This window comes from Heloderma suspectum, chromosome 2 (genome assembly GCF_057233095.1).
Source record: "Heloderma suspectum isolate Gila_16-S chromosome 2, 16-S_ref, whole genome shotgun sequence".
Lineage (NCBI taxonomy): Eukaryota > Metazoa > Chordata > Lepidosauria > Squamata > Helodermatidae > Heloderma > Heloderma suspectum.
In genome coordinates, this window is record NC_139459.1 from 276,485,351 (window position 1) to 276,765,875 (window position 280,525).

Consider the following 280,525-nt stretch of genomic DNA (forward strand, 5'->3'; position numbering starts at 1 on the left):
TTTTTATCAGTACTGAAGTGCACTGATAACTGTTGGGGCACATTCCACATACCACTTTTCTAGCATTATTTCCCACTTTTTATTCCATATTATCCAAAATACTGCAACAGATATTACTGTGTGTGCTACGAGGTATAAATGCGCAATAGGGATATAGCATTACCATGATGGGATTGTACTGATATGATATGAGGTGTAGATCTGGCCTATGTCCCATGAGGTTGAAGTGATGTCCTCCTGGTTTTTGAATATTGCTATTTTGTGTCCATTTATACTTTTGTGTAGAGTGGCCTGTTTGTCCTACATAGAATGCAGTAGAATATTGCTGGCATGTATCACAATGAAATATGAGCAGGTGTATGAACTCCTGATGTTGGGGTAGCATTATTAGGTCGTGTAATAACATTGCCAAAGTAGACATGGGGGCAGAGGTGGCATCTGGGTTCCTATGTCTGTTATCTCTGTTATGTGGTCTGTTGTTGCTGATGAGTAACTGCTTTAGGTTGGGCAGCTATCTGAAAGCAAGCCTGTGAGAGGGAAGTATCATTGTCACCCCTAGCAGATAGGCAAGGCCTGGGCTTTTAGAATTTCCAAGTCAAAATATAGGAATCATGATCAATTAAGTTACCTAATTAAGGAAATAATATTTATAAGTACACACATAAAGGCTTACTACGTTTATTTATTTATTTATTTGCTGCACATTGCCTAAGATGAATCAGAACAACTTTGAAAGGCAAGGCACATAATTCTTGAACAAAATGTATGCATATAACAGTCCATCCATTTGGTCACCTTGAAATCAATGCCTGTTTCTGACATCACTTCATAGATCCACACAGTGACTTCATGTCAGGATTGGTCCCAAGTTCCCTAGTTTGGTTTCTGACTCAGATTCAGATTCAGAGATGGAGCTAGAAGAAGCCCAGCCAAGACTGGGAGTGGGGGAGGAAATTCCCCAAGACTCTTTAGGAGTTAGAGAAGAACCTTTCCGGGGGCTTATCAAGCAGCAGGGCCAGGCTCAGAGACCATATTCCCCCCTTTCTGTAGGAACCCGGCCTCTGTTGGTGGGGGAGGAAGCACTAGAGATGCCAGATCCTGCCACTGAGTTAAGTGGGCAGAGCTGAGAGAGGAGGTGGGAGGCTTCCCACCAGATTGGCTGCCCATCAGAAGTTGGGTCCGGAGGATCCTCCCTGAAAGGAGGAGCCCAGAAAAAGCCTGCTGAACACGGTGGGAAACCCATCCATTGGTTGAAAGGCAACTGCCCTGCTTTCAGTGGTTCTCTTACAAAAGTGCTATTTAGCTAATTAGGGCAGCTCCCAGCTTTTGTAGTCACTTCAGGTGTGAAGAGGTGCTATTAACTGAATAAAAGTTTGTGGATTGCACAGAGAGTCTCTGTTGCCTCACTACTCAGAGGGAGGGCTTAGAGTCCATGACACTTGGTTTGCACATAACAACAAACCAGAGTATGGGTTGTTGCCTTACCCAGAGTTTACCATGATTTGTCTGCAGGTTGTTTTTTCAGTTCCTGGGTTGTTTGATTCTCTCCTCCTTTGGCTGCTCCCTCCCTCTATCCCAAATGCCTTTGTGGCACTGTAGTACTGGCATGTAGAGCTGCCTGCTTCTTTTTCTTTACCACTTTTGTCCCAACGTCTTTGTAGTCTGGGGAAACCACCCATAGTTGTGGATTCGCATGTAAAGACAATCCATAGTGAAAACAACCCAGATTTCACAACCCAACAACAAACCATGGGTTATCCTCCTGGGTTGTTCATGGTTAGCAAGTTAACTCATAGTTCTAAGTTTGTACCTAATGACAACCCAGGATTCATCCATTCATACCTGGGATTGTCGTTATGTGTGAACCAGGACTGTGGGATGAGTTGTCATCCAAGCAAAAGACTCTAGCCATCCCCACAGTTTAGGTGGGTTATTACTAATCCCTCTCAATCCCCATGAATCTGCAGGTTTAATTTAAACATGTAGATGTCAGTAATATACGAAGGTGATGCTGCCATGGCAGAGGTTTTTAGGTGCCATTAAGGACAAAGACAGTGGGGGTGGGGAGGCAGATCTGATTCACTGGGAATTTCCTCTGTGCATATGCATCCAAATGTCTTGGCCAGCAGCAGGCACCCAAGATACCAAATCTCATTTCCTCATACTTCAAAGACATATTTAAACAGGCAATAAGACAATGTAGCTAGAATGCACCTTCTCTGTTGGAGATGGGCTCCAGTGATTAATAAGTCAACAGGGGTTACTCTGAATGTTAAGAGTCTATTTACTGGTCAAGAACAGCTATTGCAACATATGGAAGCCCTCTTATCACAAAGTCCTTTGATGTAATGGAGATATTATACTTCAAAGAAAGGAAATGAGCTGAGACAGTGTGCTTGAAATAGACAACAGAAAGGAAAGACCATCAGATTGTATCTCTTAGTGAAGCTAGTCAATTACGATACAGGAATACTTTTGCAGTACAAATTGCAGTACAAATTTTAACAATACCATCATCATAAAGATCCTTCTATCACAGTTCCCAAGGCACCAATCTATCTCCTGTCCTACTGTGCTTTTCACTAAAATTCTGTCATCACAGTCACACCAGGTGGCAGATGCTGGGAGGCAGCAGCAAGGTGTTGCAGGAGACAGCTGTGGACCAAGCAGCCTGCCCTATGATCCCTAAACTAGCCTGCTGCCTTCAGGTGTGGTGGAGGATGCTGTCCCATCACCAGTGTTGAAGAAAAATTCAACTGCCAGTCCAGTCAGCTTCTGTATGTGGAATGGAGTAGGAGCGCCATCTTGCCTTTTGCTTCAAAATGTCTTGGGCCAGCCCTAGTGTGTGTTCTCGTTCTCTCTCTCTCTCTCTCTCTCTCTCTGTCATGCACATGCACACACACACACACACACACACACACTTACCTTTGGCTAGTTTCCAGTCCGCCTACCTGTGCTCATTTCTTGAATCTTGTTGGTTAATATTGGGCGGGTTCGCATGAACATTTTCAGCCTGTGGGCGCCCCTTCTGTAACCCAATCCCTGCTTGTAAGTTGATGTGTCATCCATACCCGGTGAGGGTGGGTTGTTGGTGTGGTTAACAATCCCCCCAGAACGCATGGGCTGTTTTGTGGGTGGTTTGTTCAGACAACACAACAACCTACAAGCAAGGATTTGGGTTATGGAATGGGGCATATGCCACAAACAACGGTGGCTTATTTAAGCCACCATGGCTGAAAGTGATCATGTGAAAAAGGACCCTTAACCCAGAAACTGTGGGGCAGAGAAGCAGTCCTCCACCCCCCACTGCCTCTTCCCCTTTTTCTTTCTAGGCTTCCTTTCTGTCCTCCATGCTAGCCAGTCCTTGACCCCTTTCCTTCCCTCTGACCTCTATCCCCAGAGCTGCTTGCTTACTTGCTTGCTCTTTTTCTTTTTCTCTCTCTCTCCTTCCTTCCTTCCTTCCTGCCTCTGCTCTCCTACCTAATCTTTTTCCTCTGTGCCACTCTCCAGCCCTCATTCTTCCCCCCGCCCCCAGCAGAATCATGCACTACTTTATTTTATGTTGAATTTCATTTATGGAGGTAATGATGACTGACGAATGGGGTAGTTAATTGCAGGGAGATTGATTACATTGCAGAGCAGGATCTGGGTGGGAATTGGTAAATTAATTGGGAGTGTTCAGTACTCTGTCAAAGTTCTGAAACTTCATTTTGGTGCAAACATTGCCATGGGGGTGGGGGGTGCGCAAAAGGGCTCATGAAAAAACCTGCCAGCCACTCTTTTTTTGTGTATTTCTTCACACTTGTTCAGTCATTGCAAAGTAATTGTAATTGAAGGGGAACTCCTGATTTGGGATGACCAGTTGTGGGGTGCAAATTAACTGAATTATTTATTTTATTTAGGGTGATTTGGATTGAAAATTAATTGGCTGGCTTTGCCTTCTGTGAAATTTAAAGAAATCCTAGTAATTATTTCCACTCTTCAGTTCATTTCATTCTGTTTCTGCATCAGTTTGCACATTTCTCCTTATATGTGCATTTTTATGCACAATCTTGTCTAATTTAACCATTTTTACAAGTACTTTTCCTTAATATAATGCTTTTTTGTACTTTATAAAAAGTGCATTTTTGTGGGCACTTTCACCTAATATACATATTTTTGTACACAGAGTTTGTTCAGAGAACTACACTGCAAAATTCTGAGAAATGTGAATACTAAAGGATAACTGCATTCCAGTTCATGCATTCATTCAGGAAGTGCAAATTTGGCATGTTTGTAACAAAATGAAAATCAAAGGAAATTCTCCCCCATTCCAACTCACAACCAACCTGAGAGCTCCAGAATTCTGTTTACTGATTTTTGCATTTATTGGTGAACTAAAACCATGTATGGCAAATTCTTAAAATGTTATTTTCAAATGTATACAGCCTGAGGTGTGACACAGACATGGAAGAGGTCTACTCTGAAAAAGCCATAACCTGCATCTTAGTTTGAGTCAGCATGTCCAACATGGCCCCAAAATGGGTCAGAGAACATATGGACCCCTTGGAGAAAATTGCACCAAGTGCTATACTTTAGAATCAAGGTATCTATAGTATGCAGGTGAGAAGCGTGTAAAGCCAACACACATTGGTCTCTCATTAGAAAAACCTGGCTAGGGTTAATTATCATGTTACCTATGCTGAAGCATAGACTTTTCCCAAAGCCCTTCTCCCCTTGTAGTCTAACTACCTCTGTTTGCAAAGTGTGACCATCCTGCTCACTTTAAAATTGCCCGTATGTGACAGCTTTTTTCCAGCTCCATGACAAGGGAGCAACAGGCATTTTTTCCAGCTGTCAAAGAAAGAGTAAAAACATTTTCTTAATGGATAGCACAATGAGCAAAAGAAGTGTGCTCTGCGTGTCTGTGACAGACTGTAACAGAGGGGTTTGCAGATCACAGTAAGTAACTCTTCTAATATTAGGAGTCCCTCTGAGTCCCACCGTTTTACTGGGTGAGGGGAGAAGTAGACGTTGTGGGAGGCATGTGCCTGCTGTTAAAAATTAATGGAAGATAAGCCTATTACCTTGTTTAGAGATTTAGACCTACCATCAGGCAGATCTGTTGAGTATTTGATTAATTTTTTATTGGGGGAAAGGTCCCCTCATGTTTCTGAAAAGATGGCCTGGTTTGCTTTTAGAGCAGTAATTTTCAGGGGAAAGTTTGTGATAAGTTGGTCTTGATGAGCCATCCTTTATTTCTTAGAATGCTCAGTTTATTATTATTTTAACTGACCAATTTATTTTATTCTGTTCTTTGTCTTTCACGTGTTCTGTTTTGTAATAACTTCTGCTATACAAAATAAACTATATCTGATTTGGTAAGTCTATTAATGGCTACCAGTCATGATGGCTATGTGCTCCTTCCAGAATAGGAGGCAGTATGCCTCAGAATACCCACTGCTGGGGAACGTGAGTGGGAGAGTGCTGTTGCAGCCATGTCATGCTTCTCATAGGCATCTGGTTGGCCACTATGTGACAGGATGGTGGGCTCAGTAGGCCTTTGATCTGAGCCAGCATGGCCTCTTCTTATGTTCATGTCTTGTCTCCCTCAATAATGTGAGGTGAAAGAGAATGGCTGATACAACCTCATCATGATCCCAGCTTTCCTGCCCCCACTCCACTTCAGCCAGTGGAGTCAGACAGAGAGAGTATGGCAAACAGGACTGACAGGTACAGGAGCCCAAGAATATAGTTCAGCAGACCTCTTCATCTTCAATCCAGCCCTGGATTAGCCGAAGGGATTGACTCTCAACAATGAGCATAGAAACAACTATTTGCAATGCAGTATGGGAGCTGATACAGACTCAAGTGCCTCCCTGAGGGGCACTCTGCCTTTCTCCCTTGGCCTTTGCTGAACACAATCCTCCTTGAATCTCCCCTAATTGCTATTTGTTGCTGGATCCTCTTTTGCATCCTTTCTGAGCCTGAACTTGCTCTCCTGGAGCCCAGGGCAAAAACAGCAGGGACTCCTGTTAGTGAATGGAAACCCACATGAACCCCATAGGAAATCCAAGGAGTCCGTTTCCACATTTACCCAGTGCGAGCAATACCAAAAAGGCACCGTATGATTGAGAGGCATCTCAACCATCCCAGAACACACACTAATTCAGCTTTGCCCAGCTTGGCACCCTCCAGATGGGTTGGACCACAACTCCCACAATACTCAGCCAGAGAACTGTGGGAGTTGTAGTCCAACCCATCCGGAGGGCACCAGGTTGGGAGAGGCTGTGCTCATCAAAGAACTGACTTTTAAATCTTCCAGCCAGTCGACTCCGCTCACTCTCACTTGCTTAGAGTAGGGAGAGCAGAGTGTAAGGATATTTGTTCCTCCCCCCCCCCCCATTTAGTATAGAGATAGTAGGGAAGGCATACATATATGGGGGGAAGATAGCTTTTGGGGTGCGGGGTAGTTTAAGGGCTGTGAGAGCTTATTAACATGGCACACTGAAGGGACTTAAAAGATAGTACTTATAAGTGGGGGTAACGCTATAAGGTTTAAAGGGGCAATTAGGGAAACATAAAGGCACTGATCCATTGTATTAGAAGCTTATTAGAAGCAATACATATGTTGATAAGATATGTTACATTGATCTTTGAATTGTGTGAGGCCTTGTATGTATGAAAGTGACCAGTCAAAGGTTATAAAAAGGAATGCAGATGCTGCTGTTTTGGCTTTCTCCTTGTTCAGAGATGCTGAAGTTGTAGTTTTGAAGGCCCACTTTGTCTAGACAGGACCAAAGTATAAAAAGGTTCAGTGACCGCAGGAAAGAAGAACTTAGGCCTGTTTTGGAGTAAACATCTTATGTCAAAGAGGGAGGTGATTTGGGGGACAAAGGGTTGGACTTTCTGGGAAGAGGGTGGCCTAGAATGTGACATGGACCAGGAGAAGTGAGAATTTCAGAATATGTATTAGAAAGGTTATCAATTTGAAGAGGTATGAAAGAGTGAGCCTGGCAGGAAAGAGGGGTCTTTCTTCTCCTTAAAGCATAGGGTCCATGTTGCTCAGAGATTCATTCTTGGCCTCAGTGGATCCCCAGCCTTGCTTGGAGAGGAGAGCCCCTTTACCAGTAGGGACGCGAGTGGGAACTAGTTAAAGCTGCTAGATTTGTAAGTATATTTTTGCCTTTGCTTTGCTATGTGAAAGGTTGCGTGTCTCTTACATCTTTTCTTATTCTTCAATAAATGTATGTTTTGCTTATATTGCTGTTTAGTCCTTATTTGTGGAATTTAAGTGAATTTGAGTGAATGTAGGCATTTTATCCTGAGTCCTCAAAGGAACCCCACCTGTAACACTTGGCCCAAACCAGGGGTAAACTAGCAAGGCCTGCAGGAATCTCTACTTCCAGGCAACCTACAGTTTCACCCTCAGGTTTCAGCCTTACAGTCTGGATCAGACCAGAGGCGGTCCAAGGAAGGTGTGACGGAATCTCTAATTCCATCCACCCTGGGGATTTTGCCTCTAGTTTATCACTTACAAGGGGAAAGATACAAGCAGAGGGAAGAGGCCCCTTCTACCCCCAGTACATAAAGGGAACAAATTAGTTGCTGCATCCTGGCATTTGAAAGAGGCTAGTGCCGGGTGGGTGCCCTATAATTTATCTGATGCCACCTGTGCTTTGTGCTGTGACTAATACATGAATCACTCTCCAGTTGCTAATTCACACCACCAAAATCACTGCTCCTTTCTGCTGGGTGGGTGGAAGGGAACGGCCAGGGTGCGTAGGAAGAAGACTAACCAGGATGCCCTTTCCTTGGGGAATGGAAGCCAAAGGGATGCATACAGTCACTGTAGCATTTATGAAAAATTACAACAGTGCTAGCACGGCAGTTCATCGCCTGCCTTCACCTGGTATTACTACTGTGCCCCGGAACTGTTCTGTCCCTCAGTTACTGAGGGGAATGGCAACATGAGGGAGATCTTGAAGAAGGCCAAAGCAAAGGGTTAAAATGGATTCTGTAATGAAAATGCAAAATCTGCATCAGCTAGTATGCTTGTTCACATTATAGCCATCTCTCTTCTGCTTTCTTTTCCACATGAACAATGTTCAGAGAACAATAATCTGTAACTCCCCTCCAGCAACCATTTCACAGGCCAACCATGTGTATTGTTAAGCAGTTTGTTTTCTGATTTGCATTTTTAATCTTTTCCTTCAACTTTGTGTTATTGTGGTGAACTACAACTCCCATTGTCCCCATCTGGCATAGTCATGGGAGTTGTAGTCCAACATATCTGGAGGGCACCAGATTGGGGCATACAGTGGTAGGGTCTCCTGTAAAGCGGGAACATATGCATTCCACCCTTGGATAACTGAATTGCGTTCCTGATACATGTACAGCCAAGATGCATGGATTTCTTTGTACAAGAAGGCATGGACACTGGATTCACAAGATGCTCAGGTTTCTAGTAAGTGGCCCTTTCCCAGTGCTCTTGAGACAGCATTTTAGAGATTTGAAAAGTATGGCCCTATTCCATTTCCCTGAGGTTTTTCTCTCTTTTCTTTTTTTTTTTTTGTAGATCTCTTTCGCTTTGGCTTTACTCATGATACATTATTAATCTGAAACCCTTTGCCACTGTTATTGCTCTCATTGGAATTCTTTCCAATTTGTTAAAATGTGTAAAAGTATGGTGACAATAACTGGATACTACCCCAGAGACCTAACCAGTCCTGAGTAGCAGGGCCAGCTGTGCTATTAAGCAGAGTGAGGTGGAAATACTTAAAGTGTTCTGGGCACAATAAAAGAGCAGCAGATTGCCAGTTATTTAATTACTAGATGTTTACTGCTGATGTGGATGCATGAGGAAGCAAATTTTGAATTTTCTACCTCAGCAGGCCCAGTGCCAGCACCACTGGCATAGTCAGGCAGCTGCCAGGGCCCACATACTCCCACAGAGTCCTCCAGGGGTGACGACTTGCCTGGGCTCCTGCCACCATACCCCCAGGGTTGCCATCTCCCCGTACCTCCTCCTGCAATTCTCCTGCAGTACCCTCTGGTGGCTGTTTGCTAAGATCTGATAAGCCTGCACTATGCACTCCTTCATCAATGGGAAATGGTAGGTATTGACATTTAGTTCCACAGTGACTTGCCATGAAAAGAAACAAACAGGGCTTCACATCGAGCCCTGTCTAACTAGAAATGGAGGACCCTGTGTACATCTGACTTGTGCCAACTCTGTTCCTGAGGATGTGATGAATTTGAGCGGAATGATGGCAGAGAGATTTCTTGTGGCTGTGGAAAATGGAGTTAATCTTGGGCATGAATGACAGGTTGAATCTAAGGATCACTTTGTTTGTATGAAAAATGCATAGTTGGGTGCCAAAAGATAAAGCCACTAGCTCCAAGACTCACCGGGCCACAACAGTTGCAAGGAGGATGGAGGATGCAGTGGGAAAACACAACAGATTTACAAATGGAAGACAGTGTCATCTGGATCCCCCATAAAATTCCATTAATGAGGCAGAGTAATTGCACAATAAGAGCCTCATCTGGAAGCAGTGTACGTCTTTTGGTAGCTCTACTGGCCATGTTAAACATTTTGTGTTAGAACTCCTGATCTGTAGTAGATATAGATATGTATTTGTATTAGGGATGTACAGATTGTGTAAAATAATCATCTGCCCATCGATGGAATCGATTTTTTTGTTTCTGAATTTGTGCAAATTTGCACATGCAAAAAATACGTAAATTCCCCCAAATGTACATTTTCATGCTTTAGCCTATGGGGGAAATGCACATTTATGGCCACTTTTTTATTTTGCATATTTTTCTATGACAAATTTTGCACAAAATTCAGGCAAGTTAGAAAAACAGTTCGCAAGTCTGCAGAATCCGCCTGACGGGGAAAGCTGGTCTGCTGCAGAATCCGCCGGACGGATTCATGAAAATACAAACTCATTTGGTTCCACTGTGGATTTCTCTGACATCCCTAATTTGTATATATAGTCTGTGGCTCATGGGGTCCAGTAGGTAATTCACTCCACTGCCCCCTCCTAATTTACACCTGAGACTCTGATGAGTGGACTTACCAAAAAATAAAGTAGATCCCACTAGTTGCAGTCTGTGTCCACCTCTGCCTAATACAGTATACAATAGCAGATTTATGTTTACCTTATTGACCATGTACTACCTTGCAAGCCAATCTGAGCACATCCCTACCTTCACTGAAGTGGATACAGGGCTTGGTTCATTGTAAGAGCCACTAGAAATAAATATGATGTAGTACTTCACAGCACTGTTTTCAAGTGACTCTTAGGGACAGGGGAAATAAAGATCCTAATGAACTCACTGTCATTCACACACTAGAGACAAACAGCAGGACACCAGGGTTGAACTCCTAAAGCCATCCAGTAGGAGGAGCTTGTTTATCTGATAGTTGTTTGGGACATAACAAGCAGCACAGACAACTCCTTGTTCCAAGGTACTATCATTCTCCAACCCCAGACAAGCATTTCTCCCAAAATGTTTGATTCCAGCAATGGGTGTGCTGAAAGAGTATGAGAAGTGAGAAGTGGGGCTGATGCAAGCAAGGATTTAGAGTCAGGAAGGAACATTCCCCAGGGCACCCTAAGACTTGATCCGCATGACAAACCGTTTTATGCAAGTTTAACTGTCAGGGTTTCCCCCAGAGAACCCTGTGAGCTGCAGTTTCATGAAGTGCTGAGAATTCTGCTGGAGATCCTGAGCCCTGATCACAGAACTCCAAGGCCTAGGTTCTTTGGGGGAATGATCACTTGCTCTGTTTTAGTCTGTAGTATAAAACAAATCCTGATTTTATATTTGGTTTCTCCTGTAGTGTCTGATATCAGTCATAACTATCTAGTTATATTTTGTATATACATTTTGTTGTTGTTGTTCAGTCGTGTCTGACTCTTCGTGACCCCATGGACCATAGCACGCCAGGCCCTCCTGTCCTGCGCTCTCTCCCGGAGCATGCTCAAATTCATATTCGTTGCATCGGTGATGCTATCTAGCCATCTCATCCTCTGCCGTCCCCTTCTCCTTTTGCCTTCAGTCAAAACCCCTTCAGTGGGGTTTTCCTGGCAACAATACTGGAGTGGGTTGCCATTTCCTTCTCCAGTGGACCACATTTTGTCAGAACTCTCTGCCATGACCTGTCCATCTTGGGTGGCCCTGCACGGCATAGCTTATGGCTTCACTGAGTTACGCAAGCCCCTTCGCCACAACAAGGCAGTGACCCATTTTTGTTGTTGTTCAGTCGTTCAGTCGTGTCCGACTCTTCGTGACCCCATGGACCATAGCACGCCAGGCCTTCCTGTCCTGCGCTCTCTCCCGGAGTGTGCTCAAGTTCATATTCATTGCATCGGTGATGATATCTAGCCATCTCATCCTCTGCCGTCCCCTTCTCCTTTTGCCTTCAGTCTTTCCCAGCATCAGGGTCTTTTCCAGAAAATTTTCTCTTCGCATTAGGTGGCCAAAATATTTGAGCTTCAGCTTCAGTATCTGTCCTTCCAATGAGCACTCAGGGTTGATTTCCTTTAGGATGGACTGATTTGACCTCCTTGCAGTCCAGGGGACTCGTAAGAGTCTTCTCCAGCACCACAGTTCGAAAGCATCAATTCTTCGGCGCTCAGCCTTCATTATAGTCCAGCTCTCACAGCCATACATTACTACTGGGAAAACCATAGCTTTGATTAGACGGACCTTTGTCGGCAAGGTGATGTCTCTGCTTCTTACTATGCTGTCTAGGTTGGCCATAGCTTTCCTCCCAAGGAGCAAGCGTCTTTTAATTTCATGGCTACAGTCACCGTCTGCGGTGATCTTGGAGCCCAAGAAAGTAAAATCTGTCACTGCTTCCATTTCTTCCCCTTCTATATGCCAGGAAGTGATGGGGCCAGATGTCATGATCTTAGTTTTTTTTAATGTTGAGTTTCAAACCAGCTTTTGCACTCTCCTCTTTCACCCTCAACAAGAGGCTCTTGAGATCCTCTTCACTTTCTGCCATTAGGGTGGTATCGTCTGCATATCAGAGGTTGTTGATAATTCTCCCAGCAATCTTAATTCCGACCTGTGATTCATCCAACCCGGCATTTCTCATGATGTACTCTGCATATAAGTTAAATAAGCAGGGTGACAATATGCAGCCTTGTTGTACTCCTTTCCCAATTTTGAACCAATTGGTTGTTCCATGTCTGGTTCTTACTGTTGCTTCTTGACCCTCGTACAGGTTTCTCAGGAGACAGGTAAGGTGGTCTGGTACTCCCATCACTTTAAGAATTTGCCACATTTTGTTGTGATCCACACAATCAAAGGCTCTAGCGTAGTCAATGAAGCAGAAATAGACGTTTTTCTGGAATTCTCTTGCTTTCTCCATGATGCAGCGAGTGTTGGCGATTTGATCTCTAGTTCCTCTGCCTCTTCGAAACCCAGCTTGTACTTCCGGTAGTTCTCGGTTCGCATACTGCTGAAGCCTAGCTTGTAGGATTTTGAGCATCACCTTGCTGGCATGTGAAATGAGCGCAATTGTGCGGTAGTTTGAACACTCTTTGGCGTTGCCCTTCTTTGGAATTGGAATGTAAACTGACCTTTTCCAGTCTTGTGGCCATTGTTGAGTGTTCCAAATTTGTTGGCATATTGAATGCAGCACTTTAACAGCATCATCTTTTAGGATTTTAAATAGCTCAGCTGGAATACTGTCATCTCCACTACCTTTGTTGTTAGTAATGCTTCCTAAGGCCCACTTGACTTCACTCTTGAGGATGTCCAGCTCAAGTTCAGTGGCCGCACTATCATGGCTATCAGGGACATTCAGATCTTTCCTGTATAGTTCTTCTGTGTATTCTTTCCACCTCTTCTTAATCTCATCTGCTTCTGTTAGGTCCCTGCCTTCTTTGTCCTTTATCATGCCAGTCTTTGCACAAAACGTTCCCTTGAGATCTCCGATTTTCTTGAAGAGATCTCTAGTCTTTCCCATTCTGTTGTTTTCCTCAATTTCTTTGCATTGTTCATTTAAGAAGGCCTTCTTGTCTCTCCTTGCTATTCTCTGGAACTCTGCATTCAGTTGGATATATCTTCCCCTTTCTCCCTTGCTTTTCGCTTCCCTTCTTTCGTGAGCTACTTGTAAAGCCTCATCAGACAGCCACTTGGCTTTCTTGCATTTCTTTTTCTTTGGGATGGATTGAGTTGCTGCCTCCTGAACAATGTTATGGACCTCCGTCCATAGTTCCTCAGGCACTCTGTCTATCAGGTCTAATCCCTTAAATCTATTCCTCACCTCCACTGTGTATTCATAAGGGATATGATTTAGGTCATACCTGAATGGTTTAGTGGTTTTCCCTACGTTCTTCAATTTAAGCCGAAATTTTGCAACAAGAAGCTCATGATCTGAGCTACAGTCAGCTCCAGGTCTTGTTTTTACTGACTGTATAGAGCTTCTCCATCTTTGGCTGCAAAGGACATAATCAATCTGATTTCGATATTGACCATCTGGTGATGTCCATGTGTAGAGTCGTCTCTTGTGCTGTTGGAAAAGAGTGTTTGCTATGATCAGCGTGTTCTCTTGGCAAAACTCTATTAGCCTTTGTCCTGCTTCATTTTGTACACCAAGGCCATGCTTGCCTGTTATCCCGGTGATCCTTGACTTCCTACTTTAGCATTCCAATCCCCTATGATGAAGAGGACATCTTTTTTTGGTGTTAGTTCTAGAAGGTGTTGTAGGTCTTCATAGAACCGATCAACCTCAGCTTCTTCGGCATCAGTGGTTGGGGCATAGACTTGAATTACTGTGATGTTGAATGGTTTGCCTTGGATTCGTACTGAGATCATTCTATCATTTTTTTAAGATTGTACCCCAGTACTGCTTTTTCCCCCCTTCATGGATCACTGCCTTGTTGTGGCGAAGGGGCTTGCGTAACTCAGTGAAGCCATAAGCTATGCCGTGCAGGGCCACCCAAGACGGACAGGTCATGGCAGAGAGTTCTGACAAAATGTGGTCCACTGGAGAAGGAAATGGCAACCCACTCCAGTATTCTTCCCAAGAAAACCCCATGGAACTTATCACAAGGCTAAAAGATATGACGCTGGAAGATGAGCCCCTCAGGTCGGAAGGTGTCCAATATGCTACTGGGGAAGAGCAGAGGGTATTTCCAAGTAGTGCCAGAAAGAGTGAAGCGGCTGGGCCAAAGCCGAAAGGACACTCAGCTGTGGATGTGTCTGGTGGTGAAAAGAAAATCCGATGCTGTAAAGAACAATATTGTTTAGGAACCTGGAATGTCAGATCAATGAATCAAGGTAAGCTGGAGGTGGTCAAACATGAGATGGCAAGATTGAACATCGACATCTTGGGAATCAGCGAACTAAAATGGACAGGCATGGGAGAATTTAATTCAGGTGACCATCATATCTACTATTGTGGGCAAGAATCCCTTAGAAGAAATGGAGTAGCACTCATAGTCAACAAAAGGGTGGGAAAAGCAGTACTGGGATACAATCTTAAAAATGATAGAATGATCTCAGTACGAATCCAAGGCAAACCATTCAACATCACAGTAATTCAAGTCTATGCCCCAACCACTGAGGCCGAAGAAGCTGAGGTTGATCGGTTGTATGAAGACCTACAACACCTTCTAGAACTAACACCAAAAAAAGATGTCCTCTTCATCATAGGGGATTGGAATGCTAAAGTAGGAAGTCAAGAAATCACTGGGATAACAGGCAGGCATGGCCTTGGTGTACAAAATGAAGCAGGACAAAAGCTAATAGAGTTTTGCCAAGAGAACATGCTGATCATAGCAAACACTCTTTTCCAACAGCACAAGAGGCGACTCTACACATGGACGTCACCAGATGGTCAATATCGAAATCAGATTGATTATGTCCTTTGCAGCCAAAGATGGAGAAGCTCCATACAGTCAGTCAAAACAAGACCTGGAGCTGACTGTGGCTCAGATCATGAGCTGCTTCTTGCAAAATTTCGGCTTAAATTGAAGAACGTCGGGAAAACCACTAAACCGTTCAGGTATGACCTAAATCATATCCCTGATGAATATACAGTGGAGGTGAGGAATAGATTTCAGGGATTAGACCTGATAGACAGAGTGCCTGAGGAACTATGGACGGAGGTCCGTAACATTGTTCAGGAGGCAGCAACTCAATCCATCCCAAAGAAAAAGAAATGCAAGAAAGCCAAGTGGCTGTCTGATGAGGCTTTACAAGTAGCTGAGGAAAGAAGGGAAGCGAAAAGCAAGGGAGAAAGGGGAAGATATATCCAACTGAATGCAGAGTTCCAGAGAATAGCAAGGAGAGACAAGAAGGCCTTCTGAAATGAACAATGCAAAGAAATTGAGGAAAACAACAGAATGGGAAAGACTAGAGTTCTCTTCAAGAAAATTGGAGATCTCAAGGGAATGTTTTGTGCAAAGACGGGCATGATAAAGGACAAAGAAGGCAGGGACCTAACAGAAGCAGATGAGATTAAGAAGAGGTGGAAAGAATACACAGAAGAACTATACAGGAAAGATCTGAATGTCCCTGATAGCCATGATAGTGCGGTCACTGAACTTGAGCCGGACATCCTAGAGAGTGAAGTCAAGTGGTCCTTAGGAAGCATTAGTATCAACAAAGCTAGCGGAGATGACAGTATTCCAGCCGAGCTATTTAAAATCCTAAAAGATGATGCTGTTAAAGTGCTGCATTCAATATGCCAACAAATCTGGAACACTCAACCGTGGCCACAAGACTGGAAAAGGTCAGTTTACATTCCAATTCCAAAGAAGGGCAACGCCAAAGAGTGTTCAAACTACCGCACAATTGCGCTCATTTCACATGCCAGCAAGGTGATGCTCAAAATCCTACAAGCTAGGCTTCAGCAGTATGTGAACCGAGAACTACCGGAAGTACAAGCTGGGTTTCGAAGAGGCAGAGGAACTAGAGATCAAATCGCCAACATTCGCTGCATCATGGAGAAAGCAAGAGAATTCCAGAAAAACGTCTATTTCTGCTTCATTGACTACGCTAGAGCCTTTGATTGTGTGGATCACAACAAAATGTGGCAAATTCTTAAAGTGATGGGAGTACCAGACCACCTTACCTGTCTCCTGAGAAACCTGTACGAGGGTCAAGAAGCAACAGTAAGAACCAGACATGGAACAACCGAGTGGTTCCAAATTGGGAAAGGAGTACTACAAGGCTGCATATTGTCACCCTGCTTATTTAACTTATATGCAGAGTACATCATGAGAAACGCCGGGTTGGATGAATCACAGGTCGGAATTAAGATTGCTGGGAGAATTATCAACAACCTCCAATATGCAGACGATACCACCCTAATGGCAGAAAGCTAAGAGGATCTCAAGAGCCTCTTGTTGAGGGTGAAAGAGGAGAGTTCAAAAGCTGGTTTGAAACTCAACATTAAAAAAACTAAGATCATGGCATCTGGCCCCATCACTTCCTGGCATATAGAAGGGGGAGAAGTGGAAGAAGTGACAGATTTTACTTTCTTGGGCTCCAAGATCACCGCAGACGGTGACTGTAGCCATGAAATTAAAAGACGCTTGCTCCTTGGGAGGAAAGCTATGGCCAACCTAGACAGCATAGTAAGAAGCAGAGACATCACCTTGCCGACAAAGGTCCGTCTAATCAAAGCTATGGTTTTCCCAGTAGTAATGTATGGCTGTGAGAGCTGGATTATAAGGAAGGCTGAGCGCCGAAGAATTGATGCTTTCGAACTGTGGTGCTGGAGAAGACCCTTACGAGTCCCCTGGACTGCAAGGAGGTCAAATCAGTCCATCCTAAAGGAAATCAACCCTGAGTGCTCATTGGAAGGACAGATAATGAAGCTGAAGCTCCAATATTTTGGCCACCTAATGAGAAGAGAAAACTCCCTGGAAAAGACCCTGATGCTGGGAAAGACTGAAGGCAAAAGGAGAAGGGGACGGCAGAGGATTAGATGGCTAGATAGCATCACAGATGCAATGAATATGAACTTGAGCACGCTCCGGGAGAGAGTGCAGGACAGGAAGGCCTGGCGTGCTATGGTCCATGGGGTCATGAAGAGTCGGACACGACTGAACGACTGAACAACAACAACAACAACTGCTTTTCCCACCCTTTTGTTGACTATGAGTGCTACTCCATTTCTTCTAAGGGATTGTTGCCCACAATAGTAGATATGATGGTCACCTGAATTAAATTTGCCCATGCCTGTCCATTTTAGTTCGCTGATTCCCAAGATGTCGATGTTCAATCTTGCCATCTCATGTTTGACAACCTCCAACTTACCTTGATTCATTGATCTGACATTCCAGGTTCCTAAACAATATTGTTCTTTACAGCATCGGATTTTCTTTTCACCACCAGACACATCCACAGCTGAGTGTCCTTTCGGCTTTGGCCCAGCCGCTTCACTCTTTCTGGTGCTACTTGGAAATACCCTCTGTTCTTCCCCAGTAGTATATTGGACACCTTCCGACCTGAGGGGCTCATCTTCCGGTGTCATCTCTTTTAGCCTTGTGTTACGTTCCATGGGGTTTTCTTGGCAAGAATACTGGAGTGGGTTGCCATTTCCTTCTCCAGTGGACCACATTTTGTCAGAACTCTCTGCCATGACCTGTCCGTCTTGGGTGGCCCTGCACGGCATAGCTTATGGCTTCACTGAGTTACACAAGCCCCTTCGCCACAACAAGGCAGTGATCCATGAAGGGGGCAGTGATCCATGAAGGGGTGTATATACATTTATATACATTTACTGTATATACATTTACTGTTATTTATTTTGTGTCCTATGGACATTGCAGGCAATGCTGAAATCGAACCTCTTTCTTAAATGATTGCAACCCAACAGTGTTGGAAGAACGTTAGTGGGAAAAGGATGGCAAATAATGATATTATACTGTGTTTGTATTAAGGTTATGAAAAACTTAGGGTGCTTCCAGTTGAGGTTTTCATCACATCATCACCCTGACTCATTCATGGTATTTTACAGGGAGGGTCCACATGACATCACCTTCCCCTAGTAACCCTCCTGTGTTTTTCCTTTGCTTCTTCTGCATTTTTTGTTATGGCAGAAAATCTGCTAAGGAGAAAAAGACAGCACAGCTACACAACATCTTCTAATTGCCACTACTCTAAGTTTACAAACTGCTTACTATACACTGAGGTTGGGGTGGGATCTTTCTACAAATGCCTTTCTTACTAGAAGGCAGACTGCCATTTGTTCTGAGCACAGCCCTCTTTGCAGTGGCACCTTCTCTCCCTGTGAAGCCTGTGTAGGCGAGCTCCCTTCTGCTTTTAAGGTAATAAGCCAAAGCCTTTATATTTCATCAGTCATTTGGATTGTAGCATGCTGTTTCCTTGTCCTGCTACTGTTCTCTCTCTCTCTCTCTCTCTCTCTCTCTGTTATTTTAAGGTGTGTGTTTTTTAAGAATATTGTATTAGTATTTTACTGTTTGGGGGCCCTCTGGGTGGAAAGGTGGGATAAAAATGGAAACAAAATCATTGCCATCATTGTGATCCCAGAACCCTTCAAGAATCACAGGCTGGGAGGACTAGTGTGAAGGTTGGGAGAGAAATATGAGTTGCCCCTGGGATGGGCTATGGTTTTGTAGTAGAGGGAAGGAAAGGGGGATCTAAAGCTGGCCTACAGCAGACCACCGTGCACTTGGCAGAGAACTGGCGATTGCTTCGAAGGACATGCTGGGCTTGAGTGAATTGTGAGCCCTGAGAAGCACCAACGTCTCCTGGCTGAGTGTTTTGTTACACTGTCTTCCACAGTCAGCCCCTTTCCCCACCCACGCTCCCCCTTCTATTCAGATCATATGGTGGCTCTATACAAAGAGGGGAGGGGGGAGGTACAATGCTTCCAGTGCTGGCTGAATCTGCCTCAGCCAATGGGCATCCATGGTGCACCTGGTTGCTAGGCAACACAGAGGATGCAGAAAGAGAAAATGCTCCTTCCAGTAAACAGTGAGGTAGGAAGGGTGAGGGGAGGAGAGACCTAAAAATAGGGAAGGAATAAAAATAAAGTTTATTAAAGCACCAGAATAGTGGGGCATCTACAGGGCAAGATGGGTCGGGGAGACAAAGAACCCTAGTTTGCAGAGGACAGGGGCATGTGGGGATGTGCTGGCTTCTTCAGTCTCTCATGTAACAAGCAGCCCAACAGCTTTCACAGGACTGGATCTTCCACTTCCTCCTCTGTTCAACGCTTTTAGCTTTTATACTTCTAGTGAGTATGTGTGTATAAGCATGTGCACCTTACCATATATTTGTGTGCATAGAAGGTTCTGATTGTGTGTGTGCTGGCACATCATACTCTTTAGATTTACACTCCACTTTATCCCTTAGGGCCAAGGGTGGTTATAGCACTGAACAATAAGAGTTTCAGTCTTGAAGGTTTGCAATCAAACTAAGACAAAGTCACTCATTTCCTTAGCTCTCAAACAGGAGTTACCTTCCCCCTCCTAAACCATCTGTCATGGTCACCAGTAGCCAAAATCTCCCAAGCATCCTCTTCACCTCTGACACATTGTATCAACATGGATTATCCACACCACCACAGCAAATCTGTTCCCAGCTTATCCTTTGCCCAGGGTATTCCCACTCCAATCACAGTTATCACAGACCTTACGTTGACCAACCCTCACCCCCCCAGTGGGTAATTCCTGTCTCCTAGCCCAGGCTCACCAGGTGGCCTGTGATAAGCATTCTCTAGACTGATAGAGTTGGAAGGGCCCTTGGAGATCATTTAGTCCAACCTCTTGCTCAGTGCAAGATGCAACTACAGCATCTCTGACAAATGGCTGTCCAGCCTCTGCTGAAATATGTCACGTAGATGAGAGGCCACCACCTCCTTGGGCAGTCTGTTCTACTGTCCAGTTCCAGCAAAAGTAAAAGACAACTGTTGAGCAACAGTTGCTACTTGCTAGTGTAAATAAACCATATTATACTTCAGCATCGACAGCGAAAAGACAGACCATACCCGGTGCCACCATCTGTCTGTCAAGCTGCCTCTTGTTTGCAGCAGTAGGGGGAAAGTAAGGGAGAAAAGGAGAGAAGATCCCTGCTACTTTTCCACTGTTCACCCAACTTGTTAGCCTCAGATCTGGGGGAGAAGGTTTCTCCACCCTGCAGCTGCAGCTTCTCCTCCCTGCTCAACTCTGATCCTTAAGAGAGCAGACAAGGGAACAGAGCTAGCTCATCTACTGCCTCCCTCCTGCAGCTGCTTATGGAGCTGGCATGGTAAGCTATGCAGGCATGCTTACAATCCACATCTTCCCATGAGACATCTGGTTCTTACAGGGAGGCTGACTGCTTCTTCACCACCACGATAATGGTGCTGTGGCCAGCTGCAGCAATGACCAAGATCCCTCTGTCAGTGTGGCCTGATGTGGGCCACCTCAAATCTTCACACCCTTGATGACTGTCCGAGGGGCCTCCTTCAGCAGCACCCGCACCTCCATTGCATCAGGGGGTTGGTGTGCACCTTCATTGACTTGTGATGGGCTGGAGCCCAGATACATCTCATCCAGTATTGTAGCCTTGGGGTCAGGGGTCTGATCCTTGTAGAGGCTAGAAAGATGATCCAAGTGAACAACCGTGGTGATGCTAAATGTCAAAACTGAAGGGCAAAAAGGGGGATGCACAGCATTAGAGGTGTGGATTGTGTGATGTTATTTGATGCATCCACTGAAGGAGGAGGGTATGACTGGTCACCAGTGTAAAAAATTATCAGTAAGATAATACTAATTTGACTGTGACAGCTTTCCTTTCTAATGGAATATGCTGCTCTGCTGATTGGAGATTCCAACTTATGTACAGCATGGGGATGTTCTCGGTCTGCCCATTTCTGCCCCTAATCCCATCATGGAGGCATCCTTCTTTAAAAGGGAAAAAGGAAAAAAGGGGCTGTTGAAAACCCAGGTTCTGCAAAATAGGGGAATTCATAAGAACCATTTGGATTTGTTCGAAGGTATCATCACAAGAATGGCTCCATCACAGCTGGTTGGGCTGGGTTTGTTTGTTTGTTTGTTTGTTTTTGCACAGGGGAATCACCCAGAAAGCAAAATTAGGAACAAATTGATTGTAATAGCCCACCAGGCCAAGCAAGTGCTTCTTGATCTGCAACAGTTGTAGCTGGATTCAGCCATTGCCTGTTGTACTTTAAAGTACTTTAGGGAGTAAATTCAGGACAATTCAATTATATGTAATTGCAGCATGTCTTGAACTTCCCAGGCCAGATCTGGGGTGGAGGGGAGTGTTGGGGAGAAGCAGCTGGCTGTACCATTCATCCTGAGGGGTGTATTTATATAGTGTGATACACCAAGATTGAATGGCCAAGGGTCTGGGAATGCCCCGAGTTCCTCTTTCTGGGCTACTGTCAAGTCATCCCCAGCCCTGGGAGTGGATTTCCACTGGCATGATGTGGACATCACAGCAGGTTCCAGGTTAGTAGTCCACAGGGGTGAGATGTCACTAGTCATTCCAGATTCCTTCCCATGCTTACCAGATCTTAAGATGGCTGATATGGAGGTGTCTGTTTTAGGCCACTCACAGTCCACTTCATAGTTAAGGGGGCCTAGAACTCAGGACACCCCAGCCTATCTCAAGATCCTCTTCTTCACAGTGCTTCTCCCAATCCCCATGGTTATACTGTCATTTCTGATCCTTCTTTGCCCTTCTTAACTACTTAGTAGTCACTACCTGAGCCCAAATTGTGCTCCCTCAAGAACTACGATTAGCCCCCACTGTCTTGGCCTTTAGAAAGGGTGTAGAGATGCATCTTTTCAATTCAGCCTTTTAAAATATATAATTCTAATGGTTTAATTTTTTTTACTGTTTTTAATGTTATTGTTTTTATTGTTTTAAGGTTTTATTGTTTAAAATTGTTGTACACTGCCTTGATGTAGTTTTGGCAGATAAGCTGATGTATAAAAGTAAGTAAATAAATACTTGGGGAGCAACACAGAATCTAGTTTGGTTTCCTCCAAAGCACAAGGTGTTGGCCAAACCAAAGTTCAAAAGGAGCAAGCCTTGTGGATGTCTGTGGGGTCTCATGTTCTGCAAAAAGGAGGGGGTTCAGGTACAAGTCCCATTGGGAAGGAGGATCTTATTTCTATTTCTGGTTCATTGTCTTCAGTATCTGATTAAATCATCCATCTGGGGTGGTGTGAATGTATTCAGCTGCTTGATCGGGAAGGTTTAAAACATATATTGAGATCTTGTTGTTACGCGGTATCCCAAAATTCTGCTGATCTGGGAAAATGTGGCCTGTATCTGGACAGGGACTAGGGTTTTTTGGTCTTGGAGAAGGGCACAAAAGCAGGTCCTATAGGAAACTGAGGCCTTGCACAACACAAGAGGAGATGCTGACTTCTTGCATAAACTTTCTGGCCAGCCGCTGTGCTCTGATAGCCTTAATTCCTCTGTGTGAACACTTGCAAATTTCAGATCTTGCCTCAGGACAACCACCACAGAAGCCCCCACCATGAAAATGTTTTATGCTGATTTCTAACCTTCCTGTTAAAGCAAATAGAAGGAAAAATAAATAATTCAATGTCTTTTAAAGCTGTAAGACCCGGGCTGTGTTTCCACCACAACGGAAGGAGAAGCGAATGGAGGAGTACGGTTTTTTAAAAGGAATCAGCTTTGCTGCACTTTGGTCTATGCAGGGCTCCATGAGCAGGTTCTCCACACCAGCAAAAATCACTTCACAGAATATACTTCCTGGTGGGGGTTGGAGTGAATATCATCTGACTGGCAGGGGCTGCTCAACCAATAAGAGAAGCTTCCCCCTCCCACCCTTTCTCCTTTCCTCTGAAAGTCCAGATGCACCTGCATTTCAGGAGCAAGCCTCATTCAGCACAATGGGAGTTACTTCTGAGTAGACACACATATGCTTGTGCAGGGAAAGCGAGGGGGAGAACACAAAGGCAGGAAACCAGCCCGCATTTTAACCTGCAGGATCTCTGTAAGGAAGGGTCAAAGTAGTTACTTCCTAAGGCAACAAACCAAACAAAGGAGAACTGGAGCCTCGAGATCACACTTTACCACATTTAGGGAATTAGGCTTTAAACTGTGCCATGTCAATTGAGGGGGAACTCTGTAAGTTCTGATGTGGGCATTCAGAGGGCAAGCCTCATTCAGCACAATGGGAGTTACTTCTGAGGAGACACTAATGGGTTTGTGCAGGGACAGGAAACACACAGGAAACACCCCTTGACCAGGGCCAAGGTGAAACACACACCCCTGGGCAGGGCTAGCATAACTGACATCAATGCAGGGATTGCGGCACACAGCAACTATACGGAGGAGAACCCAACTTAAGGAAAAGAATTGGACTTTAAGCAGTCTCAGGTCATCCAGTTTTTCCCTGATAAGCACTGGGGCGGCTGCTGGATGGCCATGACATCATGTATTCCCAATGACTTCAACAACCAGCCAGGTCAAGAGTAAATCGCTGATGGAAACACCCCCTGCCCTTGAAAACCCAATATTGTGAAAGCAAGTATGCCTACACTACTTTTTTGTCATCTTTGTTTAAGAATCCCCCTGGCTATCTTGCTCACCTGGACCTGTGAAAGCCAGAAATATCCACCCATCAACTCCTATATTTTCCTCACATCAGGAAAGAAAGAGAATCCCATTGTTTTCTTTCTTCCCTTAATATCTGACACCTAAATATCAATTTTTCAACATCCATGCGTATTCTTGAAAGACTTGCTTTGTTTTGTTCTGATTACTAAATCCTGAGAGAAGAAGGGTAAAAACAGCAACCCAAATTCATAGAACATGAAGAGAGAGAGAGAAGGAAAGAGGATTCCTTTCTGCTCAGAAGAGCAACACTGCCCTTTTCCTCCCTTCTTTCTCCTCTTCTTTCCCAGAGAAGGAACTCAACAGAGCTTCCCATCACGTCACAAATCAGCAGATAAAGAGAGGTAATCTTTGCATCAGCTTCTATTCTCTCTTTTCTTCCCTTTTTGTAATATTCCACCCAATACCAAACTCCAGAACCCCCTGGCTTTAAAGCTCCCCATTGCTCTTTATTCCTCTCCATCTACCTTTTTCCAAACCCCCGCATTTGTTCTAAAACTCTCTCACAATCCCCCAAAACAGTCTTCTTACGCCCACATTCCAAATATCAAGCTGAAAGTTCCTTCTCCCCGCCCCCCACTTCCTCCATGATCAGCTACACATACAAACACACACACGATTTTTTATGCATGACTTTAAATGCTTGTCTTTAACCTTCAGAGCGTTTATGTATGATTGCAATTCCCCAAATGTATGTATAGTTCTAATTCCCCTGATGTCTGATTTTAATTCATTTTAAATTCTTTAATAAACCAAACAACGGCTTTCAAAGACCTTGTTGTGGTCTCTGACTCTCTCAGCTTTGGGGGGGGGGGGTATCAGGTTTTCCTAAGCGCCCAGAGTTCAATGCCAAAAGATCCCACAGGTCTGTGTTTGGTTTACATGTACGTGATATGCACATCCATGTAAATTAAAGCGTAGTTTGTAAGATTGTCCTTGGGCTGGCACATCCCCTGTCTATGGCTGGCTTCACTTTGCTGTGCCCCCAGTTGCTGATAACAATGGTAGCTTGGCGGTAGTGGCTCGAGGTGCAGTTCATACCCTAGGGATGCACAGGTGCTGGAGAATATAGGCATAACCCTTTAGTCTGACTTGCATTCTCAGACTTATTAGACAGTAATCGTGTACAAGGAAGAGAATAGTCATATGTATACAACCAATACTGTGGCTGCATGACTAGGATTCTTGCAACTGAGAAACACTCAGACTTCACTCCAAAAGGTACAGTGTACAATTTCTCCTGCTGAGATGTATCTCTTTAGAAGCAGCCCAAATTCTGTATGAGTATCTTTGTGTGCTTATCTGAATTTAGCTTGTATTCAGTTCCCTCAGTTGTTTTGATCTCTGAATAACCAACGTTGATTGCTATCTTGCCAATTTGGACTCTTCGCTTACCTGAGAGGTGACAAGGAAGGATTTAGCTTTCTAATAGCCAATGAAAGCCTTAAACCAAACTGTCTTAACACAGGTAGAACCCAAACTGTGAGATTTAACAGAGATTAGTTTTCAGCTGTTATTTTGTTAGTCAAGTGAAAGTATGATAAACCAACCCAAATCCCAAACCAACCAAAGGGCCATTCCCTCCACCTACCAGCCCTTGTTTTCCTCCTCCATCACCTAGCTCTGCCACTCTGAAAGAGCTTCATATATACCTAAAACAAAACCATCTGTGTTAAGATCAGAGCAACAGGTGCCCTGATCCCACAATCACCATGACAACTGTGTGTTACACAAGAAGGATGTGAAATTATAAACTGCCATACCTCTCCTGGAGCTGGGAATAGCATCAAATGAGTGCTCCCAGTCAATGACTTTAACCCCTTTAACAGGTAGGGGTGTGTGTGTGTGTGTGTGTGTGGTGTTGGTGGCAGCAATGATGATGATGATGATGGAGAATAGAGATGTTTGGAGGGAACCTGCTCAAAAAGGCTGTGTAACCATCACCTATATTTTTTGCCACTCACCCTACATATCAGGAACCTTAAGGACAAAAGGTTGGTGCCATTTCAGCCATTGTTTTGGAGTGGGTGTTTAGCTAGAGATGAGCAGATTCCAACGCCATATCTGTAAAGGCATATACCACTTGAGAAAGAGTTAGCCTTGAATTGCATAATTCTATGCAACTGTCTTCTTGGTTTTCACAACCAAGCTGAGCCCATAGCTGAGCATCTGAGTGACAAAACTGAACAGTACAAGTAGCCAACTAAGCATTGCTGCCAATTGCACATGCAGCTCAAGGGGAGAGAGCCTGAACTGGCTGCCTTCATTTTAGGTTGCCTGTGTAATCGCCTCTGCTTCTTTTTTGCCATAGGGGCTAGTGACCTGATATGGCCATTTCTGCCACAGCTTCATCTAGCTTATGATCCCAGGTAGGTGGAGCAGAGAATCAGTCCTTGTGCTTGACTTTCCCTTCTGGCTGAGCTGCGGGGTCAACTGCAGCCATCACTTTGCCTGGACTAACATGTTCAGGAGAAAGGCTTAGATCACACAATAGCAGATGAGGTGGCAAAAAAGTTCCTGGATTGAAATACTTCAGACTGCAGGTGGGGGAATCATATGGTTGAATGGTCCCCCATGAAAAGAGAAATCCCTACACATACCAAATGATGACTGCTTTGAATGCATGTATATCCCTTGATAAAGAGATAGACCTAGTTTGCACATCATTTTGTTAGTCAAGTGGTGGTACAATAAACCAACCCAAATCCAAACCTAACCAAGGTGCCATTCCCACCACCTACCGGCCTTTACCTCTTGTTTTTCTCTTCCATCATCTAGCTCTGCCACTCTGAAAGTGCTTCATAGATACTTAAAACAAACCCATTGTGTTAAGAACAGTGCACTCTCCTTACTTCCGGCACATTCCTCACTTCCGCTTTCATTTTACAACCTACCATCGCCCTGATTGTAGCTTGCTCTCATGACATCTGAACCCGAGCACTCTGGGTTATTTAGGGGATGAACAAGGCAGAGTTAACGCAAGAACAAATCATAGGTTAACTGTGGTTTGTTTAACCCCTAAACAATCCAGAGTGCCCAGGTTCAGATGTCACGAGAGCAACCTACGATCATAGGTTTTAAAATGAAAGCGGAAGTGAGGAGCATGCTGGAGGCAGTGTGGTCACTCGCTTTCACTTGTGCCCAGCCATTATGTGTGAACTGGGTCATAGTCCTGAAACACAACAAAGAGGAAGTTAGGCTACAGCTCTTCTACCTGACAACAGGGTGCTTCCAGATGGAGGGTTCCTAGTGCTACCAATCAAAAGGGACTGTACAGCTATTCCATCTTTCTGTCCTTAATTTTCTGTGGTAAAAAGAGATGGAAGAAGCTATGAGAAAACACAGGAGGGTTGCAAATGGACCCCCCCCCCCGACACACACACACAGACAAATAAAATGCTGTGAATGAGGTAGGGTGACAGCAGGATAAAAGCCTCATCAAGAAGCAGCCCAAATCTTTGTGCAGCTCTCCTGACGATGTTGAAAATTTTGTGTTAGAATTACAAATGGGAAAAGATGTCATCTGGACACACACACACAGCCCGTAAAATTCCGTATCTGAAGCAGGCTTCCCAGTTTTGTGCAAGAGCACAATAAAAGCCTCATCTGGTAGTACCCCTAGTTTTCTTGTGTGCAGGGCTTTAGTACTTCTTCACACAGAGCTTTTATCCAGCTATTGAGATTGCTCACTCACAGAAGTTTACGGGCCCTTTAGATGATGTTGCTAACCTCCAGGGTGTCCCCTACACTAAATTAACTTTATTCCATTTTTAAATAGATTGGAGATAATGAAGTACCAAATTACTCCTCTTGTGTTCACTCTGTGAAAAGGGAAAAGCCACAAGAAGAGGGGCTAGATCAGTGAAACATATGGAAGACTCAGCTGCTTTTACACTAAAGAAAACCCTTGCAGTCCTCCCATTCTGGAGCCTTTCCGCGTTTACCTTGGGCCCCCAGACAGTGACCACATGATTGCTGAGAGGGGAAGCTTTTAATTTTCAAGGTTCCATAGAACTCAATGAAACAGCACCATCTAGTGGCTGTTTTAATCACGTAACATTCCCAGTTTAAAAGATAGTTCATTAGTTCCAGATCTTTTTGAGATGGAATAACCAAGAAGTCTTGAGCACACTCCGGGAGAGAGTGGAGGACAGGAAGGCCTGGTGTGCTATGGTCCATGGGGTCATGAAGAGTCAGACACAACTTAACGACTGAACACACCAGGAAATACCTCTGGATGTGCCCTGGACGTTGGCGACATTATGAAAAGGACCCGCAAGCTTCCGTGAACGAGCAATCTCAATAGCAGGATAAAAGCTCCGTGTGAAGGAGCCATCAGATAAGGGGGTGAAAGAGGAGGAAAGGGGAGTGGGAAAAGGAAGCATGTGTAAAGGGAGTCCGTTGTGATTCTGCATTTAAAATGGAAGCAGAAAGCCCCATTTTAAATGTGCGATTTTATGCTGGTGTAGAGATGCTCATAATATTTTGGTATGGAAGAGCATTTAATCATGTGATCCCTCACCCACAGACTGGTACAGTCCAGAGGTGCTTCCACACTAGAGTGCATGAGTGCTGCTGAGGCACTGCTTTTCAGTAATTAAAAGTGAAATTGAAACAGAGGTTCCACCCAGCAATGCCTTTCCTCTTGATCAAGATCCTTCTATAATGTCGACTCACAAGTAAATCCCATTCAGTAAAAGTCCCTCCCAATGTTAATTAGAAGTATTCTGTTTATAGGTCTGCCCATTTTATTGTACGTTGAGCTCCGCTGAGGAGTAGTGATGAAATGCCTCTTGAATACCCTCTTTTAATTGCCCTGATGGTGTCCAATCCTGTTGCTGCAGGGGAGGAGGGAGCTTTAATTACTGCTTTCCCTGCATTTGTCTTCTTTTCATTTTTTTAAATAGTGAAATAGCCTCTACTAAAACAAACCCCTTTGACCCCGTTAAGAATATTGTATTTTCTGTACAGAGGTGTCCTTCCTCGCAGTTGCATGAGGAAAAACAGCTTTAATTGGAGGTGGTTTTCCTCATCCAGCCAGCATGGGGCCTTGTACCAACAGCTGGTCCATCCTCCTTTCCCAGCAAAAAGACGTGAGATTGGCAGGATAACAATAGGAGAAAGGGATGAGTAAGATGTTACTGATTGCCTTGGAAACGCATGCTCCCCGTCCCTGTGCCACAGAAGGCTGGCATATCAGGCAGAAACACGTCCATCCCCCAGCCCCAGACTCTCCTCTCACTCATGCTAAAAGAAGCATGGAAACATATGCCCCAGCAGCAGCAGCAAGATTCTTCATTTACAGACATATGCCAGAGATCACACATAGTGCAATAGTTACACAGATTCTGTACACACACCTTGCTCTAATTTACCCTCAAATGCTGGGCTGCCAACCCCAAGTATTCAAACGTATGAACGAGGACCTCAAAAAATCAGGCTACTGATTAAATGATGAAAAGGACACAATAATTAGGTGTTCTTTTGACAAACGTGTGTGTGTGTGCGCGCGTGTGCGTGCGTGTGTGTGCGTGCATGCATGCGAGAGAGAGAGGGAGAATGAGAGAGAGAGTGTTCTGAATCAAAGGAACACTACATGTATAAATACCATCTTTGCTCTGGAATGGTTGTTAGCTTTTCATTTCGTTTCTATTTATTTCTTAAAACAAAACAAACAGTAAATGGGATTTCAAAATGTGAGGCTGTGAATGTGAATACTTCAAAAGCAAGAATTGGCAAGCCAGCAAATGAAACAAGACACAGCTCTCCAAATTCAGTTAAGCTCCCATGAACACAGAGGTTGCTTTATTTCCATACAAAGAAAAATAGTCAAAACAGACCAGGCTCAACATAAAGCATAATCTTGCACCCTCCATCGTTACACATCACTCATAGTACTATGGCCTATACTCACATACCTAATGTTCTAACTATTACTTTAATCATCTGTTCTTTTATTGCATTTTATACTTTTCATTGTTATGTGGTTTCATTTGTATTGTTGTAAGTTGCATTGTGTCTGCTTTACGGAGAAAGGAGGCTATTCCTTCTCATTCAAGTCCCACCTCCACCCCCATCTGAGGTGGACCAAAATAGGGCTTTCTTGGTGGTGGCATCTTACTTTAAGAATGCCTTCCCCAGAGAGGCTCACCTGGCACCATCTTTACAGTACAAGGTGAAAACCTTTTTACCTGCCCAGGCCATTTAGCTGTTATGTGTTTTTATCTTATTGGTTCTGGTTTTGTGTGGTTTTTAACAGTAAGCCTTTTTTCTTTCTAAACATGCATAGGATTGTACCCTTAATCAAGTGACCAAAAAGCAGGGGTGGGTGGGAGAGAGAGGAGATGTACACAGTAATTAGCTTATACAATTAAGCATTCTGGCGAAGTGATGTAACAGCATAGTTGGCAAGGGAAAGGCAAGGAGTGGAGGGAACGCAAAACAAATCAACGATGAATACAATATAAATTAAAGGATATATTTACAGATTTGTAAATGTAAATATAATTCATGGCCATTGATTCATAAAGGAGGATTATGCCCTTAGGATGGAAAGGTAGGGAACCTTTGATGGCAATATAATGCTATGGGTCCGGAAGGCAACAATTTCCCTTAATATGGAGACACAGATGGAAGAATTGCTGCACTGTAGCTAATGGGCATGTGGCTTTAAAGGAAAGAGAGAAACCAGAGACCTATTAATAATACATATGGAGCTACTTTGCAAATTGGTATATTCTATAGGCATCAATTCTGCTACTTTTTTGCGTTTTTAACAGAGCAATCCTGTACTCGGCGTTATGCCAGGGGATGGTGGGGAAGACAACAGCCACCATATGCTACATGTGGTCAGCCCAGGAGGAGAAGGATAAACACACAACTAGAAAATACAAAAATGATTGAAAAACAGCACAGAGATCCCCAGAGTCCCCAGAAGTACCAGTACATCCCACCAATCAGGGACTGTGCCAGCAACAACATCTACATTCCACCTAAAAACAAAGGGAGTCAATGAACTCATGATAAAGAGGGCATGCCCCCCACAGTGCATACCTCCACATTACTACACACACACAGGAAATACACAAAGTAACACCAAAGTAATACCCCACTCCATCAAGCCCCTGTTGTGCAGCAGAAATGACCCCACTACTACCAGACCCCAGCCATCCCTACAGGCAGGGGTTAGAATGCTGCTCACAATCGCTATTTTGGATCACAACACATAAAGGGAAGAAAGGAGAGCCCACAAAAAGCAGCACCCACATCACTTCCTGGGCAGGATGTCATCCTGATGCCATCTCTAGTTTTCTGCCAGTACAGCAGGGCTTTTGCTGAATCCTATAGCCCTTCAGCCAGAGTTTCCTCAGTTGTGGATTGTGCTGCAAACTCATTTTTATACTGTATGCATGCATGCTCACATGTGCCTATCTGTCTTAATTTTTTAAAGCTATCCTTCTTTGTTAGTCTCAGGAATATTTCAACTTGCACTGTGAACATGGGGAGTTCCTTAGGAGGGAAGGTTGGGGGATTCCCCCCCCCCACCCACCAAGAGTATATTAACTAGATTATTAATAATTATTGTACCTTTATTATAACAGTTTCCAAACCACTGCCATTAATAACAGATGCCAGTAGGAATCCTATGCGCCTGAGATCTAGATCATACCCTTAAAAAAAAAAAGACCACTCCCTGCAAACTCCAAACTTGCTCATTTGCAAGTGCTAATAATTTCTACATTTAAACAATTAAAAAACTGTATAAGCACACAATCTGATCTATGCTTAGGCAAAAAATGTCCTACAACTCCCACGGCTGGCTGGGGAATGCTGGGAGTTGTAGGACTTTTTCTGTCCAAACAGGATTGTACCCTCAGTTGTTTGCGCCTGCTTCCTTCCCTCTGCCCCACAGCCTTTCTCTATTCCTCAGCCTTCTTGTAACTGGCTTCTCTCTCTCAATCCCCATTTCCACACCAGAAAGGGGTAGTGTGGCCAGTTCCCTTTGTTTTGTCCTCTGGAGGCTAATTAGTTTTTCTTAACAACAAAAACTGGGTTGTGAAGGGGAGCTGCTGCAGAGAAGGAAGGAAAATCCAGAATGGATTTCTTTGGGAGAGAGCAAAAGACTGTGTTTCCTAGCCATTTTAATCTTGGCTTTGAAAACAGATGCTTGCTGTGCTGTGCTGCGTTGCGTTGAGGCTTGCCAGGGAAGTTGGGAAAATATTTAATTTTCAGAAAGAGATCTGCAAGGGACTCAGGCTTATGGGGAACAATGCCATATGTGCTATTAGCTCTTCTTAACTCTGTGGGAGGGGCAGGCTGCCATTTGCTGGGTGGAAAGGAAAGATACTCCGCATGTCTTCACCAGCGCTTTACTATATTCTTGCTGGCTATTAGGAATAATTTTTGGCTACTGTGACATTATATCCTGTGACATTAAAGCTGTGCCATTATTTGTGGACCATTGGGCAAAGCTACTTGCACCTACAGAATCTGTAGTAAAGAGCTGTACCCATCCCTTCCTCCCTGTCTTAACAGTCAAAGGCATGTTCACTGCCAAGGTGAGGAAACCCTTGAAGGAGAGGAGAGGAGTCAGAAAAGATCAGGGCAAGGGTGACTTGTGCGATACACATGCAAAGCCTGATTTGCTTGGCTGGGTTTGCATGGTGTTGGTTCTGAGCATTCTCTCCTGGAGAAAGGCACAGAGATGTCTGAGGCTATGCTCCCCCACCCCCCTCCTTTCACAGATGGCTGCATGCTTTATCTGCAAGAGTGCTCTGCCCATTCCTCTAGGCAGCCATGCAGAAAGGCCAAGCTCCAAAACAGATGTGGTGCTGACAGATGGAAAGCAAATTCTTGACTTCAGAAAGAAGGGGTGGGCTGGATCAGTGAAGGAGAATTCACACACACACACACACACACACACACAACCTGTATCCTACACAAAGTGCATAAATACTATGACATACCTTTTCAGCTCACCAGTACAGACAGGCAGGCCAAGATTAAGGAAGTCTTGCTACTGAAAGTGAGAGATGTATATTTATCTCTGATTCGCATCCCTCAGTCTCTCTCGATTTATTGACCCCATCACCCCATTCCAGTCCAACCCCCCCCCATTTATTTATTGACAAATTCCTTTGCTAAGTTAAGTACCACTAGGAATGCCATTCAGGTTTCCAAGGCAGGGAAAGAAATTCCAGTAAGTGTGATTCACAGCAAGGTTAAATGCTGTAAGCCCTGGTGTGTGTGTGTGTGTGTGTGTAACCAGGGCCTATAGCAGCTAGTCTTGGGGGCCATCTATATGAGCCTTTTACTCTGGGGCGGGAGCAAGTTGAGGTCCTTTTGATTAGACGATGCAGTCGCCACTTCGCAGCCATCTCTAGTTTTCTCCTGGAAAATGCGTATTTCCAAGAAGGTGTTTTGCTGCGATGTTTTTGGTTTGCTGCGGGTTTCCCACAGTTGCGAGCCGTCTGTCCCTTCCCCAAACCGACATCGCATTTTGTGGTGGGGATGTTGCAGGCATGCATACTGCTTGCGTCACTCTGTGATGCCCCTTTACTCCCCCGCCATCCCTTGGCAGCTGCACAGTTACAGAGGCACAGAAAGCTGTTTTCATCTATTTAATCACACTTTCGCACATTTTTGCAGCTTCATCTCTTCGCAATGGTTGCTTTTGGACTTAGTGCCCAGGGGCTGGGGGGGTCTTGGGGGAGGACCAACATTGCTCCAGCCACCATTTCGGAGCCATGGGTAGGCACGTACTGTTCACACTTGTGAGTGCGAACCATCACAAGAGTCTCAGGCTAGGGAACCGACAAACAGATGGCATGGAAATGAAGGAGCACAAAACACTCACTTTTTACCTAACAAGGGACGGAAAGACACAGCAGAGCCCCTAAAATACAAAACAGCCACTGAACTATTGCATCCCCTCGCTCACGGGACTGCACAGATGCACATTTAAGTATAATGGCCAAAGGGGGGGGGAACGGCGTAGTCCATTAGGGAAGCATGCAGTAAATCGCGAGTGTATACCACCAGAACCTACTTCAAAGCTGCAATGCTGTGCAGTTGCGATGCAGTGGAGGGTGAAAGCGGTGTCAGGTAGATGGGGCCTTGGGCCTCTTGCCTCTGCAGCCAGCAGAGTTTGGGTCCCTCAGCAAACCAGGTAGATTAAGCTCTGTGGATTAAGGGCGCCCGCTAGGGTGTGGTTCTAGCTTGAACATAGTCAGCTGACCCCACAGTTGACCTCACAGACCAATGGGGACACATCAGGCCATATAAATCCGTCACACCCAAGTCAGCTCCTCAGTCTAAGCAGCTGGCCTCATTGAGTAATTATGCAGGCTCCCTAGCCTTGCCTGCCTCCTCCAGAATCTGACAACTAGCCCCCCCCCCTGTTTTTACTATGTTTTCTGCCTCAGTCTTCTGTTCAGAGGCTATCCTCTTTTGTTTTCTCCAGATTCTGACCAGCTGCCTGCCTTTGGCCACATCACATTTCTGGCCCTTTTGATCCTTAATTGCTGGCACCAGAACTGGACCCAGCAAGTGGCCTGTCTCAGAGGTTGGCCAAGGCCTGCTTTTGGATATATTCAGGATTAAATAGTCCCCCACAAAAGGGGTGGCGAAAACAGTGAATTTTAAGAATATTTGTTGCAGTTACTTTGCATACATCATAATAACCAGAGAGTTAGGTGCTCCTGAGCAATAGCCATAGGAGGTGTGAAACACCACAGTGGAGACTTGCCCTTTTGGCCTCTTACGTGGTGCCTCTGTGTACCATCATGCTTTCAAACCATTCTGACAAGGAACTCCCTGAGCCCCTGAAGTGACATTTCTTCAAGAGCAGGCCCTACTCAGGGAACAGAAGATCTCTCTCGCATCTTCAGGGCAGCCAAAAAATTCTGGCAACATGCAAGGATATACACCAGCCAAGCTACAGCATTAGCCCCCCACCTAAGACACCTCTCTCTTCAGTTTCTCAGAGACTGGCTGTCCCAAAGGATTAAGAACACATCTCATGCAGATGTGGCTGGCTGGGGAACGCTGGGAGCTGTAGGAGTTTTTCTGCCTAACCATGTATAGGATTGCACCCTAAAATGTCATATAAGAAGTAGCTGTATGCTCTCTTTAGAAGTCTTAAAGACGGATTTCCTCTGTTCAAATGGTGAAGCTTTTGGAGGGTTGTGTGATATGTCTTTTTTATGCTTTGTAGAAGCCTAGATATCAGTTGCAGTTTTCAAGTTTCCTGACATGAAGAAATAACATGGGATATGACACTTGCGCTAACTCAAAAGCAGATGTGATTGTAAGATATACACATGCAAAATGGAGAAGCTGTGCAAGAAACTTAGAATAGACGAGGAGTATCTACAAGAATGGAGGTAACAAATCATGCCCAAACATCCATTGGATCCATCTACTGGCCTGAGAATAGTTTAATGCATGCAGGCGCAGAATGTGCTCTACCACTCAACTACGGCCTATCCCCACTGTAGCAAGAATTAGCAACACAAATGTAAAACCTAAGGGATATTAATAGATCCCAGGGGACAAGGAGTCTGTGTAGGAAGATACAAAAGTTGTTTCATGAGAGTCTTAAAACCTCTGAACTGACAATTTTTTTTACTCCTCCGTTAGCAGAATACATTAAAGAGATGATGGTAGCTATGCTATTAATTACAAAATGTTAGGTTTGCTTTAAGGGTCCTATCACTCCCAGTACAGAATGCAACACCAACAAAAATCAAGGTCTAAACTCAAAAGTCTCTAACGGGAGAACCTCCGAGAATGCACTTTTATGATGCACTGGTACAATTTATGCTTATTAAAGGCACACTCTGACATGCCCATTTCTGGCCTTAAGAAGAGATAGGCTTTGGAATAAATAGCAAGGAACAAATCTTGATGGGCCAGTAGTCATGAACTTTGCAGCTGAACTCTTTGTGTAGCCTTGTACACAAGGCTCCCTTAAAATTATTTAACTTACACTGAGGGAGGAGGATGGGCTAAAGCAATCCTATCTTTCATTTCATACAACTATTTAACATTATGCACAAACATCTAAAGCCAGGTCTCCCTATAAAATGATCCTGTAAATAACTTCCTCCAAAGTGGCTTTGGTTAGAGACAGGCCCTTGGATGTCATGGAACATTAATTTGACATAACTACTGCAGTTATAATTAGGAAATTTTGACTATGTTGTTGGTCATGCTTGATCACCATCCAGATAATTGGGAACGAAAGGTCATAATACATTATTTCCCCCTTGGTTGGCAATAGGTCTTAGATTTGACCCGAGAGCTATGCTGTCACCCAGTACTAATAAGCACTGTACCTACACTGGTCAAACAAATGTATTTGACAGTTATTATTATTATTACTTTGGTAGGCTTCCTAGAACTGTATTCACTTATACGATAAATTAGGGCTCTTTTTCTTTTTTTAAACCAATGTAACACCTACTATCTCCCCTCCGAAGATGAGGGAGCTAAAGTGCAATAAATATCCATAACTGTCTTTTTAAAATTCCAGATCAAAGATGAATATCTCTCCAACAGATTCTTCTATACAGATAATTGACTGCAATAGGCAGTGAAACACAACAGCATTAAGGAGAATTCTCTGCCTGAGGTTTGTCAGGAGAACAGTGAAGCATTTTTGGATGATCTGAGAGTTACCAAGGGGATCTGAAAAATCCAAATGCCCTAAAAATAGCCTGTTCCTTCACAACAGATTCAACTGGATACATTCATGAAAGTCTTTTCTGCTCGGGTTGCATAGTTGCCAGTTGCTCCTCTGCTTCCCTTATCCCACAGACATTGGGCCACAGATGCTAACAGAATGCTAGGGGAATGACAAGTGGTGGCAAGCAATAGACTATGAATGATGAAGTCACTGTTAAGAACAGACTGCCTTGCAGCTTGGATGCATTGTCTAAGTGACAACGCTTGCATTAATGCTGCTGAAAACTGCTCATCCATCATGAAGTCTACGGACATTATCTCACACTATAAACACTGCACTTTCAAATGAGAAAGAAAAAGGTGTCCTTGTGAGTCTATTCAGAAGCAGAGACTTTGCCAATGGCTGATGTTGTGCTTGCATGCTTGCATAAATAGAATGAAAAATTGGTTAAATGCCTGATCTTGAAATCAGCACATGGAATTTAGACCAGGGGTGCACAACCGTTTTGGCCCCAAGGGCCACATGTGATGCTGGCTCAAGGGTCAGAGGCACCCATACATCCCAGTGATCCTAATATAGGTTGCTCTTTCTTTGTGGCTATTAACAAGGGGAAAACAGCGATCTGTATGATGATTGCTGTGGAGGGGTGGTGGTGGATAGCCTTCTCTCCACTCCCTTCCCCAGTGATCCTGAACTCTTTCCTTGCTGCTGCTACGGGTATAGAAAGCGCAATCTGCATCAGAATTGCTGGGGGTGGGGATGGAGGAAAAAAGGTTAGCAAGCAGTGGCAGCAGAAGCTATGGCAGCCACAATGATAATGGTACAATCAGCCAGAAAGCAGCAGGGAGGAATTCGGTGACAAGGTGGGGTGGGGGGTCAGGGCTCCTGGGGGAGCTGCAGTTGAGGTCTTTAGGGGGTGGGGGGGTGAGAGAGCACAGGTTGTACATTCCTGATTGAAACCAACTGAGCTAGCCATCTCATTGTGTGAAAGTAAACACCACTGAGAGAATGTCCACATTAAGCCGTAATTCCAAAAGAGGAAAGAAACTGCAGCCGTTATCTTCACATTTTACTCCATCATCAGAATGAGAAACATTGAACAAATGAAAGCTCAGCTTCTCACACTTTGCAAATGAGAACTCCCACAATCGTCACAGGAACATGCAAGATGAGTTGCTAACTGTTAATATATTCACTATGGCAAAGTGACAGACTGGCTGTTTTCAGCTCTGAATGACTTGGAAAAACTGTGGGAAAAGATCCGAGTAAATAAAAGTTTCAGTTCACAATATATTGTCAAAAAGCAGGCAGGATGGTGGAATAATGAACAAAATCGGCTCTGGCTATATTTAAGATCTGATCCAGGAATCTCAACCTGTGCTCAAACATCTACTGCTGTTTGGAGATTCCATTGCTACATTTTAGATGATCAGACCTTTAGCATGATGGGCTCATTGGTACAGAACGTAAGTCTTTTTGATCTCTATTTCTGTTCTTCCCAGCCTCTCCTTGGTTTCTCCTGAGCACATTTCTGTTTTCCCCACCATTTAAAAATTGATTTTCCTAGTTTTAAAAACATCTTTAATGTGGTGATATTGCATTTTTTAATGTCAAGTGCTTCAAGCACTATTTAGCTTGTGAATAGGCATGTGCTGTATATACACTATATATATATATATATATATATATAATGTTTAGTGAATGGGTTACGTTCTCGATTTGGGCCAGAGATACCTGGATTCAAACCCATGCTCTGCCATGATATTATTTGTTGATATTAAGTGTACAAGCCGTTTAAACAAAACTCTTCATCAGTCATAATAGAAAAATAATGAAGGTTGCAATCATTAATCAGGTGTCTTTGAACAAGTCACTATTTCTCTGCCTAATCTCCTTTGCAGGGTTGTTGTGTGGATGGAATTGTCATGTATGCCAGCTTCAGTGCTTGATGGAATGCAAATGTCCTAGATAAAATTATAATTTTTATTATGATTAATCAAGAATAGTATAGAAAACACCCACTGCACTTCAATAAGTAAAGCTGAATGGTGTTTTTTTTTCTTTTGCTTTGACCAGGAATTGAATCCTATCATTTCAGATGAAAAATAGTGCACTGTCCTCTCTGGCAGACCCTTCTGAGTTTCAGGTTCAGCACTTAGCCCTCCTCAGCAAAGAAAACATAGGGTTTCCTGCCCTAACATTCCTGTTCTGTCATGTGGGCTGTGCTCAGTTCACAATTCCTGTCATCTGCAGTGCAGACAAGCTGGGGATCACCATGACCTAAGCGCAAGCACTATGCAGAAAATACCACACAGACAAGTCCTCTGAGTACTGATAAGAAGAACTGGGAGAATGAGCAAAAGTGGGATTTGGTATAGACAGCAGATTTACATACAACTTTTAAGTGGGCAGAATGGAAAAATTGCTAATTCAGTGAGAGAAATTTTGCAAATGTTTCAGTAAACTCAGTTTAAAAGTGATCTATCAAAACACAAAACTTTGAGCTCTTCAAAAATATATTGTAGTATCCAAATTCTCTTTAAATTCAGCATGAAATATTGCATGATATCTGCAAGTAAAAAGCTATGTGTAAAATGCTATGTCTGATTATTCCTTCAGTGGGAAGGGATTCAAATAATTGCATTATTAAGCAACTTTGTATCCTATGTACCTACAAATTACCTGTATAGAGCTATCCTATACAGGTCTAATCAGAAGTAAGTTCTATAGAGCTTGATGTCACCTCTACACACCAAGTAAGTGTGAATAGGATTGTAAACTTAAAGTGTAATCCTGTGAATGTTTTGTTCTAAGTCGCCTTGAGTCTTTCTTTCTTTTTTGAGAAAAGTGTCTATGAGATGATGATGATGTCTGCACAGAAGTAAGTAGCACTGAGTTCAAAGGGGCTTATGTTCAGGTAAGTGGGTATAGGTATGCAAACTTAATTATTTTTCCATTATGACTGATGAAGAATTCTGTGTAACTAAAAAGCTTGCACACTTAATATCAACAAAGTTACTGTCTTTATTATTCTAGAGTGACAAGCATCTTCATCTTCCATTTCCTAACTTCTATTCTTTATTGCTGTAAACCAAGCAGACTGAGATAATCATATATCTTTTATTTATTTATCATTATTTTTCATTTTCACCTATTGCATTTTGCTAATAAAATGTTAATTGATGTACAGCCCAATCCTATATTTACCTTGAAGTAAATCTCATTGCATTGAATGAAATTACTTCTAAGTAAGTGTGCATAAGATTGAAGCCTGAGTGTTAATCTCATGCTGGCTGGGGCATGTTGGGAGTTGTAGGTCTTTTTTCTGTCTAAACACACATAGGATTGCACCTTGACTTAACTAACCAGTGATAGTGGAAACCCGGTGGGGTGGGGTGGGTTTTTTCCCCACATTTCTAAATATTGGTATATGTATCAGTAGCAATTTTTATTTTAAAATATTTAAATAAAAACCCTATCTACCAAGTGATTAATTTATTTGGGTTTAATACTCAGGGCTATAAAATATGCATCGCATACCCTACAAGGTTTGAGATTTGTCAGATGAATGCCTCATTAAGCTGCTTTGGGAAAATGTGCTATCAACTAGTAAGCTTTTTTTTGGACAAATCTTTAAAATAAAATAAAGCAATTTTTGATTAGTAATATTTTTGGCAGGTTAAATTGTTAAGCTTTACTATTATATGCTAACTGAAGGGCAATATATGGTTATTGGAAATGAATTGTAGGCTTGCTCCCTTGCTATAAGACTGCTGATATATTGAAATGTAAGGTTAAATATCTATGCTGTTGTTGTTGTTGTACTGAATTGTAATATTGGCAATGTTATAGGTATAATTTTTAAGTAGAATGATATTTGAAGTTTGTGTGTAATGGAGTTTAAATTTAATCCTTTTAAGTAACTTTTTTATATTTTTTCTTTTTCTTTCTTGCTTTCTTCTTCCTTTTCTGTTTTTTTTCTTCATTATTGCTATGTCCTCCTAAGAATACTGTATTGCTGGAAACTGTAGATAATGACTTGGTTGTTGGTGCTGTTTATTTCATTTATAAAGATAAAAATTAGAATAAAAAGTATTGTCAAAATAAATAAATAAATAAAATGAAGCAATTTTATTTTAAACTGTTTGATGATCAGCTTAATGTCAAAGAATGGTGTGCAGCTGACAGCTCTAAAGAATGAAAGCTCCTAAATTATCACATTTGTTATCATTGCAGAGCAGGGCAAGCTTCTGCAAGCACTTACGTCGCAATGGCTTCCCCAGGAAATTACAATTACTGATCTCTCAACTGAGAGTGTTTTGTCTTTGAGAGTGCTATCTCAAAAGATCTGACTAGGAAACTACCAGTCCTCTGCTAATAGATTGCAACCACTGACCCTCAATTTTAGTATCTGCAAGCATGATCAGAGGATAAATAGTAAATGTTATTCGCTATTAAGCTGAAATGTACCATACTGCTGGGATTTTATAGAAAACTGAAAATAGCCCCATATTACAATTAAGGATACATAAGCAGATAATAGCTCCACAGATCTAGCAGATCACTGGCACTGTCCATCTGACATCACTAATGAGATCTTAATTGTGTGTGGGTGGATTCTGCCCTCCTCTCCCACGATTGGTAATATTAAAAGAAGCCCTGTGTGTTGCTCCAGGTGCTGAAGGCAGGGTTCCAGCAATAGCAGCTGTGCATTCAGCACCCTTCTGAACAGAGAGGAATTGATCCAGAAGCACATCTACACAGGAAAGTCTGCTTTTGCATGTGAATTGTTCTCAGTGGATCAGAGAGATGAGTTTGTATGTGAGTGAGAGACTTGCCCAAGATCACTTAAGGAATGAACATGTCAATGGTTAATTTCATTAAAAGGAATGAGATGTTCTGTCTGGTGGCACATGACATGGAGGAGCTAAGCAGAGGCACCATTTCAGTTCGGGGACAAAGTGTGGTGTAGCAGTTAGTGTTGGACTGGGACTGGGTAGATCCAGGTTCAAGTCCCTACTCTGCCATGAAGCTCACTGAGTGACTTTGGGCCAGTCACTGACTCTCAGCCTAACCCACCTCACGGGGTTGTTGTGAGGATAAAATGGAGAGGAGGATCTTTGGAGGAAAGGCAGGATATAAATGTAACAAATAAAGACATTTCAGCAGAGGAGACCAAAATTCAGCCAAAGCCCAACAGTCCAGTGTTAAATTGTAAAAATGATCCAATGCATTTTAAGAGGATTTGTAGTGATCCTTTCTTAGAAATACTTCTTGATAATTATGGCTGCAATCCTATAACCACTTTCCTGGGTGTAAGCCCCATTGAACTCCATGGGATACTTCCAAACAGACAGGTTCAGGATTGCACTATAGCAAAAACACCAATGCAAGAAAGATGTACATATCTGAAACAAAGGGATTTATGTCTTCTGTATGCATAGCTGGTACACATACCCATTTAATTGTCCATTACAATAGTCACTGAGCTGCTCAGAGATACAGGACCCTATGGTCTGAAACGTAAGAGGGGAAAACTGTCTTCCCATGCTCCCTCCCTAAAGGGAGCCACTGGGTAGCAAACTATCTGGGTGCTGGATCCATTCCTGTACCCCAGACTTGAAGATGCAGAACTGAGCATTAAAAACAATAATTTAAAATAAACTGTAAAAGTTATTTCAGACAAAAATAAAAATTTGAGCTTACTGTTGTGGAAGGAGGAAACACATATAGATTGGAAATGCACAAACATTAGTACGGGAGACAAAATACAATGAAGAAGGCTGCTCTGGATACACACCATAGTTGTCAATGTTTTCCTTTCTGAATGTACCTTGGGGTAGCACTGCATGTACTCTTTAGGGCTCAGATGCAGCCATTCAGCAAATCACATGACATCTTTGTATTGCCACCCATATGCACAGTACACTGGATAAGTCACAAAGTCACTGGTGCAAGACTAAGAGGCACAAGGCATATGCAATTTTGTCAAGAGCAAAGGTAGCCCGTTTGCAGATGTGCCTTCCATCCCCATTCAATACTGAGGATCCCTACATAAAGTTGTTTTAAAAAATGGATATATGCTCTTTTTTTAAACAGCTACACAACAGGCAAAAATTAACAGGTGAAGCATTTCCTAGGATTGAAGTAGAGAAATGGGGGTGGGGGAAAACCATTTTGATTTTTGTTACACAGAACTGCAGTGTCAGCTGTGCAAAATAAGCAAATAATAAGGGTGCAATCCTAAGCGTGTTTAGGCAGAGAAAAGGCCTACAGGGCTGGCTGGGGAATGCTGGGAGTTGTAGGCCTTTTCTCTGCCTAAACACGCAAAGGATTGCACCCTAAATAACACTGATAGCAATCCTACTCTAGGACATGGATGAACCACAAAGAAGAGCGAACAAATATTTATTTATTTATTTATTACTTATTGAAATTGTCTTCTCACTAATTAGGGCAATTGCTGGGTGCTCCAGATCTTTTCAGGCCTCCCATCCCAGCTTCTACTTTTCAAAGAAAAAATACCAGTCCTCATGGTTGTGGGGGGAGAAGAACACCATAGAAAAGTGGAGACTCTGTGAACCTATTCCTTTGCTCCCTCAATTTTCGAAAGGGGTTCCTCCGTGTCTGCAACCTGGATTAATTTAAACCAGGGATGGCGAAGGTGTGGCCTCTAGACTGAAACTCCCATCAGCCCTAGCCGGCATAGCCAATGGTGAGGGAGGATGGGAGTTGCAGTCCAACAACACCTAGAGGCTCACGCCTTCCCAGCCCTGATTTAGACCTACTTATCTCCTCTCCTGCCCCACCCCGGCCGCTCATAAATTCCATCTCTATCAGTCCCATTTCCAACTCACCGCCCTACTTCGGCCCTCGTCACAGCCCCGCTCGGTTTCCTCCCCGCGACCTCCCGCCGCCTTCTGCCCCACTGGGCAGACTCCTACCCATTCAGAAGCTTCGCTATTCGATGCCCCGCCCTTAGCTCGCATTCTCGTAGTCCCACCGTTTATTGCGCAGTCTTTTTAGTCGGGGCACGGAAGGGCGGCGATCCCGCGGCCACCACCCCGCGTTTGAAATGCGGTGGTTGTTGCGGATGGGGGGATCGCTTTGGGCAACGGCCCCGATGGCGGACTATTCGTGGCAGCCCCACGCGGGGCTCGGGCTCCTGGCGGGGCTCCAGGGACGCCAGGCCGCGTCTCCATGGCAACAGCAGCAGCTCGGCGTCGGCGGGCCTGTTCTGGGCAGAAGCGGCGGGAGAGCGCTCGTGGCCCGCAGCTGGAAGCACGCTGAGGAGGGTGACGGGGAGTCCAGCTTCCTGGGCATGGTCGAGATATTCTGTGACCGGGCGGTGCGAGTCGTTGAGAGGGAGCTGGTGAAGCGGCTCCGAACTCCCAAGGATGAGAACGAGCGAGAGCAGCGGGTTCGCGGGATCCTCGACACGATCCGGAACTGCGGCCACGTCCTGGAGGTGGCCTTCCCCGTTCGCAGGGACGGTGGCAGCTGGGAAGTGATCAAGGGCTGTCGGGCCCAGCATAGCCAGCACCGCACGCCCTGCAAAGGGGGTGAGCCTAGGGCGCTTCCTCTGCAGCAGGGGTTGTAAACGCAGACATGCAAAAACGAGGAGAGCGGCGCTCGAAATACTAACAGATCTGGTTTGCAATCCTGCTCATTTACTAGGCAATAAGTGACACTGAAGAGTGTGGAATGTATGAGTGAATGTACATAGGATCGCACAGTTATTGTGGTGGAAGCTTTAAAAGACTGGATCTCACATCATTTATTCATTCATTTATTTATTTATTATTACATTTTTATACCACCCAGTAGCTGAAGCTCTCTGGACAGTTCACAACAATTAAAATGATAAAATATGAAACTATAAAATATACATAAAATACAATATAAAAGTTTAGAACTACAATATAAAAATTAATCAACAGAAGCTAGCACCAAGACATTTAAAATACAGTACCACGACTTAACGACTGAACAACAACAACCAGATTAAAAACAGACTAAAACACTAAAATGCCTGGGAGAATAAAAAGGTCTTCACCTGGTGCCAAAATGAGTACAACATAGGCACCCAGTGAACCTCTCTGGGAAGCTCATTCCACAACTGGGGTGCTGCTGCAGAAAAGGCCCTCCTCCTAGTAGCCACCCACCTCACTTCCTTTGGCAGGGGCTCCTGGAAGAGGCCTGCTAAACCTGCTCTTGGGGTCTGGGCAGGTGTGTATGCTCAGATGTCATCAGATGCATAAAATGTTATCTTCAGTTGTCTGCTTCACCAGATGCAGATGCATCCACAAATGCCACAATAAATCTGTTTGCCTTTAAGATGGCACAAGACTGCATGTGTGCTTCTGTGAATATGCGTGTTTGCTGTATCAGACTAATACAGCTACTAATACAGTTTGTTAAAAGCAAAGAGAATGATCTGCGAGACATGTTACCTCAAGTGAAATGCAGCTAACCAGCCATGGAAAAGTGGAACTACAAAAACAGGAGTGGGGTAATCAAGTAGCTAACAGGCTACAGTGCATGCCTAATGAACTATATTTGGCTTGGGCATAAGCTGTGCAGCTTTGTATCTTAGCAGGGTAGTGGAACAAGGTTCCAAACACAAATGTTGGGAATGGTTGTAGGATGAGATAAAAACAGAAATGTTTTCCCATGTTCACTGATTGTTTCACAATAGTCATCTTTCCTAAAGTAAGCCAGACTTTTGCTACTCAGAGGGTGCCATCCTATCGGGATAGGCGGCCGCCTCTGAACTCGGAGGCGACCACCTATCCAATGTAGGGCAGGAGAAGTGCGGAGGGGATCGTCCCCTCTGTGCTTCAGCCGCCCCGCATTTGCGGCTAAACAGCCGATTTCAGCTGTGTAGCTGCGGGAAGGCGGAGCGGCGGAAGTGGCTGCCAGAAAACACATAGGATGTGTTGTACCGGTATTTCTGCCTTCCCTGCCCCAGAACACCCCGTTTTCGTCACTCTGCGCTCCTCTTCCCAGTGTGGGGCCATTCTGCACTGCCTGCAAGGCAGCAGGCACTGGGGTGGGGGTGGGGAGTTGGTTCTCAGGGAACCGACCTTGGAGTGTGGGCTCTGAGGTCAGTTCCCGGAAACCAAGGTATCCTATGGCCATCTAGCCACTGACTAGCGGCCATAGGATTGCTCTCTTAGTGGCTGTCTCATCATACAATATTCTACCCCATGTTCCTTTCTTCTTTGGGTTATTGGGCTTCTTATCTTAAAAGGCTTGAGGACAGGCTTTGGTGGTTAAAGTGCCTTGCCTGCCACTGAGTTCACTCAACAATTGAATTCTAATTTGTTTTATTGTAAATGTAACTTACTGGGTAAATCCAACATAAGACCTACTTAGAGTAGACCCATTGAAATGAATGGGTCATGACTAACTTAAGTCTCATTCATTATATAATTTTAAAAATACCTTTTCAACGGGATTTGTTGTCCATTCTGTCCTTATGGTAGGTTAGGATGGTACAGCTGGAAGAAACCTTATGTCTCCAAATGTTCTCCATGAAAGCTGCTTTTTAAATTGAGTTTTCAGAGAGGTTGTAAAGCCCACCACTTTTGTCAAGCCTTGGGCTGAATTGGCCTCTTTTTTCTTTTGCCATTTAACTTACAAGAGTTATTTTTGCTGCTTATTTTATATTATTTATAATAGTTGCATTTTGATTTCGTATGGCTATAAACTGCTTAAAGTTGCCAGGAAAGAAGTATACGAGTAGGTATAATAAATAAATACATTTTATGACTTTGGTTGGTTGCTTTCCAGCACAGGAAAGTCTTGTTTGCAAAAACGAGGCTACAGGAAGAGTAGCAAAAGTAGAACTCCTTTGAAATGTGGTGTGCAACTGCACCTTGCTTCTTCTCTCTTGCTTGGTTAATGCTACCATCTAGCTCAGTACAGAGGCACTACTTTCTATTGGACTGTGATTTTTAGTCTTGTGATCATTAGCGTTGTCCAGGAAATTTTTGTTTACACATTTTAATACTAGAAATGACTCCTTATAATCCAATCAGTGGTGCGTTCTTTTAGAAGGAAGGACTTGACAAAAGATTTATGAAAAAATACAGATATTTGGAAGCTGTGGACCCCACCCCACCCCGCTATTTGGGGGGAAATTGGAATATATCCAGTACTGCCTTGCTTATTGATCAAACCATTACAGATATACCCAGTATTAGATATTGACTTTTAAACTGCCAAGTATGTGAGCATACCTTTTTGCCAGCTGGCAAATGGGGGGGAAATAAAAATTAAAAATATTAGGAAGCAATATTAAACTGGTGCATATTAAAAAGCACCCCAACCCCCCTCTCTATTCCCTCTTTTTGCTGGATTATCCATGAGCACACAAGTTTCCTCCTCAATCCTCAGTGTGCCATTTATTTATTTATTGCATTTATATCCCGCCTTTTTTCCTCTTGCAAGGAACCCAAGGCGGCTTACATTATCCTCTTCCTCTCCATTTTATCCTCACAACAACAACCCTATGAGGTAGGTTGGGCTGAGAGTGTGTGGCTGGCTCAAAGTCACTCAGTGAGCTTCCATGGCCGAGTGGGGACTAGAACCCGGATCTCCCGGCTCCCAGTCCAACACTCTAGCCACTACACCACTACTGTGACTTTAGAGAAGGTAACTCCAGATGGCTGCTTCTGTGGTTTATTTTATTTTGTAATGACTTGTAGCTGGAACAAATAATCTCCATATAACTCAAGCCAAAGTATAATGCCTGAGCTGCCTTCTATTTATGGGATTTACATTTTCACAAAGTGATAATACCAGTACAGCAACCTCTGTCTAAAGATGGAGTTTCAGAGCCCACCAGGAACAATAAACAGTGTTTTTATATGTGCTGTTCAGAGTCGTTAGAACTGGAGTGGGTTGGGATTATTATAAATCAATATAAATAAATGGATACATTTGTGTTGTACATATACTGACTATGCCCCTGTTTGTTTTTCTCTTACCTTCTCCTAGGGATTCGTTACAGTCAATCAGTTAGTGTTGATGAAGTAAAAGCTTTAGCTGCTTTGATGACATACAAATGTGCAGTGGTGGGTAAGTTAGCACTGTTTGAGTAAAATGCTAGGATGTGGTGAGCAAGCTAGGAGGTGACACTATTGAACTATTCAAGTGATGGGATTCGTGGAAGAACTTGTGCATATTTCAGAAACATAGTATAGTAATGCATCTCAGACATTTTGAAGTGGAACCAACCAGTAAAATTATTTCACCTTTTGAGACACACTTGCAAACGAATTCCATCTTTCAAACCGTACTTTTCCCCTCTACGTAGCAAATGCAAGAATATCACATTAGTAGCCAGCACTGAAGAAGTGTATAATTGTTCATTTTAAATGTTAATATAGGTCAGGGGTAAGCAGTCTTTTTGGGCATGTGGGTAAGTTTGGCAATTTGAGAAATTCTGTGATTACTCGAAGCCAACATGGATTTGTCAAGAACAAGTCCTGCCAGACAAATCTGATCTCATTTTTTGATCAAGTCACCTCCCTTGTGGATCGTAGGAATGCTGTAGACATAATATACCTCGACTTCAGCAAAGCTTTCGACAAAGTGCCCCATGATACCCTGATGAGCAAACTAGCTCAAAGTAGGCTAGATGAAACAACGGTCCAGTGGATCCACAGTTGGCTACAGAATCGGACTCAAAGAGTGCTTATCAATGGGATCTTCTCAAACTGGGGAGAGGTAACGAGCGGGGTACCAGAGGGCTCAGTCCTGGGCCCAGTGCTCTTCAACATTTTTATTAATGACTTGGAGGAGGAGGTGCAGGGAATGCTGATAGTATTTGCAGATGACACAAAATTGGGTGGGATAGCTAATACTTTGGAAGACAGAAACAAAATTCAAAGTGATCTGGATAGACTGGAGCACTGGGCAGAAAACAAGAGAATGACATTTAATAGGGATAAATGCCAAGTTCTGCAGCCAGGAAAAAGAAACCAAATGTACAGTTACAAGATGGAGGATACGTGGCTCAACAACACTACAAGTGAGAAGGATCTTGGAATTGTTATAGATCAAAGGCTGAATATGAGCCAACAATGTGATGTGGCTGCAAAAAAGGCAAATGCTGTTTTGGTCTGCATTAATAGAAGCATAGCTTCCAAATCCCGGGAAGTACTAGTTCCCCTCTACTCAGCACTGGTTAGACCTCATCTGGAGTACTGTGTCCAGTTCTGGGCTCCACATTTTAAGGATGCAGGCAAACTGGAGAGGGTTCAGAGGAGGGCAACAAAGATGATCTGGGGACTGGAAACAAATCCCTATGAAGAGAGACACTGAAAGAACTGGGCATGTTTAGCCTTCAGAAGAGAAGACTGAGGGGAGATATGATAGCGCTCTTCAAGTACTTGAAAGGTTGTCACAGAGAGGAAGGCCAGGATTTCTTCTCGATCATGCCAGAATGCAGGACACAGAATAATGGGCTCAAGTTACAGGAAGCCAGATTCCGGCTGAACATCAGGAAACACTTCCTGACTGTTAGAGCAATACGACAATGGAACCAATTACCTAGGGAGGTGGTGGGCCCTCCCACACTGGAGGCATTCAAGACGAGGCTGGACAGCCATCTGTCAGGGATGCTCTGACTTGGATTCCTGCATTGAGCAGGGGGTTGGGCTCGATGACCTTGTAGGCCCCTTCTAACCCTACCATTCTATGATTCTCCTGGGCATCACCACAAAATGGTTGCCATAGGATGCATGGCTAGTCACAAAAGACAAGTAACCTGCCCAAAAGACTGTGTACAAGGCAGAGGTGGGGTCTGAGTACCACTACACTAACCAACTCCTTTGAATCCTCGCTTTTCAGCACAAAATGAAACCTATGTCACAGAAGGCAAACTTTTTTCTCTCTCCCGCGCCTGCCAGCCAACTCCCCTCCCCACTCCATTTTTCTCTCTCATTGTGGTTCTGTCCCCTGCCCCCCAACACACAGGATGCATAGGGAAGGAGAGAACCTGTCTCTTAAAGGTGTTGCACAACAGTAATCGTGTGCTGTCAGCCCAATGAAAAAAGAAAAAGCTCCTGGAAATGTAAAAAGCCTCTTATTGTGTGACCCACCCACTGCATTGGATCCTGTGAGTTTGAAACACTGAGTTTGAAACACTTAAAATGTATAATGGAAATGTCATTACTGGTAAATCTTTAACTGATAACGTGAGAATTGTGAGAAAATGATGTGATGAGATGGGGAGTTGGGGTGAAAGTCTAAATGATTTTTCAAGAATCCCATCAGTCATGTGAGGCTGTGGTTGTGAAGAGAGATTGCTAGAATGGGGCAAATTGGTTGGTGAACCCTGGGTAAGTGCCAGAGTCTCTAGAACTCCCGCTACTTGGAAGTGGGGCGCACACATGTAACAAGGACATAATCAAATGGGTGAATGGTTGGAGTATAGGAGAAATGTACCTCCCTTCTGCTTCTGTGTCTTTTGCTTTTATCCATTATTTTATCAAACCTGTAGCCCATAGGGAATACAGGAAGCTGCCTTATACCAGGTCAGACTATTTGCCCATCTAGCTCAGTATTGTCTACTCAGAGCTCTCTAAGGTCTCACACATCACCTGCTTCTTAATCCTTTCTTTTTTTAGCTGAAGATGCTAGGGATTGAACCTGAGAGCATCTGCCTACAAATCATGTGCTCTACCACTGAGCTATGGTCCCTCCCCAACAACTTTTTGTTTTTTCATTGACTCTAATAGTCTCTCTCCCTTCACTGAGGTGGGGGGGGGGAGAGAAAATTAGACAGCAAATTCTCTACGTGTGAGTAGCACACTTTTTAGAGTGGCACATCAGCAAAGAATGTCAGAAAATAGCACTGCTTCTGTAACCCAGACTACATGGAGTCACTAACAGGAGTCTCCGTAGCCAGTGTTGGTGGGACAATGTCAATACTACCAATAGCTCTGTAAGCAAATTTTAAAATGAGGGAATTTCTATGACTATGTATGTATGGAGAAATATGAGAGCATGTGTCTTTATGTGACTGAAAGAGATCAGTGATCTTAACGGTGGCTGTTGGATCTAAGTGGGAGGTTTGGAGCTTTTCTGCATAGCTGGATTTGTGAAAAGCCATTACTGGACCTAGGTGGCTTCTGGTGTGCAAGGGGTTGCAGGAACCGGAAGGGTGAATGTTATTGTGTGACATAATGGGCAGGTTTTGGAACAGTGAGGTTTGCATCAGGCTAGTGATCTGTGGGCTAAGGAGAAGCTTGTGAAATAGAAATGACCCTATTACCTTGAGGAATTTGCTGTATTCTTGCTCTGTAGTACTACAAACTACTGCTTCACGTTGGGGATGCTCTTATGCGTGAACAGGAAGCATAACATAGGCGTGTGCAGCACATTTCAATAGGGCGTGCACCCAGGGAAATTTTTTTAAAGGCAAACATTTAGCGAATACTCAGTCGTAAAGGACATTATTTTTATTCATCAGACAAACTAAAGAAACTAAAACTTAACTAAGCTTTTAAAAGAATTAATGACTAAGCTTTACTTTAAAAATGCAAACTTAAAACATGAGACACAAAATACCAATTTTTTTTGCAGCCACTTAAATAGACAAGTAATTTTCTAGAATAGTAGTCGGAGGGGAAGAGAAGGACCAGTGGTAATGCAGCACCACAGTAGCGGGGACGCACGCTGCGAGCGATTGCAGGCTTCCTATACATTTCTACAGCATCTATATTATGCAGTTCGGCACTAATTGCATAATACAACAATCCATACTTTAAAACTAAAAGAATGTATCATGCAATTAAATTAAAACGCAAAGTCACTTTTTTTTAGACATTAAAAAATGTCTAAAAAAAGTTGTTCCCAAAGCCTGAATCTTATTCAAGCAGTAGCAATGCCATTATATCTTGACAAGCTTTTGGCTGCCAGGGAAGAGCAGATGGCTCTTTCAATGGTAGATTTATTTTTAATATAATCTAACTGCTGGTTTTTAAACAGTGTTTTAGGAGTGGTTCCTCACATAGAGTCTTTGTGGTTAGGGTGGGGTTAAATTCTCAACCAGTACACACTCAACAGTTCTTAAAGCAGTTGCTCTCATGGCATCTCTGTATGGCTAGATTAGGAAAAAGGAGGTGAGATAGCCAATTGCTGACTTGTCTGTCTGGTATCTTTCAGATGTTCCTTTTGGTGGGGCTAAGGCCAGTGTGACTATTGATCCAAAGAAATACTCAGTAAGTGTATACCCTTTTCTTTTCACTCCAGGGGTGGTTGTGGGAATACTCTTGACAATTTGTTTCCAGCTATATTTCAGAAGTTTACTAAATAACCATACTTCAGATGTGAGCACTTATAGAATCATAGAATGGTAGGGTTGGAAGGGGCCTACAAGGCCATCAGGTTCAACCCCCTGCTCAATGCAGGAATCCAGGTCAGAGCATCCCTGACAGATGGCTGTCCAGCCTCGTCTTGAATGCTTCCAGTGTGGGAGAACCCACTACCTTCCTAGGTAATTGGTTCCATTGTCGTATTGCTCTAACAGTCAGGAAGTGTTTCCTGATGTTCAGCCAGAATCTGGCTTTCTGTAACTTGAGCCCATTATTCCGTGTCCTGTGCTCTGGGATGATCAAGAAGAGATCCTGGCCTTCCTCTCTGTGACAACCTTTCAAGTACTTGAAGAGCACTATCATATCTCCCCTCAGTCTTCTCAAGGCTAAACATGCCCAGTTCTTTCAGTGTCTCTCTTCATAGGGATTTGTTTCCAGTCCCCAGATCATCTTTGTTGCCCTCCTCTGAACCCTCTCCAGTTTGCCTGCATCCTTCTTAAAATGTGGTGCCCAGAACTGGACACAGTACTCCAGATGAGGCCTAACCAGTGCTGAGTAGAGGGGAACTAGTACTTCCCGGGATTTGGAAGCTATGCTTCTATTAATGCAGCCCAAAACAGCATTTGCCTTTTTTGCAGCCACATCACATTGTTGGCTCATATTCAGCCTTTGATCTACAACAATTCCAAGATCCTTCTCACTTGTAGTGTTGTTGAGCCACGTATCCTCCATCTTGTAACTGTGCATTTGGTTTCTTTTTCCTAGGTGCAGAACTTGACATTTATCCCTATTAAATGTCATCCTGTTGTTTTCTGCCCAGTGCTCCAGTCTATCCAGATCACTTTGAATTTTGTTTCTGTCTTCCAAAGTATTAGCTATCCCACCCAATTTTGTGTCATCTGCAAATACTATCAGCATTCCCTGCACCTCCTCCTCCAAGTCATTAATAAAAATGTTGAAGAGCACTGGGCCCAGGACTGAGCCCTCTGGTACCCCGCTCATTACCTTTCCCCAGTTTGAGAAGATCCCATTGATAAGCACTCTTTGAGTCCGATTATGTAGCCAACTGTGGATCCACCGGATCGTAGTTCCATCTAGCCCACTTTGAGGTAGTTTGCTCATCAGGATATCATGGGGCACTTTGTCAAAAGCTTTGCTGAAGTCAAGCAGCCATATCGGGGGTCAGACTAAGTAGCCTCATGCAGTCTCATGCTTCATGTTCTTGCTGAGCTCTTTCTCCCTTGAATATATTGTTGTAAGCTGACGAGACACAGGAATTCCTTATCTTGTCAAAGGTCATACAATTGTATATCTTGTTCTCTGCTGTTCTCTTCTGTTCTCTCCTTATCATGGCTACCCTATAACCCAGTTCTTGTATTATAAACAATGGTGCTAGGAGGAAAAATGTTGAGGATTGCAACCCCATGCGGGAGGGGGAGGAGGAGCCGTTTCATATGTGTCACAATGTCTATAAAACCAATGTGCTAATGTAAATCGGGGCTTCTGGCTCTTTGGAAACGATTCCAGCCTTAAGCCCGCGCGTTAAATAAAGAATCTCTTTTTCCTTCACTCCGTGGTCTCTCTGACTCTGGGTTCTGCAACAGTATATTATGTCTACAGCATTCCCACAGTCCACAAGGGAGGTGACTTGATCAAAAAATGAGATCTGATTCATCTGGCAGGATTTGTTCTTGACAAATCCACGTTGGCTGTGAGTAATCACTGCTTTGTTTTCAAGGTGCTTCCAGATGGATTGCTTTATCATCTGCTCCAGAATTTTCCCAGGGATTGATGTCAGCCCGACTGGTCTGTGGTTCCCAGGTTCCTCCTTTTTACTCTTTTTGAAGACAGGGACAACATTAGCCCTCCTCCAGTCATCTGGCACTTCTCCTGTCCTCCATGATTTCTCAAAGAGAATAGACAGCGGTTCTGAGAGTTCTTCTGCCAGTTCCTTTATTACTCTAGGATGCAGTTCATCTGGCGCTGGAGATTTGAACTCATTCAAAGTAATGAGGTGTTCCTTGACCATATGCCTATCGATCTCAAGCTGTAATCCTGCTCCTTCAGCCTGTACTTCGTCTTTGCCGGGGGGGTCATAGACCCTCTTTTGGGAGAAGACTGAGCCAAAGTAGGAATTGAGCACCTCTGCCTTTTCTTTGTCATCTGTTATCGTTTTGCCATCCTTATTTATTAGCTGAACCACCATTTCTTCCCTCTGTCTTTTACTTTGCACATAGCTGAAGAAAGCCTTTTTGTTGCTTTTAGCATCCCTCGCTAACCTGAGCTCGTTCTCAGCTTTAGCCTTCCTGACGCCATCCCTGCAATTCTGTGCTACCTGCCTGTATTCTTCCTTTGTTGCTTGGTCTTCTTTCCACTTCCTATATGTGTGCTTTTTTGTATTCAGGTCATCTCTAAGCTTTTTGTGAAGCCACATTGGCTTCTTCTGTTGTCTTCTACCTTTTCTTCTTGTTGGAATTGTTTATAATTGTGCCTTGGGAATTTCCTTTTTTAAAAGCTCCCACCCATTTTGGACTCCTTTTCTCGTTAGAGCTGCTTGCCATAGGACCTTACTGATCATTGTTCTGAGTTTATTAAAATCAGCTTTCCTAAAATCCAGGGTACGTGTTCGACTACACTCGGCTTTTGCTTCCCTTAGAACCAAGAACTCAAGTACAATATGGTCGCTTTCCCCCAGAGTTCCTGTAACTGCTACTTGATTCACTAAGTCATCCTGTTGGTTAGGATCAAGTCAAGGATAGCTGATCCTCTAGTTCCTTCCTCTACTTTCTGTAGGGGGAAGTTATCCGCCACACAAGTCAGGAATTTCCTGGAGGGGCCATGTCTTTCAGAATTTGTCTCCCACCAAATATCGGGGAAATTGAAGTCCCCCAGTACTACTACATCATGCTTCCTTGAAACATTGGCTGTATGCTTTTCAAAAGTTTCATCCTCGTCTTCTCCTTGATTGGGTGGCCGGTAGTAGATTCCGACCACCAGGTTCCTTTTATTCTTCGCTCCATTTATTTTGATCCAGATGCTCTCGATGGGGCTACCAAGCTCATCCTCCTGTATTTCTGTGCAGAGATATGTATTTTTCACATACAGTGCAACCCCACCTTCCTTTCTGTTCCTCCTGTTCTTTTTGAACAAGGTATATCCTTCAGTTCTAGAGCCAGAGCCAGACATCCTGAAGAGTGAGGTTGAATGGGCCTTAAGAAGCATTGCTAATTACAAGGTAGCAGGAGACGACGGTATCCCAGCTGAACTGTTTAAAATCTTGCAAGATGATGCTGTCAAGGTGATGCATGCCATATGCCAGCGAATTTGGAAAACACAAGAATGGCCAACAGATTGGAAAAATCAACCTATATCCCCATACCAAAAAAGGGAAGCACCAAAGAATGTTCCAACTATCGAACAGTGGCACTTATTTCACATTCCAGTAAGGTAATGCTCAAGATCTTGCAAGGTAGACCAGCAATTCATGGAACGAGAATTGCCAGATGTACAAGCTGCGTTTAGAAAAGGCAGAGGAACTAGAGACCAAATTACCAATATCTGCTGGATAATGGAGAAAGCCAGGGAGTGTCAGAAAAACATCTATTTCTGTTTTATTGACTATTCTAAAGCCTTTGACTGTGTGGATCATAACAAATTGTGGCAAGTTCTCAGTGGTATGGGGATACCAAGTCATCTTGTCTGCCTCCTGAGGAATCTGTATAACGACCAAGTAGCAACAGTAAGAACAGACCATGGAACAACGGACTGGTTTAAGATTGGGAAGGGAGTACGGCAGGTATAGGGCAGGTAGGTACGGCAGGTAGGTATACTCTCACCCTACCTATTCAACCTGTACGCAGACCACATCATGCGACCGGCTGGGCTTGATGACTCCAAGGCTGGAGTTAAAATCGCTGGAAGAAACATTAACAATCTCAGATATGCGGATGATACCACTTTGATGGCTGAAAGTGAGGAGGAGCTGAGGAACCTCATGACGAAGGTGAAAAAAGAACATGCAAAAGCTGGGTTGCAGTTCAACCTCAAAAAAACCAAGATTATGGCAACCAGCTTGATTGATAACTGGCAAATAGAGGGAGAAAACGTGGAGGCAGTGACAGACTTTGTATTTCTAGGCGCAAAGATTACTGCAGACGCTGACTGCAGCCAGGAAATCAGAAGACATTTACTTCTTGGGAGGACAGCAATGACAAATCTTGATAAAATAGTGAAGAGCAGAGACATCACACTGACAACAAAGGTCTGCATAGTTAAAGCAATGATATTCCCTGTAGTAACCTATGGCTGCGAGAGCTGGACCATAAGGAAGGCTGAGCGAAGGAAGGTAGATGCTTTTGAAGTGTGGTGCTGGAGGAAAATTCTGAGAGTGCCTTGGACTGCAAGAAGACCAAACCAGTCCATACTCCAGGAAATAAAGCCAGACTGTTCACTTGAGGGAATGATATTAAAGGAAAAACTGAAGTACTTTGGCCATATAATGAGAAGACAGGATACCCTGGAGAAGATGCTGATGCTAGGGAAAGTGGAAGGCAAAAGGAAGAGGGGCTGACCAAGGGCAAGATGGATGGATGATATTCTGGGGGTGATGGGCTCAACCTTGGGGGAGCTGGGGGTGGCGATGGCCAACAGGAAGCTCTGGCGTGGGCTGGTCCATGAAGTCACGAAGAGTCGGAAGTGACTGACCGAAGAAACAACAACATATCCTTCAATTGCTGTATTCCAGTCATGAGAGTCATCCCGCCAAGTCTCAGTTATACCTATCAAGTCATAACTTCCCTCTTGTGTTAAGAGTTCAAGTTCGTTCTGTTTATTTCCCATACTCTGGGCATTAGTATATCGACATTGAAGACCATGTGCTTCATAGTCTGGCTTTCTTCCTACATGTTTCTGAAGATTATTATTGGGCGCTATTAGAGCTGATCTCTCCATTGCGGTGCATGAGTCTTCGTCCATTGTTTCCCCCAACTTTACATCTCCCTTCCCCAAAGGATTCAGTTTAAAGCCCTCGTGATGAAGTTCTTCATCCTGTGGCCAAACGCATTCTTCCCATCCTTTGTGAGGTGCAACCCGTCCCTTGCCAACAGCCCATCTTCCAGGAAGTATAGCCCGTGGTGTCAGAATCCAAATCTCTGGCGCCAGCACCACCTTCGTAGCCATTCATTCACCTGGAGTATTTTTCGTTCCCTTTCTGTCCCTCTTCTAACTACTGGAAGGATGGATGAGAAAACTATCTGGGCCCCAAAGTTCTTGAGTTTCCTTCCTAAAGCTTCAAAGTCTGATGTGATTTCTTCATAGCTCTGCTTGGCAGTATCATTTGTTCCCACATGGATGAGAAGAAAGGGATACCTGTCAGTGGGCTTTATGAGTGCAGGCAACCTTTCAGTCACGTCTCTAATCCATCCTCGCGGGAGACAACATACCTGGTGAGTCCACGGGTCTTCGCGACATACTTGGGTTTCGATCCCATGCAGCAAGGAGTCTCCCACTACTCCTCCTCCTCTTCTCTTCTTCTTGTTGTAGGCCTGGGTTTCATCACCTCTGCTTGACTGACCTTCAGCCTCTTGCTTGCTCTCATGCAGGTTCCCTTGTAATTCTTCCTCGGCAGGCTGTCCTCCAGTCTCATCCTCAAGTACCTGGAATTGGTTCCACAGCTCCACTTCTTCCACTGGTGCAGAGTGGCGTCTAGTTCTTCTTCTCCTAACTGTCACCATTTTCCAAGGAGTATCCTCTACTGCATTTTTCCTCACCTCAGCATTTCCCATTTCTGCCTCAGCTTGCTGTTGCTCTTCAAGCTTCTGTTCTTCACTTTGCTGCTGTAGTTCCACTGTTTTGTCCAAGAACTGTTCGTGTTCTCTTATTCCCCAGAGGTTGACAGTCGCCACTCCAGTCCTCTTACTTTTTCTTCCAGCAGCGTGATCAACTTGCACTTGTTGCAGGTGTAGGCCGTGTTGTTCTCAGGCAAGAAAACAAACATTGCACACACCTTGCAGGACTGCACCACTGGAGAGTCTTGTCCTTCCATAGCCTCTTTTCCCTTTTTGTGTCTAGCTTTCTGATTGTTCTTAAAGTTGATTCAGATGCATTATGAAAGAGCTCTCTATGATGTGGCCCAACTGCTCCTTAGGAGTTGAATTTACATGGAGAACTCCAGTATATGTGAAACAAGCCCTGCACAAATTTAGCCACAGTTTCCCAGTAACAATTCCTGCAATCATAATGGTCACATTTCAGCTACTGTAGTCACAGGTTCACTGCAGACAAGCTGTGGCTATATGTGTGTGAGAGACTCAGTTCATGTGCTACGATCTTCTGTATGGATTATGCCAGCAGTTATACCAAGGCTAGTCAAAGCACATCAAGTGGAAGCTTTTTGTAATGTGTAAACTGTCCTTAGTGCCAAGTAGGCATCAGAAATTTTCTATGAGTATTGCTTGCCCAATGGCTGCAAACAAACACCTTCTCTGGGGTGAGGGAAAGAAAACAAGCACCAATTTCTGATTGCCAGTTTGTTTAGCCAACCAAGTGATAAAGCACAGTGTTGCAGAATTGGAGCTGGTGCATGCCCTTAACAGAGTAGGTGGGTGGTGGGAAGGAGTGAGCATTAACTTTTGCATACAAAATAGAGAGACCCAACTGAGGACAACTGGACTCTTCAGAATTATATCTATTAAGCCCTGGAGTGTGTCTTAAGGCAAAGTACCCATGTTGAAAGATGTCTGTCTCTTCAGGATTCAGTGTTCCTCTGCAAAACTACCTGATCTAACCTGGATGCCATAGATCTGTACCTCAATCAGCTGTTGGCATCCCTGCAAGAACCCATAGTAACAGCTGGATGTTGATGTTCTTATGCAGGAGAATGAACTGGAGAAAATAACAAGACAATTCACGATAGAATTGGCCAAGAAGGGATTTATAGGTAAGGGTACCTCCTTTGTGCTATTTCCTTTAGGATTGTATAAAAGAATGACTGGTTTACAGGCTGTCCCATAGGTAAAAAGGAGACAAATTGAGATTAATGCCTGCCATCCTTGGAGGGGAGCGGAGAGCCAGATTGTTTAAGGGTAGCTAATATGCATGCTAAAATCTTGGGACTCCCACCCTTCCTTTAACCAGCATTGTATGTATCCTTGTGCAAAGACAGAAAAAGCACAGAATTTGGTGTTCAGTGCAGAATTCAGGTTTCTGTGAATATTTGCTTTCATTTTTAAAAGTATGTTTTAAAGCCCTTATAGCTGTGAATATAGCAGGTATGTGGAACATGTGGCCCTCCAGAAGTTGCTGGACTGTAACTCCCATCATCTCTCACCATTAGTTATGCTGGCTAAGGCTGATGGGAATTGGAGTCCATCAACATCTAGAGGACCATATATTGTTCACTCCTGGAGTACATGCTTCAAAGTGTGTTGAAAATGCCTATTTAAATGCCTACTTAAATCTCAGAAGACAAAGATGTAACTGAAATAAGATTTCCAGTAGCCATAGGGTGGGGCTTCAGTGCCCTGTGTATCTCTGCTTAACTTAAACAGAATGAGGGAGCAGTCCTAAGACCCCTAGTCAGAGTCTGAGGGACCATAGGATATTTCGGATTCCCCTATCCATAGTCATAGACAGCACTCCAACCTTGGAGGGGGGAATCACAGCTCTGCCCCCACTTCCCCTCCCCCTCATTGCCAGCATGAAAAGAACCACACCGGCTGCTCTCCAAGGTCAGGAACTCAACCTTGGAGAAGGGGGTGCTTCAGTGGGCGGGGAGCGGAGGAGACTGGAGAGGCCAGGATACGAGTTATCCTGAGGCCTCCCCAGCCTCCTTCCCTGCCCCTCAGAAGTGCCCCAGCTACATGGACAAAAAAGCCATATCTAATGAAAAATGCAGGGCAGGAGGAGGATGTGGTGAAGATCACCTCTGCCGCACCTCCCGCCCTGCATAGGAATATTGCAAGCCTCCGAATTCAGGGGCTTATGATCATCAAGGATGAAACCCATAGGATTGTGCCCTGTGACTGTGATTCTGTACCCACTTACTTGGGGCTAAATCCCTTTGAACCTGACAGAACTTACTTCTGAGTAGACATGTATAGGATTACATTGTAAAAGTTGCAAAATGTATATTTGTTCAATTTACATAACATAAGCAGATTGCACGATTCTTTCACCCCTTTTTTCCTAATTCAGCCTCTGCTTTTCTATTTATTTATTTAAAACATTTATATCCTGCCCTATATCATTAGGATCTCAGGGCGACATACAGATAAAATCAACTTAGTATAAAACAATAAATAATTTCAACAGCTAAAAACATATTAAATCCTTAAGCAAGCTAATACCAATTTAAAATCTAAAACAATAGAACAGTTAAAACAGTGTGCAAACTCAGGGAATGCATTTAGCCCTCGAAGGCTTTGATGAAAAGCCATGTTTTAACTTGGCGCTGAAATGAAACCAATGTCTGCGCCAATCAGGCCTCCAAGGGAAGGGCATTCCACAACTTGGGTGCCATAGCAGAAAAAGCCCTCTCCCATGTCCCATCATAGTATATGTCTCGCACTGGTAGGACGCAGAGGAGGGCTCCTCCTACAGATCTCAGTCTTTGGGCAGGCATATAAAGGGGGAGGCGCTCCCTCAAATATCAAGGTTCCAAGCTGGTAAGGGCTTTAAATGTCATCCCCAGTAGGACACCACTTTGTGCCCACTTTGCACCACTTTGGCCCAAAGCTGAGTCGAAGTGGGGTACCTTGGGCCACTTCGGTCTGCCTCCAACTTGAGGCAGAAGGGGAATGAAGCAGCCTGAAGCAGATCAGGTCGCTCTGAAGCGCTTCAGAGCGATCTGGAGGCCCAACCAACACGCCACTGCTGCCGCCCGGTCCCCTGGACGCACGCCAGCAGCCGTCTTGTTCCGGGGAATGGGGGAGCCATTTTAAAAAGGGCGACTCCCTGTATTTCCAGAAATACAGGGGGTCACCATTTTAAAAATGACTCCCCCCATTCCCTGGGACCAGATGGCTGCTGGTGCACTGCCAGAGGGCCTAGGAGCTGACGGCAGCAGTGGCTCCCCTGGTGGCAACGGCGGCAGCCCACCCTCATTGCGGCAGAATAAAAATTCATTTTTCCCCATTACTTCCATTCTTGCCTTCAGAAGTACATTAATTTGTTCTTAGTAGCTTGGAATATGTGTGTTGTCTGTATATGTTTGTATGTAAATGATTTTTATATTACGTACAGTATTGTATTTTTAAGGTTTTTAATCTTTGTAAACCGCCCAGAGAGCTTTGGCTATTCATTTGGCTATCAGCCTGAGCTGAATTGGGCCTGCCTTGGAAGCCCCCAAGTGGTTCCAAGTCAGATCAGGGGGTCCATGCACAGCCCTAATGTATTGGCCCCAGGAGCATAATCAAGTCACCTGTAGTGTTAGAGGGGCCTAGAGTTCTATAATACTTGCTTAAGTTCATTATTTGTGCAATTCCCTTGCTAGTAAGCCTCTGAGCATGTGAAGATGAGTCAAAGGGCCAATAGCGTGGCCTAGCACATTCTGTACTAATGAGTGAATCAAGATGTGCCTGGGAAGCGAAGTTTGTTTGTCTTAAAGCTCCAGGTGGCTGTGCTGAGAACCATGCCCTTCTAGTCTATGCTGGGAATGAATGCTACAGGGCGCTTACTGCCATTATGCTGCCTCATTGCTAACATGTATGATATAAAACCCATTGTACCCCATGGCTCTGGGTTCAGAGAAGTTGTCTGATCCAACCATTGGGTATGCCTGTGTGCTGTAAGTTACTCAATAAAGTACTCCTTGTAAGTAAACCTGGATCTGATTTATCATTGTCTTGGCACCTCTAACCTAAGAGTTCAGAGCCCACGGCTGGGGCAATACACCTAATCACTAGCACCTTGAATTCTGACCAGAAGCATATTGGCAGCCAGTGCAATTCCTTTAAGACTGGTGTTATGTGATCTTTGCGAGATGTTCCAGTCAACAGTCTAGCTGCTGCATTTTGCACTAGATGCTACTTTTGAGTTGTCTTCCAAGGGCACCCCCATGTAAAGTGCATTGCAGTAGTCTAATGGGGAACTTACCAGTGCATGCACTACTGTAGCTATGTTATCCCTGTCCAGGAAAGGCCGTAGCTGGCGGATCAGCTGAAGCTGGGCAGAAGTACTCCTGGCTGCGGAGTCCACCTGGGGCTCCAGTGACAGAAATGGATCTAGGAATACGCCTAAGCTACGCACCTGCTCCTTCAGGGGGAGTGCAGCCCCATCCAGGACAGGTCGCTTACCCAAGTCCCAGACTCAAGAGCCGCCAATCTACAGAGCTTCCATCTTGTCAGGATTCAGCTTCAGTATATTGGCCCTCATCCAGCCCATTATAGCCTCCAGGCACTGGTCCAGCACCTTCACCGCCTCAGCCGACTCCGACAAGGAGAAATATAGCTGAGCATCATCAGTGTACTGGTGACACCCTACCCCCAAACTCCTAATGACTCCCAACGGATTCATATAGATGTTGAACAGCATGGGGGATAGAATAGAACCCTGTGGCACCCCACGGCTTAATAGCCACGGGGTAGAACAGGAATCCCCTACTACCACTCTTTGGAATTGGCCCTGCAGGTAGGAGTGGAACCACTGTAACACAGTGCCCCCAACTTCCATCTTGCAGAGTTGATCCAGTAAGATACCATGATCAATGGTGACAAAAGCCACAGAAAGATCCAGGAGGATCAACAGGGTAGCAGAGTAGAGCAACCAAGGCTGTTTCAGTGCTATACCCTGGCCTGAAACCAGACTGAAATAGGTCCGGATAATCAGTTTCCTCCAAGAGCGTCTGAAGCTGCCCAGCCACCATATGCTCAAGCACCTTCCCCCAAAAAGGGATATTAGCAATGGGGCAATAGTCCTCACACACCTCTCAGTCCAGGGAGGTCTTCTTCAGGAGAGGGCATACTACTTTCTAGCCCTCATTGTTACAAAGGTAAGTTCAAAAACATGATTACCAAATGCTGAAAGATTTTTTTTTTAAAGCTGCAATACTATGCACATAAGTAATTCCAGTCATGTGAGAATTTTGTTGTTGTTGTTCAGTCGTTAAGTCGTGTCTGACTCTACGTGACCTCACGGACCATAGCATGCCAGGCCTTCCTGTCCTCCGCTCTCTCCCGGAGCGTGCTCAGGTTCATATTCATTGCATCGGTGATGCTATCTAGCCATCTCATCCTCGGCTGTCCTCTTCTCCTTTTGCCTTCAATCTTTCCCAGCATCAGGGTCTTTTCCAGGGAGTTTTCTCTTCGCATTAGGTGGCCGGAATATTTGAGCTTCAGCTTCAGTATATGTCCTTCCAATGAGCAGTCAGGGGTGATTTCCTTTAGGATGGACTGATTTGACCTCCTTGCAGTCCAGGGGACTCGTAAGAGTCTTCTCCAGCACCACAGTTCAGAGCATCAATTCTTTGGCGTTCAGCCTTCCTTACAGTCCAGCTCTCACAGCCATACATTACTACTGGGAAAACCATAGCTTTGATTATGTGTAGGGATGTACGAAAGTCACTTAACTTTCCGCGGATTGTGTTCGGGGGGGGAGGCGTTCTGTCCCTCCCCCCGGAATCCTCGATGGGGGGGGGTGATCCATTCCTCCCCCACAGAATCCTTGACGGCCGGCTGTGCTCCACGGCAGCTCTGTGGAGCAGCTGGCCAGGCCCAGGCCAGAGCCGTCTGCAGCCGGATTTCCGGCCGCGGAGGGTTCTGGGTTAAAACAAAAAAATGCATACGCAAATGGCGGCGGCTACAGCCGCCGCCATTTGTGTTCCTTATTTTTGGCCGTCTTAGTCTAGGTAAATATTTACGTAGACTATAACGGCGAAAATATAGGGGAACGCAAATAGCGTAGTGGGCGATATTTGCGTCTCTTTTTGATTCGCCATTTTAGCATACGTAAATATTTACGTAGACTAAGACGGCCAAAAATAAGGAACGCAAATGGCGGCGGCCGTAGCCTCCGCCATTTGCGTATGCATTTTTTTTTAACCCAGCCATGATAGGCTACGTAAATCTTTACGTAGCCTATCACATCTCTGTAAAAAAAAATAAAAACAAAAAAGACAAGATTGCAAATGGTGGCAGCGGCAGCCAGTCGGAAGACCAGCCGCTGCAGCCGCCGCCGCCGGAGCTGCCGCCTCCCAGAACATCCACCCCAGGTAAGTCTCGTCCTGGGGGGGATCCGCGAGGGGGTGGCAGGCCGTTCCGCCACAGATTTTGGGGGGCTGAATGCACTGTCATTCGGCCTCACTGAGATCTGTGGCGGAATTCTCTGACATCCCTAATTATATGGATCTTTGTCGGCAAGGAGATGTCTCTGCTTCTTACTATGCTGTTTAGGTTTGCCATAGCTTTCCCCCCAAGGAGCAAGTGTCTTTTAATTTCATGGCTACAGTCACTGTCTGCGGTGATCTTGGAGTCCAAGAAAATAAAATCTGTCACTGCTTCCATTTCTTCCCCTTCTATATGCCAGGAAGTGATGGGGCCAGATGCCATGATCTTCATTTTTTTAATGCTGAGTTTAAAACCAGCTTTTGCACTCTCCACTTTCACCCTCAACAAGAGGCTCTTTAGATCCTCTTCACTTTCTGCCATTAGGGTGGTATTGTCTGCGTATCTGAGGTTGTTGATAATTCTCCCAGCAATCTTAATTCCGACCTCTGATTCATCCAACCTGGCGTTTCTCATGATGTACTCTGCATATAAATTAAATAAGCAGGGCGACAATGTACAGCCTTGTCGTACTCCTTTCCCAATTTTGAACCAATTGGTTGTTCCATGTCTGGTTCTTACTGTTGCTTCTTGTCCCTTGTACAGGTTTCTCAGGAGACAGGTAAGGTGGTCTGGTACTCCCATCTCTTTAAGGATTTGCCGCAGTTTGTTGTGATCCACACCATCAAAGGCTTTAGCGTAGTCAGTGAAGCAGAAATATACGTTTTTCTGGAATTCTCTTGCTTTCTCCATGATCCAGCGAAAGCTGGCAATTTGATCTCTTGTTCCTCTGCCTCTTCGAAACCCAGCTTGTACTTCCGGTAGTTCTCGGTTCACATGCTGCTGAAGCCTAGCTTGTAGGATTTTGAGCATGACCTTGCTGGCATGTGAAATGAGCGCAATTGTGCGGTAGTTTGAACACTCTTTGGCGTTGCCCTTCTTTGGAATTGGAATGTAAACTGACCTTTTCCAGTCTTGTGGCCATTGTTGAGAGTTCCAAATTTGTTGGCATATTGAATGCAGCACTTTAACAGCATCATCTTTTAGGATTTTAAATAGCTCAGCTGGAATACTGTCATCTCTGCTAGCTTTGTTGTTAGTAATGCTTCCTAAGGCCCACTTGACTTCACTCTCTAGGATGTCCGGCTCAAGTTCAGTGACCACACTATCATGGCTATCAGGGACATTAAGATCTTTCCTGTATAGTTTTTCTGTGTATTCTTTCCACCTCTTCTTAATCTCATCTGCTTCTGTTAGGTCCCTGCCTTCTTTGTCCTTTATCATGCCCGTCTTTGCACAAAACTTTCCCTTGAGATCTCCGATTTTCTTGAAGAGATCTCTAGTCTTTCCCATTCTGTTGTTTTCCTCGATTTCCTTGCATTGTTCATTTAAGATGGCCTTCTTGTCTCTCCTTGCTATTCTCTGGAACTCTGCATTTTGTTGGTTATATCTTCCCCTTTCTCCCTTGCTTTTTGCTTCCCTTCTTTCCTCAGCTACTTGTAAAGCCCCATCAGACAGCCACTTGGCTTTCTTGCATTTCTTTTTCTTTGGGATGGATTGAGTTGCTGCCTCCTGAACAATGTTATGGACCTCCGTCCATAGCTCCTCAGGCACTCTGTCTATCAGGTCTAATCCCTGAAATCTATTCCTCCCCTCCACTGTATATTCATAAGGGATATGATTTAGGTCATACCTGAATGGTTTAGTGGTTTTCCCTACATTCTTCAATTTAAGCTGAAATTTTGCAGTAAGAAGCTCATGATCTGAGTCCCAGTCAGCTCCAGGTTTTGTTTTTACTGACTGTATAGAGCTTCTCCATCTTTGGCTGCAAAGTACATAATCAATCTGATTTCGATATTGACCATCTGGTGATGTCCATACGTAGAGTCGCCTCTTGTGCTGTTGGAAAAGAGTGTGTGCTATGATCAGCGTGTTCTCTTGGCAAAACTCTATTAGCCTTTGTCCTGCTTCATTTTGTACACCAAGGCCATGCTTGCCTGTTATCCCAGTGATTTCTTGACTTCCTACTTTAGCATTCCAATCCCCTATGATGAAGAGGACATCTTTTGTTGGTGTTAGTTCTAGAAAGTGTTGTAGGTCTTCATAGAACTGATCAACCTCAGCTTCTTCGGCCTCAGTGGTTGGGGCATAGACTTGAATTACTGTGATGTTGAATGGTTTGCCTTGGATTCGTACTGAGATCATTCTATCGTTTTTGAGATTGTACCCCAGTACTGCTTTTCTCACCCTTTTGTTGACTATGAGTGCTACTCCATTTCTTCTAAGGGATTCTTGCCCACAGTAGTATATATAATGGTCACCTAAATTAAATTCGCCCATGCTTGTCCACCTCCAGCTTACCTTGATTCATTGATTCCAGGTTCCTAAACAATATTGTTCTTTACAGCATCAGATTTTCTTTTCACCACCAGACACATCCACAGCTGAGTGTCCTTTTGGCTTTGGCCCAGCCGCTTCACTCTTTCTGGTGCTACTTGGAAATTCCCTCTGCTCTTCCCCAGTAGTATATTGGACACCTTCCGACCTGAGTGGCTCATATTCCGGGGTCATATCTTTTAGCCTTGTGATACATTCCATGGGGTTTTCTTGGCAAGAATACTGGAGTGGGTTGCCATTTCCTTCTCCAGTGGACCACATTTTGTCAGAACTCTCCACCATGACCTGTCTGTTTTGGGTGGCCCTGCACGGCATAGCTTATGGTTTCACTGAGTTACGCAAGCCCCTTTGCCACAAAAGGCAGTGATCCATGAAGGGGCGTGTGGGAATTACTTCTGAATAAATGTGAATAGGAAAACACTGTAAGATGCCCAAAATTAAATGTTATTTGAGTTTTTTTTTAGTTTTCATCTCTATATCAACCTTCTTGAATAATGAATTCATACATTTCAAATTGGAACAAGTTATTAACAATATTATAGAATATGTGAAATGTTTCTGTATTCTCTAGTTTTTACATCCTTTGTGTTTGTGCACACAACTTACAAATTATGAGAATTACAAGGTAATTCCTAATGTATAGACCTAATGTATAAGACCTAATGTATAGCTCTTCAGATCATGATATATTTCTCTTTTGCCTGTCATGCTAACCAAATTGTCAAACTGTACCCTAGTTTACAAATCCTGGGGTAGAATATAAACAGTATAACCTTTTCCACCTCTGAAGCATAACATACAGAGCCTGTCAAAGAAGAGTGATGGCTAGTCTTTCTCTCAGCCTGAGGGTCTGTATTAATGTATTTGGGATTCTGTATGAAGTTTGAGAAGGGATCAGCAATGACCTTTGCTAAAACGTGTTGATGACAAAGCTTTGAGGCTCAGTGTCTCTAGAAGCTACAGAAAAACTTCTGTGTTTCAGGCCTCTACCAATTTCAAATTATAGAGGCCTGCATTCTCTCCAGTGACCTTTATGAATGTAGGGTAGAATAGATCTGTCAAAAAAGTTGACTGCTCTAATTTGTTCAGTGTGAGAGAGGAAAAAGATTTGATAGATCTGTTGATGAAGTCTTGATGGATCTATTGTCCCTGGCAGGTCCTGGAATTGATGTAGCTGCTCCTGACATCAGTACAGGAGAATGGGAGATGTCCTGGATTGCTGATACTTACACCAACACTCTTGGTTACAGGGTAATGTTGATTTTTCATACAAAAATACTTAGTGTGTGGCTGCTTTCTGAAAAACAGTATCTTTGCTGCTTGGATACTATCCATCCGCAAAGGTCTGACTTGACTTGTAGGGATGCAGTAGGAATAGACTTGGCTCTATTTAGCATTTTAAAATGTTTTCTCTTTTGAATTGACTGACCACATGTGTTTCTGGAGAGGGCATGTCTGGTCTTTTGTATGGTAAATGTGCAAGATGAGACAGTCTTGTCATCTACTGTTTCATGTTTGGAATTGTAGGATATCAACGCCTATGCTTGTGTAACAGGAAAGCCCATCAGTCAGGGAGGAATCCATGGACGAATCTCAGCCACAGGCCGTGGAATTTTACATGGAATTGAAAATTACATCAACAGCGCAACATACATGGATCTCATTGGCCTCAAAACTGGCTTTTCTGGCAAAACATTTGTATTGCAGGTAAACATGAAATTGAGCTGTTGTAGTAAAGGTAAAACATCCATTTTCAGGGGTGGGGAAATTCCAGTTGCTTGGGATGCTTAAGAATGAGGGCTGGCACTTAGGATTTTTTTTCCAGGGATGGCGTGTGCCCAGGTAAGTGTAAGACTAGCTCTGTCCTGCTGACTTGGTGGTGTCTTTCCTCTCACAAAACCCTGTGAATTGGATCTCTACTGCTGTGGAAATGAAACAAAAGTTACATATTATGACCCCATAAAATCCTTGAGTGATTTTGTTAGGTAGTTTAGTGGACAGTTTCCCAGAAACTTTAGAGAACTAGTAATGGCTTTTGACAGCTGAGGAATGACTCAGAAAGTTATGGGAAATGGTGAAAATTATGAAATTAATATACTATATTAAATTAAGATATTATACAGTGAGGAACAGATTTTAGTGTTATTGGTCTCTTGTTCATTTTGTACTGTGAGGCTGGGAAAAAGAAATTATACAGCATTTTTTGAATATTCCAAATTATTATCTGGTATTTGTCTGAAACGTTTTATATTTAAGAAAATCGTTTTATGTATTGTTTTTCCAGTATTTAAAATAGCAATAAAGAATATATAAATAGATGGGGAAGTGACCACAGAGAAAGTGATCTGCCATGGTCACCATGAGTACGTGGCGAAATCTCCCAGATCAAACTCCAACTACCTACCAACTGTGCCAAACTGGTTTTGCAATTTTTATTATTATTACACTTGGAGGAACTGTTCTAGTCATATTTTTAAAATAGGTGATTACGAATATGTCACTTCTATGCAAGGATATAAGGTATGGAAATAGAAGAGAACTGGATTGACACATCCCCTAATGTCTTTTTGACTTGCCATTTTAAGGAGTGCTTTTTAACTTTTATTTTGTGCATTCACATCTCCCTGATTTGGTGGCAGAGGACTCACAATGTTCAGAGAGGTACCCTGCTCCAAGAGCTGAGCAAGACGGAATCTCAGCACCATCTCCTCACACAACATCCAACATCCTTGAATCACACAGCAGACTACGTGAACCAAGCACAGCTATACCCAGGCAAATGGATTCTCCACCCATCAGTCTTCCAGAACCTCCAGTGCTATTTTGGCACCCTGAGGGATCTGTTTGCATCTCCAACAAATCACAAACTTTTGAGATTCTTTTCCAGGTTCATTGCCCCAGAACTGAAGTCCTGAACTCTCCCTTGCCTCCAGGTCTGCTTTACACATTCCCTCCAACACCCTTTCTCTCCAGGGAGGTATGGAAGGTAAGTCAGAAGGCAGCAACCGTAGTATTAGTAACATCCTATTGGCCTACACACTCCAGATTTTTGGAGCTCCTCAACCTGGCAAGAGACAAACTCTGGTTCCTTTTAAACCTACATCTGCTCTCTCAAGGCCCAGTCATTCACCTGGCTTCTGAGAGAGCCTAACACAGTGTTAGGTTCCTCTGGCCAGGTAACTGGCACCCTATTCTCATGTAGGAAAGATTCCCCGTACACATAGATGAAACTTCCTGGAAGGTCTTCACACACTGGTGCCATCATAAGGGCCAGGGATATTTATCAGTTGGGGTAAGAGTACTCCTTTCAGATAGGCTTGGAGATGGGCCTAAAGCCAAGCGCACTCTGTAGACAAACAGTGCCATTTCCCCCGTCCTCCCAAACCCAGGCCAGGCACCACTCAGCTCTCATCCACGCCTCAAGTGTGCCACACTTATCAGCCCTCCTTTGATTCACAGCTTTCCCTCCTGGAACCTCCACAGCACTCACCAAATCACTGTTTGAATCTCTTAAATTGGTGCCCTTATACCTCATATCTCAGAGGGTCTAGGTTCTGGTGGCCATCACTTCTGCTTCAAGAGTTTCAGAACTTTCTGCCCTATCAGTCTGAGATGGCCTCATCACCTTCCAAAAATTAGTCTTCACACAGACCTAGCCTTCCTACTAAAAGTCAGCTCTCTCTTTCATACTTCTGCCATAAACCACTTCACCTGACTGAGAGAGGGTGGCGTAAGTGAAGCTTACAGTGTGCTCTTAAAGTCTACATAAAATGCACAGTAGCTTTTAGACTGTCAGACTGCCCCTTCATTCCTTTTCACCTGACTGCTATTAGAAAAACAGTATCCAGTTCTACCTGGGTGAGATGGATTAAAGTTTGCATCTTTACAGCATATGAAGAATGACATCTGCCTAGGCCATCCAGTGTTACCGCCCACTCAACCAGGACCGTGGCAACAGTGGTTACCTTTGGCACCCACGCTCCTCTGTAAGGCATCTGCAGAACAGCTACATGGTCAACCCCCAATTAATTCATAAGGCATTATAGAATTGACACCCTTGACTCAGCAGAGGCCTCCTTTGGCAGGTGGGTGATACAGAAAATCGTCTCCTCTTCCTGAGACTCGGTGCATATAGGTTCACCCTAATGGCAGTATGCTTAAGTATATCCCATTTGTGGATGCCTTCCTCACATCTATCATGGGAATGGAACGTTGGTCACTTACCATGAAGGTTCCTTCTGGATTAGTGTTACAAAGGCATCCAAACCACACCCTATAAATTGCATCACTGAGTCTTTTTCTTCAATTGGCTATCACCATTCAGGGCCACGGTCGTTTAGTGGTTAAGACGCTGAACTGCAGACCGGAAGGTCGGCAGGACAGCAGTTCGAGACCTGAGTGCCGCGTGATGGAGTGAGCTCCCGTCTTCAGTCCCAGCTCCTGCCAACCCACCAGTTCGAAAGCAAGAAATTGCAAGTAGATAAATAGGTACCGCTTCAGCGGGAAAGGTAACAGCGTTCCGTGCACCTCGGTGTTCAGTCATGCCGGCCACATGACCGCGGAAGCGTCTTCGGACAGCGCTGACTCTTCAGCTTAGCAATGGAGATGAGCACCACACCCTAGAGTCGGACACGACTGGTTGGGGACACCTTTACCTTTACCTTTTATCCCTGCATTCTCTGTACTTTCCTTCTGTGGTCTCTGTCTATTAGCTTTAGCCACGGAACTGCCAGGGAGGAGTTTGGAATCACTGGCTAGCCATGTGATCTCTGCTTTCTCCTGGGCAGCAGAGAAAGTTAACCCATTTGTGGATGTGTTTGTTACACACTGATCTGGAAGGAACCTTCACAGTAAGTGACCAGTGTGCCAATTTCTGGACACCACAGCTATATGAGGGGCATATAAGCGCCACATTATACCATAAACCAAGTGACTGCAGACACTTAAGTGGCACACAATTTTCAGTAGACAAGCTCTATGATTAAACCACTTGAGCTCCAGTCCTTATAACAGGGAGAACTACATATGGGATTTATATCAATTAGTTTTAAAACTGCAGTACTCACCTAGTGATGTGTAAACAAAACAACAAGGCCAGATGGTACACTGAGTTACCACCAGAGTCACAGGTCTAGCAGGGAAAAAATCCACAATACCATTTATCATCACATACAGCTCTAACGACTCTGGTGCGTAATCAGGGATCCGTCTCGCATGCCTTTTGTGGTAGGCCTGTCTTTGCATACAGACACCTCCCTCTCAATCTGAAGCAGCTGTTGACAACCAACTATGGCCCGCCTAAGGAAAATACAAGCCCAGGAACAAATCTGAGTGCCGGTTCTGTTCCCATATCTGTTTGGGCAACACTCTCATGGGACCAGCCATACCAGCTTTACAATGAAGGGCTGCACATCTTCTTACATGATATGCACCAAAATTTGCTAGCAATGTCCTTCTGCCATTTACATAAGCTGAACAGGTCTGCCTCTATGCAAGTGGATAAAAGGACACAAATAGAACATTAAAGTGTGTGTGTGGGGGGGGGGTGTTTCCAGGACATTCTGTCTGTAGCAGACTTCGGGCACAATCCTATGCATGTTTAGACAAAATATTCCTACAACTCCCTGGTTGGCTGGGGCATGTAGGAATTTTTTTTACGTGCTGGGGCATGTAGGAATTCCCAGTTAGGAATTTTTTTCCATCTAAACATGCTTGGGATTGCACATTTAGTCACCATATTCCAGTGAACAAATTTCAAAGGCTATGGTGGTTGGGGATGATGGGAGCTATAGTTCAATATAACTTGAGGACGCCAGGTTGGACTGCTGCTCTTACCACTACACCATGTGTTTAAGGTGCTGTAGCATTTTTGTTGGGGGGGTTTGCTGCAACAGAATAACATAGCTCCCCCTCTGGACTTTGCAGAATTGTTTCTGTTAGTGTGTGCAGCATGATTAATTGAACAAGAGCAGTATTTTGCTCAGGCAAACCCCCTTTTGGATACCAGCTTTCCATCAGAACGTCTGTCTGCTAATACATGCCTTTGTCTGTAGGTTTTTAATCTGGCCACCTGCCAGTTTCTGTTCAGTCCTAGAGAAATGTGTTTGTCCCCTAAGCCATTTTTCCCCTCAGGTTGAAAAACAGCTAGCAGAGCTGAGCTTGTACAAGAAACTGTCTCTAAGTCACTTCTATTGAATCGTGTTTGCTTAGCAATCCTTCGAGGAATACTTCGCTTACTCTAATTAACTTACCAAGAAAATTAAACTGAGAGGGGAAGCCCTCTAGTCTTTGGGGAGTGTTGTCTTTGTGGGTTGTTCTCCCTTGTCTAATAAATCAAGTTTCAGTTTTCCTGAACAAAATCCAGGAGTGGTGCAGATGAGGTAGGTACTAAATAGTTATGAACAGTTGCTCCAAGGCAAAGAACTCAGCTACTGTGAGTTCTTTCCCATCGTTAATAATCTTTATCTATTCTTGGCAGTTAATCTAAACTAGAATGGATTGTGCAGTATGTTTGGCTGTTTCCTCCACTGTTGCCATCATCCTAAGGGAACACTTTTACGCAGTTGTCATGTTTAGTTTTTGGTGCTCCTATGGATATTTCCTTCGAAGAGTTCATTCAGACAACTGATACTTTGGTGAAGGGACAGTAAGTTAAGGTGTTAGATAATACAAATGCATGAGGCTTGGATCCTTGCTCCTTTTGTCATTAAGAGGAGAAAATTAAATGCTGCCTGGGAGAAAGGAAAAACTGTCCTGAGCATTTCAGAGTTTCTCTTCTTAAGGCATCCATTCAGTGGGAGGGAAATGAGACCCACTTTGTTTGGAGTGAAATACTTCTGCTGTGCACCCACTAATACTTCTGTTCCTCTAATACAAAGGAATTTCTTATTGCTTTCTCCTGGGCATTAGTACTTTGTGACCTCAGCTGCTCTGATATGCAAGCAAGCTCTGCCTAGGCCTCTCAGTCTTGACTTTATTTTCTAGGGAGCGCCTTCCTCAACAGTGCCTTCTAGTAATGCGTTCCTCAGCTGCAAAGGCCTTCAGGTTCGGGGGGCAGGAAGGATGGTTGCTTATGTACAGCCAGTATCCAGACATGGACCAGTTTATCTAATTTGTTACTTGTTAATCACACAACACTTAATACACAATTCTAGTAAACCAAAAAAGAGTTTGTTATTGATGAGGAAGACAGATGGCTAGAATAACTGGAACAGATTGCAAAGCAAACAAAATAAAACACCGTTTCTAGCCTACTAGAAATTGCTTGCTAAGGGTGTCACAATTACTTGCTAAGGGTGTCATGATTACCTTTCAGCATGATTGGTTGAACTGGAAGAATGTGTGCCAATGCTGTATAGACCTATATAATTAGAGATATAAAATTTCCGGAAAATTTTGAAGCCATGGAAAAAAAGTTTTTTCGAGGTGGGGGGTCAGAAAAATTGGAAATTTGGGAAGAATTGAAAAATAAGCAATACTTATTTTTTTAGGACCCTTTACAAATCTAAAATCACTTTGTTGCTTTAAGACAGCCTGGTGTCCTCCAGATATTTTGGACTTCAGCTCCCATCAGCATCAGGCAGCATGGCCAATGGTCAGGACTGCTGGGCACTGTAGTCCAAAACATCTGGAGGGCACCAGGTTGGGGAGGGCTGCTTCTGTTCCTGAAGTTATTTTATTTGTGACTTAGTTTGCTCATAAAATTATCATTTTTTAAAAAAATTTAAAGTAAACTCGGTTAGTAAATTTGTAATTCTCGTCTGAACAGATTAGAACTACATTAAATGACTGCTACAGCATCAGAAATGCAGGACTCTATAGAACAAAACCCAAGCTGTCGAGAACGCATATTCACTGTCAAGAACGCACAATGGTGACTCTACTCACATGCTGAAAAACTGAGCATAAATGTCTATTAGTAAAATATACTTTAGATCAATAATTTTAATACAGAATGAAAGAACTAACTATGCTGGGAATCCTACAGAAAGGATTAAAAATATTTTTCCCCATAGTTTCATTATTTCCAGACATTTTACATCACTAGCCTTTATATAAAAATGTTCTTATTACATAGTTTTTAGAAATCATTTTTGGTGGAGGAAAGGCTGGGTAACAATATGTAAATACTTTGTCTTAGGTTCTAAAAATATTTCATAATCCAAAGCGGTTCAGTTTTTCAGAAAAAAACAAAAATGGTCCTCGAGAAAACCCCAATTTTCCCCTAATTTTTCATGTTTTTTTTCTGGGCCTTCACGTCTCTATATCTCATGCAGTTTAATCCTACCTTTACAGCACAATGAGCTCTTGGACGCTTTCTTGCTGACTGAAAGCTTGCCCTGTGCTTTTCAATTCTGTCTCCAGGGCTTTGGCAATGTGGGTCTGCACTCTATGCGATACCTGCACCGCTATGGAGCTCGCTGCATATGTGTGGGGGAGCTAGATGGTGCCATCTATAATGCTGATGGGATTGACCCCAAGGAACTACAAGAATATAGGCAGGTATGTTGAATTCCAGAAGAACGTCTGGAGGTACTAGTGAGTGTTTTATCTCTGCAAGAGATACTGCGTAAATAGCCTAAAAGGGTCAGTAAGATTTCTCCCATGAAATAATACTTCATTGTTTATCAGTAACCTGATGTCGGTATACCCTTCAGTGCCAGTGGCCAGCCTACTTCAGCCACAGAAAGAGCCACTTGATACTGTAGAGAAACACTTGTGTACCTGTTCTCCTTAGATGTCAGGCTTGGCAAGCTGAAGTGTGTTTCTCATTCCAGGAACATGGCACCATAGTTGGCTTTCCAAAGGCTAAGAGACTTGAAGGCAGTGCCCTTGAGATACCTTGTGATATCCTCATCCCAGCTGCTATTGAGAAACAGCTCACAAGGGCGAATGCTCATCATATCAGAGCAAAGGTAGAGCTAAGAAAAGGTGCTGCTTTTTCTGCATAACTCTCAATCAGTTTCCAGGGGGGAAATAAAACCCTGGAAACTGTTTTATTTGACTGCGAACAAAATTTGGCCTGCAGCAAGCCTCAGGCCTTTTCAACACAGCCTAGATCTGCCCAGTGTGGGACCACTTTGGACCACTGATGTGCTTATATGCATCCATTAAATATACAACAAATATATGGAATGAGTAGTGGGTAGCTGATCAAACTTGCTCATTGTATGGAGTAAACTCCCTAATAGAGAGCCTCTGTGATGTAGTAGTTGGAGTGTTGGACTGCATCTCAGGAGACGTGTGTCCTAATCTTCACTCTGCCATGAAGCTTAATGGGTGACTTTGGGCCAGTCACTGACCCTCAGCCTAACCTACCTGACAAGGTTTTTGTGAGGATAAAATGGAGAGGAGGAGGGCCATGTAAGCCACCTTGGGAAACAGGTGGGATAGTAATGTAATAATTAATCATTCTTAATAATAATACACGAAGCTGGCCTTGGGAGAAAAATTATACTGCTTTTTAGAACAACAGAGTCGTGTGGCACCTTAAAGACTAACACTTTATGGCATAAGCCTTTGTGGATTGTTTTTGGGCTTATAGGGGACTGGTTTTCCCCACATAGAAGTATGCCTAGACAGCAGATCACGCTGCTTATTCTGGAGACTCCTGAAGCAATTTATTGGGAGCTGCCAAAGCTAGATTGGAAACCCAGGGCTGCCCTTGTTAGTGTTTGAATGAGTAATTTGGCGGGGCTGTTCGGTTCTAGGGGTGGATGGAGGAAGAACAAGTAAAACAGCCTTCCGCATGGTTTGTGGACCCACAGTCATAGGAGATGTATGGGTCCTACATGATCTCCTAAGTTTGAAACAGTTTTGGAATCGTGATGGAGCTGGGCATGTTGAGCATAGCATTCTCCATGAGACTCTTCTCCATTTTAATTATACAGTTGAGAACAAACTTATCCACGTCTTATAAATCTCTCTTAGCCCTTAGAGGCTTCTTATTAAGCTGCCATGGATTGGGAAAGGGCTAGACAACTCTCTGGTAGCTGAACATACATGGATTGATGCTAAATGTAATGGCCTCTTGAAATAACTTGTTACAACCTCATTTCCATTCCCTGCATAAAAGTACTTTGCCAAGGCAGTGCTTGAGGTTTTCCTGTATATTAGGTGCTGTTATTCTGGTACCTCCTGTTATCTTTTTGTGCCTCACAGATCATTGCTGAAGGTGCTAATGGCCCGACAACCCCAGAAGCGCATGACATTTTCCTGCAGAGAAAGATCCTTGTCCTCCCGGTATGTCTGCACAACTCTTGCCTCCGCTGGTGTCCTATTTCATGCCTTAATACTTGGGCTCCTGGCTAAGCTGTGATTGTAGAGCATTGTCTTCTGTAGTATCTTTTCCATTGTGGCAGAATTGGGCAAAACTTTTGCACTGCAGTTACACAATCATGCATGACTGAACTAAGGGAAGCAAAAGCCGAGTGTAGTCAAACGCGTACCCTGGATTTTAGGAAAGCTGATTTTAATAAACTCAGAACAATGATCAGTAAGGTCCCATGGCAAGCAATGCTAGCGAGAAAAGGAGTCCAAGATGGGTGGGAGCTTTTAAAAAAGGAATTCTCAAGGCACAATCACAAGCAATTCCAACAAGAAGAAAAGGTGGAAGACAACAGAAGAAGCCAGTGTGGCTTCACAAAAAGCTTAGGGATGACCTGAAAACAAAAAAGGACACATATAGGAAGTGGAAAGAAGGCCAAGTAACAAAGGAAGAGTACAGGCAGATAGCACAGAATTGCAGGGATGGCGTCAGGAAGGCTAAAGCTGAGAATGAGCTGAGGTTAGCAAGGGATGTTAACAACAACAAAAAGGCTTTCTTCAGCTACGTACATAGTAAAAGGCAGAGGAAAGAAATGGCGGTTCAGCTATTAAATAAGGATGGCAAAATGATAACAGATGACAAAGAAAAGGCAGAGGTGCTCAATTCCTACTTTGGCTCAGTCTTCTCCCAAAAGAGGGTCTATGACCCCCTGGCAAAGGCGAAGTACAGGCTGAAGGGGCAGGATTGCAGCTTGAGATCGACAGGCATATGGTCAAGGAACACCTAATTCCTTTGAATGAGTTCAAATCTCCAACGCCAGATGAACTGCATCCTAGAGTCATAAAGGAACTGGCAGAAGAACTCTCAGAACCGCTGTCTATTCTCTTTGAGAAATCATGGAGGACGGCGGAAGTGCCAGATGACTGGAGGAGGGCTAACGTTGTCCCTATCTTCAAAAAGGGTAAAAAGGAGGAACCTGGGAACTACAGACCAGTCAGTCTGACATCAATCCCAGGGAAAATTCTGGAGCAGATGATAAAGCAATCCATCTGGAAGCACCTTGACAACAGTGCCATGATTACTCGAAGCCAACATGGATTTGTCAAAAACAAGTCCTGCCAGACAAATCTGATCTCATTTTTTGATCAAGTAACCTCCCTTGTAGACCGTGGGAATGCTGTAGACATCATATACCTCGACTTCAGCAAAGCTTTCGACAAAGTGCCCCATGATATCCTGATGAGCAAACCAGCTCAAAGTGGGCTAGATGAAACAAGGATCCGGTGGATCCACAGTTGGCTACAGAATCGGACTCAAAGAGTGCTTATCAATGGGACCTTCTCAAACTGGGGAGAGGTAATGAGTGGGGTACCGCAGGGCTCAGTCCTGGGCCCAATGCTCTTCAACATTTTTATTAATGACTTGGAGGAGGAGGTGCAGGGAATGCTGATAGTATTTGCAGATGACACAAAATTGGGCGGGATAGCTAATACTTTGGAAGACAGAAACAAAATTCAAAGTGATCTGGATAGACTGGAGCGCTGGGCAGAAAACAACAGAATGACATTTAATAGGGACAAATGCCAAGTTCTGCACCTAGGAAAAAGAAACCAAATGCACAGTTACAAGATGGGGGATACGTGGCTCAACCACACTACAAGTGAGAAGGATCTTGGAATTGTTGTCGATCACAAGCTGAATATGAGCCAACAATGTGATGTGGCTGCAAAAAAGGCAAATGCTGTTTTGGGCTGCATTCATAGAAGCATCGCTTCCAAATCCTGGGAAGTACTAGTTCCCCTCTACTCAGCACTGGTTAGGCCTCATCTGGAGTACTGTGTCCAGTTCTGGGCACCACACTTTAAGAAGGATGCAGACAAACTGGAGAGGGTTCAGAGGAGGGCAACAAAGATGATCAGGGGACTGGAAACAAAGCCCTATGAAGAGAGACTGAAAGAACTGGGCATGTTTAGCCTTCAGAAGAGAAGACTGAGGGGAGATATGATAGCACTCTTCGAGTACTTGAAAGGTTGTCACAGAGAAGAAGGCCAGGATCTCTTCTTGATCATCCCAGAGTGCAGGACACGGAATAATGGGCTCAAGTTACAGGAAGCCAGATTCCGGCTGAACATCAGGAAAAACTTGCTGACTGTAAGAGCAATATGACAATGGAACCAATTACCTGGGGAGGTGGTGGGCTCTCCCACACTGGAGGCCTTCAAGATGAGGCTGGACAGCCATTTGTCAGGGATGCTCTGACTTGGATTCCTGCATTGAGCAGGGGGTTGGACTCGATGGCCTTGTAGGCCCCTTCCAACCCTACTATTCTATGATTCTATGAACTCAGCAGCATTATGAAGGTAGACATGCGTGGAGAAGTCTGGTAGTAACTGGATGTACGAGGAAGGCTACTTGAACCAGTTTTGTATTTGGTTGTTGCATCTCCTTGCACTAGAGACTGCAGTTATTCCAAGACTGAGGTTGGCACAGTATTAAGTAGGGGGGCGGCTTTTTCTGTTATATTGCTTTTATTATCCTGCTATGTTTTGTTTTATCTTTTGAACAATGCAAAGAAATCGAGGAAAACAACAGAATGGGAAAGACTAGAGATCTCTTCAAGAAAATTGGAGATCTCAAGGGACCGTTTTGTGCAAAGACGGGCATGATAAAGGACAAAGAAGGCAGGGACCTAACAGAAGCAGATGAGATTAAGAAGAGGTGGCAAGAATACACAGAAGAACTATACAGGAAAGATCTGAATGTCCCTGATAGCCATGATAGTGCGGTCACTGAACTTGAGCCGGACATCCTCGAGAGTGAAGTCAAGTGGCCCTTAGGAAGCATTAGTAACAACAAAGCTAGCGGAGATGACAGTATTCCAGCTGAGCTATTTAAAATCCTAAAAGATGATGCTATTAAAGTGCTGCATTCAATATGCCAACAAATTTGGAACACTCAACAATGGCCGCAAGACTGGAAAAGGTCAGTTTACATTCCAGTTCCAAAGAAGGGCAACGCCAAAGAGTGTTCAAACTACCGCACAATTGCGCTCATTTCACATGCCAGCAAGGTGATGCTCAAAATCCTACAAGCTAAGCTTCAGCAGTATGCGAACCGAGAACTACCGGAAGTACAAGCTGGGTTTCGAAGAGGTAGAGGAAGTAGAGATCAAATTGCCAGCTTTCGCTGGATCATGGAGAAAGCAAGAGAATTCCAGAAAAACGTATATTTCTGCTTCATTGACTACGCTAAAGCCTTTGATTGTGTGGATCACAACAAACTGTGGCAAATTCTTAAAGTGATGGGAGTACCAGACCACCTTACCTGTCTCCTGAGAAACCTGTACGAGGGTCAAGAAGCAACAGTAAGAACCAGACATGGAACAACCGAGTGGTTCAAAATTGGGAAAGGAGTACGACAAGGCTGCATATTGTCACCCTGCTTATTTAACTTATATGCAGAGTACATCATGAGAAACGTCGGGTTGGATGAATCAGAGGTCAGAATTAAGATTGCTGGGAGAATTATCAACAACCTCCGATATGCAGACGATACCACTCTAATGGCAGAAAGCGAAGAGGATCTAAAGAGCCTCTTGTTGAGGGTGAAAGAGGAGAGTGCAAAAGCTGGTTTGAAACTCAACATTAAAAAAACAAAGATCATGGCATCTGGCCCCATCACTTCCTGGCATATAGAAGGGGAAGAAATGGAAGCAGTGACAGATTTTACTTTCTTGGGCTCCAAGATCACCGCAGACGGTGACTGTAGCCATGAAGTTAAAAGACGCTTGCTCTTTGGGAGGAAAGCTATGGCCAACCTAGACAGCATAGAAAGAAGCAGAGACATCACCTTGCCGACAAAGGTCCATCTAATCAAAGCTATGGTTTTCCCAGTAGTAATGTATGGCTGTGAGAGCTGGACCGTAAGGAAGGCTGAGCGCCGAAGTATTGATGCTTTCGAACTGTGGTGCTGGAGAAGACTCTTACGAGTCCCCTGGACTGCAAGGAGGTCAAATCAGTCCATCCTAAAGGAAATCAACCCTGAGTGCTCATTGGAAAGACAGATACTGAAGCTGAAGCTCAAATATTTTGGCCACCTAATGCGAAGAGAAAACTCTCTGGAAAAGACCCTGATGCTGGAAAAGACTGAAGGCAAAAGGAGAAGGGGACGACAGAGGATGAGATGGCTAGATAGCATAACCGATGCAATGAATATGAACTTGAGCACACTCCGGGAGAGAGCGCAGGACAGGAAGGCCTGGCGTGCTATGGTCCATGGGGTCACGAAGAGTCGGACACGACTGAACGACTGAACAACAACAACAGTGTTTTTACCAGCTTTATAAAAACTAGCTTGAATAACTAAAAGCAGAGTCCTGTCCATAGTCAAATCCTTGTTCCCTGGGATGTGTAAATATCTATTGTCTCTTGTGGAGGTCCTTTAATGTATGTTGGACTGGAATAGAGAATATGCATCTTCTCTGCTCCCAGTGAATGCTAAGAAGGTACACTATGCTGCGCTCTGTACTGCTGTGATTCTGAACAGCTATCCCCAAATAAATGAGCTGTCTTCTGAATTAGTCGTTCATGGGAGATTTATCCACTTCCTCCAACCCACTTTGGATCAATAGTAACAGCATTTGTGAGGAAAGTCTTCAGTCAGCAAGCATGTAGAGAAGGGTGATCAGGTAGATGTTATATACTTGGACTTTCAAAAAGCTTTTGACAAAGTCCCTCACCCTAAGTAGACTTAGTAGTTATAGGGATCCTCTTACGGATTAGTAACTGGTTACTCAATAAGAAACAGTGTAGGGATAGATGGGCAGTTCTCACAATGGAGGGAAGTAAGCATTGAGGTCCTTCAAGGATCTTCATTGGGGCTGGGGCTATTTTTATTCATAAATGATCTGGAGTCAGGGGTGGACAGCATGGTGGCCAAGTTATTCATGATGGTGAAATTCTAAGCAGACTGAGGAGAGCTTCAAAAGGATCTCCCCAGACTGGGTGAATGGATGATAAAATGGCAAATGAGGTTCATCTGCTGTGAGAGAAAGATGCACATTGCAACAATTTCAACATAAAAATGGATGGGGTCTGAACTAGTGGCGACTAAGCAGGAAAGATATATTGGGGCCATGATGGGTAGCTCAATGAGCATATTGACTCAGTGTGCAGCGGCAATGAAAAAGGCAAATTCTAAGCTAGAGATGATTAGGAAAAGGATTGAAATTATGACCAGCAGTAGTCCATGGTGCCACTGCATTTGGAATTCTGTGTTTAGTTCTCGTTTCCCCATGTCAAAAAGTGTATTGTAGAGTTGGGAGAGATTAAAAGCACTGTGGTTGCTTTTCTTTTTAATCTCTCCCAACTCTACAATACATTTAGAAAAAAAGGTGACTAAGGGGGGACAGGATAGAGGTTTATAAAATTATGCATAGTATGGAGAAAGTAAATAGTTTCTCCCTCTCTTGCAATGCTAGAACTTGCGTTCACTTAATGAAACAGATTGGCAGCCTATACAGAACAGAGAAGAGAAAGTACTTTGTCACACAATGCATAATTTATGGAATTCACTGCACTAGTGATGGATACTGGCTAACATGGCTTTAAGGGAAGATTGGAAAATTCTAGGCCTCTCAGTGGGGATAGGTTTATCAACAGCTAGTAGGCATAATAACTGAATTAAACGTCTGCATTCAGAGGCAGTGTAAGTCTGAATACCAGTTGCCTGGGAGGGCAATAGCACAGGACGTCTGTTGCCTTCATGCTCTGCTGTGGGCTTCGTGCAGGCATCTGGTTAGCCAGCGTGGGAAACAGGATGCTGACCTAGATGGATGCTTCGTTGGATTCAGCAGGGCTGTTATTAAGATATGGGTGTTAAAGGGGCATTTTCCCCTTTAGTGATGGCTGTTCGGGGACACAAATTTTATTCAGACAGTATGCATTTAGTGATAATCTCTCTGGGCCCATGTTGCGGATCCATGGACTGACTGACAGCTGTGTGTTATGCTGAACATAAATGCTGCCAGTGCATCTATTTCATTCTGAGATGGAAGCAGCACAGTATGCTTGGCCTACTATTGGCAGGCCAGATGACTTAACATTGTTGCTCTGGAGTATGCTAGAGCATAATGGAGCTGTTATGTTGTATTTAATCAGCTCAGTGTAAGCAAACCAAAACTTCTAGACATTTTCAGCGGTTTTCTATAACTGATTTGACACAAAGTGGTATTTCCTGGTGGCCAGAACAGAAGGCAACTTTGGACCTAAGTAAGGTACATTAAGGAATGCCCAGTGTTCCCCAAACCTTACAGATTGAAAATCACCAGTTGATCCAAATCTTCATATGGGGCTGCGTCACAAGGAGCCCCATATACACGTGTGCAGACACACGCGCTAGCACTTTTCCCTCTTTTCCAACAGTGATCACTTGCAACTAGTGATAGTACCACTTCTCTCTTGTGCCCCAAATCCTCTGCTTCTCTCTGCACCCCCATTAAAGCCTGGGAATCTTGAAGACCCATTGTTTGTATTGCATTTACCCCAAATTCTCTTCTGCCAAAGAGTCACTGTGTGGCTGGTGGAAGAGTGGAAGAAGCAAGTACGTTAAGTGTCTGGAGTCCATATACACCATCTATCCACAGGAGCCAAGTTCTTGTTATGCACCAAGTTGGTCACTATTCCATTGGGAAGAAATCCATGCAAGTACTGTGGCCCCATTAGCCATTCATAATTATCACAGTTGGGATGTTATTCTAAACCAGAAATGCAGAGAGCTGCCATAACAGTCTCAGTTTGTTGCTATTAAGTGCTCATGCAGCTTTTGTACAAGAGGGGGCTAGGAGGAAGGAAGTGCTGGCGAAGGGATACATGGATATCTCTGAGCAGATGGCATCATGTTTCTGCAGCTCTCTTGCTTGGTGTTTACCAGAGAACTCTTACGAGCTACTTGTCTCTATGGGGCAGGATTTGTACATAAATGCAGGTGGTGTGACAGTCTCCTTCTTCGAGTGGCTGAAGAACCTGAACCATGTCAGCTATGGGCGCCTCACTTTCAAATATGAGCGTGATTCTAACTACCATCTGCTGATGTCAGTGCAGCAAAGTCTGGAGAGAAAGTTTGGGAAGGTCAATGGAGAAATCCCAATTGTGCCCACACCTGAATTCCAGGCCAGGGTGTCAGTAAGTAATAATATACTTCATTTATTTTATTTATATCTCACTCTTCCTCGCAAATTGCCCAGGGCAGCTGACAACCTATACAAAACACAGTGCAACACATAAACAACATTAACATGGTGACTCTAAAATCATAATTATAGAATAAAATTACAATAAAGCCATCAATACAATAAATCTCAGTGATTGCACACTCAGACACTTCCCTGGCTATTTTTATTTTCCTTGAGGACAGCCCCTGGAGGATGAGCCTTTAGGCCCCCTTTTACTTTCTTGGGAAACTACATGGGGCGATTTCATTCCTGCCTGGGGCTTGATTGGATATAGCATGCCTCCCCATTTTTGGATGATGGGAGCTAGGACAGTCTGTTGCCAGGCTATACTCTAAAGGTCAGCTTAAGGTTTCTCTTTGAAACAGTATGCCCTCTTAAGTTTGGTGGAGCCTGTGGGACCTTGGAAGGTGTAGCATTTGCCTCTTGCTTGGAAAATGTTGTATGTCTGTGCCACTCTATGCTCCACATCCATCACCCACCCCTGCTCTATTGCACTTCATGTGACTTTGGTGCCCATTGAGAGAAAACAAAAAAGTCTTCAACTGTTTTTCGTTCATCATACCTCCCTAGTCCCTACACCATTCTTCCTGACATTTGGCAGGTTTCTTGCCTAGGGACGCTTCTATGACATATGCCATTTTCATACAAATTGCCAAAAAGCCTGTGGAAGGGGATAAAGGGGAAGTGAATCACTTACTCCTCCACCCCCAATTTGAACACTCCCCTTCCACAAAAAACACTGCATTTACCCCAAATTTTTGCAAGTTTCTTAATTAGAGCCATTTCTATGCTGTATGCCATTTTCATATATTCATCAATAAAAAATGTAGGGAGATAAATGCATCTGTTTTTGGAAACCCCCAAACTATTAAGGCTGTTCTTTCACAAAGCTCTCTGCATCTATTCATCGGAACCTTGGCAGGTCAGTCCCCTCAGAAGGGGTAACAATCCCTGCAAATTTCATCCAATTCTGCCAAGAAATAAGTCTCCTTTTTAAGATAAATAAATAGAAATTTAAAAGATGCATAGCACAAATTCCCCTGCACCTATTTGTCTGATATTTGACAGGTGTAGTCCGCTCATAAAGGAGTAGTAGTCTACTCATAATGTAGTCCTCTCATAAACATCATCCAAATCTGTCAAACAGAAAAAAAAGTTACAGCCAGTTGTTGATTTCCAGTGGGAGGCATGAATATTTGGATTTCTGAATCAAGAATTGGACTTGAACTGAAGTGGGCAGCCTCTGAATTGGGCTGTTTGCCAAAATGCCGAATTGGGGTCTGAACCGAGTCTTGCCGTCTGTGCACATCCCAAGTAAATGTCAATATTGTACTGCATGTTTCTCAAGATTGTATTTTCTTATAGGGTGCCTCAGAGAAGGATATTGTGCACTCAGGTCTAGCTTTCACCATGGAACGTTCAGCCAGGGTAAGTGCCCTGGCATTGCACTTCTCTGTTCACTCATATTTTTAAGGATACCAGGCCAAGCCCTCATTATCACATAGTGAGAGATCTCTAACTTTTTCTAATCATCTGTCTGCATGCTTCTGTAATATCCATTATAACACTATCAAAATAGTTCTCATTAGTACAGCAGCACCATAATCCATTTCCTTATAACCACCTCCTGTGCACTTTTGTCTTAGCACAAGAGAACTGGGATGATGTTTGCTTATGTTTGTGTTTTATTTTCTAGCAAATCATGGATGCAGCCACAAGGTACAACCTAGGTTTGGACCAAAGAACTGCTGCCTATGTGTGCGCCATTGAAAAGGTCTTTAAGGTTTACAGTGAGTCAAGTTTCACTTACTGAGACTGCCTGCTTGCTGGCCTTCTGTCTGTTGGCTAAAGACTAAAAAGTGTGTATTGCCTTGGAAAAGAAGGAACATCACAATGAGAAAACAGGCTTGAAGTATCCCTGTGGAGTTCTGGAAGCTTTCCGTTTTGTTTGTATCTCATTCCTCCCTCAGTGACCCTGATGCACAGCTGTAAGCCATACTTGTTCTGAGAGCAGTTCATCTTAGACCTGTAGATGGTGCCAGTAGTCTGGGGATGCTGCTGCTTTGCTGAATTGTATAGTGTAAATGTTGAAATTAAGCATCTATTGAGTTCAGAGTCTCTTTTCCATCATTTTATTCCATGTGCTTCTGAGTGTTTTTGGAATGCTCTGATTATCATCTTCTGCAGATGAGTACCGTCATGACAAGTGAATTGACTTCAGTTATCCCTGCCTTAAAGGTTGGATTCTGAGTTCTAGCACATATGTTATTCCCTGTACTATATTCTTTTAAATGCCACAATGTACTATACACACCATAGTCTATGTTATCTCTGTTCCATCCTGGCCATGGTATGCCTTTGTCATGCATTCTCTTTAGATCTTTTTCTCATAGGTACAGTAAAGGTGACTGTCACCTGAGACACTGCATTTTGCAGAATATGTTAGTGGTGAGCAGTGTGTAGCTACACTGTGGCCTGACTGTTATTTCTGCATTGTGCTGCTTGGTACGAGATGCTAAGCTTATCTTGCTACTCCTCGGTGCCTGAATCTCTGTTAGGAAGATCATGTTTCCACCAGAATCAGTCACAACTTTGGTTGCAGCCTATGTCCTTCCTGATATGTTGTCAAACGACTTCTTCACTGCACCTTTTGTCTTAAGGCTGTTGAAGGATTGAAGAGGTAGAGGGTCTGTGTATTGCTGCCCAAAACTCTGGGTAGTTTTGTATCAATATAATACTCCATGAGTTCAAAACTGCAGTGCTGTGTGGAGCATTGTGACTGTAGCAGAATTGTTGAAAAGAATTACTCAGCTTTGATTATACAAGCATTGGCATACCTGTTGTGTGGCTGTACTGTTTTCAGCAGCAGCATTATTCTTTACTGACAAGCCTGATGAAGAAGCTTGCTCACAAGGATTGTAACGTGTTGCCAGTGTGTATGCTGACTTGGGGTTGCAGGTGCCCATGGAATGTTTGTCTAGAAGCAATATCATACTATCTATTACACAGGTGTAGTCTAGTCAACCTGCTGAAGTTACTGTTTACACAGTGTTATCTATTCATTTTGCTTAGCAGCTCTGCCCAATGGCTGAAGGCTGCTTCTCATATTACAGTGAACTTAAGAATCAGCAGGAGCCAGAAGCAGCCATGGTGCCAGTGCCGTATAACAGTGATTCGGTGGGGAAGGATGGCAAGAAGGAGGAACTTCTGCTTCAGCATAGATGTACTGTTCCTAGACACGGGGGTTGCGTTTTAAAGACTACTAGCAAAGCAACAATATATGGGCGTGTGGAAAATATTCACACTGTGAATGTGGTATCTTTTCTTTTGGCTTAAGTGTTGTAGAGATTATTTATTTATTAAATTTATTAATCACCCCTCTGGCTGGTCACCCAGCCACTCTGGGCAATGCACAAGCATACAATAAAACAGTTTAACACAATAAAATTCTACAATAAAAACATTTTCTAAAATACCCTAACCCACCCCAAATGCCTGCCTGAACAACCACGTTTTTAATGCACGGCGGAAGCTCATTAAAGAGGGGGCATGGCGGAGTTCCCTAGGGAGGGAGTTCCACAGAGTGGGGGCCACCACAGAAAAGGCCCTCTCCCTCGTCCCTACCAGTCTAGCTGTCCTGGCTGATGGGACAGAGAGAAGGCCATCCGAGGCTGATCTTGTTAAGCGGCCTGTCTGGTGTTTCTGGAGGCGCTCCTTAAGATAGGCTGGGCAGGAGCCATATAGGGTTTTAAAGGTCAAAACCAACACCTTGAATTTGGCCTGGAAAACAACTAGTAACCAGTGCAACTCCTTCAGCACTGGAGTGATGTGATCTCGCTGGCGGCTGCCTTTAATCAGGCAAGCCGCTGCGTTCTGTACCAGCTGCAGCTTCCGAACCGTCTTCAAGGGTAACCCCACATAGAGCACATTACAGTAGTCTAAACGAGAGGAAACCAGGGCATGTACTACCGATGGGAGCAGATGGTCAGGAAGGAAGGGGCGCAGCCGCCATATCAGATAGAGTTGATACAGCGCTGTCTGGCTCACAGCTGACACCTGAGCCTCCAAGGACAGCTGGGAGTCCAAAATGACCCCCAGGCTGCGGACCTGGTCTTTCAAGGGTAGCCGTATCCCATTCAACACCAGATCAACATCCCCCAGCCTCCTCTGGTCTCCCACCAAAAGTACCTCGGTCTTGTCAGGGTTCAGTTTCAGCTTATTCCTCCCCATCCAAGCCACTCACCGTCTCCAGACATTTGGACAGGGATTCTACGGCCAACCTTAGTGAAGATTTGAACGAGAGGTAGAGCTGCGTGTCATCCGCATATTGATGACACCGCACCCCAAACCTCCTGATGATAGCCCCCGCGGCTTCACATAGATGTTAAATAGCATCGGGGAGAGGATGGAACCCTGTGGCACCCCACAAGTGAGTGGCCACGGGTCCGAAACCTCCTTTCCCAGTGCTACCCTCTGGTACCTGCCGGAGAGGAAGGACCGGAACCACCGCAATACAGTGCCTCCAATGCCCAACCCCTCCAGGCGGTCCAGGAGAATACCATGGTCAATGGTATCAAAAGCCGCTGAGAGGTCGAGGAGAACAAGGAAGGAGCATTCACCCCTATCCAGAGCCCTCCTCATATCATCCACCAAGGCGACCAAGGCTGTTTCTGTCCCATGCCCAAGCGTGAAGCCCGACTGAAATGAGTCTAGATAATCGGTTTCTTTTAGGTGTGCGTTCAACTGCATTGCCACCACCCCTTCAATCACCTTGCCCAAAAATGGCAGATTCGAGACTGGGCGAAAGTTGTTCAGAACTTGGGGATCCAAGGAGGGCTTCGTTAAGAGCGGTCTTATCACTGCCTCCTTGAGGGCTGATGGCATCACTCCCTCCTCCAGGGGGGTGTTCACCATCGCCCTGATCCCCTCACCCAGTCTCTCTCTGCAGCCCATAATGAGCCAAGATGGGCAAGGATCACGTAAGCAGGTGGTCGACCTTACAGATGAAAGCACCTTGTCCACTTCATCAGAAGGAAGAAGCTGGAACCGATCCCACAAAACCGGTTTGCCACAGGCTGCCTCTTGCTCACTAACTGTATCCACAGCGCACAGAGTAACACACCTAATCTGATCAATTTTATCTGCAGAGTGCCTTGCCAAGGCCTCGCAGGAGGCCTTAGAATGCTCCAGTGGTTCCGGAGCCACTGGACCGACCAGGCTCCAGACCACTTGGAACAGCCTCGTGGGACAGCACTCTGCAGACGCAATAGAGGCAGCATAATAGTCCTTTTTTGCTGCCTTCACCACCACATGATAGGCTGAAGATACAGCTCTAGCCCGTGTCTGATCGTCTTTGCAGCGAGACTTCCGCCACCGGCGCTCTAGCTGTCTCACCTCCTGTTTCAGAGCTCATAACTGCGGATTGAACCATGGTGCACTCCGAGCCCTGTTCAGGGGGAGAGGGCATTTCGGAGCCACCCAATCTAATGCCCCAGTGATTGCGGCATTCCAGCCACCCACCAGGGTCTCAACTGAGTGGCCATTGGCATGCTCCAGAGAATGCCCAAGCGCGTTCAGGAATCCATTTGGATCCATAAGATGCCTGGGGCGGACCATTTTAATGGGTCCCCCACCCCTGTGGAGGGGTTGTGGAACCGAGAAGTCTAACATCACCAGATAGTGATCTGACCATGACAAGGGGGTGGTGGATATACCCCCGACTTCCAGATCACTCCCCGCTTCTCCAGAAACAAACACAAGGTCTAGTGCATGACTGGCTACATGGGCCCAGTTAGAATATGGTGCAGCTCCCAGGAAGCCATGGTCTCCATGAAGTCCCAAGGTGCTCCTGTGAGGATGGCCTCTGAATGTACGTTGAAGTCCCCCAACACCAATAAGTTAGGGGACTGTACACGCACATCAGAGACCACCTCAAGCACCTCGGCCAGGGAGTCAGTTGTGCAGCGGGGTGGACGGTACATGAGCAGAATCCCTGGACTGCCCTTCGGGCCCAACCTCCAGTACATACACTCAACAACCTTGGTCTCCCGGAGAGGGGGTCTGGTGAAGACCAAGGACTCTCGGTAGATAACAGCCACTCCCCCTCCCCGATTATTACCCTGTGAAATAGTTGGCACTATTTTTAAACCTACTTGAAAGGACTGTTGTCCCAATACCAGTGTCCTAGGGATCTAGACACACTTAATGGCAGGAGTTGTGGCATATAACTGGCCTGCCTAGGGAGGTAGTGGGCTCTTCCACACCGGAGGCATTCAAGATGAGGCTGGACAGCCATCTGTCAGGGATGCTTTGACTTGGATTCCTGCATTGAGCAGGGGGTGGGACTCGATGGACTTATAGGCCCCTTATCGTATGATTCTATGCCAAGTAGTTACAGTTTTTCCATTCCTCAGGATTGTAAGTTTAAGTATCATTTTTTCTTCACACTGTATGAGCACTTCTGGTCTTCCCAGTTGTAAAAAGTGATGGATGAGAATGCCAAGTTCAGATACGTTTAGGGTCATATTGCTTCCAGGCACAGTATGACGGACAGCTCCTCCCTCTTTCCTAGCTGGCACATAATTTTTCTGCACATTGTCACCTGCAGTTATCGTTAGGTTGAAAAGCAGTTCGTCACCAGAAATCCGTACTTTGATACTGAGAAGTGAGTCATTGATTGAAGTAGATTCACAGTACCATATTCTCACTGGAAAGCAAGGGGTTTGTTTTTTAAAAATGTTTCACAATGAAGATGGTCTTGTGAATGTTTCGGCATATATTGTCTGATTTTGGATCTGCATGATTTGGGTAGACTTGATTTTTTTCCAGATAGACTCAGTTGGGCTAGGCTGTGATTGGACCATATGTTACTAATTCAGAAAACACTGGGATGCCCATAGAGTTCCAGTGTGAGATGATTACAAAAAGTCCATTCTGGAAAAAATGGTTCTGTGAATCCTTACTGCTGGAGTTGATATATCATGTCTTTACTGAAACCTTTCCAATAAATCTGCAACCTTTTGGAAACAGGAACATACCATTGGATGGCTAGTGGAGAGCTTGTTGTCAAAGTTACTTCTTGGCCTTACTGAGATGAACATGCCATCTATTGTATCATTCCTGATTTCAGCAGGCTTGGTTGGCTGATCACAAGCTTTGTCAAGGTTTAGCAGCCTGGGGGCCTGTTTAGTTGGTAGCATGTGCCAGGTTCAGCTGTGTGCAGAATACCTTTGTCCCTCAGTAAAGCTGAAGGAAGAATACTTTTCAGCAAATTTAGTAAACATATCACTGGAAAATAACCAGTGCTTCTGATGGCATGTGTCCCTCCTTACAGTGGAGTGTTGGGAAGAAGTGTCATTTGCTGTCACCCTGAGCTTCACTGCTCAGTCATTCTGCAGAAATCATCCCAGAAACACAATGCAGTCAGTATGGCAAATGGCTTGGTGCAGGAGGAGGCACTTTTGATTCTCCGTGGCTGCTGGTGGTTTTTTAAACTGGAAATGCTCTAGGCTGGCTGATCTTCACTAATATACCAGAATTAGAGTTTGAATCCAGAGATGATCTCTCTATGGTTTAATCGAATGGAGCCTCTCTGTCTTGCCTAAGAAGAATACTTCCAAGGATGTTTCTCAGCTACCAAGCAGTGGTTTTAACTGCTTGTGATATTGGTATGCATGGTGATGTTTTATTTATCCAACATCATCAGTGGTATGTTACTTTAAGAGTAATGATCACATGAGTTGTTGGAACAACATACCAAGGAATGTACATAAAGAATTTCCATTGCTTGCAGTCTCTCAGTGAAATCTAAATGAGCCCATGACTCTAAAGAAGTTTTCACGTCATCTTTTTTTCACCTTGGTAGAGGCGACTCTACACATGGACATCACCAGATGGTCAATATCGAAATCAGATTGATTATGTCCTTTGCAGCCAAAGATGGAGAAGCTCTGTACAGTCAGTAAAAACAAGACCTGGAGCTGACTGTGGCTCAGATCATGAGCTGCTTCTTGCAAAATATCGGCTTAAATTGAAGAACGTAGGGAAAACCACTAAACCATTCAGGTATGACCTAAATCATATCCCTTATGAATATACAGTGGAGGTGACAAATAGATTTAAGGGATTAGACCTGATAGACAGAGTGCCTGAGGAACTATGGACAGAGGTCCGTAACATTGTTCAGGAGGCAGCAACTAAATCCACCCTGAAGAAAAAGAAATGCAAGAAAGCAAAGTGGCTGTCTGATGAGGCTTTACAAGTAGCTGAGGAAAGAATGGAAGCAAAAAGCAAGGGAGAAGGGGGAAGATATATCCAACTGAATGCAGAGTTCCAGAGAACAGCAAGGAGAGACAAGAAGGCCTTCTTAAATGAACAATGCGAAGAAATCGGGGAAAAGAACAGAATGGGAAAGACTAGAGATCTCTTCAAGAAAATCAGAGATCTCAAGGGAACGTTTTGTGCAAAGACGGGCATGATAAAGGACAAAAAAGGCAGGGACCTAACAGAAGCAGATGAGAATAAGAAGAGGTGGAAAGAATACACAGGAGAACTATACAGGAAAGATCTGAATGTCCCTGATAGCCATGATAGTGTGGTCACTGAACTTGAGCCGGACATCCTAGGGAGTGAAGTCAAGTGGGCCTTAGGAAGCATTACTAACAACAAAGCTAGCGGAGATGACAGTATTCCAGCTGAGCTATTTAAAATCCTGAAAGATGATGCTGTTAAAGTGCTGCACTCAATATGCCAACACATTTGGAACACTCAACAGTGGCCACAAGACTGGAAAAGGTCAGTTTACATTCCAATTCCAAAGAAGGGCAACGCCAAAGAGTGTTCAAACTACCGTACCATTGCGCTCATTTCACATGCCAGCAAGGTCCAAAATCCTACAAGCTAGGCTTCAGCAGTATGTGAACCAAGAACTACTGGAAGTACAAGCTGGGTTTCGAAGAGGCAGAGGAACTAGAGATCAAATCGCCAACATTCGCTGGATCATGGAGAAAGCAAGAGAATTCCAGAAAAAGTCTATTTCTGCTTCATTGACTACGCTAAAGCCTTTGATTGTGTGGATCACAACAAACTGTGGCAAATCCTTAAAGAGATGGGAGTACCAGACCACCTTACCTGTCTCCTGAGAAACCTGTACGAGGGCCAAGAAGCAACAGTAAGAACCAGACATGGAACAACTGATTGGTTCAAAATTGGGAAAGGAGTATGACAAGGCTGCATAATGTCGCCCTTCTTATTTAACTTATATGCAGAGTACATCATGAGAAACGTCAGGCTGGATGAATCAGAGGTCGGAATTAAGATTGCTGGGAGAATTATCAACAACCTCAGATACGCAGATGATACCACCCTAATGGCAGAAAGCGAAGAAGATCTCAAGAGCCTCTTGTTGAGGGGGAAAGTGGAGAGTGCAAAAGCTGGTTTGAAACTCAACATTAAAAAAAGAAGATCATAGCATCTGGCCCCATCACTTCCTGGCATATAAAAGGGGAAGAAATGGAAGCAGTGACAGGTTTTATTTTCTTGGGCTCCAAGATCACCGCAGACGGTGACTGTAGCCATGAAATTAAAAGATGCTTGCTCCTTGGGAAGAAAGCTATGGCAAACCTAAACAGCATAGTAAGAAGCAGAGACATCACCTTGCCGACAAAGGTCCGTCTAATCAAAGCTATGGTTTTCCCAGTAGTAATATGTATGGCTGTGAGAGCTGGACTGTAAGGAAGGCTGAGCGCCGAAGTATTGATGCTTTCGAACTGTGGTGCTGGAGAAGACTCTTACGAGTCCCCTGGACTGCAAGGTCAAATCAGTCCATCCTAAAGGAAATCAACCCTGACTGCTCATTGGAAGGGCAGATGCTGAAGCTGAAACTCAAATATTTTGGCCGCCTAATGCGAAAACTCCCTGGAAAAGACCCTGTTGCTGGGAAAGATTGAAGGCAAAAGGAGAAGGGGACAGCCGAGGATGAGATGGCTAGATATCATCACCGATGCAATGAATATGAACCTGAGCACACTCCGGGAGAGAGTAGAGGACAGGAAGGCCTGACGTGCTGTGGTCCATGGGGTCACAAAGAGTCAGACACGACTTAATGACTGAACAACAACAACAATAACCATGCAGAACATTGGGTACCTCTTTCTGTCAATATGCATATTCTCCCTATAAAGCTACTTCTTTAAACACATCGAAAATCCAGAATTAAATTTTGGACAAGGGGTAGTGAAGCTATACAGTGCTGCTTCTTTCAGTTGGTAGACTCTTCCCTCTTCCCACAGTAGATTAATACAGGTCTCATTAGTTCAAGACTTTTCTTCTCCGACTGTGATCTTTGCAATCTGAGCAGTTTGGCTTGGGCAACTCTCTTACAGGGACTACTTTGCTGCTAATAGAAGCATCGTGTCAGGACATCTTGAGTCTTGTGGCTCAGGCTGTAGTTGTTGATGTCTGATTTGTTATTGGCACCTGAATCTAAACTTTCTTTAGGCTGAAGGGAAAAGTAAACCTTCCTCCAAATTTGTGGCTGAACAAAACAGATCTTAGGCCTTGTTAGCAATGAAATTTTTGCTTTTCAAATTCTCCAAGTAAAGCTCCTTCCAGCCATGTCCCAACCCAACATCCTATCAGATGCCTATAGAATTTATAGAAAAGGGAATGCCACTGGTTAGCAGGATAGGCCTAGAGTTGTGGTACCTGGAAGATAGTTTCTGGGAAGTGCATTGAATATGCCTGTGTTTAATAACATTTAGTGCACAGGGAGCAAGTTTTTATCACTGCTTAAAGGATTCAGAAAAAATAGACCCTCATAAATTGACTCAAAGAGAAAAAGAAACATAGGGAATGTGGTTCTACCTACATAATAATCTACCTGGCAATTATTTCATTTTGTTTGCATGCTAATTTATAACACAATGTGCTCACTTCCAGCTTGCAGTTTATCCTGGATGACTGTGAGCTAGTCCAGACATTAGGCTTGTCACTGGGATTGACATTCCCACAGCATGTTTCCCACTCTCCCAGCCCTTCATTTAAATTAGAATGACTTGTAGCATGAGTCACCACTGTCACATTGTGAGTTTTGTCACCCTATGATCCACATCAATGGCTTTCACTGATGGGGTCTAGTTTTCCAATTCTCAGAAATGTAGTTCTTTTTCTTCCCCTACTATACATTTTGGGCATTGTTAGCATCTCACTACTACACTGGAAAGTGTACATATTATCAGCACAGATAATTAATAAATGTAATTACATTTTGTTTTTTTGGCTAGAATGTAAACTTCCAAGTTAGAGTAAATAATCTATGGAGAACCTTGGTGATCAATCTTGAGACTGTTTTATTCAGTATTTTAATTGGTAGCTAAGAGAGGGACTGCTATCAGTTGGGGCCTTATGTTAGGGGTTGAGTTATGAAGGATAAACCAAGTGACTTCATGAGATAAATTGCATGAAATACAATAGTACTAAGTGTGGAGTCACACATTTTGGAGAAATAAATGTTTTGTTGACAGTTGAAGATGTTAGCTGGAAATATAGAGTAAGATAGAGATTTTCAGAAAGAAAACCTAGAATTACTTAATAGAGCAATGTAGCTTGAATCTAGGATAGATTTGTGAACACTGGACAGGATCTAACTACTACTTTAAAAAGATTCAGAGTTAATCCAGATCTGTGACCCTGATGTATGTGTGTCAAATAAGTGTATGTTCTTCTTCAAGGTCTCTGTGCGTCACACATATGGGGTCTGTGCCTGTGCAGAGTCGTATTAGGGAAACCTCTATAGCTGAGGAATTTTTGGCGGTAACCCTCCCCCACTATCCCAGTGTGCATCTCCACAGTGGGTTTCCGCCTATGCCCTCAGTTCTCTTTTGAACGTCATTGTTGTAGCTTTGTAGCGAACTTCTCTTGTTTGCTGTTCATATTACAACTGCTGAAGTGGGTTTTTTTTCTGCTTTATCTTTCAGTCTTTATCCTCTTGTTTTTTCTTCCTTCTACTACTGTTTTTGGTTTTGTTTCTTTTGTGTTTGCAAGCTCCACAATTGCCTACGGATATATGGCCATGGGGCCCTGTTTTGGAAGTGTGTCCATTGTGACAGTAAATTGCCTCCCACTGACAGGTACTCCTTATGTCTTTTCTGCCTGGGAGAAGGGCACAAAGTGGAGGCCTCCACTCATTGTCAAGCCTTTTCGAAATAGGCAAGATACAATCACTCTGATAGGCTGCGAAGACCAGAATGAATAGCTACGTACAAACACAGCATATTATGGCAATAATCATCATAGCATTTACGAGGGAAAGTGAGGCCTGACTAGTCTATTTCAGTGTTTGAAAGAAATGGAAAAAATATAGACTGCTATACAGACAGGAGCATGTAAAACGTTTTTCCAGAAGACCTGCTAATGTTAAGGGACATAAGGGTAAGGTTTGTACCAATTTTTTTTAAAGGGTAGACCATTTTTTTAAATAGAGGATGCACAAATTACTAGCTATATATAATTGAGCAAAATAATGTGAAAATTGACTGCTATAATGCCTTTTCTAATGCTTCTTGTAGCAGCAAGGTTGATGATGGCTGGACAGTATATTAGGGATAAGCAGCCACTGACGTCGGCTCATACTTGAAAAGGATTTATTCAGAAAATCTATGCTAAATTTCCTCCTGTTTTCAAAAATGCAGGACACAGAATATCTTCCCTCTAGTGCAGCCTGCCTGCAGAACAGCTTTTGAGTGGGCATTTTGCCTTTTTCCAAATGTACAGAGAGGTACACTTTTAATACCTTGCTCAGCAAGACTTGTACATGCTGTCTTCCCCTCGCCCGCCCGCCCCACCTCCAATCTGCCACATGTACAACATTGCATATGACTAATGCCTGGGGAACTGCACTAGACTCCAGTAGCAGCCCAGCTGGTATATGCAGGCTAGATATAAATCGGTCTGTATTAATATGTAGAAATAACTGCCTCAGAAGACTATCGACAGTTGCCTTAGGGTTTAAGGTTGACCAGATGTAAAGGGTGATAGGGCTTCTGTATCTTGTGCTATGTAGAAGAGCATATTTTGGCAAGTACAGTTTAAGAACCTAAGAGTAGTTCTATTGGATCAGATTAATGGCCTATGTAATTCAGCATCCCGTTTCCCACAGTGGCCAACTAGATGCCTCTGGGAACCCCACAAGAAGGGCACGAGGGCAATAGCACCCTCCCACGTTTGTCACCTAGCAACTGCTAATTTGGCGGCATGCAGCTTCTAAAAGTGGAGGCAGCATATAGCCATCATGACTTGTAGCCATTGAGATTTGTTATCTATGAGTCTGTTTAAAAAGCCATCTGAGCTAGCAGCCATCACCAGATCTTACAGCAGTGAATTCCATAAATAAACTATGTGCTGTGTGAAGAAGTACTGTCTTTTGCCTGTTCTGAAACTCCTGCCAATCAGCTTCATTGGAAGAGTTTGGCTGCTAGTTTTATAAGAGAGGGAGAAAGGTTCTATCTACTTTCTCCACACTATGCATAATTTTATAAACATCAATTGTATGTCCCTCCGCTCTTTACTCACCATTTTTCTAAAAGCCTCAAGCCCCAAATGTTGTAGCTTTTCCTCATAGGGGAGGCGCTTAACCCCTCTGAACATTGTGGTTTCCCTTTTCTGCACATTTTCTAGCTCTACAGTATTCTTTTTGGAATGCAGCAACCACAACTGTACACAGTTTTCCAAGTATGGCTACCTATAGAATGATAAAGGGGCATTACAATACTGACAGGTATATTTTTTACCCCTTTCCTAATGATCCCTGGCTTGTTAAGGGTGAGAAAAGGGTGCACCTGCTGTTCAGCTACAAAGGGAGCCTTCTGTGTGGCTTCTGGCTACTCGTACTTCAGGCTGAGGAAGCTTTGCTGGTGTCGCATTGGTTTATTTTGCTAGAAGCAATACCACTTGCTGCCTCTAGGAAGTACCAGTTACACTGTCTCAGCCCCCTAAAAAGCTAGTAGCTGCTACACGCGGCCCATAAAAGCCACCTTATTCACAACACAAAGCAAGGTAACTGTTCCCCTCTGATTTGTGAACAATGTGGAAGCAAACAAGCAGCTACAGACAAGAGTTGGCTTTATTCATGGACACAAGGGCAGCTGTGTCACTGGCAGCTGCCCCAGGATTGCACACACAGCGACAGTGGGAGGTATATATCCATGCCACAGTCACAACACAGAGCGCCAAGGACAGGAAAGGGAGGGTAGTCCTTTTGTTTGGGATACACAGACACAACTTCTGCACTGTCAAAATCAGGAGTCTCTGTTACAGGACCAGAGGGTTCAGGAAAGGGAGAGGTCACAAAGGCGTAAACAATCCATTCAGAGATATAAAAAAAAGTTCACCAATGGTAATGGAGTGGAGTTGGTGTGATGCATGTGCAAGCAAATGTACAGCAGGCCCAGTGCGGGGTCCCAGCTGAAGTGATGGAATGCTCTGCTTAAAAACAGAGAAGATACAACATGCTTCTTACAGACACAGGGAAGCCTGGCTTTACTGCGCTGGGAGGGAGACAGGGCAGTAAGACCGGGTTCACAGATGCGCGCACATACACAAACCGCTGCGGTCAGGGTTTGTCTTCAGAATTCTTTGTTTCTCTTAACGCTAAAGAGCACAATACATAAAACACAGATCCCAGTGAGGTCCCTTGGAGCAAAATTGAAGGAAGAACTCATGACAAGATGGGGTGTGGGAGCTCCTCTCCGTCGCCATCTGCATCAAGGCCTTCCTTTGGAGAGGCGGATGAGGACTGGGAAGGGGAGGGTCATTATTGTTATTGTGCTGCTGGTGGAAGTGTTGGGAACAGGGATGGCCATTATGCTTCGGGCTCATATTCCTGATATTCCTCCTAAAAAGAAACAAATATTCTTTCATGAGATGAAAGAAGGACATAGGCCAAAACAACCCAGCATTGGAGTTGGATGGTGGCCAGGCAGAGGACACATGGATAATCTTATGTGAGACAGAGCTCCCAGGCTCACTCATTCTGTTCTTTGTTATCCACTCTTTCTTCTGTTAGGTTGGCTGGGCTGGTTTTTCATCAACCATCACACTTGATAGTTGTCTCACAACTGGCTACTAATAAGTTCCCACATTTGAACTTTTCTCCAGGCTGCTCAGTATATATCCCAGTACAGAACAGCCCAGCTAAAGTTTCTATGGATGCAGCTACCCTGCTCTCCTGTGTGACCATATCGAGAGCTTCCTGTTTCCTCATGTTCACAGTGAGGCCTCCCAGTATATATCTCCCTTGTGTCTTGCACCTCAGTCTTGTCTAGGAATGTAGGGAACCGCTTTATACTCATACCATTGGTCTTTCTAGCTCAGTACCATCTACACTGATTGGCAGAAGCTCTCCAGGGTTTCAGGAAGGATTCTTTTCCAACCCTACAAGGAGATGCCAGAGATTGAACCTGGGACTTTTTGCATGTAAAGGATGCGCTCTACCACTTGAGCCATGACCCTTCCCCATCTACGGCTTGCAAGTGCTCTCGATACAGAACACATCTGCCTTGGATTAGCATCTGATGGGACATGTGGATCTGTCCCTCAGGGGATTGATGGAAGCTCCATGTACTTTATTTCCCAGAATTCCCCCACCCCCATTTCCTCATCAGATTACTCTAACTCTGCTCCTCTCACCTGTGGTGGCTCTTCATAGTTCTCACCCTCAGTTTCCAACAGTGGTTCTATCAGTGGCTCCTCCACAGCTTCCTGCCCAACCTCCTCAGGCTGCCAAAAACAGAAGAGCAGATTAGTCATTGCTGGCAGCACCCTCCCAATATATGCCCTCTGAAAGCCCCAACATAGCCATAATCAACTGTCCTTAGGTGCTGTGGGAGCCCAGGGATCTATATAAAAGTCAAGATGTGTGTCCCCAGCAAAGGGCTGGATGTGCCTGATCTCGGAAGCTAAGCAGGGTCAGCCCTGGTTAGTACTCGGATGGGAGACTGCCTGGGAATCAGGCTTCCTGCATTGAGCAGGGGGTTGGACTCGATGGGTCTTGGAGGCCCCTTCCAGCCCTATGATTCTATATGTTCTACATCTTTTATAGTCCTATTTTGAAAAATATTTAATAATGAAAGGACCAGGTTGTTGGCAGCACTGAGCACTGGGGAAGAGAGGGGTGGGTGGAGTAAGAGGATGATGTGCCCCATAGCCCTGGTCATCAATTAGTTATATTAGGAGGGCCACTAGGAGTAGAAGGAGAGGTTGGTACAGGGCCAGGTTTCCACTTCTCCCCTGAAAGGGTAGTGATGGGTAGTTACGTGGTCACAACCTCTTGCCTCAGGGCAGGCAAGTGGCCAGCTATTACAGAGGGGACAAGATTTGACCCTTGCTAATACCTACCTTATAGTTGTGCTGACCCTGATTGCCAATCTGCAGCCTCTTCCTATATCATACCTGAGCTGTGCTCACACAGCCTGTGTCAAGAACTCCCAGGAGTGATTCAGCATTCCTCCACAACCCCCCTCCTGGGTCCCCCTTTCCAGTACAGGTACTGTGCCTGACAACCTCCATGGACCCACTGAGTCCTTTTGTTTCTCCCAGAGTCCTGTGACCTGTGGCAAATGTTTACACAGTGAGAGGGAAGGAGGCAGGCCCTGTTGGCAAAGGCCAGACAGGTTTATAGATTGGCTTCAGGCATTAATATGTCTTTTCTGCCACACGAGTATGCTGGGGCTTCGCTGGAATGTCTCAGCAGAAACTCCAGCTTCATTCTTGAAGGCTCGGCCAAGCTACCTTCAAGGACCAGCCTGGGGCATTGCCTCTGGCAGTTAGTTCTGTGCTAGAGCAGGCCCCATTCCTTAGAGGGGGCCACATAGGATCTGTTTGGGCCAGAATGTTTCTGCATTTCAGTTTTAATTTTCTACTCTAGATATTGGGCATAAACAGCAACTGCTACAAAAGCAGCTCTTCCCCAACTCTCAGCTGCCAGTTATAAAATAGCCTTATGTTAGTGTCGCTGTAAAAAGTGATCAGGCAAGCTGTCTGTTAAGAGGGAGGCCCCTCCTCCATGATAGAATCAAGGAGGGGAGCGGGAGACGGCACAGCCTCACTGACTGCTGGGATTTCTCAGTTGGGCGTAGGGGGTTAGCCTGAGAGAAGGAAAGTGGGGGTTCGATCTCCGCCTGCCTGTGTCACCCACATCTCATTGTGCCAGCCTTTAAGTGATCCCAGGGTTAGAGTCAGTGTAACTAGGGATTGCAGCAAGTTTCTTTATTTCTCTTGAGTATAGGTTAGGTCCCTGGATCCTTGTTTTCCCTCAGTAAACCCTGCTGTTTTGCCTATGAATAAGTAAGTGCCATTTTAACTATTCTCTGAATCCTGTGGTGTGATCTTGAGAGCCAGTGTGGCGTAGTGGTGAGAGTGTTGGTCTGGGAGCCAGGAGATCCGGGTTCTAGTCCCCACTCGGCCATGGAAGCTCACTGGGTGACTCTGGGCCAGTCACAGACTCTCAGCCCAACCTACCTCACAAGGTTGTTGTTGTGAGGCTAAAACGGAGAAGAGGAGGATAATGTAAGCTGCCTTGGGTTCCTTGCGAGAGGAAAAAAAGGCAGGATATAAATATAATAAATAAATAAATAATAATAAGAGATTCCTTCCTCACAGACCTCCCCCATGCCACCTTATTCTCAACCTTGCCTACTGTGTCCAGATTTATAAAGCGCAAGTGTGCTTCAGGCTCAGCCACGGGGATATGACAAAGAGGGAGTGGTGGTGGTGACACTACCCGAGCAAACCCTGGGTATAAATAGTTATTTATTAATATCGGAGAGCCTCTTAAGTCATTGAGAGGTGGTACGTGTCACAGTTGCAATTCTTGGTCTCAAGTGGGGCTTTTGGGAGTGGGTGGTGACATATTTAAGAGATGAGTGGCTGGGAATAGTTTAGAAGTTGCAGATAGTCCTGACATAGTATTGCCATAAGGCAAGGGAGACCCATCATTTTCGGAGCTTTTCTGTTCCATGCACAGGAATGCCCTTCAGGTAATAGGGCTGATCTGTCTGATGACTTGGGTTACACATGTTTAGATATCTGAGAGGTCTTATATACTCAACTATTTTATTTCCCTGTCTCCAATTCCATTGCAAAGGCCTACTGACACTGTGGCTGGTGGACCTATAACGCTTGGCTTTTTTGGTGCTGGAGACACCAAGGATCTGGGTTCCTCTTCAGGTTGAGGGAGGGGTGAGTTGTGATTGTCTTGGAACATCCCATCCCCTGCTCATCCCAGAACAGGGGCTGCCAAAGGTAGGGGAGGACAGGGACGCCACTGCAGAGTACCCTTCCCCCATGCTGAGTAGAAAAGAGCGCCTGCACCTGCCCGGCTGCACTGGCCTCATTTCATCTTCAGCTGCTGCTATTTTAAGCTAAGCTGGAAGCAAACGGCCTGGTGGCAGCTTGGCTGCAAGATTCAAGAGCCCTTCCTCACATCGACCAGCCTTGCAGCTTCCAGACCATTTTAGTGCATCCTGCCTGTCCACCCACCCAACTGTGTGAAACACATTCACTGACAAATGTGCACGTAGGCATTCTTCTGAGCACATGCCAGCACAAACATACACATCCCTCCCCCCCCAAGATTAAGCACATGAAGACACACTAATGTGCGACTCTGGCATACACAAATACAAAGACACCTTTTGAATGTGCACACTTGTTGGCATGGAGATATGCAGACATACTTGCATTATATTCCAATGGAGGTTCTTCACATGTTATTGTATGGCATGTGGCACACAACCTCGTGCATGGGTGTTTGTTCTTGTGCACAGGGATGCCTGTTCTGCCCACGCTGTCTGTGCTCTCTCAATCTGACAGATGTCAGAATGACTGGCAACCTGGGGATTCTCATGTCCCTGTCACATAAACATATTGCCATTTCCTCTTTCGCTGCTCAACCTAATGCACTTGTGTTGTGCCAAGAGCAGGGTGCAGCAAACCCAATACTGTGGCCAAGATTCTGTTTCATGTGATGAACCTAGGCAGGCAGGATCTTGCACTAATCCCAGATTCCACTTATTGTCATTTCCCCAACAGATTCTAGGGATCAGCTGCCCTTTCTTTTGATGTGAAATTTGTATTACCACTGGCTGCAGACCATTTCGTAACAGCTCTCAGAATCACCTGAAGGGTGTGGGATGCTCACCTTTAGGTCAGTGGGGAATTCTTCTTTCTTGACTAGGCCTGTAGCAGCTGCGATATTGCCAGCCCCGGAGAAGACAGCTCCACCCAGTTGGGATGCCTGCTCCTTTGTCTTCTCAGCAACTATGAACACCAGGTGAGGGAAACCAACAGTCTTTATGAGACCATGCAATTAGCTCTTTATACAGGTTTCACACTACGTGGCCTTTCACACCCTGTACATGGTATGTGGATCTTAACATCTGGAAGGCTGTAGTGACTAGTGGCTATTGTAGTAAACAGATTGAACATATAAACTTCTTCTGCCATCTACCTATGTGGTCCATGAAATCAGCCTTCTCTGGGGCTTCACACTGCTTCACCACCTATTATGCATTTAGGAAAGCCCATTCATTTCCCCACCCCAGTACTTTGCTGGCTCAAGTTCACCAAACCTTTCAGGTTCCTATGCCTGCCTCCCCCGAAAGCTGCGGTTGAAGCCAATCCCTTCAGCTGGCTCTGCAGGCTTGTGAGAAGCAGCTGGAAGGCTTTGTCCTGGGTCCAGTTACATAAGGGGCTTTAGTGACACCACTGTCCTATTAGCTGGAGATCTCTCTAGCCACCCACTCCCTGACTAGACAAAGCCAATCCAGGGGGTGGGGGGAGACAACAAACAGCCAGTACCTGAGGCCACACCTTGGGCAACACCTTCCCGAGTTATGCTTCCTAAAGGGAAAGAAAGGATGAATAATTAAAAGCGCCAGAGATGTGCTGTTTCAGTGGGGGGAAATGCACAGGGCAACAGCCAACAGGATAAGAAGCAGCAACTCAGCCAATGCCCCTCAATCCCAGTCCACATTTCCCTGTCCCAGCCACAGACTCCTTTCAGGGAGATGATTTTCTTGTAGGATAAAAATTACATGATGTGGCGCTTCGTGCAGCTCATCTTTCATCCATCCTGTTTAGTCTGGTCAATCCTATTCAAGTTGCATTTTCAAGGAATGTGGGAGGAAATTCAGAACACAAGCTGTTCAGGAAGAGAAGCACCATTAGGGGGGCAAGGGGTGGGGGTGTTTCAGGTCATGTGACTGCCTCAGGAACGCCTGAGGAACCGGACCAATGTATGCTCCCAGGGACCCACTCCCTGACAGGCAAGGTTCACAGGCCTGCCATTGACAGAAGGCCTCAAATTCACAGACTGCTTATTGTTTTCTCTGTGAGCTGCAGCCTGAGGCTGGAAGTGCTATTTCAAGCACCTCTCTGGCCAAATAAGGTTGAGATGACTTCCTTTGGGGATGACGTCTATGCTTGCATTGCTACAAGGCCAATTTGAAGCAGGAGCAGTTCCTGTGAGCTGCAGAACCACCAAGAAAAGAGGGGCAGGGAACACATGGGGAAAGGGCAGTGTAGAGTCATAAGGCACACCAAAGGTGTCTGAATCTAAATATGTGCACAGATGCTGAAACACAGCTGGCACCTCAGGATTTATCACAAGGCATGTCAACTGATTAAAATAAAACCGATGTCGTAAACGTTTATGTCACTGGTAAAGACTAACTCAAGAGCAAGGCACACTTGTATGTCAAGTGACTGAAAGTAAAGGAGGGTAGGGCTCCTGTATGTTTAAAAGTTGAGCGGGAACTGGCAGATTTAGCTTGTCACACAAGAGCACAAAATGTTCCCCCTACTGAAAATTCTGTCTTAAAGGTAGAGGAGCCCAGTCCTCCTTTGCTTCTGGCCACTTTAATGTGCAGGTGCATCTCTCAAAGTGAGACTCCTGGCAGTCAGGCTCCCGTGTCTTACTCCAGGACCACCTGTGCTTACCCCTACTCCATGCTTACCCCTACTGCAGATTAGGTAGACTGAACTATGGGCTTCAAGAACATCATCTAGGCTGCAACACAAGCCTGCCTGAATCAAAAGGGCACATCCTAGCTCGCCAGGCCCAGTAAAGCCCAGGACTCAGAACTAGAGATGTAAAATGTCCGGAAGCATTAAAGCCATGGAAAAAAACTAGGCTTTTCGGGGGGGGCCTGTCAGGAAGAAAACCAGAATTTGGGGGGGAATGGAAAACATATGCAAAACTTCTTTTTTAGCACTCTTTACAGATCTAAAAACACTTAGTTACTTTAGGAACATAAAGAGTTGGATCCAGATCGTTCGTTGTGCCAGTGGAAGAACATGGTTTGCAGAATAGGACTTCTGTGTCCTCTCCTCCCCCCTGCAGCCCCTCACGCACCCTCCAAATCTGCTCCAGAGGTTTGTGGGACCTCTGGAGCAGATTTGGAGAGTGCATGGGGGGCTCCAGGGGAGGGGCAAGGCTGTGGAAGTCCCATTCTGCAAGCAGTGTCCTTCCACTGGCATAATGAAGGATCTGGATCTAACCCCAAATTTATTATGTATAACTTGATTTGCTTATTACATTAAAAATATTTAAAAGCTAGTTCAATAAATGTGTTATTGTCTGAATAAACTATATTTTTACATTTAATATATCAAACATAATTTTATGAGCAAACCAAGTATACATAATACATCTTAGGTTTCCATTCTAGAAGCCAGAAAAAGCAGGAAAAACTGGAGGAGGGGAAGGCTGGTGTACAGCATCTGTTCCTGTCTGTGAGGAATTGGTTGGGGTGGAGTTTAGTGAAATCTGGTCTGAAGGAAAAGCTATCGAAAGCTTATTTAGCTGGGGCAGACTCACTTACCTATTAGGAATAATGAAGCCTGCTTAATTTAAGAAGCTTTAAGCAATCTCAACCTATTATGTGAAGAGTGATATTTTATTCCCTTTTATAAATATTTCCCCTTAATAAACATCTTAGTGTACAATCCTATGCACGTTTAGACAGAAAAAAAGTCCTACAACTCGTAGCATGCCCCAGCCACCCATCCTGGCTGTGGCATGCTGAGAGTTGTAGGACTTTTTTCTGTCTAAACATACATAGGATTGCACTCTTAACTGTTCATTTTGAAAGGTTGTCTCTAGCGATGATGTCAATCCATGCCTGTCAGGAGCCAGGCTACTGAGTTTCTTTCAGGCACAGAGGGTTTATTTTGTTGGCAGTGGTTAAAGGTGGTATAGCTGAGGTAGCATTCCCTAATGGTGAATTCTAATTGGGAACTTTATTAACTACTGTGGCCATGAGTTCCACAGAAAGAAATATAAGTGGGACTTAAATGTTCCATCGCATGTGGTAGCAGTGGTGTGAGAACCTACAGTGTTTCTGTCATGTGGGTTTTAAAACTACATTCACAGGATCTAATCAGAACAAGCCTAGAAACACAGGACTCTCTAAAACAGAACCCAAATGCTCAAGACTGCACATTTTCTTTACATATGATATGGTATTTCTAGTCACATGTTAGGAAACCTAGCCTGATGTTGAACCACCCTAAATGTCTATCCTCCTTTCACATCGCTTACTAGCATATGAGGGAGACAGCTACGCCAGAATATTTACCCCAAACGTGGAAAAGCATTCCATTGTCAACCTTGACCTGCAGTTTGAAGTGGTACAATACAAACACAAGATTACCACCTCAGTGAGAATTGGCCTCTTAAAGTGCAACCTTATACATGTCTACTCAGAACTAAGCCCCACTGAGTTCAGTGGGACTTACTCCCAGGTAAATAAGTATAAGATTGCAGGTATCTCTTTACACCCATTTCTAGTGTTTTGTTTATTATTGCTAGTTGCTGTGGGCTTTAAAGTATTCAAACAAATACATTTTCAATCCTGTGAAGTAGTTAATTAGTATTTTTGTATGGATGGGGAAGCGAGGCTCAGGGTATCTCCACATTACGAACATCTGTCATTTTTATTCCAGTTTGATTTTCAGGGCTGCCCTCAAAGAATCTTGGGAATTGTAGTTTAATGTGCTGAGAATTCCCTCTCGGAGACCTACAGTTCCCTGGTGAAAGGGAATGACCATTAAGACTGTAGTGCAGCATTCTCTAACTTGGGGTCCTCCCAGCCTTCCCATTGGCCATGTTAGCTTGGTCCAGCATGGAAGCTGAAGTCCAAAACATTTGGAGGGCACCAAGTTGGAGAAGGAGGCTGTAATGTATATCAATCCAGGGAGAGACTCTGCAATCCTCTGCAAGTTCCAATGGGTCTGGGAGAAAGCCCCACTGAATTCCGTGGCACTTACCTCTTGAGTATACATGTACAGGATTGCAGTGCTAGGCTGCAATGCTAAATGCACGTACTTGGGAATAACACCCATTGAATTAAGTGGGACTTGAATAATACACTTAGGATTGCAGTATAACTTGCTCAGGCCCATGTAGGGAATCTGTGGCTGAGCAGAGACAAGAACATAAGTCTCAGCACAGCTTGTAAGCTGTTTGGAGCAGAGACTGTCTTGCTAGACGTTTCTTTATAGAGCTGAGCACCTTAGGTGTTCCAGGCATTGCTGTTGTGCAAAGTATAGCATAACATGCAGAAAGTAGACAGCAATGGTAGGATGACCCCAATACTCATCTGCCTGAAGCATCAGAATTGGGAAAGAGGGACAGCACAGAGATACAGGCAGATTGGATTCACAAGACGTCTGTCTCAGGTACCACCCATTTCTTGGGCCACTCTGATGGCTATATATTGGACATGTAACACGAACACCCTATTGTGAAGGAATGGTTAGTGAGCAGCTGAGGAAAATGCTAGCTTAGGGCCGAACTACACAGTACATGTAAAAGCAGGGGTGGAGAATCTGTGGCCCTCCAGATGTTGACTGCAACTCTCATCATCCCTCACCACTGGCTATGCTGGGCAGGACTAATAGGAGTTGCAGTCCAATGACATTGAGAGGGCCACCAGTTCTCCACCCCTGATGTAAAGGCCTAAATTTAAATGCAGCTGCTTCTCGTAGGGAAAAGCAACCCTGAGAGAGGGCAGTTTTCAGCAAAGGGTGGGGTGGGGGGTCGAATCCTTCCTCTACCCACTGTTTTTCTAATGCCAGCCCCCACCCCAGCCACTCCCTCCCTTGCAAGATTCCTGAGATACACTGCAAGAGTAAACATCTGGAATCCCAAAGTGCCGGGGGGGGGGGTATTGCAATGGGAAAGTGGCGGATGTGGACAAGTCTTTAGTACTCCTCCCAGCTTCCTCCCTCCAACACACCCACTCCCAAAGTTTGTTTTCCTGACAAGAAATAGCTGTCAGGGTTTAATCAGCTTTTTAAATAGTTGTTAATATTTTAACCCCCTTCATGGATCACTGCCTTGTTGTGGCGAAGAGGCTTGTGTAACTCAGTGAAGCCATAAGCTATGCCGTGCAGGGCCACCCAAGATGGACAGGTCTGCCCTGAAAGGTGGCCAAGAAATATTTTAAATAAATAATAAATAAATGGACATATATGGGTACAACTTGTAGCTTGCCCCTTAGATTAGGGTGGGGAACATGTGGCCCTCCAAATGTTGTTGGACTGCCACTCCCATCATCCCTCACTATTGGCTATGCTGCCTAGGGATGATGGAATTTGCAGTCCAGCAATATCTGGAGGACCATCTGTTCCCCACCCCTGCCTCAGCTCAAGTCTCCAGGGGCCTAGCTCTCTGGTCAGGCAATCCCAAGAGCCAGCCAAGAGATGGCGGCTGAGAAGGAAGCCAGAAATCTACTCTAGAGCAATCTGGGAGAGCAGTAGGCAGCAGATGTAGGAAGGAAAGGGTCCCTGGTTCTAAATATGTGGAGCTGAAAGCTGTCTAGCACATCTTGGCACTATATAAACATGGTACAGTGGTTATAAAAGAAGAAGAGCCTTATTAACAAAATGAGGACAGATGATCAGCTGCTGAAATGTAAAGAAGCATAGCACTATAGTTGCAAAACCAGGGAACTATTATGGTAGTATGGCAAGGTCTTGTGCTGGAGCTGAAACAAGGCTCGGTGGGAGCCCAGCAGACTGGAAAGGCTTGTTCCAAGCCAAAGGACCATTTCGTATGTTGTAAACAACCATTTAAATCCTCCAGAACTCCACTATATCTGGGTTTGTCATTGAGTAACAATAATCAAGTGACCAATCAACAGGAAGCCACAGTCAAATCATAGTTCCGACAGACATGTCGGTCCAGTACAAGCGGTTCAAAATGCTTGATGGTTGCATTTACATGTTACCTTTTTACATTTGTACTTGGGCAGGGAGGGGGGAACTTAGGTGTACACCTAAAAAGCATAATCCATAGAGTGGTCTCTGATGTCATTTAAAGAGATAACGAAACACGGAAGAATGGCAATGGCTTTATTTTGTGTTTATTTATTGTGTTTATTTCACTTGACTGCTCTTCCTTAGGAAGCTCCAAGCAGCTTTACATCAGGCTCTCAGGCAGTCTTCTATCCAGGCACTGGCCAGAACTCTTAGTTCTAACAATGTAACAGGATCATGTGCCCTAAGGCATAGACCATTCTTTGGGCCCCACATTAAAAATAACAACAACAACAAAATAGTAGTAGCTATTGTGAAAGAGACATGGAATAAAGATTCTCATCCAGCTGATGTCAAGGACAACATTCTGCTGACTGACAAAGTTCTCACACACACACGTGCGCGCGTGCTTTTGACGAGCATGCTTATATACAAACAATGCATACATACTACTCCTGTGGGGCAGGGACCTCAGATTTCTTGCTTCAAGGTAGTGCTTTTCTGGAAAGTATATTGTATTCTAACACACAACTGGAAAAGTATGATATTCTCTCTCTCTCTCTCTCTCTCACACACACACACACACACACACACACACACACACAGAGCTAGAGAGCAGAAATTGCAATTGTGAATGGTGTTTGGAATGTAGTTGCTTGAGTTGTCATAGGCACCTATTGGACAGGGTCTGTGACATCACGAGGAATAAGAGATACAACCCCATCTGCTCCTTTCTCCTTCCATCCTGTTTTCAAAGCTTAGGATGTGGACTGTGGGTGCAGGATCTGGCTGGAGCTAGGCAGGTCCAAGTCTGGTTAGTGACTTGGCTAGTGACTCCCATTAGTGATGGGAGACCACCCAAGATGTCACCTTGGAATTCCATGATGGACAAAAAGCAGGATATAAATGTCCTAAATAAACAAATCTTTTACATTATTTGCTTTCTTAGAAGCACCACTGAAGCGTGGGGGCCCTCCCATACTTATAAAAAATAAAACCCACCAAGAATATTCCCCTCTTCTAAAGGGAATTTTATTATTGGAAGAGTGTGCATTCCCCATCTCCAGTGCTGGCACAACATATCCTCCCTGATTATTTTAGTTGAACAGGAGTATGGCTATTCTGCCTTGAAACAAGATTTTTCCCCTATCCAGTCCACCAGGAAAGGATAACTGAGCTACTGGAATGGGATCTATGCTAGAATTAAGCATAGCACTAAGAGAAAAAGCACAGATTCTGTTATTTTCTTGCGTTTAGCTGTAAATTGCATATCGGTGCTTGGAGTGGAGGGATGGAACAACACTGTATTTAATGTTTACTTTCTATAAACGTCAATCTTTTGTGAGGTGTGAAGATCTTCCAGCAAGTTCTTACAGTAGGGAATTCCAAGGGCATGAAAACAACTAGAGCCAGTGTGGTGTAGTGGTTAGAGTGCTGGACTGGGACTTGGGAGATATGGGTTCTAGGCTCCACTCAGCCATGAAGCTCATTGGGTGACTTTGGACCAGTCATTGACTCTCAACCTAATCTACCTCACAGGTTTGTTGTGAGACTAAAATGGAGAGGAGGAGGACCATGTAAGCCACCCTGGGTTCCTTGTAAAAGAAAAAAAGGTGGGACTGAAATGTAAAAATAAATAAGGTATATTACCTCTACGCTCCAGATACCCAAAAGGTAAAATGGAGCCTGGTTTATGTATCATAAACTGGGGGGTTCCTCATTTTCAGATCTTCGCAAAGGTCAGATGAAAAGCGTAGGTGTAACTAGGGCCTGCCAGGTTCTTCAGTCATGGCATTCTATCAAAATTAAAGCTTCCATCCATCAGCTTCTATCTTGTGAGATTATGAAGAAAAGCTGCAAGATGTTAATTTACACACAAGATGAGTAGCTGAGTCTGCCAAGACCCGAAAGCAGAGCCAGTTTTGCACCGCCATGCCCCCACTGAATTTGTCACCATGGCGATGGCAAAAAAGTGGCAATTTTGCAAGAAAAGAAGGTGCCCAGAAAGCACCTGCCTTCTTTGCAAACATCATGCACATTCCCCATGCACCTCCTTTCCTTGCAAAACTGCTGCTTTCTCTGCGGCTGCCACAACAGCAAATTTGGTGGCAATTTTGTCAGTGGCAGTTTTGTTGGGGGAGGGGTGCAGGCCCCAGTGGGTTCGGGGGGACAGTGACAATGCAGGTCAGCGACCCCCAGATGTTGCCCATCCCTGCCCTAAAGACTCCGTATCTACCTGGCTGTACTATGGATTATTAGTATACTCCACAGTGTAGCTGTGTGGGTGAACCTCTGTGAAGATGCTTCCGTTTAAGACAACGTGATTGTCAGCATCACTAGGGCTTGCTTCACCATTAACTGCTGTGTCGGACACCCAATGGCAACAGCGTGGATGGGCCTCGTGACCCAAGCAGCAGCGGTATGTGTAGCAGCCTTCCTTTGTGAAGGGTACCTGCTCTCTGGATACAGCTGACGTATCAACATCTACCTGAACCTGGAGTGACTCATACAGGAGGCCATTTTTAACTGCAACTTTCGACACTTGTCTGGAGTGTGCAAAGAGCATGAGACGATAATTTGGAGTAGCATTAGAGATTCAAGGGTTCCAGCCTTGCTCGGAACGACACTTGGGAAGCTCTCCCCTCAGATCTAGATGTGTGGCAGCACACTGTTGGTACTCAGCAGCGAAATAACGCTCTGTCTATGTTCAGGGGCACTCAGTGGTGTAGTGGAGCCAGGGCTCACAGGGTAGAAGCTCGCAGTTTTTGATCAGCAAAGATGCTGATGTCATTTGCCACCCCACGCAGAATTCCCTGTTCCCACTGAGCTTAGCTGCAATCCTCACAGGGGACAGGGCTGGGACATGCATTTTCTCAGCAACGATACAACATTGTGAGCTATCCCAGTTGTAATGCAAAGTACTTTGGAGTGACTTGGTCTTGAAGCAGGACCAAATAACTTTACAAAAGACCTGTTCCTGGTGGAGATGAAAACTGCTAGAACTGCTTTGATTATCTGGATCCACGCAGCTGCCTGCATTTTTGGCCCGTCCTTCGTGGCATCGCTATGGGGACTCCCATGATGAGCGCCCACACTTCAACATTTACCACTGCACTACTGGAGGCACTCCTGTTTATTAATACTTTGCATACACCAAGGCTAAGCCCTTGTGCTAAATGAGTCCTGGAATTATTTAATTTGCAGCTCAATAGGACATATATCCCCCTCCCCTCTAATTCCATTGCTTTTCATGGGCCCAACTCAACATATCTGGGACAGCAGACAGGCGCGCTCCGATAGCCAACCTTTTAGTCCTGCTTGTTATACCACCCCCTTGTGGACAATTCTGAGACAGCACTGCTGCACTCAACTTCCCTTGCCAGCAATGCAACTCTGCTCCCCCAGGGGCGGCCTTCCCATGCAGCAGGGTAAAGCGATCTGCTTCAGGTGGTGCAGTGAGGGGGGGGGGGCATAGAGGAAGGCAGGAATGTTTGTCTGAATGGTGAAGTAAAACTTTTTAAAGCAGGGTTGGGGAACTCTGTGGCTCTCCAGATAATGTTGGACTGCAACTCCCATCAGGCCCAGCTAGCATGACCAATGCTGAGGGATTATGGGAGTTGTGGTCCAACAACATCTGGAGGCCATAGGTCCCCCCCCCGCTTTAAAATATTGGCCCTGATGGGTGGGAAGGGAGCATTTGGGCAGCAAAAATGTGCTAGGCAGCAAAAAGTCTTGGGCAGGCACTGCAACATTCCCTTTGTAATACTTTTATTGGCCACATCTGCCCAGCCAGTGAGGCTTTCCAACCACTGAGGCCTGCTGTACCCAGCTTTTCCCTCCACGTTTCCTGTGTCTCCCAGCAGCACATCCCAGCAACATCTGTGCAGTTGTTTCCCAACGTATCCGCAGCACATAGGGTCACTGCATTTCTTTGCCAAACTTTCTTGCTCCTACCTGGGGACTTTGCTCATCATGAATATGTCCCATATGGTGCCAGCAGATACATCCTTTCAAGCCCTGGGAATGCAGCTAAGGCCAACATGGCCAAGCCCTCCCAACAGGAAATCCCATAATCAGCCACGGGAAAGGGGTTCACAGCCTCAGAGAGTGTGGCAGGTGATGCCTGGAGGCCTCTGTCACAGCCATCACAGTAAGTCATCCCTTAGGCAGAGTAATCTGCTATGATCTCATTTCCCTGAATAGGTCCCATGGGGTGATGCTGGGGTAGGTGTGTACAGCACCTGAAGCATTGCTGACCTGGGCAGATGGGAAGGGAGGGCTCGAGCACACCTGAGGCTCTGTCCGCTACTACCAGTGCCTCCTTCAGACAATACAATTGTCACAAGGGCTGAGTCCCTCGGAAGCTTGCCAGCAACAGCCCAGGAAAAACGAAAATCCTTCCCTGGCAAAGAGCATTAGCGTGTTCACTGCACAGAGGCCCAGCAACAGCCAAGAATTTCACACCCTCTCAGTCTGCTAGACCGGGGTGACCTGAAAGTTTGTAAACAACGATTCCAAAATGGACACATTTGGGGCATCTGTCCCTCCGGCCAAATTCAGTCTTCGGAGCCAGTGAGTGTTTTCCCTATAGCACACATGCCCAGAGGGAGATGCACAACTCAGATTAGTGGAGATTAGCCATCAAAACCAGCACAGCCTTCCTTCCCTTCTTGCACAGCTCTCTCTGCTGTTGGTAGCGTGGAACCACAGAAATGGGAGAGGGCTAAATGACATACGTGATCTTATACGCTGACAGGAAATTCCTGACTTGTGTGGCGGATAACTTCCCCCTACAGAAAGTAGAGGAAGGAACTAGAGGATCGGCTATCCTTGACTTGATCTTAACCAACAGAGATGACTTAGTGGATAAAGTAGCAGTTACAGGGACTCTGGGGGAAAGCGACCATGTTGCACTTGAGTTCTTGGTTCTAAGGGAAGCAAAAGCCGAGTGTAGTCAAACGCGTACCCTGGATTTTAGGAAAGCTGATTTTAATAAACTCAGAACAATGATCAGTAAGGTCCCATGGCAAGCGACGCTAACAAGAAAAGGAGTCCAAGATGGGTGGGAGCTTTTAAAAAAGGAATTCTCAAGGCACAATCACAAACAATTCCAACAAGAAGAAAAGGTGGAAGACAACAGAAGAAGCCAATGTGGCTTCACAAAAAGCTTAGAGATGACCTGAAAACAAAAAAGGACACATATAGGAAGTGGAAAGAAGGCCAAGTAACAAAGGAACAGTACAGGCAGGTAGCACAGAATTGCAGGGATGGCGTCAGGAAGGCTAAAGCTGAGAACGAGCTGAGGTTAGCGAGGGATGGTAAAAACAAAAAGGCTTTCTTCAGCTACGTGCATAGTAAAAGGCAGAGGAAAGAAACGGTGGTTCAGCTATTAAATAAGGATGGCAAAATGGTAACAGATGACAAAGAAAAGGCAGAGGTGCTCAATTCCTACTTTGGCTCAGTCTTCTCCCAAAAGAGGGTCTATGACCCCCCTGACAAAGGCGAAGTGCAAGCTGAAGGGGCAGGATTGCAGCTTGAGATCGATAGGCATATGGTCAAGGAACACCTAATTACTTTGAATGAGTTCAAATCTCCAGGGCCAGATGAACTGCATCCTAGAGTCATAAAGGAACTGGCAGAAGAACTCTCAGAACCGCTGTCTATTCTCTTTGAGCAATCATGGAGGACGGGGGAAGTGCCAGATGACTGGAGGAGGGCTAATGTTGTCCCTATCTTCAAAAAGGGTAAGAAGGAGGAACCTGGGAACTACAGACCAGTCAGTCTGACATCAATCCCAGGGAAAATTCTGGAGCAGATGATAAAGCAATCCATCTGGAAGTACCTTGAAAACAATGCCGTGATTACACGAAGCCAACATGGATTTGTCAAAAACAAGTCCTGCCAGACAAATCTGATCTCATTTTTTGATCAAGTAACCTCCCTTGTAGACCGTGGGAATGCTGTAGACATCATATACCTCGACTTCAGCAAAGCTTTCGACAAAGTGCCCCATGATATCCTGATGAGCAAACTAGCTCAAAGTGGGCTAGATGAAACAACGATCCGGTGGATCCACATTTGGCTACAGAATCGGACTCAAAGAGTGCTTATCAATGGGACCTTCTCAAACTGGGGAGAGGTAACGAGTGGGGTACCGCAGGGCTCAGTACTGGGCCCAGTGCTCTTCCACATTTTTAGTAATGACTTGGAGGAGGAGGTGCAGGGAATGCTGATAGTATTTGCAGATGACACAAAATTGGGCAGGATAGCTAATACTTTGGAAGACATAAACAAAATTCAAAGTGATCTGGATAGACTGGAGCACTGGGCAGAAAACAACAGAATGACATTTAATAGGGATAAATGCCAAGTTCTGCACCTAGGAAAAAGAAACCAAATGCACAGTTACAAGATGGGGGATACGTGGCTCAACAACACTACAAGCGAGAAAGATCTTGGAATTGTCGATCACAAGCTGAATATGAGCCAACAATGTGATGTGGCTGCAAAAAAGGCAAATGCTGTTTTGGGCTGCATTCATAGAAGCATCGCTTCCAAATCCTGGGAAGTACTAGTTCCCCTCTACTCAGCACTGGTTAGGCCTCATCTGGAGTACTGTGTCCAGTTCTGGGCACCACACTTTAAGAAGGATGCAGACAAACTGGAGAGGGTTCAGAGGAGGGCAACAAAGATGATCAGGGGACTGGAAACAAAGCCCTATGAAGAGAGACTGAAAGAACTGGGCATGTTTAGCCTTGAGAAGAGAAGACTGAGGGGAGATATGATAGCGCTTTTCAAGTACTTGAAAGGTTGTCACAGAGAGGAAGGCCAGGAACTCCATCATGCCAGAGTGCAGGACACGGAATAATGGGCTCAAGTTACAGGAAGCCAGATTCCGGCTGAACATCAGGAAAAACTTCCTGACTGTTAGAGCAATACGACAACGGAACCAATTACCTAGGGAGGTGGTGGACTCTCCCACACTGGAGGCATTCAAGACGAGGCTGGACAGCCATCTGTCAGGGATGCTCTGACTTGGATTCCTGCATTGAGCAGGGGGTTGGACTCGATGGCCTTGTAGGCCCCTTCCAACTCTACTGTTCTATGATTCTATGCATCTTTGCCTCTTAACCTGCAGGTTTAAAAAAATGCACATTGGCGCCAATCCCCCCCCCCTTTCCCCAAAGCAAATGGCAGCTTCACAAGAAGGAAGATTTTCCTCAGGACAGCAACAAGGAAGGAAGGAATTAAATTCTCTCTCCATGCTTGCTCTGATCCCATTCATTTTCACATCCTCCCCCTGCTGGCACCCAAGCTGATGTGACTTGCATTTTAAAAGAACCTACACAGACGAAAAGACACATTTAACATCAAGTGTAGTTTGGACCTTAGGCCCATAAAAGATCCTGCAGGTCCTAGTTACAGGGTTGGGCACGGACCTATGTGACAACGGTTCAAATCCCTTGTCAGTCATGCACTTACTGCGGGGGGGGGGGGACTTATCTCCCACACACAGAATGAGTTATTGACCCAGTTCACATGATCGAACAACCCATAGTTAACAAACTATGGGTTGTTTATGAGTGCTGGGTACTACTGAGCATGCTTGTTCCTGCCTGCTCACCAGCTTCTGCTTTCCTAAACAACCCAGGAACACCACATTTCTGGGTTATCACTTCCAAACCTGGAAAGTCAGGTTGTTTAGGGATTAAACAACCCAGAGCTAACCCATGGTTTGTTGTTGGGTTAACTCTGGGTTGTTTAGCCCCTAAACAACCCAGACATTCTGGGTTCAGAATAACAAGGAAAGCAGAAACGACGGAACGTACAGGTGGCAGTGCGCCTGCTGCTGCACAGCCACAACTAAGTATGGGTTAAACAACCCATAGTTAGCCATTATGTGCAAACTGGGTGATTGACTGCAGAGTTCAACTTCCTAAGAATTTTAAGTTGTTGATTTTTTTAAACCAAGTTTCTAGCCCTTATGGTTATGAAGATAGGCTTGTCAATATATGGGTGATGCTGATGAAATCTCAGAAGTCACTGGGGTTACTGTGTAAAATGTCCAGCAATCAGGGGCTTCAGTGACCTGTACTGTTCTTTGTTTGTCCCCATGCCTTTCAGAGTAGCATAATACATTGTGCACAATTAGAAAAAAAACCCACTTTATTAATTTCCATGATTATGTAGAAACATAGGAAGCTGCCTTATACTGAATCAGTTCATTGGTCCATCTAGCCCAGTATTGTTGACACTGACTGGCAGAGGCTCTCTTGGGTCCGAGGCAGGAATTTTTCCAGCCCTACCTGGAGATGCCAGTGATTCTGCATGCAAAGCACATGCTTTTCCACTGAGCCATGTCCCTTTCCATGATGTACACAGGTTTTCAGAATTTGAATTTTCTCACCACCAAATCTGGGTTACTTTGGCGCATGACTTTGATTCCCCCCCACCCCACCAGCCCAAAGCACACATAGCCTTGGGTGAAAATCCCTCTCTGTCTCAGCTCTCGCTCTGTAAAACAGGCATGTTGGTGAACTACCTCACCACAAGAATAATGAGACAAGAGAGAGACTCAAGAGCAGCGAGTACCAACAATGCTTCATGAAACACCTGTGGCTGCTGAACCACGTTGGAGAAGGGATAGGCGGGAGGCTTATGAACACAGAAATCTGCCTAAACTGGTGCAAACCATTGGATCATCTAGCCCAGTAATGTTTGCTCTGACTGACAACAGATCTCCAGTTTCAGACAGAAATCTGCCCCAGTTTCTGCTACCTGAGATTCTTTAAATCGGGGGTGGGGAACCAGCAGCCCGCCAGATGTCGTTGGACTCCAGTTCTCATTAGCCCCAGCCAGCATGGCCAATGGTCAGGGATAATGGGAGTTGCAGTCCAACAATATTTGGAGGGCCACAGGTTCTCCACCCTGCTTTAACTCGGAGCTTGAACCACAAACATTTTGCATGCAAAACATGACCACCACCACGAGCTCCTTTACGTATCTCTTCTCCTGGATCCAATAGAGCAGGGGTGTTGAATTTCAGGCCCATGGGCCAAATCCGACCCTCCAGGATTCTCCAGATGACCCCACCCCCTTTCTTCTAACTGCCAATCGATGGCTGCTTTCCCAGCAGTTGTGCAATTTTCTTCCATTCTAAAAAGTTGAAGTGTATCTCCTAAGGGTGAGTTACTGGCACGTAGAGCTTTCAACTAATAAGCAGTAGTATTTGTGACGTTTTAGGCCTCACTCCTTTGCTCCCACCCTCTTTTGCCTTCAGCCCCACCCATCACTACAATGTGGTCTCCGAGAACTTCTTCAAAACTGAATTTGGCCCCTCGGGCTGAAAGAGGTTTTACACTCCTTGTACGCTGGAGATGGCACCACTGGGAGAAAATCCAATGAGGCATGCAGGTATGGAGCATCTCTACACCAGCCTAAAATCCTACATTCAAACGGAGCTTTCTGCTTCCGTTTTAAATGCAGAATCACTTTACACGTGCTTCCTTCCCCCCTCCTTTCCCCTCTTATCTGAATCTCCCATATGTTTCATTATACAGCTGCTACATGGCGTTGTGCTCTAGCTCCTCTTATTGCAGGGTTTCCTCTTTTCATGAGGGAACGCAAGCAGAACTCAAGCGCTGTAATTTCATAACTCATTATCTCCAATCTTTTAAAAACTGGAATAAAGGTCATTTAGTGTGGGAGACGCCTTGGAGGAGGATGACATCATCTAAAGGACCCGCAAATGTCCATGAGTAACCAATCTCAATAGCAGGATAAAAGCTCCATGTGAAGAAGCCCTAGATCTGATGATGCAGCCTCCATCTCAGAAGATGGTTTTCCAGTTAGGATGAAGGAACACTTTGCCAGTCATTTTTAGGCTGAGTTCCCAAAGGCTGTACAGGTGAAGATGATGAAGCACTTTCCAGACTGACATAACAGAAATCCATTCCTCTACGCTTCAGTTTGGGACCAAAGCAAGGACTAGCTATCCTTTGTGCTTCTGCCATGGTCTCTGTAGCAGATTGAGCTGGGGGCAGAAAAGGAGTTACTTGGGATTTCTCAGTACTGAGATCACCTCTGCCTCACCCGACTGTCCTCTCCCAATACAAATGGAGAAGCTAGAAGCCCATCTGGCCTACATAAGCACTCCCTCCCTCCACCGCCCTCCCTCCCTCCACCTCCCTGACTTCTTGCCCAGTTCTCTTCCACAACATTTCCTGATATCTCCCTTTGTATAATTTACAAGCACTAGTTCATAAGGGTAACTGAGGCATTAGACCAGTATGCTCTAAGGAACATGACTTGCTTTCTTGGGACATTCCAATTAAGAACATAGCTTTATTATATGACATCAGTAAAGCGCACGGTGCAGTTATTAAGTATGCAGAAACCTGTATTAGGATCCCAGAGGGATCTGTTGCAGGCCCAGCGGTCTTCAATATTTCCCTTTAATCCAGAGAAAGGTATTAAAACCCTGCCAATAAAACATGCCCAATATACAAAATGGCTCGAGCGGTAATTAATGAGAAGGACTAGGAACTTCCAGCAATCTGGATTGCTTGCTATGCTGGACCTGTTCCAGAGAAACATGTTGATGCGGCCAAATGCAAGGTCATCTGTCTAGGAAAGGAACAATGAAGAATGTAGTGCACACTTAGGGAATGGAAGACTCTGTCCTGGAAAGCAGCAGCTCTGGGGTTGTACAGCACAGGCTCGGATTCCGTCCCACATACTCCACAGCGCATGGCAACTGCCCCTCGTTTCGTTCTTGCACTCACTACATTTCAGAATCACCACCCCAGCGCTCAAGAACACTCTGCATGGACTTGTTAAGCCTTATGTCCGCTCAACCAACATTTCCTTTGCACAATCAGCAAAATCAATGAGTCACAAAATGATGTTTTCTCTATCCACTGTTACACTGGTTGCATGCAGAAAGTAATTACAATAATTAACCATCGGCTTGTGGGCGGGATGGATTTTCTACTATAGAACAAGGCTAGACTCTCCTGACAACCAGATTCCTTAAACAAATCAGCCCTTCTCACAAGTTCTTCTCCTCATGCTACCTACCTCTGTCTCCTCTGCCACGTTCCCGTGCCTGGCCCTGCCACTCTCTACGCTCTGGAGGGTGAACGGCTGCAGTGGGGAACCTGCTCTATGCATGTAGGCACTCATGGCCAGTATCAAAGGTAGACATGGTCAGGCACCTGCCGAGGGCCCACACCCTGGCAGGGGCCCACTGACAAGAGCCCCCTTGGTGTTGCTCCTCCTCTTCACCATGGCTACCTGCTTGTTCACTTGCCTCTCACTCTGGCCCAGACAACTGTGGCGGTGAGAAGGAGGAGCAGGAGAAGCCCCTGCCTACTTGCTCCTTGGCTCTCTGCCAGTCAACCAAGCAAGTGATAGCCATGATGAGAAAGGGGATAAGGAGCAAGAGCAGTTGGTGACAATGGTGGTGAGAAGGTAAACTCAATGAGGGAGGGGGCCTATGGAAGGTGTCTTGTCCAAGGGCCTTCCAAAACCTGGAGCCAGCACTGGGCATGCCGCATGATACAGCACCCCCCGTGATCGGAGTTCTTAATTTGCAAGTAGAGCAGGCTTCCCACTGCAGATACTCACCCTCCAGTGTGTGGAGGACGCTGGGGCCGGGCTCAAGAACGCAATGGGGGGCAGGGAAGCTGGCTAGCACATATCTGCCCTCCATTCCTCATGCGATTCTAAACGTGTGAGGAGAAGAATGCCTGCATAGGTCTATAGAATTCAGTGCATGTGAGGCCATAATGACAGAAGGACTTGCATAGCCCAACCTTATGCAAGCTTTCTTGGAAGTCAGTGCCAGTGTGTTAAATGGGGCTTAGTCCCAAGTAAGTAGACATAGAACTGCAACATTGGTTCCTTCTGTGAGGCTCACCAGACTAAGGTGGTCTCCACATGCAGCAGAAACGAGGTAGCCAACAGGTCTGTCTTATGTTACCTGAATGAAGGTAGGGAACACCAATTTTTGTGATCTGCTCCAGATAAAAGCTCCCTGCACATAGTAAACTAGCACATCAGAGAGGGGGTTATGCTAAAACCATTTGACCTGATGTGCTGATGTATACACACAGGAATGTTTGTTTTTTACCATCAAGAACATGACCCTCCTCGCAGTCATAAGTGGTATAATTCAGCATCCCACCTCCTCCTTCTACATCAGGGTGGCCAACCTGTAGGCTTCCAGATGCTTTGGCCTACAACTCCCATGATCCTTTATCATTGGCTGTGCTTGCTAGGGCCAATGGAAGTTGTAGGCCAAAACATCTGGAGGGCCACAAATTCCCCACCCCTGTTCCACAATGGGCAGAATGTCCTTAAATCAGTTTCACAAAGTTTTAAAACTTAACCCCCCCCCTTCCTACTCTATTCTTTCCTGCACCCACCCCTAACACCAACTATCTTTTCTACAAGTGAGCCCACAGAGATCTTTGCACACAGTTGCGCGTGTGCAGCCTGCTGTGTGCAAGGGCACTAGCACCTCCTCTTCCTCCTCCTCTGTGCTTTCGGCCATCCCCTGCCACCTTGGGGCCTCACGCCAGGCCTTGCCTCTTTCCTTAGAGGCAGCTGCAGCTACAACACCCAATCTTAGCTCTGAGGGGAGGAAAGTGCCATCTGCCTCCAGATGGCTGCCCCACAGCCCGAAAACGTAGGCCCTACAGATTATTATAGCTGGGTACTGTGAGCCCAAGATCCAAACATTTCAAATGGGAGGGGGAGCCTGCCTAGGGTAGCCTTCCCCAACTTGGCGCCTTCAAAGTGTGCTGGACTACAAGTCCCATCTGGCATGGTCACTGGTTGATGATGGGAGTTGTAGTCCCAGACATCTGGAGGGCGCCAGTTTGGGGAAGGCTGGTCTAGGTACCCTCCCTGTAGTAATTTCTTCTGCCCTGATTGCTAGCGCCAAAAGACCACAAAATCAACTTGAGAACAATCCTGGGAATCTCAGCTTCCTTTTTTTAGTTTTTAAAGGAGCAAGTTCCTAGCGTTAAATAGCTGCATAGGCCATCCTGAAAATGTGTCATTTTTGTGTGTGTGCTCGAAACAGACATGATCAGGCTCAGGTGGGCACATGGTAGGACTTCTTTAGTTAGCACAACCATCAGCCACACCCTGTAACCTCCAATCAACATCTCCCTAACTTTACAAGTCCTGTTCTCTTTCCTGTATGTTCCAACCCTTCTTCTATAGTTAAACTGGGGACCCTAAATAGCAATTCTGCAACCAATACAGATCCCTAAAATGCAATTTAAAAATCATGCAACTATGTCAGGTGTGTGAAGCTATGCAATTAAGCACATATTTCTAAATTGGAATAATGTATTCCAGTTGCAGAATCTTAGCTTTGTTGTTGCAGAACTGAGGTTTGTAATTCTAGGGCCCCTAATATCCTTTCTTTAAAGGCATCAGTGCAGAGACACTGCAGAGAACTAGACAAAGAGCTTACAGAAAGCCTGGAGCGATACAGGCAGCAAGGCTTAAAGTGGGAAAATATGGCAGCTACTGCAGTCCCACCTTTTGCCAGGAAAGGGAGCAATATATAGAATGAGGAACTAACTAATTGTGCTCAGGTGCTTCCAAAAGGGGGCACCATAGAGCAAAAAGGCAGAACATATTGAATAGTGGAAATGTCCTTACTTCAGTTCCTATGAGTGAGGTATCCTGACTCTGCTGTTTTCAGCAAGATGTGCTGCTATATGCCATGCCAATTAGAAGGTTTCTGATTTCATTAGTAAGTTCCTAAAAGCATGGGATGCGGATTATTGTGCCTTTTCTATAGTAAAACAGCCAAGAACAGAAAAATCCTACACTGTGCAAAATGGAGGGCAAATGGGACAGACTGCAATAGAGAGCTGGGATGTGAGAAAGAGAAAGATGGCCAAGATAAACAGAAGGTAAAAGTGAAAGATGGCCTCGGTAGACAGGAGAACCTAGGGTCACGTAACATTCACACAGTTACCTCAGTTTAAACCCTTAAACCCTTTCTGCTCTTAGCTCTTGTACCATTCACACTGAGAGAGGAATTAAAGTGAAGGAGGAACAGGACTAGGGACTTCTCTTTAAACCTCAGGCCTCAATCCTATGCACACTTGCTTGGCCTCACTGGGATTCACCCCTGAGTAGACATGAATAGAATTGCTTGGTTACTCCTCACGTGTTCATTCATGTGATCCTCACAGGAGAAGGACCTGCTCATCTCGTTTTCAGGGGGGTTGTTGTTGTTCAGTCGTTCAGTCGTGTCCGATTCTTCGTGACCCCATGGACCATAGCACGCCAGGCCTTCCTGTCCTGTGCTCTCTCCCGGAGCGTGCTCAAGTTCATATTCATTGCATCGGTGATGCTATCTAGCCATCTCATCCTCTGTCGTCCCCTTCTCCTTTTGCCTTCAGTCTTTCCCAGCATCAGGGTCTTTTCCAGAGAGTTTTCTCTTTGCATTAGGTAGCCAAAATATTTGAGCTTCAGCTTCAGTATCTGTCCTTCCAATGAGCACTCAGGGTTGATTTCCTTTAGGATTGACTGATTTAACCTCCTTGAAGTCCAGGGGACTCGTAAGAGTCTTCTCCAGCACCACAGTTTGAAAGCATCAATTCTTCGGCGCTCAGCCTTCCTTACGGTCCAGCTCTCACAGCCATACATTACTACTGGGAAAACCATAGCTTTGATTAGACGGACCTTTGTCGGCAAGGTGATGTCTCTGCTTCTTACTATGCTGTCTAGGTTTGCCATAGCTTTCCTCCCAAGGAGCAAGCGTCTTTTAATTTCATGGCTACAGTCACCGTCTGCGGTGATCTTGGAGCCCAAGAAAGTAAAATCTGTCACTGCTTCCATTTCTTCCCCTTTTATATGCCAGGAAGTGATAGGGCCAGATGCCATGATCTTAGTTTTTTTAATGTTGAGTTTCAAACCAGCTTTTGCACTCTCCTCTTTCACCCTCAACAAGAGGCTCTTTAGATCCTCTTAGCTTTCTGCCATTAGGGTGGTATCGTCTGCATATTGGAGGTTGTTGATAATTCTCCCAGCAATCTTAATTCTGACCTGTGATTCATCCAACCCGGCGTTTCTCATGATGTACTCTGCATATAAGTTAAATAAGCAGGGTGACAATATGCAGCCTTGTAGTACTCCTTTCCCAATTTGGAACCACTCGGTTGTTCCATGTCTGGTTCTTACTGTTGCTTCTTGACCCTCGTACAGGTTTCTCAGGAGACAGGTAAGGTGGTCTGGTACTCCCATCACTTTAAGAATTTGCCACATTTTGTTGTGATCCACACAATCAAAGGCTTTAGCGTAGTCAATGAAGCAGAAATAGACGTTTTTCTGGAATTCTCTTGCTTTCTCCATGATGCAGCGAATGTTGGCGATTTGATCTCTTGTTCCTCTGCCTCTTCGAAACCCAGCTTGTACTTCCGGTAGTTCTTGATTCGCATACTGCTGAAGCCTAGCTTGTAGGATTTTGAGCATCACCTTGCTGGCATGTGAAATGAGCGCAATTGTGCGGTAGTTTGAACCACTCTCCATTATGGAGTATGGCTGCTTTTTGCACAGGAAAAAGAGCCAAGAAGAACTCTGGGATATCCCAACACCAGGCTGGATGCGTCTGATCTCGTAAGCTAAGCAGGGTCAGCCCTGGTTAGTACTTGGATGGGAGACCTCCTGGGAATCAGGCTTCCTGCATTGAGCAGGGGTTGGACTCGATGGTCTTGTAGGCCCCTTCCAACCCTATGATTCTATGACACCTCCACTGCACACAATCTGCTACATCATGGACCATCAGTATTATTTATATATTCCCATTCTTAATACACAGGTGAACAAGTACAGGAGTTATTAGCACATTTCCTCCAGAATAAGCCCCTACAGAAGCACCTAATGCTGGCTGCTTGTACTTATGTGATTGCAACCTAGCATTTCTCCTAGTTTTTGCCTGGCACTCCCTGGCAAGACTGAACAGTCTGAGAAACTCTGTCATGGTTTGGATTGGGAGAATGCAGAGGTTTGGAAGGAAGGAAGGAAGGAAGGAAGGAAGGAAGGAAGGAAGGACGGACTGGATCCTTATAGGTCTCAAATCAACATTATTCTCTAGGCCAGCCTTCCCCAAACTGGTACCTTCCAGAGGTGCTGGGCCACAACTCCCCTCATCCCCAGCCAGCATGCTAGCTGGGGATGATAGGGTAGTAGTCCAATACCCCTGGAGGGTGCAAGGCTGGGGAAGGCTGGCCAAGGCTTTGCACTGAAAGATGATCCAGGCAGGGCCAAATTCCTAAGCTGGATGCTGGGAAGACAAGCTTGAAGGGAAGGCCTTCTCAGGGTGTGCCCGGACTTATGGTACACACTCCACACCATCTCTGGAATTTCCACAGAAAACAGTTTGGACCTCATGAATGGACGGAAATTTCAGCCGCCTCTCACTATTGCTCTGTCCCCACTGCAGAATCAGGAGCTCTCTCTTTTTTCCTAGTAGTGAATTTGCGCCATTGCACCTACATCCCTTGTCAATTTTGTTCTGCTAATTTATTCTAGTAGGAGGTGCTCAACCAGCCTTCTTCAACCTGGTGCTCTACAGGTGTGTTGGACTGCAACTCCCATTATTCCCAGCTAGCATGGCCATGCTAAACATGACTACTCCCAGTCCACTCTCCCTGACCCTGAATACCTCATAATCTTATCAAGGATTCTTTTTTGCAAACAGTATCAGTTTCATTACAGTATGTGGCTGCAATTGTATGCAGTCCATGTTGATTTTTCTCTTCACTTTTATTGAACATGTAAATTGGAGGAGGAGGAAGCACTTATATGTACAGGGAGACTGCAAGAGGAGTACCGGGACAGCAAGAGTTTTTGTGAACCGCCCAGAGAGCTTCGGCTATTGGACGGTATAGAAATGAAATAAATAAAAAAATAAAGGGACAAACTGGAATCCTGGCAAGAGATGGTAGGTGAAGTCCTGAAGGGAGGAGCTCCCTTGACATGTGTCTCATTGTCTTGACTAGGGGGAAGTGGTACGACTGGAGAAGGTTTGGCTAGTCCAAGCAGACTGGGAGGTTTTGCTTGGTGAATCTGTTAGAGCCAAGGTAACTCCTGAATACAGAGCTGTCATGTATGAATATTCATCTATCAGTATTTTATGCTGAGCTGAACACAAAATCAGCCACCGTCATGCCTTTTGGCTATAGCGTTTCCCAAGGAACTATAGCCTTATGTCCTATCCGTGTCTTAGCAGAAGACTACTGAAACACCAGGGTAGAGACTACACACACATCACATCTAGGAACTGGTCTGAAATTGGGGAGCACGGGAAGCCCTTGGTGAATTCCACAAGGACTGGCCCCTTACACACACGGCCAATTTTAATCAAATCATGGTCCCTCTATAACCTTCTAAAGATAAATTCCCAAATCCATATTAGTGTAGTATCTTTATTAGGCAAACCATAAGATCACAAGAAATGTGCAAGCTTTTGAGATACCCAGAAAGCTTGCACATTATTTGTGAACTTTTGGTTGGCCTAATAAAAGTATTACACTAACATGGATTTGGGAATTTTTCTTACAGACAACATGTCTACTTTTGTTTTTCTTCTAAAGGGAGTAACTAAGGGGGCTGGGCCCCTCTGCCCCTCTGTAATTCAAGCGGTGAACTGAACATAGATGCTGCATTAGAAGACCTATATCTATAGGCAGCAATTTTGCACTGAAGAAGTTGTTTATGGAAGATGTTGAGCCAATAGCCTGTCCTTCATTATGGTGTACATAGGTGCAGACAGATACATAAATGAATACTGACATTCTTTTATTAGACTAACCCTTCCTTTAAAGAAGATAAGCAAGCTTTCATAGTTCATAGAGGACTTTATCAGGCAAAATTCATTTCAGTATATTTGTTTCACTTGACCAAGAGTTCTGTAAAACCTTGGAAGCCTGCATGCCACCTTTAAAAGATTGTTTCATCCAATAAAAATATGCCATCCATCTTGCATTTTTTTTTCCCAGGGGACCAATCACATGAGAAGCAAATAGAAGAGAGGAAGGAATATCCATGCAGAGTTGGGTTTCAGTCTGAAATTTCAAGAATCCTGGATGCATAACCCCCTGGGTCAGTAAGGGCGTGCCATGTGCGCTTTGGTGAGAAGAGCGCAGTTCTGGCCTACCTGCCAGCAGCGCTTTAATTTAAATACAACAACCACTGTGATATTTGGGGGTTGCGGGGGAAGAGGGCCAGGCAAGCATTTCAAAAACAAAATATAAACAGGGCCCCACAGGTAGGCCTTAGCAGGTGAATCCTTTTGCATGTCAAAGGGAATCTGACATCAGGACGAAGCCTGGCATCCATGTGGGGCGGGGCAGGGGCTGCAGAAAATGGCTTGGCAGATGTTCCAGAGCATCATCCTCTGGTTTTCTGGGTCTGCTGTCACCCTGTAAATTTTGCTCTTTCACTGCCTGAGAACACCCTAAATAGGAGAAAAACAACTTTGAATTGGATGCCCACTTGCCAGTTTGGGAGCACTGCCTAGAACAGCCTTCCCCAAGCTGGTGCCGTCCAGATATGTTGGACTACAACTCCCAGAATCCACATCTAGAGGGCACCAGCTTGGGGAAGTTTGTTCCAGAAAGAGAGAAATGGAAGCTTCCCTCCTCCCTTTCTGTCCTGCCCTCCATCTACTTGGCAGATTTATTCCCCCAGGAGGGGGGCACAGCCGGTAGGTCAGCTCTGCAGCTGCGCCGGGAGCCCCTTACCGACATAGAGCACGCCTTCCTTGGTCTTCTCCGCTGCCACCGCGACCCCTTCCTTGGTCTTCTCCGCTGCAGCAACGACCCCTTCCTTCGCCTTGGACAAGCCCTTCATAAGTGCATCCATCCCGGCACTGGGCTCTGTGTGGGGAGACAAGACACCGTGCAAGATGGCTTCGGAAGAGGGCTCTGCCGCTGCTTCCATCCAGGCTACCGGAATGGGGAGGGGGTGGGGAGCGAGGTCAATCTAGACTTGGAGGGGTGGGGGAACCTGGGGACAGCTCTGGTGTCATTCCCTAGGCCACCATAATGGCACGCTGTCCATGGTCGACAGTCCCCAGGCGGCCTGTTGTTGCAGCCACAGCCTCCCTCTAGCCAGACTGTGCTGGAACGGGCAGACAGACAGCTGTCACTGGCAAGGGAATCCTCCGAGGGTGGAAGGGGGATGGAGCACCCCCAGGGCAGATGCCCCAGCCTAGCTGGGTGCCACTGGAAAGGCAACCTTCTGCCTCAAATTCAACAAGTCTCGTGACAGCTGTTCTTGCTGCAAAGGCTTGCCGCCCCCCCCCGCGGCCCCCCATCCCTCCCCAGCTGCCATCCTCATCGTCCTGGCCTACCTTAATGGCTGCAGCTGCTGCCTCCCTATTCATTTTAACCCGGGGATGGAAATCCCCCCCCCTTCAAGCCGCCGTTCCTCAATAGCATCCGCTCCCCACATCTCTCTCTCGGGTGGGGGCGAGAGAAGAGAGGCTGGGATTTAACCGGGATTAAAGCAGGACGAGGATGACTCTGTGTCCTTGAAACCGGGGAAGGCAGGGGTGAGAACCGGAGAGGCAGCTCTGTAAGTTATATGGGCGGGAGGCGGGGGGGCGGCGATGTGGAATATCCGAGAATATAAAACATCTCCTTTCTCCATCAGGAGGCCGATTCCCAGTGGACGGGAAGGAAGGGCCACGCTTTCCGGAGTGGGGCGGGAGAGGAAAGAGATTCCCCCCCCCCCCCGAGAGACCGCAGCCCTGCGCACTGAGAGTAGGATTCACCTTCAGGCCACCGTTATGCCCCCTCTGTCCCCTTCACCGTCTTATCCGTCCATCGGGGCAGTCTCGTGCACCCAACACCGGCGGAGGGGGGGGGGGAGAGGGAAGCGCGCCGAGGCGCCGCTCACCTGCGATCGGCGATAGCGCTGGACTCGGGTGCGTCTCCGCCGGGGGTTCAGATCATGCCGGGCGGGGCGGCGGCGGCGGAGTCAGGGCTGCCGCTCTGCCATGGGGCGGCTCGAGCGGGGGGAGGAGGAGGAGGAGAGAGCAGAGGAGACGCCGGCGCCTTCGCCCCGCCGCGGCTGCCGCTGCTGAATATTGCAATGAGCCGCCGCGCGCCCTGTACCCGCCCGGCGCGGGGATTTCATCATCGCGCGCAAGCCGCGCTCCCCGCCCCTCGGCCCAGCCCGCATGCGGCGGCGGCCCCCCGGTGTCGCTGGTGCTGCCGCCGCCAGGCCGCTGACCTGGGGCGGGCCATCCGCAAGGAGAGCGCGCCATCAGCCTGCCCGCCTGCCCCAGCAGGCGCTCGAGCGCTGCGCAAGCCGGAGCTCCCCGGTGCTGCTGCGCCGCGTCGTCAGAGGCCTGGCGGGGCAGAGCCGAGCCGAGCCGAGCCTGCCTTGCGCGGACCCCGAGGGAGCGGGGGACGCGGCCGGGGTCTGTGAGAGTAGAGAAGGCGGCAGGTAGTTGCAGAGTCACAGGCCTTGGCCGCAGATCGTGCGACTACCCACGTGGCTTGGTCGCCGCAGCACGATGCGACATCTTCTCGCTTCGGTGGCTCCGGACGCCTTCGGGGCGCAATCCTGTGCATGCTTAGACAGAAGGAGGTCCTACCACCCCCGGCATTTCCCAGCCTGCCTTGCTGGCTGGGGAATGCTGCGAGTGGTAGGACCGTTTTCCGTCTAAGCCTGCATAGGATTGCGTCCCCAGGGAGACAGAGAGGTGTCTCTTGACAGCTATTCACCAGGATGCCTACGTGGATCCACCCGGTCCAGTATGCCCCTAAATCAATGCCACAGCTGTTGCGTCTGTGCCCTGCTTCTGGGCTTCCTGGCATCTGGTTGGGCATGGGCAGGATGTGGGACTAGATGGAGCTTTGGCCTGATCCAGCAGGGCTCTTTACAGCGCAGTCCTATACATGTCTACTCAGAAGTACATCCCATTGAATTCCATGGGGCTTACTCTGAGCCCAGCAGGTAAGTGTGACTGCAGCCTAGAAAGACCCATCTGTTTCCTGATATCGCTTTTATTGTAAAATCCCTCTGCCTCAATCACATAATTTTACAGGGGTCTGGGCAACGCCATCCAGCCCTAACCCTCCCATGTTTTCCCACTGTTTCTTCCATCTTTTTCCTTACCACAGAAAATCGGGGGGGGGGGGCAGAATTGCTGCACAAGGCCTTTGTTTTGGTAGTGCCAGAGCCCTCCATGTGGAAGCACTTAAGGAGAGAAAGACAAAATATCTGCTCGTGCCTTTTCATTGCCAGTGGTAGGAGCCGTCCATCTGGAAGCAACCATAGTCTCAAGAAGAACAACATCTAGATTAAAGCAAAAACCAAAAAAACTAAATTTCAAAACTGGTTAAGGGTTAATGTGTGAGGTCAAGCTGTGGTGAAATAAATAGATGCCTGGATGGTCTCTTCGTAGGATTATTCTACATATTCCATTAAAACATGTTGAGTCTTGTTCACAAGCACTTGCAGGTTGGTTTATTTAGTTATTAAAAACATTGATATCCTGCTTTTTGATGTTGTAGAACCACAAGGTTGCTATTAAAATGTTTAAAATCCATTGTACATAAGTGGAAAAATACATACAACATAATATTTAATTGAGCAGTAGGAAAAAGTAAAAAGTGGCATCAATAGCAGATCCAGCCCAGGAATACACATAACCACAAAATCCCTTTTCCAGTATGTGCTGGAGATGTAGCAAAGCAAAAAAAGAAAAGGAAAAAAGGTGGAAAATGGTGATAAAGATGATTAATGAGATTTTCCAATTAAAATTAGAGCCTTAGCTGTTTTTATTTTTACTGAATTATGTGAAAATGAATCTTCCATTAGGCAAACAAGAGCCCATTTTATATATAGTTAAAAAATGCTGGAGTTTTGACTGCTAAATTATGGAAGAGGAATCCAAAACCAAGTAGAAATTAAGAAAATTTAGGCTCAATTTGAGATGGTTAAGTTTACAGTCTTTCAGAGTATGTATGCACGTGCGCGCACACACACACACACACACACACACACTGGTGATGGATAGGCAGAATGATTCAATATATTAGTAAAGACTTGGATATACATGATATGGCTCTTATGAAATTATAAAGTTTATAATGGGTAGTTTTAACCCATAAAGTCAACCTTAAAGTGTTAGTGGGAGTATATTTTGTAACTGTAATTCATACATTTTAAACATTTGTATTTTGTATAATATGCTTTTCTTGTTTTGTTCTGTGTTTATAGAATTAATAATAAAACTAAATAAATAATAATAAGTACAGAGTCCCCCAAAGCCCTCTGAGAAACAATCCCCCTCACCTGGTGCTTGAAAGCCAGCAGAGATGGAACAAAGTACACCTTTCCTAAGAAGGGACTCCCCTTGTCTTGGTACCACTGCAAAGAAGCCCCTGTCCTGAGTATGTGGGGCATGGTGGGGATGAACACTCCGGGTCTGCAAGGAAATATCTTAATGTACAGATACAGGTAGGTTCATATGGAAGAAGGCCGTCTTTTCTGGATGAAGTTTCAGTTTGTTCACCCTCATCCAGTCCATCGCTGACCTCAGACACCCCTTCAGAGCTTCAGGTCCTCCCCAGGAGTTGATGGAAAGGAGAGAGAGAGAGCTGGGTGTCATCAGCTTACTGATGGCACCGTACCTCAGATCTCTGGGCAACCTCACCCAGTGGTCACATGTAGATCTCTAACAGTGTAAGAGATGAGATAGGTCCTTACAACACCCCCAAACCAGCATCACCTTTGTCCCTTCAAGAAGAACCAGAACCATCGCAAAACTATCCTTCCAGCAAGGTGATTCAGAAAAATACCATAGTCAATAGTATTGAAAGCCACTGAGAAGAACCAACAGAAACATATTCCTCCTGACCATGTCCTGCTGCAGGTTGTCCACTGGGATGATCAAAGCAGTTTCTGTCCCCAAGCCAGGTTGGAAGCCTGATTGAAAAGCCTGACAGTATCCAAGAATCTCTGGAGATGCATTGCCACAACATGCTCTAATACTTTGCTTAAAGAGGGAATACTAGAGGCTAGTCAAAAGTTATAAAAATTGCCTGGGTAAGCAAATGAGGGTTTCTTAGGAGCTGCCTCACTGTGGCCGCGTTTGGAATCAGGGAACATTCCCTTCCTCAAGGAGGAATTTACCACCTGCACAACCTAGTTAATCGGCCCCTTTCTAGCCGATCTAAAGAGCCAGGACAGATATGGATCAAATGTATAGACTCATAGACTTACCACAGAAACTCTTGCCCCCTGTACATATACCTCTCATCTCAACTGCTGGACTTTAAGGCCTAAACTTCATGTGATGTGGCAGATCCATAACTGGATCTCTTTAAAAAATTTACTTCTGCTTTAAACAGGAAGCTTCAGTTTTTATTGAACTGGGGGAATGGTAACACCCTTCACCCCACCCATGTCACTTTCCTGATCTAAATTACCCCCAACCCTGAAGCTGCCATTTAACTGTGGCTGTAAGCCTGTGATGGGGGCTGTACCTCTTTGGACTGTGAGTGGGGATTCTGTAGAACAGGAGCAATCTGCAATCTATGGAAGAACTGGAAGTACATGGAGAATTCACACAATCAACCATTGGCCCCTGGCAAGTACAACACAAATCATTTGAGCTGCCTGGCAAAATGGTCCTCAGACTGCACCTGAAGACATCCACCCAGATTGATTTTCATCGTATAACGACATGGGCAGCCATTGCCATCACATACGTCATCACCTACTCAAAGTAGATCTGGGTATGCAAGGGAGCATGCTTAGAAACACGAGCATTGATCTGCAAGTCCCCAGTTCAAACAGCCATGAAGTCACTGGCAAGCATTTGGCAAGCCACTTCCTCTCCCCTGCCCTCTCCCCCACTTTCTAACTGAGGATAAATAATACTGGTGTACTTTACAGGGCTGTTGTAAGGATTACTGAGATAAGGTATGTGAAATGTTTTGCGCACTCTGAAAATCTGGTGTATATCCCTTCCTCCAGTCCAGAGTGCTGAAGGCAGGACAGATCCGGTCCCTGTTGTGGCATATCCCTAAGCACTGTTCTCTTGTCTTGCCTGCTTGAATGCATGGAGTGACAGCCTCAATAAATCTTCTTTGTCCCTTTGTTCCCCCAGACGCTGCTGTTTGGTCCTTCTGCACACCAGGCACAAAGCCCACATTTTGGAGAAATGGCCGCTGTTGGGACAAGAGGTTTATTGGTGGAGGGGCCATGGCTCAGTGGTGGAGCACCTGCTTTGCGTGCAGAAGGTCCCAGATTCAATCCCTGGCATCTCCAGGCAGGGCTGGAAAAATTCCTGCCTGAAACCCTGGAGAGCTGCTGCCAGTCAATGCTGAAAATACTGGGCTAGATGGACCAAGGGTCTGACTCGGTATAAGGCAGCTTCTTCTGTTTCCCACGTTTCCTAAGGGTCAAGAGAGAGCACTTTGCTGCTGTGGAGAGGCAGCAAACGGACAGAGACAAGGAAACAAGGGGAGCCTCGTTCCTCGGCTGGGGAAAAAGGACAGGTTTTAAAACAAAAACACTTTTAAAAAAACCCACAAACATCCAATTGGTGTCATAGAATTATTCCTTGGCTTTGTCCTCACAGCTGGACAAAGGGGATTTGAGCTGCTGAATTGAATGGTCTTGCTTTACACGTGTAGTGTGACCCGCAAAGTGCTTAGGTGGCATACTCATGTTTAAATTGGCTTACTCGTACTGGACATGTTAGAAAAAGAACTTTCCAAACTTTCTTCCCCTCCCCTATTTTTGTCACAGTCAGTTGTTGTTCAGTCATTAAGTCATGTCCGACTCTTTGTGACCCCATGGACCAGGCACTGCGAATTCCTCTGTCTTCCAGGCATGCAGCCTTGGGGGCATCATCAGCTCTTCCCTTTTCTTAGCATCCAGGTTGTTCACTTCTTCCTCTGCATGAGCAACTTGTGGGCCTCCAGGTGTTTTTACCTACAACTCCCATCAACCCTCACCAGCATGGCCAATGGTGAGGGATGATGGAACTTGTAGGCCAAAACATCCTGGAGGGCTCCACATTGCCCACCCCTGTTCTACATCAATATCTCCAAGCTTCCCCTTTTCTCTGCATCTGCTGCTTAAGTGCTGCCAGTTGGCCAGTTCACCCTCCTGCATTCTCTCCTCTGCAGTAAGTGTAGAATGCTGCAGCAGCAAAACGTTCATCTCCCATCACTATCTTCGTGTTTCCTATAACCTTAAATCTTCAGACTGATTTTCTTTTGCTTCTGCATCACATTCGGGTTGTGAATCCTTACAATTTAAGGCTTGCTCTCCATCTCTCTGCTCTTTACTACATCACCTTTCTTATCTACCTTATTTCCCTTCTCCCTATCTCCATTACATGAATGCTTTATCTGCATATCTCTTTGTTCTCTTCTTCAGTTTCGTACTATACTGTTCCATATCTTCGTCCTCTGTATGTCAAACTGACTCCCTCTTCTTCACCTTCAAATACCCCCTCAAGTCACAGTTCTTCTGAGAAACTTTTCATTGACCTCACCTTCTCTGTAATCTGCTACCAGTTCAGCCGTCACTATCCCATATTTGCTACTATCCCCTTCTGCATCCCCATCTGCGACATGGGGCCAGAGAGACAGGGCCCCATGTTACTTGACCTGTCATCTGACAAACATATTGGAAACACACATGATCTCCCTGTGTGAGGATTATATATCGGTCATGGTGTGCTGGGACTGGGAACTGGGTTACACCAAATGAGGTGAGTGGCTACTAAGGAGAGGGTCTTTTCTGTGGTGGTGTGGCACCCTGGTTCTGTAATTTCCTCTCCAGAGAGGCTGACCCAACACCTACGTTGTGGTCTTTTCAGTGTACAGTGAAGACATTTTAATTTTCCAGGCTTTTTAGTTTTTCAGTTTTAACAGTGTGTTGTTGTGTATACCAGTTGCTGGGGAACTGGAAATGCGTGCTGCCTATGCACACCAGTTGCTGGGGAACTGGAAATGCGTGCTGCCTATGCACACCAGTTGCTGGGGAACTGGAAATGCGTGCTGCCTATGCACACCAGTTGCTGGGGAACATGAGCATAAGGGTGCTGTTGGCCACTCTGTGGGTGAGTTTCCTGTCAACAGCTGGTTGGCCACTCTGTGAACAGAATGCTGGACTAGATGGACCCTTGGTCTGATCCACCATGGCTCTCCTTATGTTCTTATGTGTTTTTAAGTTTTATTCTGTTTTAAACATTTTAAAGTGTTACATTACATTTTATCACGTGTTGTAAGGTTTAAATTTTTGTGAACCGCCTAGAGAGCTTTGGCTACTGGGCAGTTTAGAAATGTAATAAATCAATATACCATATCCTACCCTCTGCTTTGGTGAAGTGGGTAAGACAGTCATGGACACGGGGGTGGCTACTGGGAATTTTTTCTCCTTCCATTGAAGCCAATGGGAGGAAAATGCCTTGCATTTTTTGCAATTTTAGTTTTTGTGAACCACTCAGAGAGCTTCAGCTATTGGGCGGTATAGAAATGAAAAAAATAAAAAAATAAAAATTGCACTGGGCCTGGGATAAAGTTGCACAATCATCAGGGTGGGGCCATGGACTGAGGGGGAGCAAGATATGGTGTAAGTGTACTGCTCCCCCATGCCCTACCCACAACCCATTTCAACCATTCCACCAGGGTATCTGTCATGGCGGCGGCGAATCTGGTGTTTTACCAATGTAGCAAAAGTCCTCAGCTGTTGGATCTAAGATACAGGGTGCACTCTAAACCAAAATTAATATTTCTCATACATTTCTGAAAAAGGCAAAACTTTACAGTTTTGTTTTATTCTACATTTTCATCCTTGTAGCTGGTTTTGATGCACTTTTTATAACTAAACTTCTATTAATTCCCATTTATAGTCGATTATTACGAAACAATTTAAAGTAATAATATGCATTAACAAAACAAACATTGAAGTTATCCACAGTAATATTCTAAACAAATCTGAAACATGTCTTTTGGCTCTATATTCTAGGCATCTAATTTATGTAACCTAATTTAGGATCAATCTTGATATGACAAGCATCTTTAATGGTGATTAAAAGTGAAGGCTGAATAAGTAAATACAAAGATAGCATTTGGGTACTTGGGAGCCACTGTGGTACAGTGGTTAGAGCAGATTTGGGGAACTTCAGGTTTCCAGGTCAAATGTGGCCTACGGGACAAATGGAGGTGGTGAGTCAGATGCAGCTATGGCACCTTTGGACACAATTGGTAAGCTTTGGGACCTGGCCTGAGGCCTCCCCTGCTCTGCCCTCCCCCTCCCACTTTGCAAATGGGGGCTTTCTTTTGAAGCCTAATTGCCACATGGGGGGAGGGGATGGCAGCTGGGAGAGAAGAGTTAACCCTATATTTTCTGTGCACTGTGAATCCCACCAAATGAACAATGAAGCCAAGCTACAAAGGAAGAGTACAGGCAGGTAGCACAGAATTTCAGGGATGGCGTCAGGAAGGCTAAAACTGAGAACGAGCTGAGGTTAGCGAGGGATGCTAAAAGCAACAAAAAGGCTTTCTTCAGATATGTGCATAGTAAAAGACAGGAAAGAAATGGTTGTTCAGCTATTAAATAAGGATGGCAAAGTGATAACAGATGACAAAGAAAAGGTTGTTGTTGTTGTTCAGTCGTTCAGTCGTGTCCGACTCTTCGTGACCCCATGAACCATAGCACGCCAGGCCTTCCTGTCCTGCGCTGTCTCCCGGAGCGTGCTCAAGTTCATATTCATTGCATCCGTGATGCTATCTAGCCATCTCATCCTCTGCCGTCCCCTTCTCCTTTTGCCTTCAGTCTTTCCCAGCATCAGGGTCTTTTCCAGGGAGTTTTCTCTTCGCATTAGGTGGCCAAAATATTGGAGCTTCAGCTTCAGTATCTGTCCTTCCAATGAACACTCAGGGTTGATTTCCTTTAGGATTGACTGATTTGACCTCCTTGCAGTCCAGGGGACTCGTAAGAGTCTTCTCCAGCACCACAGTTCGAAAGCATCAATTCTTCGGCGCTCAGCCTTCCTTATAGTCCAGCTCTCACAGCCATACATTACTACTGGGAAAACCATAGCTTTGATTAGACGGACCTTTGTCGGCAAGGTGATGTCTCTGCTTCTTACTATGCTGTCTAGGTTGGCCATAGCTTTCCTCCCAAGGAGCAAGCGTCTTTTAATTTCATGGCTACAGTCACCGTCTGCGGTGATCTTGGAGCCCAAGAAAGTAAAATCTGTCACTGCTTCCATTTCTTCCCCTTCTATATGCCAGGAAGTGATAGGGCCAGATGACATGATCTTAGTTTTTTTAACGTTGAGTTTCAAACCAGCTTTTGCACTCTCCTCTTTCACCCTCAACAAGAGGCTCTTGAGATCCTCTTCGCTTTCTGCCATTAGGGTGGTATCGTCTGCATATCGGAGGTTGTTGATAATTCTCCCGGCAATCTTAATTCCGACCTGTGATTCATCCAACCCGGCATTTCTCATGATGTACTCTGCATATAAGTTAAATAAGCAGGGTGACAATATGCAGCCTTGTCGTACTCCTTTCCCAATTTTGAACCAATCGGTTGTTCCATGTCTGGTTCTTACTGTTGCTTCTTGACCCTCGTACAGGTTTCTCAGGAGACGGGTAAGGTGGTCTGGTATTCCCATCACTTTCAGAATTTGCCACAGTTTGTTGTGATCCACACAATCAAAGGCTTTAGCGTAGTCAATGAAGCAGAAATAGACGTTTTTCTGGAATTCTCTTGCTTTCTCCATGATGCAGCGAATGTTGGCGATTTGATCTCTAGTTCCTCTGCCTCTTCGAAACCCAGCTTGTACTTCTGGTAGTTCTCGGTTCGCATACTGCTGAAGCCTAGCTTGTAGGATTTTGAGCATCACCTTGCTGGCATGTGAAATGAGCGCAATTGTGCGGTAGTTTGAACACTCTTTGGCGTTGCCCTTCTTTGGAATTGGAATGTAAACTGACCTTTTCCAGTCTTGTGGCCACTGTTGAGTGTTCCAGATTTGTTGGCATATTGAATGCAGCACTTTAACAGCATCATCTTTTAGGATTTTAAATAGCTCGGCTGGAATACTGTCATCTCCGCTAGCTTTGTTGTTACTAATGCTTCCTAAGGCCCACTTGACTTCACTCTCGAGGATGTCCGGCTCAAGTTCAGTGACCGCACTATCATGGCTATCAGGGACATTCAGATCTTTCCTGTATAGTTCTTCTGTGTATTCTTGCCACCTCTTCTTAATCTCATCTGCTTCTGTTAGGTCCTTGCCTTCTTTGTCCTTTATCATGCCCGTCTTTGCACAAAACGTTCCCTTGAGATCTCCAATTTTCTTGAAGAGATCTCTAGTCTTCCCCATTCTGTTGTTTTCCTCGATTTCTTTGCATTGTTCATTTAAGAAGGCCTTCTTGTCTCTCCTTGCTATTCTCTGGAACTCTGCATTCAGTTGGGTATATCTTCCCCTTTCTCCCTTGCTTTTCGCTTCCCTTCTTTTGTGAGCTACTTGTAAAGCCTCATCAGACAGCCACTTGGCTTTCTTGCATTTCTTTTTCTTTGGGACGGATTTCGTTGCTGCCTCCTGAACAATGTTACGGACCTCCGTCCATAGTTCCTCAGGCACTCTGTCTATCAGGTCTAATCCCTGAAATCTATTCCTCACCTCCACTGTATATTCAGAGGGGATATGACTGAGGTCATACCTGAACGGTTTAGTGGTTTTCCCGACGTTCTTCAATTTAAGCCGAAATTTTGCAAGAAGCAGCTCATGATCTGAGCCACAGTCAGCTCCAGGTCTTGTTTTTACTGACTGTATGGAGCTTCTCCATCTTTGGCTGCAAAGGACATAATCAATCTGATTTCGATATTGACCATCTGGTGACGTCCATGTGTAGAGTCGCCTCTTGTGCTGTTGGAAAAGAGTGTTTGCTATGATCAGCATGTTCTCTTGGCAAAACTCTATTAGCTTTTGTCCTGCTTCATTTTGTACACCAAGGCCATGCCTGCCTGTTATCCCGGTGATTTCTTGACTTCCTACTTTAGCATTCCAATCCCCTATGATGAAGAGGACATCTTTTTTTGGTGTTAGTTCTAGAAGGTGTTGTAGGTCTTCATAGAACTGATCAACCTCAGCTTCTTCGGCCTCAGTGGTTGGGGCATAGACTTGAATTACTGTGATGTTGAATGGTTTGCCTTGGATTCGTACTGAGATCATTCTATCATTTTTCAGATTGTACCCCAGTACTGCTTTTCCCACCCTTTTGTTGACTATGAGTGCTACTCCATTTCTTCTAAGGGATTCTTGCCCACAATAGTAGATATGATGGTCACCTGAATTAAATTCGCCCATGCCTGTCCATTTTAGTTCACTGATTCCCAAGATGTCGATGTTCAATCTTGTCATCTCATGTTTGACCACCTCCAGCTTACCTTGATTCATTGATCTGACATTCCAGGTTCCTAAACAATATTGTTCTTTACAGCATCGGATTTTCTTTTCACCGCCAGACACATCCACAGCTGAGTGTCCTTTCGGGTTTGGCCCAGCCGCTTCACTCTTTCTGGCGCTACTTGGAAATACCCTCTGCTCTTCCCCAGTAGCATATTGGACACCTTCCGACCTGAGGGGCTCAAAAGAAAAGGTAGAAGTGCTCAATTCCTACTTCGGCTCAGTCTTTCCCCGAAAGAGGGTCTATGGCCCCGCTGGCAAAGACAGGATTGCAGCTTGAGACTGATAGGCATATGGTCAAGGAACACCTAATTACTTTGAATGAGTTCAGATCTCCAGGCCCAGATGAACTACATCCTAGAGTAATAAAGGAATTGGCAGAAGAACTTTCATTACCACTGTCTATTATCTTTGAGAAATCATGGAGGACGGGGGAAGTGCCAGATGACTGGAGGAGGGCTAATGTTGTCCTTATCTTCAAAAAGGGTAAAAAGGCAGAACCTGGGAACTACAGACCAGTCAGCCTGACATCAATCCCTGGGAAAATTCTGGAGCAGATTATAAAGCAATCAATTTGTAAACACCTTGAAAATGCAGTGATTACTCAAAGTCAACGTGGATTTGTCAAGAACAAATCCTGCCAGATGAATCTGATCTCATTTTTTGATCAGGTCACCTCCCTTGTGGACTGTGGGAATGCTGTGGACATAATATACCTCGACTTCAGCAAAGCTTTCAACAAATTGCCCCATGATATCCCGATTAGGGAACTAACTCAAAGTGGGCTAGATGAAACAACTATCAGGTGGATCCACGGTTGGCTACAGAATCGGACTCAAAGAGTGCTTATCAATGGGACCTTCTCAAACTGGGGAGAGGTAACGAGCGGGGTACCGCAGGGCTCAGTCCTGGGCCCAGTGCTGCTCTTCAACATTTTTATTAATAACTTGGATGAGGAGGTGCAGGGAATGCTGATCAAATTTGCAGATGACACAAAATTGGGTGGGATAGCTAATACTTTGAAAGACTGAAACAAAATTCAAAGTGATCTTGATAGACTGGAGCACTGGGCAGAAAATAAGAGAATGACATTTAATAGGGATAAATGCCAAGTTCTGCACCTAGGAAAAAGAAACCAGTTATAAGATGGGGGATTCTTGGCTCAACAATACTACAAACGAGAAGCATCTTGGAATTGTTGTCAATCACAAGCTGAATATGAGCCAGCAATGTGATGTGCTGCAAAAAAGGCCAATGCTATTTTGGGCTGCATTAATAGAAGTATAGCTTCCAAATCCCAGGAAGTACTAGTTCCCCTCTACTCAGCACTGGTTAGGCCTCATCTGGAGTACTGTGTCCAGTTCTTGGCACCACACTTTAAGAAGGATGCAGACAAACTGGAGATGGTTCAGAGGAGGGCAACAAAGGTGATCAGGGGACTGGAAACAAAGCCCTATGAGGAGAGATGGAAAGAACTGGGCGTGTTTAGCCTTGAGAAGAGAAGACTGGGGGGAGATATGATAGCGCTCTTCGAGTACTTGAAAGGTTGTCAGAGTGAGGAAGACCAGGATCTCTTCTCCATTCTAGAGTGCAGGACACGGAATAATGGGCTGAAGTTACAGGAAGCCAGACTCCAGCTGAACATCAGGAAAAACTTCCTGACCGTTAGAGCAATACGACAACGGAACCACTACCTAGGGAGGTAGTGGGCTCTCCCACACTGGAGGCATTCAAGATGAAGCTAGACAGCCATCTGTGAGGGATGCTTTGACTTAGATTCCTGCATTGAGCAGCAGGTTGGAGTCAATGGTCTTATAGGCCCCTTACAACCCTATGATTCTATGATTCTGTGCAACAATTGTTGCTTGCAAAGCTTTATAGTTAGCCACTCTGGTGTTCCACTGGTTCACCACATTGCTGGACACTTCTCTGCAGGCAAGTTTAGTCACAAAGCAAAAGCTTAGCAACAGCACATGGCAAACTTATCAGTTGTACCCTGAAGGTCATAGACCTGCAATAACAATGCAAATATGACAAATAACAGAGATACACAAATTTATTCTCCATCCCCTTGCTAATCAGCCATGCACGTATAATCTATCAATTCATGATAAGAGCCTCTTAATTCAGCTCCCCAGCAAAACAAGCTCTTTTCCTTCCTAGCTTTCCCCTGAGTGGCAATTCTGCTAAATCAACCAGGTCATGGGGGTTACACCAATACCGATGGAACCTGGAACTTGAAAAATGGCTTCTTCTCAGAAGGTAAGAGTTTAGAGCCTGTTTAGGCAGAGGCTGTAAGATTGGTCCAAAACCATCTGGTTGCCATCTTCAACAGGAGTTGTCAGGTGTTCCTAATGTTATAGGCTTGGAACGAACATATTTCTGAACACTTATTGGAGGTTGTTCTTCAGACGGCTAGCCAGCCTAAATGTTCGTGGGGGCGGGGGAGTTTATCTGGGCTGCCGGCCAGATAAACTGGCCTTATTTATTTGTTTGTAAGAAATGTGGGGGGGGAAGAAAATTTCACATCCCCCCCCCCCCCGCCATTATAGTCCTATTGTGCTTTTGATAACAGGCCCTTGGGGAGAATGTGATGCTCCTGTTTTGTTTTTGTCTTCATTTTGACATGAACAAATTTATCAAGTTCTGAACCCATTTACTTTCAGTGACCCCATTTTGGCTAAATGTTGTAGTCCAGCCAACAGAGAGAGACAAGAGCAATAGATTCCACGCTCCCTTGGTCTTTGAAAGAAGGAAGAAAGAAGGACCTGGCTCTTTAACAAGTCAGGTTTCTAGGTGAAAGGCGGTTCTCAAAGGTGCCTTCTAAATAAAAGGGAGATCTGAAGAGGTGGGACCTGTTATTGTTTTGGAAAATGGCAGCAGCAATGATGGTAAGTAGTACTGAGTCGGCTTCTGCTGTGTTCCCCTTGTCTTCTTTCTGCCCAATGATAAACTGTGGGGCTGTTGTGTTCCCGAAGCACAGCTTTAGGTCAAAATGTCTTGTTTATCTTTTAGAAGCGGCCTTATTGACCTCAAGGGAAAGGAAAAACCAGCCTGGGGATAATTCAGCGGCTTTGTTCGGTATTCTGAACACCTTGTCTCTTATGCGAAATTTTCCCCATTAAGGCTGCAGTTCTGTGCACATTTAACTGTGGGATTAAGTTCTATTGAATTCAGTGGGACTTACTTCTGAACAAATATGCACAGTATTGCACCATGTATTGGCAAGTCTCCCAGGTGGCGGTGCTGGTTTGCCCAAACACCTATACCCAGGTGACTTGCCATTTCTGTCTCATCCTATGATGAGGCGCTTCTGTGCACAAAATATGGAGAAGGCCCTCTTATGGCTTGCAGCGCTGCTTCCAGGGGAGCCCCTGCACCTTTAACAGTAGAGAGAAAAGCTCTTCCCACCATGCCGTACATGTTGAGGAAGGAGTATCTCCACCTGCTGAAATTCTGCCTGTCATGCAGCTCTTAAAGGTGCATGGTCCCTGCCAGGAGAGAGAAAATCTTATCCTAGGTCTGAAATGTATTGATATATTTTTTGCTTATTTATGCAGTTTATTATTTATTTATTTACAATATTTGTAAAACACTCCATATCTAAAACAGATTTCGGAGTGTTGAGCACAAAAGATAAAACAGTAAAAGAATAAAAAGATTAAAACACCCTATTAAAATTATGCTTTTTTAAAAAAACAGAATGCCAATAGAAACCGTCAATTAAGGGATGCCTCCTGGAACAGTGCTGTTTTCAGGAGGCATCGGGAACAACGCAGTGTTGGTGTCTGCCTGACCTCCAGGGGCAGGGAATTCCAAAGAAAGGGGGCCACCACGCTGAAGACTTTTCTCCTGGTGGACTCCAATGGGGCTATAGGTCCATGGGGAGCCACCAGGAGCATGCCCTCCGATGACCTCAGAGACTGGGCAGGTTGGAAAGGCAGAAAGTGCTCTCTCAGGTATCCTGGTCCCAAGTTGTTTAGGTCTTTGTATGCTAGTACTGAAACCTTAAACCTGGCCTGGTAGCGAATAGGCAGCCAGTGCGGGTCCCTCAGCAAAGGAGTGGCATGCTGAAAAGGGGCAGCTCCCAACAACAGCCAAGCTGCTGCATTCTGTACTAGCTCCAGCTCCCAGTTCTCAAGCTGTTGGTTGAGGGCAATGCAAGTAGGGCCAAGATGTCCTGGCCTAATGCACCTGGCTTTGAGAAAGCTAAGGTAATGTGCCTGGCCCTCTCTAAGGGCCATGAGCTTTCTGTGGTAGTTTGTCTTGGTTCTCCTCCCCCCCCCCATGGCTTTATTTTCTTTTTAAGTGGAGCTCTCTTACATTTGCCCTAACAGCGGCTGTGTGAAATGAAGATGGACAGTAGGCTTCGGGGTGTGGTAGTGCTGCCCACTTCCCCACTGCTGTTCACAAAAGTGTGCTGAGGAGTAAAAAGTAGCTTTGGTAGCATTCGATCTCACTGACTCTGTTTAACAGGCAAGTGGCCTTTCTAACTTTTCTTCCTGTCCCCTGGACCAGGCTGAAGGGAGCAGCTGCTAGAGCAGGGGTACAGAGGGCCTGAAGGCGAATTCCATTTTGGATAAGTTCTGGGGGGCCACATTCCAGTGGTGGGCGGGGCTAAAGCCAAAAGGGGTAGGGCCAAATATCAGTATATTTTAGCTTAAAATATAATTCCTCCTGCCAGTAACTAAGCTTTAGGAAAGGCATTTCAATTTTTTTAGAATGGGGAGAAAAACTGCAAAAACTGGGAAACTACTAAACGATTAGTGCTGGGGGAAAGAGGGTGGGGCTGGGGCAAGGGGCGTGGCCTTTGGAGGAACTCTAGAGGACCAGGTTTGGCCTCTGGGCCTGAGGTTTGCCACCCCTGTGTTCAAGACTTGGCCTGTTCCATGTGGTGTTTGACTCCTTTGTCACAGATACTGTCAACTACATATCAAGCCTACTTCAGATGGGTGGTGCTCCTTTGGGGGGCCAGAATGAAACTGGGAAAAATTCCTCTTCTTTTTTCTGAAACTTCAGCAGTGTGAGGAAGCACTTGCTTTTCCCACTCCAGAGAAAAGACATATAGGCTCACTACATGGATTTCCTTTGTTTTTAACAGTGTGTTCTGGGTGAGTTCTCCTTCCAGCTTTTATTCTCCCCTGAGAGAAAACATGAGCTCACAACATCTAGCGCTCCCGATTCCTTGATAGGTGGCTCTTGTTTCTTCTGCAGTGCCTTGGTGTTTCAGGGGCAGCCCTTCCGTTTGACTCCTTCCTGATACCCAGCTCTTTTCTTTGCTTATCTAGTCAGAGCCTGTGCAAGGGAACTCTTGCCTGGGACAAATCTGCAAGAGGCGCCTGTAATGCCTGTTGCCATAATGCAGTGTCCATTTGCTCAAATGTCAGGTGAGCACACAGGAAGAGCAGCGGAAGCGCAAAGCCAGGAGAGGAGAGGTGGTTGTGGAATGCTTCAGCAAGCACCCCTTGCAGAACAGGTACTAGCTGAGCAGCAATGTGTATTGCACTGCAGATTTGTATTATCTCCAGTTTTATGACTCTTACCCTATTACATTGCCTTCCTGGTGCAATCCTGTGATGCTAGTTTTCGTTTCTTAACCGCCATTCCTCCTGTTAACCTGAAAAATCCTGGTTAGGTGCCTCAAAATGTGGCCAAGAGATGTGACCCATGATACAGCAGATATTTCCTGCCAAGAAATCTTTGCTGTTTTGGTATCAAGAAACCCTTCAGAGCCTTGTCTGTTTCTGGAGGTATCATTGCTGTCAAACATCAAGACTCCTTACTCCCACCTTGAGTGTCCCTTAACTATCCTTGTTCCTCTCTTCTCATGGGAGGCGGGGGAGAACCAAACCCCACAAATTTAACCAATCCACATCCCATGTTAGTTCCTCCCATTATAGTGGGTCTAATCAAATTTGGACTACGATGAGCATGGGGCAACCACCTTCCAGTTAGAACAGCTGGTGCATAGGCTTGTGGCATGATGTGCAAGCGTACCCAGAACATAGGCAGTCCCCTACATGAAGTTTGTGTTGTGTGGCTAGTGGCTTAATCACGCCTTCTGGTCACTTCTGTAGGTGGGCCCTGTGGTTCTTCAAAAATGACAAGAGCAAGACCTGGCAGGACAACTTACGGCTTGTCACCAAATTTGACACTGTGGAAGACTTCTGGGCGTGAGTGCATTCCAGTCCTTCCTCTTGCTCTTACTCCTACTCCCTGGATCCTGAAGAAGGAACACCATTATAGGCTGAGTCTTCTTTTTTTTTTTTTAGTGAATAGGTAAAATAGCCATGTGCCTATATTAAGTGAGAGGAAAGGTAGGAGACACTGAGGCTGCTGATCTAGGAACCTCTAATATATACCCCATTAAGAGTCCTGTCAGTGTCATCTTGCCAACTTCTTTTCATTGGTGGAAGTGAATCGGTATGAAACTAGTCTATTCTATTAATGTAGGGTTGGCTTTAAAAAAAGCTACACTTGGATACCTAGAAATCTGCAAGCAAACGCTTTAGGTACATTGTTATACAGCTGCTCCAGCAAAAACATCTGTATAACAGAATTCAGAAGCTTCTTTCCTACATGGCATCCAGAAAAGAACTTTCAGTGTTGGTTTCCTCTTAAAGCATTCTTGAAGGCACACCTGCACTTGATATGTAGACTGCCTCTATATTTTCCAGAGGGGTTTGTTACAGCAAAACCAGAATCCTGTGGCACCAAAGTGAACTAGAGTCCCCCTAAATGTATGCCACAATAAGTCTCTAAAGGTGCAATCCTATGCCTGTTTAGACAGAAAAATGTCCCACAACTCCCAGCATTCCCCAGCCAGCAGAGCTGGCCGGCAAATGCTGAGAGTTGTAGGACTTTTTTCTGTCTAAACTGGCATAGGGTTGTGATCTAAGAGAACTTAAATCTAAGGGGTAACATTGATGTCTGTGCTTGGGAAAGGAATTCCCTTTCGCATTCTTACTAAGAGATGGTGAGAGAAACAGGAGCATCAATACTGGACAAAGCTTCTTCCTCTTAGGAGCTGCCCCATACATTGTTTAGAATGTACTTGTATCTTGACACTAAAGATGTCACATGCAGCACATCTTAAAATGCAGTTAATGCAGATATGCACTGCAGAGAGCTCCTAATGAGCCATGGTTTCCTGTGGCATGTACCTGGCTTTTGCTTTTGGGATGTTGATGCAAAGTACCTTATGTCCCTATTGGGAACAATAGGCTTCTTGCCGAAGTCTTCCCACCCTGTTTCTGACACATCTGTCTCCTCTCTTTGAGACTGCAGGCTCTATAGCCATATCCAACTGGCTAGCAAGCTGACATCTGGCTGTGACTACTCCCTTTTCAAGGTATGTCCTCTCCAGTTGGCAACGTCTGACACCTCTCCCGGTTCAGTCACACACCACGTGAGACTCCTGTGGGGAGATGAGCAGGGAAGATGCGCTCAACCTGCAGTCATAGGGTCTCTTTTTGTTTGGGTTTGGCCACAAGCCCCAGGACTATGTATGACCTGCTGGGAGTCCAGTGCATTTTAAATGGAATAAGGATGTCTTGTAGCTTCATGTAGCAATGGGGAGTGTGCTTGACATGTGTGAAATGAGGCGGCAAGCACTTCTTGTCACTTGGAATTTTCCCGGTAGGATGGCATTGAACCCATGTGGGAAGATAACTGGAACAAGCGTGGTGGTCGTTGGCTTATCACATTGGCCAAGCAGCAGAGGCATTCAGAGCTTGACCGTTTCTGGTTGGAGACTGTAAGTGAGCACAACAGGGTGCATGTGCCTCTTTCTGAAATGTGGTATTACCCTAGTTTCTGGCCATGCTTCTGGACTGGGCCCAAGGCTTCTCTCATTCTCTCTTGGGCAGGTAGGAGTGCTCCCAAAGTTGCCCTCCATCAGTTTCCTTCCCCACCTAAAGCCACGATGGTGTATTAGGTCAGGATGACTTGTGCCACGTGATGACGTGGCATGGGAGGAGGAAAAGCTATATGGTGCCCAGTTGTCTGATGGGTTTCTGAGTTATGCTACCCATTCTGGTTCTTTCCCATGCAATGTAGCTATTATTTTTGAGTAGGAAAACTGCTTAAAACCCTTGATGATTACTGTACTTGACCATAGTGCATCATGCAAGTGCTGACATCTGGTTCCCTATGCATTTCTTGTATTTTCCTCTTGCCATTTCTGCATAGCTGCTATGCCTGATTGGAGAAATGTTCAATGACTACAGTGATGATGTCTGTGGGGCCGTCATCAACATCCGTGCCAAAGGGGACAAGATTGCAATCTGGACCCGGGAGGCAGAAAACCGGGATGGGGTCATCCATATTGGGTAACTGACAGCTGCATTCATTATATCTCTTCAGTCCGCCCAATGACAGACGTTCTCCAGGCAGATCACAAAAGCTAAAAAGATAAAATAAAATGCAAAACAACAAACGGCACAGGAATAAACATAAAATATATTAAAACAGCCATAAAATCTAAACTCCAAAGTGCCTGGCAGAAAATGAAGGACTTTGCCTGGCACTGATGAGGTAACAGTGTGGGCACCAGACAAGCCTCCCAGGGGGTGGGGACATTCCCCAAATGGGGTGCCACAACTGAGAAAGCCCTCTCTCTTGTAGCCATATGCCTGACTTCGTTCGGTGGGGCTCCTGGAGGATGGCCTCCAGAGATAACCTAAGGCTGCGAGCAGGCACATACAGGAGGAGACAATCCTTTAGATCAGCTTTCTCCAACCTGGTTCCCCCCGAATGTTTGGATTTCAACTCAAATCAGCCCCAGACAATCATGGAGGATACCAGATTGGGGAAGGCTGCTTTAAATACTCTGGTCCCATGCTGTTTAGGGCTTTAAAGGTCAACACCAACACTTTGAATTGGGACCAGAAATGGACTGGAAGCCAGTACAGCTGACAAAGCGCTGGTGTCGCATGATCACACTGTTGTGCTACATGAGTGAGGATGCCCTCGTAATTAAACCACTTGGGATTCTTAAGGTGTTCTTGTTTTAAGTGTTCTAAGCCTGTATGTGTGAACAGAGACAGGCTCACAAGGAATGGGTTTGTGGAAGTCTCTGGCAGCCTAGGCAAGAGCTCTTCAGTGCGAGGGGATGATGGGCATACTAGTGATAGCTACAGAAGACAGACAAGCTAAGGTAGGCAGTCTGGTCACAAAATGATTAGTGTTTCTCTCTCTCTCACACACAGGCGTGTATACAAGGAACACCTGGGCCTCTCTTCAAAAGTGGTGATTGGTTATCAGGCTCATGCAGACACCGCCACCAAGAGTGGCTCCCTCATGAAGAACAAGTTTGTGGTGTGAGGCTGGGATAGAGCCTTACAGTTGGCAGGATTTCTGGGGGAGCAGGATGGACAAGCGATGGAGATACAGCTTATGTCTGCTCTTGGTATTAAAGTGTTGCAACCAAACACTCTGTATTTTTGTGTGTCCAGGGTTGGAGTATTGTGGAAACTGCTCATTTTTGGGATCAGCATCCTTCCTTTTAGCCTCATTTGGACTTCCTTGGCCCTGTCCCTAGTACTAGCTTTCTTCATGTGACTTCCTAGCTCTGCGGAGGGTGGGAGGAGGGAAGGATGTACACAGTTACCAAGCAATGGGGTGGTTGGAGCACAGAGGAGGGTAAAAACAATATTTGGTACCTAGGTAGCGGATGGGTTTGCCAACATGCATTTCCCTCTTCTCTCCCGAAATGGATCCCTTCTTGTCTTGCATGGCTTTAAGGCCAGGTATTTAGATAACCAAATGGATCTTCTCCTTTTGGTGGAAGATTGTTTTATGCTGATCCACAAGGAGAGGCATTTCTGTAGGACTAGCCCGCTCCTGGTCAGTTATTTCCTGAGCATCTTTGCTCCAGGCTTAATGAAGGGAGCCTTACAGAGAGCATCTCTACACCAGCCTAAAATCCCACCTTTAAAATGGGGCTTTCTGCTTCTGTTTAAAATGCAGGATCATGATGGACTCATTTTACATATGCTTCCTTTCCCCCCTTATCGGAGTCTTCCATATGTTTCATTATACAGCAGTTAGATGGCGCTGTGGTCTAGCTCTTATTGTGCGTTTTCCCTCTTTTCAGGAGGGAACGCAAGTGGAACTCAAGTGCAGTAAATTGATAGCTCATTATCTTCAATCTTTTAAAAAATGGAATCAAGGCCATTTAGTGCAGGAAATGCTCTGGAGGTTGACAATGTTATCTAAAGGACCTGCAAACTTCCATGAGTAACCAGTCTCAATAGCAGGATAAAAGCTCTGTGTGAAGAAGCCTAGAGCCAACTCTTGTGTAGCTTTTAGGTGGCACATCACTTTGATCTGGTCTAACCTGCTCTTCCTTATACAGACTTCAGCCACCAGTACTTAAATGCCTGTCTTCCTGAAATCTGATGCAAATGGGCTGGTTTCTGTTGGGCGCAACAGCTGTTGCATTGAAAAGGTTGTAAGGATGGCTTGCTGCTATGAAATAGCTTGCATGGCTGTTAAGGATGCTGCAGAAGTGACTCGAAAGCCAATGAGGTGGCTTCCTGGGTTTGCTCCTGCAATTTCAGAGCTGCTGCACGGCGCCATCTCCTTAATTGCCATGAATAAAGTGGGTAGCAGGCCGCCCGGATGTCATAACTAGCCCTGGACCTCCTATATATGTATGGTTCCCTGCAGTGAAAGTACCTGTTGCTCAAGCCAAGCAATTCCATGGAAGTATGTATTTGGGGGTGGCAGTGGGCATAACTGATACAGGTGACCCCTTGTTGGGTGTTACTGGACAAGGAGTGGCAGAACAGGAGCTGCTTTATCCTCTGCCAGGGCAGCTATTATTAATGGGCCTGTGTTCAGTGGAGCCTAGTGACTCTGATGTCAGTGGGTCAGTGAATCTGTTCTGGATCTCAGTCAGGACTGTAAAGCAGCTATCCAAAGTTCTGAACCCATTTTGGGGAGTAGGGTTCAGCACTTTGGATAGCTGCTTTAGAGTCCTGACTGGCTCTGATAGAAGCCCAGAGCAGATTCACTGCCCCACTGAAGTAGGAGCCACCAGCCTCCACTGCCTGTGTTAATCCTCTGAATGCAGACGGGTGTGAGGAGGGTGGCCTAGCTTGTTGGGGTGGGGCAAGGACAGAGACTTGGGAACAGATCCAGTGTCTTTCATAATGAATAATTAGGCTGTCAGTGGCTGCTCACTAGAGGCATATTTCTATAATTTTTGTTGCTGCATAATGCACTGATGGGAGAGAAGTATGGCGCCCAAACATTATGGTCATGAATATAACGTCATGAGTGAGTCTGTGTGTTTGGACCTTAGATATATTCGTAGAGTGAAGTGTGGGGAGAGAGAATGAAACAACCAAGACCAGAAAACCAGCAAGGGCCCTACTTCCATGTAGTGGTTTGTGCTGAGATCCCAGCTGTCCAAACTAGATGTGCAATTATATGAATGTTTTTTTTTAAGTAACAGTTGGGGGTGGGCTGGGGACAGGGGTGGCTGATTGAGACCTGGGTAGAAAGGGGAGCTTTAAACCTTTGCCACCCCCCAGGCCACCAGTACCTGCTATTTCATGGGAAGGAAAGTTTTCATTTCTGCCAGTGCAAGCTCTCCTTCCAACACACATAACTGGTACAGGGCCCCTACACTGGATTGGGACTGCAATGGTGGCAAAGGGTTAACTCCCTCCATCAGGTTCCAGGACCTGCTATTTACATAAACCAAAAAACACCTTCACACACAGTTTGGCCCTGTGTCCTGTGATATTACATGGATGGATTAATAATGTATCTTTTGGTGGAAAGTTTTTTTTAATCAGGAAGCAGACGTTTGTACAAGTAGTTTTTTTTTTTAACAAGCAGAACCTAAGTACAGTCTTAAGAGTTATTTACAAATTTTGGATTCAATCCTTTGCATGTTTAGATCGAAAAATGCTGGCTGGGGCATGCTGAGAGTTGTAGGACTGTTCTGTCTATACATGCATAGGATTGTGCCCTTACAAACCCCATCCAGTTAATCATCTAGAAGTGCAATCCTATGCAAGTCTACTCAAAAGTAAGTCCCAGTGAGTTCTGGAGGGGGGGCTTACTCCCAGGTAAATGGGTAGAGGATTGCAGCCTAAGCTTTGGGTCATACTAAGGTTGTGAAAAACTGGGTGTTAATGCAAAAAATTGAAAAGATCATAGAAATAGATAACATTTTGTATTATGGGCTAGTTCATCTTACTTCAGACTTAAATGTCATGACCTGAATTGACATGAATACTATTTTTAGATTCAAAAATTGCACTTTGTCATAGTAATGATAGAACTAGCAAAGGGGGGAAAAAATCCTATGATCTGCTCAAAAGTAAGCCCAGCTGAGTTCAATGGACTCCCATATAACTGTAGACCACCGTTCTCCAATTGGGTGCTCTCCAGATGTGTCAGACTACAGTCCAACACATCTGGAGGGCACCCAATTGGAGAAGGGTGGTGTGTATAGGACTGCAGCTTTAACCTGGTGCTTACAGTATGTTACATGGGGTTTATGCTGACATATGGTACTAGTGGTAACATGCTATTGAGTGTGTGCGTGTGTGTGTGGTGTAGGTGGGAAGCTGTGTATTTTTAGGTGAGCACCTTCACATTTTAGTGTTAAAGAGAATTTCTCCAATAAGAGGATTATGTAACAGGAGAAGAAAAGATACAGTTACTGTCAAATTGTTTTAGGCAGCAAAGAAATAGCATAATGGAGCCTGAACGCTTCAGCTAATCAAATAGAAACCAGGCAGGCCAAGTAGAAATCTTGACGGCTAAATTGGTAGAAATAAAGTAACAGAATAAAAACCCTTTCCTTTAGAAAGGAGGAAGCTGGCCAGAGTTGTTAAGATGACAAAGTTGTAAAACACATTGCATTAAGTCCATGTATAGACTTAAGGGTGAGCCCCACCTGTATGTTATCATCTCAGCATCCCTCCCCACTCCTTATTCAAAAACTCTGGTGTACCAGCCAGTTCACACATAATAGATTTGGGGGCAGGGTAGCTGTTTTACTGTGAGCTTTTCTACTCAAGGCTGGTAATCCACTGTAACTACTTTCAGTTTCATCGCAGAATTGAGATCTGAGCCCTACATGGAGCTTTTCCTTTCCTGCTACATAACCTGTACTATAGCAGAATAGTGAAATTACACAAGTAGGAAAATACATTACCTTTCACTTTCAGAAATGATACTCCATTTTCCCCACTCTAAAAACAAACCTTGGAAAGTGCTCTTAAAAAGCAGAAATGAAACTAGACACCTTCTAATGAACCCGTAAACAACCGTGAGTAAGGAAAGATGAGCGCACAATAAATGCCTTGTGTCGGAAAGCTCTGTGTGTCCCTTTTAAAAAGTGTAGCTGTGCTGTGGAGAGAGCACACACAGCTCTTCAGCAAACTAAATTGAAAAGATAAAACCCAAAGGCTCACTAAGAGCAGTGCCCTACTATTTTAAGGCAGGAGTAGGGAATCTGTGGCCCTCTGTTGTTGGACTCCCATCATCCTTGATCATGGGGCTGATGGGAATTGGAGTTCAACAACTTCTAGAGGGCAACAGCTTTCCCACTCCTGATCTGAGGACCTCTTTTTGAAAGCTTGATGAGAACCCCTGTGCTGCAGGTCTTGAGCTTCTGAACTAGCCTTTCAAATCTGCCGTGGGAGCACACAAGTGCAGTTGGCAGTGGCAGTCTCTTTATTGTGGCATTTGTGCTTAGCACAGAGTCTAGCCATAGAGACTGCATGTAATTGGCTCAGTTTTGCTCCCCCCCCCCCCGCCACCTAGCATTTTAAAAAAAGTCAGCAGGTATTTAACATGGCAGGGAGTGTAAAAGACGCACAGATTTAGGCCTTGTTCCTCAGTTCTGCATGAAATACTAGGTTCAGCCATGATTGTTACAAGTGGAGTTAGCTCTGGCTGAAATCTCACACAGAGTTAAAAACGCTTAACTTTTAAAGCCCTAAACGGCTTGGGGCCAGGTTACCTGAAGGATCATCTCCTCCCATATATACCTGCTCAGACCCTAAAATCAGTTTTAGTGGCCCCAGTGAATGAGGTGAGGCAGGTGACAGGGTATTTTAGTCGTGGCATCCTGGTTGAGATCTCCCTAGACAGGCTTGCCTGGTGCTTGCCTTCTGGTCTTTTCTGCTCATGGTGAAGACCTTTTTATTTTTCCAGGCTTTTTGTCCTCCTATTTTGTTTTTGTGGTGGTGCGTTGTTAGATCTTTCACTGCTGTTGGTTTTTACTGTGGTTTTATTCTGTTTCAAACTTTTAACGGTTTTATATTTTTTGTTGCCTTGTACGTTAGGATTTTTAACTTTTGTGAACTGGCCAGAGAGCTTTGGCTAATTGGGTGGTATAGAAATCTAAAAAAATAAATGAATGAATGAATACTTAATCCCATTTGAATCAATGGACTTAAGCATCCTTAACTCTGTCTTGGATCGAAGCCTCTTTTGGCATTTACAGAGCCATTTAATGGCAGAAGAAAAGGAACAGAGGGTAACAGGGAGGAAAAATGCCCAGCTGTGTAGCTCTGGGGCTGGGCTTTTGCTCCCAGGTAATACTTTAAAAAAGCAAATAAAAATAAAGAAGTCTGAAAATGGCACAAGCATTGTGTGGTGGGGAGAAGTACTTGAAACTATTACAATCTCAGGTAGCCTCTGGCCACATTTCCAGTTGTAACTGTAATTGTGTGTTCTGGGGAACAAGAACAACCCTATTCCTACCCCAGGTATAAAATCATGCATTTTGCATACACAGAAAACTCTGTCACTGCAACAGAAATGCTAGCTTGTGGAAAGATGTTTGAATCTCATGCAAATATCACTGCACGAAACAAGATTGCCTTAGAAGTAAGCAACGCCCACTCTGTGATACTGGATCATGCATCTGATGAAGTGGACTGTGTCCACGAAGGTTTATGCTGGAATGAATTTGTTCTGCTTTAAGGTGACACAAGATTCTTTTTTGTTTTGTTTTTACTGCAATTGATTAACGCAGCTACCCTACTGCTCTGGAATCTGTGATACTTGAATCTAGTCCTGAGCATGGCAATGCAGAAGCAAGTCCTACTGAGCTCAGTTGGCCTTACTCTGCTAAGTATGCTTAAGGTTTCAGCATGAGTGTAAATGAGTTATTTGTAAATGCCTTCACTGCAGAGAACGGTAGAGGGTGATCCACACATAAAACAATCCCCTTTTTTATTTTAAGGTAGTAATAAACCTTAAACAATAACTCGAGCCAAAATGAAATGACACAAAGAGTTTCTATGTAGTCTTGGGAGAGACTTGTAGTGAAATCACATGGTCAAATTCCCTACACCAGTCTTCCCCAATCTTGTGCCCTCCAGATGTCTTGGACTACGACTCTCATCATCCCCAGTCTGCAAGCCCATGGCTATGCTGGCTGGGGATGGTAGAAGATGTAGTATAACACATCTGGAGGGTGCCAGGTTTGGGAAGGCTAACCTACACTGAAAGAGGGCATTTTCTTGAAAACAACTGGGAGTTCCTCCACCTGATGGGCTCCAACTCATCTTAGTACTTTTACAGTCGGTTCCTGCTCTTTTATCATATTTGCCTGACTTCTGCATCCTTGTAGTTTGTAAAACCACAACTGGTTGCTCTATCTGTGGGAGACAAGGTGAGCAATCTATTATTACCTTCCATCAGAGATCCATTTGTCAGCTTTCAAACAGTAAATACTCTATTTACTACTATCAAATAGTAAATCCTCTCCTCCCACTGCTATTTTTCCATATGAAATACACTGTGTTCTATTCTTTGCCATAGTAGCCTTTTGTATTCTGTGTCTCCTATAAACTCCAACTTGATACAAAACTGTAGTGCCCAGGACTGCCATGTTCCAGATTAGGTCTTACCATTGTTGTGCAGAGGTATGACTTATTTTTAGAGTCCTTCAGGGGGATGGGGACTTGTTCACATGTACATGTTCATCATACACTGACCATAGCACCATCTGCGATGTTGCTTGTATGCATCAGCCATCACAGGTAAATAACCCAGTCTTAGCAATTTCTTCAGCAATACCCTTGAGAGCTGGCAATGCCCTCTTGATTACTGGCCACAGTTCAGTATGCCATAAGATGGATATTATTATTTGTATCTTAGTTTACGGTCCAGGTTTCTGGTCTTTAAAATGCAAGGTTTATTTAATGCCTATACTGCCCAATAGCCGAAGCTCTCTGGACGGTTCACAACAATTCAAAAAATTACAAATCATAACATTATACAAACATTACATGATAATAAAACATTCTAAAAAAAATTAATAAAATTTAAAACTATGGAGGGAGCTATCCTATGGCCGCTAGACAGCAGCTAGACGGCCATAGGATATCTGGTTTTCCGGGAACCGACCTCAGAGCCCGTGCTCTGAGGTCGGTTCCCGGAGAACTGACCTTCCTCCCCTTTCGCGCTGCTTCCGTGCTCACAAGAGGAGCATGGAGTGGCCGAAAAGGGGCATTCCGGGGCAGGCGGAAATGCCTATACGACACATCCAATGTGTCATACAGCAGTCTCCTCTCCCGCTCAGCCCTCCCGCAGCTAGACAGCTGCAATTGGCTGTCTAGCTGAAAACGCAGACCAGGAGAAGCGCGATCCCCTCTGTGCTTCTTCTGCCCTGCATTGGATAGGCAGTCGCCTGAGTTCGGAGGCGGCTGCCTATCTGAATAGGATTGCGCCCTTAAACTGCTAAAAACAATTTCAGTAAACAATTTCAATAACAGACCTGTTCAAGAAAGCTGACATAAATGCTCCATCATATACTATTAAATGACTGGGATCAGAGGGCAGTCTTAACATGGCGCCGGAAAGATGACAGTGTTTGTGCCAGGCAGGCCTCAGAGGGGAGCTCATTCCATAGGTTCTCTTAGGACTCAGCTGAGCCTCAATTTTGTATATTTCGAGTGCTTATTCAATCCTCTCAAGCAGTTCACCCCCAGCCCCACATCCACATTTCATGTGTAGCCTTGAATAGGGCTGTATATTCCCTTCAGTATTTATTCATTTTAAAAAATTTGTATCCCACTCATCAGATTTCAGCTTTCTCCCTTCCCATGCCTGCTCATTCTTAGCTCTCCCTCCCTCTCTGGCCTGCTGCAGCAGCATCACTAGCTTTCTTGTCTTAAAATGGGAACCATATTCTACCAGCCAAGGGAGGTAATGGGTGTGCATATTTTTCAGGTATGGTACAAATGTGGTGTATGCCACAAGCTGGTAAATAGGGTCTCGGTCTATCAAATAGATACAGGTGAATAGGATAGGGACGTTTATTTTGGTGTGATGGCTCTGTAAGGGAGCAGAGATGCAGGGTCCTTCCAGGCAGTCAGGTCCTAGCGCTGACAATCAAAAGGCATTGTGCGGCTATTCCATATTTTCTTACTGTTTTCTGCATCAAGAAAAAAGGCAGTGGGAAAACACAGGAGGGTTACAAGGGGAAGACAAGGACATGTCCTCATTTTGTGAATGAGGCAGGGCAAGGGTGTGATGAAAGCCTTGCCTGGAAGCACCCTCACACTTGTGAGGATCACAGCTGTGATAAAATGTGGAGGTTATAACCCACCTTAGAGTATTATGGCACCTTCACACAAATGCATTCAAGTCCCCACCCCCAACTCACTTTAGGGTGCAATCCTATGCATGTTTAGACAGAAAAAAGACCGATTTTTTAAAAAAGCATCGCTGGGGAATGCTGGGAGTTGTAGGGCTTTTTTCTGTCTAAACATGCATAGGATTGCACCCTCAAAATGAAAACGGTGTGTGTGTGTGTGTGTGTGTGTGTGTGAGAGTGTGTGCGTGTGTGGGGGGGGAGACCCCTAGAGCTCCAACCCCTTGTTATTTATTCGCACGTTAATCTATTTTTCTGTTTTGTTTTGAAATAGCATCCTGGGATGCGTGTGTGGGAGCAGCTGTGCGGTGTCCAAGAGCCCCCAACGACTCGCTGTCCCCCCTGCCCCATTTTTCAGCCTGCTTTCGCACCCATGACTTCGACGTTTCTCGCCTGCTGGGTGTACTCTGCCTCTCGCGCCTCCCGGCCCCACCGCACCCCACCCCACCCCACCCCATCCCCACGCCCGGCCGCCCGCCGCCCCTGCTCCGCCGAAGCCCGAGGAGCGCGCGCGCGCCGGCTGCCCGCACAACAGGCGGCCCCCTTTCCGCGGCCGCCGGCGCCCGCAAGCTGCGGCGCCCACTCCGTTCCTCCAGGGGGCGGGCGAGACCAGGCGCGGCGGCGGCGGCGGCGGAGCTGGGCCGCTGGCGGGCGGCATGGGGCGGTGAGCCGGCCGGGCAGCGCCCAGGCCCCGCCGCGCCCGCCATGCCAGGCAAAGCCCAGCACTTCCAAGGGCCCCAGGTCAGCTGCTGCGCCAAGTACCTGCTCTTCGCCTCCAATGTGCTCTTCTGGGTGGGTGAGCGAGCGCGACGCGGCCCGCCTGGGTCGGGAAGGGGGCAGCGGGGAGGCGCGCGAGCGCCGCCCTTGTCTCGGGGTGGGGAGAGGACGGGGGCGGGGCGGGCGCGGGGGAGCCGTTTCCCGGCTTATTGTCCGCAGCAATGTCTGGGCCTGACTTGGAGGGCGGGGGGGGGGTCGCTGGCTTAACGGGGAACAGTGCCGGCGGGGGGGTCTTTCCCTTTGCGCCAGGAGAATAACGGAGAGCGATCTCTAGGTAAGACGGTTTTGGAGGTTGCTCCAACGGGAACCTACAAAACCGACGAGGTGCCGCGCTGAGCCCAAGGTTCCTTTTCCAGCAGCGCCCACTGCCCTGGCACCAAGACGCTCAGGCAAGTGACTTCAAGATCCTTAGTGCAAGACGGGGGGGGGGGGGGGTAAGGGTGCTTTGATCCATAGAACAACAGAAAAGCACTCCTTTGAGCCCACATTTTCCTGCTCCATCCTCCAGCAGCGACCCATTATAGAGAGAAGGTAAACCGAGGCAAGTGATTTCAAGATCATCCGTGCAAGGTGGGGTGGGGTGGGGTGGGGTGCGGTGGGGGTGCGGGGAAGAGATCCACGCAACCGCACAGTAAAGTACTCCTTTGCATCCACACTTTTCGGCTCCACCAGGGGAGGGGGACGACATTGCACAGAAAAAGGCAAACTGAGGCAAGTAACGTCAAGATCATGAGTGGAAAAGTAGACCGAAAAATAGGGGGGATGGAAATAAATGGGGGGGAAGTGGGGAAAGTATCGAGGTCTTGGGGACTGTTATGACACCTCCATCCCCCACAATTGCGCCCATATGCCCCCGATGCTGTTTTTTTTTTTTCATAGATTTTAAAAATAGAAAATGGGGAAAAATAGTGGGGAAATAGCAAGAGGTTGGGGGCTCTAGGGACACCCCCCCCACACACACACACACACACACTCACTCACTCAAACCATGATCAGTAATATTTCCCCCAGACATCCTTCTTTTTTTTTTAAGGAATGTTGAAAAAATAACTTTAAAAATAGCTAGGGGCTCCCAGGGCTCCTCCCCATATACCCCCCCACACACACTTTAAACTCACAAAGGAAGCAACCCATATTCTGACCACTGGCGCTTCCCTCTAGTCTCTCTTGAGCAGGTACAGGAAGAATTAAAAAAAACCCTTTTAAAAACCCATTAGCTGTGAGCATCTTGAAGGGAAACAAATTCCTGGGTCCTGATTAGCTCTAGGAGAACTGATCAGGATGAAATGTGGAAGTCTGGCAGAGCAGTCTTCACAGATGTTGTGACATGGACATCCCTAAGGATGTAGAGGGAAAGAGAGTCCCTTAGCCTCAGAAGCAAGGAGGAGACAGAGAGTGTGCATGCTCTCAAGTGCCAGCCACATCACCACTAATGGAGGTTGGGTGGAGAGGAAAGGAGGCAAGAGACCAGTGCTACACAGTTAAGGCCAATGACTTGCTCTCCTCTGGTAAAAAGAGGAGAGAGTGGGCTTGGCCGGCAGATCACACCCCCCACCCCCGCCCTTAATAAGAAATCACACCTACTTCCAGCATTATTTGGTTCAATATATGACATGTGAGGCTGCTATTTTGAGTTACACCATTGGTCTATGTAGTCCAGTCTTGTCTATCTGGCCTCATCTCTCCATGGGTACAGGCCATCACCTCTTCTGAGCTTCCCGAGATTGAACCTGGGACCTTTTGCATGCAAAGTACCTCTGAGCTATGTGCTTGGCCCTCCAGAGATTTTTCTGGCTTACACTGTTTGGCTGTTTTTCAAATAAGAGCAGTGTTCTCCACCCACCCACCCACCTTGTCAACAACATCAAAAGTTATTCTGTGAGTTAGAATGTTAGATTAGATTCTGGCCATACATAACCAGCATCCAGCAAACTGGGTGCCCAAAGCCAGCTGACCCCTTGCTCTTGATGAAACTCACATTAAATGCTGTGAACTACATCGTTGTCCCATCTCACCAAGCAGCCTTTTGTTTGGTGAGTATTTTTCTTATTTGGGTCATTTCTCTTGATTTTGTTTCTTGCCAGTGTTTTATGCAGCAGCTGTCCAGCATCCAGATCTAAAATCCTCCCTTGCTCTCAAGTGTGCTTGTAGTGGGAGAAGACAATCAAGAGCACGACTGGGATGGTGCTCTTGCACTCATGTCTCTCTTGTGGGCTTTCCACAGGCAGCTGGTTGGCCACTGTGTGAACAGAATGCTGGATGAGATGGATCTTTGGTCTGATACAGCAGGGCTCTTCTTATGTTAATTTCCAAGCAGCTCCCTGCGATGGGAGGTGCTTTCGGACAGATGCTGACTTGGCAGATAAAACTACAATTTCCAGGGAGTGATATGATAAAGTTCATGAACACAGTGCCATCACTGCACATGTGCCAGCATTATGGGTTAGTAGAGAACTCTCAGAAAATGGATGAGCTTTTTCAGAATGTTCTCTGAAAAAGCTCAGGAATACGGAGAAGCTTTTAGCTGGGGTAGCTCACCCGCCACTACTCCCAACCTCTGCTGTTACTTCTTGTTTCCTTCCTTTCCCCCCAACTTCCACCACCAAGGAAGTTGTGCTGTGAGGTTCTGCATTCATCTGCCAGTCTGGTTGTTTCATTAACTTGCGGTTTACCAGCTGCAGGACTGAAGCTCCCTGCATTTGTTTGAGGTTTTTGCCAGTGGCTGACATAACCCCAGATGGCTCTGTGGTTGGGACAGGAGTGCCCTGCAATTCCAGACAGCAAATCTGCTCCAGCCATTAATATTTCCCTGTGACGTGCATACCACAGCATTTGTTAAGAAGTGTCTTGTGCCTGGTATATTAGCTGGTGCTGTGTTAATAGGGCAACATGTGCCTGATTATGTCTAGCGTAAATTGCTTTTAACAGTGGGCGGGGTGTTGGAATCCAGAGGTGGTCCTGATAGGCATGATGCAGTAAAAACAGAAAGACCATTGTTTTCACAGGGAAGCTATCCCCAATCCCTGAGGCATCTTCAAGGCATGAGCAAGTTATTCCTTCCCTTGAAACCCATCCTTGAAAATAAAAAGGAACATCTGCTTCCAACCATAGCATGTAAGAAAAGGTGGGGCTGCTTCAAACGTGGCAGAATTCTGACACGGAAAGTACTTCTGCATAAAATACATTGAGCATCCAGTTCCAGTGTGTGTACACTACAGTAAACAGCATATATGCACATTTGCGTATGACATTCTACCCATGGTTTGCATGGCATGCTCTTTTGTCCATAAAAGAGCTTCCCCTGTCGGGATTTCATCACTTTGGATTTGAGACTCTCAAGGTTAGCGGCATGTCCTGAGCTGCTGCAACGGTTCTAGACTGTACCAGTCACATTTGGAGTCAGAACAATGCTGCATTATTATGTATGCTAGGGAAGCTGGAGCTGCTGCACAGGGACTGTTGCTCTTTGTGAAATACGTATTTATTAAATAAATAGCAATAATCTCTGGGTGGTTCACAATACAGATTAAGCAACAAGACCATGATCAATAAGAAAATTCACAAAATAACAAGTCAAATCACATGGGGCGGGGGGAGCAAGAATTAAACCCAATAATTGCCAGATTAAAATTCCCATCAACTGTAGGTGAAATAGCATTGTCTTGACTTGCTTTCTGAAAAACAGGAAGATGACAGGCAAACCTCCTGGAGCTGGGGGTTCTACGACTGGGTACCACCATCGAATGCGCCTCCAGATCAGCCTTCCTTAACCTGGTTCCCTCCAGGTGTGTTGGGCTGCAACGTTGGAGCACCTGCTTTGCATGCAGAAGGTTCCAGGTTCAATCCCTGGCACTTCCAGGTAGGGGTGGAAAAAATCCTGCCTGAACCCTGGAGAGCCACTGCCAGCCAGTGTCGACAATACTGGGCTAGGTAGACGAAGGGTCTGACTTGGTATAAGGCAGGTTCCTGTATTCCTATGTTCCTACCATTCCCAGCCAGCACAGCTATGCTGGCTGGGAATGATGGGAGTTGCAGTTCAATACATCTGGAGGGCATCAGGTTGAGGAAGCCTGTTCTAGATCTTGCAGCAACCCCTCAGGCAACAAGCACAGTCACAACTGAGCCTGTTTGGATGATCTGCATGCAGGGGGTGGGAGTCATTCCTTCAGATGAGAATATCTGAAGTGGCACAATGTTTGTGCAAGTCCTGGGACTTGACATAGCCTGCTAAGGAGTAGGGTGAGGCATCTCTGATGAGAGAGTGATTAAACAGAGGATCTGGCAGGCCACCTGGCAGAGCAGTCAGAAAACAGGTCATGCAAAGCTAGGCACGCTGTTGTTTTGATGTAGGTTCCCTTGGATGCCTTGTTCAGCCCGGGCCTTCCTTTTATCCTGTCTGTTGGGTTTATAAACATATAAAGTTGTCTCATACTGGGCTAAGGTGGTTGGTGGTTGAGAACCAAGTCCATGCACTCTTGGATGAGACTGATTTTATGGATCCATTTCAAATCTGGCTTTGGCACTGAAGCTGCCTTGTTCACTCTGTAACCTCTCCACCTTTGCCGGGTGAGGGACGGGGAAATGCAGTCCTGTTGATTCTCCTTGACCTGTCAGTGGTTTCAGTACCATTGACCGTGGTATCTTTTTGGAGCAGCTGTCCAAGTTGGAGGTAGGCAGTACTGTGTTGCAGCGGTTTCGCATGTGCCTGATGGCCAGTTCGAGAAGGTGGTGCTGGAGGATTTGTGATTGACCCCCTGGCATTTATGAGACCCCCTGAATGAGGTCATCCTTGGATTTAGAAAGTGTAGATATCAACATACAGGTGATATTTCATCTAACTCAGATGTGGTGGTGGAAGTCCTAGATCAGTGCTTGACCATGGGAATGGACTGGATGAGGGTTAACAAGCTGAAGGTCAATCCAGACATGACGGAGGCATTGTTAGTGGGTGGTTCATCTGTCTGGATGAGTGTTGATCAACCTCTTCTGGAGGGGGTTGCACTTTGCTTAAAGTGGCGCAGGGGGGACTTGTGGTCCTCCAGTTATTGTTGGACTGCTACTCTCATCAGCCCTAGATAGCATGACCAATGGTCAGAGATGATGACAGTTTTAGTCCAACAACATCTGGATGGCCACAGATGTTTTCTACTCCTGCCCTGAAGGATCATATCCATTGTCGGGTGGTACTATTGGATCTGTCATTGGATCTAGAGGCACGGGTAGCCTTTTACCACCTTGACTGGTATACCAGCTATGGCCCTATCTGGATAACCTCCGGTCCGCGAGGATTCTGCAGAGCCACCCGGCTTGAGGGAGGCTTACCTGGACCCGTTCACCTCTGCGCCGATCGCCATTTTTCTTTAAAACCTTCCCAGGTTCCATTCCCAGCATCTCCAGGTAGGGCTAGGAAGGAATCCTGCCTGAAACCCTGGGGAACTACTCCCCATCGACAATACTGGGCTAGAGGGACCAAGGGTCTGACCTGGTATAAGCCAGCTTCCTGTGTTCCATCAACAGAGGCCTTTGTCCAAGTGCCAGCTCAACCTGAAGAGCGTTGAGTGGCTATGAGGGAGAAAGGTTCCCTAGAAAGGCTCGTGTGGCGCCTATGTTGATGTCTTTTCTGTGGCAGGCAAAGATTTTCCTGTTCTCCTAGGCCGTTTAACATTCTTTTCACATCCTCTCACTCTAAATTACCATCATGTAAGACTGATACTATGTTCTTGTCTCCGCTTTTATCATAGCTGTGCTGTTCTTAGCTCTTAAGTCTTTGGCTCTTATAAGATGGGTTTAGCTCTCCACATGACTAGGTGAATTTTGATGGTACCCGTTAGCAGATTTTCTTGTTTGGGCTGTTTTACATTTTATTGTGGTGTTTGTATTTCATGTTTTCTAATATTTGTTTTAAATTCTTTTGTGCATCAACCAAAGAACTGTGTTTCAGGGTGACATAGAAATAAATAAATAGATCCATCTAGCCCAGACGTTAGATAACTTGGGGCCCTCCAGATGTTTTGGACTACAACCCCTATCAGCCCTAGCCAGCATGGCCAATGGCCAGAGATTATGGGAGTTGTAGTCCCAAACATCTGGAGGGCACTAGGTTGCCTACCTCTGATCTAGCCCTTTACTGTTTGTTTTGACTGGCCATGGCTCTCTAAGGCCTTGGACAGAGAGAGGCATTTCCTAGGGATGTATGAAACTCACTTAGATTTTCACGGAATTTTTCACGGTGGGGCGGGAGGTGCTCCGTCCCTCCCCCTGGAATCCTCGATGGGGGTGCGATCCAGTCCTCCCCCCCAGAATCCTGCCCGGCCAGCTCCACTCCGCGGCGGCTCCGCCAAGCAGCCAGCCAGGGCCATCTGCAGCTGGATTTCCGGCTGTGGGCGGGCTGCTGCGGAGGCAAATGGCGGCCGCCGTAGCAGCCGCCATTTGCGTCCAGCCAGGCTGCCGTGATAGGCTATGTAAGTATTTACATAGACTATCACAGCTAACCCCCCCCCCCCAAAAAAAACCAGCATATGTAAATGGCGGCAGCTGCAGCGGCTGCCATTTGCGTTCCCTATTTTTCACCATTCTAGCCTACGTAAATATTTACGTAGGCTAGAACGGCGGGAAAAAAAGGAATGCAAATAGCGCCCACTACGCTATTTGCATTCCCCCTTTTTCTTTGCTGTAATAGCCTATGTAAATATTTACGCAGGCTTGTTGTTGTTCAGTCTTTCAGTCGTGTCCAACTCTTCGTAACCCCATGGACCCCTGCGCTCTCTCCCGGAGTGTACTCAAGTTCATATTCATTGCATCGGTGATGCTATCTAGCCATCTCATCCTCTGCCGTCCCCTTCTCCTTTTGCCTTCAGTCTTTCCCAGCATCAGGGTCTTTTCCAGAGAGTTTTCTCTTTGCATTAGGTGGCCAAAATATTTGAGCTTCAGCTTCAGGATCTGTCCTTCCAATGAGGAAGGAACTTCCAATCAGGGTTGATTTCCTTTAGGATTGACTGATTTGACCTCCTTGCAGTCCAGGGGACTCGTAAGAGTCTTCTCCAGCACCACAGTTCGAAAGCATCAATTCTTCGGCGCTCAGCCTTCCTTATAGTCCAGCTCTCACAGCCATACATTACTACTGGGAAAACCATAGCTTTGATTAGACGGACCTTTGTCGGCAAGGTGATGTCTCTGCTTCTTACTATGCTGTCTAGGTGTGCCATAGCTTTCCTCCCAAGGAGCAAGAGTATTTTAATTTCATGGCTACAGTCACCATCTGCGGTGATCTTGGAGCCCAAGAAAGTAAAATCTGTCACTGCTTCCATTTCTTCCCCTTCTATATGCCAGGAAGTGATGGGGCCAGATGCCATGATCTTCATTTTTTTAATGTTGAGTTTCAAACCAGCTTTTGCACTCTCCACTTTCACCCTCAACAAGAGGCTCTTTAGATCCTCTTCGCTTTCTGCCATTAGGGTGGTATCGTCTGCATATCGGAGGTTGTTGATATTTCTCCCGGCAATCTTAATTCCGACCTGTGATTCATCCAACCCGGCGTTTCTCATGATGTACTCTGCATATAAGTTAAATAAGCAGGGTGACAGTATGCAGCCTTGTCGTACCCCTTTCCCAATTTTGAACCACTCGGTTGTTCCATGTCTGGTTCTGACTGTTGCTTCTTGACCCTCGTACAGGTTTCTCAGGAGACAGGTAAGGTGGTCTGGTACTCCCATCACTTTAAGAATTTGCCACATTTTGTTGTGATCCACACAATCAAAGGCTTTAGCGTAGTCAATGAAGCAGAAATAGACGTTTTTCTGGAATTCTCTTGCTTTCTCCATGATGCAGCAAATGTTGGCGATTTGGTCTCTTGTTCCTTTGCCTCTTCGAAACCCAGCTTGTACTTCCGGTAGTTCTCAGTTCGCAAACTGCTGAAGCCTAGCTTTAGGATTTTGAGTATCACCTTGCTGCCATTTGAAATGAGCGCAATTGTGCGGTAGTTTGAACACTCTTTGGCGTTGCCCTTCTTTGGAATTGGAATGTAAACTGACCTTTTCCAGTCTTGTGGCCACTGTTGAGTGTTCCAAATGTGTTGGCATATTGAGTGCAGCACTTTAACAGCATCATCTTTTAGGATTTTAAATAGCTCGGCTGGAATACTGTCATCTCCGCTAGCTTTGCTGTTAGGAATGCTTCCTAAGGCCCACTTGACTTCACTCCCTAGGATGTCCGGCTCAAGTTCAGTGACCACACTATCATGGCTATCAGGGACATTAAGATCTTTCCTTATAGTTCTTCTGTGTATTCTTTCCACCTCTTCTGAATCTCATCTGCTTCTGTTAGGTCCCTGCCTTCTTTGTCCTTTATCATGCCCGTCTTTGCACAAAACGTTCCCTTGATATCTCCGATTTTCTTGAAGAGATCTCTAGTCTTTCCCATTCTGTTGTTTTCCTCGATTTCTTTGCATTGTTCATTTAAGAAGGCCTTCTTGTCTCTCCTTGCTATTCCCTGGAACTCTGCATTCAGTTGAATGTATCTTCCCCTTTCTCCCTTGCTTTTCGCTTCCCTTCTTTCCTCAGCTACTTGTAAAGCCTCATCAGACAGCCACTTGGCTTTCTTGCATTTCTTTTTCTTTGGGATGGATTGAGTTGCTGCCTCCTGAACAATGTTACGGACCTCCGTCCATAGTTCCTCAGGCACTCTGTCTATCAGGTCTAATCCCTGAAATCTATTCCTCACCTCCACTGTGTATTCATAAGGGATATGATTTAGGTCATACCTGAATGGTTTAGTGGTTCTTCCTACGTTCTTCAATTTAAGCCGAAATTTTGCAGTAAGAAGCTCATGATCTGAGCCACAGTCAGCTCCAGGTCTTGTTTTTACTGACTGTATAGAGCTTCTCCATCTTTGGCTGCAAAGGACATAATCAATCTGATTTCGATATTGACCATCTGGTGATGTCCATGTGTAGAGTCGCCTCTTGTGCTGTTGGAAAAGAGTGTTTGCTATGATCAGCGTGTTCTCTTGGCAAAACTGTATTAGCTTTTGTCCTGCTTCATTTTGTACACCAAGGCCATGCCTGCCTGTTATCCCGGTGATTTCTTGACTTCCTGCTTTAGCATTCCAATCCCCTATGATGAAGAGGACATCTTTTTTTGGTGTTAGTTCTAGAAGGTGTTGTAGGTCTTCATAGAACCGATCAACCTCAGCTTCTTCGGCCTCAGTGGTTGGGGCATAGACTTGAATTACTGTGATGTTGAATGGTTTGCCTTGGATTCGTACTGAGATCATTCTATCGTTTTTAAGATTGTACCCCAGTACTGCTTTTCCCACCCTTTTGTTGACTATGAGTGCTACTCCATTTCTTCTAAGGGATTCTTGCCCACAGTAGTAGATATGATGGTCACCTGAATTAAATTCGCCCATGCCTGTCCATTTTAGTTCGCTGATTCCCAAGATGTCGATGTTCAATCTTGCCATCTCATGTTTGACCACCTCCAGCTTACCTTGAGTCATTGATCTTACATTCCAGGTTCCTAAACAATATTGTTCTTTACAGCATCGGATTTTCTTTTCACCACCAGACACATCCACAGCTGAGTGTCCTTTCGGCTTTGGCCCAGCCGCTTCACTCTTTCTGGCGCTACTTGGAAATACCCTCTGCTCTTCCCCAGTAGTATATTGGACACCTTCTGACCTGAGGGGCTCATCTTCCGGCGTCATCTCTTTTAGCCTTGTGATACGTTCCATGGGATTTTCTTGGCAAGAATACTGGAGTGGGTTGCCATTTCCTTCTCCAGTGGACCACATTTTGTCAGAACTCTCTTTCATGACCTGTCCGTCTTGGGTGGCCCTGCACGGCATAGCTTATGGCTTCACTGAGTTACGCAAGCCCCTTCGCCACAACAAGGCAGTGATCCATGAAGGGGTTATGTAGGCTAGAACGGCGAAAAATAGGGAACGCAAATGGTGGCCGCCGTAGCCGCCGCCATTTGCGTACGCTGTTTTTTTGTGGGGGTGGTTAGCCGTGATAGGCTACGTAAATAGTTACAGCTGCACAGTCACCAGTGGCGGCCGCAGCAGCCCGGCCGTGGCTGGCCAGGAGTCCAGCTGCCGGAGCTGCTGCCGCCACATCCGCCCCAGGTAAGTTCCATCCCGGGGGGATTCCGCGGGTGGGTGGGGGGGCAGGAGGCCGTTCTGCCATGGATTCCGGGGGGGCGGATTCTAAAGAATCCAGCCTCGCTGGAATCTGTGGTGGAATTCTCTGCCATCCCTAGCATTTCCTAGCCTTGGTACCTGAGATCCTTTCAGATGGAGATGCCAGAGACTGACCTTATGCACAGTATGTGCTCGACCACTGAGCCATATCCTCTTTGGAATTAAGTTTACATCTTCCAGTTGACTAGGGTTTCCACTCTTGACCTATTCCATTTTGCACTATGCTGTGTACAGACAATGCTTTTTTCAATGTCTTAGAGATGGAGCTGGCATTGGCCATGGCATGCAACAGCCTCTAAAACCTATTTGATCAAACTGCCAGAACAACAACAAAAAATGGGCAGTTAAGCTGTGGGCAAGGCACTGCTTTTATCATATCACCTTCCAAGCTTTGGGGAAACTATTGTCAGAGTCCAGTCTGCTATCATGACTGTCTGTTTTATACTCGAATGATTGGTTTATACTGATGCTGGTTCTTAGCTCTGTTACATTTGGGGGGGCGCATAGGCAAACATCTGGCCAAACTCCGAATGCAGCAACCACCAGTCCTGAAAACTTTCCTTCACTTTCCATCTGTTGGGGCCATTTCAAGGGTTCTGCTGCTGGGTTGAAATTGGGAAGTGAATGATTTGATGAAATATCTCTTTGTTTCTTCATTGGAAGAGATTATTCTGCATTAGAACAATTCCATGATTTGTGTTGTGTTTATGGCTGAGAGGTTTTATCAGCATAACAGGATCTCCTGGCTTTGTATTATGTAAATTTGGTTTGCGTTGCTTACATTGATCTTTTCCTCTAGAAGGGGTTTATTAGATCAGTTGTTTTTCTTTTCTCCCTTCCTTCTCTTCAGCAAGAGCTGTTCCAGTGTTGAAACGCTGCTGTTGCAGTTGCTTACAGAGTAAGATTATTGCAGACATGACTGCTGTATATTTACATGACTGCACGATTATACAATAAACCAGAGGGGGGAGAAACTCACCTGGGTATGAGTGTTGTCTTATGCATCAGGGAAAATGGTCAGACAGAAGAAGAGGTTGTCAAGGAAGGATCAGGTCCATGCCATACATCAGGATTAATGAAAGATTTGCAAGAAAGGTTTGGGGGAATTATATTCTATCAGTCCTTTTTGTCAAAAATGGCTTGCCTGCTGGAAAATGAGAGATTAAAGCAGACAAACGTGGTGCTTTAACCTTTCAGTGGGCTTCTCCACATGGAGCTTTTATCCTGCTATTGAGATTGGTTACTCATGGAAATTTGCGGGTCCTTTAGATGACATTGTCAACCTCCAGGGCGTCTCCTACACTAAATGACCTTTATTTCATTTTTAAAAAGAGCGGAGATAATGAGCTATCAAATTACTGCACTTGAGTTCTGCTTGAGTTCCATCATGAAAAGAGGAAAACCCGCAATAAGAGGCACTAGCAGCTGTATAATGAAATATATGGAAGATTCAGATAAGGTACGAAAGGAGGAGGGAAGGAAGCGTGTGTAGAGGGAGTCTGTCGTGATCCTGCATTTAAGATGGAAGCAAAAAGCCCCGTTTTAAATGTGGGATTTTAGGCTGGTGCAGAGAGCCTTGGTTGAGAGAAGCACTCCAAGTGGGCTGCAAATGGTTCTTCTGCACAGGATTGGTTGCTAGCAGCATCCTTTTTCTGGAGACCTTTAAGCCATGGCATCCGTCATATCAAGGTAGGGACAGGGGAGGAGGAGAATAGCAAAGTTGGAGTGACCAGTTTGAATTCAAGGAATGAGGCTCTCTAGGATTGTAGGGAAAACCTTGAACAACTCCCCAAAATGCCTCTTCTTCTTTCCATGAATGCAAGCCTGGATGCTAGTTTTTTTGAAATGGTAAAGTCACCACAAAGTAAAATTTTACCATCTCAGTGATGTGTCATCAACATTATATTTGCATGAGTCCTCAAGTGGTGACAGATGACATTATCAAACCAGAGTGAAGTTTTTGTAAAGCTGATATGGAAAAATCACCTTGTAATGCCTTTACCATGTCCAAGTATTATTTAAAGGGCCTTCGCTGGAGCGAGTCTAAATCCTCTTAAATTTGAACTCTGCTTACTTCTACGTGAGGCATGCAAGACTGTTGTGATTTTGCTGGGGACAGAGTATGGCAAGGTGTGAGGCTGGTTTTAGGCAAAGGGTCAGTTCAGACATAATGATTGTGTCCTAATAAACTGTCGTTTGTTATCTCAGTTTAACCATGATTTATTAAGCCAAGAAACAATATTTTGCCCATATGCTCCCTTCTGCAGCACCTTCAGCATTTCTATAATGGTTTGCTTAAGCTAGTTTCCTTCTCAACCCAAACTGGGATATGATGGTTTAATAACAATTTACTAATCAGGTTCGGATCCTGTTTTCATTACCTAGTATACTGAGATTAAACCACTGCTTCCCAGTTTGGGTGGAACAGGAAACTGTGTTTTAAAAACCATGATAGAACTGCTGAAGCTGGGCATGAGTGAGGAGTGCACAGGTATGATGCTTCTTTGCTTAATAAGCCATGTTGTATTAAGCCAAAACCATTATGTCTGGATTTGGCCCAAAGTTAAACAGTACTTTGCATGCTGGTGGTGTTTCTTTGTGTCCTCTGGGATGGAGCAACGTAATCACATCACCATGTTGGGCCATCCCAAGGGCACCTGAGGCCTCTGTGTCCTGCCAGTTGAGATGCCTATATACAATTTCCCACAGGCAGGGGTAAGCAAGTGGCAATTGCCATAGGAAAAGGGCAAGGCCTAATCTGAGGGCAAGGAAAGAGCTCTGATCAATGCTGCTGCTGTTCCTGGAATGTCCCACTCCTACCATGGGAACAGAGCGGCCATTGTCTGTGCTGTGCCAGGCTTTGAATGTTCCAGACACCGCGTCTCTGGCCTTCTGTTTTAAAAGGCTGGCAAGCCAGGGCCAATATCAAGGGGGTGTGACACTAGTGTTAAAGGGGCTGGAAAATGGTGGGAACTCAGTCTGATCCATCCCACAGCGTGGGAGCATAAAGTTGGCTTTGCAAACTTGACCCTTTTATTAAGGGTCTTGCTTAGGTACTGGCTGCATGGGTGCAGGACTGGGAGCATGGCTGGCTAGGGGATGCTGGGAGTTGTAGTCCAACACATCTGGAGGGCACCAGGTTGGGGAAGGCTGGTCTAGATGCCTGATTCAAAGTGGACCACTTCCTGTCCATTGAGGATACAGCACAGCTGGAGAGATCCAGGTCAAGGAATCTGGATTAAGATCTCAGTGGCTTTGATTGCAGGGTGCAGGGAATATGGCTTCCAGAGCCTAATGAGGTGGCTGAAAATATTATACCCTCCATCTGTACCTGTCTCATAGTATAGCTTCTGTTTTCTTGTTGCATGCACACTTGCAGGTGTGTACTAAATGAGTACCCAATATTGGAATGTGCTTCTGCCAGCTATCAGCCAGATCTGTGCTGTGGCAGTGGCCACATTTATGACATAGCTTTGTGAATACATGTATTCTGGGCTCTGTGAAAGTGTAGCTTTGGAAGTTAAATGTTTGGAAAATTCTTGTGGGGGTCAGCACGTGGTGTCCCTATTTTCCTCTGCCACGTGTTGAAGAGTTAGGAAATCATTCATTTTATAAAGAGGACCTTAAAACCCCTCTGCCTTTATGCTCTTCACTCTCCCTATTCCCCTGTCCCAGTATGTCTTCCTCTGTGTAGGACAATAAGTTGGATTGAAACCTATCTCTTTATCAAAAACCACAAATCAGGCAGGCATCCTAAACATTGACTTCCTCCAACCTGATGAGTGCCAGATGTGTCAGACACATAGCTGGTTGGGGATTGTGGGGATTGTAGTCCAACACACCTGGAGGGAAGGCTGAAGTAGGCAGTAAGTCCCATTGGACCCAGTGAGATCTACTTCAAAGTAAACATGCATAGTGTAAATTATGCTGCTAAAACATTTTTAAATGCCGTGTGTGTGTGAGAGAGAGAGAGACAGAGACAGAGAGAAAGAGAGAGAGAGAGAGAGAGAGAGAGAGAGAGAGAGATCGTGCACTTGCCAAATTTAGCTTTGCTGGTTGCAAACGTTGGAGTTGTTTTAGGTCAGAACTCAAGGCTCTCTGATTACCAGGGTCTGGGATCCAGATCAGCAGAAGAGGGCAGCCACTATGTTGGTCCTAACCCAATATCTGTTGACATGGATAGAGGCTCCAAGGCCAGATCATGTGCGGATGCCTAGGAGGTGTCCTCCATTGTTAATGGGGTTCAGGTGGCTACAGTGCCTGAGTGTGGGCATGCATTAGGGATGGGGACGGCCCATTGGGGATGGGGACAGTACTAGAGAGGCCAGTGGTGCTGTTGGTTAGGTAGAGTGCAGTTCATGGGCAGCTTTTTCACCTAGAGGAGCTTCTTGCCTAACACAGTCCACAGGCTTCCAGTCCTCATTGTTTCCTGCATCCAGGCAAACTTGAGTATACTTCTAAAGAGGTAGCCCTTATAAGAATCTACAAGCTTCAAGCAGTGTGGAAGGTAGCTTGATTGAAGACGTCTCCAGGATTAATACTTCTGATCTTATCTCTCCTCAGAATGTGCAGTGTGTGGGAGAGGCCTGTGTTTGGATGGGGGGCAAGGGTGGGGAGAATCCAGGTGGATTTTATTGTGCGGGTGATACCTGCACATGTGAGCAGGGGGTCATGCCAGTCCAGGGGCACATTGCTCCCTCTTGTTGCACTCTGCCTAATGGTGATCTTTTCTTTTCTGCAGTTGCTGGGGGCTGCCTTCCTGGCCATTGGCTTGTGGGCCTGGGCAGAAAAGGTAAGAGCGAACAGCGTCCTGGCCGTCACATAGGGATGGGAAATTTTCTGGCTGATGTATGTAATGCCTTCTCTGGCATCCAGGCCCATAGATAGCTCTGGTGCTCCTGATTAAAGGCAGCCGTCGGCAAAACCACATCACTCCAGTGCTGAAGGAGTTGCAGTGGTTACCAGTTGTTTTCCGGGCCCAATTCAAGGTGTTGGCATTGACCTTTAAAACCCTATATGGTTCCTGCCTAGTCTATTTTAAGGAGCGCCTCCAACAACACCAGGGACGCCACTCAACAAGATCAGCCTCGGTAGGCCTTCTGTCTGTCCCATCAGCCAGGACAGCTAGGCTGGTGAGGACCAGGGAGAGGGCCTTCTCTGTGGGAATTCCCTCCCTAGTGACCTCCGCCATGCCCCCTCTTTGATGAGCTTCTGCCGGTCTTTGAAAACCTGGCTGTTCAGGCGGGCATTTGGGGTGGGTTAGGGTTTTTTAGAGCAATGTTGTTTTGTTCAGTTGATTATGTAAATTTGTTGTATTTCGTGTTATTTGTATTGTACGCTGCCTAGAGTGGCCGGCTAGCCAGCTAGATGGGCGGCTGATAAATCAAATAAACAAACAAACAAACCTATCTGTGTACCCAGCCAGGGTCCCCGAGTAGCTCTCCGCCTTTGGCTCTGTGGATTAACAGACCCAAACATTAACACACAAGGATTAACACACCTTGACCGCTGAGCCCTTGTGGTGCCTCCCTATGCTACCAGCCCCTCATGCTGAGCAGCACACATGCAGGACTCACAGATCATCTTCACACATCCATTGCCACAACATCAGGAATGGTATGCCAGGTTTGTTGGGCATGTGTATGGGAAGCCTGACTCTTGCTGGAAGGGGCCTTGGCTGTGGGGCCAAGTTCAGCCCATCTCCCCTTCTCCCCCTGCCCTGCCCTGTCTCTCTCCAGGGTGTGCTTTCCAATTTGTCATCCATCACAGACCTGGGTGGCTTTGACCCTGTCTGGCTCTTCCTCGTGGTTGGAGTGGTGATGTTCGTGCTGGGATTTGCTGGCTGCATTGGGGCCTTGAGGGAAAATACATTCCTGCTCAAATTTGTAAGTCTTTGTTTCTTCCGGCTTCCTTCCTGAATGATCTAGCTAGCACCACATGAGCTGGACATCCCTGGTTCAGATCTCGGCAAGGCCACAAGCTCAGTGGGCATGCAGCCTTTAGCCAGCCGCTCCCTTCCCCAGCCTCAGTCCACCTCATTTGTAATACAGAGATAATAATGCTGGCCCACCTTTTGGATGACTGAGATAATGTATGTGAAGCGCTCTGAGCACTTGGGAGACATACTATAGGTCAGACTTCCCCACTCTGGTGCCCTCCAGATGTTTTGGGTGGCAGCCCCTAGGATTCTTAACCATTGGCTATGCTGATGGGACTCAAAGTCCAACACATCTGGAGGGCATCAGGTTGGGGAAGGCTGGTCCAGAGCACTACTGAGTAGCAGTGTTATTTCTGATCCAGCCTCATTGGGACCCAGCCTTGAGAGAGGCTGCAAACAGGCATTGCTGCACACAGAGTACTAATAGCAGTTGGGTTTTCCTTTGGCACTGCAAGGAGGATTAGGGCAAGCAGTGGAAGGAAAACTGGACCTAGTGCTTGGAGTGGAAGTATTATGCAGGGAGCCAATGTTATTTGGTGTGGGGGGAGTGGGTTTTTATTGATTTATTGCTTGCTTGCTTGCTTGCATTTTTATACTCCCCAATAGCCGAAACTCTCTGGGCGGTTCATAGAACAAAACTTAAAATAATTAAATGTGATAGCATAGCATAGTAAAACATAATGTGAAAGCCTTAATTTTAGAACAGAACAAGAGCAAAGTAAAAACCAGCAGCAGTTCAAAGCTCTCCCCTCCTTCCTTATTTTTCCCTATATTTATAGGCCACCCTATAGCAGAAGCTCTCAGGGCAGCCTATGTCTGATCAGTGTGAGGGCAATCCTTGCCCGTCTGCAGGGCAACATGTGGGTTCTTAGAATGCACCTGCACTGCCTGGACAAGCAGGATTCTTTCGTCTTGCATTCTGACAACATATCTCTGCTCTGCCCCCAGTTCTCTGTGTTCCTGGGGCTCATCTTTTTCCTGGAGTTGACGGCTGGTGTCTTGGCCTTCATCTTCAAGGACTGGATCAAAGACCAGCTCAACTTCTTCATCAACAATAACGTCAAGGCCTACCGTGATGACATCGACTTGCAGAACCTCATAGACTTTGCTCAGGAATATGTGAGTTGTAGAAATTCCCATGAGCGACAGGCCTATTCCTAGTTTGTGTGTGTGTGGTGGTGGCTGTATGAAAAAGCCCTGTTTGCCACATGACAGCTTGATAAGCAAGTCTGACAGTCTAGTTAAGTGTTGCTTGTCCTCGGTGAATGGCTGGCTGCAAAGCTATGCCTAAAGATCCCTCCCAAGCCAAAAGCATTAGAAAGGTGAGGTGTAGATCAACATGAAGCAACATTTTGAAAACTCATGGAATGATAGAACAGTAGGGTTGGAAGGGGCCTACAAGGCCATTGAGTCCAACCCTCTGCTCAGTGCAGGAATCCAGGTCAGAGCATCCCTGACAGGTGGCTGTCCAGCCTCGTCTTGAACGCCTCCAGTGTGGGAGAGCCCACCACCTCCCCCGGTAATTGGTTCCATTGTCGCATTGCTCTAACAGGAAGTGTTTCCTGATGTTCAACTGGAATCTGGCTTCCTGTAACCCATTATCCCCATTATTCCGTGTCCTGCACTCTGGGATGATCGAGAAGAGATCCTGCCCTTCCTCTCTGTTGGCAACCTTTCCAGTACTTGAAGAGCACTATCATATCTCCCCTCAGTCTTCTCTTCTCAAGGCTAAACGTGGCCAGTTCCTTCAGTCTCTCTTCACAGGGCTTTGTTTCCAGTCCCCTGATCATCTTCGTTGCCCTCCTCTGAACCCTCTCCAGCTTGTCTGCATCCTTCTTAAAGTGCGGTGCCCAGAACCGGACACAGTACTCCAGATGAGGCCTAGCCAGTGCGGAGTACTTCTGATCTCGTCATTTGTTCAGGGAATATTGCTCTGGCTATACAGTGCCAATGGCTGTGTACAGCAGGGATGCAAACTCTATGTCTGGCTCATACTGAGTTGGTTCAGGGAGATACACTGCTCCAAGGCCTAGTGCAGAGCTTCAGCCCCGGGAATGCAGGAGGCACGCAAGATCACCAGGCACTTATGCCAGTAATCTGAACTCAGTTTTGGTTCTCTCTTAATGTACTTCCAGACTGGTGGCTCCTTGTGCTACCCAAGCATTGCTCTTTTTCGCTAAGCTATGTGCAGAGTTGCAACTGATTTTATGCACTTCTGGGAGTGTAGTGCTTCTTTGGAGTGTTCCATCCCTACTAGTGGGCCTGGCATAGCAACGTGGGCACAGAAGGGACAAGTCACCCAAGTCTGCTATTTTGTAATCCATTTTAACTGATTCTTTAATTTGAGCAGAAGTACTGTTTATTTAGGTGCTATTGTGTGATTACTTCCATGGTTTTTAAAAAATTATTATTCTAAAGGTAGGCAAAGAAGTGTTTTAGTGCAAATTAAAGATCAGCAAAAAAAATCAAAACCAATAACATGGTGCTAAGATGCTGTCAACCAGAAAGGCAGTGTGTTGTTTTTGTTTTTCTTTAATCAGTGTTTAAAATTGTGCTGAAATGCTTTCCCATGTAAGTGCTATTGTGTGAATATTTCAATAATTTTAAAAAATGGGCAAGAAGGCGTTTTAATGCAAATTAAAAGATGAATTAAAAAACAAGCTCTCTGATAAAATGGCACTGATGGAAAGGTGTGCCAAAGCACTGATAGGTTCATCCACCCAATAGGTCACTGCACAGGCCAAAACCACTGGGGCTTGTTTCATGCTAGGCGTTTACTCTGAAATAGCCACACTTTGTTCATTTACTTTTTACAGAGCATCTTCGTGCTCTCGTCATCAAATTGTTGTTCTCCTGTATTTTCTTCTGTCTCTTGTTGGACCGTAGAAAAAAAACAGAACAGCAGAACAGTCTCCACAGATGGCCTTGGTGCAGCCAAGTCCAGATGTTTTGGACTACAGTGTCTAGCATTCCTGACCCTTAGCAATGCTAGCTGAGGCTGATGGGAGTTCAAGTCCATAATATCTGGAGGGTACCAGCTTGGGGAAGCCTGTCTTAGTGCTACTCCTGTGCTGATTGTGCTGCTGTTCTGTTCTGTCTGCAGTCTGAAAAGAGGAGGAAGCAAACACAGGAGTATGGCGATCTGATAACAACAGCACACACATCCCCCATGAAAGGTGTTCTTCAGGAGTCATGATTCTGACATGCCCAGCCAGTGATTGGGTGGGTGAATCTATCTCTATGCATCTACTTTGATATAACGTGACTGTTCGCTTTCTTGTCAGCATCATTTCATCAGTGCGTATGTTTTCAGTCAGGCTTTTAATTTGCCCTGAAATGACTTTTTGCCTATCTGTTAAAACACACACACACTCTAACATATTTGCACACTGGAGTTTAAATGAGAAAATAATTTCAGTGCAAATTTTTAAGAAATGATTAACACCGCCCACCCCCAACACTGCCTTTCCAGTCAGTGCCATTTTATCACTGGGTTATTTCTTATGCCAATTTTTTAATTAATGCTAAAACTCATTTTTAAGACGATGTTAAAAAAAAACTATGAAAGTAATCAAGAAAGAGCTTCACATTAAAAAAAGCATTTTTGTGCAAATTAAAGGATCAGGTTTTAAAAATGTATAGCACTGATTTTAAAAATGGTATGCTCAGAATTATCCCTTTCTTCATCCTCACTGCTTTGTCATGATCGTTTGTGTGAATGGAGTACAGTGGGATTTGCACGCTCCAAAAAATGCTTTACACTCCAAACTGTGGAAAGTCTACATGCAAATTTTCAGAGAATTTAACAGCAGAAGAGCCATGATTAGATAGTTCTAAGAGCCACTGGTCTGGAAGAACCATCATGCCCATCAAAAGAAGACAGAAGAGTAGTGTTTAGCTGACCAAAACCTGTGGGGATTGTACCACTGTTCCACTGGATTTTCTGTGGTCTGAAAGGAGACGGAAGAACCGCAGGGAAAACGTAGGAGACAAGCGATTTGATGATAGTGCTATGTAGATGGCCCATAAAATGTGAGTGAATAACACATAGCTATTCCAGAGTAAATAACTAGTGTGGAAGCACCTGATACTCCCTGTGGGGTTAGAATGGTAATAGCTGTGAGGCCCAAACCAGAGGTGACCCTGCCATCTGGTGGCTGATGATGTAGCTGCAGCATTGCCAAAACGCTTCTGGTAGCCAATATATGAAAATGATGGGGACTCTCTTCTACCTTTTACGTGTCCTGTACAAGGGCAGTTAACCGATTTGCCCCATATAATATTTTTGACCTCAAGAGGTACTTCCTCAGGACTAGGCTTGTCAGTTGCATCCATTTCTGTAGCGTGTATTAGTGCTGCTGTGTGTTCCTGTTTTCTGGACACTTGTCCCAGTCTAGCACTGTCTCCTTCTCTAGTGGTCTTGCTGTGGGGCCCACGGACCTAATGACTGGAACCTCAACATTTATTTCAACTGCACTGACTCCAACCCCAGCAGGGAGCGCTGTGGGGTGCCCTTTTCCTGCTGTGTCAAGGATCCTGCGGTAAGAAGCCGAACCCAAAAGGATGTCTTTCCCATCCTTCTTTCCAGCTAGACACTTAACCTCAGGAACAGCCAGTTGCAGGGTGGGGTGGATTCCTTGTTGCTTGTCCGTGCTAGGCCCAAACACTGTCTGTAGACCATACTTAAGGTCAGAATTGCTCAAGCATGGGGATCGCTGCCTAGACTGGGGTATGTAACAGGGCTAGATTAGATTGACCGTGATCCAGTCTGTCCCAAAATATTTGTAATTCCATGAACCAACCTGGCACAGGGATGTGTTTCATGGGCTACCATTGTCTGGGATGGGGGGAAGCAGCCTTACCCAGCGTGGTGCCCTCCAGATGTTTTGCACTCAGCCCAGCAGCATGGTCAGTGATTGGGGATTATGGGAGTAGTCCAAAACATCTGGAGGGCCCCAGGTTGGGGAAGGCTGAGGTTGAGGGCGAAGCAGAGGGTTGCAGCTGAGCCCTTTGGAAGGATGTGGAATGCAAAGCCAGTGCTGGGGAGATTTAGAGGAGAAGCAAAGTGTCCCTTCCCAGGGAAATGGTTGGGGAGCTTCCCAAGAAGGTCAGATCAGCTTTGTGTCCTCTCTTTCCCCAGGAGGATGTTCTCAACACGCAGTGTGGCTACGATGTCCGCCTTAAACTGGTGAGAGTCGGGTTGGCTTGTTGGGAACCGTGGTGGGGAGGAACTGGGTGGACATGCCTCTTGGAAGTGAGCTTGTAGGATGAGGCAGAGCTGGGCTCAGAGCACATTTGTGTTCTTTGTGAAGGGCAGAGATCCAAACACAAGGTTGGGCCGGTGCATGTTCTGAATTGGGGCTTGTGGACATGGGTCTGGATGGGAGTGCTGGGCTGGTTCTAGTGGCCATGGAGCAGAGGATCTGCAGGGAGTGTGAGTGGGCTCTGGGCTCTCCTGTTTTAGCTGAGGCTCTTCTTCCCTCTGGGGGTGGGGAAGGCCATTCCCTGCCGCCTGCACACCCTTTTTGCACTCTCGCCTTTCCTTTTCTGCAGGAGCTGGAGCAGCAGAGCTTCATCCACACCAAAGGGTGTGCTGGACAGTTTGAGAAATGGCTCCAGGACAATCTCATTGTGGTGGCCGGGACCTTTGTGGCCGTTGCGCTGCTGCAGGTATAAGCTCTGGTGAAGCTGTGGTTCTTGTTCACAAGAGCGACTCCCGTACTTGAAGACTTTATAATGTGGTCCTGAGTTTCAGGTTGTGCAGCAGGAACCTGCAGAAAGACTTTATTTATTTCATTTCTAAGATTTATTCATCACCCTATAGCCAATAAGTCTCAGGATGATCCACAGTGAAACACACAAATAAAATCCAAAATCCACGTAAAAACAGAAATGGCACCATAAAACAATCCATGAAAAGCAGTCATCTGGATTCTTTCCCCTGGGGATCAGGCAGATCTCTGTGTCTTCCAGTCTTGGGCTGTTCCGAAACAAGAAAGGGATTCTGGGGGGAAAGTGCACAAATTAGCATTTTTGTCCCATGCAGAAATTATGCCCCTGGCTGGCCCAGAGTGGGCCATACTTTGCAGATCTCTCAGTGACCCTTTTCCTCTCCTCTGCCAAAGGGAGCAATTTCCATGCTGGTGTAAGGGAAAAGGTGGAGCAGTTATTGCTGTTGCGGGGGGGGGGGGGCACCTGAGGCATTCAGGTTTATTTTTTTTATGTATTTAAAAGGTTTATAAGCTGCCTTTTAGGGTAAACCTTCCCAAGACTGCTTACAACAAGACTTAAAGCCATGCAATATAATAACACTCATTAAAAGCAATACAAAAAATGAAAAATTAATGCTTAGAACCAGATGGTATCATATATACTGTCACCCCAGTAGAAGGTAAGCAGGTGAGTCTTTAGGGCCTACTTGAAGGCCTGTCGTGATGAGGCCTGGCTGACAACAGTTGGAACACGGGTGGGGCGGGGGGCTGCTAGGATGACTCATTGTGTCCGCCACGGCTCTGGTTTGCCAGTGCAGCCGAAACACCCATTTGGAAGTGGTGGGTAGGTGAAGCTTTCAGGCTACTTTCCTCTTTCCCTGGGTGTGAAGCAGGAGATGGAATCTTCCGGGGACCGCCATCTTGTTTCTACTTACTCTGATGGGGGAGCTACTCGGCCCCAAGACGGAGCCTCCAACGCACATCCGTTCAGCCTCCTGAAAATGCTGCCCAGAGGGTCATGGGAGCCTGCTGAATGGGGCGAGCTGTGTTGGGTGGGAGGGCAGAATCTGAAAATCAGGCAGAGGTGCCTTCCGTGAGCACCACAGAGAGCAGGTCCTGGCCCCCGCCCATTGAGCTGAGAGCAGTGTGTGCGAAAGGGAATTGCATAGCCTCGCTCGTGGCCCCAAGATTGCGCACCATGTGCACCCTGGCGCGTGGTAGCGGCTGCTTCTCGCCCTTGCTTCCATGGCTCATCCTCAACATTGTCTTTCAGATCTTTGGGATCTGCCTGGCCCAGAACCTGGTGAGCGACATCAGTGCCGTGAAAGCCAACTGGTGACACCGGAACAGGGCCAGTGCCATCGTCTTTGTAGACTCACTGTGCCCTCCGCAGGACTGAAGCCACAATCTCAGCCACAGCCGTTGGGAGCTGCTGTGCCATCAACGTGTTCTGTGTTTGTGTGTGTGCGCACGTGTGTGCGGAGCCAGTGCCACCAGTATTAATGGCTGCCCGGTGCCCTTCCTCAGCTTTCTCTTCCTGGTTGGGGCACAGATGCCGTTTGAGTTGTGGATGGCAATGTAAATAGTATTTATACAGGGCTTCTGAGCAGGGTTCCTTCCACCCCACTGAGCAGCCTGTGACACCTGCAGGCCGCAGCCTAGGGCCAAATGATAGAGTCAGCTCTGGATTTGTGTGAGTTGCCACAGGAGTCCCCTGCTGCTGAAGCATGGCCCGTGGGGCTTCCTGTGGGGAAGCTGGTTGGGACCATCGCCCTGTCCCTGCTGCCTGGAGCAGCCCCCTGCCCTCCCCAAAGCCTCTACTTCAGTGTTCTGTGCTCCTCTCCCCTTCTGCTCAGGTCCCCACTCTGCCAGGGGGGTTTGAATTAGGGGGACACGGGGCTGGGCTCCCCGCTTCAAGCTAGAATAGATTTTGCTGACTTACATGGATCACCTGGTTGGTCTCTGCCCTCCTGGTCCTCTAGTGGGATCAGGATCAAGACCGAAGGGTTACAAGAGGCTGCCACGCCTCATTTTCTGTGGCAACCCTCACCTCTGCCTGCTGTGTTTTTCCAGGAAGACTTTTAAAGCTCACTCCTGCAGCTGTGCACATACGATATGGAGAGGAGTGTGCCCAAACGGAACCAAACCTGGGCCCATCCGCAGCTACCCACCAAGAGAAAGAGACTAGCAATCTGCTATGTTGGGGGGGGAAATAGTGGCACTGTAATAGAGATGAAACCCGCCCTGACCATATAGTAGTACTCATTTTGTATATTAAAGAGGGGCAGAAATGTACATGTTTCCTTAACTTCAGTCGTAAACAAGTATGGGCGAGCAGCCGTTTGCGTGAGTGTGAAATATGCAACCCTTTGTATGCAATACCTTCTCTTGTTACGCATTTGTCTGAAAGGCCCATGGGGAGCACTTGTGACCTCTGGGGCCTAAGCAGAACTCTGTTTTGGCCCATTGGGCTGTGCCCTTTCCATGAGCTGCCTCTTGACCCACATTTCGAGGACTGGCAGGTGACACTGCTGAGAGGACCTTGGCACATAGCAGGCAAAGGCTTTGTCTGGGTAGCCACGGTCCAGGTTCTGCCACTTCCTTGCCCTCTTTCTCTCTCTCTCTCGCACACGCACACACGGTTCTTCCCTAATTCCCCTGGGCTCTGCTGCTAACAGGACTGATCAGATCATTTGAAATTCTGTGACCTGCTGTACCCAGTAAATCAATCCCTACCAAATGGATGTTGTCTTCATTTCCCCCCTAATGAGCCCAGCTGGCCTTTGTGTCGAAGGAGCGATTTCCATGCCTTGGAACCAGTTTGTCTTGCTTTTGGTCTGTGGAATGGGTATATGGGGATGCTGAGATCCACCTCCTGAGTAAAATCCAACAAAAGTCCTACTTAGAGTAGGCCCATTGAAATGAATAAGACTTACGTTAGTCAGGACTAAGGCCCCGTTCATTTCAGTGGGCCTACTCTAAGTAGGACTTAGGTTGGATTTTACCCACTGTCTCCGTACCCCACGCCACCCCCGCTGGAGGACAAGGTTGTGCACTCTCAGTTTGCAGTGCCAGCGTCTCTCCACATGGGGGCACTCCTGGCCAGCTTTTCTCCACCGATAATTACAAACGCTGTGTGGCTGTTGCTGTGTATTGCCAGCAGCAAGGAAAACGGCTGTATGCAAAAGTGTGTGTGTGGTGAAGGAGGTGGTGGAATGAGGGTGCTTAGCCAGTTCCTGTCTGTGGTGGGTTTTCTATTTACTGTCACCTTTGGCAGCTGAAGCATATTTGCTGATGTATTTCACAGTAGCACCCTTTCCCCTCACCCACCCCCCCAAAGGGAAAGCTATTATGAAACTGTCAGCATATATGAAAATGGAAAATAATGACTGCATATGTAAAAGGTGCAACCTATCCATCTTAATCAGAGAGCAAAAGATAACTTGTTAGGCAGATTTACGTTTAACTCAAAACGTCTTCGGCGTGCTTGACTGTTGTAACTGTTTTAGGGCTTATAGAATCATAGAATAGTAGGGTTGGAAGGGGCCTACAAGGCCATCGAGTCCAACCCCCTGCTCATTGCAGGAATCCAAGTCAGAGCATCCCTGACAGGTGGCTGTCCAGCCTCGTCTTGAACGCCTCCAGTGTGGGAGAGCCCACCACCTCCCCCGGTAATTGGTTCCATTGTCGTATTGCTCTAACAGTCATGAGGTGTCTCCTGATGTTCAGCCGGAATCTGGCTTCCTGTAACTTGAGCCCATGATTCCATGTCCTGCACTCTGGGATGACCGAGAAGAGATCCTGGCCTTCCTCTCTGTGACAACCTTTCAAGTCTTTGAAGAGCGCCATCATATATGTGATACAGTGATACAAATGCACTTCTAGTGAAACTACAGGCAGCCTTGACAGCTCATATCTGCCTCCTCTTCTACTTAGGATTTCTTATTCCATTAATTTGCATCGTGCTGATTTTTCAAGGTTGTTTCTTCTCCTCCTCCATCTTCCTCCTCCTCCTCCACTTGGTTGCTGATGCTTTTTTCAGGTCAACTCTCACTCACCCTTGTCTCATCTTCTGGCTGCCAGTTGTAGGCGTTATACAGTGTGACGTTGTCATCTACAAGTATTTGGTGGCCCAAATGGGCGACACAGGAATAGGCAACCTCATGCCCTCCCGGTGTTTTGAAGTACATCTCCCAGAAGGCTTGCCCTTGGTCTAAAGGGTCTTTGTTTAAATTAAACAAGCTTTAGTCAGTGGACAGTTTTTGAGGTGCATGCTTATTTGTGCCCGTAGGTTGACTCTTGCCTCAAGCAAGTTTTTCTCCATGTCCTTTATCAATCAACCTCCACTTTAGGTCTTTTGTAATATTCCACATTGATGTACTGCTGACCAAACTGTGGCACCTGCAGGTGTTTTCTGTTTAGTTTAAAAAGCTGTTAATCATTCAGTTGTCTTCTGTGTCTGCTTGCTGGAAGAAAGCCTCATTTTGCTTGAAGGAGAATAGTGTGTAATGACAATGTGTGTATTTTCCCTTTGACAGAAGTGGTTAATTTTTAAAATCATTTCCTCTCCCATCTGGGCCACCAAATAACAGCAGATGACAATTACTGCTATTTTACTGTCAATGACTTTTCAACTGGTTTTATTTTATACTGTAAGCTGCCCAGAGAACTTTTTGTTATAGGGTGGCCTACAAATGCTGCAAATATAGATGAACAATGAAACCTACAGCAGCCACCCATCAGAAATGGCTGGGAGCAAATACTAGGACATTAATTTTGGTTGGGAGTTGTAGTCCAACACATCTGGAGGGTGACATGTTGGGAAAAGCTGTTTTAAAGACTAACACGTTCGTTATGGCCTGAGCTTTCATGGAGTAGGGTTTACTTCAAGTTATCAAAAATGTGACAGATTGCTATCAAGAGACATGAGTACAAAAAGCCCTTGCTTAGATTCCCACCAGAGACCAAGAGAATCTGCAGCCACACAAGCCATTACCACAATATAAATGGAACCAAAAAAAGAGCAGGAAAGGTGAAACATGGTTTGATACCCCCCCCACACACACGCAAACACGCTAAGGAAATGTGTCAGTCTGAGGCTGTCATGCTCTTACTTGTACACAACTAAGTGTAACGTCTTGCATGACTTTGGTATCAGAAAAAAGACAAAGCCCATGAGGGAAGAGTTGGTATTTGGAACGAGTCACATAATGCGATAGAAGCCGCCCTTTAATAAACCTGGAAAGAACTTCAGTTGGGCTCAGAATCATTCAGCCTCTTTAGATCTGTGGTTCAATAAGAAAAATTGACTGTTAAGTAAATATTTGTGTCCATCCAGTTAGGGATGGTTGGAATTCAGCTAAAGTTTAATACCCTTCACTAATACAATATAGGTAGACTGTAGACAGCTGCTTATATATTGAAAACACTGTCATAGATAGCAAACATAAGGCCATTTCTTAGGTTTGCACTAGATATACCTCATATAACAGGAATATGTTATAATTGCTTTAACGTATAATGCCAAGTTTGCATGCTATCAAATGAACTGTTGCAGCATAGATACGACTAGAGTCTTTAAATCTACTTCAGTGATGACGTGCTGAGGAAATGTAGTCAGGATTTGGGGATATATTATCACAGCATTCTAGGAGGTTACCTTGGATTACTCTACGTCATAAATGCCCCTATTATTTTTGTACCACTTTAACTGTCACTGCCCCCCCCCTCCCCCGCCAGCGATTGTAGTTTGGTGACAGCACTGAGGATTCTTTGTTAGAAATCACGACACAATCCTCACAAAACTACAATGTGCAGGGATCCCTGGTGAAAGGAATAAAATAACATAAGAGAAGCCATCCTGGGTCAGGCCAAAGGTCTCTGCAGCCCAGCATTCTGTTTCCCACAGTGGCCAAGCGGCTGCCTCCGGGAAGCCCACAAGCAGTACAGGAGCACAATAGCGCCCTCCAGCAACTGGTGTTGAGAGGCGTGCTGCCTCTGATCCCGGAGGCAATATCTAGCCATCGTGACTAGTAGCCACTGCTAGCTTCATCTTCCATTAATTTGTCTAATTCCCTTTTAAAGTCACCTATGTTTCTGACCATTACTACATGGTGTAGCATATTCCATAATTTAAATATGCACTATAGTGTGTAGATCGGGTGGGCAGATGACAGTTTGGGAACTACTAGATCTCTGGGTCACTGGGTGGTTTTCAGTAGACTTACAAGGGTTTCTTTTATTACTGTATTATTTATTCATTTAAGGTGCAATCCTATCCAGATGCCTGACAGCCTCTGAACTTGGAGTCTGATGGGCACCTTGGGCAGAGCGGCAGGAGTGGCGGAGGCATTCACCTCCACACTACCCCCACTCTGCATTTTAGCTAGACAGGTGTTATTGCCCATTTAGCTGAGGCGTCGGGGAGGGGGAGAGACTGAGGGACTGAGGCTGGGGAAGCCTCTGGATACGGCATAAGCCACCCTCCCCAGTCTCCCCCGCTTCCCTGGGAACTCCCCCTTGCCCTCCTCTCCAAGGTTGCATTTGCAAGCTCGGAGAGGTAGCCGGAGCAGTTCTCTGCACACCGAGCAGGAGGGGGAGGGCTGCTCAGACTCCTGGGTCCAAGGTTGGAACGGTGTCTCCAACCTCAGATCCAGGACTCTGAACTATCCTATGCCTCCCCTCCCCCTGCTCAGGGAAAACCAGGAATGGATTTGGAGTGAAAGTACTGTGGGCAAAGTTCTGGCACTGAAAACAAATTCCTGGCCTGGGCACGTCTTCAAAGGGAGCCTGTTCCTTAATTCTAAGGGTGTTTCTGTCCAACCTGAGCCACTTTTTTGTGCCTGGTTCTGGTTAGAAGACCTCTGTTTTAATTTTTAAAAAAGAAAGAAAAGAAAGTAGACTCTGCAAGCTGTCTCCCCCCCTCAGCCTTCCCCAACTGGGCACCCTCCAGTTGTTGGATGACAACTCCCATAATTCCCAACCAGCATGCTGGCTGGGCGAATGGGAGTTGTAGTACAGCTGGAGAGGGTTGTACTAAGCCAAGCCAATCAATGGTGCTGCGTTAGTATAAAGCAGCTCCTTGGATTCTCCTTTGGTCCTGTGTATCTCTAATAATCCCCGGTGTCTTGAAATCAAAGTCTGTTCCAAGCATTTAGGGTCGGTGTGTTAGAAACAGACACCTACTGGGTTATAACAAGGAGGGATGATTTTTCTATGGAAGAATTGATAACCCTGGAAAGTACAAGAGGCCTGGCTTTTGTCAACAGTTCTTTTTATTAAAAAGGTAATTTTGCGTGCACCGATTTCTTTTGCCCTCTTCTTTGTGATGAGGCAAATGATGTTGACCTGTGAATCTCAGCTACCGCTCCGAGCTGTTGCTTCCTTTCTTCACATGGGTACTTCCTAACGTAGGGCCGCAATTTAAAGGCTTGAAGACTCCCCTGGGTCACTCCCATGCCTCTCAACAGATGGGTAACGTTTTATTAAAAGGAGTAATACATGTGACTTGCTCCCAGCCATAAGCACCTCTGCTCCCTCTAGTGGTCTCTCTTTACCAGGGAAAGCCCCTGTGCTGCTTGGTCCTTGCCCCCTGATGCCTGCCTGTCTCTTTCTCCTGTGCCTTCCTGGGGAGAACTGGGGGAGGCCTTCTTGAAAGGTAGCTTGTGTGAGTTGCCAGGTTAAGGTTTTTCAGATTCCACCCACCAACCCTGGTCTTCCAACAAATCACTGCACAAAAGGTAGATGCACCTTGTCCGGAAGGCAAGCGCGTGTAAATGCACACCGGTTCACGCTGAGACACTGTGTCATGCACAGTCTACCATTTCGCATGCTGCAGGAGGCAAGATTCGTCCCCAACTGTCAATTGCTTATTACAATGACATCTTTCGGTTTATCTTTAACTCAAAGAACAACCATCCTTTCCTTGTTAAAAGCAGGCTGAGTCAGGAGATTCCCCAACCTGGTGCCCTCCAATGTGTTGGACTACAAGTGTTGGACTACCATATTGGGTGGGGATGATGAGAGTTGCAGTGGCTGTGCTGGCTGGGAGCGTGCTGGCTGGGGAAGATGGGAGCTGTAGTGGCCATGGTGGGTGGACATAGTAGTCCAACACATCTGGAGGACACCAGGTTGGGGAAGAGTGGCTTATTGTAAAATAAAGGAACATGGTGAGTGGGCATAGAGGGGTCTTCCACAATGTGTGATAGCAGAATGCAGTCAGGTGGGCAATGATTCTTGATGTGAAAATAGGGGTGCTGCTGGTACCCCATTTCCATGTGTGTTGGGGGGAATATAAACTGCTAAACTGCTTCTGGAGTGTTACAGTTTACAGGTCTCCTTGCATGAACTGCATATGATCGTATGCCTGCAGGCAGAGTTTATTGATTTTAATTCTGCTTTGTACAGTGCCTAAATCATTTGGCATTTAAGGAATAATAACAACAATAATGTCATTCGAAGAATGTGCTGTTTCCAATATTCCATCTTTTCAGACACTGGGGGTGTGTGTGTGTGTCAAATTTTAAGATGAGGAGCAGTCCCCCCCCTAGAAGGCTGATGACTGAGAGTAGAGCAGGCGTGGGGAATGTGTGGCCCTCCAGATGTTGTCAGACTGCAACTCCTATCAGCCCCAGACAGCATAGCCAGTGGTGGGGATGATGAGCATTGCAGTATGGCAACATCTGGAGAGCCATAGGTGTTCCATCTGTGGAGCAGAGGCTGCAAGTAGGTTGCTGCTCTAACTTGTACCACATAGTAACTTATCTGTGTGCTGTGGGGCAGAGATGGACTAAGACATCCTAGTGCCTCGCCTGCAGCAGAAAATCCAAAATGGCGCCTCGTCGTGTTTATTATTTTATATGAAGTGTTTTTATCCTGCTCTTCGGAACCCTGCTCAAATGGGGTGGGGGTGGGGGTCACTAATGTTCAGAGGGGAGGTTGGGGCAGGGGGGCACCAAACCCCCAGCCCTCTGATTGGTGCCACCACTGCTCTTCAGCCAAAAAGGGCTCCTGCAGCAGCTTACAATCAATCAGTAAAAAGGGATAGGGAGGGAAGTCAAATGGTAGTAAAACATAAGCTAAATAATTGGCACTTTGTCCTTTAATGGTACCCTAAAATCTATCCCATAAAGCAGGCTTCCACACCCTGCCCAATGGCAGGGTCAGCCTGGCAGGGAAAAGGTAGTCTGTGGCTTCCAACTGCCCAGTTAATCCTATGTTTGTCCCCCACCCCACCCCTGCCCCAATCTGGTTTCCCAGATGTCCGAGCAGCTGCAGAGGAGTGGTAAGACTAGGTTTAACCATGCAGTCAGAGGCTCCAGGCAACCACTATCCCATGGAGCTAGAAAGGCTGGGTGCTAAGCTGGAGTTCTGGTCCTGCCCGGTACAGTCCATTCACAGTGCATTTAGAAGAGAAACTCTTTATTTCAATCATGCCATGATTGGGCTTACAGTGTCCTGCTAAATCTGATAGTGTGAACCATGCAATGTGACTCTGTCTCATGGCAACAGCTTTTAACCACCCTTTTTATAGATCTGAACCTTCGCTCATGTTCCTTACAATTTCAAAGACTGTAATTATTTTCATAATCTCAGTTCTGTTTGCCACACCATATTTGCTGCCTTGAAACCTGCAGAGTGCTGCGTTTTGAAACTGGAATGTTGAATCCTGCAGCATTCTGAAATGTCTAATCTTCTCTGCCTCAGTCTCTTCATTGTACTTGCAGATGTCCACGATACAAAGAAAGGGCCCGACATTCCTTTTAGTTTGTGTCCCTGCAGTTCAGGAAGGGAGATCTGTAAGTGAAGTTGAGGCAGAGACGCGTCTGGATTGAACTTCAGAGTTGTATCAGACGCAGATGGAGAAGATGCCCCTTATTCATGGAAATAAAACATGGCTAAAACTGGATTGGGGCCTCTGTTTATGATACAGGCACAAATTGTGTGTGATACTGGAGACAGAGTATCTTCATATCATTAAGTAAACCATATTTAGGGATGCTACAGATCAGCCTAATGGGTGCCCTCCAGGTGTTTTGACTTCAACTCCCATCAGCCCCAGCCAGCATGGCAAATGGTCAGGAGTTGTAGTCTAAAACAACTGCAGGGCACCAGGTTGGGGAAGGCTGCTCTACAGGCTTGTCCCATGGCGTATCACAACTTCGAATTTCTGCTACTGCTTTTGACCTGTCAAATAGTGACCACCAGTGCAGAATATTGGCCTGTCAAATGCTAACGATTTCACCACAGAACCCACAGTCAAGAGGATGTGCTGAGAACATCCGTCATCAAAATTCACACAGGAATAGGTTGAGAAATCGGTGGTGGGGATTCATATCGGCTCCAAATCATCCCAAACTGATGGTGATGGTGATGGTGATACCGTACTGAATGGAGTTGAAATTTCATTTGAGAAAATAACATAATTTAAACTTTTAAAAGTATTTAAAAGTACCAAACCCCAATAAAACAGAAGGAACAGATCAAACCATGGATGCAAACCCCCATGTTTGTGCCCAGTGATAATGCTGTCACAAAGCCCTGTCGCCTAACCACCCAAAGGATACTTTCCTGAGCTAAATGGAATTATAATCCCACGAACAGCCAGCCGAGGCACCCTGTAGTCAAGTAACTAACTGCAGAGGTCTGTGTGTTATCAGTGGCTACAGCAACTGGCTGCTCTGTAGCATCCTCAACAAATAATAAATACTCCAGTACCTGAGGAACTGTTGCAGTTATCATTTGTGACTGCCAAATTGGTTTCCTCTTTGGCAAGCCAACTACCAGCCATGTCTTCACACTACACATGCTCATTAGCAAGCATGTAAGTAAACAGACAACAAAGAATGGAAACATATCTGCTTGTTCCACTGTCAAAAGAGAAGAAAAGGGAAAAAAGCCTTTGATTCCACCTGATGCCCAGGTCTGAATGTTAAATGGCTGCCAATGCAATTGATATGAATGCACACAAATAATATCAGATCAGTACAGCAAGCCGTTAAAGACAGGAGGCAAAGAAGTGAGCAAAGAAGAAGAATTAAACAGGCCTTCTTGGTCTAATGCAATTCATCCTGTCTCTCAGTGACCAACCAAGCCTTCTGTACTGTTAGTATTTAGATGGAAAGGGAAATTTGCCAAACGTTTGCCAATTTCCCCTCTTCTACACAGCAAATCCTGGGGCTATTTTCTCTCTAGTGCCCCACTTAGAATGAGATCTATTTTGAGGAGTGTTTGCAAGACTATGGCTGCAATGCTAAGCAAGCTTGCTTGCAGTTGGTCCCACTGGATTCAGTGGGACTTACTTCCTAAGAGTGTGGGTGCAGAACCTCATGCCTGGGGGCCACATCCAGCCCTCCTGAGGGCCAGATTTGGGCCCTTGGAGTTCCCCAGATGGCCACACCACCCCTTTTCCCCCAACCACTGAGTGGTGGTTTTACGGCTTTTGTGCAGTCCCCCCTCCCATTCTAAAAGGTTGAAATGCCTTTCCTAAATCTTAGTTACTTCCAGTAAGACCTTTAGGGTGCGATCCTATGCAAGTTTAGACAGAAAAAAAGCCTGCAACTTTTTCTGTCTAAACTTGCAAAGGGTCACACCCTAAAGATCTCATGCTGGTATTATGGATGTTTGGTCCCCCCGTTTGCCTTCAGCCCCACCCACCACTGGAAAGTGACCCCGGAGTGCTTCTCCAAAATGGAATTTGTCCCTCAGACTGAAAGAGGTTCAGCACCCCTGTTGTACAGGGTACGGCTAACAGTCTGTTTTCCTGGTTGCTGGAAGATCTTGCTCTGTCACATCCAATGGCCCAGGCGCTTCCCACGCATCAAGGAAATAATTGCAGATTCCCTCCAGATTCCTGGTCATTGATGTGCCCTACCGAGTGCCAGACTACTTGAATTTGGAAACTCTTCTTTAGAAGGCAATCCAGCCTCAGCTGACTACGCTAGCTGGACTCAAGTCCACCAAAGAACGGCTGCCTCTGTGATTCTGCAAGCAAAGATTCTGAGCACACAAGAACTCCTGTGATAATGTTGAGGACAACACTCAGGTGACCAGAGGGGCAAAGGAGGGAGAGCAGGACTACTATACCTTTAATAGATATGCAGAAGAGAGAATTTCAGCAGGAACATAAGATGCTGTCTTATGCATAGGCTGTGGACAGAAGCGAAAGAAAACCAAGTTCCTGTGCCTTTAATTATTGTGTAGAAGAGGGAATTTGGGTGAGTGCAGCTTGTCATGCAAGCTACACCTGATTATGAAATCTCCTCTTCTACACAGCTACAAAAGGCACAGGAACCCCATCTGCTTTTGCAGCTGACCACCCTACTTCTACCAGGTCAGATTCTCTGTCCATCTCAGGGATGAAGGACTTGTGGCCCTCTAGAAGTTGTTGGACCATGGTGTCCTTTTGGAGTGGTTGCCCAAGTTAGAGGTAGGCAATACTGGGTTGCATTGGTTCCACTCATACCTGATGGCCAGTTCCAGAAGGTGGTGCTGGGGGATTTAATTGATCCCCTGGCATTTATGAAACTCCTAATGCTTTTATATTTTATATTGTTTCATCCTGTGCTTCTTGGTTTTAATTTTTGTGAACCACCCAGAGAGCTTTGACTATTGGGTGGTATAAAAATGAAACAAATAAATAAACCCCTGAATGAGGTCATCCAGAGATTTAGAATGTATTGTCATCAACACACAGGTGATATGCAACTCTATTTCTCTTTTTCATCTAGCCCAGGTGTGGTGGTGGAAGTCCTAGATCAGTGCTTGGCCACAGGAATGGACTGGATGAGGGCTAACAGGCTGAAGCTCAGCCCAGACAAGACAGAGACACTGTTAGTGGGTGGTTCCTCTGTCTGGATGAGTGTTGTTCAACCTCTTCTGGAGGGGGTTGTACTTTGCTTAAAGCAGGGGTGGAGTATCTGTGGCCTCCAGATATTGTTGGACTGCTACTCCCATCAGCCCCAGCCAGCACAGCCAATAGTCAGGGATGATGGGTACTGTAGTCTAGGAATGCCTGGAAGGCTACTGGTTCCCTACCCATGACCCAGCCCATTTTCAGTGGCTCTTCAGGCAGGGGTCTTTTCCATCACCTGCTACTGGACTATTTAACTAGAGACCTTTGGCTGGAACCTTCGGCAGGTGAAGACTGTACCTGTCTCTAAGACAGTCTTTCTGAACCTGGCACCCTCCACCTCCCGATATGTTGGACTATGATTCTCATCACCTCCAGACAACATGGCCTGCTGGCACTGTTGGGAGTTGTAGTCCCACACATCTGGGGGGCACCAAGTTGGGGAAGGCTACTCTAAGATATGGTCAGATCCCCAATGTATGTGCAACTTCCCACCCCACAACAAGCTGCATCTGTCCAAGGACCCTTCTCTTACACCACTCTTGATGGTACAGCAAACTTGACCTGCTTTACCTCTGGCCACATCTCAACCACTCAACAGATACAGTAATGCTTCATTTGGTAATACTCCTGCTGTTGTTGAAGCCAGGATGACAAAAACAAAGCATAGCTAAGCTTGACATATGAAACATAATGATAATTCTGAAAATAATAATAATATTATAAATTCCCTCCTACATCATGTACTCTCACTGTTTGGCTAAGTGCCCTCCTCCCACCAGCATCAGCAATGAAAAGTAAACAATGAAGTATAAGAGATGCTTCGACAGAGAGACCTAGAAATAAAAGAGCAGAGTATGACTCTCTGGGAAAAGCAACCCAAGGCAAGAAGCAAGTTACAAAGTTAAAGGTTTCATAGGAACAATCGTATTTGGGACTCTCGCTCCATAGTGACATGTGGAAAGCAAGCCGTAAGAACAGCAGCAGCGGACCCACACACCGTTATGGTATAAGGATGACAGGAGGCCCACTAGTACCTGTGCAAGGAATGTAACCGGGACAAGACTCAAAGCGAGCACAACACAATCCTAGACTTACAGAGTTGGACGCAGTGAAGGCTGGTGGCTCCAATGTCAGCAGGATGGTGAATCTGCTTCAGGTTTCAGTCAGAACTTTAAAGGAGCTCTCCAAGAGTTCTGCCTGGTTCTGCCTGAAACCTGGAGTGGATTCACCATCCCACTGACATCGGAGCCACCAGCCTCCACTGGTTGGAAGGGAACTTGGAGGTCATCTAGTCCAACCCCCTGCTCAACACCGGATCTACCGTGCAACTGCTACCCCATCCCTGAGAGACGGCTGTTCAGCCTCTGCTGACATAGCTCTAGTCTACCAGAGTCACTTTTCAGAACACTCTCCTTCACTTGCTCCAGTATGTGTCCCATGCCTATAACTGAGCTTACCAGTGCTCAGCTCTTGTATGTGTGGGTGTCAGGGAGAGAGTCAGGGATACAGTGCAGCTGCTGCTGCTGCCTCAGCTGAGGGGAGCGGCTCAGTGGTAGAGCTGGAAAAACTGCCAGGAACCCTGGAGAGCCACTGCTGTCAGTCAGTGCTGACAATACTGGGCTTGATGGACCCCTAGTCGCACTGGGTATAAGGCAGCGTCCTATGTTCCTAAAGGCCTAGTGACGGTTCTCTCTGCAAACATCTCATTGGACGGAAATATGAACTGACCACTAGGGGGCGGACACATTCCAGTCATGAGTGTCTGTCAATCTCCCCGGCTGTCCTCCCACCATCCACCACATCTAAGCATCGTTATGACTCCGGCTGGGACCCTTCCTATTCTCCGGCACAGTGTCCCTTTACTAGAGGTTTCAGAGATACCCCAAGCGTGTGAACTAGAAGCCCCCACCCTCCTTTCATTATGTACCTCATATGTGCTTTTCCTGAACATATTTATAGCAACATGTGTTTTGGGACACTCCCCCCAAATGAATGCATGTTTCCGATTTCAAGGAACTATCCTTTCTTTCATGCTTGCTACAATATGTTGCAACACAGAGAGTTCTTGTCTCACCTGAAACTGCGGCATTATTGGGGAGCATTACTGGTAAGAACATGGGTTAGTCTTAACAGCTCAGGAATGGGACCTTTCCTGGGGGCCTTTGCAGGACAAACTGCCTAGTCAGCATTTCCTATGGCTTGGCGTATCACTCCAGCAATGAACAGCAGACCCAACAGAGAAGGTCAGGTACATCTTTAGAATGTTTAATTGTTAAAATTATGGGTTTCAAGATATGCATTTCCCTATTAGGTACACATTCAATACAGACAATCTGTACTACAACTTTTCTTGGACTGTGATCTTGGCGAACAAACAGGTATGGTACAGATAAAGGGATGGTGAATGCCCATCCTCCTCCAGCCACCACAGAATGTCCCCTTATTTATTTATTACATTTCTATACCGCCCAATAGCCAAAGCTGTCTGGGCGGTTTACAAAGTTTTAAAACATTAAAAATACAGTATACAGAGATTAAAAGCCATTTGCATAAAAAGCACACGAACAGACAATATACACAGGAGAACATATATCTAAAACAACTTCAAACAAGCAATCTTAAGAAAACAACCATAACCATAAGACAATCCAGGATTGATTAAAACTTATCATATTCTGCCAAATGCCTGGGAGAAGAGAAAGGTCTTAACCTGGTGCTGAAAAGATAACAGTGTTGATGCCAGGCAGGCTCATTGAGGAGATCATTCCACAATTGCGGGGCCACCACCGACAGGGCTCCCTCCCTTGTTGCTGTCTTATGAGCTTCCCTTGGAGTAGGTAGTTGGAGGAGGACCTTAGACTCTGAGCGTAGAGTACGGCTAGGTTTGTGTCTGTCCCTTGAGACTGTTATGGATTGTGCTGGCAGGGCTGTGCCGCTCATGGGCTGCACCACCCAATCTGGCAATTCCCTGCTCCTCGGTGGGCCTGCAGTTCCCTGTGAAGTTGTAGCCATGGCAGGGCTAAAGCATACTTGAAGGGCCATTGTCCTTCACCCAGGATTTAATGATAGCTGCCCAAACCTGAGTATCCCCTGCATAATGTGTCATCTCCAGCAATGTGTCTACCTTAAACATGGGTCTTTGCTCTCGGACCTAAGGATGGTCTCCAGTTAATTTCTAAACAGAGACATGCTGAGGCTCAGGGCTGCCTAGAAACCACACCTGGAAGTCTGGGTCCCCAAGCACAGATGTATGAAGTCAAGCTATGGTTACTCATTGTAAAGGAAATGCACTTGGTCCATGCTCAGAGGCACTGTCATCATCATCATCATCATCATCGAGAGCCAGTGTGGTGTAGTGCCTAGAGTGTTGGACTGGGAGCCAGGAGATCCGGGTTCTTGTCCCCACTCAGCCATAGAAGCTCACTGGGTGACTTTGGGCCAGTCACTGACTCTCAGCCCAACCTACCTCACAGGGTTGTTGTGAGGCTAAAATGGAGAGGAGGAGGACCATGTAAGCCACCTTGGGTTCCTTGCAAGAGGAAAAAAGGCGGGATATAAATGCAATAAATAAATAAATAAATAAATAAATAAATAATTTCTTTACATGTACTGGGTCTAAGCCCTGGCACTGAAAGTAGATTCTGGGGTTGATCCCTCTTGGCACACATTAAGCGCTACTCTGAATCCTCTAAAACATCCCCCTCCTTCCATACAGGTCATGGGCTCCAGGGAGCCAGGAGAGCAGGAATGAGGTACCTAGGCAGCAGCTACTAGAAAGCCGATTGCAGGGGAACAGTGAGGTTCTGGATAGGGATGTATGAGAATTACAGTTATGTTTGCAAATCATGCCAGCATGTCCCATTTGCAACCGCAAATGCTTGCAAGAGCATCTTTGGGGGGAAATTTCACAATTTACCGAACTTGCATTGATGTTTGAAAAATGCGGCCTTTAAAACATATGCATTTCCCCCAAGTATGCATGTTCAAGCTTTACTGTATGGGTGGAAAGTGCACATTTGGGTGCAGTCTTTTAAGAAATTCACATTGCCCCTGTTCGAAATGCACACTTTTTCTGTTTGAATGAAACAAAAACAGGGCACAATTGAGCACGGAAAATGGGGGAAGCTGAGCTTCAAGATGGTGTTCAGAGATCACAAATATTCCATGTCTGCCCATCCCTTCTGGAAGGCAAGTGAACAATTACAGAGAGACCTTTGAGTAGAAGTAGGACACTGTAACAGAGAGATTGTTTCATGTTGGGGTTAGAGGGTCTGAGTTTGTGCTGATTAGCAAGTTTACTAAGGTGACCTTCATAGGCAGCATAAAACCAGAGGACCTAAGCAAAGGTAAGAGACAGAGGGGTGAAGTAGGAACAGGTGGGGAGGGATCAGCACAACAAGTCTGAGGGTTCACACTGAGGGCACTGCCACACTGCCCTTCCCTGGGCACCTGACCTACAAAATGCCTGCCAGGGTCCTCAGAGCACAGCCATGCGGGACAGTTGCCAAAGTGAAGGCAGCAGACTGAATGCAGACAAATGGGGTTGCATTCTGTCCTCCCTTGCTTTCACACACCCCATCCTCCCAACCCATTTGCTACGCCAGCACCGTCACACTAACCCTGGTGAGTGAGGCTGGCGCTGTCAAAGTTAATTTGTTGCTGGGCCCTCTCAGATGCACTAAGGAGGTCCTCGGCCCACTTTCTGTTTGCCTGTCATTCCCTCGCCCTGGCAGTGAGGCTTTTAGATTCAGCCTCCATGTCAGGCTGTTTATGCAGACTCCTCTGCATGGGGAATTTGGTGGCAGTGACAAGTCCCTCTGTCGGGCAGCTGGAGGGAGAAATCATTGGCTGAATTCCTATGGAGGAAGGGAGAGCAGCCAAGGAATGGTCCCTTGAAGAAGGGTGACTGTCCTGCTCTGGAACAGAGACCAAAGGGACATGGTGGCAGCAGGAGAAGTGCTGTCAGGCACAGAGCAAAACATGCAGTCTGGAACTCTATCTATCTATCTATCTATCTATCTATCTATCTATCTATCTATCTATCTGGTTATTACATTTCTGTACCACCCAATAGCCAAAGCTCTTTGGGTGGTTCACAAAATAAAATTAAAACCATAAAATACAACAACATAGTAAAACATAATATAAAAACGTTTAAGTTTAAAACAGCATAAAACCAAAGTGAAAACCAGCAACAGTGCAAAGATCTAAAAATGTACCTGTTTCCAGGTCCAAGCATGTGCTGAAGGCTTGTCTGGTGTATCCCAGATGGAGGTATATTGAAATGTAATTTGGTTTCCATGTTTAGCCATTCCATCTTGAGCAATTGATTCTTTTATAATAACAATAGAATATTATCCTCTATAACTGTATTTTGTTGTGCATGGAACTTGTTTGGAATGCCTTATTGGCTGGCTGATGCTTATCTACTTTTAACTGAGCATGATCTGAATTCAAGAGTAAGTAATTTTTTAGATATTGTTTGGGTTGAAATATTGGTGAATGACAGACTGATTGCATTGTGAATTGCATTAAGGCGTTTTGTTCAATAGGGCAAGTTTAAATTAACTAATGGCAGGCAGAAAGGATGGAGAAATCCTGACATTTTCTCATACAATTGCTCTTCAGTCTGACTGTAGTTCTGACCCAACATATAAACGCAACAGTTAGGATGCCAAATCTCATTATATAAGAAGGATTAAATCTATGTTTTATCTGAAATTGGCATACTAGAATGCCATATTGATTTTTTGATTGCGATATTAATTAAGCAACCTGAGGGTGCATAAGAAAATTGTAAAATAACTTGCATGTTCTGGAAAATAAACATAACTGTGATTAGATAGAGAAGACTCTTGTAGAACAACAAATGGTATTGAGTGACAAATTAAGTATTCAGGAGCGATGGTTAAATAAGTTAATTATGCAAGTTGAAGATTTTGAAAATAACAGTAGGAAAAACAATTTGATAGGCAAGCTGTCCCCAAGGGGGTATAGATGGAGGGGTTTCTTAGTTTTGTGGAAAACTGGATAGCTTCTTTATTAGTCTTTTAGGCAGGAGAAGCAAGGATGGATCCATTGTTTAGACTGAAATCCCACTATATGGTCCAAATAAACATTCCCCATTCTTTTATTGCTGTTTAACAATGATTACAAGTAGTTATATGTACAGCATATTATATGGCAAAAACCTGACTTGATGACTGTTCAGTCCTTAATCCAGATATTTTCAGACTTATTGCCTGAAATGCTAAGAAAGCAAAGTTATTTTGCTTCTATGTTGCAACAAAATAAAATTAATTGTTAGTTTTTCCTTTAAATTAATTCCCCCATCCCGCCCTGAAGAATGAGACAGTATATATTTCCACATTGAAGTAAGGAAGTTTATTTACGGGGGGGGGGGGGATTCTATCAAAGACAATGGTTAAAATAGCAGAATGACTTAGCAGAAAGGCTTAGCAGAATGACCCTGAAGAATGAGACAGTATATATTTCCACATTGAAGTAAGGAAATTTATTTACCGGGGGGCGGGGGGATTCTATCAGAGAGAATGGTTAAAATAGCAGAATGACTTAGCAGAGTGGCTTAGTAGAATGACTACTACAACTGTGCAATATGATGAATCTTCCTAAGCCTTTATAGGAAGAATAGACTCTATACCTATGTATATTTGCCCTGCTTTTTGAAATAATAAAAAGGTACATATACTCTCTACCCCTGTCCTGGAATGGAAATGTTGCAGCAGCCTCTACAAGGTACTTCCCTGTTTATTGACAAATATACAGCTTGAGTAGCTATTTTGGGAATACAGAAGCAAGCATACAGACAGTGCAAGAGCTAACACATCAACTCTGCCCCCCCCCCCGCCAAATCCGAATAAATTTGTTCCCAGTCAAACCCAAACTGCTGCCATTAACTTCTTCTCATATATATCCTACCAAAACCTGACAGAACAAACTAGTTTCAACCACCTGCCTGCAGCTGGATGTGACTCAGGATCCATCCCATCCCATCCCACCTGACCAGTGGAGGCAGGTGGCTCTGATTTCGGTGGGGCTGTAAATCCATTTTTGGTTTCAGTCAAAACCAGCCAGAACTCCAAAGGAGCTATCTAAGGTGCTGAACCATATTCCCCCAAATGGGGTCAACACCTTAGATAGCTCTTTTGGAGTTCTGAGTGAAACCCAGAATAGATTCACTGCCCCACCACAAACAGAGCCACCAGCCCCCACTAAATGCAGGTTTAGACAAGGGCAGCCAAACTGCCCCTCATGAATAATCAACCCATGCCAACCTTAAGGCAAGATTCATTTCTCTAATATACAGGTGTGTGTGTGTGTGAGAGAGAGAGAGAGAGAGAGAGAGAGAGAGAGACAGACAGACAGACGTGTCTGCACCTCCAACCTTGTGAGGTAGGACAGGCCTGAACACATCCTTTGGTCTCTTCCTCAGAGATATCTCTGCCACCACTCATATATATTTTCAGACAGACAGACAGACGTGTCTGCACCTCCAACCTTGTGAGGTAGGACAGGCCTGAACACATCCTTTGGTCTCTTCCTCAGAGATATCTCTGCCACCACTCATATATATTTTCAGACAGACAGACAGACGTGTCTGCACCTCCAACCTTGTGAGGTAGGACAGGCCTGAACACATCCTTTGGTCTCTTCCTCAGAGATATCTCTGCCACCACTCATATATATTTTCAGACAGACAGACAGATGTGTCTGCACCTCCAACCTTGTGAGGTAGGACAGGCCTGAACACATCCTTTGGTCTCTTCCTCAGAGATATCTCTGCCACCACTCATATATATTTTCAGACAGACAGACAGACGTGTCTGCACCTCCAACCTTGTGAGGTAGGTCAGGCCTGAACACATCCTTTGGTCTCTTCCTCAGAGATATCTCTGCCACCACTCATATATATTTTCAATATCTCTTATTCTGCTCATGTGAGAGGTCAGGCTCATGGCTTGCATATATGGAGAAGGAGAGGGGCCTTTTCCAAAGCTTCCTTTAACCTCCTTAACAACCATGTCAGCACGTTTACCAAGTGCAGAACTCCCCTTCAGACCAGGCAAGAGAATCAAAGCAGCTCCAGTTTCCAATCTAATATATTTATTAAACAACCAAGCAGAGAAAAGTGGAGAAATGGTAAGTTGCTTTTGAAATCAAATCAGACCTCAAACTAGCTCGATAACACTTTTCGGGATTCTAAGGATACCTCACCACAGCGGCTTGCAGGCGGAGGGAAAGGGATGAGGCCCACCTGAGCTCCAAGCTTGGCTTGCTCTCCACTCTTTGCCAGCCAGCTGGACATAGAGAAAAGGCTCCAAAATGCAGGTGCTTCTGTGCGGGCTGCTGGGCAGCTTCCAGAGAGGGAAATCCAAACTGACCAATCCATACCCTGGGAGGCCCTGTTCATGCATCTTCCAGTCCAGGTGATTTTTACAGGGCCTTTTTAACCTTAGCTGAGTCATGGAGGAGAGGGAAGTGAAGCCGAAGCGTCGGCCTGGGATGTGTCACGATGTATATTCTGGTGCCTGGGCTGGCCACTTCATTTGTTCTGAGGTGCTTCCAGGAAGGGTGGGCAGGAAAGAAGGGTGAATTCATTACAGTGTTTGGGTCATAGATGATGGTGCACTCTCCACTGAAAATGTCTACTCAGCATGCTAGTGCAGTAAGGACAATTTGATGTTAGGGATTATTAGGAAAGGAATTGAAACTGAAAGAGCCAATATCATAATGCCTTATATAAATCTATATAGTGGTCACATTTGGAACGCTGTATGTGATTATGGTCGCTCCATCTCAAACATGGAGAAAGGTGCAGAAAAAGGCAACCAAAATTATCAGGAGGTTGGAAAATCTTCTTGGGGTGAAAAGGATAAAATGTTTGGACTTTTTAAATGTTTGAGACATTTAAGTGTAGAAAGAAGCTGACTAACCCAACTGCAATCCTATACATATTTACCAAGAAGTAAATCTCATTGAACACAATGGATCTTACTTCTGAATAGACATGTACAGGATTGCACGGTATGGGAAAATATGACAGAGGTATATAAAATAATGAATGGTATGGAGGGGTTTGGTTTTTGGGGGGAGGTGGCATGTTTTCATAACATAGCATCACCCAACCTTCAGATATTTTAGGCAACATCTCCCAGGATTCCTGATCATTGGCCATGCTAGCTGGGGTTGATGGGAGTTAAAGTCCAAAACATCTGCAGGGCACCAGGTTAGAGAAGACCACACTACAATTTGGCTTCACTCGATTGAACTGATTGGCATTAGGTTCAGGACAGAGAAGAGAAAATACTTCTTTCTGCAATGCTTAATTATGGGATGGAAGTCACTTCTACAATATGTAGTGATGGCCACTTGTTTAGATGGCTTTAAAGGGGGATTAGAAAAAAATAATGGAAGTTAGATCTACTCAGGGCTGGCATCAAGGGTAGGCATGGTTGGGAACCTGCTGAGGGCCCACACCTAAGCAGGGGCCCACTGAAAAGACCCCCCCTGGACTTGCTCCTCCTCTTCATCATTGCAATGTGCTTGTTCACTGGTCTCTTGCTCTGGCCCAGGCCCAGGCCCAGGCAATGGTGGTGGTGGGAGGGAGGAGCAGGAGATGCCCCTGCCTATGTGTTCACTGGCAAATGGTAGCAATGATGAAAAAAAGGACAAGGAGCAATAGCGGCTCATGACAATGGTGGTGAGAAGGTAGACTCATTGAGGGAGGGGGCCTATTGAGGGTATCTTGTCCAAGGGGCCTCAAAAACCTGAAGCCGGCACTGGGTCTGTCAAAGGATATTAGTTGTGATAGCTAATTACAGCTTCCCTGTTCAGAGGCAGTCTGCCTCTGAATAGCAGATATTGGGAACAGACACCAGGGGAGGTAAAGAGAAGGAATGGGAGGCCATTGCCTTCATGTGCTGCTTGTGGGCGTCCTAGAGGCATCTAGGTGGCCATTGGCCTAGATGAATCCTTGGCCAGGTCCAGGCAGGCTCTTCTGAAGATGTGGAACAAATAAAATTCAGCTCCACCTCTGTCTCCCATCAGCTCCACCGGTGCCTCTCAGCCTCGAATTGCCACTGCCTCAGGGTGCTAGTCCCCGGCTTTCCAATCTGCCTTTATTCTTCTGCTCCAAACTCAGACTTCCCCCTTTCCCAGTCATGAGCTGCAGCCCAGCAGCCTTGACGAAGACACAAGAACAGCCCTGCGTGGATCAGGCTGGCAGTTCCCACGGTCCCGTCACGGGCCCAGGCTAATCCCCATCTTCAGTTTCCCTGCATGTACATCTATAGGCAATATGCCAAACACACACACACTGTTGCAGAGAAGTGAAGAATAGCCAGGCAAGGATTTTAGAGGCAGGTTTGGCACAGCAGTTTCCAGGACATTTGCTGAGCATGTGTGTGACGTCTGTGCACCATCTGAATAAACGGCCAGCTAGCAGGATTGCTGCAGCAGTGGATTTCCTGCACCAGCGTGGAGCTGGGCTAGATGACCTTCGAGGACCCTTCCAGCACTATGGTCCTGTGATCTGCAAGCAGCAAAAGACCACCTTCGAGCCATTCCCTTGCCTGCATTTATTTATTTATTTATTTATTATTACATTTATTAATCGCCCATCTGGCTGGTCACCCAGCCACTCTGGGCGATGTACAACGTACAATAAAACAGTTTAAAACAATAAAATTCTACAATAAAAACATTTTCTAAAATACCCTAACCCACCCCAAATGCCTGCCTGAACAACCACATTTTTAATGCACGATGGAAGCTCATTAAAGAGGGGGCATGACGGAGTTCCCTAGGGAGGGAGTTCCACAGAGTGGGGGCCACCACAGAAAAGGCCCTCTCCCTCGTCCCCACCAGTCTAGCTGTCCTGGCTGATGGGACAGAGAGAAGGCCATCCGAGGCTGATCTTGTTAAGAGGCCTGTCTGGTGCTGCTGGAGGCGCTCCTTAAAATAGGCTGGGCTGGAACCATATAGGGTTTTAAAGGTCAAAACCAACACCTTGAATTTGGTCCGGAAAACAACTAGTAACCAATGCAACTCCTTCAGCACTGGAGTGATGTGATGTTGCCGGCGGCTGCCTTTAATCAGGCAAGCCGCCGCATTCTGTACCAGCTGCAGCTTCCGAACCGTCTTCAAGGGTAACCCCACGTAGAGCGCATTACAGTAGTCTAAACGAGAGGAGACCAGGGCATGTACTACCGATGGGAGCAGATGGTCGGGAAGGAAGGGGCGCAGCCGCCATATCGGATGGAGTTGATACAGCGCTGTCCGGCTCACAGCTGATACCTGAGTCTCCATGGACAGCTGGAGTCTAAAATGACCCATAGGCTGCGGACCTGGTCTTTCAAGGGTAGCCGTACCCCATTCAACACCAGGTCAACATCCCCCAGCCTCCTCTTGTCTCCCACCAAAAGTACCTCGGTCTTGTCAGGGTTCAGCTTCAGCTTATTCCTCCCCATCCAGCCACTCACCATCTCCAGATATTTGGACAGGGATTCTACGGCCAACCTTAGTGAAGATTTGAATGAGAGGTAGAGGTGCGTGTCATCCGCATATTAATGACACCGCACCCCAAACCTCCTGATGATAGCCCCCAGCGGCTTCACATAGATGTTAAATAGCATCGGCGAGAGCCGAGAGGATGGAACCCTGTGGCACCTCACAAGTGAGTGGCCACAGGTCCGAAACCTCCCTCTGCATTTTTTAAAAGACACAAACAACCAAGTAGTTTGAGGAGTGCCTTTTTAGGGCCTGTTCAGATGTGACAGCCATCAAGCCATATTGACCTTTGGAAATGCTTCCATGCAAAATGAGGTCCAATGGTTGCCTGGAGAATATTCACTTCCGTGCGAGGAATGCGCGACACTGACATGGAGATGCTCCAGGGCGGTGCAAGTGGGGGGCAGCCTGCAAATAGGGCCGTTTAAGCCAGGCCGGTTGTGTGTTCCCACCACCATTTGGAAGTGTTCCAGTGTCCTCTGTGCAGGGATGCCAGAGAAATCCACAACAGATTAAAATGAGTTCAGATGTCTATGAATCCAACCTGCAGATTCCACAGTGGACCAGCTGTTTCTGAATCACGTGGAGTCCATGGACCTGCAGACTGTTTTTTAACTGGGGGGGTGCAAATTCACACTTGCACTAATGCGCATTAGCGCAAGTTTCTACTTGTGTTAATGCACAAGTGGAACAAAATTTGTGTACATCCCCCCCCCAATCCAATCCTGTCAATGAGAGGATAATAGAAACATACTTGACACAGATGGAACAGATTTAACAAAATCCGTACATCCCCACCTCCGAGTGATCACGTTTGATCATTGGACTCTAGTGAACAAAGCTGGGTGTTTTTTGGACATTCATAACAGCTTCTAGGTCACTTGTCCATTCCTGGCTTCAGGCAACTGAAGATTTTATTTTAATGGACAATGTAAGGCTTGTGGGGACTCCAGCAATGAACTTTCTTGAGAACCTACCATTTTAATTTTCCCATAATGCCCTGAAGCAATCCTGCATTGGGAGTTCCAGCACTTCCCAGACCTAGCTATTTGGTGTGACGACCCAGGGTGGGTGTCTGTGCCAGTGGCGGCTAGGACACTGGGACTCTGGCAATTGCTGGCACCAGGCCTGGGGCCACTTAAGGTATGACAACCTACACACATCCTCCCCACCATTTTTGAGCATAACAGAATGCATCACTGACTCTAGCTGAAGGAACTTTGCTGTGGCTTCTCTCGCTTCTTCTTTGTGCTAGAATGCTTGTGCAACAGCCATTAAGGCAGGAACCATTTACACCTCCTCCAAAGCCATTAATACTTCATTAACACCAGGAGTTTTCTGTGGCTTCATTCAAAGTGCATTAGAGTTTATTGAACAAATTTGAAGTACATTGTGTGGTTATATTTTTTGTAAACTGTCAGCAGGTGCAACTGCTGCTTTCTGGTTCATTCTGCTGTAAGGAATTTGTTGGTTAAAGAAAAACAATCCTGGAACTTTTCCTTCTGAAATTGTAGACTAATAAGGGAGGGGGCTCCATTATGCCATATAGTTATTCTGGTCCTTACTGCAAATGCTCTGACCATTTGCAGCACCCTTTCCAGTGGTTACTGGTGTTCCTGTTTTCCATTAATGCACCCTTTTCCAACCTGGTGACCTCCAGATGTGTTGAACTACAACTCCCATCATTCCTATTTTATCTATTTTTATTTTAAGAATTCAGCAATTCAACCATCACTCCTTCTAGTAGCTGAGGACCACAAGCCAAAGGTCCACAAAACATTCTGTTGCTTTTAAATCTGTGACATGCTGGTGTAGTCAAGTGCCCTCTGATTCTAGTATTACGCCTGAGTGAACCACCCCGGGTAGGATTTCAAAATTTGTTTTGATTTATGCAGAATGTGCAAGGATGTTGTGTGCATGATGACCAGATTGCATAGTGTGTGACTAAGCATTCAACTGTACCTGGACATAACTCGGTGTGCAGTGGGGTGCGTGGCAGTGAGTGATCAAGCATTATGTGCGCATCATAAGAGAGTGAGAGAAAAGGCATGGCTAGTGATGCAATTTGGTGTGATGCCACAGAGAGGCAAGTGTGAGAGTGGGTATGTGGTTGTGTTATGTGTGTGTGGCTGTTTCTATCAATGGGGTGTGTGTTTTCTAAGAAGGAAATCTGTGAGTGTGTGCACATGAGAGGGAAGGCAGGTAACCTACTTGTGCATAAAAATAATGGGATACTGTCTTTACTACCTCCTTTCTCAACCTCAGGTATGGGTGGCATGACTATGCTCTTATTTTATTTTACCCAGCAAATGCTTCCATTAAATCAATGGTTCCAGAGCCTGAAGTACCTGGTCCTAGGTCATAGTCTGAAGGCACATGAGGCAGCCACCTTGCTGAAGCTAAGCAGGTCTGGGTCTGGTCAGTGCTTGGAGGGGAGACCACCTGGGAACCACATGCAGCCACCTTGAGTTCCATGATGGAAGAAAAGTGGGGTATAAATGGAATGAATGAATGAAGTAGCCTTTTCCCATGATAGTCCCACGGCCCCAGTTCAGTGACTTTTGCCTAGTCCAGGGAAACAAGATAAACGCCGTGTCCCAGGCAGAGCAGCCTTCAGGTTGGAGCATTGGAACACTGTTTCTGATTGTGCTATAGGGATTTCTTGTGTTTTTCAGCAGGCCCCATCTTGTCATGTGCCTCAGATTCCCCATCTTCCCATTCATAGTACCCAGGTGTCTCTGGGTTGGATCCAGATTTAAGCTGGATCAACTGGGCTGGTGGAAGTGGACTTCCCCACCCCTCCTTCCCATGCGAGCCCCCTGAAAATGCTACACAGAGAGTCAGGAAACGCTGCTGAATCCTCTGGGATTCAGCCCCCAAAATCAGGCCAAGGGGCCTCCAGCAAGCAGAGCCCTTTCCCATGCAGAAGGTGCCTTGAAGGCAGATCCTGGATCCAACCCATTGTCTGTATCAGAAAAGGGACTTCGGAAAGGAAAATTCCCCCCAAGTGTGCTCTGTACTGGGACTGCAGAAGCTGAAGGAGGAATGCCAACTCAGCACTTGATGGGACATGAGTGGTCCTGCCTGGGGCTCAGAAAAGGTAGAGAAATGCTGTGAACTGCAGCCCAAGGTCACCTTGGTATATGGGCCAGTGCTGACAAGACTTTGAAAAAGGAAAGAAAGAAAGAAAGAAAGGAAGGAAGGAAGGAAGGAAGGAAGGAAGGAAGGAAGGAAAGATTATCATTCAAATGAAGTCATAGCCGGGGATTTCATGTGATTGGAGAATAATAGCAGCCATTTATCTCCCACTTCTTGCTCCAGCACACCCTGTGTGTGTGTGTGTGTGTGTGAGAGAGAGAGAGAGAGAGAGAGAGAATATGTGAATGTGTGTATGTGTGTGCGCAGATCACGTGGGTGGAGAGAGCTCAACCCTTTTTTGTCTTCTCGAAGAGGCTAGTGTAGGAGAGCTGGCAGCCACCTCCACCACAACCCCCCAGGACTGAAAGACTTGTGTCCCCTTGTGACTGGAGGGCAGCTTCATCATTCAGTTAAACTTCTAAGTTCTAGCATGGGGGGAGGGAATGTGTGCTTCTAGACCATAACCCCCTCCCCCCCAGGCAGAAGTGAGTGAGAACTGGAAGGGGCAGCAGGGCAGGGTAGAAGCGTCTCTGCAGCTGTTTCCAGACAAGGCTTTCACTTTGCAATCACTCTGCCTCATTCATGGAATTTTAAGAGGGGGTCCAGACGGTGACGTCTTCCAGCTGTAACTCTCCCATGTTTCCCCACCATGTCTTTTTTCTTATCACAAAACTCCCTTAAGGAGGAAAAGACGGAATTGCTGCAGTGTCTTTCGATTGGTAGTGCTAGGAGCTGTCCATCTTGTGGCACCCCTAGGCTACTGCACTTCCCCCCTCCCCACACCACCAGCACAACAGTGGCCCCTGGAGTGTTTCCCCACAGGACCTCCGGCTCATGTGCCTTAAACCACAAAAATGTTGACCTGCACTCAGGGCTGGCCCTGCCATTAGCCAGAGTGAGGGGGCCGCCTCAGGCGGCAGATGCTGGGAGGCAGCAGCGAGGTGTTGGAGGAGAGAGCTGTATGCCAAGCGGCCTGCTCTGTGCCCCCTAAGCAACTTTGCTGCCTCCCAGTGTGGTGGGGGATGCTGTCCCATCACCAGTGTTGAAGGAAGATCCAACATGGAATTGCAGGGGGCGCCATCTTGTTCTTCGCGTCAGGCAGCAAATGGTCTTGGGCTGCCCTACCTGTAGTAAATATTAGATGCATGGTAAGGGAACCCTCGTTCACATGGGGAATGAAATTTGCTCCCCAGTCAGCCAAAGAGGATCACACCCCTCCCTGCAAGACATGCCGTAAGGCCCGTAACGTGACTCAAGCACTTTCCCACTGTATGGAGATATCCCTGTCTGCTGATCTCCACGGCATGCTGGGGCTCTATACATGACCTGCCTCCAAGTGTTTCAAGCATTCCCATCAGGCACCCAGCGGTTGACTTTAGCATGGTGTAAAGGGCTTTGAACTGTGCTTTATAAAAACCGCTAAGCATGAACACCTCGCCGGTGCCCTAGGACAATTGCAGCCTTTGCATCTCACCCGGCTGAGTCCGTGACAGCCTCTCATTCTGGTGGTGTTCTTGTTGGTCCTTGCCTCTGTGATGGGCCCATTGTTTGCTAGGGAAAGGTCTGGACTAGAGGACCGATTTCATCTGGCCTGGGCACCTGACGCCCTTCATTTAGGAAGCATGAGCTCTGCTCCCTGGAAGCATTCCAGACCTGGGCATGAAAAGCTCTTGCTGAACCCACGGGCAGGATTCTTGGGCTGTCATTCTGGGTTGGGTCTATGCTGATGACTGCAGTGCCCTGGTGTGTCTCCTCTCTCTCAGCCTACAGAGCTCATGTGCCCAAGCCAACCTGTTCCCCCACATGCCCAAGAATTAACTGCAGGATGCACTGGGCCAGAAGGCCCATTACAGTGTAGTTCATCAAAACAAGAGCTGTGAGGCAGGATCCTGGGGGCCACTGAACATCAGCTGCCACAGTCTCTAGCTGGGCTGAGCATTGGTGGGGAACTCTGAACTAATGTTCCTGACTTGCTCGTGCCCATAAATTTCCCAGCCTGTTTCTGGGGAATAAAAAGTGCTGAGCCTGAATGAGGCAGATCATCCATCTCAGAGCCAGCTCCCTGCTTGGCATGGCATGGAGAAGAGGGGGTGGGTGGCAGGGAGAAGAGGGAAGGGAAGGGAAGGGAAGGAGGGAGGGAAGAGTTGCTCAGAAGGCATTTCTGTGCAGGATTTCTGTCCGGAACTGGGTGCCAGGCCCATGTAGAGCTCTTTGTGTACTAAACAGGCAAAGCGGGATGTGGGCTAAATGACACAAGATGTTACATACGTAGCATGCAGCTTACCCTCTTGGGGTTAGATCCTGATTTAAACTGGATCAACTGTGCTGGCAGAAGTAGACATCCCCACCCCATCCTTCTCAGAGCAGCCCTTCCACATACCCCTCAAAATGCTACACGGAGAATCAGGATACCCTGCTGAATGGGGCAAGCTGTGGTGTGGGGGGATCTTCCTCTTGCAGAAGATCCCTTCCTGATATGGAATGCAGATCCTGGACCCAATCCTCTGTCTCTTTTACTTAAAGGTAATTGCACAGGGTCCTGGTCCTTCCCCTTCGAGGTTGTTGTTTTCCTAAATCCCTCCATCCTGTGCTGGGGCTAAAAAGAAAAAAAAGCCTCAAAACAAAAAATAGCCTTAGCGGCAATGTCTCAAGCAGTGGTTAGAGCAAGCAGGACTGTTGTTTCAAGGTGGGGGAATGTCACAGAGTTCCAGCAAAGCATTTTCTCTACTTCCACTCCTGAGTGTAGATTTCCTTTCAACGTAGTTTGAATTCTCACAAAACATACGACCCACTTTTGTACAGGGTGTTCATTGATTTATTTTATTGAATTTTTACATTTATATCCTACTTCTTCCTCCAAGGAGTCCAAGGCAGCATACATAATCCTCCTCCTCTCCATTTTCACAACAGCCCTGTGAGGTAGGTTAGGCTAAGAGTCAGTGACTGGCCCAAAGTCACCCAGTGAGCTTTGTGGCCAAGTGAGGACTTGAACCCAGGTCTCCCCAGTCCCAGTCTAACACTCTGACCACTACACCACATGGTTCAGCTCTTCTTGGAAAGACTGTAGTCCACACTAGCTGTAGGTGGGGGTGACTGTCTACAATGGACCTTGGTGGCCCTCCATGAACAAATCCTAGAAGACAGGAGAGTGAAGGGGGAAATTAAGGCCACCTTCTGACTCCTTTGGTCCTCAGGCTAAAGGGAAGGCAACTGCCAGTGCCACTTCTGGACTATGGGACATTCAGGTCTAGGGTGTGGCCTTTGCCCTAACCTAGGCAGGTCCATTTACTCCCAAACTCTGGCTGAAATTCCAGTGCAATGTGTGGAGAAGCTTGGGCTATGAAATGCCTAACTGTTACGAAGCCAAATCTCTTCAGCTAGCTGCCCGCCACCACCCTGCAGCAGCAGGCTGAGATGGTGAGCGGCCTGGCATCAGCATTCTCGCCTTTGGCTGGCATTGGTCAACTTCCACTGCCGTGCAGGCTGCAGATATCCAGTCCTGTCAATAACAATAATAATGAAGATCTTCTAATGAAAGAGTGAAGCAGATGGCATCATGTGTGGCTAGCCTGGCACAGGAGTGGAGTGGTGCGGGGAGGCACTTTGCATGGCAGGCTCTGTGCCGAGCTGAGACGGTGCTGTATCTACTGGGAAGGGAAAGTCTGGCATTTGCAAGCGGAGAGCAGGGGAGGCGAGTGGTGGGGACAGTGTCATTTTCCTGTTGGAGCCCTTCTTTCCTGTCCTGGCATCTGAGGCCACTGACAGGGCCAGGCTAAAGGTGAGCCCTTGCAGACCATTTCCAAATGGGATTTGGTGGGCAGGACATGGCATAGTTCAGCCTGAGTCCCAGGCAGTGACTGGCAGGACCCAAGCAAAGGAGGTGGATGAATGGATGGGGAATGGGCAGAGCTATACAAGGGACTAGCAGTTTAAGGAGCCCAGCAGCAGAAGCTTGTCACAAGCCCGCTGCTGAGCAATGGGGCCTGGATATACACACTAGGAGGCACGTCTCACTTTGGAGGATAGCACTCTCAGAGCTGCCATCGCACATGCAGACCAGGAGCTCACCAGAGCACATTGGATGTGCTGACTGGGATGATGGGAGTTGTAGTACACCACATCTGGAGGGCGCTGGCTTGTGTGTGTGTGTGTGGGGGGGGACAGCCTGGCAAATAGCAAGATCATTCTCCTTAAGGTTGTGCTGAGGAAAGTAGCATGGCCTCATCGCTGTCCATGGTGCTGAACAGAGTCATGCAAGACAAGGGTGGGATAGGTCCCTGTCACCAAGGTGCTTACAATCTATATTTTGACTAGGGTGTTCCCAGGGTGGCCTAGGCTTTGTTCAGCTGGGATTGGGCCTGGGGGGGTAAGCCACTGGTTTCAGCAAAAAGGCACTTTGTGAGGAGGACTTTGGAGGGCGAGAGATGTCGTCCTATCAGCCTTCTGGGAGTTGTGGGTGTAGGAGGCCCGATGTGATACATACACTGTTCCGTCAGGATGGGGCACCCTCTGAAATGAATGGGGGCTCAGAGGATTCCTGGACAAATGCCATGACATAGATCACAGAGCAGGGTGGTTTTGCCAACCCAGTCAAGCTGCTGCTGTGGGCAGCTGCCCTGAAAGGCTGGCCGGTCCTAGCCACAAAGGCTTGCCGCCTGCTGTAGGACTGGGTTGGCATGTCTGCCAAGAAGGGCCTTTCCTCTAGTAATCCCAGCCAGGTGGTCTGCAGCCAGAGCTTGGCTGACTTCACCAGCCATCGTCTTACCTCCTGCCACTCGGATGGGGTCACCTTGGTTGGTTGGTTGCCGGCAGCCAGTGAGCAGCTGGCTCATGGCCAAGGCTGGAAGCACTTGTTCCCTCCCCGCCATTGCTGCCTCCTTGCTTGCCTGCTAACTAGGAACACTGCCAGTGCACCCCCCCCCCCAGTCCTATCCCTGGCTGCAAGCTGTTTCTCGCTGCCTTTGATGGATGGATAGAAGGGTTGGGAAAAGGGCACTCCCCCCACCAATTCCTACAAAGCCCCAAGATTAACACATGGCAGGGAAGGATGCACCACTTGTGGACAGGGCTTCACTCTGGTAACATTCTGGGCTGTGCAGTCAACATCACAGCCTGTCCTTGCGTATGGGACCAGGCTGGGGATTTCATGGTCCAGGAGCAGCTGAACATGGGATTATACAAGAGGTGTCATGGACGGACACATGTACACAGTAATAGGCTTGGTGGCAGAATCGTAGCCATTGAGCAGGGCCACCATGAAGGGTCAGGGAAACAGGACAGTGTCTTTGGCACCTGGGCTGTATCAGTGCTGTCACTGGGTTGGATCGCCAATCTGCTTTCCATGGATGGAAGGGTTTGACTCAGGGAAGGAGCTTCCACCTGGTTTTGGGGGGTCCCCCTCCCCCCATTCACAGGGTCTCCCAGCCCTCCATGTAGCAGTTTCAGGAGGCTGGAGGAGCTATTGTGGGGAGGAGGGGTGGGGAAGTCCTCTTGCACCAGCCCAGTTGCACACATCTAAATCTGGATCCCAACCCCAGATCCATGGGCCACTGGCATAGTGTGTTGGACTGGGAGCTGGGAGATCTGGGTTCTAGTTCCCACTTGGCCATGGAAGCTCACTGGGTGACTTTGGGCCAGTCACAGACTCTCAGCCCAACCTACCTCACAGGGTTGTTGTTGTGAGGCTAAAATAGAGAGGAGGAGGAGGATTATGTATGCTGCCTTGGCATACATTGCCTTCCTCAAAGAGGAAAAAAGGTGGGATATAAATGCAATAAATAAATAAGTATTCCAGATGGACCCTGCATGTCTTGTAGTGTCTTTCAGAAGCACTACAAGGTCAGACCTAGCTGGCACTCACCTGGGAGATGTCATTCTGCAAAGCTGACATGAGAGGTCGATGGGGACGGGCTCACGGGGAGTTCAGCCGTGTGCCACATGCTTTGCTCATACCACATCCCAGGTTCACTGTCTAGCATGTCTGGTCAAAGGGGGGAGCAGGGCTGGGAAGGAGAGACCTCTGGCTGACCTCTTTGGAGAGGAGCTGTCACTCTCTGTAGACTACCTTACCCAACCTGGGCCCCTCCAGATGTGTTGGAGAACAACTCCCATCATGCTCTCTGGGTGGTGGGAATTGTAGTCCCACACATCTGGAAGACATCAGGTTTGGGAAGGCTGCTGTAGACACCATTAGTCTAGAAGGACCAGTAGAATCTCCCAGTACCCCGAAGTTGCCAAATTAAAAAAAAACAGAATAGTGGCTGGCACAGGTTCTAATCCTAGAGGAGGCCCAAGAGTTTTGTGAAAGATGTTGTCCTTTGGGGATCAGTGCTGGTATTGCCAGCTGGGCATGCTGTGCTGCTGGAGACAATCTGGAGAAGTGGCCAGTGAAGCCAGGGTATATCTCAGCTCAAGAGAGATTGAACACCCTGGCGTAGTTTAATCTTTCTGACTGGAGATTTTCTAGAGATTTGCTCCTTCTCTAGCTCTGAGCACCATGCTTGACAGGACTGACAGCACAAAACATGCACACTTGTGGCCCAGCAGGGCTGATGTGCATGGTGGTGCTCACTGCGCTTCCTGCTAAACACACTGGCAGCTGCAATGCTGCAGGTGGCTATGGTGCACTTGGAGAGCTACCAAGATGGGCTTCTCCTTTGGCTGTGGCGGGTGGGGCAGGGGGATCATAGGCACCATACCTGCCCAGCTGCTGTCATCATCCCCCTTGCATCACCCCACCTGTGTCCAGGCAGTTTTCCCCAAGCTAGGCTGGTGCATGAGCAGCTGGTGGGTTTTGCCTGCGCCCGATCGATGGCTAAGCTGCGGCAATCGTTTACAAACGCCTATTGACAAAATATGAGCAAATCCATTAAAGTAGCAGCTCGGTAACAAGCTCCCATCTGATAATTTAATTCTCCCCTCCCTTCCCAAAGCTGGAGAGACACAATCAGTCCTGCCACTTGCAGGCCGCCTCATTACAGCCAAGCCTGGCCTTGCTGTCGTCCCTGATGTCTCCAATCAACACACTCAGCAAGGGGCCCCGCCACTGGCCCAGAGAAAGGCACATGCCAGCAGGAACCTCCCCATGGGCCTTTTTATCCAGTGGCATGAAAGCTGCCTTCCAAAACACGCACACAGACATACACCCTGGCAGCATCCTTTCCAGCACATGAAACCAGTGTCATCCTCATGCTAAGCCTCACCCAGCAACTCAGATGATCCAACCTTCATAACTTTCTAGGACTGGGATGTTCTGTAAAATCTCAAAAGCCTGCGAAGTCATCTATAAGGAGTCTCCCCTATTGTCTAGCTGAAAGATTTACACAGATCGGACTGTCACTTTGTAGGAAGTGGGGCCCTGTTCAGATAGAAGCATTCGGTGTAATTGGACGTTGCAATTAGTTGATGTTTATCGAATAGACTCATCTGGCAAAGAAACTCTGCTTCTCTGCCCCCCTCTTTCCCCACACCCATCAACTGGTTCTTTGTAGTTGTTAGCTGTTGTTATCAAGTGGAAAGAGTCTCTTTTAATTAATCAAAGACCAAATCTCTTTTCTCCATCTGTGTGCCGTGGGGAGACCCAACCTGGCTTCCTAGGGCTTCAAGATGGGGCAGCAGCTCATCTGGGGGCTGTTAGGAGGCATTTGGTGCTTGGAATAATTTTGAATGTTCAGAGCGCTTCATGTGCATGGCCTCCCATTGGATGACAACCCCCAACAAGCTGGGGTGATGGGAGTTGTAGTCCAACATATCTGGAGGGCACCAGGTTGGAGAAAGCTGTCTTACAACAAACCTGTAAGATAAGCTGGTTGTATCATCCCCATATTTCATATGGAGGGGAGGGAAGGAGGGGGAGGTGGGCAGGGTTTGCCTATGGCCACCTGCTAAGATCATAGCAGAAGCCAGATCTGAAGCAGGAACTTCCTGGTTGCTCACACAGATTAGTCTCTTTGCCATGATGCCTCGGGAGTTGTCAACACGACATGCTTCCCTTAGTAAATATTGTTGTTTATTCACTCAGTCGTTTCTGACTCTTCGTGACTTCTTGGACCAGCCCACGCCAGAGCTTCCTGTCGTCCATCGCCACCGATACAGTCTAGATCAGTGTGGATCTGAATGCCCTCCTGCCCTTTTGGTCTGTGGCCACCTGAATGGCTGGATCATTGCTGCTGTTCTGTGTGACAGTGAAGTCTGCTCTGCTGAAAGATCCCTTTTGTAAATAAAGGTAGCCCGGGGAAGCTGCCTTTAAGCTACCAGCTTCTAAGAAGCTGGTCAACCACTAGGCAACCCCAGGGTTCTGGAACTTCCTGTTATAAAAAATCTGGAGATGCCCTTTGTAGGACCAACTCTAGTTAGCCAAAGCCACAGGAGAGCTCACGGTTAACCCTTTCTATGGGTACTGGGATGTGAGTGGGAAAAGAGAGGCACTGACTCTGTCAAGGGCCGGTGTAGCGCATCTGGTACAGGTCCTTCCCGGTTCCTGTGTCTAGGCCTGGGCAGGGAAAAGGGACCATGATGGGCATTTGGCCCGAGGCACCTGCTCTGGCATTTTGAAATGTTAAGATTTGCTTGCAAATGCCATCTTCCACACTGACTCTGCTATGTTATTGCAAGATGTGCTTTAAGGTAGGCAGGCATTGCCTTGTAATTACAGGGTTTAGTCTTTCAGGCGGGAGTGGAGAAAGACACCACTCTGTTATTGTATGGCTGCTTCAGGGATAGCAGCTGCTATATTACTCTAGGTCTCTTCGGGGAAATGGATGCTGCCCTGTTTCAATAGGGTTTCCTCCAAATTGCTGGGGTAGGCATCACACAGTTATTGTTGTGCCATTGGGGGAGTGTGTCTGTGCAATCATCTGTAATTATAAGTGTGTTCGGGGACAATACCCTCTCTTTGCCATTCTCTGTGTCAGTTACTTTAGGGTAGGGGTGGGCAGAAGATAGATTGGGATTTCCTGGTAGATCTTTGGGTGATTTGCAGTAGATCTTCAAGGGTTTCTGACAACAACAGCAAGTAAAATTGAAAGCAAGAAACAAACTCAGCCATGAGCACACAAGAAGGGCTGTGCTCAATCAAACAAAAGGCCTATCTAGTCCAGCATTCTGTTCCCACTGCGGCCAACCAACTGCCTGTGGGAAGCCTGCAAGCAGGACCTGGGCATAATAGCACCCTCCTGCTTGTGTTCCCTAGCAACTGGTATTCAGAGGCATACTGCCTCTGAGAGTGGAGGTAATATTATTTAACCATCATGACAAGTCGCCATTGACAGCTTTATCCTCCGTGAATTTGTCAAACCCCTTTAAAAACCATCCAAGTCGGTGGCCATCACTACATCTTGCGGTAGCAAATCCCACAGTTTAACTGTGCACTGTGTGAAGAAGGACTTCCTTTTATCTGTCCTGCATCTCCCACTGTTCAGCTGACCTTGTACCAATCAGTCACCTCTCAGCCTTGGTATTCCTTGCGTGTATGAGTATATATTGGTTGCCTTTGCCCAGGCTTTTTGTGTAGCGAAGACATGTGTTAGAATCTCTGCTCTATAATAACTCAGATGTAGGTTTGTATTTGTATATACAGTGTATGGCTCATGCAGGGTGGCCAGGGGTCCTCTTTTACAGAGAGCAGCCTTCTCTTTGAAGGGCTCTCCAGTCCAAGTCCAGTTTAAAGACAAAGAACCATCAGAAGGAAGAGCTGGGCCTTGAAGGTGCCCATCAACAGCACCTGGGCAGCAGACTGAGCAAGGCACACAGGTCACCTCGTCAAAGTCTTCCACATAATGATGAGATATACTGCATTTCTATTTAAAGTATAGTCATTAATTCTAAATTTGCATCTATGCATATAAATTAGCACATGCAAATTTCATGCAGATTGATGTCCTCTCTTGTCCTCTTTTTTGCTTATTCACAAGTGGCCACCCCAGGCTCATCTGGTGCAGCGGGTAACTGGCTCCACTGCTTCCTCTCCCCACCCCACTAATTTCAGCCTGGCTCAGATTAGTGGGCCTCGGGTTCAAGTAAAAAACAAAGTAAATCCTGCTAGCCTGAAATCTGCCCAGCTTGCTGTAGGGGATGGAGGTATTCTGTGGGGGACTCTCAAGCCCTGCTGTTGTAGAATAGCTATGGGCTGGGACTGGACAATGCTGTTGCCACAACTATCACCGTCACTACTACTAAGGAGGAAATCAGAGGCATTTGTTTGGACTGGGAAGGAACAGGGAGTAGCAGTACAAGGGGATATGTATGAGGAAAATATAGTTGGGGCAAAGAGGTGGGAAGCTTAAAGAAGGGGTGGACAAGTTGTGGCCCTCCAGATGTTTTGGCCTACAACTCCCAGCCTGTCTCCCCATGGCTAGGGCTGATGGGAGTTGTAGGCCAAAACATCTGGAGGGCCACAGGTTGCCCACCTCTGCCTTCAAGTGTTCCTGACTTGGATTCCTGCATTGAGCAGGGGGTTGGACTCGATGGCCTTATAGGCCCTTTCCAACCCTACGATTCTATGATTCTATGATTCTAAGTGACACAAGTAGAAACCCAAACTTAATGTGGAGAGTGACTGGGGCAGGGGGGTCACTGTAAATGCATAGGGCTTGCAGTTCACAGTGCAAGAAATGCACAATGATTGCTTATTTGTTGTGCATGATTGAGACATCTTTCCTCAAGGAAGCACTTCTGTCCAGAGACAGCACGTTTTCCCAAGAGTCAAGCTGCAAGACCTGGTCTCCCAGAAAATGCAGCTCTTTCCTGGCAAAGCCACTGCCATTTGGGGAGCTCTCTGGGCTGGAATGTAGTTGCAGGAGAATCAAAGTTGCCCAGTGTTAGGTAAAAGAGGCAGGTCTCATTCTCACAACCATGGTGGCCCCATGTGCAATCCTTTGCTTTTGCCCATAGGACAGACTGCATGACACTCAATGATTATATGAGCAAAAGTCAAGATGAGTGCTCACTCCTCAGGGATGCTGTTGGGGTAGGAGCCAAACATATTCCCTGCCTCTGACAACTCCACCTTCTTGATTTTGCTGCTTGCAGCCTGTTTACTTTGTCCCATTAGAACAGGGGTGATGAACCTCTTTCATTCAATTCCAGAGACACTCTTGGGGGCTATATTCCAGTGGTGGGCAGGACTGAAGGCAAAGGGGGTAGGGCCAAAAGCAAAGGGGCAGGGCCAAAATAGCAAAAATACCAGCACATTTTATATTAATTAATTAATTAATTAATTAATTACATCTTAAAGCTCTTGCTGCTAGGAACTCAGCCTTAGGAGAGGCACTTCAGCCTTTTAGAATGGGAGGAAAGCTGCACAAAAATCAGGAAACCACTGAACAATTGGTGGCTGGGGAAAGGGGCTGGGGCCAGCGAATAGGGCATGGCCATCTTGGGAACCTCAGAGAGCCAGATTGGGACCCCAGGAGGGCCAGATTTGGCCCCTGGGCCACAGGTTCTGCACCCCTGCGTTTGAACATAATGGGAGATGTTGCCTTTCTGCATGGCTTTGCCCTGAGCTTCAAGCCTGGAGAGATCCTGCTGCTGTCCCAGCTCAGATTCTGCATCATCCCACCCCAGTCTCTATAACTCATCTTTCTATCTCTTGGTCGCAGTGGAGCAAAGAAGTGGGAGAGAATGGAAGGAGAATAGAATAGGGTTATATTTCTTTGCCTTGACCTTTTATTCCCATATTTTGAGTATTAGCCTTCAGAACAGGGAATTATGGTAGATTTAGACGAGTGGCTGAAATGCTGGCTGAGGTGGTGAAGCCCCCATAGTGTGACTTGTGAGTTTGTGTGGCCATTCATATGAGTGTTCTGCCACATCACAGGTTGTGAGATTGCAGCACATCATCTCCTTAGGATCTTTTGAAAAGGGGGGTGAACCTGGGACAACTGAGCTTCAGTCTCTCCACTCACCTGTGATGTATGAGTTCAGGTGTGGGCAAAAGGCAGATCAGGATCTACTGGTAGATCTCCAGGTGACTTGCAATAGATCAGCAAGAGTTTCTGACTCTCAATGGTTAAACAATAGTGGCAACAAAAAGGCTTATTTTCCTCTTAAATTAGGCTGCTTAAAGCAAGAAAGCTTGCCAGGAAACAAGTGAAGATAATGGTTTGTCATTTGCGAGTGAAAGGATTTGTGTGCAAGCACAGGTTCTGGTAGCTGAATTGAAATTCCTGGACTGAGCATGTGCTTAGAGGCACCTTGTTCTGCAGTTCTCTGTCTCCCTTTCCTGAGCCACTGTTTTGCACCTGGCTCCAGCTGGTTCTAATGAAAAACAGATCTAGATCCTGGCCACAAACCTAAAGTCTGCCCACCCCCATATTAGATCATTCATGGAAAGGGTCAGTCACCATATAAGTATTCAGAATCCCGACATGCCGGTTGGCCTCCTGGCTCTTTATCTTTTTTCTTATTCCACAACCACCATGAGCCTATCTTAGGCTATTAAATACAGACCTGCTTTTTTTGTTGTGGAAAATACCCCTCCCCCCCCACACACATACATACAGACATATTAAGGGTACAATTCTATGCATGTTTAGACAGAAAAAAAGGGCTACAACTCCCAGCATGCCTCAGCCAGGCATGGCTGGCTGGGGCATGCTGGGACTTGTAGGTATTTTTTCCTGTCTAACCATGCATAGGATTGCACCTTAAGTCGTGGCAGAGTCTGACAACTGAGGGCAAACAATAATTAGTCCAAAATAGAGCTGCTAGGCTACTAAATGGAACCAACTGATGGGAACACATCTTGCCAGTTCTTAGCTTCACGGGCTGCTGTTCCATTTCCAGGCACAATTCAAAGTGTTGGCATTTATCATTAAAGCCCTAATCAGCCTGTGACCCAGGAAAGGCTGGCTCCTTTGACATGAACCTGCCTACACACTAAGAATTTCCAGAGGGGTACCCATGTTGGTCTGTTGCAGCAAAAAAAAAACCAAGAGCCTTGTGGTACGTTACAGACTAACAGATTTATTTTGGGACAAGCTTTTGTGGACTTTGTTGTTGTTGTTGTTCAGTCGTTCAGTCGTGTCCGACTCTTCATGACCCCATGGACCATAGCACACCAGGCCTTCCTGTCCTGCGCTCTCTCCCGGAGTGTGCTCAAGTTCATATTCATTGCATCGGTGATGCTATCTAGCCATCTCATCCTCTGCCATCCCCTTTTCCTTTCGCCTTCAGTCTTTCCCAGCATCAGGGTCTTTTCCAGGGAGTTTTCTCTTCGCATTAGGTGGCCAAAATATTTGAGCTTCAGCTTCAGAATCTGTCCTTCCAAAGAGCAGTCAGGGTTGATTTCCTTTAGGATGGACTGATTTGACCTCCTTGCAGTCCAGGGGACTCGTAAGAGTCTTCTCCAGCACCACAGTTCGAAAGCATCCATTCTTCGGCGCTTGGCCTTCCTTATAGTCCAGCTCTCACAGCCATACATTACTACTGGGAAAACCATAGCTTTGATTAGACCGACCTTTGTTGGCAAGGTGATGTCTCTGCTTCTTACTATGCTGTCTAGGTTTGCCATAGCTTTCTTCCCAAGGAGCAAGTGTCTTTTAATTTCATGGCTACAGTCACCGTCTGTGGTGATCTTGGAGCCCAACACTCCACTTAAACATGCCCATGTCATGTATGACATATTCTGCTGAGTTACAGATTGGTGTGTGTCACACATACACATACACAGTGGGAGGGGGGAATTGTAAACAGTGAGGTTAGAAGGAAATGAAATGCAAGAAGTACAAACAGTGACTATTGTGTTATTAACAGTGGCTATTCACAAAACAGTTGTTGCTGACAACACAAACATAAGAAGAGTGCAACAGCACCCTCCCACCCATGTCCCCCAGCAACTGCTGTACATAGGCATATTGCCTCTGATACTGGAGGTAGCACATAGCTGTCAGGACTAGTAGCCATTGATAGCCTTCTCCTCCAAGAATTTGCCCAATCTCTTTTTAAACTCATGCAAATTTATGGCCATCACTATGTGGAAGTGAATTCCATAGTTTAACTATGCACTGTGTGAAGGATTTCCTTTTACCTGTCCTGAAACATCCTGGCCTTGGGGCTGGCATTGGCACTGCACACCAAGGTCATCTTTGGAGGCCCACCTCCAGGTATCCCAGCCTTCTGATGTTAGGGAAGCACTTACCAGGGAGGGGGCCTTTTTAGTGATAACGCCCTCCCTGTGGAGCATCCTTCCCCAACTGGGAGCTGTTCAGATGTGTTGGCTAGGGCTGATAGGAGTTGTAGTCCCTTGTATCTGGAGAGCACTGGATTGGAGAGGCCTGCTCACCTTCCAAAGGTGGGTGGTACCACTAAAAGGGGGAAGGCTGCCCTCGAGGCTCACCTAGTGTCTACTCCAATGTCTTTTTGGCTCCAGCTGAATTTGGATTTACTCTGCTACGATGCATTCATGCTTTTATTGTTCTGCTGTTTTTGTTGTTTATCAGTGATTTACAGCTTTTATCTGTTTTTTACATGATCATTTGCATAGCCACTCTGGAAGACGTGATGCTGAAGGTTGTGGTAGAAATACTTTATTTATGTTAAAAAACCCTGCTGTGGAAAGTATTCAATGTTTTAGTTATCTGCAGGGTGAGGGCTGAAAGTACAAATTGGAATTGAGCCAGGGAAAGAGAGAATTGGCTTGGAAGCTTGGGAGCCTGGGCTTCCAGCTTTGCTGCTATTCATCCTTAGGAGTGATGCTTTGGGGCTAGTGCTGCCTGCCTGCCTGCCTGCCTGCCTGCCTGCCTGCCTGCCTGCCTGCCTGCCTGCCTACGTGACTTCTTGCTCCCTGCCGGCTCAGTCTGCAGTGTACATAGACAGATATTACAAAACACCATCCAAGTCTCCAGAGCTCTCTCTCCTCCAAAGGAAACTCAAAACACCTGCCGCCCCTCAGTCCTCTGTAATCTCCGAGGACTGTGCTTCGCTGATCTGCCAGGATAGGTGTCCTCCTGTTCTCTTAGTGCTTCCCCTGCCACAGGAACATCGGGCACTACCCAATACGGAGCCTGACCACTGGTCTGCCTAGCTGGTAGCCGCAGCTCTCCAGTGGTTCAGGCAGGAGTTGCTACTTCGAGGTGCCTGGGCTTCAGTTGGGGACATTTTGCCTGCAAAGCAGGTGCTCTACCACTGAACTACAGCAGCCCTTCAACTTCCTTGTCATCCCATGATACGCTGAAGCTGCTGAACCTGCCAGATGGATGGAGGCCAGTCCCTGTCAAGAGAATCATCAGGGAACGGCAAGGTGCTGAAGGCGGCTCTGCAAACATTGTGCATCGTTTGGGTAGCTAATAGCTCTGGATGGATGATGCTGGCTGGCTGGCTGGCAAGCAGGCTGCCTTCCCTCCCTCCACCACAGCTGGGACAGAACAGGTGGCAAAACACACACCAGGCGGGAGGGGAGGGGAGCTGCAGCACTGACAAGTGTGCAGTGGTGTCCATTCATCAGCCAAGCCATTTATAGGATATATAACTCCACCTGTGCTACCTGGCCCAGCACAAACAGCTGCAGCAGGGAAGTGGCCATGGGAATGGCAGGGCAGTTGAGCAAAGCCAGTAGCCCCCCCCCACACACACACCCCTACACCTGTAGCCTTCCAGTATCCACAACTATTGGTTAAAATCTCCCCCTCCTACCTCTCTCCTTCCTGCCTTTGCACATAAGGAGCAACTTCTGGCTTCACTGAGCCTTCATGCTCCATAGGGGATCCACTCTGTGGTATGACTGGCATTGCCAGACCTACCCCACTACTGCATATAGAGCCAGAGACTTGAGGTTCTCTGACTTTTGCTCCCCCCCGCCCCGCCCCAAGCAGGTCCCATTCAAGCAAAAAGGAGATCTGGAGGTTTCTCTGCCTGGTTTCTCTCAAATCCCTTTGGCAATGCTACTTATGTGGTAGGAGGGAGCCACGATGCTGATACATTTCAATGTGCAGTAATGTCAAATCACTCATTGCCTAGCTAGGCAGGACCACACTCGGTGCCACACAAGGGCTGGCACCAAAAATGGCATCCCCATGCCAAGTTGTTTCTTGCATGCCTCTTTGGACACATGACATCTACCCATGTTGTGATGTCATTCACCTGTCTTTGTTCCACATGAGTGGCTTTGTGTTTATTTATCATGGTGCTTTTTTTCTTTGAAAAGGACCCCCCCCCCAAAAAAAGAAACCTAATCAGGAGGAAGGTTTTTCATTTCCATCACAGAGGAAAATGGCAGCACTGGGCATGCACTGGGCAGTGGAGGCTGGTGGCTCCAATTTTGGTGGGGCTGTAAATCCATACTGGGCTTCAGCCAAAACTCTAAAGGAACTATCCCCAAAATAGGTCCAGCACCTTGGATAGCTCCTGTAGTGTTCTGGCTGGTTCTAAGTGCATTCACAGCCCCACCAAAATGAGAGCCACCAGCCTCCACTGATTCTAAGTAATCGATATGAATTGCAAAACTCTGCTAAATTAACCACTAACATTGCCACCAATCCCCAGCCTCAAATGCATGCAGATGCCATCCAAGGAGGAGACATGGGGTCCGAGGACCAGTGCGAGCAGGTACTTCTGGCTCCGCTGGAGGTGCTTTACTGTCCCGTGGTGCAGAGTGAACCCACATCCTCCCTTCCACCAACATAGACTTTGTCAGCTCCTTCCAACATAGCACCGTGTTTTGTCACTGCAGAAGATGCCGCTGGAGCTGTCAATAAAAGATGCACATTCCTGCAAACGGCACAATTGTCTGAGACATTAATTAACTTCAGAGTCGATCCTTTGTCTCCAGAGATGCAGGTGAAGAGCTGGGATTTAGGTCACTGGTGAAACGAGTTTGGTGGTCTCTGTTTCTTTTTTGCTTCTTTCGTTTTGTTTTGATTTTTTTTTAAAGCGCTGTTGGAGGTTTGTCTGTAGCGTTTTATACCCTGACACAGACATCCTGATGCAGGACTGAAGCCATTGGCAAGCTCTGTGCTGGCGCTGAAATCACAGGAAAAGGGGCGCACACGTTGGGTCTGTGGATCACTGGCAGCCCTTGATGTGGTGGGAGGAACAGCAGCACTAGTCTGGGACAGCGATGGCCTGTAGGCAATGAGGACTATAAGAAGGTATCAGCAGTGCAGCCCTGCAAGGGGAGGGAGCCTGAAGACAGAATAGGAGGGGAAGCCTCAGTACCAACTCAAGATGAGGCAGCTTAACTTGAAGTGGAGGAAATCATGAACAGGTCTCCTGTGTACCACCATACAAGCAGACTAATTGGTCCTGGCCATGGAATTCAGCATCCAAAGACACTCAGATGCTTTGTTTTGTTTAAAAAGCAGCTTTCTAGCATTCAGTGCTGGGAATTTAGTCTGTGGCAATGTGCCTGGCAAAATTTCAGAACGGTGGTGGTAGGAGCTGAGCAAGGTTTTCTGGAACCAGGTGACTGGGGCTTCAATCCCTATAGGGTAGGGTTGTGCAACTTGTGGCCCTCCAGATGTTTTGGCTGACAACTCCCATCAGCCCTAGCCAGCATAGTCAATGATGAGGGATCATGGGAGTTGTAGACCAAAACATCTGAAGGGCTGCAAGTTGTCCAACCCTGCTCAAGAGCCCCTTTCCCCTCTCCCATATCTTGCAGAAACAACCTAAGTTACAAGATAAGCAAATATATACATATTTGCTCAACTTGCAACATTTATTTAGGTTCCAGAACTCACCTTTTCTTGGCACACACAACACTATCTCCCTCTGTGTGTGCGCGTGTGCGCGTGTGCAGTTAGTGCAGAGTATGCAAATACCAGGACTGAGGGATCTGCAGAAAAATGGGGGGCACTGGTCAAATGGGAGTGAATGCTGAACTTAGTACTAGAATAGCAGAGATGGGGGGTCATGGGTGGAAATGAGCCCCTGGGGCAGCCATGGCTGGCTTGGGTAAGGAGAGGACTGATGGGCAGTGTGGGTGCAAGCGTGTGATCCTAGCAGGGATGCTGGAACAAGTGCTGCAAGTCAGGATTGATGTGCAGAAGCAGAGCCGTATCTGTATGTTTGAAGCTGGCAAGACCGGAATAGTAAAAAGTGCTGCATTGAGGTGCATTGGCAGAGCTGTGTGGGGATGGGCAGGAGCATGACAAGGTGCAGCGGCAGGTCAAGGCACAGATGGAGCTGTGTGTGGGCAGCTGCCAAGGTACTGCCATACCCTCTTGCCCTTCTGGCCACTTCTGCTCAGAACTGGGGGCTTGCTGAAGGCACTCTTTTTTGCTGCCTTTCTCTCATGCGTGCTACCCTGTGATTATGCGGTTGCCTTCAGAAGGTGCCAGGCGGCAAGTGCCACTTTATGTCGGCAAGTGAAGCTTCTATGCAATGCAGCACAATCTCTGCAGAGGAAAAAGGTTAAGATGCTCAGGAACCGATGTCGGGGGTGCAAGGGAGGTTTACGACAGATATGGGTGGCAGGAAAGACAGCTACCCCTGAGGCAGGAGGCCCCAAACACTCTAGCTTCTTCAAAAGTGGGCTGGGGCCCACAAATGGCCTGCCGCATCATTTTAGATGGGCTACCAAGCTGCCTCCAGCCTGCTCCTCCCTCCCAGCCAAGGGAGAAGCCACAGGTGTTGTTTTGCATCAGGCAGCAAGTGAGGCTGAACTGCAGGAGGAACAAGAGCGTTGTTCTGTGAACACGAGCCTGCTCTTCTGCAGACAGACATGGAGGAGGAGGGAGGAGGAGGAGCCAGTGTGTTTCAGGTGAAACTTTCCCAAGATCTATGAGTGCAGAGGTGCCTGTTACTACTGACCTGTGCAACTGACTTTTAAATGTATATTAAGATATTTCTAGAAAGGTAGCCATGTTACTCTGTTGTCAACATAACAGCAGAGACCTGTAGCACCTTAAAGACTCAGGGCTTCACACGGAGCTTTTATCCTGCTGAGATTGGCTACTTACATAAGTTTGCAGGTTCTTTGTCGTCAACCTCCAGGATGTCTCCTGCACTAAATGAGCTTTATTCCATTTTTTTAAAGATCGGAGTTTTTAAAGATTGGATGGCACTCTATCTATCAAATTACAGCGCTCAAGTTCCTCTTGAGTTTCCTCCTGAAAAGAGAACTCACAATAAGAGGAGCTAAACCACAGCGCCATCTAGCAGCTCTATAATGAAGCATATTGAAGACTCAAATAAGGGGGGAAAGGAGGGGGAGGGGGACAAGGGGGGAAGGAAGTGCATGTAAAGGGAGCTCATCATGATCCTGCATTTAAAATGGAAGCAGAAAGCCCTATTTTAAATGCAGGATTTAGGCTGGTGTAGAGATGCTCTTATATCTGATGAAGGCCCTTACTGCCCCCCCCCCAACTTTTGTCCTTTGCCTGCCCCAAGCTGGAAGTGGCCAAAAGCTAGCGGTGTGGAGGGGGCAACCACACCAGCAGCAGTTGAAAGACATTCAGGACTTCTCCACATGGAGCTTTTATCCTGCTATTGAGACTGGTTACTCACGGATGTTTGTGGGTCCTTCAGACAATGTTGTCAACCTCCAGGGTGTCTCCCATGCTAACTGACCTTTATTTCATTTTTTTAAAAGATTGGAGATAATGCGCTAGCAAATTACAGCACTTGAGTTCCTCAGGTTCCCTCCTGAAAAGAGGAAAATCTGCTATAAGAGGTGCTACACCACAGCTCCATCTAGTGGTTGTATAATGGAACATATTGAAGACGCAGATAAGGGGGGAAATGGGGGGGAAGTGGTATAAAGGGAGTCCGTCATGACCCTGTATTTAAAATGGAAGCAGAAGTCCCATTGTAAATGTGAGATTTTAGACTGATGTAGAGATGCTGTCAGTGTGTGGCCACAGGGGAGGGAGAAAGAAATATTCCCCCCAAAGGAAGCAGGTATGAGGGGGGCTTGGAGGGAGGGGGTTCCCTAGACTCTTTTTGCTTCAGCTCTAGTGCCACCATGGCCAAGCTTATCAGATGCACCCCATGCCTGACTGACGCACCGGCAGCAATAGCAGCATTATACCTTGTTGGAGCAGCAGCAGCAGCAGTAGGAACAACAGGGAGAAACTGTGCTCAGCTGCAGGGGAGGGGGAAGGAGAAACATTAAACTCAAATGGAGGAGCTCCTCCTTCCTTTATCCTCACAATAACTCTGTGAGGTAGGCTAGGCTGAGAGTGACTGGCCCAAGGTAATCTAGTGAGCCTCCAAAGCTGTGAACAGCAGATTGGCCATGCAGGCCACCATTTTCCATCCCACAATGCTGCACCAACAAAGAGTGCCATGGTTTCCTACTTAACTGTTCTGTGATCTGGCTCTGCCCCAATGTCACCATTTTGCGACTGGCTTCGCCCCCATCCACTGCAATTTTGTGACTGGCTCTGCCTTGTGTCACCACCACTTTGTGATTGGCTCCACCCCACCATTTTAGTGGTGGGTCTCAGTAACGTTCAGCCATCTCCAGTGGGCCCTGGGGCTAGGAAGTTTAAGAACACCTGCTCTCGCAGATCCCATGTTCCATCTCACAACTGACTCAGCCAGTAGCTCCTGAGTGGGGTGGAGACATGGAGCCCATGCACTCCATTAGTCATCAACCAGGTATCCCCTTCTCTTCTGTGCTGCACGTGGCCCCCTGCTGTAACCCATGGCCCTGGTGCTCGCATTACCTTAGATCTGTCTTGACAGGCAGCAGAGTGGCTAAGGGACTAACCTGTGAACAAGGGAGTCCCCTGGTTCAAACCTGGCCTCTGCCATGAACTTGCTAGGTGGTCGTAGGCAAGCTACTGTCAGGCTCATATCCCCAACCATTGGCAATAGAGGGAAAACACAATATCCACCTACCTTCCAGGGTTATTCTAAGGATTGTTTAGATGCATGTGAAGTGTTTTGAACACTCTAAAATACTATACAGAGTAAGTAGCATTGTTATCTTGGGCAGGCTAGGAAGAGGATCCCACGTTATGTACCAGGTGCATGGACTGTGCCTCCTTCACCCTGAGAGCTATGGAGGTTCCTCCAGCTGTGCAGCAAATAGCAACATTGTATTGGTTTCCAGTAGGGATGCCCATCAGATTCAGATGAAGCCCAAAGCATGATCAAAGTTGGACCACTTCAGACCGTCTCTGGTGCTTTCCAAGGCAAAGGAGGCTGCCTTTCAAGGCCATCAGAACTGAAGCCAGGCCAGAAGGCTTCATTGGCATTTCATGCTGAAGGACATTCTGTCTCCTCTCCAAATACAGTGTTTTGTTTTTGATTCTCCAGAACACTGATGAGCGGGGAGAGAGGGAGTGAAGTAGAGTGACTGACAGGTCCACCTCCTAATCCTAGGGCACATTTTACCAAGGGTTCTCCAATCACTGTGCTTTGGAGGAAGGCAAGGATGAGACTGCAAGATGGCCATTCTTCCAATGCCACCAGGCTTCGCTATGAAAAAAGCCTTAAACTGGTATTCAATAGGGATGCCAGAGAATTCTGCCACGGATCTCGGTGAGGCCGAATGCCAGTTCATTCGACCCCCTGAACTCCATGGCGGAACGGCCTGCCCCCTGCCCCCCCGCGGATCCCCCCTGGGACGAGACTTACCTGGGGCGGATCTTCCGGGTGGCGGCGGCTGCGGCGGCTGGTCTTCCGACCGGCTACTACCACCGCCATTTCCAGTCTTGTTAAGAAAAAAAAAAAAGACGTGATAGGCTACGTAAAGATTTACGTAGCCTATCATGGCTGGGTGGGTTAAAAAAAAAAAAAAACCACCGCCGCCATTTGCGTTCCTTATTTTTGGCCGTCTGAATCTACATAAATATTTACGTAGACTATGATGGCAAAAATAAAGGGGAATGCAAATAGCATAGCAGGCGCTATTTGCGTCCCTTTTTGATTCGCCGTTTTAGCCTACGTAAAGATTTACGTAGGCTAAAACGGTGAATCAAAAAGGGACGCAAAGAGCACCCACTACACTATTTGCGTTCCCCTTTATTTTCGCCATCATAGTCTACGTAAATATCTATGTAGATTCAGACGGCCAAAAATAAGGAACGCAAATGGCGGTGGCTGTAGCCGCCGCCATTTGCGTACGCAGTTCCCCCCCCCCCCAGAGCCCTCCGTGGCCGGAAATCTGGCTGCGGACGGCTCTGGGCTGGGCTGGGCCTGGCCGGTTGCTCCGCGGAGCTGCCGCTGAGCACAGCCGGCCATCGAGGATTCCGGGGGGGAGGAAAGGATCGCCTCCCCCCCGTCCAGGATTCTGGGGGGGAGGGACAGAATGCCTCCCCCCCATCATCAACATAATCCGCGAAAGGTAAGTCACTTTCGTACATCCCTAGTATTTAATCATCATAACTCCCTAGCCCTTGCACATGTCCTTCTGAAACTTTGCAGGTTTCTTGCCTGGGAACTCCTCTGATACATGCTATTTTGGTACAAATTGCCCAAAAATAAAGGGGGTGGGTGGGTGGGAAGGAGAAGCAAATCACCCCCTGCCCAAGCTTGAGGACTCACCTTCCACATGAACCACCACACCTATACTTTTGAAGCTTTGCAGGTTTCTTACTGAGGGATACCTCAATAAGGGACATAGAGGAATAAGGGTGTCCCTTTTGGGATACCCTCAGAATGTCAAGGCTGCTCTTGCATGAAAACCCCTGCACCTATTCATTTGGAACATGGGAGGCTCAATTCCCTCAGGAGAGACAACTATTCCTGCAAATTTTATCCAATTCTGCCAAGAGATTAGGAGTTGGGTCCAAATTTAGTCATACTTAGGACAGAGCCATTCAGATCAGTGGGCCTTAAGTTAGTCATGACTGACTCAAGTTCCATTAATTTTAATGGGTCTAAATATGAATAAAGCTGGCTCAAACCATATACATACATATATATATGCATAGCACAACCCCACCCACACCTATTGTTCTGCCATTCCGCATGCACAATCCCTCCTAAGGGGCTCCTAGGTCTGCAAGTATCATCCAGCTCTGACAAAGAGGGGAAGAAGTTATAGCTGTTCTTGTTCTTGGATTTCCCATGATAGCCTCAGATCATGGGAAATGGCATGAAGCATTGGATTTCCCAATCTCAGCTCAGGTTTGGTACCAGAGTCGAAGCAGATGCCCTCCAACCCATTCTGAGCAGAATCGGGCCCTTTTCTGAAGTGCCAGATAAGGGACCAAGTTGAATCTGGGGGATCAGTGCACAGCTCTAGTTTCCAGGCAGGTGGCCACTAAGGACAAGGCCTTTTTCACTGTGGTACCCCAGGTATGAAATGCCCTCCACAGAGTTTCAGCTGGCACCTACACTGTGATTTTCTCATAAGCCTTTTTGTTATATGTTTGGCACTCGTCATTGTGGTCCCTTTTTGTGTTTTAGGCTGCTTTCATGCTGATTTTCTGTTGTCTTGTGCTGGTTTCTTTGCTGATCTTGTGCTGATTGTATACTAGATTTTATAAGTTTAGTCATAGGTTTTTTTATAGGTTTTCTGTTGTTTGTATTGAACTGATATTGTTTTCAATCTCTTTTGATGTTATTTTATTTTGCCTTTCATTTGGTATATATACGTTTTGCAAACTGCCCAGAGGACTTGTTGATGGGCAATATAAAAATGTCACAAACAAATACTAATCAAGAGAATGTAGGCAGGGAAAAGCCAGCAGATTTGAAGCAACATTAGGTGGATGTTGTGCACCAAGTAAGCACCAAGACTCCAAAGTGAACAGACTCAGACTGTCAAGGAGAAAGGGAGGGAGGGAGGGAGGGAGGGAGTTTTCTCCACATCCCACAAATTCTCCCAGTCAGTAGTATCAAGCCACTTCCTGTGCTTGGGAACAATCTGTCATGGCAACAGAATTCTCCCTGCCAAGCCCCCCTCCCCTGTACACCGCACCACTTCAAGACTAAGATCACCAGTCTTGAGGGGCACTTGCCTTGCCATCGGAGGAGCAATACAAATGGCATCTGCCCCAGGGCATATACTTCTCTGCTGCTCATTTATGGGGAACTGGGGGCCTCCACGTCCTCCTCAGATTCCTGGGCGATTCAAGCCAGCTCCGCTAATCACTTTGCATTCAAGTTTAAGTGGGGTAGTGTGCCACGTTCCCATGGCAACTTCCCCAAGCCATGCAAGAGCCGAGTGGTGGTTTTTTCTCCATATCCGAAAGAGCGAGAGAGAAAGAGATACAGCAAGATGCCAAGCCAGTGACAAGATTATCTAGGTGTGGGAAAGGCAAGGACAAGAAAGAAAGTCCTCTGCACCAGAATAGCTGGGAACTCTTCTCATCTTCAGCTTCTCCTGTTCGGATCTGGTGCTTGTTAATAACAGTCCGGCCAGGCAGAGAGAAACCTACAGCCCAGCTGGGTGAAGTGCTCAGGCAGGCAGGCAGGCAGGCAGGCAGGCAATGATACACAATGTGAAGTCCAATGTCAGCACCTTGTCCAGCACATGGCGGGAGCCCAAGAAGACTGGGTAAACCCGAGTAGTGCTGCTGCACTGGTCTGCAGCTTAGCAATGTTGGGTCTACACCTGCAGCAGAATAAGATGGCAGTCTTCTGGGGTGGCAGAATGGACAGTACCACTTCAGACCAAAGGTGAAGGGGTGCCGTTTTTGATTGCACCATCAGATGGAAGACTCCCTGCACATAAAACCCGGACCAACAAGATTTTTTAAAAATAAAATACATGCAGGAACATTTAAAAATAGCACCCCCACCCCCACTTGCTGCCTCAACTGGTACTGTCCATTCTACTGCCTCCTGCTGCACATGTAGCCATGGCTTCTGCCTATTGCAGGGTTCCCTAGGCCCCACCACCCTAAAGGAGCTCTGTTAAAGGGCGTCACTCTCAAGGCAGAACTGTGATTTCTCCTGCTGCCTCTGGGACTGGTGTAGTGGCGAAGGTAGGATTGCCAGAGATGAGGGAGTGCAGGAGTTACTGGTGTCTGAGAATGTGGGCAAAGAAACTTCCTTGGGAGCAGTGGGTGGAGGCATCACAGTCCTTTGCGGTTCTTCCTTCTCCCCCTCTCCTGTAGAAATCTCTGACAGAGGTGCTTCAGTGGCAGCTTCCTGACATGGCCCATGAACAGGGCCTCCGCCATCCTTTGAACCCCAGGACTCCTCTGCTGGTGTAGACGTGCCTGACTGGGTCACAACACCATTTCCCTTCACCGTTACCTACTGTGTAGTGAGCTGAAAGGCACTGTATGTGCAGGCCTGGCCCAAGACATTTTGTTGCCTGAGGTGAAGGACAAGATTGCAGCACCTCTCCCCCACTACAGAAGATGAATAGACTGGCAGTTGAATCTTACTTTGACTCTGGCCAGCATGTTCCACTGCACTTTGGGGCAGCAGGCTAGCTTAGGGGGTGCCAGGCCTGCCTCATGGCACACAGCTCTGTCCTCTGGCATTTCACTGCTGTCCCCTGCCCCCTAGCATCAGTCACCTGAGGTGGCCACTTTACTCTGCCTCATGTTAGGGCTGGTCCTGCGGGTGTGAGGGACATCGGGTTTGCCAGTTACAGGACCTTTTATCAGATCTGTGCAGAAACAGGATTTGGAAGACAAACTGGCTTCACTCCTTTCTGGCTGGGCGACCACTTGCCAATCTATCAATAGGCAGTAGATGTGCAGCCCAGCCCTGGATGTGTTCTGTCAGGCTTGCTCCCACAGCACGGCAGCCTTACAGCACAGGTGGCAAAGTTAAACCAGTTGCTGGGAAAGACAGTGTGTGAATTTCCCCTGAAACAAATGGAACAAAGGGGATGGTGTCACTCCCAACAATTAGAGGCATCCCCCAGGACAGGGCAGAGATCCTCTCTTTAGAGCTCACGTTTCAGAAAAAGGAAGGGATATTGAATCCTAAACTTAGAACAGGGAGCACAGATTCTGAACTAAACTGAAAGGTAGAAGTTACACATGTGTTTGGGTGTTTCTCCTCTCCACTGAATAATCTCAGCCTGCTCCCATGGCTCTGCGTTTCAAGAGCAGAGTTTCCAGGCAGATCAAAATTAAAAACAACTTGCCATTGAAGAAGTGGGAAATGTGTTTTGAGGGATACCTCCTCCCTCAGATGCTTTTAAACAGAGCAACAGCACTGAAGCTGGAGGTAGCTGGGGGAGTCAACACCCCAGAGTATGATCAGGGATCTTCCTATCTCACCCTGCTTTCATGGTTATGAAATTCAAAATTCAAATTATGGCAAGACAGAGTGCTACCTCCAGTAGATGGGAACACATAGTTCCATGGAAAAACAATCATTTGTGAATGACACAAAAGAGTTGGCAAGAGAGCATGTGGCTGAACTCCCTGGGATTCCTTCTTTCTGTTGACAGGCTTTGTTATCCAAGGGTAACAACCTTGGGATAGTAAATCTAATATATTAATCTCTACATTTGCATAGTGAAAACAAGCCCCCCAAGGCAGCTCTTTTCTTTGCCAGCCCTCATGAAAGCATTCACGTAAACACACGTGAATCAGCCTTCCCCAGCCTAGTGTCTTCTAGATGTCTTTTCGACTACATCTCCCATGGTCTCTGATCACTGAGCATGTTGGCTGATGCTGATGGGAGTTGGTAGTCCAAAACATCTGGAGAGCACCAGTTTGGGAAAGGCTGCCCTATATAATTTCAGAGGGATTATATGCAGTGCTCCTGGTGTGTGTGTGTGTGTGTGTGTGCGCGCGCACGCACGCACGCGCGCGTGCATGTGAGAAATCATAATATAAAAGAGCAGCACGAGGCAGGCACAAAGTCTCTCACTGCTTCAGGCAAAAGACACATCAGCGCCACCCCCCACCCTCTTCCTCTATCTTTTGCCCCCATACCTTTATCTTTGCCACCATGCCAGCTCTGTGGAGAGCTGTGCAGCCAGGAAATCAGATGCAGAGCTCTCACAGGAGTTTTTGTAGGTTTCTCATGGGAGTACATACAGGGCTCTCGCAGCACAGGAAATCTTCTGGCCACACACAATAAGGGAAGGAAAGGACAGGAGACTGCTCTTTCACTGCGGCAAATGCTATGACACTCACCAATCTTGATTAGGATTGCTGGGATGGGGTGGGGGGAGGCTTTAACCTTGCACCTCTCTCCCCAGCAATCCTGCTCAAGATTACTGTTTCTCTGCTGCTTTCCCCAGAAGGGAAACAGTGAACTTCATCAGGAGCATGGGAAGGGGGCGAGGTTAAAACCTCTCCCTGCCCCCATGATCTTGATCAGGATTGCTCTTCCCTGCTCTGGGGAAAAGTGGGCCACACAGAGCACGCATGCAGCCCATAGCCATGGGTTGCCCACCCGTGTTCAAGGAGATGGGCCACAGCATTTTTCAAGCACCGGAGAGTATTTTCTCTTCTGTTTTGGGACACACGAGTGCCTTCCCCTCTTGCTGATTCCGCACCATTATGCACCAGCTGCAGCTTCTGAGTCACCCTCTGAAGCCAACTACCAGTGTTCCCTCCTGCCATAGCATCCCACTTGGAGAGTATGGAACCTGTATGGTTCCAAGATCCTTTCACAGTGTCCCCACCTTCCTTCCCCATCTTTCATAGCACCATCTCCTTTCTTCTATCCAGGCACTGAGTCCGCAATCCGAAGCTCAGCATTAGGTATAGCAAATCACCATTTCCCTTAAGAAGGTAGGAGATTTATCTGGAGGAAGTTTCCCAGCTCATAACCATGAATCTATCAGCCGCCTTTACTGGCCTTCTCAATCTTTCATAACTCCCAGTTAAGGACATGGCATGACAGGTGGATAAAGGATGAAATAGAAGGGTGATAAGTGGGATTTGCAGGGATCCCTGCAAGTGTGGCTGGGGGGGGGGGGAGTTGCTTTTATGTTTCACAGGAACACACTGCATCCATGGCACTTCTCCATTGGCAGAATCACTGTTGCAGGAAGTTGGGCCTCAGTAGACTTGAGATAAATGCAGTTGGTTCTACCCAACTGTCCAAATGTCAGTGGGAAGAATCTAATCCCTCTTTCCCAGTCCTATAAGGAGCCTGGTCGCATATCCTCAGGGGCCATATTGAACCTGAAACCAGCAGCTCCTTTAAACTAAGGCAGGATTTCTTCAGCAGGGAGAACAGTGCAGGCCTTGAGCATGACACCTCATGCCCTGTAGCTCTGACCTGTGGAAGGGGCAAAGTCAGTGTGAGTACAAAGTACAGGAAATCTGACAGTTCAGCCCATCTGCCCTAACAAGGAGGACCGCATTGAGAAGGCAGTGAGAGGCATGTTGCCCAAGATTCAGAAATTAAAGGCTGTAGTCATCACATCATTGTCAAGGGCTCCTTGGCGGCCTCTTTCAGTCTAATCCAGTAGCCAAGTCCAGACACAGACAAAGGGATTCTTTTCAAAGCTTTATTCCTCTTTTACAACTTAACTCTACTGTTAGCAACTAGCTATGAGCAGCAGAGAGTACCTATGCCCTAAGTTGGAACAGTTGGTCCCCGTTTGAAGGAGAATCACTGGCAGACCCTGAACTTATGGGCTAAGGAGAGTCCCTCCCCTTTTCCCTTGGATCCTCTGGGCGCAACCATTGTTTGCGCGCCAACCAGGCACTACGCCTCCTTTCCGCGCCCTCCATTTGGCGCCGCTCCCTGCATCGGCATCACGCATCCAGCAAGTCTTCTTCCCGCGCTCTCTCACTCCCGGGACTGCTATCTATGCCAGGAATGCTGGTGGGAGGAATCTCTGCCAGCTGTTGGCCCTGGGAAGGATGAGCGCGCTCCTCTCCCAGGAGCGGCTGCTCTTCCTCAGAATCAGAACTACTCTGGGATTCTATGGGCTCAGTGTCCACCCTGACAATCATCTCCTGATCTGCTGCCATCTGCAGCTTCAGGCAGGGTTCCCATTCCAGTAAAGCATATGGGATTATGCAGCCTTCCCCAACCTGGTTCCCTTGTGATGAGTTGGTCTATGACCCCCGGCATCCCCATCCAACATGGCCAATGACCATGCTGGCTGGGGGATGCTGAGAGATGTAGAACACATCTGGAGGGCACCCTGTTGGGGAAGGCTGGATTACAGGAATGTTGTGAAGATTGGCCTTTCCTTACTATCATGAGCTTCACAAGTGTCCCAACAAGAATCACGCCTTCACCTCTCCAATGCCCTGACCGTCTAATGAGTGCCCAGGGGCAGCAAGTTACAATTCATATCCCTGAACATCGATGTTCCATTTAGTCATCATGTCCAATAGCCATTGATAGACCTACCCTTCTCCATGTTTCTTTTTCTAATGCCTCTTTTAACACATCATGTGGCCGTTTGTTCTATAATTTAATGTCCTGTATAAACATGTACTTCTTTTGTCTGTCCTGCACCTACTACCCATCCATTTTATTAGATGACCTTAAGTTGTAGCATTATGCAAAAAAAATATCACTGCCCAGTCAGGTCCAGACCCCAGGTTGAATCCAGACTTAGAGTAGACCCATTGAAATCAATGGGTCTGAAGTTAGTCATGACTAACCTAAGTTCCATTGATTCTAATGGATCTACTCTATGCCTAAGTCTGGATCCAACCTCACCCCACCACGCCCCATCTTTTGGGCCCCATTCCTTTTATCCACAATTCCTATCCAGCTGCCGGATACTGCATTGCATCTGGCTACCTTTGATGTTTCCCTTCCTCCCCTCAGGATCAAGCACAATTTTTCCTCCTTACCTTTTGATATGAAATCTTGTACAATCACTGATAGCCTCTCCTGGCTTCCTCATACATGGGACACAGTAGCAGACAATGCCTCTGTGTTTCAATCTCCTCTCGGTCACGCTGATTGCACACTCTCTTCTCTCAGGGTATGCTCTGCATGTGCGTATCTGTATGTCTGGCTTGTATCTATAGAATGCATTTCTGGTCTTTAATCATTTATTCTGTGTTTGCTGGATGTCTGTCTTAAGGATGTTCAAAAGTGTGGCACAGTCCCGGGGGTTCCCCAACTGTTCTGTGAATTGGGGTGTGGGGGGTGGATGCATAATCTTTCCTATTTATATTCCTGTCTTTTGAAGACAGCCAGGGCTTCACATTTCACAAGACTGTACCATAAGACTCATATCAATTCAATTTCCTCTCTTAGACTCAGTGTATGGCATTCTTAATCAAATGTCCACTTCATTAGACAACTGGCCCTTTCCTTTATTACTAGCTTGATCCTATGCAAGTTCATTTGGAAGTAAGTCCCATTGAGTTTAATGGAGCTTACTCCCAAGTAAGCTTGCAAGTACAGCCTAAAGCAGATGTAATGATACAGTCAGATATTCATAGGTGGAGGGAGAGACCTGGTTTTGGAAACTCCTAGTGACCAGAGTAGAGAAAAATGGAAGTCCATAGGATTTTTCAGGGACTGAGTTACTCAGCAAGGTAACTCCATAAAATATGTATATGACAGGGTTTGGTTTTGTTTGCCACTGTCCCACACAAGGAAGCCAAATCCTGAAAATTACAGAGGGTAGTCATGCTAGTCTATTGCAGCAAGAACAAGTCTTATGGCAACTTAAAGCAAGGGTTCCCAGCACAGCACCCACAGGTGCCACCCACCAGCCCAGGCTGAGGTGCCCACCAAGCTATTTTCCTTCTCTGCATGTGAATGGAGCAGTGGGGGAAAAGTCTTCCTTCCCCATGGGGAGGCAAAGTGCACCCCCACCAAGGGCAGTTGGGGCAACGGGGTCCTTGATGGGGGTGAGCTTTCACCCCACCCCCTCTAGCAGATTTTCAGGGTTGGTCCCTATACGTGCCAGTTGGCTTGTATAGGGAGTGAAAAAGCCCCCTCCTGACTAAAAATCAACAGGAGACCCTTGGGGCAACAGGGTTCTTGGTGGGGTGTGTGCCTCACGCCCCCCCTCCCAACTGATTTTCAACTCCCTATGCAAGTTAATGGAGATCGCTGTACTGGCTTGCATAGGGAGTGAAAAATACCCCCCCCACGTGCCAAAAATTGGTTGGAGGGGAGTGAACTTCACCCCCACTAAGAACCCTTGAGGCAACAGGGTCCTTGGCATGGATGAGCCTCACCCCCTCCAGCTGATTTTCAGCAAGGGGACTTTTTCTCACCCCATGCAAATGAATGGAGAAATTCCTCCACTGAGTTTCATGGGAATGGGGAGAGAGGGAGAGAGAAAGAGCAGTCAGACAGAGCGGGGTGGGATCAGAGAAAAAGAACGATGGGGGGGGGAGAAAGAAAGAAAGAAAGAAAGAAAGAAAGAAAGAAAGAAAGAAAGAAAGAACAAAAAGGAGCCAGACAGAGAGGGGGGGCGGGGAGAAAGAGGACCTAATGAGAGGTGGTAGAGAAAGAAAGGGAAACTGGTGAGTGGGGGGGGGGGGAGAAAAAAGAACCAGTGTGGTGGGGGAGAGAAAGAAAAAGGATCCAGAAAGAAAGAGAGAGAAGGGGTCAGAGAGAGAGAGAGAGAGAGACGAGTCTGATAGCAAAAGGAAGGAAGGGGAGACAGAGACAGAACGAAGGAAAGAAAGAAAATGGAGCCAGGGAGAGAGAGAGGAGCCAGAGAGAGGGGTGAGGGGATGAGACAGAGAGACAGACAGAAGGAAACAAGCAAGCAGAGCCAGGGTGGGGGGAGAGAGAGAGAGAGAAAGGAGGGAAGGAAGGAAGGAAGGAGCCAGAATGGGTAGCACACGCACAGGGTGCACATTTTTGTGATTACTCCCCCCAGCCCCCTACTGCAGTCAATTTGTAATGGCACCTGGCACTTTTTCAAAATGCCAAATGGGCCCCAAAAGGTTGGAGACCCCTGCCTTAAAGAGTAGCAGATTTATTCTGCAAAGAGACTCTGTGCTGCATTGATGTTTGTCTCCCATAGCCAGCTCATGTTTTCACCCCATGCTGATAAGCCAAAATAGTATGGAATAATACTATCAAAGCCAAGCATCGCACTCGTGTAGTTTAGCTCTTGCTGGACTGTGCCACTTCAAACTGCAGGTGCACGTCTGCTATTTCCCCTACCCTGGATGTGTTAACAGAAAGATGATTGGATCCCCTTGCAAAGCTGAGTAATGACTGCACATGAAACAACTGTCTAGAAAAGCCCCAAGACAAAAGTTGAAATCCTGAGCACACTTACTAGGGACTGAACTCAGTGGGACTTAACCCTGAGTAAGCCTGCTTAGGATTGTTCTATATGGCCCCTTAGGATCCCTCCCCCTGTGTACACTCCATTCCCAACTCCTTGTGGAACTACAGCAGCAGCTGCCGGAGAGTGGCATAATTAAATGCTGCCATTAATCCCGGCTCCAGGCTTGAGACTTCTGCTGTTCTTTTCAGCAAGACAAGGTGGGGGAACTCAGGCATGTGGGGTGCATGACAACCATTGCTTTTGTTTGCAGAGCAACGAGTGTCTGTTTTTCCTTGGCTTATAAGGCTCTTGCTGCAGACAAGTGGGTTTAATGGCACTCCATACTGCGGCAAGAGTGTCCACCCTCTGTTGTTTTCCCCAGTGAAAGCACCATGGAGGCACTCATCCACACCATGCAGAGCCTGTTTGCTTCAAATGATGTTTTTGCCCCTGATAAGAATGACTGTGATTTGCTGCCACAGTGGTTCGTGGTCCCTGGTTGCACTTTCTTGTATAACCTATTAATAGTTCCATCTACAATTAGAGCATCTCTAACTTAAAGCTTCCAATGTATAGAGTTTTCTGACCTCTGAGAACTATCTGCCACTGATGCAGCAGAGGTCTGAAACCAGTATGATTACAGTGAATGAATGTCACAGGTCTGGTTTTAAAACAATGGTGTTTTCTATTAAGGCTGGTTTACAGGCAGAAGAAAATGGGGGAATGAGGTAATACAACACTGATAGAATGGATGACACCACTACAGAAGGCAGATGGGAGAATTCTAATTTGAACGTTCACTTATGTAAAAAACAAAACAAAAACCCAACTCCCTGCAAATAGAAAACTAGCACATAGAGGAGCAAGGTTCCATTAATTAATTAATCAATCAATCAATCAGTCGCCCTATAACGAATTGTTCTCAGGGTTTGCTACACACAGATAAAATATGAAAAGAAATCCAATAAAATCCACATACATAACAAAAACATCAAAAGCAGAACACAAAAACTAGCAGAGACTAAAACTACCATTTTAAAACTAGCAGAGTCTAAAACATAACAAGCAACAGCCAAGGAATGATCTAAAAAGTTTCACAGAGACAAAACAACGTTAAGATGCAAACTGGGCAGCAAGAGTATACAACCATTTTAAAAGCCTATGATAATAAAAGGGAATTGCCCGGTGCCGAAAAGACATTAAGATAGGCACCAGGCAGATCTCTCTGGAGAGGGCATCCTATAACTTGTGGGCTACCACTTGAAAAGGCTTGCTTAAAAGTAGCCACTTGGCACACACCAGTAGGAGAGGCCACTCCGAGCACAGCTTCTGATGACAGTCTCAGGGCATGGGTAGGAATTTATGGAAAGAGATGGTCCATCAGAAACTGTGGCCCCAATCCATGAAAGGTTTTACAGGTTAAAACCAGCACTCTGAATTTGCCATTCTATTTAAGTCCCATGCCTGCTGTGCTGCTTTTCTACTTTTAACAAGAGAATGCTGAAAACAGCGATCGCCCACCTGCAGTCAGTCTATTTTACCATCTCATTTTGCTGCATTTTAGACAGGGCTTCAAACCAACCTGAATTTGAAGAACACTTTAAAATAAAAAAAGACAATAGGGGTTTGTCAGTTTGTTCAGAAAATATGTCATTTTCTTAATGGTAAAGGGAATCTTTGTTTGTAATTGATGCATCGTGTAAAGCAGTACAAAGGTCTGAGTTATGCTAAGGGCAGATTCATTTAGCCACCCCTCCTACAGGGGCTGCTCTCTTTTTTTGCCGGTGGCAACTGTCTACTCATGGCAAAGGGGCTGTTTGTCTCATCTGCCATGAGTGGAAGTTGCTCAGCACTGCTTATAGGGATGGACGAAAGTCCCTTACCTGGTCCCACAGCTTTTTTCGGGGGGGGGAGGCACTCCGTTTCTCCCCCCAAAATTCTTGGCGGGTGGGGAGGTGCCCCGTCCCTCCCCGCCGAAATTCTGGCTGGGGCGGAGTGCCCCGCCTCTCCGGCCACGAAAGAAAAAAGTAAAAACAAAAACAAAAACGTGATAGGCTACGTAAAGATTTACGTAGCCTATCACGGCTAGATTTTCAAAAAACACCGTGATAGGCTACGTAAATCTTTACGTAGCCTATCACGGCTGACTTTGGGGGGGGGGAAGCATGTATGCAAATGGCGGCGCCCATGGGCGCTGCCATTTGTGGACGTGTTTTTTTTTTCTTCCAAAGTCAGCCGTGATAGGCTATGTAAAGATTTATGTAGCCTATCATGGTGTTTTTTGAAAATCTAGCCGAGATAGGCTACGTAAATCTTTACGTAGCCTATCACGTTTTGTTTTGTTTTTACTTTACTTGGAAATGGCGGCAGCGGCAGCAGCCGGTCAGAAGACCGTCCGCCGCCGCCAAACCGCCGCCGGAACCCGCCGCCGCGAGGGACACTCGCACGAGGTAAGTCCCATCCCGGGGGGGGCGGGGTCGGACCATTTCTCCACCAATTTCGGGGGGCTGAATGAGTTGGCATTCGGCCTCCCGGAGATTCGTGGAGAAATTCTCCGACATCCCTACTGCTCAAATGCTCACGTTGAGGTTTGTTGTGTACATCATGTGCAACGTTGCAGCATTTGCTTGTGGCAAATGAAACAACCTGTTTGTGACAAACAGGAAGCCACTCTAACCAAAGGTTGTTGGTTGTTGTTTTTTTAAGTGACCGAAAGCAGGCTGAATGTGTGTGTTTGTTTTGTCCATTTTGCCAATTGCCTTTGTCATAAAGCACTGCCTGATCTCAGCTGTGTGCCCATTTTTCTGTCTGCCAGAGTCAAGTAAAGCCAAGAAGGAGAGCTAAGCCAGTTGCCTCTGCGGCCAATCTTAGTCCCTTGGTACTGCTGCCATCATTATTTTTATATTTATTTATTTGTATTTATTATTTATTTTATTTATTTCATTTCTATACCACCCAACAGCCAAAGCTGTCTGGGTGGTTCACAAAAATTAAAACAAAAAAGCACACAGTAAAACAATACAAAATATAAAAGCATTAAAACCACAATATAACAATACAACCAGAATAAAAGCAATGCTAGCAGCAATGCAGAGATTTAAAATACAGATTTAAACAGCAAAGCTAAAAGACTAGAAAGCTAAAATGCTAAAATGCCTGGGAAAATAAAAAGGTCTTCACCTGGCGCCGGAAGGAATACCATGTAGGTGCCTGGCAAACCTCACTAGGGAGCTCATTCCACAGCCAGGGTGCCACAGCAGAAAAGACCCTCCTCTAAGTAGCCACCCACCTCCCTTCCTTTGGCAGGGCCTCATGCAGAAGGACCGCTGAGGATGATCTTAAGGTCCAGGCAGGCATATACAGAAGGAGGCGATCCTTCAGATAACCTGGCCCCAAGCCGTTAAGGGCTCTGAATGTTAACACCAATACTTTGAATTGGGCCCGGAAATGGCCTGGCAGCCAGTGCAGCTGGAAAAGTACTGGTGTAATATGGGCTTGTTAGCCAGTCCCTGTTAACAATCTTGCTGCCCTATTTGGGACTAGCTGAAGTTTCCGGACCATTTTCAAAGGCAGCCCCACATATAACGCATTGCAGTAATCCAGATGAGAAGTTATCAGAGCATGGATAACTGTCGCTAGGCTATCTCTGTCCAGATAAGGGTGTAGTTGGTATACCAGCCTAAGCTGATAAAAAGTGCTCCATGCCACTGAGTTCACCTGTGCCTAAAGTGACAGTTCTGGGTCCAAGAGCTCCCCCAAACTATGAATGTGATCCTTTAGGGGGAGTGCAACCCCCTCCAGAACAGGTTGAATATCACCTAGCCGGGTAGACGAACCACCCACTAACAGTAATTCCGTCTTGTCTGGATTGAGTCTGTTTATTGGCCCTCATCCAGTCCATTACCATGCCCAGGCCCTGATTCAGAACAGCCACTGCCTCACCTGGGTTTGATGAGAAAGAGAGGCAGAGCTGGGTGTCATCCGCATATTGATGGCACCTCAGCCCACACCTCCGGATAACCTCCCCCAGCGGTTTCATGTAGATGTTAAACAGCATGGGGGATAAAATAGAGCCCTGTGGAGCCCCATGGCATAATTGCCATGGCACAGAGCAGTAATCACCCAGCACCACCTTCTGGAGTCGGCCATCCAAGCAGGAATGGAACCACTGCAATGCAGTGCCTCCAACTCCCAACCCAGACAACCTATCCAGAAGGATACCATGGTCGATGGTATCAAAAGCCGCAGAGAGGTCCAGGAGAATCTATAGGGTTGCACTCCCCCTGTCCCTCTCCTGGCAGAGGTCATCCCACAGGGCAACCAAGGCAGTTTCCATTCCAAAACCAGGCCTGAAGCATGATTGAAATGGATCTAGATAATCTGTTTCATTCAAGAGTGCCTGGAGCTGTCCTGCAACCACCTGCTCAAGCACCTTGCCCAGGAAGGGGATGTTGGCCACTGGCCTTTAATTGTTAATGTCCTCCGGGTCCAGGCTAGGCTTTTTCAGGAGTGGTCTGATTACCGCCTCTTTTAAAGAGGCCGGCACCACTCCCTCTCTCAAGGAGGAATTTACAACCTCCTGGACCCAGCTGAACATCCCCTCCTTATTTGATGTAATAAGCCATGGAGGGCAAGGGTCAAGCACACAAGTGGTCAATCAGACTTGGCCAAGCATCTTGTTCGCATCCTCAGACCTCAATAACTGAAACTCATTCAATAAGACTGGACCAGACGGTGCTCTGAACGCCTCTACCAATGGAACTGCATTAATCGTGGTGTCCAATTCATGACGAATCCGAGCGACTTTATCCTCAAAGTGCTGCGCAAACTCATCACAGCATGCAACCGAGGGTTCCACAATCTCTCTCCCTGGCCCAGAATGCAACAGGCCGTGAACCACTCAGAAAAGCTCCGCTGGACGACACTGGGAAGATGCAATGCTGGTGGAAAAGAACTGTCTTTGCTGCCCTCACTGCCACACAGTAGGCTCGATAATGAGCTCTAACCTATGTTCGGTCAGACTCAGCACAAGTTTTCCTCCACCTGCATTCTTGCTTCATTGCCCTCAGCTCAGGTGTACACCAAGGAGCTGGCCGGGTTCTGCTCAGAGGGAGAGGGCACTTGGGCGCAACCATGTCAACCGCCTGAGTCATCTTTGCGTTCCACAGAGCAACCTGGGCTTTGACGGGAGCATCAGCCATACCAGCAGGAAAATCCCCCAGGGCCCTCTGGAATCCATCAGAATCCATTAGCCTCTGGGGGTGGACCATTTTAATAGGTCCCCCACCCTTGCAGAGGGGGAAGGCTGCCAAGAGTCTAAACCTCAGCAGGAAGTGATCTGACCATGACAAAGGGACAGATGTTAATTCCTCCACTTTCAGATCACCATCCTCCTGCCCAGTCGAGAAAACCAGATCAATATGTGTTGGCCGATGACATGTTGGGACAGCCTGATGGTTGCCATGGTGGCCATGAAGTCCTGAGCTTCCCGGGATACAGTGGCCTCGGCATGGAAGTTGAGATCCCCCAGGACCATCACCCTAGGGGTCCTCAACACCAAGTCCGAGACCACCTCTGTCAGGCAGGGTGGGCGGTACACCAGCAGAATCCCTAATCTGTCCTGGGTACCCAACACAAGATACAAACACTCAAGATCTGCTCGAATGAGCAGGAAGCCTAGAGAGAGGGACTGAACTCATATAGACCACAGCAAAATGAAGTAAAGGATACTCCTTGGAAAAGAGTGACAGTTAGGAGCAGAAGAACTAAAACCCACTCTGCACCAGTAGAAGCAGTGGAGCTATGGAAGTGTTTCCAGGTACTTGAGGATGAGACTGGAGGACAGCCTGCAGAGGAAGAATTACAGGGGAACCTGCATGAGAGCGAGCAAGAGGCTGAAGGTCAGTCAAGCAGAGGCGATGAAACCCAGCCCTACAACAAGAAGAAGAGAAGAGGAGGAGTAGTGGGAGACTCCTTGCTGCATGGGATCGAAACCCAAGTATGTTGCGAAGACCTACGGACTCGCCAGGTAAGCTGTCTCCCAGGAGGAGGGATTAGAGACGTGACTGAAGGGTTGCCTACACTAATAAAACCCACTGACAGGTATCCCTTTCTTCTCATCTGAAGAGGGATAGAAAGGGAACGAAAAATACTCCAGGTGAATGACTGGCTATGAAGGTGGTGCCGACGAGAGAGATTTGGATTCTGGGACCACGGGCTATACTTCCTGGAAGATGGGCTGTTGGCAAGGGATGGGTTGCACCTCACAAAGGATGGGAAGAATGTGTTTGGCCACAGCATGAAGAACTTCATCAGGAGGGCTTTAAACTGAATCCTTCGGGGAAGAGAGATGTAAAGTTGGGGGTAACAATGGACGAAGACTCATGCACCACAATGGAGAGATCAGCTCTAATAGCGCCCAATAATAGTCTTCAGAAACATGTACAAAGAAAGCTGGACTATAAAGCACATGGTCTTCGATGTCTATATACTAATGCCCAGAGTATGGGAAACAAACAGAACGAACTTGAACTCTTAATACAGGAGGGAAATTATGACTTGATAGGTGTAACTGAAACTTGGTGGGATGACTCTCATGACTGGAATACAACAATTGAAGGATATAACTTGTTCAAAAAGAACAGGAGGATCAGAAAGGGAGGTGGAGTTGCACTATATATTAAAAATACATATCTCTGCACAGAAATACTGGAGGATGAGCTTGGTAGCCCCAATGAGAGCATCTTGGTTAAAATAAATGGAGCAAAGAATAAAAGGAACATGGTGGTCAGAGTCTACTACCGGCCACCCAATCAAGGCGAAGACGAGGATGAAACTTTTGAAAAGCAAATAGCCAATGTGTCAAGGAAGCATGATGTAGTAGTAATGGGGGACTTCAATTTCCCCAATATTTGTTGGGAGACAAATTCTGCAAAACGTGGCCCCTCCAAGAAATTCCTGACTTGCGTTGCTGATAACTTCCTCCTACAGAAAGTAGAGGAAGGTCCTAGAGGATTGGCTATCCTTGACTTAATCCTAACCAAAAGAGACGACTTAGTGGATCAAGTAGCAGTTACAGGAACTCTGGGGGAAAGTGACCATGTTATACTTCAGTTCTTGGTTCTAAGGGAAGCAAAAGCTGAGTGTAGTCAAATGCGTACTCTGGATTTTAGGAAAGCTGATTTTAATAAACTCAGAACAATGATCAGTAAGGTCCCATGGCAAGCGACGCTAACGAGAAAAGGAGTCCAAGATGGGTGGGAGCTTTTAAAAAAAGAAATTCTCAAGGCACAATTACAAACAATTCCAACAAGAATTGGAAGACAACAGAAGAAGCCAATGTGGCATCACAACAGGCTTAGAGATGAACTAAAAACAAAAAAGTACACATATAAGAAGTGGAAGGAAGGCCAAGCTACAAAGGGAGAGTACAGGCAGGTAGCAAAGAATTGCAGGGATGGCATCAGGAAGGCTAAAGCTGAGAACGAGCTGAGGTTAGCGAGGGATGCTAATAGCAACAAAACAGCTTTCTTCAGATACCTGCATAGTAAAAGACAGAGGAAAGAAATGGTGGTTCAACTATTAAATAAGGATGGCAAAAGATAACAGATGATAAAGAAAAGGCAGAGGTGCTCAATTCCTACTTTGGCTCAGTCTTCTCCCAAAAGAGGGTCTATGAGCTCCCTGGCAAAGGCGAAGTACAGGCTGAAGGGGCAAGATTGCAGCTTGAGATCCATAGGCATATGATCAAGGAACATATCATATTCCTTATTCATATCATATCATATTCATATTCATATCATATTCATAACATATCATATTCATATTCATATTCCTAATTACTTTGAATGAGTTCAAATCTCCAGGGCCAGATGAACTGCACCCTAGAGTAATAAAGGAACTGGCAGAAGAGCTCTCAGAGCCACTGTCTATTCTCTTTGAGAAATCATGGAGGACGGGTGAAGTGCCAGATGACTGGAGGAGGGCAAATGTTGTCCCTGTCTTCAAAAAGGGCAAATAGGAGGAATCTGGGAACTACAAACCAGTCAGTCTGATATCAATCCCTGGGAAAATTCTGGAGCAGATGATAAAGCAATCCATCTGGAAGCACCTTGAAAACAATGCAGTGATTTCTCGAAGCCAACATGGATTTGTCCAGAACAAATCCTGCCAGACGAATCTGATCTCATTTTTTGATCAGGTGACCTCCCTTGTGGACTGTGGGAATGCTGTGGACATAATATACCTCGACTTCAGCAAAGGTTTCGACAAGTGCCCCACGATATCCTGATTAGCAAACTAGCTCAAAGTGGGCTAAATGAAACAATGATCAGGCGGATCTACAGATGGCTACAGAATCGGACTCAAAGAGCGCTTATCAATGGGATCTTCTCAAACTGGGGAGAGGTAACGAGCGGGGTTCCGCGGGGCTCAGTCCTGGGCCCAGTGCTCTTCAACATTTTTATTAATGACTTGGAGGAGGAGGAGGAGGAGGAGGAGGAGGTGCAGGGAATGCTGATCAAATTTGCAGATGACACAAAATTGGGTGGGATAGCTAATACCCTGGAAGACAGAAACAAAATTCAAAGTGATCTTGACAGGCTGGAGCGCTGGGCAGAAAACAACAGAATGACATTTAATAGGGATAAATGCCAACTTCTGCACCTAGGAAAAAGAAACCAAATGCACAGTTACAAGATGGGGGATACTTGGCTCAACAATGCTACAAGCAAGAAGGATCTTGGAATTGTTGTAGATTACAAGCTGAATATGAGCCAACAATGTGATGTGGCTGCAAAAAAGGCCAATGCTCTTTTGGGCTGCATTAACAGAAGTATAGCTTCCAAATCTTGTGAAATACTAGTTCCCCTCTACTCAGCACTGGTTAGGCCTCATCTGGAGTACTATGTCCAGTTCTGGCACCACACTTTAAGAAGAATGCAGACAAAGTGGAGAAGGTTCAGAGCAGGGCAACGAAGATTATTAGGGGACTGGAAACAAAGCCTTAGGAGACTGAAAGAACAGGGCACGTTTAGCCTTGAGAAGACTGAGGGGAGATATGATAGCGCTCTTCAAGTACTTGAAAGGTTGTCACAGAGAGGAAGGCCAGGATCTCTTCTCGATCATCCCAGGGTGAAGGACACAGAATAATGGGCTCAAGTTACAGGAAGCCAGATTCCGACTGAACATCAGGAAAAACGTCCTGACGGATAGAGTAATACAACAATGGAATCAGCTACCTAGGGAGGTAGTGGGCTCTCCCATACTGGAGGCATTCAAGATGAGGCTGGACAGCCACCTGTCAGGGATGCTCTGACTTGGATTCCTGCATTGAGCAGGGGGTTGGACTCGATGGTCTTGTAGGCCACTTCCAACCCTACTATTCTATGATTCTATCCCCCCTGCCCAACCCTCGAGTCGGTGTTGGTGCTGCACTGAGTACCCAAGAGGGCACAGCTGGGAGAGAGTAACGCCTTCCAGTTCCCCCACCCAGGTCTCAGTAATACATACCAGGTCAGCCCCCTCATCCACAATCAAATCATGGATGAGGGAGATTTTATTTTGGACTGACCTGGCATTCAGCAGCAGCAGCACCAGACCCGAGGGCAAGCTGGTAAGGCTGCCAGGAACCATCAGGTTGGGGGAAGAACCAGAAGAGGGGACAGGCATAAGGTGTCTAGCCCCTCTTCTCCTCAGCTGGCCTATTAATCCCCCAACACCATACCGCCCCCTACCCGTGACCAAGTTATGATGGCACCTCCCCGACCCCCTGAGTTATTCAATGGACTTCCCAGGCACATATTAAAAATGTCAAAATATAAAATATAAAACAATCTGAAAGAGAGAGCAACAGCTAAGAAGGAGCAGATAAGATCTGCATTTGCTCCTTTCGTCCTTGTCTTTAATGCTGCTGCCGCTATTTGCTGCTAGTAGCTGGTTCCTAGTATCTCTGGAGAGGCGGTGGGCGGTCTTCATGTGCTCCTCAGTGAGTCTCCAAGTGCAATGCTAATCATCACACTTTGCACCATGCCAAGGCGAGCGCAGAGGCGCTGCCTTTGGTAGCACCTGCTCTGAAATAACTGTGGAGGAGAGAAGTGGCTGGTCAGCTGATGGTAGCAGCAGCCAGTGGGAGAGGCCCCAGCAAACAGGCTTGTGATAACAGGCCCAACCCCAAACTCACTCCAACTCCCTGCCTTGGTATCAGTATATACAGACTGATACCAAGTTTGTAAAGCTAAATAGGGGTGATCAAACACACTCTCTTTCTAAGTTAGAGTGGAACCTTCTTCCACGCCGCTGGACCTTGGAAGTTCAGCACATTGTTGGTAAAGGAAAACATGGACATACCAAGGATTAAACCTTCTGCAAGCAAAGCATATGCTCTATCACTGAGCTATGGCCCTTTATAGGATATAAATGCTTACCACAATGCAAGATGCCCATTACTTGCTTAGGGTTAAGTTACCATGGTGGCAATCCTAAAAACAACCTAGGGCGCAATCCTATGGCTCCTAGTCAGCGGCTAGACAGCCATAGGGTAGGTTGGTTCCCTGAGAACCGACCTTCACCCCCTCCCGCGCTGCCTACAAGGCAGCGTGGAACATCCCAGCGCTTGGAAGAGGAGCACGAAGCAGCAAAAATGGGGCGTTCCTGGGGGTGTGCCGGGGCAGGGAAGTCGGAAATCTGGTATCACACATCCTACATGTCATCTGGCCGCCACTTCCCATGCTCCAACTTCCTGTGGCTAGACAGCCGAAATCAGCTGCCTAGCCACAAATGCGGGGCGGCTGAAGGGGACAATCCCCTCTGTGCTTCTCCTGCCCTGCATTGGATAGGCGGTCACCTCTCAGTTCGGAGGCGGCCACCTATCCCAGTAGGATTGCTCCCTCCCTGGAGAAATACATCATTTAACCAAGTCATACTTACTTCTGAGAAAACATGGGAAGAAATAATGGGAGGGAGGGGAAATCATAGAACCAACAGTTCTTACGGCTACCATGACTGCCTTTCCTTGGTTTATTCTTCACGGCCAGCCACTACAGTGCAAAGCTGTAAGTATCCACCTTTCCCCATCAGTCAATATACAATATAGGGAAGTGTATTACTTACACATTCATTTTGTAAATCAAATCTGTGTAACCCTTGGAGATTCCCTTATGGCTGATCAGCTTTCACTTTCCAAACAATGCCTCCTGTCTGCCATAATACTAATCAAACACCTTTGTACGTTACTTTCCCCCACCTGTAGCATATTCACAGGAAGGACCTTTATGGATTTTCTCCTTCTTGCGTTGTTACTTGCAGTTCCGTTGTTCTTTCCAGGCTGGGCACTCAGTGTTGATTCTTTTTTGTCTGTGTTTTTAGGCTGTGTAGTTAACATTGTTTGGTCCCACAAAACGAGACAGAAGAGTAACCAAAAATGATCCTTTTTAAGTGGGCATATGCTATGCTATCTGTAGTAACTATGCCCTGATTATAGATATAGATCTATAAAAATGAAAAGCAGATTTAGGAGGCTGCAACGCTGAGTAGGATGGAGGGGTACTTAAACACTAGCCATTTTTCTGCTCAAAAATGCACTAACAATGTGCTTTTCCCCTTGTGGCAGAAAAAGCAGCTGGGGAGGAAGAAATTTTGAGCAGAATAACAGGTGATGGGGTATTGCATTCCCCCATCACTCCCACCTTAAAGCTGCAACTTCCCCAAGGTTGCTTTTCATTTAAAGAAAAATCCAGGCTTCAGTATATGCATCTGCATGTAGCTGGTCCCTAAATTTGCCAACAAAAGTGCATTTATTGTACCCGTGCAGTCTAAGACCAATCAGCTCAGTGCTTAGGAGGACTTTGGAGAATTCCTAGGCTTACAAGCAACTTTTGCTAAATCTAACTGCATCACATTTGCCTATATACCACAGACTTTGAATGAAACCAGTCGAGCAGATCAGGATGCTTTCCATAAAAACAGTTAAGACTTGCTTTTTCTGTATGTGATTCTGAGTAGGAATCAACTGATATCATTACAGCAGCGTCCACAGCTTCATTTCCTACCTAATGATGTCACAGGTGTCTCTGTTCTAGCATTTTATAGTTTGACTATGGGCAATTACACACAAACAGCTGCCCTGTGGTGGAAGCTGTAAACTGTGCCACACAGACTATAGTAGCAGCTGTCTCTTTGTGGGGAGCCTTTTGTCTGAAATGGTTCAACACACAGAAAGGCCCACCATTACTATCCCCCAACCCCAATGACAAAACCCACCTATACGTGTGGGTTTGTGGATCTGTAAATAAGAATGGCTTGTCACACGACAATTTACAGTGGCTTGCCATGGTGCTGCCCAACATGCATAGCTATCCAATAACTCCATGAACAGACCACAGATTTGTAACCTCTGTTAAGAGCACATAATGCCATGCATTGAACCCGCCACATCTCCATCCTTCCCTTCACTCAGCTCTGAGCATCCCATGCCAAGAGTGCTCAGTCCTCCTCCTACTTCCTCAGTGGCAGCACCAAATGGCAAATCAGCTGAAATGGCTTCGAAACTACCCATTGACTTTGCCAGCTTCCATGGAGTGAAAGCACAAACAAGCAATTGGTATCATTCTGGAAACAGCCATTCCCTCTGATGCTTCTCCAATGACAGCCGTGAGTGGCACTCCACAGTGTGCCAAAGAGGGCCTTTTGTCTCCACGCTCCTGCTTGCAAGGAAGCCAAGTGGCACTCTTTGCCATGCCGACAGTTCATAATCCCATTGAGATTTCTCCTGACAGTTGGAGATCCATCCTTGTCATTCCTCATGCACTCAAGCTGCCTGGAGTCCATGGCCCTGCTCCTGCCATGCTGCTCCTTGGGGTAGCTAGGATACCATAATGCTCTTGGCATCCCATCCCCAACAAAAGACCCTCTTGCCTCTCTCAGGCGATAAGAGCGTGGATATGAATTCATCCCTTCTGCTCAAGCAAAGCTTTGTCCCTCGGGGTTCTCTCACTGTGCCCGCATTCATGCCAGTCTGTCATACCAATGGAATAGCCTTTGTGGGAGGAAGTGGCATGACTAAACACATAAGATGTCCCTGTTTCCAGGGCTTGGCACAGACCAGCTCCATGGTAGAGTTGTTCCAAAGTTGGCATTGGTCCTGTGTTGGTCCAGGAGATGGTAAATACCTCTTTGAAAGAGGGGTGAGGAGAAACCAGTTTCTTTATAAGAAGCTATAATTTGACCGTTCTTGAAGAAAAATAACCTGAGCCTGGATGAAATAAACTATAGGCTGGTGGCTAACATTCCCTTCCTAGGCAAGGTGCTCAAGGGGGGCGGTTGCCTGGCCAACTCCAGTCACTCTGGGATGAAACTGATTTTATAGATGCATTTCAACTGGGTTTCATGCCTGGGTTTGGAGAAGAAACTGCCTTTATTACCCTAACCTTTGCCAAGAGAAAGACAGAGGGAATGCGCCCCACTAATTCTCTTGTGCCTCTCCATCGAGCATGGAATCCTTCTGGACAGACTGTCCAAGCTGGGTGAAGGGAGGCACTGCTTTTCTGTGGTTGTGCTTCTACCTGGATGGCTGATTCCAGATGGTGGTGCTGGGGGAATATTGCTCAACCCCTTTCTCCTATGCTATTTAACATCCACATGAAACTGCTGGGTGAGGTCATCCAGAGATCTGGAGTGAGGTGTCACCACTATGTGGATTACTCTTTTTCATCAAACTCAGGTGAGGCAGTATATGTGCCCAATCAGTGTCAGGCCACAACAATGGATTGGATGACAGCTAATCTACTGAAGCTCAATCCAGACAAAATTGAGGTACCATTAGTGGGCAGCTTGTCTGACCAGGTGAGTGGCATTCAACCTGTTTTGGAGGGGGTTGCACTTCCCCTAATGGGGGGGGGGGGCGTGCAGCCCTCTAGATGTTTGGGCCTACAACTCTCATCAGCCCTAGCCAGCATAGCCAAATGTGAAGGATCATGAGAGTTGTAGGCCAAAACACCTGGAGGGACACAAGTGGCCTGCCTCCGCCCTAATGAATCAGGCTCACAGTTTGGGATGCTCATTGATCCAGCGCTGTAGATGCGTATGTGAGGTCTGGGCCACAGAACGCCTTCCATCAACCTAGGCTGATACGCCAACTGTGACCCTACCTAAACAGAAATGGCCTTGCTTCATTTATCTGGTAATCTCCCATTTGGATTACTGCAATGCACTGTACACGGGGTTGCTTTTCGAAATGGTCTGAAAACTTCGGTTAGTTCAGAATAGGGCTGCAAGATTGTTGCGTGAGACCTGACGACCTGAGCTTATTACACCAGTGCTTTGTCATCTGCACTGACTTCCTGTCCATTTCCAGTCAAAGGTGTTGTTTTTGGTAGATGACAATCTCACTTCCCAAGAGGATGGCACCTGTAGCAGGGCCTCCTTGATAGACCTAAGACCTATGGGAAAGGAATTCATGCGAGAGAAGGCATTCCCTGAGATAGCAGAGAACCAGACCATGTAGGGCTTTAGAGGTCAAAACAACACTCTGAATTGGGCCTGGAAATAAACTGGTATCCAATGCAGATGTTTCAAAACATGTGCAATATGTTCTCTCTGACCCACACCTGTTACCTTGGATTCAGGCTGTCAGAGGCTATACTGAGCGCTAGCAGCATGGTTTGCAACCCTGCCTATTCAGGGATCTGAGATTGCACTGACATGCATAGGCTGTTTCAGATCTTCCACTGAACATACAAAGGAGGGAGGGGTGTGGGGTGTGGGGGGCAGATGCAAACCTCAACATTGTCACAGGGGCTTTGCCTATGGGCAGTGTTGCCAGTTCTAGGTGGTGAAGGGCAAGGTCCTCCCTGCGAGCTGATTCTTTGGAGTTCCTCCGTGATCAGCATCCTGCACTGAGGTCTAAACCCAGTCCCCCGCTGTGTCTCTGCCTGGCTGCACTCATTGCAGGAACTCTGCTTATTCCTGCTGGCTCTCTGGTTATGCAGTGCAGCTGGCACCTGTCTCCTTTCCTCTTCTCTCCATATGCTTGTCATGGTCTGAGATGAGCCTATGACAAGCGGCTGTGTGTACACAACATCCCCTCACTCACTCCCCCTCCTCAGACACACACAGCCACAGCCCACCTAATCCTGTGTCCCCTCTGCATCCTTAAGCCCATTCTGAGACCAGCCTATGCTCAGGCGTCTCTGCTGTGCTCCGTCTCCTCTCCAAATTACCTCATGTCACAGTGCCAAAGATTTGACCCAAGTTCCTTGTGCAGAGCAGCAATTTTACCTACTCACCCTTGCATTTTGGCCTTCCCCAAATTCATGAAGTCCCTACCCACCTGTTTGAGGTAGAGAGAGAACCCTGCTAACATTCTCCAAAGCAACCGTAACAACAAATGGTTCCCCCTACCTTTCTCTCCATATATAGTCAATTGTATGTTTACTAGCTGGGCAAAATGAAATATAATGCTGAATATTTGTGCTGAGGATCTCTTGTGGTTTTTAAATGCCAGCTAGGGGGGATCAGGACCATGATGCTGGGGCAGACGGCAGGTTTAACCCTTTTCTCCCACATCATTGTCCCAATTAAAATCACCCTTGCAAATTGCTAGTCCTGTAGGGAAAAATTACAGGTACTATATCAGTACATATATGTACAGCAGCTTGGGGGAGACAGCACCAGTCCAAGACTTTTTGTTTTCTGAAGGTGAACTGAAATAGTGCCCCCCAACACCACTAGGGCCAACACTTAAAAAAAACCTACACTGCATTATTCAGAACCAATTCCTGCCTTCATCCATTACCCACCCCCTTCAGGTGCCATCCGAAGCAGACACTTCACCCTGCTGTGCAATAGGGCTGGCCCAGGGTGGTGCATTATGAATGGGGAAAGTGGCTAACTCCTGCTTGATCACCACCATGGTCCTAACCCTATTTGGGGGGGGGGGTCCCTATGGCTATTAGCTTCTTTAAAAAAACGACTAGTAGATCCCCATCACAGATCTCCCACGGACCTTTCCCTATAGTGGGCAGAAATAAGAGGGACAGAGGGAGCCAGCTTCTTCACTCCATTTCTCCTTCCCTGAAAATCCTGTTCACAGGAGGGCAGGCAGTCACCTGTTCATCTGCATACCACCAGACTAGGCCCATCCACCTTTTGTGTACAGTTATTGTACTGACAGTATACTAACAGCACAATCCTGTACTCATGTGAAATTGGACTGGGGAGATTCACCACCGCTATGCTGGCAGAATGGCCACTGTATCCAGTGTGTGCTCAGCTTGGGAGAGGGGGGTGGGGAAAAAACAGCAGAAATGCAGAAACAGGTTAAACCAGCAGACACACCCACAGCAACCCCGGAAACACTGCCACAGTCCACCAATGACGAACTGTGCTGGTGGCGGTGCGACACCCACATGCAACACAGACATGGAGGGAACCAGTCCACACAGCTGAGCTTGTCCATCACAACCCCATGCAAGAAATACAGAGAACTGTGCAGCAGCCACAGGCACAGACCTGGGATGCACTCCACCAATGGGATATGGCTAAGGAATTCCAGTGTGACGGAGACCCGGGCCTCAGCCCTTGCTGACTTTCATTGGTCAAACAATGGAATAAGGAGCAGAGCCTTTCCCTGCAATCTCAGGGAATGAGGAAGAACCTATGGGAAAAGATGTTTCCTGAAGCACTACTTGGCTGCAGTGGTTCCTGGAATCCCCCCACCCCCAGTAAACAAATTCTGGCCTATATAGACTTTTGTTTGACCCAGAAATATATTTATTATGTTCTTAAGCAAGAAAGCATATACCTGACATGCATTAGATATGGCTCAGCTGTCAAGAGCCCCTGAGAATGCACTTTGTGCATGGTGACAGCAACGTGGATTCCCTTTCAGGTAAGATTGCTACCTTTTGCCTAACAAGGGCTCTGTGCGATATGACACAACGGGCAGAAATTCACTAGGTGTTTCATTCCTTGTCAGTTGATGCACCACTTAGTTTTCTGCCTCTCCCATGACGATTTAAGCAAAAAAAAAGTGTTCCTCCTCCCAAATAATTTATTATCTTTCCTTTCCCAAGACGACAGTAGGTTCAGAGGAACACAAGCTGCTGGGCTGAGGACAAAGGAAATAATGTAAATGTGTAAGAGTTGGTCACTGGATAACAAGCCAAAAAGCGTGTGTGTCTGATTCTGTTTGCTGGTCATGATTCCCCTATGTTTTTGAGAGTACATAGAATATTTCCCCAAGTGTTTGCTGGGTCATCAAGTTTGCCCTGAAATGGGATGCTGATTGTAACCTTTGCTGATAGGTTTCTTTGCACACATCTAAGAGATTCTGCTTTGCCAATGTGCATATGCTGCATGTATTTCTGGCCAACATACCTTTTCCAGCTGTGGCTACATCAGCTTTGGGCACATGCAAAAGTTTTGTTTTCTGGTCTTCCTATCTCACTTTAAGCCTATTATCTCTGTCCTCAACTCTTCTGGTCAAATTTTTTCTTCTTTCACACTATAATCATGTTACACTTCTATACATTTCTCTCCACTGACTTCCTCTATTGTTACATTTTAAATCTGTACTCCTACCCTTTATGTCTCCTCATGGTCTTGCTCCTTCTTATCTATCTTGATTGCTTTCTCCCCATTCTCTTCCTTGGTCCTTCTGTTCATCAAATACAAATCATACTAAACCTCCCTTACACCTTTTTTGTTGGTTTGCTTTCTATCTCTTGGTCTCTTGTGCGTGGAACTCTCTCCCTTAGATATTCAGCTGGCCCCTCTTTGCCTGGCTTCAATAAAGGATTAAAAACACATAGCTCCTTCTCTTGCATTTCCTTCTTGAAATGCAAGAGTTCTATTTATGTGTTTTCATTCTTTCCTTATTATTAAGTTAATTATTAAATAGTTTAAAACTCTTTTGCTTCCTTTTAGTCTCATCCAACAAGGACGAAGTTTCCCTCCCTCCAAATCCCTCTCCTTTTTCCTCATGTTTTTTTCAAATTGCGAGCCTGCACAATTTGATTCATGAACAGTGCCTAGTATATATTAGGCATTTTATAAATAATAAATGACAATGATGCCATGCGGGCACTCAGTGAACTTTGATGCAAATTGTCACATGTTATTGGTACTGATAGGGTGGAGGGAGATGAGCCACTTGTTCCAGGGTTACAAAGCTCATACACAAAATGGATGGAACAGCAAATTGGCAGAGTGTGGACTTTTAAGTGTAAGATGGTGTGTGTGTGTGTGTGTGTGTGTGTGCGCGCGCTCAGAGATTTCAAGCAGTGCAATCCATAACCCAGTGCAAAACTATCTGGTGGCATTCTCCAAGGGAAGGCTCCTGGAAGCTGGCCACAGACGAAGTGTTGTTGCATGCTCCTAGGCAGCCTGCACTGAGACAAGAGGGCCCTATTTCTCTCTGCCTCCTTGGCTGGGTGTTTCCCTGCACCCCTGTTCCCTAGTAGGGACTTGCTTCCAAGCCTGTCACAATTACTTTGTCTGATTGTACCTGCTGCAGAGAATCACCCCAATTACCTTTCTTGATGTAGATTTATCTGAACAGCTGAGGGTGGAGGGGCTCCATTATCACCAGCCCAACTCTCTCAGAGTGCATGTAGCTCCTGACAAGTGAGAAGAGGCTGTGCACTCTGTGCAGCTCCTGCTGCAGTGTCTGAGAGCCAAGGCCGTCCGCTTGTTGGGAGCGTGGGAGTTCTATGTGAGATGGAGTCATCAAGCACATCATGCAGGAGGAGAGACCCTCTAGATATGGTTTCCACTGGGCACACCACATGCTGGCATGGATATTCACTCCATACAGTCTGTTTTTGGTACACCATCCCTTCTTTTGGTCCCCAAGCCCATCAGATGTTCCATGGGGATAGCTGTCTCAGCAAAGGGCCAAAGTATGCTGGGAGTACCACCTGGTGAGGTGCTAATGCTGATTATTTAGTACTGTTAAATTGTAATTAGCTGGAAGCAAAGCCCAAGCATGGCAGCCAATACTGAATTATATTACATAACGCCAAGGCAATGTCCTGGAGAAGATTCCTAGTCTGTGAGACAGCAGGGGAAAGCATTGTGCAGCAGCTAATGTGCCAAAGTGACACACCTCCAGTACAAAGGACAGTTCCGAGGAGCCCAGGTGAATATGTTCTATACTGACATACCTTAAGGGTTGGATAGGGTAGGGTCCCCCCTCCCCACTTCTCTTCCTAACACCAAGATCCAGGGAGCACCCCTTCTTCTCCAAGTCTCCCAAAAGTCTTCTGTGCAAGGAGCTGAGATTCCTTTTGTTTCTGAGCCAGCAGAGCGTACTACTTGAAGCAGGGAGGGAGGGGGCATTTATCATGTTGCCACAAGGCAGCTATTTAATCATGTTATGAGAGCAGACTGCACCACTTTATGGGATAGGTGTTGTGTAGCCAGTTCCCCGTGGCCTCAGGAAACAAGCTGCCATTGGTCTTTGTCCCAAGCATGACCTACTTCTCATCTCAGCCAGAGACAAAAGTTTTGGACAGAGGGAAGCAAGGAGGAGCGTGTTCATGGTAGCCAGTGGGAATGAGGAACAGAGGCTGGGGTCAGGCAGAAGGGAATTGAGTAGAGTCAGGTCAGAGACTTTGGATCAGTTAAATGACAGGAAGCGGGGGGGATCAATGGCAGAAGGAAGAGTGGGACACAAACTGGTCAACAATACTGGCATCTGGCAGCAAGCACAAAATGCAGAGGCTGCAGTAGGCTGGGCAGGAACAACCCTTTGCCCAGCCTTATCTGTGCTCCTGAAATCTTTCCCCGCTGCTCTTCATCCACATTTTCCCTCCACCTCTTGCAAGATCAGGTGCACTTGCTTCAGGGATGGTGTCTTTGTGTTGAACTGTAATGAGATTTCTGCTTGGCTGCATGGAGAGAGGATCCAAAGCAGACATCTTGCAGTGTCTCTCCATGCCATGCTACCAGTCAGCCTAATGTAACTCTTTCTCTCTCACCAGGGTTGGCCCAGCTTCTGTGGGCTGAAAACCCAGCCTCTGTGGCATCCAGGCAGAACTGGTATAAGACAGGGCCAGGAGCAAGCACCACAAGGCCAGTTACCCTAAAAACCTATAAGAAACAGTGTCCTGGATTGGACATAAGATTAAACTGTAGCTTAGTGTTACATGCATGAGCCTGGTCCTCCCTCTCCTCTCCTCCTCCAGTGCAGAAGTGAGGAGGAGATCAGAAGCATCCACTTCTACTTTCAACAAACCACAGTTTGTTGTTTCATCCAAACTGAGAACTGCAGTTAGTTTTAACCAGCTTTTATCTGAACAAACCAGAATCATAAAACCATGGTTTGAAGTTGGCTTGTTCGGACAAAACAGAGCTAAAACTAGGCAGTTTGCCCCAATTTGGGGGGGAAAAAATTAACAGTGGTTAATTGAAAATGGATGCTTCTGATTTCCTCCTTGCAGCAGCGCCAAAGGAGGAGAGAAAGGGGGGAGCGCATAAGGTTTGTTCACATAGCACTAAACTATGGTTTAGTGTTACATCCAAATGCAGCCTCCGTGTGTATATGAATATATGAGACACCGATCGTGAGGAAGAGCTCCAGTGATGAAGTGTCTCAGCCACAGTGACAAAGCATCAAAGTAAGAAGAAGTGAAGCTCACCCATGTGAGTTTAGCAACACAGCACAGAAGCCTGGGCAGTCTAATCTTTCTTGCCTTCCACTAGCAAATAACTTGGTTTTCCGGGTACACAAACCCAATAATAACAATAAAGGAAACAACTATGCAGGCAGAAAGCCAGCAGAAGTGTGGGAGCAATCTAATTTATTACACTGTCACATGAGTGACTATCTCTCTGCTGGACAGAAATCATGGGTGCATGCCTGGTGTAATAAGCTCATGACTCTCAGGAAACAGGCCTGTTCCCCGGAAGCCAAGGCTGCAGACCTGGAGAAGCTGAGAGAGGCAGAGAGGTTTGTGGATGAGACAAGATAGCAGCATTCCAATCCCTAGGTGATAGCTCCTCAGTGGTCATGGAGAATGTGGGTCTTGGAGAAGGAGGGCATCACTCCAAGAGGGAAACGATCCCTTAAAAGGGATGTTTCTTGGAGGATGAACAAATACCATCTTGTGCCAAGAATATGCCTCCAGGGAGCTTGTGATAGCAGAAGATTCAATTATTCGAGACATAGACAGCTGGGTTTTTGATGGGCATGTAAACTGCACAGTAAACTGCCTGCCTGGTGTGAAGGTTGTGGTTATCATGCGTCATCTAGATAGCTTGGTAAATAGCGCTGGGGTGGAGTCAGTGGTCGTGGTTCATGCTGGTGCCAACAATATGGGGAAATGTAGCTTGGCTTGGCTTGCCCCCGTCCTCCCAATGAGAGAAGCCACAGGGTAGGCGAAGCCACCCCAGCCAGGAAAGCTCACATGCAGTGAAGCTGGGTCCCTACTACTAGCCAAAGCTCCAGCTGGGGGAGCTCCAGCCCATGCTTTGGCTGCAGACAAGCTCAGGCAGTGGTGCAGCAAGGGCTGGGCCTCAGGACCAATGTCCATGGCCCCACCACCCAGTGGGCCCCAAATGATGATGGGGCAGCAGTAATCAGGCCCGGCATCAGCACCTCGGCCATCATGGGCAGACCAGGGCCCACCAGGGCAGACGCCGGGTGCCGCAGGATCCTTCCTTTCTTCTTTTAAAAATATTTTATGGCTAGGGGGCAGCAGGCTAGGCACTACTACAGATGCTCATTTTATTCTTTTTACTTTAAAATATTTTTTTCTCTTTTTCTAGAACAAAATTGTGCTTTTCCCAAGTGTTTAGCATTAGGGCAGTAGAAACAAACTCCTTTTTATTCCCCTAGTTATGATGATTTAAGTGAGTTTAACTCGTAAAACTGCACATGCTCAGAGGTGTGTGTTTTTTTTTAAATCTGGGTTGGGAAACTGTTTTTTGTTTGTTTTTGCTTTAACATATCAAGAATGCAGAATCAACTGCAAAGCATGGGATGGGGAGGGGAGGAGCAGAACATAAGAAATGTTAATTGCATGCTTCACAATTGAAGTGATGCACAGGGCTGTCTAAAGAGGGCCCCTGTAAGACCCATAAGTCCAGGGTCTAAAATTACCTACCTGCACCACTGACCTCAGGGGGGTGTGAATACATCCCCACTGACATCATTCAGCCCATGGAGGGCTGAGCAATGTGTTAGACAGCAGTGTATCTCACCTGAGGGTAGTGGATTAGACAGATGACCTGAGATCACTTCCAGCCTTACAACGTTATGATTACGCTGTGACTTAGTGCTTATTAAGCTAAAGGGCAATTTATATGGCCACTGTGTTGGCTTAATTCAATCTGTGCAGCCATTGTTTTTCCCCCCTGCATGGATTGAACATGAGCATGGCAAGCTGGTCATGTGCATCAGACCTTCATAAGCACAAACTGACAGCATGGCATCGATAAGCTGTGGGAGAAAATCCACAAAGCTCATTGTGAGCAAGCTAGCAATTTGGGCAGGTGTCAGGCCAATGCACATGACCAGTTTGCCACAGGAACATTCGGCTAATGCAGGCTGGGGTCGAGAGCAGGGAGGCAGTCTGTGCAGTTTGTAAAACAAGCCTCCAAAGACTGGGACAAATAGGTGTAAAGATTGCTTCTCCCTGCATGATGTTCGGCTGAATTTTGTATGGTGATAAGCAACGTGGATTCCCTCTGTCACAAACAATGCGATTTCCTTTCTGACAGCCCTCAGGGAGGCCCCCTCCATCTGCATGCCTGCTCAATAGGCTCAGGGTGTTTTCACAAGTGATGCTAAAAATGGCTTTTAGTCTGGAATATGTCATTTGTGAATGTTATTAATGTGGAATAGTAAAAAAAAAATAAGCCATTTTTAAACTGAATGCACAAACTGGGCTTTACATTTGCATTACGGATGCTTAAACCAAGTCAACATCATTTGTGAATATTTCTTTAGCACAGAAAATGGATTTTTGTATATACCAAGGAAGTCACTGTGACCATCTCTGTATGCCCATATACAATGGTGACTGCAATTTCAGGATCAGCTCACGTGTATTGTGCACTTGTGCACCCATTTACCGTGTTCAACCTTTCCCTAAATTCCCTTTAACAGAAGCTAAGCCTGGTTATTTATGAACTCTGAACCTAGCTACTTCATTATCCATCTCAAGCTGTTCCCCCTACACACACACACTCTCTCTCTCTCTCTCTCTCTTTTGGGGTTGGGTGAGAGATCCACACCACGTCATGTTCTTTGGATGGGGTGTATGAGTGTATAGATGCATTTGCACAAATTCAGCATATAAAGACCCCACATCCTCAATTCAGGGGAGAAGAAGATCAGATCCATGGGAAATGTGTGAAATTAGAACAACACTGAAATGAGGTGAAACACAACAAAGATATGGAAGCACCCTTAGTAATAAGAGTGTATTAGTGTTCCTTGGCTGTGCTGAGACAGCTACTTTCAGCTGGTTGCAGACTTGAGTGTGAAGTCTGAAGTGGAGAGACAGTATTGCAACGGCAAAGGAGGTACAAAATTATGCTGGGGGTGGCACCAAATTTGGACTGCGCCACCCACACTGGACCTGCTAATCCTGCTGTGGTCTGCTGTTGGGACTATGGAGGGTCAGCACAAGGATCGGCTTTCAGGCCTTGGGTATGCCCATTCATCTTACCTAACCTCAGCAAAAGGCTCCATCTGGAAATACCCCTAGCCCCCACTTTAGGCATGGGGTCTGAAGTTCAAACATTCATGCACATCACTTGATTACTCAGCACAATGATTCACAGCTGAAGGTGAGAACATACTCCAACCAACAATGTTGCTTGCAATTAAGCGGAGTGAAGTGAAAGTTCTGCCCAGGTCATCCATGCATGCAAGTCACCACTTCATGCTGCAGTAATAAAGTGATAAGCATGCACATGAGAACCAGCCCTCCATTTGCATTCGATAGCTGCAACCCTTCTACCCAACATTTGCTTTCAATGTTATCAATGCAAGGAGCCTCTTGACTGGAGATAAAAGGGTGTTGCTTCTAGTTGTCCTTTGCACTAGTCGCTGGTTTGCCCTGTGCACAATCCCCACTCCCACGGCCACAGCCGGGGCAGGTTTCTGTCTACAAGACCTGTGGTAGACACAGCACGGCAGGCCCATCACAAATCCGTCAGGTTTTTATCCCACCCTTTCAACCAAAGAGCTCAGGGCAATGGGCAAAGTCCTCCCCACCCCACCCCACTCCACTCCTTTAAACCTCACAGTAAACCTGTGAGAGCAAGAGGCACCCAGGAAGCTTCGCAGGCGTGTCCCCACGCGGTGGAAAGCCAACGTCGCTCTAACCACTACACCGCACTGTCTCACAAATATGAACCAAGGCTGCGGCCCTATGCACAATTACTGGGAATCGAATCCGACCTAGCTCTGCGGGCCTCACTCCCTCGCAGACGTGCGTGGGGATCCGGCGGCGAGGAGGGGGCCGCACTGGAGCAACATCCCGTGCAAAGCGTGATTGGCGGCGCTTCCCCCGCCGGTTGCTGCTTGGGATGATTGGCTTTCAATCGGTTTACCTCAGCAGTCGGCGCCTCTCGCTCTCCGCTCCGGCTTCGCCGAAGGCGCTGCCCTCTTCGCGCAGGCCGCGCGCCGCGTTGGGAGAAAAGGAGGGGTGCGGCGGAGGGGGAGGGCGGGCGGCAGCCCAGCGAAGCGAAGGCTTGAATTTAGCGAAGAAGAACTCTGGCCCGGTGCGGCGTTAAACAAATGGCGCGCGATGAAGCCCTCCGCCCCGCGCAAACGCCGGCCGCTCCGGCGACGCGTGCTGAGAAGCGGCCTTAGAAAGCCGGAGGGTAAAGGCGGGGAGGGTGGGGGAGATGCCGAGGCGGAAGAGGACGGAGGCCTCTTCTGCCAGCCAGCCAGCCAGCCACACACTCCTAGGTGACCTCCTTTTGCATACCTCGTGGAAAGTGGGGCAGCTGATATGCTCCTCAAACAAGGAGCAGCAGTAGCGGCCGGGAGGGGGGCTTTCCCCTCACCCACTTTCCCGCCAAGCACACGCAGCCTCTTTGACCGAAACGAACTCGCATGCACTCTCTCAGCACGCACCCCATTCCTTCCAAGCAGCGGAGGCTGGTGCTCCGGTTTCGGTGCGGCTGTGAGTTCATTCTGGGTTTCAAGTCAGAACCAGCCAGAACTCTGAAGGGGCTATCCAAGGTGCGGAACCCCCCCCCCCTCCAAATAGGTTCAGCATCTTGGATAGCCCCTTTACGAGTTCTGTCTGATTCTGACTGAACCCCAGAATGAATCCACAGCCCCACTGCAGTCGGATTCACAACCCCACCTGCTTCCTCTGCTTCCAACTCGTTACTCCCCTCTGGCAGCTTGCTGTGGGCACGTGATCCAGGGGGAGGAATCTGAATGTAATGAAATACAATAATATTCATGATGACCCTTGTCTTGCTTGGGTCAGTGATTTTTCACCACAACCGCGACATGAAGCGCCGGATCTGTGACGGCCCTATTTAGACATCTGCGCGGCAGACGTGTGGCCGCCGCCGCAGATCAGCTGTAAAGGGAACCGAAAAGGGGATAATTTCAGGCGGAGAGACCACGGGCAGGAGAAGCAGCGTGCCTCTGCGTATATATTGAATCTCTCCTTGGCCCACCAATTTCCCCCGGCAAGCCGCGCACGCACACTTCGCTTTTCTCCCAGCTCGCCTTATTTCCAAACTCGGAGGCTGCCTGGGAGAAAAGCCAAAGCTGGTGGGCAGAGGGGGACCCGAGGAAACGCTCGGTGCCCGCCCGCCCCCGTCCCTCCTGCCACCTCTCGGTTTGAAATCACCCTCCAGCCCCGCTGCTTTACGCATAGTTCGGCTCTGATCTTTTATTGTGAATTTTCTGGGCATAGATGCGAGCTGTGATTAGACAGTGGGTTTGGGGCATCTCTGATGGTTTTTAGAAAGAAAGAGAAATCATGAGGAAAATGCTGCAGCTGCCTGGCCCTCGCTCGCACACAAACCCCACCGGCTTGAAGGCACGTGTGTATGGCAGACTGCTGTGGCAATGTTGCTGGAAGTCAAGGAGGAGTCCTTAATGGAGCCTCGCTGTGCGGCAGGGGCAGGAACGATGACAGCTTGCCTTCCTCCGGGTAAGAAGGAACGGAGACTCGGGCTGCAATCCTAGAATACACGCTTACCTGGGAGTAAATCCCACTGAGTTCAAAGAGGATGATTTCTAGGTAGACATGTTTAGGATTTCACTGTCAAGGTGGGGATGTCTTGCAAGACACAAACCTCTAAAGGAGGGGTATTAAACTTCCTTCCGTCCAAGGGCCAAATTCCATTTCTGAGAAGCTCTCGGGGCTGCATTCCAGGGGTGACAACACCAAACGCAAAAGGGGCCAAGCAAAAATACAGCATATTCTAGCTTAACGTTCTTAGTTCCAGCAGCTAAGCCATAGGGGATGGATTTCAACCCTTTAGGTAGGGGTGGGGGGTGCAGAAAAGCCAGGAAACGGCCACATGATCAGTTGGGGAAAGGGAATGGGGCCAGGGGAAGGGCGGTGGCCAACCTGGTGAACCCCAGAGGGTCAGATTGGGATTCCAGGAGGGCTGGATTTGGCCCCCTAGCCTAAGTTTCCTCACCCCTGCTCTAAAGGAGGAGAAGATTGATTATACATGCTACTGAGCCATTCTCTGTTAATCTGGACAGCGAGGGGGGGAAGCCAGACATTCATAGATCCTCATGGTTTTTCTTTAATATGCAGATTTCCAAATCCACTATCTGTCACAGCTCATCACATCCATGCATCCGGCGATATCACATTCTTTGGCTTAGCAAAGCAGGACGCTTCCTTCACCTGAAACCCCAAGACGTGCGAAAGAGAAGAGTTTTCAAACAACCATGTCACATGAGCAAACTCTTTCCACATTGCTTTGTTGAGCTATTGCCCTGCATGGACCAAGAATGCACCCTAGAATGTGCCCATCTAACCAGCCCCACCCATGTAGCTATACATCATAAGGGATGATTCACAATATCCAGCAAGCTGTCTTTCAAAGAAGCTTGCCAGCCATAGCTGAATTCCTGATAAGCTTCTAAGGAACCCTAAAGAGGAACTCCTGTGTTCTTAGGACAGGAGTGGTCAGCTTGTGACCCTCCAGATGTTTTGGCTACAACTCCCATCAGCCCTAGCCACCATTCCTAATGGTGAGAGATCATGGGAAGTGTAGGCCAAAACATTTGGAGGGCCACAAGTTGCCCATCCCTGTCTTAGGAAAACTCTGGTTTCTGGAAGCGGGCAGAGGAGCGCCGGACTGAGAGTATCTGCAAGACCTGATTCATAAGACCCGATTAACATTGAAGGGTAATTCAGCCATCCAGCCCCTGTAAACAAGGCTGCGCAAGAACAAGGCCTGTCTTAAGATGTCCCCAGACTTCACTTGTGCAGATTGACTTGCCATGAGTTCTCTCATACGCAGCATTCCCCGCCCTTTTATTCCCCCCGGCTCTTGGAAAGCCTACACTGGCTACATGGGATCAACAGCTGTCAGAGCCTGCAAGAAATTTCAGGCCTGATTGATTTAAATAAGGAAAAAATCCCCACCATGTTGACCGAGTGACACCACATCGATCGCAACAGAGGGAAAGTGGCCATCAATCTCCATGCTGCCTGCCCACACTATGGGGAGGGAGGGGGCAGAAGGGGGTCTTCCTCTCCTGAAGGACATTAAAAGAATGAACCATGGCAGGGAAAGGCACACACTTGTGTTACCTGCACTGAAGCCAAACTGGACATGACAGTGGCAGTTCAGTGTTTCAGAACCCTGAATTGTCCCAATCATTTTGAAAGCAGAGTGGGTTTCCAATGTTAAAAGTAAATAAGGTGTGCAGGTAGGGGGTGGAGTGTGGATCCTTCTCTCCCTGAATGTTTTTCTCCTTGGCCAAGTTTCCATGCTGGAATGGCTGGGAGAACAGTGCAGAGAAAAGCCAAGTGGGAGAGGATATCATTCTCCTCATCAGTGTGCCCTATTTGCATTTTAATTTGAACACTTGTCAGGGCTGAGCCATGAGCCTCAGTCTGGGATGAGCCAGGAACCAGGAACTGTGGGACAAAGAGTAAGTCATAACCAAAGGACCAACCACAAAGTAGGATCAAGAAGCAAGGCAGAAATCAGGACCAAAGAGCAAGTCAAAACTTGAGGACAAATCAGGAGGCAGGATCAAGGAGCAAATCAGGAGGCAGGATCAAGGAGCAAGTTAAAACTGGAAGTCAAACCCAGAGGCAGGATTGAGGGGCAAACCAGGAGGCAGGAGCAAGGAGCAAGTACAGGACCAAAAAGCAAGTCAAAACCAGAGGACAGGATGAAGGAACAAGCCAGAAGTCAAGACCAACCAAAAGATAAGGAACACGGCTTTGCTCAGGAAGACCTTTGTTCCCTTCAAGTGTTCATGCAATCAGAACTGCTGGTCCCACCTTGTCAGTTTTGTCCCCTGCCCCAGACCTGCCCCAGCCCCCACTGCCCATATGTTAGGGAAAGTCAGAAGAGAGGAGCCTTCTCTACAGGCAAAGGCTCCACTCCATGATTTAAGGTTTCTAAAGGATCAGATGGGGGAGCCAATGGGCACAGAGCAGGCTCCACTCTTCAGACCCTCACCCCAATGTGTGAATGGCAGTGGGGGAAGGTCCAGTGGGGACATGATGGTGGGGGTAGGGCCAGTGGGGACACCCTGATTTCTTCTTCCATGTGATTACAATTACACAGAGAACACCCTTCAGGGAACTGTTGTTGCTCAAGCAGGGTTTAATTGGAACACAAAGCCCTCTTACAATGGTGAGAAAAAGTTTGTGAGCTGATAATTATAGAAATTCCTTAGTTGTACCATGATGGCCTTCGTGAATCAAAACCAGTCCTTTTCTAAATATCCAATAGGGTTTATATTAACCAATTCCATGTCTTGTGAAATAAAATGATGTATACATTAGGCAAACAATGACTACTTAAGAGTCAGAGTATGTGCAAAAGTAAGTGAACTCCTGGTTGCATCAAGTCAGTTAAAGGGAATAATGAGAATCAGGTGTTTAAGTAATTAGGTAGATTTTCAGGGGTTGGTTTGGGAGGCCCCACCCTATAAAAAGATTGGAAATTTTGTGAGCTTGATCTTCACAATACAGTTGTGTGGACGTCATGATAAAAAGACATCTCTGTGGACCTCAGAAAAGCAGTTTTTGCTGCTCATCAGTCTAGAAAGGGTTACAAAACAATTTCTAAGGATTTGGGGCTCCACCAATCCACTGTTAGGCACATAATCTACAAATGGAGAAGGTTCAAGACCACTATCACTTTATCCAGGAGTAGTCGTCCTACTGAAATCTCTCCAAGAACAAAATGGCGCATCATCCAGGAAGTCAAAAAGAACCTCAGTGTTAACATCCAGGGATCTGCAGGCTACTCTCACCTTGACTAATGTGAGTGTTCATGACTCAACGATCAGAAACAGACTAAGCAAGAATGGTGTTCGTGGAAGGATAGCCAGGAGGAAACCACTGCTCTCTAAAAACAGCATTGCTGCCATCCAAAGGTCGCTAAAGATCACACAGATGATCCCCAAGATTTCTGGAACAATGTTCCCTGGACAGACGAGTCAAAGGCAGAACTTTTGGGCCTCAGTGAGAAATGTTATGTTTGGTGAAAAATAAACAGTGAGTTTGAACAGAAGAACCTCATCCCAACCATCAAGCATGGCAGTGGGAATGTGATGGTTTGGGCCTGCTTTGCTGCCTCGGGACCTAGACAGCTTGCCATCATTGACACAACCATAAATTCTGCAGCGTATCAGAAGATTCTAGAGGAGAATGTCAGGCCATCCATGAGCTGAAGCTGAACCGAAAGTGGGTCATGCAACAAGACAATGATCCTAAACATACAAGCATCTGTATGCATTTGGCGTCTGTATCAGATATCTCAACAGATCTTCAGTTATGCCTTATTCAGCAAAAACCTTTGTTTCAGTTCTATTGGATGTCACAATGTCTTTTTAATAAAGGTTTGTCAAATTCAGGTAATTGTTGGAGGTATAATGCAGTCAATGCTTCTCTTATTCATAGGTTTTGGAAATGCCTAATGGTTGCCTCCTTTGGGGAGGAAGTTCTAATACAAAATATAAATTTTATATTAGAAAGCTCTTTAATATTTACTGATGTAAATGTTCTTTTAAATTACTTACCTGCTTCTTGGAATGTAACACATGGTCAGTGTAAATGGATTTTTCACCGCCCATAATGCAATGGATTGAAGACTTAACAACACCAGCAACATTTGAAAGAGTGGTATATAGGCATAACTTGCAAGTGAACTTATATGTGGATATTTGGTCTGCTTTTACTGAAGTTTATGTTTTAACTATACTCCCTCCCCCTTCTTTTTTTTTTTTTTTACTCTTTCTAGACTATTGTAATAATTCAGAACTGAGGGTTTTAGAAAGTTATTACACTTCTTTTTCTTTTTGGTTTTGTTATGTTGTTTTTTCTTTGTTTTGTTGTTGAAATTCACAATATAAAATGGGGAAAAAACATATAAGCAGATCTACAACAGAAAGGCTGTAGAAGAAGAAATTCCGTGTTTTGGAATGGCCTAGTCAAAGTCTGGACCTTAACCCCATTGAAATGTTGTGGCAGGACCTGAAGAAAGCTATTCATGCAAGGAAGCCCTCAAATGTCACTGAGTTGAAGCAATTCTGTAAGGAGGAATGGGCCAAAATTCCTCAAAACTGATGTGAGAGACTGACCAACAGTTATGCTCACTTGAAGTCATTTATCCTCAAGGGGGTGCCACCAGGTACCGAATCTAAAGGTTGACATACTTTTTCACATATGGATATTGAATCAGTTATGGATAAATAAATGTTGAAAAACATATGTGTATTTTATTTAGTCAGGTTATCTATGGTTCTTTTTCTAGGATTATGGGGTTAGATTAAGATCCAATAACATTTTAGGCTGGAAATACATGACAATCCTAAGGGGTTCACAAAATTTTTCTCACTATTGTACAGTCCTTGTTTAGGAACATCCAATCACCAGCCTGGATGGGCAAGATCAGTCCACAGCCTGAGAATACTAAGCTGCCTATGAAGATGCTGCAGTACACACTTCAGTGGCTCATTACATGGGGCAGTCGCACACAAATCCAGAGGTTCCTGGTTCAAGCCCCAGCTGGTCATGACAGACGTAATATGTGATTGGGGCACTTCCTTATTTAAGCCAATATGACATTTAGATTGCCCTTTCTCTAGGGCTCTGTGGCATGTTCTGATATATCTCACTCCCACTCCATACCTGCAGCTTCTGCTTGTGTGAGGCCCTTAGACTGGCTGTATGGCCACCAATACAAGCAGCTCTTCTTACACTGAAATCTCAGTGAAAGATGCCGTCTCCATTCTGTAAGTCTAGCTCTGTAGTGCCATTTGGGACTGTCCTGCCTAGGTGGGAGCATCAGAGGAAAAGCAGCAACTTCTTGCCAAGATAGTGGTGCTCTGAATACAGCCTTGAGGAGGGGGGTCCAGAGATGGTTGACAACTCTCTGAAAATGTGACAGTAGGAAAGACTCTTCCAGCCCACAGGTCTGCGGCAGTATCCTGTGCCTCCCATTTCCCCTTAGCCTGCAGTGCTCAGTCCCACATTAGTCTTCCTTCCTGCATTCCCAAAGATAAGCTGCTGTCCTGCACTTTGACCTCCTTGGAGTCCCTCCTTTGCCACCAGATCTCACATGGTGAGTTGAAAGCAGTTCTGGCCCCATTGCTGGTAGCTGGCTTGTTTACCAGCACATCCCTGGTAAATTAGCATCCTTAACCAGCATTGCAGGTCTTCTGGCTGAGCCAACGGTGTGTTCAGAGGGCAGAACTACTAGACCACATGGAACAGCTGCAACAGCATTTGCTTCATATTTTAATAGATGCTTTTCCACCCCCCAGCATTAAACGTACTTAATCTGCTCTTGCAAATGGCTAATTTTGAAAATCCTCTTATCAGCATTAGCTCCTCAGCACTGGTATTTATTTACTGTTCATTTTCATAATCCTTACCCCCCCCTTTCCCCCCCCACTCGTGTGACTGAGTTCTCTTTTCAAATGGCTGGCTCCATTTCAGAGAATCCTGGTAGAGGAGAGAGGTGGGAGAGGAGGACAGGCTGGCGGGGGAGGGGATTGTCATGTACTGTGATGTCATCCCGGAGACAGCAAAAAGAGGACAATGGACATAAAGAAGAAACTCGTTTCCTTTGTTCTGAATCAAGCAAGCAATCCAGCATCTAATGACAACCTTAAATGCACTTGGATTGTTGCTCACTAATGTGCATTATGTAAACAAAGAGCAGACATGCAACATATTGCCATTCATATACATCCACATTCCATCCCAAACCCCTTTTATGTCCTTGGTATCTGCTTTCACACATCATGTTATTCAAGGGTGAGAATTAATGGGCTTTACTCCATAACTCTTGCAGAAGCCTGGCTGCCCATACAAGAAAGTGGAATGTCTTGAGCCAGTTCACTATGGTGATGTGACTCTTTTCTTCTGGATAAATTACCTACAATTGTCATTTCACTTTGTGTTCGTTAACCAGGACTAAAGATGACTACTTGGTTTGTTGTACTGGAATTTTTAAGCCATCCTTTGGGATGGTGAAAGGTGTGGCACCATTGTTTCACCACATGTTTCTGGGACTGTTCTCACAATCCTTGCTTTTCAATATTTTAAAATTTAGTTTAACCTCCTTTGGAGCATCCTACTGACTGTTGTCATGGACTAGAACAATCAGTTCACTAGTACTCACTCTTTTGAAGAACAGGGAAATACTCCCGATTTTGCCATTCTTTAACCACTTTTTCCCATATCAACAAAAGATATAATTGATACATATAATAATAGACATGTGCAACACAATCCTATGCATGTTTATTCAGAAATGAATCCCACAGTGTTCAACATTTATTTACTGGAAGCATTTTTACCTCATTCTTCCACTAAGTATGGTGCCAGAGCAACTTACATATGATCAATAAAAACAAAGTCCTTGCCCACAAGCTTACAATCTAAAATTCATGACAAAAAAAGGAATAGGGAGGAAAAAGGAAAATAACAAATTTAGGCAACAATTCTTAAAGTTTTACATGGGATTTACTCCCATGTAAGCGTGCATAGGATTGCAACCTGGTCTTCAGAAAGCTTTCTGTAACTCCACCTTAGCATTTTACTTCACCTTGGTTGGGTCTGGGATCCTGAGCAGTTACAACAAAGCAGTCCCTGTACAACAAACATAATCTCTTATGTTTCATTCCCAGGTAAGTAACTTTGACTGGCTGATGTTCCCCTAGCCCTGTTCAATTGTTTCTGCTCGGTGAAAAAGATCTATGCATGGCCTCCTTGACTGGCAACTGGCAGTTATCCTTAGTGAGAGATGAAAGTCCATCTGGGGCCTGGCTCTTCTCTCCTCTGTCTTGCTGCAGTCCTGGTCTTCTGTCTGGGGAATTCAAATGAATGGCAGCACCCATTATTTATTAACTCTCATCCCATGCAGTGTTCTCCCCGCACCTCCCTCAGGTTAAAAAAAAGAAGAAGAGTACATCTTGGGTCTCCTGCTCTGTGCTAACTCAGCTCGAAAAGATCACGTCTTCCCCTTGAGCAGCAGAGTTCAGTCTGAAATATTAACACATAAGGAGGCTGTCAGGGGCAAATCACAGAATGGTCAGTCAAGTCGCACAGCAAAGTGAAAGTAGCCAAGAGTTTGCAGAGAGAAAGAGAGAGAAGGAACACATCCCTCCCTCTCTCTCCAACACTCCCTGTCTCCTGTCTTCCACATGCATCTCCCCAAATCCAAATATGTCTTTCAGACAAAGAACAAATGCTGTCAGCCTCTGCTTTGGGAGACAAGGTGGAGGTGATGAGAACAGGGATCAGGAATGGCTTCCCTCCTGATCTGAAGAAAAACTTCCTGACTGTAAGAGCAATACGACAATGGAACATATTACCTGGGGAGGTGGTGGGCTCTCCCACACTGGAGGCCTTCAAGACGAGGCTGGACAGCCATCTGTCAGGGATGCTCTGACTTGGATTCCTGCATTGAGCAGGGGGTTGGACTCGATGGCCTTGTAGGCCCCTTCCAACCCTACTATTCTATGATTCTATGATTCCCAGCTAAGCCACTGGCAATGAGCGATGACATGGGAAGCACTCAAGATGCCATGGTTTAGGAAGAGTTATCACATAGGATTCCGTTTTCCTCTGCAGGATATTAACTCACATTTTCTGCTCCTTGGATGCTGTAAGGACCCTAATTTTCAGGGATGGACCTAACTGTGAGCCAAGGGTAGCCTCTGGCTACAGATCTGGGAGACATTAACTTAAAAGTAGCAAGGCAGGAGTCAGATCTGACCCAAGGGGCACAATTTGCCCGGAATTTCTCCTGTGCATGTTCCCTGCAGGGCTGCACAAGACCTACACATAGACTGGGTTCACACAACATGCTAACCCATGAAGGGTTGTTTTCTGGAACCTTTTTATTTTCCCAGGCATTTTAGCATTTTAGCTTTCTAGACTTTTAGCTTTGCTGTTTTAAATCTGTATTTTAAATTCCTGCACTGCTGCTAGTTTTTATTGTGGTTGTATTGTTATATTGTGGTTTTAATGTTCTATATATTTTATATTGTTTATTGTGTGCCGTTTGGTTTTAATTTTTGTGAACTGCCCAGAGAGCTTTGGCTATTGGGCAGTATAGAAAACAATCAAACAAACAAACAAACAAATAATGAAAGAAAGAAAGAAAGAAAGAAAGAAAGAAAGAAAGAAAGGGTAGTATGTTGTCCATGAGCTGTTTTTTCCACCCATGGTGGCTTGTTTCCCTCAAACAACTCACCCTGAGAACCCACAGTCCACAGTAGAAGTTGTTTTACTTACTGCGGGTTAGTGTGTTGTCTGTTGCGCCAGTGTGGGTCACAGCGATCACCTACAGAGCCGCTCAGCAAGAGCAGCTGAAAATGTTGCCATCCTGAGTGAGCAAACTTGTTTTCCTGCCACATTCAGCTGTGTCTCTGACTCCAAATCATCTCCCCCCCTCCCCGCATGTGGTTCCCAAATGGTTTCACCTATGTGGGCCTATGTACACCAGTTGCTGGGGAACATGGGTGGGAGGGTGCTGTTCTGCTCATGCCCTGCTTGTGGATTCCCAGCGGACAGCTGGTTGGCCACTGTGTGAACAGATTGCTGGACCAGATGGACCCTTGGTCTGATCCAGCAGCGCTCTTCTTATGTTCTTATGTTCACCTGTGGTTAAATCCTTAGTTTTCCTTGAAAAAGCAAGGTCATGTAATCATCTATTAGTTCATGTGGTGGCTCCTCATAAGAGGAGCCTGTACATTAAATTTTGTCCAATTTCTGCAAAGTTTCAAGGAGTTGGAGGTCCCTCTCCTTTTTCGTAGAATGTTGCCATGGGTAGATTCAAGGCAGTATTAAGCAAGCCAAATAAGACACTTCGTATGCCAATTAAAAAGTTTCTTTTTATTCTGCACTGTTGGTTTGCTGCTGGTGAGTGGGGAGCCATCAACGGCTTGAAAATTGGGACAGTGGGTAAGGAATAAGAATTGGGGGAGAGGGGGTAGGAGCGGGAAGGAAAACAAATGGTTTGTTTCACATGTAGTAAAATTCTCATTTTTCCATAGAAAAGTAAAGCCATGCATTTATCCAGTAGTGCATCTGGTAGCTCCACATAAGGGGAACCTGTATATTAAATTTTGTCCCCATCTTGGAAAATGTCAAGGAGCTGGAGGCCGCACAGCCCTTTTTGTTGCACACGTGTGGAGAAGGGGGACTCGGCAAAGGCTTGGAAAGGCAATGAAGGGACAGTGGGGTATGGTTTCCACCGCAAAGGAATCTGGGATACCTGGCTAGCCGGGGAGGAGGGCTGTAGGAGGAAGGGGGGTGAGCGGGAGGAAATAAATCACACTGCATAGTTTGTTTGCCTGATCGTTTGCAAAACAACCTACTCTGCATAGCTTATCACCCACCATGGATTAGCATGACATGTGAACAGGCCCATAGACTTGAATAACTCTTATTAATTTCAGTGGGGCTCGTTCAGGAGAGTTTCCCCATGGATGGTGCCCCTCCCCTGTTAATCAGAGTATAATTTATTTATTTAGAAGATTCTTTGCTTTGACAAATCCAACCTCCCCTGCCCCCTTTCTAGAAATGTCTCTGAACACAGGATATGCCCAGACATGGTCAGGTAGCTATAGGCCAAAATCTGTATTTCTGCACATTCCAGACTTGATTCTTCCTTTCCATTTCCCCCCATGACTCACCCTTATGTTAAGTACGTCCATGAAGGAATCACCTGGAGGACGCGTGAGCATCTTTTCTTGGTCTCCAACTGGCTGGCAAAGAGAAGAGACAAGAAAAGATTAAGCCATGCTACGGAGCCCCAGGTGGGCCTCATCCCTCCCCCACTTGCAAGCTGCTTTGGTGAGTTATTCTTAGGATCCTGATATGTCAGTTTCACTGAGCTAGTAAAAGCAACTGACCATTTCTAAACTTCTCTTTGCTTGGATGCTGGCATTGATTAAGTTCTTTGTGCCTAGTCTGAAAGTTGGCCTCACCCGTGCAAGGGACTGCTTGGATACATGCTAACCGGGGTTTTAAGGAGTTCACAGGAAGCTCTGGAAAAGGGGCCTACCTTTCTCTAGAAGTGTATAAGCCTCAGTTCTCACATATCCAGGACATAAGAGTTATTAAAAACACGAGTGGTGGCAGGGATAGCTCTGCAATATAGGCAAAGGGTGTCAGGCAGCCTGTCCTACCTTACAGGGTTGGAGGTGCTGGCAAACTGTTTTGTCACTCCTGCCTTTCAATGTAATTGTTATCAAAGAGGCTTACAAGCAACAGGTAATAATATAAAGCCAGTGTGGTGTAGTGGTTAGAGGGGTGGACTGGGAGACTTGGGTTCTAGCCCCTACCTGGCCATGAAGCGCACTGGGTAACTTTGGGCCAGTCACTGACACACAGCCTAACCTACCTCATAGGGCTGTTGTGAGGATAAAACAGACAGGAGAAGAACTATGTATGCTGCCTTGGGCTCCTTGGAGGAAAGCGCTATTACTCTCTGCTTTCCAGATTTCTGCTGTGTGAGTGTGCCTGCAAAGACCTCCTGTTGGGCTGGTCCCAGTTCCCAAGTTTGGCTTCCCTTTAACAAAAGGTGGGATATAAATGTAACAAACAAGCAAATAAATAAAAACCCCAACACACACACATGCTCAGCCATCAGTCCCCTGGCTGATGGATGGGGCCAGGCTTTGCTTCCTTTTGATTCTGCAGTCCCAGAGCAACTACTTGGCAGTTGGTGTAGTGGCAAGAGTGTTGGACTAGGAGCTGGGAGATCAGGGTTCTAGTCCCCACTCAGCCATGGAAGCTCACTGGGTGACTTTGGGCCAGTCACAGACTCTCAGCCCAACCCACCTCACAGGGTTGTTGTTGTGAGGATAAAATGGAGAGGAGGAGGATAATGTAAGCCGCCTTGGGTTCCTTGCAAGAGGAAAAAAGGCAGGGAATAAATGCAATAAATAAATAGTTGGAGCCAAGCATTTGTTTGTTTTCTGGAGGAGGAGCAGGGAAAACATGGGCTCCTTGCTGCTACTCCTTTTCTGACCTGTGGAAGGGGCCAGTTGTTCTATCCCTTGCCATGTTATTCTTCCTGGGAGTGCAACCCTCCAGTGGCTGAGGACCCTGTTTCTGCTCACCAGTCCCAGGGAAACTGGCAGTTGGAGCCCAGTGTTGTTTTCACCAGGAAGGAGGGAAGCAAACCTAATATATGTGGGGTGGGTGCCATTTGGATTTTCCGCCTTAGGCACCAGAATATTTTGTGCCGCTCCTGCTCATTTAAAGATACGTCCTTTATTATTACTTGGGGTTTTAGAACCTCACAGAGTAGAACGGATGCTTCCCCACCTTCTCATCACCTTCAGCGCCTGCAGATTACTGCTTCCAAGAAAACAGTGCCCTTGCCATCACAACTCTCAGCAATTCCACATTCTCTTACAAAAATGCACAGCTCTTAAGATGCGGCTATCATTAAGCCAAGAAGAGGGCTTATTTAACAAGGTCTTTGATAAAGATTCAGATAGCAGCAAGTAGAAGGATTGGAAACAGATGGTTACAGAGAAAAGAGGGGGGGAAAGCACATACCATAAAATACATTTCAGAGCCTCTGCTTATTAACAAGATTCTTTCCTGACTAATAAGGTATGTCTCACCCAAATGGTCAACCTATTCGGGGCTTATCCAGTCAAGCAAACTGAAATCTAGTTTTCCTGAGACTCTCATGCTGGCAATGTTCCCTTCCATAATAAGTCAAAATGTGTTCTTCACATTCCACCAGCGTGCGGTTTTTCAGATTTATGCAGCCTGATCCTGTCTTTCCTGACTGTCTCACCGTGTTCAATGGCGTTTACTCCCAGGTTCATCTGCACAGGAATTCAGCCTTCGTCTCTTTATGAAACTAGAGTATTTCGTTATATTACGATAATCTGTAGTAGGTTCACTTCCCATTTTTGCCCTGGATTCTTTGTCTGCATAGGGAAAATCTAGGCCTGTTTATAGCATAAAAGGAAAACGCAGGCTAGGAACACTCACGGAGTAGTGCCAAAGTGAATGGGAGGGGTGGATCCTTAATATATTTGTCGGGATTAGGATGGGGGTAGGGGTTGCTCCACCTGAATAGTACACAGAGTAGATCCCCTGATTGATAGCCACTTGGCTGACCTATGCTGGAAGACATCATCTCTCTTCCTCAGTTTTGCTGTACTTCACATGTGTCCTTTTTTTTCCAACTGTAACCCTATTTTACTTAGGCTGCAATTCTATACATACTTACCTGGGAGTAAGCCTCATTGAAAACCATAGAACTTACTTCTGAGTAGACATGCATAGGCTTGCACTGTTAGCTCTTAAAATATTACTATTTAATACCCTAGTAGTATACCCAAGTCACATATGAGGCACATATCATATGCCAGGGTTGTGGATCTGTTTGCTCCGTTCTCACTCTGGGTGTCAGAGGGCTTCTTCAATTAAATTCCTAAACAAGCCCATACTCCAAGGAACCAGGAGGTCACACTTTTTATGCAAAGGACCATACCTTAGGGCTAGACCACCTGGTTTGCTAAAACACTGGCTTCCGTCCTCAGCATCTCCAACTATGAAGTCTCTCCTGACTATAAAGGCTGGGAAAGATCTCTTCCTTGGAGACCCTTGAGGGTTCCTGCCAGTCAGGGTAAACAACACTGGACTAGGTGGACCAATGGTCTGCCAATATAAGACAGCTTCTCATATTGACATTTGGTTCTCATCAGTAAACAACATAACAACTGAGCTTTTGAGTCTCACAGAATTCTTCCTCAGTTTCACATCCAGCCCAATGAAGAGTACTGTGGAACTCAAAAGCTTGCCCAAACTTGGAACCTCCCTGCAATACTGCTCTAGCTTCTGCAACATTTCAGTGCTTGGAAAGCTGGAGAAGACATGCCAAATGCACCAAGCCCTTCAAAATGAACCTACCAGTCATGCATGAACCTTGGGCAGAAAACACCCAATCCCAGGGAGTTTCTTCTTATACGGTAGTCCACAGGCCCCACCTGACACAGGGATGTGCTGGGCATCTCTGTGGCTCCCAGCACTGTTTTGATTGGGAAACAGGAAAACTGTACTATTGCTAGGCTGGCCAGGATGAGTCATTCAGGAGCTGAACCAAAGCTTGATTGAACTAAAGGTGTTGGGTGTGGGGAGCAGAAAGGAGAAATTCCATCAGGGCTAGACAATCATTCCTTTGATCAAGGAGAGTCTCCACTTGGCCAACAGATGGTGATATCCGGAAGAGAGCAATAGCGGGGTGGGGGTGGGGGTGGGGGTGGGGGGGTGGAGTCAGACTCCAAAGGGAACTTCACAGTCTTCAACATTGTTATTAATCACTTGGAGGAGTGGGTGCAGGGAATGCTGATCAGATTTGCAGATGACACAAAGTTGGGCGGGATAGCTAATACTTTGGAAGACAGAAACAAAATTCAAAGTGATCTGGATAGACTGGAGCTCTAGGCAGAAAACAACAGAATGAAATTTAATAGGGATAAATGCCAAGTTCTGCACCTAGGAAAAAGAAACCAAATGCAGTTACAAGATGGGGGATGCTTGGCTCAACAGCACTACAAGCGAGAAGGATCTTGGAATTGTTGTCGATCACAAGCTGATTATGAGCCAACAATGTGATGTGGCTGCAAAAAAGGCCAGTGCTCTTTTGGGCTGCATTAATAGAAGCATAGCTTCCAAATTCCAGGAAGTACTAGTTCCCCTCTACTCAGCACTGGTTAGGCCTCATCTGGAGTACTGTGTCCAGTTCTGGCGCCACACTTTAAGAAGGATGCAGACAAAGTGGAGAGGGTTCAGAGGAGGGCAACAAAGATGATCAGGGGACTGGAAACAAAGCCCTATTAAGAGAGACTAAAATAACTGGGCATGTTTAGCCTTGAGAATATTAAGGGGAGATAGGATAGCACTCTTCAAGTATTTGAAGGGCTGTCATAGACAGGAAGGCCAGGATCTCTTCTCGGTCATCCCGGAGTGCAGGACACGGAATAATGGGCTCAAGTGACAGGAAGCCAGATTCCGGCTGAACATCAGGAAACACCTCCTGACTGTAAGAGCAATACGACAATGGAACCAATTACCTAGGGAGGTGGTGGGCTCTCGACCACACTGGAGGCCTTCAAGTCGAGGCTGGACAACCATCTGTCAAGGATGCTCTGACTTGGATTCCTGCACTGAGCAGGGGGTTGGCCTCAACGGCCTTGTAGGCCCCTTCTAACCCTACTATTCTATGATTCTATAATCCATTCTGGGTTTCAGTCAGAACCAGACAGAACTCTAAACGAGCTATCCGAGGTTCTGAACCCTTTGGGGGGATAGGGGTCAGCACTTTGGAAAGCTCCTTTAGAGTTCTGGCTGGTTCTGACTGAAACCCAGAGTGGAATCACAGCCACACCGAAATCGGAGCCACCGGCCCTCCACTGGAACTTCATGAGCCTTAATAATGCCGCACCGACAAAAGGAGCGAGCGAGGAGGAGCCCAGGCCCAGCGTCTAGCCTGGGCGTGCTCGGCAAAGGCAGCGCCTCGCCTGC

The 280,525-nt window shown here is 46.2% G+C and overlaps 4 protein-coding genes and 1 long non-coding RNA gene across 17 annotated transcripts in view; 3 read left to right on the forward strand and 2 right to left on the reverse strand.

Annotated features, from left to right (window-relative positions):
- Nucleotides 1–43,254: 43,254 nt before the first annotated feature.
- Nucleotides 43,255–85,868, forward strand: LOC146354614 (glutamate dehydrogenase, mitochondrial-like). 3 transcript variants are annotated; one of them, XM_084839340.1, is made up of 13 exons: nucleotides 43,261–43,836; nucleotides 47,279–47,359; nucleotides 51,455–51,510; nucleotides 58,477–58,540; nucleotides 67,414–67,508; nucleotides 67,785–67,964; nucleotides 74,026–74,130; nucleotides 74,622–74,759; nucleotides 75,035–75,172; nucleotides 76,419–76,499; nucleotides 83,490–83,705; nucleotides 85,121–85,183; nucleotides 85,452–85,868. In XM_084839340.1, exons 1-13 carry the CDS (start codon nucleotides 43,350–43,352, stop codon nucleotides 85,566–85,568), a joined length of 1,821 nt encoding a protein of 606 aa, XP_084695466.1. In that variant the 5' UTR covers nucleotides 43,261–43,349; the 3' UTR covers nucleotides 85,569–85,868. The 3 variants fall into 3 exon arrangements, with proteins under 3 accessions (XP_084695467.1, XP_084695466.1, XP_084695468.1); XM_084839341.1 differs by lacking the exon at nucleotides 74,026–74,130 and having other exon boundaries at nucleotides 43,255–43,836; XM_084839342.1 differs by lacking the exons at nucleotides 74,026–74,130; nucleotides 75,035–75,172.
- Nucleotides 85,869–97,855: 11,987 nt separating this feature from the next.
- Nucleotides 97,856–129,737, reverse strand: SNCB (synuclein beta). 2 transcript variants are annotated; one of them, XM_084839351.1, is made up of 6 exons: nucleotides 129,608–129,737; nucleotides 127,849–127,983; nucleotides 103,610–103,651; nucleotides 102,951–103,069; nucleotides 99,440–99,529; nucleotides 97,856–98,645 (listed from the first exon to the last, which is right to left on the reverse strand). In XM_084839351.1, the coding sequence occupies exons 1-6, from the start codon at nucleotides 129,636–129,638 to the stop codon at nucleotides 98,613–98,615; spliced, it is 450 nt and encodes a 149-aa protein (XP_084695477.1). In that variant the 5' UTR covers nucleotides 129,639–129,737; the 3' UTR covers nucleotides 97,856–98,612. The 2 variants fall into 2 exon arrangements, with proteins under 2 accessions (XP_084695477.1, XP_084695478.1); XM_084839352.1 differs by lacking the exon at nucleotides 129,608–129,737 and adding an exon at nucleotides 129,008–129,257.
- EIF4E1B (eukaryotic translation initiation factor 4E family member 1B) lies at nucleotides 128,565–148,987 on the forward strand. Of its 7 annotated transcripts, XM_084839343.1 has the most exons (10): nucleotides 128,565–128,683; nucleotides 139,619–139,752; nucleotides 141,723–141,821; nucleotides 142,226–142,450; nucleotides 144,947–145,035; nucleotides 145,637–145,732; nucleotides 146,847–146,910; nucleotides 147,202–147,315; nucleotides 147,750–147,889; nucleotides 148,769–148,987. In XM_084839343.1, exons 4-10 carry the CDS (start codon nucleotides 142,433–142,435, stop codon nucleotides 148,881–148,883), a joined length of 636 nt encoding a protein of 211 aa, XP_084695469.1. In that variant the 5' UTR covers nucleotides 128,565–128,683; nucleotides 139,619–139,752; nucleotides 141,723–141,821; nucleotides 142,226–142,432; the 3' UTR covers nucleotides 148,884–148,987. The 7 variants fall into 7 exon arrangements, with proteins under 7 accessions (XP_084695469.1, XP_084695470.1, XP_084695472.1 ...); XM_084839344.1 differs by lacking the exon at nucleotides 139,619–139,752; XM_084839346.1 differs by lacking the exon at nucleotides 139,619–139,752 and having other exon boundaries at nucleotides 128,565–128,660.
- Nucleotides 148,988–157,808: 8,821 nt separating this feature from the next.
- TSPAN17 (tetraspanin 17) lies at nucleotides 157,809–182,558 on the forward strand. Of its 4 annotated transcripts, none has more exons than XM_084839353.1 (8): nucleotides 157,809–157,989; nucleotides 172,913–172,963; nucleotides 173,910–174,056; nucleotides 175,058–175,228; nucleotides 178,525–178,650; nucleotides 179,250–179,297; nucleotides 179,663–179,779; nucleotides 181,094–182,558. In XM_084839353.1, exons 1-8 carry the CDS (start codon nucleotides 157,903–157,905, stop codon nucleotides 181,157–181,159), a joined length of 813 nt encoding a protein of 270 aa, XP_084695479.1. In that variant the 5' UTR covers nucleotides 157,809–157,902; the 3' UTR covers nucleotides 181,160–182,558. The 4 variants fall into 4 exon arrangements, with proteins under 4 accessions (XP_084695479.1, XP_084695481.1, XP_084695482.1 ...); XM_084839355.1 differs by having other exon boundaries at nucleotides 157,809–157,938; XM_084839356.1 differs by having other exon boundaries at nucleotides 157,809–157,993; nucleotides 181,094–182,557.
- An 89,673-nt stretch (nucleotides 182,559–272,231) lies between these two features.
- Nucleotides 272,232–280,525, reverse strand: part of LOC146354618 (uncharacterized) — an 8,777-nt gene continuing 483 nt past the window's right edge. Inside the window, exons 2-4 of the long non-coding RNA XR_014788454.1 lie at nucleotides 275,665–275,736; nucleotides 272,932–273,004; nucleotides 272,232–272,828 (exon numbers count right to left, since the gene is read on the reverse strand). This is a non-coding gene — a long non-coding RNA (uncharacterized LOC146354618). The remainder of the gene's footprint in view (nucleotides 272,829–272,931; nucleotides 273,005–275,664; nucleotides 275,737–280,525) is intronic.

What these genes read in the sequence shown, in the direction of transcription:
- LOC146354614 (XM_084839340.1), top strand. Translation starts at nt 43,350, where the DNA reads ATGCGGTGGTTGTTGCGGATGGGGGGATCGCTTTGGGCAACGGCCCCG. An exon ending in CCGCACGCCCTGCAAAGGGG is followed by an intron (nt 43,837 to 47,278) that starts GTGAGCCTAGGG and finishes ACCTTCTCCTAG; the next exon opens with GGATTCGTTACAGTCAATCA. An exon ending in AATTCCAGGCCAGGGTGTCA is followed by an intron (nt 83,706 to 85,120) that starts GTAAGTAATAAT and finishes ATTTTCTTATAG; the next exon opens with GGTGCCTCAGAGAAGGATAT.
- SNCB (XM_084839351.1), bottom strand. Translation starts at nt 129,638, where the DNA reads ATGTCGCATCGTGCTGCGGCGACCAAGCCAC. An exon ending in GGAAGGCGTGCTCTATGTCG is followed by an intron (nt 103,652 to 127,848) that starts GTAAGGGGCTCC and finishes CTTTCCCTTTAG; the next exon opens with GAAGCATAACTCGGGAAGGT. An exon ending in AATTCCCCACTGACCTAAAG is followed by an intron (nt 99,530 to 102,950) that starts GTGAGCATCCCA and finishes TGTTTTTGGCAG; the next exon opens with CCTGAGGAGGTTGGGCAGGA.
- EIF4E1B (XM_084839343.1), top strand. An exon ending in AAGCACCCCTTGCAGAACAG is followed by an intron (nt 145,036 to 145,636) that starts GTACTAGCTGAG and finishes TCACTTCTGTAG; the next exon opens with GTGGGCCCTGTGGTTCTTCA. An exon ending in GTGACTACTCCCTTTTCAAG is followed by an intron (nt 146,911 to 147,201) that starts GTATGTCCTCTC and finishes TTTTCCCGGTAG; the next exon opens with GATGGCATTGAACCCATGTG.
- TSPAN17 (XM_084839353.1), top strand. Translation starts at nt 157,903, where the DNA reads ATGCCAGGCAAAGCCCAGCACTTCCAAGGGCCCCAGGTCAGCTGCTGC. An exon ending in GCTGTGTCAAGGATCCTGCG is followed by an intron (nt 178,651 to 179,249) that starts GTAAGAAGCCGA and finishes CTCTTTCCCCAG; the next exon opens with GAGGATGTTCTCAACACGCA. An exon ending in TGGCCGTTGCGCTGCTGCAG is followed by an intron (nt 179,780 to 181,093) that starts GTATAAGCTCTG and finishes ATTGTCTTTCAG; the next exon opens with ATCTTTGGGATCTGCCTGGC.